The 251335-nt window shown below is 39.5% G+C and overlaps 3 protein-coding genes across 7 annotated transcripts; all 3 read left to right on the top strand.

Moving 5' to 3' along the window:
- Positions 1-7487: 7487 nt before the first annotated feature.
- On the top strand, positions 7488-33032 carry LOC108433106. The gene is made up of 4 exons (XM_017707452.2): positions 7488-7665; positions 15300-15826; positions 18844-24404; positions 26576-33032. Exons 2-4 carry the CDS (start codon positions 15459-15461, stop codon positions 26608-26610), a joined length of 5964 nt encoding a protein of 1987 aa, XP_017562941.1. The 5' UTR covers positions 7488-7665; positions 15300-15458; the 3' UTR covers positions 26611-33032.
- A 34703-nt stretch (positions 33033-67735) lies between these two features.
- On the top strand, positions 67736-126339 carry svilb (supervillin b). 4 transcript variants are annotated; one of them, XM_017707453.2, is made up of 40 exons: positions 67738-67926; positions 70655-70718; positions 74217-74302; positions 74391-74448; positions 74572-74735; positions 75480-76239; positions 82712-84955; positions 86312-86482; positions 86691-86728; positions 86852-86916; positions 87038-87174; positions 87922-88014; positions 89783-90044; positions 90860-90946; positions 92998-93610; positions 95296-95965; positions 97491-97626; positions 99245-99289; positions 101326-101406; positions 102750-102897; positions 103749-103844; positions 103983-104063; positions 104187-104367; positions 106591-106763; positions 108951-109106; positions 109228-109364; positions 109554-109701; positions 109834-109979; positions 110581-110756; positions 110860-111007; positions 111737-112034; positions 112585-112739; positions 113285-113390; positions 115742-115949; positions 116110-116243; positions 118125-118280; positions 118462-118605; positions 120355-120509; positions 121994-122149; positions 125435-126339. In XM_017707453.2, exons 1-40 carry the CDS (start codon positions 67869-67871, stop codon positions 125519-125521), a joined length of 9021 nt encoding a protein of 3006 aa, XP_017562942.2. In that variant the 5' UTR covers positions 67738-67868; the 3' UTR covers positions 125522-126339. The 4 variants fall into 4 exon arrangements, with proteins under 4 accessions (XP_037386849.1, XP_017562942.2, XP_017562943.2 ...); XM_017707454.2 differs by having other exon boundaries at positions 67739-67926; positions 120355-120476; XM_037530952.1 differs by lacking the exons at positions 118125-118280; positions 118462-118605; positions 120355-120509; positions 121994-122149; positions 125435-126339 and having other exon boundaries at positions 67736-67926; positions 115742-116002.
- Positions 126340-128719: 2380 nt separating this feature from the next.
- LOC108433072 (NACHT, LRR and PYD domains-containing protein 4E) lies at positions 128720-169259 on the top strand. Of its 2 annotated transcripts, XM_037530839.1 has the most exons (16): positions 128720-128779; positions 134580-136259; positions 140780-140863; positions 143819-143986; positions 144234-144314; positions 147880-148047; positions 148367-148534; positions 149566-149640; positions 150855-150902; positions 151141-151284; positions 154469-154603; positions 154687-154743; positions 155047-155115; positions 157753-157896; positions 158119-158153; positions 160222-160274. In XM_037530839.1, the coding sequence occupies exons 2-15, from the start codon at positions 135196-135198 to the stop codon at positions 158123-158125; spliced, it is 2412 nt and encodes an 803-aa protein (XP_037386736.1). In that variant the 5' UTR covers positions 128720-128779; positions 134580-135195; the 3' UTR covers positions 158126-158153; positions 160222-160274. The 2 variants fall into 2 exon arrangements, with proteins under 2 accessions (XP_037386736.1, XP_017562863.1); XM_017707374.2 differs by lacking the exons at positions 128720-128779; positions 134580-136259; positions 140780-140863; ... (8 more) ...; positions 154687-154743; positions 155047-155115 and adding exons at positions 164044-164112; positions 164223-164303; positions 164666-164746; ... (5 more) ...; positions 168134-168229; positions 168403-169259 and having other exon boundaries at positions 157764-157896; positions 160239-160283.
- The last annotated feature ends 82076 nt before the right edge of the window (positions 169260-251335 follow it).

Raw genomic sequence — 251335 nt, 5'->3', positions numbered from 1 at the left:
CATCACAAGTGAGTCCACCTCACACTGAACAGTCCAAATTGTGCCCAAAGTGTGAAAATTTTGTGTGATCACCATTATTATCTAGCACTGCCTTAACCCTCTTGGGCATGGAATTCACCAGAGCTGCACAGGTTGATACTGGAATCCTCTTCCACTCCTCCATGATGACATCACAGGGCTGGTGGATGTTGGACACCTTGCGCTCCTCCTCCTTCCGCTTGAAGATGCCCCACAAGTGCTCAGTTGGATTTAGATCTTGAGACATGCTTGGCCAGTCCATCACCTTTACCTTCATCAGGGCAGTTGTCATCTTGGAGGTGTGTTTGGGGTTGTTATTGAGCTGGAAAACTGCCATGCGGCGCAGTTTCTGAAGGGAGGGGATCATGCTCTGCTTCAGAATGTCACAGTACATGGTGGAATTAATGTTTCCCTCAATGAACCGCAGCTCCCCAGTGCCGGCAGCACTCATGCAGTTCCAGACCATGATGCTTGACTGTAGGCAAGAGACAGTTGCGTTGGTCATGTTTAAAATAAACTACACAAAGAACTATATGGATGGATGGATGGATGGATGGATGGATGGATGGATGGATGGATAGATAGATAGATAGATAGATAGATAGATAGATAGATAGATAGATAGATAGATAGATAGATAGATAGATAGATAGATAGATAAAAAAATGGGCCCTTTAAAGGGGAATTCCATGGATTTTTGATTTTGCTCAATTTTTGCCTAATTAAATTATTAAGATGTAAAAAAAGTCAGAGTGGTTTGGTGTGAAATGGTGTGTTCTGCAGAAATTAGTCAGAATCTTTCGAGAATGCCTCTAAAAGCTTCCAAACAGTCAGCTATAACATGAATTGATGACATAGCTTTGAGAGAAAGTTTTGGCTTAAACTTATACTTTTTAAGTAAATTTCAGACTTATCACTATTTCAGAATCAGAATCAAGCTTTATTGGCCAGGTACATTTACACATACAAGGAATTTGGTTTTGGTTAAAGGTGCTCACAACATCAGACAAACATTTACATGTAGTAAATAAAATAAAATAGAACAAGCAATCCTGCCATTACTCATTCATACACATACACACACAGCCATACCTGTAAACCTTACAATGTCCAAAGTATGAGTCTTAAGTAAAAAGTGCTGAGAGCTGCAGTTAAGTGAGGTGCTAAAAGAAACACTGGTCTGTGATGGTGGTTTCAGAGGATGGACTGTTGAGTGTGATAATATATACCAATATATACAGATTTATTTATATTTTACTATCCACTTTGCATTTAAAAACCTGGAAGACACGTATAGGTTCACTGGTGGCTTAAGATAATTAAAGTGTCTGTATTTGTGTTGTAGACATGGGGACTCCTGGTTCCAATCATCACCACTGTGAAGAAATCTCAGTCTATTTCTGTACAATGAACCATTTCACATCGAGCCACTCTGAATGTCCTCTGTTTACATCCCAACCATTGAATTATGCAGATGTTATGGAATTCCCCGTTGAAATTAACAGCTGCGTAAATTAACAGCTGCGTAATACGCCTGCAGTGTAAGAGGTTAAACTGGTAGTTTGTCAGCATTTCTACAATGAAGGTCATTTGTTTCACACAGAATATTACAATTAGTCTTTTGATACAAGAAGCCACATTTGTCCAGTGAGCTGATGGTTTCACTATTTCCTTCCAGCATCCGAGCAGAAGATCTCACGTCATCAACAAAACTCAATTTAAATGTTCAATGTAAGTATTAAAATGAAATTCTGCCACTTTTTGCATCGTGGCTGTAGACAAAATGTTCACAGGTTTCTGCATTGGCACATGTATCAGTCAGAAGACTTTGAGTCTGATTTTAGTCTCAAAATATCATCAATTACAAAAAGTTAATAAAGAAATAAATGTAAATAAAGTGTGAAAGACAACAAACAGCAAAGTATTTCATTCAGAATGTGGCAAAAACATCAGTACCTTCAACTGTACACTAGATGGCACCATTGTCAAAATTAAGACATAAAAATGGATAAAATTGAGGTCCTTATTCAGCCCTTTATAACTTCTAGTTTTTGTTTTATTAACCTAGACAGTCTGTTTTTTATTTGGTATTTCTTCTCCATTAATGTTCCAAATGAACTTGATATTTGCTCACTCTTTGTATTCTATGTGATCAGTTTATTATTATACTTTTCTGTCAGAAAATCACCATTTCCTTGCCTAATAACACATTTGCATTCTGTTATATTCTGTTCAGCCGTCTCCTCCAATCAAATACAATCGAGTTACTACAAATCACTGTGTGGCACACATTTCCACTCAGTCAAATAGAGTCAGCATGTACGGACTTTGTTACCTCAGCATAACACGCAAATGCAATTAATGTCATTTTCAGTTTCCATGGGTTAAACAGGCCTCTTAGAAGTGCAGTTCTGCTTACACAGAAACATTGTCTTGTTGACATTCCAACCATGAATCAGAAATAACATGAGCTGCTTTACGGATAATAAAATGGTTGATGATGTAAATCTTAAGCAACATTATGGCTCTTTCTTATAATATTTAAATATTTACTATTGTTTTCATGGTAAATCTTTTACAAAAGAACAGCATATTTATCCAACACAAGAAACAAATATGCACATCTAGGTATAGCAGCATGTTTCAAAGGGAATTCAGAAGGGTTTTGGTGTGAAATGCTCTGTTCTAGAAACTTGCCGAGTCAGAATGTTTTCACAGTGGTGGTGATAGGAACCAGAAGCTTGAAGAGTTTAATGCTTCTAAAAAAATGTCACAAAGAGTTTTTTTTATGTAAAATGGTATCAAAAACATCCTCTAAGAGCAGCTTCTCCCAATGATCCAGGAGCACCTTGTCACAAGGCAAAAGTGATAACCAAGTGGCCTGGTGAAAACATTGAAATTTTGGGTCCATGGCCAGGGAACTCCCCAGATTTCAGTCCCATTGCCAACCTGTGGTCAATCCTCAAAAAGAAGATGGACAAACAAAAACCCAGAAACTGTGGTTAACGCTAAGCACTGATTAGGCAAGAATGGGTTGCCATTATTCAACATTTTGCCCAGAAGCTGATTTCCAGCATGCTGAGGCAAATTGCAGAAGTCTTAAAGAAGAAGGGTCAACACTGTAAATATTACGTCTTTGCTTAAACTGGACGTATTTGTCAATAAAAAAGTTAAAACGTACAGAATGCTTATAATTTTACTTAATTATACCATATAAACATCTGACAAAAGGTTCTAAAAAAGCTGAGGCAGCAAACTTTGTGAAAACCAAAATTTGTGCCATCCTCAAAACTTTTGGCCACAACTGTACATTGTGTGATGCTTGAGACATTGTTTTGTTTAGTTTTGTAAAGCCTGTTCATGGCGAATGCAGGGAGTTTTAAGGTGAAATGGTACCCAGAGAAAGCGTTTTTCCCAGATACCAATATTTTACCATTGTTCACATCACAAATACATATATTTGGATAGTAAATTTAATGGCTGTATCTGAAATCTGAGTCGTTACCATTTCACATGACTTTAAATTTCAACGACTGAATTATGCAGAAATATTGAAAAATTGGTGGAATTCCCCTTTCAGTTAAGAACTTTAAAATGATAGTTTCGGACATTGCTATTGTGAAGGTATTTTATTTTATATAGGATATTACAGTTAGTCTTTTGACACAAGAAGCCACATTTGTCCAGCAAGCTGATGCTTTCACCACTGCTTCCCAGTGTCCGAACAGAAGATCTCACAATAACACTCAGTAAGGAGGTCATTGAAATGCTTGCAGTTCATCGATTAAATTCCCCTTTGAAACAGAATAATCCAGCCATAAAAAGAATCAACGTATTTCACACATTACAGGTCAGTCAAGTTAAAAGGGCCCATATTGTATTTTTATTGTATGTTATTTTCCCCCTGACGCCCGTTAAGCACTCTTGTGTTGGTTTAGGTACAACAACAGTTCATTTTTATATGATCACTTTCTTTTCAACCTCTGTTTATCAATCAGAATTAAATAGGCTGTTAATGTTACTGTGCCTTTAAGATTGGTACATGTAAATGACCTCTGTTCTGATTGGTTGTGCTGTATCTGTGTCTCATTCAAAAGCAGTCAGGCCTGGAACACTCCTTAGATCATCAGCACAAATGGCTGGACCTAAGCTGCGATAGGCCAAATAGGCCGATATGTTGGCCTTGCGACATCACAAAAACAACAAATTCAAAACAGGCTGCTTTTGCATCTCAACATATAGACTGTATGTATGAAATATAAAGAAATTTTAACAGAGTTTACACACTACATCAAATGCTTTATTTAAAAAAGCAGATTTATTTTTCCATGATACAGGCCCTTTAAACAGTCTACAGCATTGGATTAAGGACATTCATTCCAACAGCATGTTTTCTAGTAATCCTGGGACGTTTTCTCTTGAAGTGTAACACAGTGATTACACCCACTGCATTTAAAGAAGCCCAGTCGTTTTCATCTACACCTGGGAAATGGGAAACTCAGCATTATCACAAAGGCAGAGCTTTATGAGCAGTGTGAGCAGTTCTTGAGAGCATGCTGTAGGTGATGTGTAATACTGCGGAGAGCCACTAGAGGGCAGTTTTCTGTTTTCTGGCTCTGCCTCCACTCTGTTTTACCTAGTAACAGATACAGGTCATAGGTCTCTACAGGTCCACTAACCAACAGAGCATCTCTCAACTTAAAGGAACAATAACACACGCTTTTCATCAAAACCTGATGACATGCAAAGAGAAATGACATCATTTAGAAGGCCTGGAATGAGAGATGGTCAACAGAAGTGATGTGAATGATGCTCTATAGGCTGAGAAAGGCTGTTTTTTTTTCTGAGCTGTTTTTCGTTCTCTGTATTCACTCACTTAGAGCTGCCGTGGTCGGTCAAATGCAATCTGTGTGCAATAATAATCTAAAAACTGAGCATGTTGTGTGATATTGCACCATTACGATTAGAAATTATTGAGCAGGTGCTGTTTGTAGCAGTGATGATGGGAGTGACCTACAACACAGTGACCAATTCCAATGAACATATTGGCTGTATACTGACAGCATATAAGAATGTATTACATATTATATCTTACATGAACATATTTTAGGCAACATATTGTTTAGTTTTAGACTTCAGCTAATCTGCACTTCATGAGAACCTACATAGTTGTATGGGAAAGGACTTTCGGCAAAAACTTCACTTACACTGCAGCTGCCTCTCTCTCCCTCTCTGCCACCTCTAGCGTATCTCTAAGGAATGTCACAGCAGATAACGCTCATGCCATTCTGATCCGACTGGGAGCACCAGGAATTCTGGGTCAGTGTTCCATGCTGGTGAGGTATGTGTGTGTGTATGCATGAAAGACAGTTTGCAGGGGAGAGGCACAGTACTGCAAAAGGCAGAGACCACCCTTCGTTTATTTGATTTCCGGTCAAAACGGCCATTAAGTACAAGTTATTCATCTTTCAGCTCAACAACGCAGAAGCCTCAACAACTAAACGAACAGATTTCAGTACTGAGCGTGTCCACTCATTATATTACAGCTACAGTTCTTCTCAGGAGACTTCTCACAAACATCTGCAGGGATACTTTTCACTCTTAGTCTTAGAAGCTGCTTGCATTTTCTGTTTTTCACAATCAAACTACACATTCAGTGATGCTGAGGTCTGGACTCTGGGATGGTCAGTCCATTGTTCTGAGAACACCAGCAGCTTCTTTGCCTGATTTGTGAATGTTTCTATTTTCTCAGTGCGGCTTCTTGAACAGCTACACATCCCCTCAGACTAATTTTTTAAGATCTAAAGCAAACGTGGAGCTTGATGTCCTCCTCCTCTTTAAGTGCTGTTTATCTGATGGGAACAGTTTTGGTTGGCAGCCAGGTCTTCCAGGTGGTTGTTAGGAATCCCATTTCTGCCAGAAACACTCAGGAGGCAAGAGTGATGGAGGACACAATTTTTTATACCCTCGTTGGGATTTTTCAAGTCGAAAGATGACAATTCAAATTAGTCTTTGGTGTAGACCCCGTCTTTGGTCCAGGTCTTGAAGTATCGAGACCCTCGCTGATCCTCCTGGATCGAGACAGTGGAGTCTACCCCCAGACAACCAGACAGAGACCAAACTGGCGGTGGTGTGGATGAAGGAGGGTAACACTGAAAAGTAGGCACCTGAAAACAGTAATTTTGAAGACAGGTGTAGGCCCATGATTGGTCAGGAGTAATGAATGGATGAATGACGTAGTATTAGTCTTCCTGGCAAAGCTTTTGCTAAAGCTTCCCTTTTCTGTATATTTTAATCACTTTTGAACGACACTCCTATTCTCACAAACCACCTTTTTGCTTTGACTTTCCCTTTTCTTATGCAAGTGGATCTAATATCCTCAGAAATATCTACAGAAAAATGAATAACCTGTACTTAATGAAATTAGATTGGCTAGAAAATCAGTGTTGACATTAGCTATGAACTTAATCATTTTCTAGCTTTGCAGTTATGCTGGATGTTTGTTATGACTGGATATTGCATATTACACATCGTTTCACACTATACAATACATTATTATGGGCCTGTATGCAGCATATACTAAATATTAGTTGCATTTTATTCGAGAAATGTGCTTTTACATACCACAACCATATGGTATGTATAATTTCATATGACTGTATTTCATAATTTCATATGACTGTATATGACCTGATGATCTGCGATGGACTGGCGACCTGTCCAGGGTGTATCCTGCCTTTCACCCGAAGACTGCTGGGATAGGCTCCAGCACCCCGCCGCGACCCTGACGGAGAAGCGGCTTAGAAAATGGATGGATGGATGGATGGATGGATGTATATGACCCTTTATATGAAATAGACTGTTACTGTGCCTTTAAGATGCACCGCATTCAAAAAGCAGCCGAAACACTTCTTATAACTTCAGTGTGAATGGGCGGGGCTAAACTGCTTTAAGCTGGAAAGGCCAATGCATGTAAAAGAAAGGATTCAAAACAGGCACGCACTACATAAAAAGGGGAGTGAGTTACGTTCATCAGTGTTTACATGCAGTGTCAAACTGAGGAAAACCCGAGTTGTCCGTGATGTGGACCCTTCAACTTCGCAAAAAAAATAAACAATAACCAACAAACTGTCCTGTTAGGGTACAGCAGGGCTGGAATAAACCATTTGGAAGGGTCCAGGACAGGTTATGAGAGCAAGAAGGTGAAGTGGGACACTGGAAATATAATGTTAAAGCCAATTCGAATGAAACACAGAAATAGAAAAATACACTAATGGAACTAATGAAACTACGAGAACTTCACTGGTGACGGACTGCAAAACAGCGTCCCACTTTACCTGAACTCGCCCTATTCACTCACTTTTTTTCCTTCTCCTCCTCCTCCTCTTCCTCCTCTCAGCTCCCTCCCTCCCCTCCATAACCTCCCCCCCCTCCCTTCCCACCCCACCGGAATGACGAGCGCAGCGCGTGCTTAGCAGCAGAGCCCTCGCTCGCTCGTTCGCTCGCTCGCGCGCCGTTGCCGGCCCGTTGTAGGCATGCTCAGCTCCAGTCCCTTGCAGTGGCAGCCGCCCGCTCGCTCGCAGCAGCAGCAGCAGCGACGCCGCGGCGCACGCGAAGCGCCACTGGCCGCGCACAACGAGGCAGCAGGTAAGGCGGAGCGCGAGCGCGGGCTGGAGCCGTGGCCGGAAAGCCGCAGCTCCGGCCTGCTGCACGCGCACGGCTTCTATTTACTTCATGTTTTTTTCTTACTAGGGAGCGGTGGCAGTGTGTGTGTGTGTGTGTGTTTGCAGCTCAACACACACACACACATACACATACACGCATAGGGTGCACGCGCGCGCGCAAACGCAGACCCCGGCAGCGAGGCATCTGCATCTGCAGATTTTTTCGTGGATGGGGAGGGGGGCTTTAACTTGCAAGCTGAGGAGGGGTTGGTGGGGAAAGGTGGTGTTGGTGGAGGAGAGGGGGGGGGGGGGGGGGGGGGGGGGGGGGGGGGGGGGTGGAAAAATAAGCGTTAACAGTTCGCCCGCGTGCAGTTCGTTCGTTTAGGCGTCTAGGCCAAGTACGTGTTTATATTCGCGGTCGACGTGGGCTATAATGCAAAAAAACAGAAAAACTGATTTAGCAGTATGATTGGCTGGCGCGCGAGCCGTCCGTTTGCTGACATTTTTTTTCTAACACCCCCTAACAACACACGCGCGCGCACACACACACACACACACACCCGAAGCTGAGCTGAAGTTGAGTTATTTTTTTTAAATTTCCCCGTTCCACCTTAAATGCCAGGCGCCAGAATGTAACCGCTGCAGTATTTAAGGTGCAACGGGAAAATCGAAAAAAAAAAAACAAGCTGGCGAATAGGAAGCACCACTTCAGCCTCGTACCACCTCCTCCTTCCAGACCCCACCAGCCAATCCCACCACCACCTTGCTTGCTTGCTTGATTTTTTGGCCCCTGCTGCACCTGCGGCGTGGCGTTACGGTACGTGCTAGGCGCATCGCTCACTTTGCCCGAGCCCCGCCGAGCGTGCGCGTGTGTGCGCGCGCGTGTGCGGCCTATTTTAATGTAGGTGCACCGTAGCCCACTGCAGCAGAGCGGAGCAGCGGCAGCGTAGGTCATAGCGCGCTCCGTACGCACCTTTTTTCCTCTGCAAGCCGAGTGTGCGCGCGCGCGCGCGCGTGTGTGCTCGTGCATGTGTGTGTGTGTGTGTGTGTGTGTGTGTGTGTGTGGCGCAGTGGAGGGGCTTCTCTGTGCGAAGACGAGCGGTGGAAATTTCACGGGAGTGCACATTTGGAGGGGTGTGTGGGGAGGGCGCGGAGACGGTGGGGGGGCAGTAAAAAAGGTAACGGAAGGCGCGTGCGTCCGTTTTTTTCTGGGGTGTTCCTTCCTCGCTGCAAAGTTGCTGTTATGGCGACGCGCTGTTTTCATGCGTTTGAAACGCTGAAGTGACGCCTTGGGTGGGGGGGCAATTGTGTTTGTGTGTGTTTTCTGAAGCCCCCCCCCCCGTTTGCTTTGGCTCACCTGCTTGTGCTGACAAGAATAAGCTACCTGGCCTCGCTCTGCACCGGGGCCTTCTCCCTCTCTGTAGAGGCTGCATGTCTTAAAATGAATGCCTGGGCAGCTGTTGCCATGCTGCCAACTGGCCATATGCAGTTGTGCATACTGAAGCTAAAACAGCTGCTTGTACAAGTGCCAAAGGTGATGCTTCAGTTAAACGCATGCAGTTGCAGTTCTTTGTCATCGGTGTTCTCCTTTCGTCATCGCCACACCTTCAAAGTTGCTGCGATTAGAGTAGTTTGGAGGAGAGACGAGCCTACAAACTAGGAAAGCGCCTAAGCTGCTCGTTATGTACCAGCACATAAGTAAGCCATTAACAGTCTGTGCAGTCTGTGTGGCCTAAGCTGTTTCGGGCGTGGGGGTTACTGGTCGGTGGTGGTGGGGGCGCTCTGGACTCTGTCCCATGTCCCGCTCAGTTGATATCCATACATTTGTTTCAGCAGAGAAGCTACTGCACTCTCATATGCCATCAAGATGAGGCAGCAACACCCCTTTTTCTACCTAGCAACACCGATGTGATATCATTGACAGCAGCTGTCATGGTCATATCACACTTGGACTGTGCCTGTCTCTCCCCTCTGACTGTTATCGTTAAACAGGGAACACCACAGACGGACGGGCCGGGGGTCCATCAGCCTGTTATAGCGCCTCACCTTGTAGCCAATTACAATGTTCAAATGTCGCTGCACAAGCATCTGAATTAGAGTGGGCCTAGTGTCGTCGCAGTTCATGGTGTTTTTGTTTTTTTAAACTGACATGCCTAGCATGCTTCCTGTATTTATCACCAACACAGCCACATCATGATTTATTAGGCGAGTTCAGGTAAAGTGGGACACTATTTTGCCCATAAAAACAACAGTCAAGTGATAACAGTTTCATATTGCTGCTCAGTACCAATTTTGTTTATGTCAGTGCTTATCTATGGTTAAATGTGCTGTGATTAGAGGTGGGTGATATGTCGAAAATTTAACATTGCGATACTTTAGGACATTTTCATGGTACATGATATGTCATGAAACGTTTTCAGACATCTAATCAGTTGGAACAGACAAAAAGAACCAGTATTGCTACGTTTTAAAAATACTGTGAAAAACTGAATAGTTATTTTTATACAATGTGTTATACTCTGTTGCACTAAATCCTGTTAAACTGTGCTAATTTTGCTCACTCACTATAATGAAACATGCAGTTGCTGAGTGTTCTACTGTACTGATATATGTTCAGAAAAGCATAGTGTGTTGTGACATAATTTATCATGATAACAGTATATACTGTCAGATTGCCCAGCCCTAGCTATATTTCTTTTAAATTGCTGCTGAATAGTTAGATATTAGATTTATTGCTTACCTATAGTTTAATTTAAATTGCAGCTGAAATAGGCTGACATCTGTATCTGCTTATGTTAATGCTTATCTGTGCTTAAATGTGCTTTTATATTAGTATCTTTTATTATTGCTGCTGAAATAGAAATAGGCTGATTTCAGTTTTGCGTAATGCTGAACTATGACTAAATGTGCTGTCTAAGCAGATAATAGATCCATTTGTTTATAAAAGGGCCTATATTTTACTTGTATTTATTTTTTTCCTGAGGCTTCATTTAAGAATTTTGTGTAGGTTTATGTACCAAAAGCCAAAACTTGTCATAATTCATGACCGCATCAACAGTTTATAACCTCTGTTTATACCTTTGAGTTAAACAGGCTGTGCTTGTTACTGTGCCTTTCAGTCCGATTATGTCAGTGATGTTTGTTCTGACTGGCTGCCTCATTAAAAAAACAGTCTGGTCTGAAACACCCTTTGTAACTTCAGCATGAATGGGCGGAGCTAAACTGATACAGGCTTAATAGGCAAATATGCACATGTCTTGCTTTTTGTGATGGTCCGTTTGTGCTTAATCACCATATATGGACACTATAGCCTTGAGAGCGAATATATTTTGGAACTTTAACAATGTTTACATTTACATACCTAATCTTTTATTTTTTTTATTAAGAAACTGAAAGCAGTATTATTTATCCTATGTATCAGATATGTGCATACATGGGATGTTCTGAATGATATTTCTTAGTAGCAATAATGTGTTGGTGGTTATATATTTTGGGTAATTTCTTCCTTTGAAAAAAATGCTGTTTTTCGACAGTCATAAGGGCATCACATTTCTGGTTTGCCTTAGGTTATTTTTTCAGTTGGGTGGAAGCCCCTCTAGCTAGCACAGTAAATAAAGCATGAGATCACTATTTGAGAGCAAAGGGGGGACCATGTGAAATCAGAGATAGGCATCATATCTAAAAGTTTCAGGTGAAACCAACTTGTCTGATTAAAATGCAGTGGTGTTTCACGATAATTGTGATGAATATTACTGAATATTGACATGATACACCTAGTTTTTGCCAGTGCTTAGCTAACTACTTTGTGCATTTTGACTAATTTTGATTGAGTGCAGTGCAATTTGTAAAACACGAATAAGAATCACTGCAGTTGTAGACTTATTATTATTATTATTATTATTATTATTATTTCATTTATGTGGCACTACACGTTCTACTTTATCTGTTCCAACTTATTAAGTCTCAGGATAATTAAGATAAACCAACATCTTCATGTGTATCATGTAGTGTGAGAATGTCCTAAAGTGTCATAATATAATATTTCTGACTTCACCTACTCCTACAGTAACACAATGCTGATGGTGACATCTATAGGTTTTTTAGGTCATCTTTAGTAGGTGTAAATTTATCAAAATATATATTTTATTTTATTTATTTATTTATTTTTATTTTTTTGGGACCTAGGTTAGCTAACATCAGCCTAGCCTATTTAGCGATATCCCTATTTTTCAGTCCTTGACATTGCAAAAGTTAACGTAAATATGAGCATGTTTTACCATAAATGCAGGGTTTTACTGAATTGTCTGTATTTATTCTCTGTTTTTCCATGATGAAATACTATGATTACCCTGTGATTTCAGAATTTGAAGACTGGCACCATAAATAGTTAACCTGACTACTTACCCATGAACATCCCTATTTACATGACCTGTGTATGCCTGTAGTTGTAGCTGCCATTTGAATTACTATTAATGTAATTGTGGTTGTACTTACTACTAGTGTTTTTTAAAGCCTTAGTTACAGTCTCATTAATGTTTATTAAATGTAATGCTTAAAGATAGCCATTCCAAAGAGACACTGTCTAACTGACAGTGTATGTTCATTTAAATTTGCTTCATGTGTTAGCCTGGTTGCAGTGTTCTGGACTATGAGCCACACACTATTTTGAGATATGAACATCTGGCTTTGAGAAGAAATCACAAACAGAATGAGAGTCTGTGCAGAGGTCATACAGAGGTCGTGTGCGCATGCTTGTGTGTGTGTGCGCATGTTGGAGGACTGCAATGTGCAAAGATATTATGCTGGTTCCTGCTTAGTTAATATAAGTCCCAGCTGAAGCCCCCAGCATAGCTTCCGGTATTTCACCCTACGCTGCAATTTCAGCCTCACTGCATAGCAGTCATCAAATCATCTCGGAGAATGGCTGTGGAAAAATAAAGGAATATATTCAGTGAGGAAAGAAAAGGACACAAGTAAACATGCAAATGCAAAGTATTTGCAGGGTGCCAGGCAAGGTCATTGTCATTAGCACCGTCTCGGCCAAGTTCAAGGTTATGTTGAGGTCGTTGCCAGGCTCGAAGGTTACAACTTGAACAAACACAGGATTAGGGTGTCGTTGTGTTATGGTAGGTAACCATGGAAACTCAGCTAGAGCAAACTCCTGCAGTTTAACCCAGCAGCGGCAGGCAATGCAGCTCTGGAACTGACGCCCAGTGTTCAGCAGTTACTAAAGCCTACTGAAATTGTTGGCTACATGGGCATTTTCTTTTCTACTTGTCTATGTGCTTTTTCAGCATTTAACAGTTCAGCACTGGCCATATGAAATTAATGATGTCACTCACCAGTTCTTAATAATGTTCAGTACATCACTAAGTTGTTTATTGGTTTATCATTTCAATGCCAGGAGTAACAGGGGCAAACTTGACTTAGACATTTTAAGAGAAAGTTTATCAAACCCAACCGTAGCCCACAATATTATGCTTATCAAAGTAAGAACACTGATCTAAGATCAGATTTTATTAGTCCATCAGTCCACAGCTTATTCAGTGTTTGTAAAAGGCATAAACCGACCCCAGATTAGCATTTGTACTCAAAAAGTGTGGATTTACATGTTCTTTCTGTGTCTGTGTGGGTTTCCTCCCACTGTCCAAAGAAATGCAGTCAGGCCAATTGGAGTTTATTTGCCCCTAAATGTGAATGTATATGTCTGTGTGTCTGTCCTGTGATGGACTGGTGGCCTACCCAGAGTATTTCCTACCTTTTAATATTTCTGTGTAATGTTACTGTCTGTAAAACGTGAACTCTTCTTATTTCTAGCTATGCAACAATTTCAAAGGTTTGGAATAACTTGCCATACTACCTATTTTTGTTATTTTTTATTCTTTTGTATTACTGTCAATAATAGTGCATACAGTGTGGATTTAAATATTACAAGCTTAGCAACAAATACTAAATTTAGTGGTTTTATGCAATATTTCAAGTATGTGAGCAAGACCTTATTAAATGCTAAATAATATACTGCAATTATTCAGTTTCTATTTTTTATATACTGTATAAAATATAATAATATACTGTAATTATTCTGTTTTTATTTTTTAAGCTATATTTTATCTGCCTTGAGAAATAAGCTAAATTCTGGATATTCATTTTACTATAATTCTTCATTCCGAACACATTTTTTTACTTACAGCTTGTGTCCTATTTATTATTGAAACCTGTGAAGTTGCACATAATTAACATTTTAAAATAATCCTATACACTTTTCTAGTTTTATATTATTGAAAACATTGATTCCAGAAGGTGCAACACTGACATAAATCCCAGCATGTAGGTTAGTGTTATTTACTTGTTATCTGTTTCTGTTCTTGGTCAGTTTCCACCTGAGAAATCCCAAAAACTTGCTCTGCCAGCACCAACAGCACATGTAATGTAATGTAGTTAACAGCACATGTATAGATATTGTTAAATTGTTATATTACATATTTGCAAAAACATCCTTTTAAATAGTTTTATTAATATCAAGAACGTAAGAGATTTCTGAAAATGTGTGAATTAAATGATTAAGATGTAAACATTTAGAGTGGTTTGATGTGAGATGCTCCTTTCAAGGGAAACTTACCGAGTCAGAATTGTCACAGTGGTGGAGATGCCTGAAGATGCCTTAAGTGTTTTAAGCTCCTGAAAGGTCCCCCACAGAAAGTCATTACATGAAATGGTTAGAAATATGTTGTCTGATGTCTATGAAACTGTTTTCTGGAAGTTTTGAGATAAGCTTGTGGACTAAAAATATTTTATTAAATACATTCTTGGCAGAGAGGTACATGCAGGGCATTGCAGGGCAAAACAGTACCAGATCATTTCAGATTTAACAATATTTTACCATCATCAACATTACATATGAATACTCAGAAGATGTTTTGGTTTACAGGTGGTTGTGGATAGTAAATAAAAAGGTTCTATTTGTGTACACATTGTGACCCCTGGTTCCCATCACCACTATTGTGAAGAAATCTGAGTCTGTAAATTTCTCTATAATGGAGCATCTCACATCAAACCACTCTGATTGACTTTGTTTAAATGCTAACAGCTGAATTATTTAAAATTTGAGAAATTGGTGGAATTTTATCCATTAAAAGTTATAAAATTATGTAAATATAATACCTTTGTTTTCCTAATGGCATCACTTTGCATAGTCGCTTCGATATAATGATAAAAACACCTCTTATTTTAATATGTAAAGCCATAAATCTCAGCAGGATCGACAAGTAAAAATGCTTAGTGCCAAAAGATACTGAGTTACTATACAAACAGCATTTTTAATCAGTTTCTCATTCTAATTATCATTCAGATTATTTTTGAAGTGTTGGATTTCAACACTTCATTTTAGACCTATTTAATCTTTTGTTTTTTTTTGTGCAAACAATTTAGATTTTTTTTACTTTTTTTTAGATTTTTCACTTTCAGCAAAACCATTTTAAGCTGAAAATTTCCTGCAGCTGAAATTTCAGTGCATCCCTAGTTTGAACTGCATCTTCCACTGGCATTTAGAATGCTCAGAACCAGTCAATTCTATTAAAGTGTAAAATTCTTCTTCTGTTTCTCTCTCTCTGTCTTTAGTGATGGCCTCTGCTGAGCAGCTGAGTTCCTGCCTTCACCAGCACCGCTCCTAGGCCACACACACACTCTCACATACACACTCACACATACAGACACACACTCCTGTAACACACCCCCTTCAGGTACACCTTCACACACACGCAAACACAAGCACGCACGATGTACAGTGTGGAGGACCTGCTGATCTCTCATGGATATAAACTGCCCAGGAGTGGCCCTGCATCCTCCTCATCTGCGCCTTACGACAATCGCAACAACGAGTGTCGGCGTGACAACGTGGAGAATCGTCCTGCTGGTGGTGGAGGGGGTGGGGCCTTGAACGGTTTTGGGACAGCAGAGGGCGGAGCAGACGGGCGGACAGAAACAGGGACGGGGGCATACAGGCCAGCTCAGACTGTAAAAGCGTACCCCGAAAACAACAATAACATTAATGAGGGACATGAACGAATCCAGAGGAGGCTGGAAGTTCCTGTCGGTTTCCTTGGTGACCTGCAGCCTCTGGGAGACTCACTGGCTACTGACAGTGGGTGAGTGGGTCATGCTTTGTATGCAGTAATGACGAACAGCAGTGGGGTCATTCCATTTCAAAACAGTAGAGCAGAATTCCACTCATCATGGATCCTGGAGCCAAAGCATTTGAATATATATCGCTAAAAATTTGTATTTCGCATTCAGGCGTTTTCACTTAATTCTCCTGCTGTGAACCTTGTATTAATACAATTGAACATCACGTACAGTAATATGCAAAAGTCAGTAATCTGGGCAGTAAGCATTTATTTGTTAGCTGTCTTCAAGGAAATAAAGTATGTACAGTTACCATCCAGTACCTATTTTATCTGATGGGTCCTTCATTAAATTAAATTCTGTGTGTTGATTGCTCTGTCACTTCATAATTCTGTTGGTTAATCTCACTTGTACCAACCAATGAGAGAGCTCACTTGACTCTATCTACCTAGATACCGTACCAATAAAAATCCTGACTGGACAATTTTGCAGCTGGCTTTTAAAGATTTTAACCATTTTGTTTCCAACCATAATTTGAAACAATGAAAGTATTACTCCAATACTTGCAAAATTTAAATACAACAAGTAAAATGATTCTATAAGGTACGGATGAAATTGTATCTTTTAGTTACCAGAAATCATCAGACATTTTCTGAAGGCTCAGAAGGCGTGGAATGACTGGCCAAATTGCTTCAGGCCAGCATTTGTGTTTGTGTCTAACAATAATGAATATTTTCCTATAGCAACTTGCCAGGGTTAAAAAAGTCAAAGGCATACAATCTACAGTGCTGGCATGTGTGGGTGTTGCAGATAACATTCACAGTTTTAAAAGGGCGGCCAGTATCTTCCCTAAAATCTGACTGGCCACCCCAGGTGCAACTTCTGAAATTTCTGTCACATCATTGGCTTCCACCTCGCTTTGGGGTGGGTATTTATGCCGTTAAGAGGAGATCTGGGGGAAAAATTCCCTCTCAACAATTCCCTCTCCAACAACTCTGTCCTCCAAACCCCCTAATGTCTTGCTAATTGTAGCCTGTAGTCCTGCAGAGAGTGAAAATACGTGATTATCTTATACATTTCATATTAATATTTTTGTAGTCTAAATAACCAGCTGACTGACATAAATCATCAATTTCACTGTCTGTTTTCACTGTATGCTTGTGATTCATTTTCTTAGTGAATGTTCACTCGGTATTGAGTGTTAATATTGGCTAATGCCTGGTCTTTGTGGTGCCAATAAGTTTGTGGAGTCTGGTATTTTAAATCTGTAAACCATGAGTGATTTGTTTAAGGGGTATTGTTAGCCACTTAACTATGGTAAAATGAGTCTAATCCACAGCTCCTTGTGGCATATTCCTTTTATAAAACGGTGGCAAAATACAAGATACACAATTTTTGCCAATAATTATGCATTTATTCTTAATAATGATTACAATTTTAGGTCTGTATGATTACTCTTGTGTAATGTTACATGTTACAAGTGTCTGATTTAGTAGCCACAACAAAATTTTTTGTCTTTTGTTAAAATATTGTAGTCATAAGCTAATATTTGGATACATTTGTCTATTTATATTGAAGATAGAGTTTATATAGTGTACATCCATAACTTGTAAGAATTGAAACAGGACTTTGTATCTGAAATTAGGTAAGATGTTTTTGCCTTGCGCCAAGAGTGGGTCCTGGGAGACTCTAATGCAAGCATAAATTTGGACTTACGGGGGTGTGAAAATAGCACTGTACTGGTGGCTTTACGATGGCACATCCTGTGTTGCACCCATGTCATCAATTCTGGATGCCAAAAAAAAAACTATGATAAGAAGGAAAAGATTTATTTTCGCCCAACCAAATTAGCAATATTCCACTATTACACTAGTATATGAAACATGTAAATGCACAAAAATGGAGCCCTATGTTTTTCTATTTGAATGCAAACTACCAATTTCCATTATTTCACTGGCAACTCATTAAATCAATTTAACAAAACAATTTACAATTAACTGCTGCTTTTTCTGTGGTATTTCAGAGAAATATTGTGCACTAGAGATGGCATATTGGTATCAATGGATATCTCCATTGAGCCGATATCAGCAGAAAATGCTCAATGGCATATGGGATGGTAAAAAGAATGACTCTGATCTGATCCTGTAACAAATATATCCTGAAATTAGCTTGCTCATTCTGTGTGATATGATGTTAGCTGTGTATTTCTTCCTGTGGAGTGTTGGAGGAGTTTGATTGCGACAGCTTACTTTAAATGCTTATATTATGTGCTTCAATAAAAGGAAATAGTTTTAAAGTTCAGTATTTTTTAAAGAAAAATTTTGGAACAGTATCAGCTGCCATTCAAGCATTCAGTATCAAAAAAGAAAAAAGTGGTATTGTCATTTTCTATACATTGTAGAAGGTATTTATTATTGTATGTTCTGATGTTTAACAGTGCCAGTCAGATTGCATTTTCTATCTCTGTATACACAGCACAACCTTGGCTCCATCAACAAAACTACACTTTTTTTCATTGTAAAAAAGCAGTGTATTCTTTCTTTCTGCTACACTGTGTCCTTACATTATTATATGCTCAACAGAAAAATTGTGTATTCATAAACTTGTATTTGTGTACCAGGGCACCGTACTTGTACTACTTTTATTACTCATTTGGCAACCAGCTTAAATGAACTAAACTTGCCAGTGTATTAAGTTGTGGTCAGCTAAGATAAAGAACATATATGTAATGTGAAAACCATATCTGCTCCTGAATATAGAGTGATGGTTCCCAGTCCTATTCCTGGAGCACTCCTACATTATTTTTTACATATTTGTTTCTCTAACATACAACTAGTCAGCTGTTGAACAAGCCCCCCAGGAGTATGTTAGGGCAGTGAAAAACCTAATTTTGCAAGACAGTAGTATGCTAGAACCAGGTTTAGGAACCACTGATGTTGAGTAATTGAAGCTGAAAATTTTGTATGGCTGTTATATGCAATAACATGAGTTGTGGTTATTGCTGTACTTCAAAAATCACTTAAACTATTTTTGTATGCAGGTTTTATGACGCCCCCAGCCTGACATTTTCTGAACATACAGAAGAACGAGATATCTCCTACTGGAGAAGGAGAGGGCAGGACTTCAGTGCCCTGTTGGATTACGGTGATCCTAGGGAGCTGCGTGTGTCTGGAGGGCTATGGAGAGGCCCAGTGCTGGCTCCAGAGGAACTGAGGGCTGAAAGGCCATTAGCACGATGGGAGGAAGGGTCATGGATGCGAGAGGCCATAGACTCAGGCCCAGAGACTCTGCGGGTAACTGGGGAGAGGAAATGCCAGAGCCTAGGTACAGAGGAGTGGCGCCCTGCGGTGGGTCTGGGTCGGCAGTTGTCTGATGGGGAGGCTGAACGCTGGTCTCAGGAACAGCAGCACCGTCTGCGACCTGCAGAAAGTAGTGTACCTGCTACGGTCAGGATGAAGTCTCAGTCACTGCCCCGTGTTCTCTCTCCAGAAGATCCACAATACAGAGAACTTCCCCAAGCAGGTGCCGCAAGCCAGGCCCCTACTCAGAGAAACAACAGCTCTGTGCCATATGGTCGTTATCATAGTGAATGGCCAATGGGAGAGCGGTGGAGTGGTCAGTCTCATGGTCAAGGTCCTGTTGCACTTGTGCCAAAGCCACGGTTCAGTCGCCCTGTAAAGCCCCCATCTTATGAGACTCACCAGCAGAACAGGGGGAGCTGGGAAACACTCTCCTCTGAACCAGTTTCCAAACCTAGAGACCGGTCGGTTTGTTATTCTCAGAGCTTTGAACCATTAAGAGACAGGTCAGGGTGTTATTCTCAGAGTGCAGAACCCTTAAGAGATCGGTCCATTTGTTTTTCACAGAGTGCAGAGCCTCTAAGAGACCGCATGGTGAGCCACTCTCAAAGTGCTGAACCACTACGAGATCGATTTATCAGTCACTCACAAAGTGCAGACTTGTTAAGAGACCGCTTTATAACCCACTCTCACAGTGCCGATCTGTTAAGGGACAGATCACTTTGTTATTCTCAGAGCTCAGAACTACTCAGAGACAGGTCTATCTGTTACTCACAAAGTGCAGAGCTACTGAGACCAGAGGCATATAGGGCAGATTTGCTTTATCAGGAATTGACTGGTATGGAGCCCCCTGGATACATCCCACCCCCCTCTTACAGAAGATTTCCGCCTCCCAGGGGTGGGCAGATTTTCCGTGCTGACTCTGCCCTTGTCCGATGGAAACGAGAACCAGTAAGTGCCGAGATGGGGGAGTGGTTTTCCAGAACAGCAGGATTGTCATGGTCAGAACGCCGGGAAGACAGGAGCATGGCAGTAGTCCCCAGAAGGCCAGTGCATCCAGCACCTGTTGTACCAAATCGACCAGGGCACGTGCAGTATGTCCCGTTTGATGACCCACGCATCAGGCACATCTCAGGGGGGCCAAGTGGAAACTCACTCACAGACGCAGACAAGATCCGTCACGTCAACAAAGAGCTTCCCTGTGCTGCAGCTTTAGGACAATCCACACATGATAGTGCCTTCCTCCCTACCCAGGGGCCGAGCACGGACACTCACAAACCAGCTCTCAGTGAACATGAGAATGCTAGTCGATGGCACAGGGGGTTGAACAAAGGCAATGAAAGTGTAGCACCAGACCAGAGCTTTTCCAAGTTCCCCACAACCTTTCAGACCAGGCCCTCACAACCAGTCATCAAAGTTGACAGAAGTGCAGACCAGCCAGTTAGGGTAGAGAGAATTCCAGACCAGGGTCAAGTCAAGGTAGAGAGGGTTACAGAACTAGTTAAAGTAGATAGAGCTGCAGAACAGGGCAAAGTAGACAAAATAACAGACCAGGTAAAGCCAGACAGAGTTGCAGACCAAGTCAAAGTTGAAAGACTTACAGAAGTTAAGCCAGACAGATTTACAGACAAGCAGATTAAAACAGAGAGGATGCCAGAACAAACGAAAATAGATAGGATTCCAGACCAGGTTAAAACAGATAGATACTCTGAAAAACAAACTAAAATGGATGTAAAAGCTGAAAGAATTCCAGACAAGACACTCAAAGCTGACAGGATTTTAGATAAGCCAAGTAAAGTAGATAGAGTGCCAGACAAGCAAGTGAAAGTAGACAGAATTCCAGAAAAATTAAAAGCAGACAAAATGGCAGAAAAACAGAGTAAATCAGAGAAATTAACTGAAAAGCTGAATAAGTCAGATAAACAGACAAAAGCAGATCTAAGTGTGGAGCAGATAAAAACTGAAAAAGTCTCTGAGAAACAGACAAAGGCAGACAAATCCATGGACAAAGGTTCCTCAGAGAGTGTTTCCACAGCAAAAACAGAACCGGCCCAGGAGCCTGAGAAAAAGAGTGTGAAAAAGAAATTAAGTGAGACTATTTTCTGCTTGGTGTCTGTCCCCCTTTCACAGTCTAGTGGCAAGTCCAGAGATCAAAACAACAATGAAGAGAAAGAACCGGATTCCCCTCCAATTCCTCCACCTCCTCCACCAAGCTCCTCCAGTGAGAACAGCAACACCCTTGGCTCCCTGCCAAACCAAAGCCTCAAAAGCACATCCACCACCTCCACTGACTTGGAACTACAAGCACTTACACTTGGCAGCGCGTCCAGTAGCATAGTCACGAGAAGAGCTCATCGCAGGAGGAACTCTCGCACTAGGATCATTAAACCAAATCCCCATGATGAGCTTAGACGGTATTCTGGTGCTTGGCCAGGGGACCAGTATCGTGACCAGGAAACCCAAACTAGCCCTGAGCTCGCAAAGAGTGCTCAACATCCGGGTCCTGATAAAATGGAAGCACAAACCTTGCCTGCAGTCCCAGAAGCAGAGGTCCCTGCAGAAAGTGGATCAGGAGCTCCAGCTGCTGCAGGAGCTACAGGATCTACAGGGGGCACAGGAGCCCCAGGAGCTCCAGCAGTTCCAGGAGTTACTGGCGTTCCAGGAACTACAGGGGCCCCAGGGCCAACAGGACCCACAGGGCCTACAGGGGCTAAAGGGACCACAGGGGCATCCGGTGCGGCTGGGGCAACAGACCCGAGTACTCCCTATGGGTATCCCATGAAAGGTCAGAAAAGCCTGAAACCATCCAGCAACAGCGCCTTTTCAAGGACAGGTACCTTCAAGAGCACAGGTTCACATAGACCTCCGCTACACCCTCCTCCACACCCGCCACCCCCACCTCCAAACCAACCACCATCCCAGCCTCCACCACCACCTCCAACACAGCCCCCAGCCAAGTCACCACCTTTGGACCAGGCTGAAAATGCCAAATCATCTGCAGGCCCTAACCCAGAGGCTTTTGGTCAATTCCTGCTGAAGCCAGTGACCCGACGGTCCTGGGATGCCATTGAGGAACTGGAGTCTATTAATAAAGAATTGCAAGAACAAGCAAGTAAACGTCCTACTGTGGACCAGTGCATTGAAGATCTTAATGAGGCCTACAAAGACATCCTGGAGCTCAGCACTGCCAGCAATAACCTTACCAACCGCTCCTCCATGCAAATCCCTGATCGCATCAAAGCCAGATTGTCCAGTGAACCCCTGGGAATTTCTGCAACTACACTTCGGCCCAGCCTGGTCCCAGGGAGTGACCCAGAATACAGGGAGGTTAAGAGTGCCTTTTCCCGACCATCAACTGGGAAGAGTGTTAGCTTCAGCAAACAGCTAAGGGAGGAAATTTGTCCTGCACCTCCTCCACCAGAAACAGGTTTCAGAGATTACAAAACAGTAATGTCCCAGATAACTCACCGCAAAGCCTGTAGATCAGTGAAGTTGGACCTCCTGACTTCTAAGGAAACTCCAGTCAAAGATGACAGTTTGGCTGCACTAACTTCCTCCACTTCGTCCATGGGGGCTGAGGTCCCATGGGCGGACAGGCAGCCCATGCAAGATGCATCTACTCTAACCAGCCCCCCAGACTATGAGCACATATGTCAAACGCTCCAAATGGCCCGTGATTCTGGGGCCATCAGCCGAGGGGCTTCTGTAAAATCCAAACCAGGTAGTGCTATGAGCATTGACACCCCGCAGCATGTGGCCATGCCTGGTGTGTCTGCAGTAGATTCAGAGCAGCCATGCTCTTCCTTAGCATTAGATAATGAAAAACAGGTAAGACAGGAGCCAGTCTCTCTATTCAGGGAAGAGAGAAGCTCAGGCTTTAGGCGGGTAACAAGCCAGAGTACCAAATTCCTTGGAAACAGGGGAATGCTGAGTAGCATTGCAACTGGCAAGTCAGTTGGAGACAAAGCAGGTTTAGAGGCAAACCCTGAAGTACCAGCTGACTGGCAGATACAGCTGTCATTAGCTGAGAAACATATTGCTACCCTTATCACAGGGGAAGAGTCCAAACATGGGACAGCTGATGACATAGATGAAATGAGCAAGGTTGATAGAGAAGAGGGCATTCCTGCCAGTGAGTTAGTAGAAGATCAAGCAAACAAGACAGTGCAAGAAGACAGCCTTGTCACTTGTGAAGAAAGGGATGCACAGATAGAGACACAAGAGAATGAACCAACACAAGGGGCTGAATGTCAGTTGCCGATAGAAATAATGAATGATGGTGATAATACAAAGGAAAAGATGCAGATAGATTCAGAAAAGACTGATCAGGAAGACCCAATGATTAAAGGCAAAAAGGTGCAAGAGCAAACCCAGGAGGGTGACCCAGGAGAGCCCAAGAAAGACTCTAGTGTTACTTTAAGACCTAACAAGGCTGCAATGTGGACTCATTCAGGTGTGGATCCAGGGCTACTACCAGAATTTCCTCCTGATCACTTACCCCTGTCTGTGTTATCTTATCCAAATCGTAGGTTATCTTTAGGATTGGACTGGGAGAGAAGTAGCTGGGAAGGAGAAATGTGGAACAGTGGGGGTGGTTGGGCAAGAGAAAGGCGGTCCCTTGATGCTGAAAGGCAGGACTTAGATGGGGATAGGTGGGCTTTGGATGGTGATAGACAACAAACCAGTGGTGAAAAGCGGGGTTTGGGTGGTTGGCGTGGGTGTGGAATTGACAGGCAGGGTGCCGATGACTCAGACTGGGATTTAGACATTGGTAAGCGACATACGGACACAGGGGATAAAGAGCAGAGTGTGGATGCAACAAAATGGAACGTTGAGCAAACACAGGATCAAAGTGAAGATCAAAGTAGTACTCCTTCTAACAAAGACTTGGATGCGAACAAACATAACACTCCAGATAAGGGAGGAGTTCAAGGTGCTGAAGTAGGTCCAGGTGTCAAAGACGTGCAGGCCTCAAGTTTAGGAAGACGGGGCCGTGGACTTTCTCAGCGAATTGAAGCCCTGCATGACCGTTTTATGGCCCCACCTGGACATGGGTCAGAGGAGAGACTCGCCCGAATGAGGGAGGTGGACACTGTCTCTCGCATGAGACGCCTTAGCCTCCGTAGCACAGACTCATGGGATGGACTATATGGGGTGAGCTTTGTGACTAGAGCTGAAGAGGTGGGGAGGGATGATGAACAGTCCCTTCCTTCCTCCCAGGAGCTTCCAAATGCAGCAGAGAAGGTGGAGAGTGAGAGCAGTGAACCTGGTGAAACACAAGATAACCAGCCAATCGCAACAGGTACAGTTTTTACAAGATCTAGTAACTGTTTGAGATACCTACCAACGTGGCTTTGAAAACACAGCTGGTGCTGTATTTTTCACACCTCTACATCATTTTCAAACTGTATAATATTGGTCATACATGGTTACTGTTTTGTTTAACAATGTTTTTTGTTTGCGACTTTCAGTCAGTATTTTTAGATGTTCTGACTAGTGCGCTAAAGAAGTGCATATAAACTGATTAGCCAAAGGTAAATAGTGGTCCTAGGTAAATAGTGTAAGGTCTGTTCAAAATCTTGACACATTTGGATGACTGAAGGATACAAATGGTATGAAAGTGTTAAGTTAATTAGGAAATTCATATACCATCCTTGTGGTAATGATACCCTTATACATACATACCCTTACTCTTATACACTTGATTAAATTAATCCAGTAATTATCAAGCCAATAAAGAGCTGATTAAAATTGAAAATGCAAAAATGTGTAGCACATGGGACCCTCAGGACTGTGATTTAGGACCACTTCTCTGGAACTCAATTCTTCTAGAAGACATGCCATAATTGACTGTTTTGTTCATGTAGGGCTTACAACTGGTAACATCTTCCTTGCTATTTTCAGCTGGATTGAGATTTGGTATCTGAGAAGCATCAACAGGAGAATGACATATGCAACAAATCATTCTTCTATCAAGGCAGAAACGTTTTATAAAAGTTTTTTCTAGGTGCCACTATATAGTGGGTGTATATGGTGTCTATGGTCTATTCATTGCTTAGTCAGCCCTGTATTGAAGTAGAATTGGCCAATATGGCAAATTGGAAAAGTCAAAGTAGTGCCACCTTTTAAAAAATCCTATTAAAAACTATGAATGATTTATGTTCAACAGTTCACACACTGCACTGTCCAATTTACCAAGTCTAGTTATGCTCTTTTTGTAATCAAACATGCACTTGTGCACGTGTAGATGTGTTTTTGAGTACTGATGATATTCATAATCTACTCAGAAAAATATATTGTGACATAATTCATTACAATATTGATAAATATCATCATATTGCCCACCTATATACTGAAGCACCTGGCTTGGTATCTCAAATGTTTAAAGAGGATAATGTTTGAACAAGGAAACAAAGAAAACATTTACTTGCTATTAGAGAAGAATCACAATAAAATAAGTGGTTGATATATACAATGTCTTTCTAATTTCAATGTATTGTTTAGAGTAAAAGGAGAATTACATTGAATTTTTTTTATTTCTATATAATTCAGTTCTTGTGATGTAAATATTTACATGTAAACAAGTCATTCAGAGACATTTAACACTTAAAATGTCTGGTTTTGTAAATAATTCTAGCTCAGTTAGTTTCTCTAGAATGGTGCACTTTACATCAAAACACTCTGAATGATTCTGTTTACATATTAATAACTGTATTGTGAAGAAGTGTTAAAAAAGCAGTGGAATTCCCCTTTAAAATGTCTGGGTGATGATGCAGGGTAACCACTAGAGGGAGCAGTACTCTTGCAGTTGTGTTTTCAACTTGAATTCTGAGATGGGATTTGCCGGGGTTTTCTGACTATTTTTCATATGTTTTCAGACAGTTCAGTGGTATAACACATCAACAAAAATCAACAATCATTTTTTTTCGGTTTTTGGATAAGTTTTCCCTTTAGGGTGTACATTTGTATGCAAAGGTATGGTCAAGTTGCATTTTGTTGATTTTTGAAGCGAAATAAGTTAACACACCCTCTACAGAGAACACACTTCTGCACATTTAAATGCACAGTTACACAATTTAACAACTTGGAGGTAAAATAAACCATAAGATGTGGCCTGGGAAAAAGTTATGGTTTTATGTTTTATTATTTTCAGTATGTAACTCAAATAAATAGAATAAATAGAAATTACCCACTAAAATGTGCAGATAAATGGCATATTTATGCTTTTTCTATGAGGGTTGACTTAGAAAATCAGCAAAACATAAAATGATCAGGGGTGCCCAAACCTTTACATACAACTGTACTTCAAAGGCATGTATTAATTAGGACTGTGAATTGGCAAAAACCTGGCAATACATAACCTATCACAGTACAGGGGCTGCAATTCAATATATTGCGATGTGCGGTACTGTAAGCAAGCCAATACATTATCTACACCCCAAGGATTAATATCTTTTTTTATTTGCGTTTCAGAGTCACAGGAGCCCACCGAGGTGGAGAAGTCATAGCTGATTGCCAGAAGTCAAAGGTCACTGGGTCAGGAGTCATCCATTGCCACTAAGGGCCAGCTTCCAACACTGTGACCTGGCTATCTGTTAAATGCCTTCATTTTCATATGCCGCTCACACAAAAATACAAAGACACACATACGCACATACACTGACAGTCGCAGTTCATGCACTAAATAATTGCATAATGCATATGCAGACACGTTAACATGTAAACAAACTCGCGCAAACATGAATTCATCGTCATGTATGCACATACTTTCATGCACATTCAAATACAAACAAACACATATAAAATGGCCTTCTCCGACAAGAGCATTGTGTATCAACTCCACCCCACCTCCGCTCTGATCCAGCTCTGCTGGATTTCTTAATGTTGCTGCTCCACTGCCAGAAGGAGGCAAGTCTCAACCATTCCTACCTTCCACATCCTCCCTCACACAGTGTGTTTTCTTTCTATCCCTTAACGTCTGATGGGGTCTGTAAAACTCAAGCATTTATTGTGGCCCAGTTTTCTCTACATGAAATGTAATATATCGCAAGTTTATTACAATATAATCTATATTATAATATAGCCCTGCTATATATTCCATTTTATGTGGGCCAGACCCTTTGAAGGGATAGTTTAGCAAAATAATGTTAAACGGGAATTCCACCAATTTTTCATAATTTCTGCATAATTTCAAATGTTGAGATGTAAATAAGTCGTTCAGAGTGGGGTTGATGTGAAATGGTACACTGCAGAGTGGCATACCAACTCAGATTTCTTTGCAGTGGTGATATGAACCAGGGGTTACAATGTCTACAACAAAAATATAGCCATTTTATTTATAATCCAATGTAACCAGTGAAACTTCATGTCTGATAGGTTTGTATATGTGATGTTCATGATGCTAAAATAGGGGAAACAAAGAACTATTTTGCCTTACAACACTCATCTTCAGCATTATTGTATTTTATAAATACATTTTAGGCCAAAACGTTATCTTAGAACAATGTCTCAGTCATCAGGCAGTGTGTTCTTTACCATTTTGTGTAATAACTTTCTAGGAGGGAGCTTTTAGAAGCATTAAACTCTTCAGACATCTGGTTCTTATCACCACCACAGTGAACTATTCTCTCAGTAAATTTATCTTCGATGGACTTTCTCACATCAAACCACTCTGAATGACTTTAATTACATCTTAAATATCAAATTATGCAAATATTAACAAAAATGATGACAAAATGACAAATACCTTTCATGATAACTTGCAACCTTAGCTTGTATTCATTGTTACCCACATTAGCATTGTTTGGTTGAATTATCCCTTTAATACTAAACCTGCATGTGTAAAATTCATTCTTATGTCTTATTGTGTCTAAAACGTTTCAGACACTCGTCTCCGTTAACGACCCCAACAACAAAATAATGCCAGACCTCGTCAGCCTGATCATGTTGGGAAGCCTCCTCCCCTGTCCTCCCCCTCCAAAGTTAAGTTGGGAGTGAGTCGTAGCGGCACCTGTCCTCTTTCCCCCAGTGCTTCTCTTCTGCTGACATGGAACTTTTGTCAATTGTCAGAACTTGTGGTCTCTTCGTAGTCCAGTGTAAGTCAGTTCGTCTGTTTGGACATGAATGTTCCGTCGGCGCTTTTACATGTTCATATTTTGTTCTCATTTTTTTTAAACCAGTGTTCGCAGACTTTACAGGACTGTTTGCATTCCTTTCTTATTTTAAGCATTGCCTGAGCTGTTTAATTCCAAAAAACAAGAGCTCCATCTGAGATGGGCAGCTGGAACTATAGTAGCAAGTGAAGATCAGTGGCTCAAGAACTGTTTTTCTTTACCACTCAAATTGATCAAAGAAGCTCATTGCTTTTTGTTTTTGTTTTTTTTGTTTTTATCCACAGTGCCCTAATACCAGAACTTTTTCAGCACACTGTAACATATGTCCCTGAGAGCTACAGTACTTGCTGTGGTGATTAAAATGGTATATGTATTATAGATTAAATAGAAGCCTGGATAGGATGAGCATTTTAGAATTTGATGAGAAGCACCTTGTGAATGGAAGGTTATCAGATATTTTATTTTGCTAAAATCAAAGATAATTCGAGCTACGGAGTGGCCTTTTTTTGAGAACACACCAGTAATGATAAGCCTATGTGGAGCCACCAACACAATGTTTGATATGTTCCATATCAAAATGTTTATGAATGTTTGTACGATATGTCAAGTATCTTAAATGCCATTGATTGACCCAGGTTTGGGGAATTTTTTTTCAGGCAAAGACTTTAAAAACAGGGTCCAGAAATGAACACATATATTAATTCCTGAATTTAATGCGGTGTCTCTGTCCCCCGACCCCTTCGGTAACTCCCAAGAGCAATAAATGCTTACAAGTGTTTGCGATGAAACAGATAAACATGTACAGATTTTTAGGACTTTAAGTAGGGAAAACGTCAATAGGACATGAATTGAAAAGATACAAAACATTAAAAAACATAATGTGATATCATTACAATGCATACCATTTTGCTAATAGTGGTCCCAGAGACAGCAAACGTTTGATAGCATACGGCACGATATTGTATGGTACGGTAAGGTGATAGTGTATGATAGCTAGAGCAATATTGTCCAACATGACGCTCGGTGGCTGTAGAATATGTGAGAACCAGGATAGACTCATGTGTAAAAGTGTCATCTGTCTAAATGTCGCTCAACAAGAACGTGTTTCAGATTTTGTGTGTGTGTGTGCATGAGTGTTGGCTTGCTTCCCCCCGCCCCGCCACCTGCCCCGCCGCCCGCCCCGTCATTGCTCTCCATGCCATCCATGTGTATTTACAAAAAGAAAAACTGCATTTCACCGAATATTTATTTTTGTTATCATTGAAATTGTTAACCAGTCCACATAATGTACAAAATAAAGGTATATTTTAAATATTTTAAGAGATATTTTGTATTTACCATGATATTTTATTTCTTTGCTCTTGGATCCAGTTGGCAGTATCATATTGCTGTATAGCGCAGGAAGAAGAGTATATAATTTTCTAGTGCTTTTAAAAAAAATTAAGACTAGGTCAATTTAGCTGAGCTAATATCTCTGAGACACCTGCAGTATGCCTTGTTCTTGCTCTGAAATTTGTGAATGATAAGGGTTGTCACTGCATACCTTGATTTGACGTGGATTTCAGCTTGTGCTTGGAATATGTATCACACTCAGTTGATATTTGGTACTCTGAATAAAGGAGTCCATATGGCATTAACATTTAGTGAATTGGCCTTCCAGTCACCTACATCAGTCTACACACTTAACAATGGCCAGCTTTTTCCAGGCAGAGATTAAAACTAATAGTAGAATAAAAACAAAGAATCCCAATTGACATTTTATTCTATTTCAAGGCTAAACTTAAAGGAAAAGTTTGGCAAAAAATCAAATGTACACAATTTTCTACTTTCTACCCCAGTTTCTCCATGTTTGGTGTCTAAATTTTGCTTCTTTAGTTCAGCACTGGAGGTGCAAGGCTAATGTTGCTATTAATAGAAGTCAAAAGCCACCTACATCCTTTGCATAAATACAGAACTTCTCTCAACCCATTCAAACTGCATCCAAATCTTCATCAAATTTCAAATTTTGCTTCTTTACATTTGAGCTGGAGCTGCGAGGCTAACATTGTTAACAAACACTAGAAGTCAATAGTCACCCAAATATTTTCTGGAACACACATCCTCAAAACTTCTCTAAATCTGCTGAAACCGTACACATATGATGGATAATACTGGAGTCCAAATTTTCCTTCTTTAGTTTAAAGCTGGAGCTGTGAGGCTAATATTGCTCACAAAGATGTCAACAGAATTCAATAGTCACCCAAATCTTTTCTTTAAAATACATCCTCAAATACGAGACAGACAAGATCTGATATAAGATCAGTTCTGCCGTGTGAGTTTTGGTTTCTGGTTTGTTTGAAATGGCTTCCTGGAGCAGTTAAGTTTATTTCATTTTAATTGCTCACAGTAAGTCATACTGTGCTCTTAAGCAGGGTTTTACAACCTGATGTCTGTGGACCACTGGTGGGTTGCAAAGCACCCTGTAGTCGTCCACGGCCCTGAACTTTGGGGGCACAGTAGGTCTCAGTGGCTTTAACTCATAAAAATGTGACTTTAAGTCATTAACACACAAGTGGACAAAATATTAACTTAATGAATTAGTAATCAACAAGCAAATGTTTTTAAATTATAGCCAATGTACATACAAATAAAAACATTGCGCATCATCAGTTTGAGATGTAGACAGTGAGGCAGAGACGGAGGAGCTTCTCAGGGCGCTTTCACACCTGCCTTGTTTGGTAAAGACCTACCAGACTTTTCTTTAGTTGGCTCCGTTTTGACGCCAGTGAAAAACTCCACCTGCATTCGGGTCTGCAACAGAGAGCTGAACCAGTCCGACAAAAACCTTGGGTCTCGGTTCTGTTGGCAGGAAGCGGTCTGTGAAGAAATTAGGGGATTCATCAACAGAGCTCACTTTCCTCTTCTAGTCTCACACTTTAAAGACTCTCATTTGCTCTCGTTTCTGCATCGCAAGCTGCTTTAAAATAAAATAATAGTCAAGATATGCATTTGATGGAACACATTTTTCACGGAACATAAGCAATGTTTGGTGATAAACCTCAAACTGAAAATCTGATGACACAGAAGCAGTTATAAAGTAAGGTTTATTATTATTGTTGATTGTGATGACACTAATCCAAAAGCCCTGTGGTTTGGCTGTTTCAAATTAATCACAAATATCTTAAAAACTATGAACATATGCATTTTTTAACATAACTGTACATTTTGGGACTTGTGACTGAGCCAAAATGGATGATCTGATCCTGTTCAGGCCCTGATTCTCAGGTTTTCAGGCTCAGCATTTAAGAAAAGAAAAAGAAAATTTAAAAAGTTGATTTTAGTTGATAGAAGTTTTCCTGTGGGCCACTGTGCTTTGTAATTCTAAACAGGTGGGCCTTGGAATAGAAAAGTTTGAGAAGCACATCGACATGTCTGCATGACCTTAACAAAGACCGGGATGCGGTTTGAGTGGGTTGAGAGAAGTATTTACAAAAAAGTTTTGACAAAGTATTTGACAGCTGCATTAGTCTCAAAGCTCCAGTTCTAAACTAAAGATGTAAAATTTAAAAATGAAATATGCGTTGACTTGGATTTTTTGCCAAACTATTTCCTTATATGAGCATTCCACATATTTCTTTAGAATCATTTCGGAGTAATTTAATTGTTGAGATATAAACAAAGTCAAAATTGTCTTCTGAGTTTTTACATGTGCTGTTGATAGAAAGTAAAATCTGAAAAACATATATTCTTTGAGTACACTTTTCCCTTAAAACGCCTTACATGTACTATTCTGCCATGAATAGGTTTTGTAAAAGGCAAAACCTTATTTCAGAACTATTATTAAAAAATGCGTCGGTTATCTGGTATTCGTAACTATTTCATGTAATAACTTTCTGTGAGGGAGCTTTTAGAGACATTAAAGACTTTAGACGTCTGGTTCTCATCACCACCATTGTGTTTCTCTACAACAGAGCATTTCATAACAAACCACTCTGAATGACTTTGTTTACATTTTAACAATTCAATTTTACAGAATTTTTGAAAAGTCAGTGGAATTCCTGTTTAACCTGGGGTTTAGTCCAAGGCTAGGCTTAACCTTTTTTTATGAGGCTAGATTAAATCTGAAATCCAGCTCAAAGTTCATACGGTAGCCTAAAGTGTATATGACAAAACAAACAGCTGCGGCGTTAATAATTTCTTTCTTTAACTTTAGTCGTTTTATAAAAGCTAAATGTGGCCTTATTTTTATTTGAGCATTTGTATGTCTTTGATTGTCAATCATGCAGTGTTTTTCATTCATTCATACCAACATTTTTATTTTCTAGAAATAAAAAAGGAATCTTTTAGTCATGCAGCCAAATATGTATTATTTATTTGCAAGTATGATAAGCTAAAGTCTAGCTGGAAGGAACATTTGTAGCACATGGACTGGAACTGTTCTCCCCCTCTCATTCAACAGGCCCATAACTGTTATTATTTTGAGCTGTTTTCATGACTGATGTAGCATTTTTCACCAGTGTAGCACTCGGAGAACGCTCATTGTGGAAAAAGTAGATGAAATTCATCATTCTTTTTGGAAGTTGTGACTTTATGGAATTCATAACAGTAATGCAGTGTATACCTTTAAAGCATAAACTGCTCTTTACATTTTGCTACATGCTATGGGGTGCCAAGAGTGACATGATTTACATTTTGATGCTAATTTTCCATATCTTTGAGGTACCTGGACCATTATTCATTTAGCAAAACATAACTGACTTTTGGTTCCATGTTTGTAAATGGTTAGGCATTGAAATGTAAATATGTGAAATAAGTTAAAAAAGTCAAATTTAATAAACATTTTCTACAATTTATCTCTGTTCCTTAAATGTTTGAATTATGAATGCTGAAACTGTTTGGTTTGTTTTGATGATACCTGTTGGTTTGAATTTAATCAAAACGTAAAAAAAAACAATGCACTGATGACCTATTTATATACATTCATATAAATATACTTTATTATTATTGTATTTATTCATTCCTTCATTACTGTATTGTCTAGAATTTTAACATTACTTACAAATATTTGGAATATTTCAGAATTGGCAAAAATACATAAACATATGGTATGTATATAAGTACATTTAAGTTTCTGACATATATCTACATACATACACACATATATACACACATTACATATACATACAAGCAAATGCAAAAGTTTTTTTTTTTTCTATGGAAAATTTCTGTTTATTTACTGAGTTTAACCAGGAAACATACAACATACAAATGTGTTATAACTTTTGCACAGGTCACATGTTTTGCACAGGTTTTTTTACATTATATGTTAAATTGTGCAAATCATGTTATTTGACCAGGGTGCCCAGACATTTGCATTTCACTATAGATGCACAACTACTGTTCCAAAGTTTGAAGTCACTCGTCATGTTAATTACTGTTATTATGCTTAATAATAGTAACATAAACAGTGCAGATTCAAATACTATAAGCTAGCCACCAGAAGATATAATAAGATGTTTTCTTCTACAGTGTCATTCAGGACACTTCAAAAATGTCTTCATTTTCCAGTTTCCTAGAAATTACTTGAAACCAGTGAAGAGAGCTATCATCAAAGGTTTTATATTAATGGCAGTGATTTCAGACATTTGAAGGGTGATTCAATTTATATATAGAACTGTGCAAAACGTCAACAGCCACCCCTCATTCATTTAATTTCCAGTCAAAACAACAGGTACAAGGTATTTATTTTTCAATCATAAAAAAAACAAAACATTTATTTAATAGAAAATAACAGATGCCTGAACAACAAACTTTTGTCTTTATTACAGCTTCCATTGTTTTTGAGAGACATTCAATCTCTCTGCAGGGACATTTCCCATGTTTCCTGTAATGACCTTTAAAATTCAGTCTTAGAAGGTTGCAGTTTCTGCTTCTCATGATCCAAGTAATCCCAAACACGTTCAGTGATGTTGAGGTCTGGATTCTGTCCAGTTTTAGTGTTCTAGCGCAGTTTCTTCCTTTTTGTCGATCACCAGCTACTCATACTTTCAGACTCATAGTGTTGAATTGTCTTCTCACAGTGGAAGGATAGACAGTAACATCTGTGGATTTTTCAGATCTAAAACAAGAGTCTAACTTAATTTTCTCCTATGTCTTAAAGATGAAAGCTTTAAGTGATGTTTATCTGATGCTGGCTCTTTTGGTGGTCTACTGGGTCTTGCAAGGTTGTTAGAAGTTCCATTTCCATCTGTATCCAGTTTTGGAAACTCCTGTTCCCTTTGACTTCAACCTCCCTTGTGCAAGTGAACTGTCTTGTATCTTATAGTCTCAGAAATATTTAATAGCTTTTACTTAATGGCCTTTTTGAGTGTAAGTGAAATAAATGAAGGGTGGTCTCTGACTGCAGAGTACTGTATTGAAAATAAGTGTTGGTGTATGATTAAATTATGTATTACTTTTGAGGACAGGGAGTATTCTAGACCCGCTAAAGTCAGATGTCATTTTTGTAAATGTTCTCCAAGCATGTACGTTCCAGACTATTAAATAACAGAACAGTTGTTTCTTTTTCATTCACTTTAAAATATTTTAAAGTTTCTCAATGTCGAGAATAGCTACAGGGTTTTTATGACTTTAAAAGATCTTTTGCATCAAAATGTGTGTGTGTGTGTGTGTGCATGTGCGAGTGCTTCCACGAGTGGGGAGAGTGAGAGTTTGGCATACACAGTTTTTAGCAGGTTGGATGGATGGATGCCCTCCAAATTTCCCAGAGCATGCTGGGAAGATGTTAGCCTCCATTCAGAAAGTGCTGCACTGCTCTGATTCATTCATGAAACGCCGTGCCAGTGCTATGATCCATTGATAAAAAGTTCTGCCAACATTCAAGTCCAAATGGCTGAACTCAGTATGGCAGTCTGGCAAGAGAAAAGTGTCAAAATCACTAGCAGATCGCTGTCCCTCTCCCGCCCTCTCTCTGTTTTTCACAACACAAACAGACTCAGACTGCGAGATAAATTGGGTTCTGTTGTATATATTAGAAAGATTAAGGTGAGGTGCAGATGACTAAGGCTTTGAACTTGCACCACAAGTTTCAACTGCAAACAACTGACGTTGGCCATTACCATGAACCTGGATGGGGGCAGTCGTGGGCTGGAGGTTAGGGAACCAGCCCTGTGACCGGAAGGTCGCTGGTTCGATACCCTCGACTGACAGTCTGCGACTGAAGTGCCCTTGAGCAAGGCACCTAACCCCCAATTGTTCCCCGGGCGCCGTGGATAGGGCTGCCCACTGCTCCAGGCAAGTGTACTCACTGCCCCCTATTGTGTGTTCACTAGTGTGCATGTATGTGGGTGTGTCACTGCATGGATGGGTTAAATGCAGAGGTCTAATTTCACAGTGTGCAAACACATTGACAAATGGTTCAATTCAATTCAAGAGCACATCGCAATTCCTCCCCACTTTCACATGACCCCATTTACACCTGGTGAACATCAGGAGTATATCTGGATAAAGCCAAGCTAAATAAAAATGCAAGTGTGAATGCACCTAAGATGCTTTTAGAACAGATACAAATATGATTGCTCAAACCACTTCAGGAGGTGGTCTGAGACACATTTGAGTCATGTCATAACATTGTAAACCACCCCAACCCCCAGGACCACCAAAACCCCTCTGGAAGACTGAAGGAAACCAAATACTTAATAGCAATATGGACAGACACTGTTGTTCAAAACAGACTGCAGATGACTTAAAGGAACGTGCAATATTCCTGGTTGAACTGATAAAGAACTGGTAGCTGGTTGACACATAAAGAAAGGATTTGCATATTCCATCCACACAGCAAATGGATTTCAGTCCCACTGACCGAAGACACATTTGACTACCATGCGTAAATGCATGTGGCTGAGGGGTGTCACTAAAGGTTTATAGATAGAGGGGCTAAGACTGTAATAGGGGGATCTGGGGGCACTGTCCCCCCAGAAGATTTTTTTTTATGGCCCCGACATATCTGTTCATCATGACTTTTAAAGTAGCAACAGCCAGAAAAAAAACAGCTATTTGGTTAAAGTTGGCACACAGTTAATCTGTCAGTTAGTATAACTTTAATACTACACTATATTGCCAAAAGTATTCACTCACCCATCCAATTCATTGAACTGAGGTGTTCCAGTCACTTCCATGGACACAGGTGCATAAAACCAAGCACCTAGGCATGCACACTTCTACAAGCATTAGTGAAAGAATGGGTCGCTCTCAGGACCTCAGTGAATTCCAGCATGGTACTGTGATAGGATGACATCTGTGCAACAAGTCCAGTTGTGAAATTTCCTCACTACTAAATATTCCACAGTCAACTGTGAGTGGTATTATAACAAAGTGGAAGCGGGAGGCTACGTAAAATGACAGAGTGGGGTCAGCAGATGCACAGAGGTCACCAACTTTCTGCAGAATCAATCGCTACAGACCTCCAAACTTCATGTGGCCTTCAGATTAGCTCAAGAACAGCATAGAGAGCTTCATGGAATGGGTTTCCATGTCCAAACAGATGCATCCAAGCCCTACATCACCAAGCGCAATGCAAAGCATCGAATGCAGTGGTGTAAAGCGGCGCCACTGGACTCTAGAGCACTGGACATGTGTTCTATGGAGTAACGAATCACGCTTCTCCATCTCGCCAATGGATGAGTCTGGGTTTGCTGGTTTCCAGGAGAACGGTACTTGTTTGACTGCATTGTGCCAAGTGTAAATTTTGGTGGAGGGGGGATTATGGTGTGGAGTTTTTCAGGAGTTGGGCTCGGCCTCTTAGTTCCACTGGAAGGAACTCTTAATGCTTCAGCAGACCAAGAAATTTTGGACAATTTCATGCTCCCAACTTTGTGGGAACAGCTTGGGGACAGCACCTTCCTGTTCCAACATGACTGCACACCAGTGCACAAAGCAAGTCCATAAAGACATGGACGAGTGAGTTTGGTGTGGAAGAACTTGACTGGCCTGCACAGAGTCCTGACCTCAACCCGATAGAACACCTTTGGGATGATTAAGAGTTGAGACTGCGAGCCAGGCCTTCTCGTCCAACATCACTGTCTGACCTCACAAATGCTCTTCTGGAAGAACGGTCAAAAATTCCCATAAACACACTCCTAAACATTGTGGAAAGCCCTCCCAGAAGAGTTGACACTGTTATAGTTGCAATGGGTGGGCCAACATCATATTAAACCCTATGGATTTAGAATGGGATGTCACCCAAGTTCATATGCACGTGAAGGCAGATGAGTAAATAGTTTTGACAATATAGTGTATATCCATCCACTTATAACAGACACAGATGATGCAAAGGTACTGAAGTCAATCAATGCAATCTCCTTTCTCTAAGCTGAAATATATATATATATATACTCCTCAAATACTCAATAAGCTATATGTATGTTTAGTAAGCTAGGTGACAGACTTTCATGCTCATAGTAACAAATATTTTCTCAGATAAGTTCAATTAAATATAGTGTTAATTTGAACTGAAAGCTTAAACAACTGTCCCTCGCTTTCTTCTTGATCACTAACCTCCATCACATCTGCTCCTTCAGTCCTGTCAGTCTTCTTCAGCTTCTCTCTCTTTTCCTGTGTTTAGTAATACAGTTTTTCAGTTAGACTGATTTACAAGAACTCTAGGAAATAATGAGAGAGCAATCTTAAGTCTGGTAAAAATCCCCTCGTCTGACTGGCCTTCGACGGAGCTGCCGCCTCTGAATGTACATCTACAGCTTGAGGAATTGAGGGATATAAAATTGTTTTATGAGCAAACAATATATGACATTTTCACTGAGACAAACTAACTGTACACAACAATAAAGGACAAATACTGGTGTCACTGTTTCCGAATACCGCAGAGAAATATACAAGTAAAAAAATATAAAGAGCTGTCAATAACTTTTATTTCTATCTCTGTCGCTCTTCACACTCTTATTTCACTACGAACTGTTCGTCTAATTCGTAAGGCCAGCTACTGTGAACGTTAGCCTAACCGCTACTCGTTACCTCACGAAAACCTAAAGTTAGCTACCAAGCAAAAACCTGGCAGCTATACTCACCATCATTTACTACAACTCCATACTGTAGTTTGGTATCTTCATACTGTCTAATGTTTACTTCAACGAGCTTTTTTTGCCAAAATCCTGTCACAGCTTCAGCGGTTGCTGGAGACCCGCCCCCATGTCTGATATGATTGGCTTACAACCTACGAGGTCTGATATGATTGGACGAGCCGGGTTTCACCTTAGCAGGGGCTGCGCTGCATTAGAGCAGCAGCGCCTCCCCCAGGTCGCGCCCTGCTATGACATTATTGGGACGCCATGGTACGGTTGAATAATGAATTGGAATAAACTGTAAATAATTTTGGACTAATGTACTTTCACTTGGGAAAGGTGCTACACATACACACACACACCCCACACACACACACATATTTACACATAGACCCACTGCATGCTGAAATGTTTCTTATGTTTCTTCAGGTTAATGGAGAATGGGCTGTATATGTGACATTGTGACAGCAGAAGAACCCTTTTTGGACCCATACATCCTTTAACGATGGAAACTAAACACTGAGAAACACGTTTTATAAGACTTAAACATTCAGCTCACAGCATCGATCACATGAATCACGTGCACAGTGCTCGGCGCGCGGCTACGTGCTGCACGCTGTGTCCTCATTGGCCACGGGGCCTGACGTAAGTTTTAAATAAGGTGCCGTACCTGCTTTAACTCTTCTGACTGCGCAGCGCCGTCTCTGAGGAAGGAGGCTGTGTCGCGATGCTCATGCCGCCCGGTTAAGGAAAGTTAGCGGAAGGCTTCGCCGAGAGTAGTGTAAGGAAGCAGGAGAGCTGAGGTGGGAAGGTAAGCGAAGCAGTGTTTCTTTCACCAAACATTTTAACCACATGTTGAGCGAAGTGTTCTGTGTTGGCGCGTTTACTCTGCGTCTGCCTGTGTGCCATTTGACGCTGTCTAGCCTTGATGATTCTCTGTTAGAGACACACTGATGCGGTTAACTGTTGCTGGGTGGCTCCTTTTGTTGATCGGTTGCCTCATTATAGCGCCCTGTCAGTTTACCAGCCTGTAGTGTCAGTATCCCTGCCCTTTAAGATGAGCTTTAAGAGGCCAGTTTGTTTCCTTTTCATGTGTGTAGGTCTAGGATGGCATTTTAATTGACAGGTGAGCCTGTCTGGACTCCAAGCTGGGTGAAGGGTGTTGCTTTCTCACTGTGCTCAGGCCTGCACTGTGTTTTAGGATGGTTGCTTTGGCCCTTTCCAGTTAGCACAGTGGTCCTTCAGGCCTGGGACTTCATGCTCTTTTGCCTTTGTGCTTTCCCTAAATCTATGTACCCTGGTTCGACTCCTGAAACTCAAAAGCCGTTTCAATCTTCAACAAGCTTGTCAGGACTAAATAAAAATGTGTGATGAACTCAAAGATGGACTGAGGGTATTGGGAGTCTGCAAGTGATGCATGATTTGCGGTCTTTTATATCTTTAAAATCTGTAAATGCTGAACATTTTTACTGGACATGTACAACTAGTCCTGCTTTCTCGCTTGTGCCATGTATTTTTCATGCAAAAGCTGAAGGGCCTACATCGTACGTGTATGTTTTTAGATCCGCTTACAGCATTAGTGTGGTTTTATGTACCACTTTCCAACCTCAGTGTTGTCCATCTTTCTCTTTCAGAAACTACAGATCTTCTGATTGGTTACTTTTGACTGTTACGGTCTTCGTTGAAGCTTTAGGGTGACCCTGCTTTTGCATTTGCTGTTCCAAAGCTGTGAAACCGCTTCCCTCTCAATATTACAGATGCCTCGATTGCTACCCTTTTCAATTCAAGACGTAAAACTGACCTTTTTACCCCTGCCTTTTGAAATTGTACTAATATTGCGGTGTTTTATTTGATCTTTTACATTATATCAGTGTTTTTATTTGTGGTTAGCCATTTGTTTTCCCTATTGCTTTTCTATATGGTTTGTTCAACTATTATTGTTTTAAATGTGCTCTATGAGTGACAATGCACAAGATTACATGAGTGTTTAATTTGGTGGAAGAGTTCCTCAGGTAAAACGTAAGTTTCATGGAAAGTAGTTTTTCACCAGGAGGCACCTCGAAATTGGATGAATAGATTAGCTACATACATTTTTTTCAATGCAGCACGAATTGGCTGACTTCAACACACTTCATCATGGTGGAGGATTGAGATTAAAATGGGCAAAAAATTATAAACGATAATGATAAAGTAAGTTTTAACCATGTACAGTTAACCCATTTCATATTTGCTCAAAACCTTGGTAAAATGGGCCAAAACCGAGATGCCAGCTAGGGAATAAGTTGCAACACCCGTTACAGTTTGTGTTGTGACTGTGACTTTCCATAATCAAGGCGCAAGCTGAAACACAGGCTTTTATTTAAAAAAAAAAAAAGCTTGCGTTTAGTGAAAAGTGCCATGATTTTACACTTCTTTTTCCCCGGACCTCAGAGCACCTTCAATACTATTTCCCTACCAGCAGCTCTCGGTTTAATTTTATTGACCTATTATTGGTATGAAATACAGGGGGTCCTGAGGGGCTCCTGTCTCAATCAACGTACTGGGAGGTCCTGGAAAATACTTATTATATCCTTATGCTCTCCATTAGGGAATAGATGCTAAGATACAGATTTGGGATAAGCTCATTGTGTAATTGCTTCATGCGCAACATCTGGCTTTAGTTCTTTAAATAAAATCGACATGGAGCTCTCGTCTGTCTCAGAGTATTGCTGTAGTAAGTTCACCCTTAATCTGGCAGCTGCAACTATGCCAGTGATAAAGTAAAAACTTGACCCTATGATGTCATATTAATGTTATAAATTGTTAATCTGAGACTTTGTCAGATTTCCAGGAGTTTGGTGGAAGCAGTGAATTGTCATTTCTCAAACCAAAGACAAAACACGAGTGTAGGGTTGCAGTGCATGTGTGGAAGAGCATATTACCAAGCTAGAAGAAGAATTGTTAAACCAAACATTTTGCAGCCATTGACGATAGCATTAGTGCTGCTAAACCGAGTGAGTTAGCAGTCAGCCAACACAGGGATATGCAGCAAATATGGGACCCTCAGAAAACCAGGTGGTATTTTGCATGCTGACTGTTTCACGACCACCATGTTCTGTTCATCTCTCATATAAACCACATGAGCGTTTACACCTCACGCCTACTAGCATTGTTAACTTTGAAAGAGTGAGCAGAATGTTGTGAACCTTCAGGAGTGCTTATATACATCAGATTCTTATTTCACAAAGATGAAGAACTAATCTTTCCATGTTTTTTTTTTTTTTGAGTCTTAAGTCTCAATAAGCATGTTTAACAGCATATTTTGCAATTTACCATTCATGTCCCATAAACCGATCCACTAAAGCTGAGCACATTAGCAAAGCACGCTTAAAACTATGTACTGTATGTGATCCCACAAAGCTCTTTTGTGCAGTTGTTCTCCTATATACGAACATGTTGTTTAGCTCTGCTGGGATTCAAGGAGGCCTGTGACTGAGGCCTATATGTTGGAGCCTGGGTCCTGTTAGTACAGGCCATAAGCAGAGTGCAATGTCCATCTTCCTAATGCTTAGTAGCTTATCCTGGATGTCTGAACCATGGCTTTGACCTGGTGGTTTCTATGGCAGTATAAGAAAATGACTGGTAGCTCCAAACAGCAGCATTTCAGAGATCTTTCATGTTTGCTGCGTTTGGATTTAATCAAAGGTTTTAAGAACAGACAGCATGCCATGTCTCTTGCTCTGTTTTTTCCCTCTCTTGACATACAGAAGTCTTTAGTCTTTCTTCAGTGTACTCTTCTCTTAATCTTTCCCATTTGAATCCATGCTGCAGAAGTATTTGGCACTTCGGACGTTTGTGATTCTTGGAGTTTCCGTGCTTATTAGTGTTCCAGTTGTTGGTCAGATGAGATGATGTGATCTTGAATAGGTATGCTGATCACTGTTGAAATATGATGCATTGTTATGGGAATATTGGGATAGTGCCGATAGCCGATATTTTTTATCTACAATAAGTTTAGCCCAAAACTAATACCCATGCCAAAATTAGATTTTTAGGGAGTAGGTTTCATCTGGCTGGAAATGACAAGTGGCAGGGCGATAAGACATTGAGCTATAGGTAGAAAATGAAAAAAACTAACTTTCTGTTGTTCTGCCTGGGCCTGGGTTTGATTCCTTGGCTAGGCAGCCAGGGTCCTTTCACGGTCCTTTGTGGAGTTTACATGTTCTCCCTGTGTCTGCATGGGTTTCCTCCATGTGCTGCAGTCCAAAGACATGCAGTCAGACCAATTGAAGATGCTAAATTACTCCTAGGTGAGTGTGTCTGAATGTGTGGGATAGGCTCCAGCACTCTCTATGACCCAGAAGGATAAGTGGCTTAGGAGACAGATGTTTGTTTTTTGCATTTCTACGAAAAATGCCCTGGCCAAAATTATTCATACCCTTAGTGCTCAGTAATCAATGGCAAAGCCTTTATTTGGCATCACAGCGAAATGGTACTTAGAAATGCTAACAAGCTTTTTGCATGTCTCCACTGGCATGTTCTATCCCTATTCTTCTATTTTTCCCAATGATCTCCAGGTCTTTGATATTGGAAAGCTTCCTTGCCATCACTCTGTTCTTTAGTTCCCTCTGCAGATTCTTGTTAGGATTTAGGTCTGAACTTTGCTAAATGGTTGTTTTCTGTTAACTATTTCTTGACCACATTGGCTGTATGTTTCTGAACATTGTGGTGTTGGAAGGTCCAGTGCTGCCCATGGCCAAGTTTTTCTGCAGACTACCTGATGTTTTCCTCCAGAAACATCGTTTCTCATGACCGTGTTTACTTTGACAAAGTTGCCTGACCCATTGGCTGAAAAACACCCCCAAAGCATTCAATTTGGACCACCATGCTTGACCTTGATTGTGTTCTTATGGTTGAATGAGTCTTTCTTTCACCAAACGAAAGCCACATCCCTGTGTCTAAATGACTCAATTTTTTTCTCATCTGACTGCGGAATTGAAGACCAAAAGCTTTCTTCTGTCCAGGTGAGCTTTTCTCTGCCTGTCTTGGAGAAGTGGCGTCGTCAGTGTCCATCGAGAATAGCCTTGCCCAGTGTATTGGATAGTCTGCTGTGAGATGTTGGTACCAGATTTGCTCAGATTAATCACAATGGCCTTGGTGGTGATCCATGGATTTTTCTTGGCCTTGGCCTTGCACTACCATTCTTGCCAGCTCAGGGGGTCAGTGTAGCTTCCTGCTGTGTCAACGCGTCAGGATATATTTTGTGTTTTTGTGACAAGTGGATGCTGACCAAGGAGGACTTCATTACTCAGACAAGCACAGAAAAGCTGCCCATCTGTGCAGAATGTAGATATTGTAAACTACTTATAATAATATAATAAAAAAAAAAAGGTCGCTCAGTTATTTATTGTAACTGAAATATACACATACACACATCGTCTTAGCCGCTTCTCCTTCTGGGTCATGGGGGTTGCTGGAGCCTATCTCAGTGGTCATTGGGCGGAAGGCAGGATACCCCCTGGACAGGTCCGCCAGTCCATCGCAGGGCAACTGAAATATAATTACCTGAATATTGTTACCTATAAACAAAGTAAATTTTAGTAAATATAAAGTAAATTTAAATCAAGACAGCTTATTTGGATAATTATGCAGGTAGTTTTTGTCTAAGTATACATGATCATCCTAGCTTAATACAGATACATAAACATTAATAAACTGTTGCAGTTGTTCAGAATGCACTGAAGAGCCAATTCCATGTTCTGATCACTTTTTATGGAGGTATCTGCTGAAGCTGATACATAAATGTTTATAAAATGTAGAAACTGGGATGAAATCTGCTTAGATTAGCGTTAGAGAGATAGAACAGAACTTTTATGTGTAGAGGGCTATAAATGCAGTAAAGTGTTTAAAATGCAGACAAGTCCAAAACACTTGGAGTACAGTTAGCAAGTCATCAATTGTCAACAGTCAAATATAAACATCTGTCTGATGTCAGGGTGTGTGTATGTTCATGTAAGCACTTATCAGTATCAAAATATACTTATCGGTATATCTTTTATCCTTTGGGTTAGCAATTTAAAGCGCTGGGAAATATTAAAGTTTTTGTTGGATTGTTTTCCTCTCCTCTATGTCGTGTGAATGATCAGTGGTTCTCTCACTTCTACAGGTGTTATGTTAGCTTAGATAAGAGATAAGATAGGGCTTTATTGTCATTCACATCACATGTGGTACATGAGGTGGAATGAAACCTACTCACGGTCCAGTTAACTCCCAAAGTGACAAACAATAAATAGAAGGTGCATAAAGGGGAGGACAGATAACAGCAGCATGGACCACAGCAGTATGAGTATGAAGTAGAAGGTGTACATCTTAATACGGGTAATGTTTAAAGTCACATGTGTAGGCATGATATAGTGGAGGCATTGATTCAGTACAGCAGCAATAAATACATTTACATTTACAGAAGTAAACTAGACATGAAGTGCCATTGCAGTGATAGTTCAGTTGGAATTTGAGTCTTACAGCTTCAGGGAAGAAGTCTGGTAGTCTTGCTCTTAATGCTCCGCAACCTCCTACCTGAGGAGCGGAACAAAAAGTATGTGTGCTGGATGGGTGGGGTCCTTCATGATGCCAGTTGCCCTTTTCCTGCATCTAGAGGTGTAAATGTCCATGGTGGTGGGAAGGCTGACTCCAACAGTCCTCTGTGCAGCCCTCACCACCCTCTGCAAAGCTTTCCTCTCTGCCACAGAGCAGCTTCCGTGCCCATGGTGATGCTGGAGCACAGAACGCTCTCCACCACACATCTGTAGATTGAGGTGAGGACTGAGCTCCTGAGTCCAGCACACCTCAGCCTTCTGAGGAAGTAAAGGCGCTGATGTGCCTTCCTGATCAGGCTGGAAGTGTTATTACTCCAGCAAAGATTGTTGCTTAGGTGTACGCCCAAATACGTATAACTGGAGACCACTTCCACTGCAGATCCTCCGATGTGTAGGGGGAGAGGAGGCATGGTGTTGATCCTTCTGAAATTCACAATCATCTCCTTTGTCTTCTTCACATTGATGCAGAGATTCTCACTACACCAACTCTCCAGGTGTTCCACCTCCTGCCTATAACCAGACTCATCACTATTTGTGATGCATCCAACCACTGCCGTGTCATCCGCAAACTTTACAATATGACAGCCTGGATGGACGGCTGAACAGTCATATGTGAGCAGTGTAAACAGGAGGGGGCTCAGCACACAGCCCTGAGGGGAACCAGTGCTGACGATGATGGTGGAGGAGGAGATGTTGTGGATCCTCACAGACTGCGGCCTGTTAGTCAGGAAGTCCAGGACCCAATTACAGAGAGAGGTGCTCAGTCCAAGTGTGTGGAGTTTGTAAGCCAGGGTCTGGGGAATCATTGTGTTAAAGGTAGATGTGAAATCCACAAAGAGCATACGGACGTAGGAATCCTTATTCTCCAGGTGGGTGAGGGCAGTGTGGACCAGAGGAGATGGCATCCCTAAAGGACCCTAAAGCAGAGGAAAGTGTTTTGAAGATTATAAAATTGCATGTTATAGGGACATCAGGATCATCCCAAACAATGCTAAAACAGCCTGGGACCCCATAGGACACTGATGTGTACAAAATATGTACAGGACATTGTAAACATATTATTGTGTTAATTTTGTGTACTGACTTGTCACCATTAAATTAGGAAAAGTTATTAAATATGAAACAAGAAATTCTCATTTATTTAGAGACGTTGAATATTTAATGGTGTCACATTTATTTTCCTATTATCTTTGGAGTCAAATTAGCCCATAGCAAAGGTCCGATTTAATCCAGACTGTAGCATTCTTTTGGTTCTATAAATGGTGTTTATGCAGTGTTCGAGTAGAGCAGGGGTGACCAGTCCTTGTCCTAGAGATCTACCACCCTGGAGAGTTTGTCCACCATACCTGGCTCTAATTCAGATGCCTCTGAAGGCCTTTGTTACCTGAATCAGGTGTTTTGATTAGGTTTGGACACTTTGCAGGGGGGTAGATCTTCAGGACCAGGATTGGATGTGCCTGGTGTAGAGTCTGACTTTGGAGAGTTGGCACCCATCTTTTTTTTTTTTTTTTTTTTTTTTTGGGTAAGTATTTAAAAATAAACAAACAAAACTGGTGTCAGTGTTGGTGCTGAGTTTTTAAATGATATCCAGCTGTACTGTCAGTCTTCCATTCAAAGCCTTACAGAAAATCTTTTCTGCATCACAAATGTAAAGAGCAGTACCTGCATCAACAGTACTGAAGACGTTTCAAGTTCTACTCTCGTCCAGCCAAATGCTTTCTTTATCAGAGCAAACTTGAGCCAAGAACTTTAATCACAGAATAAAGATGATTGAGTCGTGTTTTCAATTGCGTTGTCTTTGTATGGCTGTTGTATGGCTGTTGTATGGCTGTTGTATGGCTGTTGTATGGCTGTTGTATGGCTGTTGTATGGCTGTTGTATGGCTGTTTTGTCCTAGTTCATGTCTTTGTTTCAGTGGTATTTCCAGTCTGGCCCACCAGAGGGCACCATGGAATTATTTCCTTTCTCTACAGGGTGGCAAAGTAGAGGGGCATTTCTTGTTATAAGAACTGCAAGTGGTCACTTGGGGGCCCCCCAAGCCATAGAGCACAGAGCATGTAAATATTTTATTAATTTCAAGCATCATATCTGAAGAGATACGTAAGTAAAAGTAAAAATGGCAAAGTATCAGCATTTCATTATTGTTTGTTGAAATGCTGATGCTTGTTCTGCTGTTAACAAGATATACCCAGCACTCTTGCTCTTTATCCATTTCATTTTACACTATGGTTGATTGGTGAAATGTGGAACTCATTTGACTAGTAAATAATTCAAATATTTTGTTGAGGTTTAACTTTTAAAGTACTTTAAAATGTAAGGATTAAGTTGGTCATTTGTAAATGGGCCTGTTACAATCCATTTCCTAATCCTAATAAAATGAACTGGTCAGTCTAAGGTGACCACAGTTGTATTTTCATAATCTCGTTTATATCTCATCTGAGTATTTATAACACATTTATTGCTTGTTTTGGGCAAATGCGTCTAAATACCATGAAGGCAGAAAATGCATTTATTCAGATGCATCACTGATTTTACGAAAAAGGTTTAAACTTCTGACTTGATGCTATAACACCTTTTAGATGGCAGTGGTCAGAGGTTTATTTGAGCTGGAGAGGAATCAGATGTCAGGTGGGAGCTATTAAGTATCAATAACTATGAAACAAAATGGCTGTTAAGCCAATTTGGCCACTTAAGGCATGTTCATACAGTGAAGAGACATTCATTTCAATTATTCAAATTGCCAATAATCAGCTCAAATTATGACTCTGATCTCTGACTTCAACAAATATTAGATAAAGTTTGATGATTAGATATTCAAAACAGAAAAGCAGTTAAAAATTCATTTAAAAAATGGTTTCAGCCTAAATTGACAGACCTAGATGGAAATGGAAATGAGTAAGCGGACTGAACTGTTATTGAAACTGAATATACAGATTTTACAAATCTAATGTTGTTTTAAGAGATTTGTTCACACTTGGGCCTCCCCAAAGCTAACATACTCTGCCCAGTGTGGACGGTCTGTTCCTGTTTCAGTGGACTGCTGTTCTTTTGGGGTTAGGTTTCATCTGTCATGTGACAGTGTCTGAATCTAGCACTGCTTTACTTTATGATCTGATTAATCTTTATTTTATGGTCTTCATGAGTTGGGGTGTGTGGGGGGGGGCGTGGGCGTGTTGGTTTGCATGACAGGTACACACACTTGGCTATAAACTAGTAGATATGTAAATATGTGGTATAGTGACAGTGCAGCATTAAGAATACCGTAACTTATCATAGGCTTTGGCATTTACACTTGTGATGTCAGCACATGTTTGTGAGCCTTACGAAACTGCCTCTGATGTGACGCGCTGCTCTTATGAAGCATCAGAAGCTATTTGACTGCTAATGGCGCCCCTTGTGGAGAGTTTGTGAAGTCACGAGTAGCTTGAGGTGCTTCTGTCTGAAAATGCTCAGGATTCCCTGAATGGCTTTTTCTGTTAGTGCCTGCAGTCAGGCTGCAAAAATTAATAAATATATTTAGTTTACAAATGAATACATGTATATGCTGCTTATGATACAGATTTGCTGTAACAGTAGTCATTACTGCTTCATACATTTTACCACACAGGCCCAATCCCTTTTTACCTCTTGCCCCTACCACTTAGCCCTTAGCCCTTTGTTTTGCATATTCATATCTAGGGATATGATAACCTAAGGGAGTCACGCTGCAAACGGAGTGTTATGACAAAAAAAGAAAGTCAAGATGGCTGCATGAGCGACCAAAGAAACCCACAAATGTTTTCTCCGTTACAAAAATTACAATAACTAGTAGCGTGTTAATGAAGCAAAGTTTGTTCTTTTTTTTTTTTTTTTTTTTTTTTTTTGGTCATTTTATTTGAGGTTTTAACCACTACGCCTTGTAACTCCGTTCCAAGGGGTTAGGGTAATGCTTGAAAGCAAGTGATAGGGGTAAAAAAAAAAGGATTGGGCCAAAGTATGGTCTTGCCCATCATAAATGTTTATCCTGAAGCAAAGCATACATGTGAGTAAGGATGTCTATGTTAGAGGGGTTAAAAAAAAAAGATTGCGGTGGTCTGGTCATGTGCCCACGCGTGTCACAAAATCTGTCACGTTCAACATGGCTGCTGCTCAGTTTGGCCAGAGTGGCTGACCGTTTCTCCAGGCTGCTGCTGGAACGCCTGAGGCCAAAGCCAGTTAACTAGCCAGTCAGCTGATATTTTGAGATATATTTATATATATAATGTGATATATATATATATATATATATATATATATATATATATATATATATATATATATATATATATATATGTGTGTGTGTGTGTGTGTGTGTGTGTGTGTGTGTGTGTGTGTGTGTGTGTGTGTGTGTGTATATATATATATATATATATATATATATATATATATATATATATATATATATATATATAATGTGTATATATATATATATGATTTCCTTTTGAGAAGAGGTCCTACAGAAAAACGTGTTAGTGAGATTACAGACAGGGAGAGGGAGAGACTGTCTCTCTCGCTCTGTCTGTCTGTCTGTCTGTCTGTCTGTCTGTCTGTCTGTCTGTCTGTCTGTCTGTCTGTCTGTCTCTCTCTGTCTCTGTCTCTGTCTCTGTCTCTGTCTCTGTCTCTGTCTCTCTCTCTCTCTCTCTCTCTCTCTCTCTGTGTCTCTCTCTCTCTCTCTGTGTCTCTCTCTCTCTCTCTGTGTCTCTCTCTCTCTCTCTGTGTCTCTCTCTCTCTCTCTGTGTCTCTCTCTCTCTCTCTCTCTCTCTCTCTCTCTCTCTCTCTCTCTCTGTGTCTCTCTCTCTCTCTGTGTCTCTCTCTCTCTCTCTGTGTCTCTCTCTCTCTCTCTCTGTGTCTCTCTCTCTCTCTCTCTCTGTGTCTCTCTCTCTCTCTCTCTCTCTCTCTCTCTCTCTCTCTCTCTCTCTCTGTCTCTGTCTCTGTCTCTCTCTCTCTCTCTCTCTCTCTCTCTCTCTCTCTCTCTCTCTCTCTCTCTCTCTCTCTCTCTCTCTCTGGCTATTTATGGCAGGTTCTCCTGTTGCTGTTCTCCTCTCTCAGGCCCATACATGGAGCATGCTGGATGAAGTTACCTCTCCCACGTGTGTGTTCATGTCTATGCCTCACAGTTGCCGGCGTGTCCCCCTCCCCTGCCCTCTCTCACTCTCTCTCCCTCTTGGTAGTAGTTTGCGGTGTCACCCCAGAGCTCCACGGTTAGCTGAGAGGGAAATTCAGAAAATTCCCACCTGTGGCTTTTCCGATACCGACAGGAACTCTTCTCCTCCACAGCAAGAATCCAAAGAGCTTCCTTGTGGAATAGTTCTGAAGACCCCTTCTGGAATATTTTCTTCCTTTCCAGACTTTTCTTCTGTCTATATAGTCTGTATCCCTTATTTTCTAATTTTTGTTTAGTTTACACTTTTTTCTCTTTCTGCCCATTTTCTCATCCCTCCCATCCTTTCCTTCTCTCCATCCCCTTCCTCAATCCTTCTCCCTCCCTTCCCCTTCCTTCCTTCCCCTCATCCAATAACTGGGATTTTTGACTCTGAGTTTTGCGTTTAGTTTCATGAATTCGGATATACCTCAATCGCACTTCTGTCACTTTGTGGGGGGTGTTTTTCAACCCTTCCCCTCCCTGGTGTAACAAGGAGTACTGAACTATAAAGGCTTCCACAGAAGCTTTCAGGCTAATAGAGCTTTTTGCTCATCATCTTGACATTCACCTGCCACACCTGCGTGTGGTGTGACTACCTTTTCTGGACAGAGCTTGTGACGCGGTAAGTTTTTCCACGCCCCATCTCTGATCTTGGCTGAAAAAAGGGGAATTCCACCAATTTTTCAAAATTTCTGCAGTTTGATTTACAGACATAGCCAGACATGATGCGTTGTAAAGACTGACAATGTGATGCTGATTTCTTTACATTGTTATTAATGGGAACCGGGGGTCATGATTGTACCCAATTCAAATTTAGCCTGAAACTGTCGCTGGACTTTCTGGACATCTGAGTTTTTATACATAATATTAATAAGGCTAAATTTATAGTGGTAAATCCAAGATGTTTTCTTTGGATATTATAGTGTAATAATGCTGTGCATGCAGGCCATGAATGCTTTCAAGAAATACATTCAAGGCCAAATCTTTCTCAAAACTATTTTAAAACAATGTATCAGGCATAGGACTAGATCTTTGTAACCACCTAGTATAACTTTTAGAGGCATTAAACTCTTCAGATGTCTGGTTATGGTCACTGCCACTGTGAAGAAACCTCGGTTTCTCTAGAACCGAGCATTTCACACCACTCTGACTGCATTTTTAATGATTCACTTATGCAGAAATTTTGAGATCTTGAAAGCCTTACATTGATCTAACGTTTGTTGAACTGACAAGAAAAGTAACCTGTTGGAGTACATAGCCACCCTGCATCTCAGAACGTCTACCACAACTTGGATGGATGTCATTTCTTATACTGGACTTTGGTCCTGCTTTCACACCGCTTTGCTGTCATCCAAATCTGTTTGCTTCATGTGATGGATTACTGCTGGGCAGTGGGACTGCATTTAGAAAGTGAGCTGTAATGCTCATCAGATTTGCCTTTTCTTTGCTTGGTTGGAAACATGTGTATAGACAGGCCTTCAGTATGTGAGCATTAGTTGGAATGTCTAGGGATGTGGGTGTGTGTATACAACCCCAATTCCAGTGAAGTTGTGACGTTGTGTAAAACATAAATAAAAACAGAATACGATGATTTGCAAATCCTTTTCAACCTATATTCAATTGAATACACTACAAAGACAAGATATTTAATGTTCAAACGGATACACTTAATAGTTTATTAGAGAGTTGAGGAACGCTCAAAAAACACCTGTTTGGAACATTCCACAGGTGAACAGGTTAATTGGAAACAGGTGAGTGTCATGATTGGGTATAAAGGGAGCATCCCTGAAAGGCTCAGTCGTTCACAAGCAAGAATGGGGTGAGGTTCACCACTTTGTGAACAACATTGTTGAGAACGTTTCTCAACATGCAACTGCAAGGAATTTAGGGATTTCATCGTCTACAGTCCGTAATATCATGAAAAGATTCAGAGAATCTGGAGAAATCTCTGAAAGTAAGCGGCAAGGCAGAAAACCAACTTTGAATGCCCGTGACCTTCGATCCCTCAGGCGGCACTGCATTAAAAACCGACATATATACCAACGGATATTACCACATGGGCTCAAGAACACTTCAGAAAACCACTGTCAGTGAACACAGTTCGTCGCTCCATCTACAAGTGCAAGTTAAAACTCTGCCATGCAAAGCTAAGCCATATATCAACAACACCCAGAAACGCCGTCAGTTTCTCTGGGCCCGAGCTCATCTGAGATGGACTGACGCAAATTGGAAAAGTGTCCTGTGGTCTGACGAGACCACATTTCAAATTGTTTTTGGAAATTATGGACGTCGTGTCCTCCAGGCCAAAGAAAAGGACTGTCTGGATTGTTATCAGCGCAAAGCTCAAAAGCCAGCATCTCTGATGGTATGGGGGTGTGTTAGTGCCCATGGAATGGGTAACTTGCACATCTGTGAAGGCACCATTAATACTGAAAGGTACATACAGGTTTTGGAGCAACATATGCTGCCATCCAAGCAACGTCTTTTTCAGGGACGTCTCTGCTTATTTCAGCAAGACAATGCCAAGCCACATTCTGCACATGTTACAACAGCGTGGCTTCGTAGTAAAAGAGTACGGGTACTAGACTGGTCTACCTGCAGTCCAGACCTGTCTCCCATTGAAAATGTGTGGCGCATTATGAAGCACAAAATACGACAATGGAGACGCCGGTCTGTTGAGCAACTGAAGTTGTACATCAAGCAAGAATGGGAAAGAATTCCACCTACAAAGCTTCAACAATTAGTGTCCTCAGTTCTCAAACGCTTATTGAGTGTTGTTAAAAGGAAAGATGATGTAACACAGTGGTAAACACGCCCCTGTCCCAACTTCTTTGGAATGTGTTGCAGGCATCAAATTCAAAATGAGTGAATATTTGCAAAAAACAGTATCCGTTTGAACAATAAATATCTTGTCTTTGTAGGGTATTCAATTGAATATAGGTTGAAAAGGATTTGCAAATCGTTGTATTCTGTTTTTATTTGTTTTACACAACGTCCCAACTTCATTGGAATTGGGGTTATGTATCTATGTATCTATGTATCTATGTATCTATGTATGTATGTATGTATGTATGTGTATATATATATATATATAAATGTGTGCGTACATACATACATACGTGTGTGTGTGTGTGTGTGTGTGTGTGTGTGTGTGTGTGTGTGTGTGTGTATATGTGTGTGTGTGTGTGTGTATATAATATGAATTGAATAAGTATGAATGATTGCTGTTTTGATATGTAGGGAAAACGTGCAGCTGACACTCAGACATTGAATGTTGTGTAGGTGTAAACAGGTAAGATTTAAACTGCAGTGGATATCAAGCCTGCACAGTATGTTTATTATTACAATGTTGACCTTTTGATATGTATATAGCAGTAGCCTACAGAGTACAAAAGCAGCTCTAATTATTCACAATGTTTTTTTTTTTTGTTTTTTTTGTAGTGGTGTCTTGATTCAGTGCTTTTTTCGATACAGAAAGAGTGTTTGAAAATATGCCATATATTAAGGTTTCTTTTTTCAGGTTATTAGAGAATTCAACATTATAAAAGTATCTTGAAGCAGAAGCTGTGTTTGTGTCCCAATCTAAAAGGATGATGCGTTGGTACAATATGTGAAAATATGATGCAATATATTATTCTTAATCTACGGGCAGGCTGAATTTGCTGATGTCAATGTGCACATTTGACACTCTATCTGCTACACTCTTGTTTATGTGCCTGTTTCTGTTTTAGTTTTGCTCATAAACATAAAGGTTAGAACTTGCTGTTCCTCCTGAGCGTCTGATCTTTTCTAGAATCAGCTGCCACAGGCAGCAGTGTAACTGGAGTGAGCTGGCGAATGTCTCCGCTCTGCATGTATGTGTTCTTGGCAACCTATGCCTGTTTACATTTGAGATGCAGAAGATTGGCAGACCAATAAATTGTCATAAGATAGACTTGCTGCTCAGACTTTCACCTACAAAACCTAATATTCTGAAACTAAATGTTAGATGGGGTGAGCGATATGGCAAAAAATGTATCGTTGTGAAGTCAAGAAGTTTCATGATACCCAATATGCATGAAGAGATTTAGTTTTTCTGGAGGGGGTACATTTGTTCAGACAAGAGGACCAGTTGTGCCACAATTAAAAATAAATAAATAAAATAAATAATAATAAAAAAGGCAATGCAATGTATTCAGCGTTCCACATACAACGGATTAGTTATGCTGTCTTGCAGTGAAACATGTAGTTCAGTGTTCTTTAAGTATTAACAAAATCAACAATATGCTCAGTCACTTTCCAACCTCTCTTCATCTGGGCTTTTTTTTGTTACTGTGCCTTTAAAATGTATTTATAAGCTACTTCTGTTTTGATTGGCTGTCCTGTGTTGTCTTATTTAAATAAAGGCAATCCAGGTTGAAACACTCCTTAGTTCAGCATGAATAGGTGAAGCTAAGCTGTTGTAGGATGAGTAGGTAGATATATGTACGTGATTCTTGTAACATCACAAAAATAATGAATTCATAATCTATTTCACAACTTGCCTTCCAGAAATGTCCATACTGGATGGGGAGTGAACCGTACATCTTGTTTAAGTTGGAAAAGTTGGCATTTCATGAAATGGGCCCTTAAATAATTAAGATGAGATGCGTTTGTTGTCATTGCATCCTGTTTGCATCCTGTTCATTTATTATCTTGCATCCTGAATTCTCAGTGCACTCTAGCCATTGCATGGATTTGTCAGCGGCCCTCCTGATTTAATCTACTGAAGGACTGATTAGATAAACTAGGCATTGGTTGATAACTAAACATTGAACTTCATTGAGGAGGGCTTTGAGAATGGTTAAGCTTACAAGCACACAATCACAATGTTGTTGTTTATTTGTATTTATTACAGTGTTGGTGTTTTTTGAGCACATAAATGTTTACTGTAAAGAAAAATGGCTTTACGTATAATTTTCTCACATGGCCTAAGATTGTTGCACAGTGCTGCATGTTAACTAACTTAATCTGCTAATGATATGGTGCTAATACTCTGCATCGTGACTCGAATCTCCATGCCAAATCACATAGCAAATACTGTAAGGTCCTGAAGATCAGTCCAGCAGACGTCTCTTGAATTTGAGACAAGACTGAACTCACTAACCTCTCTAGACCTGCAGCTGACCTCTGACTTGTGGCTTTAACCGATAACTGGTAGGCTATAAATGTTCAGCAGAGGTTTGAGTATCTGTCTTTTTATAAGTAGAAATAAACTCGCTTCAGTTCAGGTATTGTTTAAATCTAATAATCTCTTCAAAGGGTGTGAATTTAAAGTATTTGTGCTTTCAAAAGAACATAGCAGTCTGATGTGTCCTGTGTCCAGCAGGCCTAGTAAGTGAAGTTGAGATGAGCTTCAAATCATATTGGCATATTGACCTTTTAGAACCAAGTCTTGCCAAGCAGTCTGGTCTAGTAGCTAGTTGTGAACTGTGTGACTTCAGAGTGGAGGGAAATGATTCTTTATAAAATTAAATCTGCTTGTTGTTTTGTTGTTATCTGATGGCACTGAAGACCCCTCTCAAAGGGTTTGGATGGCTCGTGGCCAGGCTAAGCTATTGCAGCTGTTACCTGCCTGCTGGCAAAATAAACAGTCCTATAATACTGTCTGTGGTCAGTCTCACTGAGTTCAGTCTCGTCCTTGTATTGCCCATTCCAACGCAAACTTCAGTACTTAAAAAGGGCCTATGTCCTTTATTTTTCTTTACCCTGATGACCACTTAATCACATTTGTTTGTTTTTGCATAGAAAACAGCCATAGCTGACTTTTACATGAGCATGTTCTGAACTCTCTTTATCCTTTAGAATTATACAGGGTGATTTTGTTACTGTTGCTTTTACTGATATGTTAATGACCCTGTAAATGACCCCTGTTCTGTGCCATATTTAAGTCAGTCCAAACTGAATCTCTGAGTGGGGCTAAACTGATGTAGGCTGTGTTGGTGGATATATGGTGCATCACAAAAATGTTTCTATATATGGACAGAATGGACTGGGAGTGAATACTGTTTTGAAACTTGAACAATATTTACATACTGCATACAAGCTATTTTATTTTTAAAAAGTATAAAATTTCACTTTATATTTACCCTTTAAAGAAACAGTCAGAATATTTTTTGTATTTTGTTTTAGGCCAAGGTTTACTGTGTGTTCAAAAGTTTGTAGACACCTACTCACCCAACATGTCTTCAGAAATCAAAGTACCAAAGTAGTAACCTCCTCTACTCCTCTGGGAAGGCTTTACACTAGATGTTAGAACATTGCCGTGAGGATTTGATCATGTTCGGCCAGAAGAGCATTAGGTTAGAACAAGAGGTCAGGTCCTGATGTTGGATGACTAGTTCTGGACACTCTAACTCATTCCAAAGGTATTTCATGGAGCTCAATCACTCCAGGGAACATGGTTCCACTGCTCCACAGACCAATGCTGGGGGCTGGGTGGTGCTTGGCATTGGGCATGGTGACCTTAGGGTCATGTGTGGCTGCATACTGTTCCTCCTAAAAACAGCCATATTAAACAAGCTCCTGCATCCATTGTTCAGTGCTGTTATTGCACAAATACAAAACATTAAAACTGTTGTATGCTGATTGTTCTGTATAGCTGCTTTGTGACAACACCTGTTGTAAAAAGTGTTGTATAAATAAACTTTACTTGCTTGCTTGTATAATAACTGAAAGATATGTGAGCTTATTGACTCCTTAAGAAGAGGATAATTGGAGTCAGGTGCTCCAATCTGCTCATGCTCACTTGCCCTACACGTTAAAAGGTTGGTTACCTTTCCATTAAAAAAGATTGGATTTAGTATCTGTACCATCTAGGGTCATAGCATCACTTTAAGAACCACTGATTTAAGGTGTATATTTTGAATTTGCCAGTGTGGAATTTCAGGGCTGTTAACCCTAACTGATAACGCGTTGTTGTGACCAATACCATTTATGTTCCTTTTTGATATTTTGAAAGTTCACCCTGTGTTGCATATACAAGTACATTGAGTAAGGCAGTTTAGGATGCTGGAAAATGCTAGGTGCTAATGCTAGCTGTCTCATTCCTGAAGTGAAAATGGAAAAAGCTGAAGCTGTTAACCTGTAATGTAGTAGTAGTATTATTATTATTATTATTATTATTATTATTATTATTATTATTATTATTATTATTATTATTATTACTTTAACTATAACTATCATTATTACTAGTGTTATTGTTATTTGGCTGGACTTTTCTGCCTTATTTGTGGGGCTCGACTAGTAGCACGCTACTGGTTACTAATGGAGATGGTATATTTAAAAAAGCTTGTGCGATTCTGAATTTTCCCTGCTGATAATTCCAGTTCAGATTTAAAAACCCAGCATGTGATCCACCTTTTCTGCCATTGGTCTGTTTTTATTCATGACTAGAGTAAATTCAGTCTACTGAACAAACCTACAGCTTTTTTGACCTGTAAAGGTTTTATTTCCTTCCATTAATAGCAATGCCTATTTTCTGTCATCGCTGGACTGAGTTTTTAACTGACCAATTAGATTACAGACATTGTTTTGAGCATATACCATGGCTGAGAGTTGTTGGAAACAATTCTGTTGACCTCTGCTGTAAGCATGGAAAAACTGCTGACATTTTCCCTCTGCAGTGTCACAGCATGACCGTGTCAGTGGGTTAGCAAGCAAAAGTCCAAGTTATAGATTGTAATTACCTGCCGTATTGCAGTATCAGATGGATGATTATTAAATGCCATTTCTCTGAAAACTAAATTGATCACGTCTCTTATATCCCTAGTATATCTTTTAAAGCTACTCAGTCCTTTTTTTAAAGCATCTCAGTACATGTAGGGATCATGAATGAAGTGCCCACTTGAGTATAATTGCTGGACTCTAAAGCTGTGAACCCTGATACACAAGAGAGCCACAGGACTGGGCACTGAGCTATCAGGCCTGTTCTCTAGCCTAACAGGGTCTTAACATTTGCAGTCCTGAGTGTGCGCTTGTGAGAACAGCGCTACTACACTGGTTTATCTCGCACTGTCGTCTAAAGTCTGGTGGCAAGTTAAACAAACTGAGCTGGGCCTGTGTGCATGTGCTTTCTGTGCCCTAATAAAGGCAGAGTACTGGGAGCAGAGAGAGAAGGGGAACTTTCCCAGTCAGAACTCTTCTTCTCTGCTCTAGCTCTAGGAATTTAAACAGCATTCAGTAGTTGCTGAAGTGCGTTTAGGAATTCCGTCAGTGAGCTGATGGGAAAGTGGTTTCTAAACCCTGATGTGGGGAATTACTGGGATACTCACTTTGGCATTTCCACTATTCTAGCACCCTTTTTCATGTCATCATTTGCAAAGGCTTTCAGAAGTTACATCTCAAGCTACTGGTGTTCTTGGGCAGTTGAATTCTTTAAAGAGAACTTCCACAATTTATTGAGAATTCCTTCTTAATTAAATGGCTGAGATGTAAACAAAGCTATTCAGTGGTCTGGTGTGAAATGCTCCGTTCTAGAGAAACTTGCCAAGTCAGAATTATCCAGTGGTGGTGATAGGAACCAGACATCTGAAGAGTTTAATGCCTCTTAAAAGCTCCCCCTTGTTTTATATTTGGCCTTAATATTTGGCCTAAAACATATTTTGTTTAAAAAAAAAAAAAAAAACAATTCATGGTGATGTACATGCAGGGTGTTCTAAGGCAAAATAGTCTCCAAATAAACCATTTTTCATGTCACACTGTTTACCATCGTCATACAATAATGAAAAAAAAGATGTAAATAAAAAGTGTCTTGGTTCATTGGTGGTTTTCTATAGTACATTTTATTGATACTTTTGCATTGTAGCCATCATTGTTCCTGGTTCCCATCACCACAACTGAGAAGAAATTGGAGTTTGCAATGAACCACAATGAAACACTGTTCCTTAACTGACAGAACAAATATCTTTAATTTTGACTTATTTTTTAATATCAAGTCACAATGCACATCTGTAAGCAGGTGTTGATCCACAGGTCTGAAATTTTGGCCTTCAATCATTTTTCATTAGGTAAAAAGCATTGTGACCAATCTCTGTGATCTTCAGTGTTTGAGTTGTCAGCGCACCTTTCAGCAGCACGATCTGATCTTAGCATGGTCTGACTTTGCTGACATCATCCTGGGTTAACTGGGTCTGTTGTGGGTTGTCATCGTGGGTGGGTGTGTAATCCCTGAGTGATGACATCCTGAACACACAGTAGGAACTAAAGCAGATAAGTTTAAAGTCTTTAAGGACACTGGCATTCTTACCTAAAACTAGCATTTAAAATATTTATCATGTCGTATTTTGAAGTTCAGCATTGGTGTATTTATTTATTTTTTACCCCATGTTTTCCTTCATCATTGTTCTCTCACCACAGTGCCCAGCATACATAACACAAATGCATCACACAGCCATTGGCAATCCAATCTGCAGTGGCTAGTCCTGGTGTAGCCACCTAGGCTAATAGACACATTCAAGTAGCCTGCCTTCAGTTATCAACCCCGAAGTCCTTGTTGCTTTTCCAAGTTCCTCCCACCTTGAAAATGCTTCATCTGAAGGTGGTTTTCTTAGTCTTAAAACAGATCTCAGTATATTACTGTGGCATAGTTGCAGGATCCATGTAGCCATTTTCCCAACAGATATATAACAGTTCATTATAAAGTCTAGTAATATATGTAAATATAGTAACAGTATGTCCTCCTAAATTTGGCAAAGTTTTCCTTTATAGCTAAACCTCTTTGACATGGTTTTATTGTTTTAGATTCTGTTTGTGACTGCTAATAACTTTTATCCAGTATTTACATTTTTCATTACACTTCTTAATCTTTTAGACATCTCTAGATCTAAAATAGGATATAGGATGTTGTAAGTATGCTGCATTAAAAAAAATGACCTAGTGTAGTCTTACTAGGTTCCATAGAATCCGCCTGCACCTTTTTTTCTTTCCAGTGTGCCTTATCTTTTTCTTCCCATTCCCTTCAGAAAATCTGCAGTTTGTCCCACTCCCGCCCACAGTCCTGTATAACTGGTTTCTATCTGCATTAGTCATGAATTAAAAATGAGTCAGTCTTGCCTTTTTATTTGGTTGTATTGCAGCTGTGGACATTTGACTCTCTGAAGGGGTTTCTGTAACCTATTTTAGCTTGACTACATGTTGCAGGGAACCGTTTATGTTCCTGTTAAGTGTCTTTGGGAATCCCATGTACAAGATATCAAGCAACAAACTTAAGAACCTTAGCACGCTAGCTAAGATCCAATGTTAATAATGAAGTCTGTAGCTGAGCTGCATGTGTAATGCATGTCATGTTCAATTGGTTTAATTTCTATGTTTTGGCTTTGGACATGAGCTGCATAGCGCAGTGGGTGTATAGAGCGACAGTATGTACTGGACGGATTTAGTTACATTTGGGAGACATTAAAAGACAATAACAGTATCAGGTCACATGCTGAGGTCTCAGTGTGTCTGTATTCACAGTGGCTAGTGCAGAATACCTGAACTACATGTAGCCCTGCAGTAATCCTAAAGGCTTATGTGGAGGAATGTGAAATCAGCAGTGGGGTGGGTGTGGGTGTGTGTGTGTGTGTGTGTGTGTGTGTGTGTGTGTGTGTATATATGTTGGCAAGCTCTGGTTTATATTCCAGAATGCAGGGTGAACGCTTTGTGTTCTGATCGGAGAAACTTCCCACTATGCTTTGATGTGGCCTGCTGGGGTGTGTTTTTTTTTTTTTTTTTTGGGAATCTTACAAATAGGTTTGTTGCTTGGAAACCACAATGCAATGACAAAGGCATGTATGTGTTAGGAATGAGGAGATTAACATTAGATTCATGTTCTACATAGATGGTGGAAGCTGTTCTATGAAATATTTGGTCTATCAAATATAAATATTTGGCCCCCTAGCCATTGCCGATCAATGTTGATTTCATAGGATGCAGGGGGAAGTGCGATGGTAGGCAGGTTGCTTTCTCAAAAAAAGGAAACAAATAAAATGAAAGCCTCATTTGTGTCACCAGCACACGGAGTCCATTAAAAAAAAACAGCCTTAAATACAGAGTGAAGATGCTCAATTAATATCAAAGACCCCTTTTTCTAGTAACTTGTTTCAGCATTTACATAGTAACCATGTTACCTGCTTAAACTGGAGAAAATAAACTTTGTTCTTGTAGTTTTTGCTGTAGGTTTAATACATAGTGGTTTACTGCCAGTGTATCTCTCTGAGGATCGAACTGGCGACCTTCCGGTCACAGGGCCGGTTCCCTAACCTTCAGCCCATGACTGCCATCATGACTTGATCGACAGTCATGATGGTTGGATAGTATTGGTGATTGGCTCAAGCTTATCTTGTACACCCTAAATGATGGTCCCTGGGGATCTAGTGGAAAATCATGGTTTGTATGATGGTAAACTTGAGTGTTATATTGCAGTTGGGTTTAAACAAAAAGAAATATGGTAACACTGCAGAAAAAACTGCAAAGCAGAGCAATCTGTAAACTGTCTGGTTAAGGCCTAATATTCTAATGAACACACTTGATCGACATGCTTCTGTCCAAGACTCCTAGCCTGTGATGTGTCATGTAAATACAACTATATATACAGTGGCGTGTAACCAATAGGAGATTCAGTGTTGTTTAAACTGACATGTACAAACCTACCAATGCTGACTTTGAAAAACATAGTTCTGCCATCAGAACCTGCATTCAAGAGTGGTGATGGAAGGATCAGTGTGTTTGCTCAGTTAGATTTATTTGTCTTGTTAAGTTTAGATTTGCGGAGGCTACTCGGATGAAAACAGCTATGATGGAGCGATGAGTAATCAGTTTTGTGACTGATGCAGAAAGTCTTATATAAACTTTGCCCAAGGAAAGGACTGCACAATTTGTATCAGAGGAGAAATTCAAGGTTAAGGTGAAGTTCATATTGACATTGGAAAATTACTCATGGGTCCTGCTTTGTACATGCTAATAGGTGCCCCCGAAGACCAACGTTAACCTAATTAGAAGGCAATCATGGGTTTTGGTTATTATTTTTTCATTTTTATTTAAAAAAAAAACACATATGGTGGCCTCAATATTTAGACATTTACACCATGTTTAAACAGTAAATTCATTGTGTTGAGTCACAATGTCGAACCTTTTTTTTTTTATACAGACTATTTCAAGGCTTTTCTTTCAAAAGGCAGCTGTTCTGTTTCAAATGATTATTTTAAGCTGTTTCTATGCAGATGTCTGCATATTTATGCTAATGGGATCACGGACTCAGAAGAGTGATGCCTCCGTCAAATATACACATCAGAATTTGAGGATTCTACCCATGTGATTCATATAGCTCTTAATGCAACCTGATTAGTTCTCTTGTCTTTTTCCATACAGAGAGTCTACCATCAGTCTGTTTTTCTCTGAAACAAGCTTACTTATAAAATGTTCAATTAAATTAAGTTTACCAATGGTAAGAGTAAATACTTTTTGGGAGCACTAAGTAGTGTGATGAATCTAGTTGGTGGATTGTAGTCTACTAAGTGTTAATAAATGGGTAATCTGTAAACCAAAAGAAAGGAAAAAAACAATGCCAGAGAAAATGGAATTGGGCTGTATTGCATGTATGTGTTGCAGTGGTGTTGCAGTCAGTCAGCAGCATGCAGAGGAATACATTTGAAAACCTGTCATAATATATTTTTAGGGGCACGTTTCAAGAAACCCAAGGTTATCTTACAGTTTAAAAAAAAACAAAAACAAAAAAAAACTGGATGCCGATGAGGGCTCATCGTCTTACACATGACGTAGCCTCCCCCAAGCCTCCCCCCGCCGTGGACGATGTGCCAAAATCTTAGTCAGAGAAATGTTTTCAGCGTTTCTGGATCTAGCTAACATCGGATAAAATAACACAATTATTATTATTTTCACTGATGAAGTGATTTCAGTAATAATTTTAATGTTACTGGAACTTCAAAGGGTTCATTAAGTACTCAAGTGCCTGTGCACATCCGTAATTCAGGTCTTTAAAGCATTCCTGTTGATTTTCCATGTGTAGCCCTTGGCTAGGCCTGAAAGTATTTGCTGGTTAATGATGGGAAAGACTTCACTATCACCCTTTGGTGCTTGTATTGGTCAAATCATGGAAAGTTTAATTTTTAATTTTGACAAAGTGCAATTTAACAAGTAAACATTACTGAAGTTTAAAAACCCACCATTCACTCTGCCGTATGTACATGTCCCCATGTATGTAGGTTGAAGAAACAGCTTGTTTTGAATTGAATGTTTTTGTGATGTCAAAGAAAGTAATACCTTTCTGTATCTGTCTGTTCACCCTACAGCTTTTAGCCCCACCCATTTACGCTAAAGTTAGGTGTTTCAGCCTGGACTGCTCTTTGGCTGCCCTGTATTTCACTTCATGCAGTCAGAACAGAGTTAATTTACATACACCAGATTCAAAGGCACAGTAACAAACAACTTGCTTAATTATGGATGGAAAATATTAATGAGAAGTTGAAGTAAGAAGTATTAAACACCTAGACGTTAAGTTGACCTCAAGGGGGTGAAATAAAATACAAGGAAATGTTGGATATGGGCCTTTTAAGAAGACCTGGAATGCTGCACCAACAAAAGCAATAATAGTATCTCAGTCAGAGTTATTCTAATAGACGTAGTGTGGTCATATATGTGTTTGTCCGAGCTCATGGACAAATTAATCTCTGCTCACCTTTATAAAAAGGGTGCACATGTGAGTAGGACGTGTGCCCACATTACGCAGAGGTTTGTTTATTCATGTCTAAGAATGTGAATGGACAGGGAACGATCAGCATGTTGGAGATCAAGTTGTGCTCTTTGGTGACAAAGAAAGGGAAGGAAAAAGTGCTAAAGATGGATACAAGAAAGGAAAAGGCAGAAAGAGGAGTAATGGTATGTTAAAGGAGGTGAAGATGAGGGACTGTAGCGAAGGAAGATGGGGAAGTGGGGAGGAAAAGGCACAGAGCACAGTGGGGTAAACACAAGTTCAACACGCCCTCTTTCAGGCCTCTCAGCCAATCAGAACACACATGACCTTATTAAGGGCAACTGTGGAGCATACTCGGGGTGGGGGAGCTGGGGGGGTGCTGACCGAATGAGTGTGTGTGTTCAGCAAGACTTTTTATCTAAACAGTGCTGATTTTTTTTACTCTAGATTCCAATGTTGTCTACCCAGAGTTCATTTATGACACAAAGCTATATTAACTGTCCTGTACTTGAACACTCGCCTATAGAAAAGTTTAGTTTACACTCATTTCTCATTCTTAGAAATGGTGGTGTCAATGTAAAGTCTATCTAGTTTTTAAAAAAGCTACTTAAAAAAACTTTGAATATAACTTGGTGCTGTTTCATGAGGTCAGCTTGAACTCTCATTTTGTGTATGTTTGTGTGTTATATAGGTCCAAAGATAATGGAGGATTTCTTCAAGATGTAATATCTCCCTTCATAGCTCATTGAGAGCTTTCGGTCAGACAATTGTTGCCACTATTGGGCGATACATTCTCTATACCATTTTATTGATATTGACTCATTTTTAATGATATTTGATCATAGCCATGATAAAAAGCTCCAAATGGATGTGGGCCCAGGTCCCAAGCAGCTTGTTTTAAGTCTTTTTTTACATTGTGTTTATGTATTCAGCACAGTTAGAGTTAAAGGATAATTTCACTGCTTTTTCAAATTTCTGCATAAACCATTAAGCCATTCAAGGTGGTTTAATGTAGAATGCTTCATTCTAGAGACACTTAATGTTGCTCACAGTGGTGGTGATGGGAACCAGTCACCCTGCAACATTGAATGCATCTAAAAGCTTCATCATAGAAAGCTATTACACATAGTGCACACATACACTGCATGATGCACTGATTTACTATAGTTTTGCAATAACTTATTGGCCTGAAGTTGTTTTTTTTTTTTTTTTTTTTTTAAATATGTGGAGGGCTACATGCAGGATGTTGTAATGCAAAACTGTCCCCAAAGAAAAGTTTTGTACCATTTAATCATTGTATCTAGTATGAGATCTTTGTAATGAATGTTGGTTTTAGACAGTGTGTAAAAAATATTTGTAGACACTGCGACTCCTGGTTCCCATCACCACCACTGTAATCAGAGTTGGTGGATTTCTCCATAGTTAACCATTTCACATCACACCATGCTGAATGACTGAATGGCTCAATGGTTGAGAGATGGAAAGGTTTTGAAAAATCTATGGTACTCTCCTTTAACCTCTAAATCCATGGAACCACCGGTGGTTCCAAAACGCAGTCATATTCTTTACGTCATAACTTTCATATTTCATAAGCTACATTTGAAAAAGTGGGTGTTGTATGAGAGCTGTAACTGTTTTCTTTACAGTCAAATAGATGGGTAATGTAATTTTAAAACTGAACTCATTTCGATTAATGCAGTTACTGATTAATTTGCCTTAGTATTTGGGCATTTAATTCAGCTGGAAAGAACAAATTATATAAAGGATTGGATGCATTAAATTGTTTTGACAGGACTGTTTAAAATCTGTAAAATGAAATGGTGATTGCTGTGCAGATTGCTGGAAATCTGTCTGGTTGATGTTTATATCATGTAAGGTTCCCTTTTGCATCGTTTTAAAGTAAGAAAACAGAAAATAAAACAGTCCTGGACAAGTTATGAGGTTTGTAAGACAGCCTTTTAGCATTGACCAGCAGTTCTCAGAAAGCATGTGTTCAATAACTTTATTCATTTCAGCTGAAGTACTGTCTGATAGGGTTACCATGATAGATTCATCAAATACTGTGATATCAAATGTTGATAATACTAAATGCCGTTTTTCTTTGCGTACAGTTTGAGTAGTTCTTTTTAGTTTACTCATTCCTTATTAATCTGCTCGTCATCTTATTTTCAAACTGGTCTTATGTGCTTGGTCATTGGTGGACAGTCTCACTCTAGAACAGTCACCAGCTAGAACAGGACAGTAGAACGTAAAGTCGAATGCACATGCAGCCACACATGCACACCAAGATTAGCTCTCACTATTACATTGTGATTAAACCTCAACGTCCTCCCTGTTTCCTTCTACAGTGCTTACAGCAGTGCTTTGTTCTTGGCACGCTGGTACGCCCTCTGGTGAGCTACTTGGAAATGGCTCTTCTACAGATATGCTCTACATGTCCAAAATTAGGGGTGTTTAAAGGGGCATTTGTCCCCTTTGCTAAAGTTTCAGCCACTAGTTTACTGAGAGCTTTACACCACATGTTGGAACATTTACTATGAGGATTTGATTGCATTTAGTCACAAGAGCATTAGTGAGGTCAGGTGCTGATGTTGGATAATTGGTTCTGGGTCACAAATGACACTCCAACTCATCCCAAAGGTGTTGGATACATCACACCAGACGATGTCATTCCACTGCTACACTGCTCTGTACTGCAAGGCTTATGCCTGGGTGATTTAGTATTGAGGCCCTTGGGCTTGTACGGCTGCTCCAGAGCATCCCATTCTATTGGCAGTGCTTTTTCGTGGAGATTACACAAGCTGTGTTTGCACAATTGAACATCAGTGTCTGCTGTTGAAGGGACACGTCAGCCAAAATGAAAAATTTAACCATCACTTTATCTGCTGTAAACATTTCTGCTCACATACAGCAGTGCCACCCTAGCCTCTGGAGCCCCCTTCTGTTGAAGGTGGGAGGATTATTTGAGCAACTACAAAACACTTTGGGTATTTTTTTTTTTTTTTTTAGGTGAGGTGACATACTGAAGAAAGCCAGATGGCTTATGTTACTGCTAGGAAGCCTCAACATTAATGGATATTCCAGCGGTCAAGATTTAATTATCATTGTATGGGGGATTAGTAGTGGTTGTGTGATGTAGTTATTATGCATGTTGGGTAGTGAGAGAACATTTAATAGACAAAAGCCCTAAACGACGAAACGGCTACAGACTCATGAATTCCATCAAACTGATCAGGAATGTAGTTTTGGGAGCGCCAGAGTGGCACAGCTGTCTAAGCATTGGCCTCATCATTGCAAGTTTGATCATTGGCTATGCCATCAGATGGACATCCCTCTCCCCCAACACCCTGCACGATTGCTAGTCAACATGGGTATCTGTTATCTGACGTAACAGAACTGGAAGTTGGCGTTCTCCTTCAAACATGTTCAAGTCCACAACCATGTTATGTTGGCTCAGAAAGATGGCTGAGTTTCCTGTGGAAGCTTGTCCAAGCCTTCACCCTTACAGCATTGGAAGTGATTGGGGGAGACGAAGATAGTAGGTTTGACTAACAAAGAGGCTGTTTGTGTCTGAATGCCTCTTTAACATTGAGTGTCATGATTTGTGTTTGTGACTAAGCACATGAGATTATCAGTAGGTTTGTTTAGACAGCGACGATATACAAGTGAAAGTCTTCCATTTTCTGCATAAAGAATAATTTGATGACCATCAGGGCAATATGCATGCACACACCCACACACACACACACACACACCATCGCCTGCACTGTGTAATTGACACCTTTGAACTTTGTGCGTGTTGCTGCCGTAAGTCTGGGAATCCACCGTGCTCCTACAATCCACTTTTATCATCCAGGCTAATTTCTGCCTGTAATCAGATTACTGCCTGCGAGCTGCCTTAGCACCTCTCTCACTCGCTCTCGCTCTCACCCCCCTCCTCTGTATGCGTGATTGGTCTAACCCTGGACGGCTCTGCGTGGGACTGCATTTCCATTGCGTTGAGTTCAGTGTTCATAGCAGTGTGTGTGTGTGTGTGTGTGTCTCTCTCTCTCTCTCTCTCTCGCGCTTGGTTTCTGTCTCCTTTTGTCTGAACCCCTTTTTAAGAGCTGGACACTTCATCTTTCATTTTTATATACTTTTCTTTTCACTGAAACATGTTGAAGAACCAGTGGATTACTAACTATCTCAGCCATGTCACACAGTGTGGCCAAGGTAAGAGCTAGTCCCCTTCATCCAGCAGCTGTTACCAGGCAGCCAGATTGATTGACAGCTTGGTTGTGGGATTGCTGTGGTGCCAGAGTTGGGATGTTTACCCAGGGGTGATGGAGTGATTGATTGGCCCGTTGCTGGACTGTGACGGCACACTAGTATTAAGGCTAGCTAACATTTGTTTTCAGCAGTTCAGTGTGCATGTTTGGTCACTTTTTAGGCTACTGCTGATACAACGTATAACTCAGTTGGGTTTACTTCCACCTGCAGTTTCTAGACATTGCTGAACTTGAGTGAGAGACAGCACCAGAAATGAGGACTAGACAAAATATGTATGCATCTGCTTAAAATGGACAATGTGCATCATCTTGAGTAAAAAGAATTGGAGCATGTAGTCAGACAGGAAATGATCAATAATGACATCGATCAGGATGTGTTCAGACATTTGAATGCATGTTTGCTTGTGTTCTGTAGTTATTCTCAATTTTTCTTGCCACATTTGAACTTGGAGCACTCCCAGTGTTTCCAGCCTTCCCAACAACTGCTGTAGTTATTTTCACACCTTAACCAGTGTATGTTGTCACCATGTAAATGACATCAGAGATCATGAGAAGCGATGGCTGTTGTAAGTTATCCTCTCGCCAACACAGTCCAATGTGCTCCTACGTTGCTCATGAAGTGTCTCGCTCTGACTCTCCACTTTCTCCTCAGAGAAGCTTCAGAAGGAGGGTGGCACTTTAGAGAGATCTATTTTTCACCTTGTCTGTCCCTCCCTGTATTTTTAGAAAATCCCTCGTTCCTCCCCTTGTCGGGCCGTGGGTTTGTGGCAGTCAGCATCCTTAAGCTTCTCGCTGGCACTTGCACAGAACACCTCTCATCTGCACTGCATCAGCTTGTTCAGCTGGGGTCTTATCCATTTGCGCTCTTCACCTCTGTAGTTGTTCACTGGAGTATAAATGTTATCTGTGTAGGGTGAATGTGTGGTAGCACACAATGTGAATTGTTTTATCTGTTTTGTTGAGAGAGAGTATTGAGAGCGAAGAAGCAAGATGGCTAATCGGTTATTTTGGTCAGTCAGGGCTTGTATAGAAGTAGTTGCATATAAAGAACAAAGATAATTAGATCATATATCACAGATATTTATGCCTATCTGTCATTAAAATTTTGAGACTTGTGACAGGCATAGTGTTTTATGAATTTGGTCACGCTTTATTTTTATGGTCTCTTATTAGCTACAGATATTGTTTGTTTTGATACTTTATATCGATGGTTTGGGTTTTGAGGTTAATTTTGAGAGTACAATTTAAGACACTGGGCATGTTTAGTTGAAGTAAACAAGTAAAATGTGATGTTTCATAAAGCTGTTGGATGTCACGATGACCGAGAAGCAATAAATTAAAATAGGTTGCCTCGGTGGCACAAGTGCAGAAGTGTGCTTTTTTTTTTTTTTTTTCTTCTTCTTTTTTTTATGAATTTTTTTGGTCATTTAAGTAGGGATCTAACTAACGTCTTTCATTAAGAAAATAGCAAAATACAAAATTGCATAAGCATTCATTATTCTGCAAAATAAGAAAAGTACTAATGGCTATTTACAGTAGATCTGCAAGCAGAGAAACTGAAAGGCTGAGAAACTTGGCATAACCTCCGTATTTTATAAAGAACACAAAAACGAATATGTATTTTATAAAGGCACACAAGAATTAGTTTGTTTATTTGTTTGTTTTATTTATTTGTTTGTTTAGTGACTGTCTCACACACCTTAAAATACTAATTGTGAGAACAGTTATGTTTGATGCATTTTTACAGGCTTGTAGTTCTGGATAGTGTTTGAGCTGTGCGTGTGTGTTTTTTGTAATTGGCCTTTTAGCCTCATGGTTAAGTTACTTGTCTCCCATGTCGGAGAGCAGAATTCATTTCCAGCAGAGTAGCAATCATTGGGGTTATAATGGTTTGTGCCAGCAATGATATAGCATTTGTGGAGCTACGTGAATGAGTAATTTGATCTCATCTGACATCACTGCTCCAGTGATATGTTTACTGCAGAAACTCCTGTCGTAATAATGATAAAAGTACGATCATGCACCTGTAATCAGTGATCAACAATACATCCAGAGATTAGATCAGGTCAGTAGTGGAATATCAGGGGCTGTGATCACTTATAAATACTGCATTTCAGTTGTCATTAACAACATGGCAAGTTGTGTAGTGACCAGTGCTACCCAGGCTGCTGTTTGGAGGTTTAAGTTGTAAGGAGGCTCACTGTCCAATAAAAAGTTTAAGACAGTAACTCGAGATGTTTTCTATTCTGGGAAAGCTCTTTATTACTGTTAGAAATTGTTGGAATGCAGCTCTCAGCTGGAATGTTGTTAGAATTCTCTTTTGTTTTTGCACATTTAGTTTGACCACTCTTTCCTGTCCACGCTATGTTTTTTATGAAGTTTAGTTTATTTCAGGAGGAGAAATCACTTCATTTTTATAACCCCCAGAGAAATTATTCTACAATGCGGTTATGAAAACATATCATATTTTAATCATTTGATTAAAGTATGGCAGCCTATATTTTCTACATTGTCTTACATCGTCTTTATAAGGCATCTTCTGAGGGGAAATATTTCTAAGACTTTGCAGGCAACCTTATAAAGGCATTGAATGCTCCTCTGGAGTGTGAAGAATGAGGATTGCCCATCCAAATATCATCTTTGAATATTGTTTGGTCTGTCTCTCTTCGCAGGGCGGGGAGGTGAGCCGCCTGTTAAATTCTGCAACCCTGTGCTGCTACAGACAGGAGCTCTGAGGTGTGTTTCTTTTATTCCGCTTAAGTTTTACTCAATTTTCAGTCCCATCATGTCTCTCTGTCTCTCTGTCTCTCTGTCTCTCTGTCTCTCTGTCTCTCTGTCTCTCTCCCTGAGATCCGTTTATGCTGATATAAAGGAGAAGTTGGATATGTAAAGTAGACATGACACCTGTAGTCAGTGTCAGCACTAGGCTGTGGCCTTCATGGCTGTGGCCTTCATGTTGACAGTCTTTAAACGTTTCACCTCGGTGTGAACGTCAGCATGTAACACTGTCAGTGGCCAAATTTTTCTGAAGTGCCTGAAATTTAGCAGCGGCCTCTAAAGGCCAGTGGTCAATGACTGGATTATCACTTGCTTAGTAATGTCTTACTGTTGATACCTTGTACATTTCACATTTGAGAATCAGTAGCATGGCTGTATCTGCCCTCAACATCTCATTGGGCTTTAAACTCCACAGAATGGCTTTAAACATGAGTGTTGTGGTCTATACTCCATTCTTTTGGGATGTTTTGGATTCTTTTTCCCAAACCCAGCAAGCCACATGACCGTTAATTTAGTGCCGTTTGAGTTCCATTTGTGCCGCATACACTGCAAGTAGTCCTTAGCTACACAATTGGTAGTGTTGGGAATGGTAGATTACTTCTCTCCCCCATTGCTGGCCCATTTTTCAAAATGGCCATTATTTATAAGATATTAATTTTTCAGTAAATGTTTTTAAGGAGATTAGAAACAAGATAAGCTAGTTGCATTATGAAGGTGGAAAATACGTGGAAAAACAGGAGCTTCCGAACCTGGGGTTCAAAAAGAAGATGCAGAGAAAATGGGAATAACAACCACCTACAAGATCTGGTAGACCACCAAACATGTCCCCATCAGATAAACAACACTTGAAGCTTTCATCTTCGAGAGAGAGAGAAGAAAATTAAGCTGCTTCAGATCTGTCTGTCCATCCATCTACTATGAGAAGACATCGCAACACTATGGGTCTGAAAGGATGTGTGCACTTTTATTTTAAAAAAAGGTTCAAGGGTGGTTTAGCAAAGGAAATTGTTCATTTGTCCTTATGTCAAGCTTGTACCAATAGAAGAAGCCCTTTTCAAAAATGTTTTTTATATAAAACCATAAACACACTCTCCATTAATCTGAAGAACCCTTTCATTATGCAGAGAACCATTTAAGCATGAAAAGGTTCCATATAAAACTCAGGGTTTTAAATGGAGCTATTCCTTTTACTAAGGAACCCTTGACTGTCCACCCCAGACTCCAGACCTCAGTATCTGAATGTGTCTGGGGTTTCTTGGATCATGAAAAGCAGAAAATGCAGCCAACTTCTAAGTCTGAACTTTTAGAGGTGTGGAAAAATACCCTTGAAGACTTCTTTGAAAAACTGAAAGTCTCCTGAGAAGACCGGAATCTGTAATACAGGCTGAAAAGGCATTTTGATATTTTAAGTTGTTGAAATTTACTAAAGTTACACACGTTTTCTGCCTTTTTCCTGATTCTGAAAAATGAATGACTTGTACTTAATGACCATTTAAATAAATGAAGGGTGAAGGGTGGTCTCTCACCTAAGTGACAGTTAGTCTACTTTCACAAGAAGTTTATGTAGGGTGCATGGATTTGTAAAGATGTATGTTATAAGATGAACTCAATAAAAGTGTGATTCCTTTGGTAAATGCTCTGGGGTCCAAAGCAATGTCATGTCTTTTGTCTGTTGGTTGTCACAAGCTTCCTAAATGTAAATGTATTAAAAATGTGAGTATCATTTTCATTTAGATCTCTTAGACATAGCAAGGGTGGCAAGAACTGCAGTGGAGGCTTCTATATATTCCATGTATCCATCCATGTTTTTAACATTAGTTAAAAATAGTTCGTTTTTTTTTTTTTTTTAAACCAATGTTAACATGTAAAATTTATCTCATTTTTCATTTACCTACATTGCAGAAAATAGTATCTTGTCACATACATTACATATACATTTATGTCTATAAATAAGCTAGATAATCTTAACATAAATGCACAAGCATCTCAAAATGGGAAATATTGACAAGATTTAAGTTAATTTCACTTGCCAAATATGATTTTTGCAGTGTATAACATTCTTTGTAGTGACATTTTAACCTGGAAACTTGATGTTATGTCATAAGCTTGGATGATGAACCATATCATTATTCAAATTCAGTTATGAAGAGCCACATGAGAGCAATACAGAGCTTTACCCTATACATTTTTTTTCTAATTGTAATATAATTACAACTACCAACTGACCTAGCTTCTACTATATTAACATTGCTTAATTTACAATAAGTATATTCTGCACAAACAGCATGTAACATGGTGAAAATCCAGAACAACCAAAATATCGTCATAGTGGAACATGGCACCCTTCCTCTGGACAATCTCAGTTTAACACTCTGTGAGGGAGAAGATCTCATGTAACAGTTTCTTTAATTTATATGTTCTCCAGCTTTTTTTTGTCAGATTTAAGAGCTACATTAGTCTTTCCAAATGTTGTGTTCACATTTTGTGTGTAGTTAATTAGTTGATGTTCTGTCTGTATTGCCTATAGTTAGGTGGGATATTTTCGGTTGCATTGTATTGCAACGTACAATCATTCTAATCTATGTATAAAGGCAATAACGACAAAGCAATGAACATATTGTACGGTTTTCATAAATTCGTGGGTAAAGACTACAGCTCTGCACGGAACAAACTGGAAACATGACCTGGCTAATGTCAGTGTGATTTATGAATTTGTCTCAAATGTGTACCCACTGATTAGAGCCTGCTCCTTAAAAGATGATTTGCGAGAAGTTGCCTTAGGTTTCATTAGCAACCAAGTTGAGGAGCAATTGGAGTGCCCTGTTTAGACTGAACAAGCATGGTGCCGTGGTAAGGGGGAACTCGAGTGATGTTGTATAAATAGCTTGGCTAATAATCTATTCCTGTGTTAGACCAAGAGTACATTGAGAGTCCTCCACACCCTCCGCTAATTCATCTTAAAATGTCACACTGGAGCACGGGGCCAACACAGGACTCTAAATTTAAACATCCTCCTTCTATTACTCTTAAACTAGCCTTAGGCAATACTTATGACCTGGAAATCGAGGGTGCTCTTGATCACTGTCTACTTAAGATTGCAGTATCAATGTATTGTAATGTAGCAAATGGTTGTTCCACAAATTTCATATTCAGCTTTTAGAATTCAACAAATAATGCAAAAGCCAGAGATCATAGTGTTTAATCCTTTTAACAGAAACTACACAAGCTTGAACAACTTCATATAATATGCAGTTGAACAGTGTTTAGTGTGCCCACTCTTTACCTTTATTACAGCTTCCGTTCCTTTCAGGAAACTTGCTTTCAGTTTTTCAAAGAAATCTACAGGGGTTTATTTCCACACCTCAGTTCAGTATTAGAAGTTGGCTGTATTTTCTGCATCTCATGATCCAGGTGATCCCAAACATGTTTAAAGATTATTCATTCTCCACTTTGCAGCTTTCCTAAAGACTTTGAAGACAAGAACACACTGGTTAGGAGTGTCACAGATATCGATGCCAACCTTCTTGCTGTGCTGCCCAAAGGTGAGCAGTGCTAAGCATTCTGCTCATCTTTAATCAAAGACCTTTAGAGGGAAGTTGAAGTTCCTCACTAAGCTCTTTTTTTTCATAGTTTCAGAGCTAAGGAAACATTTTGAAACGGCAATCAAAACTGAGCCAAAAATGAATAGGTGAGTAATCCTTAAGGTCTCTCTTGCTGTATGTGTAAAGAATAAACTACTGCAACTTTTGAAATGTGCTGACTGACACTTCCAGCTTTGAAAGACCTAAAATAAGACCCTGTTCTCTTACAGGAAAGAGAGGATTGCACGAAGGCTGGAGGGTATAGAGACTGATGTTCCATCAGCACTGGTTTCAGGCATGCAACATGCACCTGGACTGGTGACCAATCGATTGCTCGAGGAGGACACCCCACGCTATACACGTGCTTCAGACTCTAGTGAACCAGGCATTGTGGGTAAGATGTGGTTTCATGTTAAGAGAAAATATCTGCACTGATGCCCATTTACGAGTGCAGTGCCATAGTACAATTGTAGGAAAAAGAGTAGTCAGTGTCACAGGTGCAGTTTGTAAGCTGCTATTTGCAAGAGAGCTCATAACTCATTGGGATATTACTTAAATAATGTTTGTGTTGGTCAGGCTTTACTGAATGCTACCAAAAATGAACATGGCTCAATTTGTTTAAAAAAAAAAAAAGTTCCTGCATGTCTTAAAATAGGTTTATAAATTTGAAAACCTTATCATGAAATGGCTTTAAAAACCCTTTATTATTAGCGGTATTAAATGTAGGCATATGTAATTACTATTGACTAAAATGCCAATCCAGTTTTATTTTGGTTGTTCTTGCACTGTTTACTCTAGTCATAGAGGTGCCATTAACTGACATTATCCACAACCTGACACACCAGAAAGCTGCCCTGACCTAGCTATCTCACCCAATGAGAACAAACATATTTTTAAATAATATAATTTTATAATTTATTGAATTGTATTTTTAAGATATTTTAGTTGCATTCTTAAATTTATTTTAATGTTATACAATATTTCGTTTTTTACCTATATTATTAAGTATTTGTATTCCCATGTCTTTTGGCCTTTATCTTGCGTCAAACATTGTCTTGGGAGGCCGAAATGCAAAAGTTTTGGGGTCACTTAATTGTCCTGCCCAAATGTTTATTTTGCTGTCCATGTTTTGCCACAGTGAGGCGCTACAGTCGTGATGAGCTGGAGGCTGCAGGGAGGCAGTCTAGACCGCGTCCGCGGCCCGATCACCAGCCTCCTGTCCATCCTGACCCAGAGCCCAATCCTGGAGGACCCGACCAGTCAAGCCTCAGCTCCAAAGCCGAACGGATCGCGCGCTACAAAGCCGAACGGCGGAGGCAGTTATCGGAACGTTATGGGATCCTTCTTGACCAGGAGGCAGATTCGGATTACACACCACGATACACACGAGCACGGAGGGAGTCTGACCTGTCAGAAAAACAGGCGCTGTCTGACAGGGGGCGGGGTGAGAAACAGGAGGTGTGGCGAGAGGAGGAGGGCCACGAACGAAGTACCAACAGGTCAAAATACAGCAGTTCTGGGATGGGACGGGTTTCTATGCCAACTGATTCCACCCCTGCCCCTGATACTACACCTTCTAGGTCCAAGGAGCAACTGACCACTCTCCAAGCCCAAGAGAAAGACCGCCGGAGCTTGGATTCAGAGCGAGAGAGAGAGAGGGCAATGAACCTGGAGAACTACAGACGAACGCCAGGCAGGGGCCCTAAACCAAGCCCACAGGAAGCTTCGGTCACTGTAGAGATGACGCCTGCCCAGCCGGCCAGGGGTGTTGCTGTGGTGGCAGTGGCCAGCTCCCCACAGACAGCACGACGTGCCTCACTGCCTTCCACGCGGTACGGAATCTCGCCCGGAGACCTGTTTATCGAGCAACAGGCACAGAATATTCTTAGCCGCCAGGGGTGAGTCTGCTCTGTTTTTCTCCTAACCGTTCTGAATTCTGTACATCCAGCTTTATAGCGCTCTTTGTGTTATGATAAAGTTGTAGAAGGTAAATGCTCAAAGTGGGCAAGCAAGCACTAAAACCAGAAGGTAACAAGAATAACATGTTTGTGAATGATTTGGCCTTTATTAACTCAAGTGCAAAACACAGGTTTTACCAAATAAAACAGCGCTCTAATCATCTTGACCACATTTACTCTCACCAACATGTCAACAAATGTTTCAAGAGCCTATATATGCTCAGTGAATAAATGCTCCGCAAATGGAGACTACTGTATATTTACCACTGTTGACAACCATGTTAAAACAGCCACTGTCTGTATTACCTTAAATTCCCCACATAGAGCACGGCTAAGCATAGAAAGTAGTTACTAGTAAAATTTAAGGTTGACTTTGTGAGTTTGTAAGTGTCGCGTTCCACGGTGCTCAGAGCAGAGTAGCAGATCTCGCAGCAGAACCTGCTAACGTTTCAGAGTCTTATGTCTTCTCTCGCAGATCTCGCAGCAGAACCTGCTAACGTTTCAGAGTCTTATGTCTAACCTCTTCGCCTCTGTCTCTTCACACCTTTTAGCTTGAACCCAAAACAATAGCTTGCCAATAGCTGGATTTCTCCCACACATTGAGCTAACAGAGCTATTATTATGGCTGTTACAATTATGGTAGACGAATTCTATTTAAAGTGGTTCAGTTTTGCTGCCTGCGATGAGGCCTGTTATCCATTAGAGGTAATTCTACAGATTTTATTCCATAAAATTTCTGCATAATTAACCTCACTGTACCAGCAAAATGTTCTTCTCTCTACTGACCATTCTGCATGCAGAATGGAAATCAACTTGGATGTTTTAATTCAACATAATGACGAAGTATTTTTCCACAGTCACTGTCGGATTAACAAAGACACTGTTGAATCTGTGTTAAATGTTCTGTTCTATGTTGAGTTCACATTTCCATTGAGAATACTGTATCTTCCATCAATGTTATTGTAGAACAAGAGTATCTCAGTTTTACTAAAGGACCTCCAAAACAGGTGGCGATTTGCATTTTATGGCTGTTGTGGGGAAAAAAAAATCTGTCAAATCCAGCTATTCAGAGTGGTTCAAAATGAAGTGTTCAGTCCTAGAGAACCTTGCTGAGTCTGAGTTGTTCACAGCTGTGATGAGATCCAGGCATCCAAAGTGTTCAATACCTCTGAAAGCTACCTCACAGGTACTATGACATGAAATGGTTGAGTATGCTGACTGATGCCTGAGGCATTGTTTTATGATGGTTTTGAAAAGGTGTTGGTCTTAAACAGATTTTTAAAACATTCATGGGGGAGAGGTCCATGGAAGGGATTTTAGGCAAAGTATTTCTCAATATTTTTTTTTTCAGGTTTAATTCTGAAAAAGACCAGACAAATGTGCGAAACTAGTGAGTAGAGTAATGCAGCGGAAGGAGTAGAGCTGCAATCAGTGCATCAGCAAGACTTCCACTTTACCTCACTGTGACAAGCTTTTATTTATTTATTTACTTTCCCCCCAGATGTTGCTATGCAACATACCGTAGCAACAAAATCCATGCACATGATACTTCCCCATGCTGTGCATGTAGTACATATGGTATTACAACTTGAAACATGCTGTGTTGCGTTGAATATGCTATATTACTGTATTTATTTCCTGAAAAAATGAAGGTTGAGGTGAATTGTAAATACCCTCTTTAATGTGTTTAATCTGCTTTTTTAATCTTTTCAAAATTAAAATAGTGGTTACACAGTACTGCGTACCTCAAAGGGCCTCAGTGTTGACCTAGAATGTCAGTAGTTCAGGGTCTCTACTGTCCTTCCCTACCAAATAGAAGTCAGCCAATTCTGATCCCTTAACTGATGCAGCAAATGGCACAACTGGGACTTGAGCTCGAGTGTCAGACCAGTGCTAGCGGAAAAGAATTAGCAGTTAGCATATTCCTCCAAGCGTGTTAAGCTGTCCAGTGACTTTGCATTAGCAACAGTTCAAAAAGATAAGTTGGCGCTTCATGTGTCAAGAGGTAGCTTGTGATGGCCTTCATCTATTTGATGGCATCGTGTGATTTGGGGAGATCAAGCTAGTGGGCAGAATTAGACATGGCTAAATTGAGGAGAAAACTGGGCAAATATTACCCCGTAAAAGTTGTGCCTAGTGGGGCTGCAGTGGGAGATGGTGAGCAGGACGTAACAGAGGAGGATGTGGAAACTTGAGGAATTTTGGAGCCAGTTCTCTAAATGATATGCTTATTAATTGAAATTTGCCAAATGGGAGAAAAAAAGTCATATACTGGGGAAGAATGGAAGATTATATTGAGAAAGTACACCCAGAGATCAGTATTAGCTGTTTAGTTGCTAGTAAGACTATTAGTTCATTACTAATTGGAGCAAGTCAAAGATATTTTGAAATGCAAAAGACCAAGCAATAAATTATCAAAAAAGCAAGTCTTGTGAGCTCTTAACTTTTGTAATAGTAATGAATGATTGTCTTGTGTGATGCTGTGTTCTTTTAATGGAGAGCTGCTTGCTGTTTTGGTTTTGTATTGTGGTATTGTTCAGCCAGTTTAAAACATTGTGAGATTAGTTGAAAAAAGTAGTTATAACATTATTTGCCAGACATAAGAGGCGGTCTATAAGGACTTTGGAATGCCTTCTTCAGTCCCCTTAGTACTGGCCATTTTCTTTGAACTAAGTTGCTTACCATGTTAGCAGAAAGTCACAGGATTTGGAAAGTGTATTTATTATACTTTATTTGAGAGGGTTGTAGGCATTGTTAATATTTTAAATAGTCTTTATGGTGTTCAAAGTTGGTGTGCATGCAATACAGATGCAGAGGGAGAGGTCTGTGTGTTGAAAATAGCCAGCTCATTGGTTTGCACGTTGTGTATAATAATTTGACGAGTATAAGTCATTAACCAAGAGCTCTATGGTTCATCTTGGTGTATTAAAATTGAAATTGGTCTGTTAAAATTGGTCGTGTATAAAATATAACATCCAGCAACACATGTAAGCAATGTGAGGAAGAGCTAACTTAAATATGCTATGACAGCAGTGACGCATCCTACCATCATGCATCAAATTACTTTCTTTGCGTTCTAGTCTTAAACATTGGTATGATAATGGTACAGTGCTCCAGTTACGTTTACATTTCTAAGCTACACTGTTTTGGCTGATGTTCTTTAGCTTGGGGTCTCGCTCTCAAAGTGAGTGGTCTCTCCTGAAAGACTTGGATGGTGACACAAACTCTGTTATCAGCTGGCCTTCCAGGTACCTGAGTGCTGGGTGTGCGCCCCCATGGACCTGCTAACTTTGACTTGCTAACTTCATCTGTCCCCATTGTACTCCTACACACACACACACACACACACACACACACACACACACATATATATATATATATATATATATATATATATATATATATATATATATATATAAAATAGTGTACATTCAAAGAGATGTACAAACATGCACATCATATAGTCCTCCTTCCTAACATAGCCTCCTTACTTACTGCAATTTTGTTTGAGTCTTACATCCTGACTGACAAACATGCTATACCAGGAAGTAGAACTGTTGTTCTGCATCAACCCACCCCCTGCCAATTGATTTTCTAGTTGTCCATTCAAAACTATTGCAATGGGTCCAGTTTCACTGAAGACATAGCTGAAAATATGAAGATATGTTGTACTGAGGATATTAAAGGCATCACTGTCTAGTTCTTCTTCACACTAATATTTCAGAAAAGACTTGTTTAACATTATGTGGTCAGTCCAGCATACAGATGTCAAAAATCTAACTTTTGGAATGAAGGGTCTCGGGTGTTCACTGTTCATGCTCTTTTGCAAAAGAATATAGGCTTTTATTCAGTTGCTTACCACAATGCAGCTGTATATTGGACCCAATTTTATTCCTACACTCCAGCACTTTAGATTTTAAATGAAACGGCGATACTGAGGTGGAAGTGCAGAATGCCTTCCTCCATTACAGGGGACCCTAAGTATTTGGGGGGGGGAAACTGAACATTTTCAAAACATTTTTGTTATTTAGCAATTGCAAATCCTTTTAATGTCATCACATGCCACTAACAGACATTACTTGGTGTGTCTTGATCCAAGGTAAAGTGGCATCCACTGAGTTTTTAAGCATTCAGCTCAATCTAAACAGTTAAATAGTTAAGATTTCTATATGCTTCTGGATTTGTCCTGCAGTTACTTCAGTAAACACAAGTTATTTTCGCTTGCAGGCATGTGTCCATGCTCAAGTGTTTTATAGATAATGTAGTTTGCTTCGGTTTATGAGTAGTTAATTTTGTCTTTCATGCTTATGTTGAGGGATCACTTTGGTACAGGACTCATCAGCCGATTTAAAAACGTTTTTTTTTTTAATGTAGTTAATCAAATGTTATTTACTTATTTATTTTTTAAGTAAAGTGAAACCTGGATTTTCTTTTGCTTGTTCTTACCATTATCTTTTGTTAGCTTTTATGTTTGATAAAGCATCTGAGGTCACACTAGTGTGCTCTTCTTTTTATGGTAGTCTTTGACACAGTCTACTAAGTAGCTCCAAAAGTAGATATTCCTAAATACCTTACTCAATACAGATCAGGCAGGCTTTGACACACCCGCACAAGTCTTTGATACTATAAATGGCCAACCCAGTACAGGTGTAAATACTCTGCTCAAAAAAAAGGGAACACTTAAACAACACCATATAACTCCAAGTAAATCAAACTTCTGTGAAATCAAACTGTCCACTTAGGAAGCAACACTGACAATCAACTTCACATGCTGTTGTGCAAATGGAACAGACAACAGGTGGAAATAATTGGCAATTAGCAAGACACACTCAATAAAGGAGTGGTTCTGCAGGTGGGGACCACAGACCACTTCTCAGTACCTATGCTTTCTGGCTGATGTTTTGGTCACTTTTGAATGTTGGTGGTGCTTTCACACTCGTGGTAGCATGAGACGGACTCTACAACCCACACAAGTGGCTCAGGTAGTGCAGCTCATCCAGGATGGCACATCAGTGTGAGCTGTGGCGAGAAGGTTTGCTGTGTCTGTCAGCGTGGTGTCCAGAGGCTGAAGGCGCTACCAGGAGACAGGCCAGTACACCAGGAGACGTGGAGGAGGCCATAGGAGGGCAACAACCCAGCAGCAGGACTGCTACCTCCGCCTTTGTGCAAGGAGGAACAGGAGGAGCACTGCCAGAGCCCTGCAAAATGACCTCCAGCAGGCCACAAATGTGCATGTCTGCACAAACGGTTAGAAACCATGAGGATGTTATGAGGGCCCGACATCCACAGATGGGGGTTGTGCTCACAGCCCAACACCATGCAGGACGCTTGGCATTTGCCAGAGAACACCAGGATTGCCAAATTCGCCACTGACGCCCTGTGCTCTTCACAGATGAAAGCAGGTTCACACTGAGCACATTTGACAGAGTCTGGAGACGCTGTGGAGAGCGATCTGCTGCCTGCAACATCCTTCAGCATGACTGGTTTGGCAGTGGGTCAGCAATAGTGTGGGGTGGCATTTCTTTGGAAGGACGCACAGCCCTCCATGTGCTCACCAGAGGTAGCCTGACTGCCATTAGTTACTGAGATGAGATCCTCAGACCCCTTGTGAGACCATATGCTGGTGTGGTTGGCCCTGGGTTCTTCCTAATGCAGGACAATGACCTCATGTGGCTGGAGTGTGTCAGTAGTTCCTGCAAGATGAAGGTATTGAAGCTATGGACTGGCCCGCCCGTTCCCCAGACCTGAATCTGATTGAGCACATCTGGGACATCATGTCTTGCTCCATCCACCAACGCCACGTTGCACCACAGACTGTCCAGGAGTTGGCAGATGCTTTAGTCCAGGTCTGGGAGGAGATCCCTCAGGAGACCGTCCGCCACCTCATCAGGAGCATGCCCAGGAGTTGTAGGGTGGTCATACAGGCACGTGGAGGCCACACAATACTGAGCCTCATTTTGACATGTTTTAAGGACATTACATCAAAGTTGGATCAGCCTGTCGTGTGTTTTTCCACTTTAATTTTGTGTGTGACTCCAAATCCAGGCCTCCATTGGTTAATAAATTTGATTTCCATTGGTTTTTGTGTGATTTTGTTGTCAGCACATTCAACTTTGTACAGAACAAAGTATTCAATGAGAATATTTCATTCATTCAGATCTAGGGTGTTATTTGAGTGTTCCCTTTATTTTTTTGAGCAGTGTATATCAAAATAAAGGGCTGAAATTTTTGCTCTAACATCATGATTTGTTTCAAATCTTATACGTTGGTGCACAGTTATCGAAAAAGTTGCCCAGTTCTTAGCAGACTGCACTGTATACTGTACATGGTTAACTGTCCATATGGATTTATGGCTTTACATACTTTGATGTATAGATGTATGCTAATATTTCTCTTTTATCCCCTCACAAAGAATACGAGTAAGAGAAAGACGTGCAAGGGAGGACAGCTTAGGACGAGCATCTGATTCAGGATCAGATGCGTCCTCGGGCAGACGTCACCCAACAGTTACTACTCCGTATTTGGCCCCTCACTCTGAGCCAACAAACCAGTTGCGTACACGGAGTGCAGAACCCCCAGTCCAACAGCAGAATCTTAATGCTGAACCATTACGTCAGCTTCGAGCACAAAGTACTGAACGCCCACAATACCATCACACTCAGACTACAGAATCAGCTGGCTATAAACTCACACCTGAAGCAGAACCTCATGGGGTACATCCTAATACAGTGGGTCACCAGACTGATTACAGGCAAGCTCAGCAACTTTCATCTAGGTGCATAGACATCAAACAATCTTCTCAAATATATGCACCTCTTCAGCAGTCTTATTCTGGATACTTTCAGCAACCATTGCCAGGCGCTGGCCCACAATCTGAACCAAGATATGGAGACTCCCATCAATCAATTCATGTTGGCAGTGTCACTGACCAACATGCACATCTACCACCAAAATGTGAGCATATCTTGCATGCGTATGGACAGACAAAACAGCTTGTATCTGGGTACACTCATGGTCAGCCATCACCTTATGGTCCCATAGGAGGACTGCCTCCTACCTATGATCAAGCTCCCCACTCTGGTCCGGCCCACCTGCCAAGTCATCCTTCTGCTCCTTTGAATGAGGATACTGTTCACTCTTCACCTGGACCTCCTAAAATGCTTGAATCTCATGGCACTTCAGACCTCCAAGGTCATCCATATATGACTCGGTTGGTACCCGGTAGGGAAGGTGTAGAAAGCAGTCGAAGAGCTAGTGCAGATCATATTCAGGCTGTCCACAGAGAGGGTCGAACAGCTTCTAGAGCTGATCCACACTCTGAAGACCTGCTGAAGAGCAGAAAAGCTGTGCTGCCTTCTGAAATCCGCCGCAGGGAAAAGAGTGTAGATGATACCATGCAGAGATGCGCCGAAGAAGCTTTAGAGAGTCGGAGAAGTAGGAGGATCAGCCAGTTAGAAGAGGCTAAAGGAAGAGGTGGAGGGCGGATTAGGCAGGGTGCAGATGACGGTGCCGGGAGGGACCGAAGAAGGGTCAGCAATTTGGAGGCAAGGGAAGGGCTTGATGAAAGGAGAGTAAGACATTTAGGAGATGAAGGTAGAGGAGAAAAGAGGCTCAGTCAGTTGCAGGACAGAGTAGGTAAAGATGAGGGAAGAATAAGCCAGTCACAAGAAACAGAAGGACCAGAAAGCAGGAAAAGCATGATTGGGCAAAATTTTGAGCGTGGTCACAGGTGGATGGACCAGTTAGATAAGAGACAGGAGAGGGAAGTTGGTAACATAAACATGTTGGATGAAGTTCAGCAATGTACCAAAGGACGATTTGATGGGAAGGCAGGCCGATTAGAAGGGAAACGTCTTTGGGGTGATAATATTGGGCAAAGAGAAGATGCAAAGATGGAAGTTGAAAACACGAATGTACTGCAGGGCCAAGATGACAAAAGCATGAATCGGTTAGTGGTACAACATGGACCGTTTGGGCAGAGAATGACACAAGTCAGTGATGAGGATCAGAAAGAAGAAAGGAATGTGAAAGAGTTGGATAAAATGGAAAGTGATGGTCAAAAGGTTATACAAAAAGAAATGTCTGAGGGATATGGTAGACGAAGGAGGATAAGCCAGTCAGAGAATGACGAGGGGCAAGTCAGACGCAGAAGAATAAGTCAGTTGGAAGAAGATTGGAAAGGACGTAGGGTACATAGAATCAGCCAGTCGGATAAGTGGGATGGCAGAGATCAAACTTGTCAGTCAAGTGGACAAGGGGAGGAAGGTGATGGAGACAGCCATCTGGAAGAAGCCATGGACCCCACACCCCCACAGCAGCAAGCCAATGAGCCTTCAAATCAAAGGGTGACAGAAATGGGTGGGTACTTACAAAGAGGCTCTTCCCTCCCTCAAGCGCGACATAGGGGGATCAGGGATGGTGGCGACCTCAAGCCAAAAATCCGGACTCGTTCCATGTCGGACATTGGAGTGACTCAGAGGTCTGCAGTATTCCGCACCCTTGAGCGTGCTGCAAGTCGAGAATCTTTGCCGATAGGAATCCATGCCAGAGAGACAGGAACCACTAATGGTGAAGTGGGCACCTTGGATACAAGAGTTTCTGTGGCAAAGCTTAGACATTCCTATCTGGAGAATGCCTCTGGACGCCGGCCTGAACTGTACGCCGACATGTTTGTAAAAAGACTGAGTAGAAGTATTCTGCTAGCATGGAGAATGCACATCATGATGATGATGATTTGAATGCTTTGGTATTAACATTGCCTGAGGCAGTAACTTAAGGTGCCCTAGTTTTCTTGGGATTTAAAAGATGTGCATAAATATTTTGACACTTTGAAATGGATTCAGTTGACCTTTGACTCTAGCTTCTGTTTGTTTCATGTACCATGATGCAGTAGATTTAAAAAAAAAAAAAAAAAATTGAGGCATCTCCATTAGTGCACCTTTTTTATATTTTTTATATTCAGGATTAACTTAAATCTTGCTTTGCTTCTCCTAGGGTCAATATTACAGAAACATTCTTAATTACTAGTGGCAGTGACACTTCCCCAGAGTGGTGGGAAGCCCTATCCATGGTGGCTGGGAGCAGTTTTGGAATTAGGTGCCTTGCTCAAGGGCACTTCAGTCACATACTGTTGGCTCAGGGGATCGAACTGGCAACCTTGCGGTCACAAAGCTGGTTCCCTAACCTTCAGCCAATGACTGACCAATGTGTTATCTGCTTAACTTTAGTTTATCTCTTTTTGTACATATTAATCTTTAAAAGCATTTAGCCCTGATCCTGCTATCCTATTCTTATCTTCAGAGAGGAAGAGTATTACAAAAGCATCCTAGTCTGCTAGTTTCCTAAAGTGTAATTTCAGTGTAATTTCAATAGTGTAACTCCAATGGTGTCTTAATGTAGAGAATTCTTAAATTAAGATGTTTTACTTGTGAAATGTGAATTTTTCTAAAATTCTAAGCTTGAGTTGATCTTAACTTGGGACTAAAGAGGATGTTTCTGTATATGGCCCATGGTCTCTTACTTGCTTTCCGCCTTGATTCTTTGTGTTGTATGAGATATTAATGTTATGGGATTTGATATATATAATATAAATGTATACACTTGCTTGCCTAAAAATCCCTAATATGTGATCACTAACAATCAGTGAGCAGAATTACTAAGAAATCTTTTTTTTTTTTTTTTTTTTTTTTTTTTTTTTTGTGCCAGAATATGGTCTCTTTTGTTGAATGTTTGTATGATTGTGTAGTAGTCAGTTTGACATTTGGTCTTGAAAAACTGCATGTTTTTGAAATGAAAAAATAAAATCTAACTGTGGGTTTGTTGAATACATTGCATGGATTTGTGCTTCTTCTGTTGCTTGCTGTGTAATTTTAATGAATTTTTGAGGAAACATTTGTCCCTCTTAAGTACTGAATAGTTGTTTATAATGGAATCATTCATTTTTCTTGTCCTTAATAATTTTTTGTCTCTTGTTTCCACTTTTTATCTATCAATTTTACCATCTTTGGCAAAGGGAGTCTAAGGTAGACCCAACTCTTATGGAGGCTGATCTAGCAGGGAGTGTTGACCGAGAGAGAGGACCACGCCGGCCTAGACGGTACATCACCCCTAGTGATGACCGGAAGGCTTCTGAAAGGTTTAGGACTCAGCCAATCACATCAGCTGAAAGACTAGAGTCAGATAGGTATGCTGATAAATGGAAGACTTTCTTAAGACCTTCTTGGGTTCATTTTCTTTCAGTATTTTCCTACAGGTGTTTTCTGCAATGTAGTAAAGTAGTCGTGACAGTGCAACTGAAATTGCTGCAAGACACGACATTAGTCTTTCTCTTTTTCTGTCAGTGATGGTACAGTTATTACATGTTTCATTTCACTTTGGTTGCTCCCTTTTAGATCTCGACTTAGTCCTGCAGAACTACAGAAGGCAGAAGGTAAGTCTCTGTAGCTTTTTGTTGGTCTACTTGCCACTGCTCAAGCCTGCTCTATAAGTGCCGCAGACTAAATAAATAACAGGATCAATGAATATATCTGAACATTACTGTGTTTCTTGATAGCGGATGAAGAGAAGTTGGATGAGCGAGCAAAGATGAGTGTAGCAGCCAAGAGGTCACTCTTCAGGGTATTGGAACTCTGATTCTTTAGTCTGTACACATGCTTAGGAAAGTGTATAAATCTGCATATGTTTGTGAGACTAAAGTAATGCTATCCTTGTGCCATATTCCTTTTTTTATGTCCTTCAGGAGCTTGAGAAAACTGCAGAAGGTAGTGTTCCCAAACCTCGGTCACGTAATGCAGCAGTGGAGCGGAGACTTAGACGGACACAGGACCGCTCACGGACCCAACCAGTCACCACAGAAGAAGTGGTCATCGCTGCAACGTAGGTCACTTTGTCAGTTCAGAATCAGGGCCTCTATTTTGCCAACTACGTTACATATACAAGGAATTAGTCATGCACACATGTATAGCACATAACATATTAAACAGACCAGACAGCACACAGACTTATTAGCAAGTAACTTCTGAAAAGGCTCAAAGTAGGGATGCAAGTGTTGGTCTTTCAGATTCCTGTCTGAAGGTCTTTTGGCAGATCAGCTCTCTTTGAAAGAGTCTGGGCCTTTAAGTTAGTTTTAACATGTAGCATTAGGGTCTTGGGTTCTAGGCCTCTGTGTAAAGCAAACAGACAGTAGTTTTAGAATTATTTCTTTGTAGACAAACCGAGAGACAAATCTAGAAGTAGACAACTCTAGGAGGCTTACAGTTAATTCTGAGTCATTCATTTAAATTATTAATTTAAAATTGTCTTTTGCCCTGTGTATTTGTGAAGATATAAATGTGAGGTTTACAGCAGCTAAATGGCTAGAACAGTAAAGCAAAAAATAGGCAGCATTACTATTTTTTTTGTGAAATTATGTTTGTACTACATGCATCACCCCTTGGATTCTGGCAGAAATAGATGACGGTGGATAGTAATAGAGGATACTTGTTAGTATGCTGGTAAAGCAATTTTTGTTGCGTTTCTGTGCTTGTTGCGTCTAGTACGTCTGTATTGTTTTGACTCCTCTGCTGTGACCTCAGTTTTATTACTGTAGCTTCTCATATGTAACTGCCTTGTGCTTTTCTAAAGTTCTCCTGGTTCCTCACCCCAAATCACCACTCAAACTACAACCCCCAGAATTCCCAGTCCCACAGTAGTCAGCACAACAATGACTAGCTTCAGGTATCTGTATGTGCGTGTGCATGAGATTTAAAGCTTCAAGTGAGCTTTCTGGACAGCAGGTCTTGTGGTGTTCTTGAATTTGTCCTGTGTGTAATGCCTGAATGTACATCAGGCAGTGCTTGATACGTTCTTTGCAGCATGGCTTTATCCAACTGGTGTAAACCGCTGGTCATTGACTTGCTCAGCTGGCTAGCTTTCCCTGAGATCCCTGAGATCTCCATGACATGGAAATGGTAATTTTTGTTGTTTCAGAAGTCAGGTTTGTGTGCCACAGCACACTCTGCTGGTTGAATGCTGCATTGTCTCAGGTTGCCTATTTTTACTCTGCCACAGTCACAGAAAGACTGTAGATTTTACTGCATTGTTTAAGTATATCCCTTACAGTCTCTGAGTGAACATGTGGGGTCAAATGTGTTTGTAGATGGGGCTTGTCCACTTGGTTGCTTGGAGAAAACACATTTTGCATGAAAAGGAGCAGCCACTTAGAGAGGAATACGAGTCTGTATTTGTACTGGTTACATAGAATGATAAATTATTAAATGTATTGATAATATATAAAATAAGTGAAAATGGAAGTGCTGGGTGCTCTGAAAGTTTGTGTAATTGAACTTATTCATCAAGGTTGCATAGAATCGAGTGCAGATTAGATTATGTGGAATGACTACACTCTACTGCTAGTCTGTCTCATGGAACTTGTTCCGCATTGAAATGAGTGGATATATATGAGCACAATCAATAAAGCAGCTTCAGTGTGTGAAAACAAGCACCTGTGCACCATTTACCCATTAATACATTATTTGGAAATGGTGCATCCCAATGACTCCTCTGTGCTTGCTTCATAAGGAGCACACCCTAACGCATATAGATTTTACCATCTTGGGCTAAAAAAAGGAAATGGTTTCTCAAGAACCAGTGGTTGTCCTCATAGGTAGAGTTTGGGGTTAAACGGGGAGTGCACTGATCACCCTACTGGCCAGAGCTTTGACAGCTGTCTAGTGTTAATTTTACAGCAATTGAAAATAATAAAATATAAAGCTAATATTTTTAGGTCTTTAATTTGGAACGTTTATATCTTATGTTTTATTTGAAGCCATCTCTTGCAGTATATCACAGTGCATGTAAAAAGTATTCCTTTTTATTTTGGTTAGTATTCATATTGATGACAATTTGATGATTTAACTGCAAATCAAGCATTTTTCAGGGTGTTAAAATTACAAGCACTCTGACATGAGCTTAATCTCACATACACCAGCTATGAAACTGATGTAAGAAAAAAGCTGTGGGCAAGTTTTATTCATTTGCCCTGTAATTGAGAAATAAGTAGGGTTCTAATCTTGCATGTCATGTACTTCTGTGTTGCATCATCATTATTAAATATGCAGCACTTCTGATTGGGTTTAATCATGGTTTCTTGAGGGTTTTTTAATGTACGCCATTCTTGCATAATATTCTGTTTTACATAATTTCCATGCTTATGTTGGTAAAGGGCATTTCTGTGTTTTCTGAGATTTGGCTGCCAAATTGAGCATGTATTATTAATTTCTTACTTAATATCCTAGTAACTACTTTTGTTTACTTTTTTAAATTGTTTTTCTAATTTGTGTGGCTACTTTAGAGCATGTGTGGCTTCGGTTGTATGAAGAGTGCTAACTCTCCAAGCAGATGTGCTATTCTCATTCTTCTGTGTTGGGGTGTTTTCTTTATTTAGTCATTTATTTTATTTTTAGCATGTATTTGTTTTAACTTGTCTTGTTTATTTCCCTTTAAGCCTGCAGGCATCCTCAGCCCCAGGCTCTACACCCCGAGAGCAGGAGGAGGTGGTTCCACCTAAAAAAGTGGAATCAGGACAAGGAGCCGAGACAGAGGAGCCAGACCTATCAACGCTGAGTCTGGCAGAGAAAATGGCTCTGTTTAATCGTCTGTCGCAGCCTGGTGCCCAACCAGCAGATGGTGCTCGTGCCGAATTGCGTCAGCGGAGGGTCAATGCTCGCTTCCAGACCCAGCCCATCACTCAAGGGGAGGTGGATCAAGTGAGCATAGCAACCTTTTTGGATATTTTAGAGCAGGGGTCACCAGTTCTGAAACTAGAGGGCCTTAGACCAGCACAGTTTGCTGATTTTTACACACCTGATTTAACTCTTTTAGGGTGTTACCAGGTTTAGTAGATGTGTTAGAACTATGGAGATTGGCAAACTGTCCTGGTCTTGATCTCTCCAGTATCAAAACAAATGATGATTGTTAGATGTTTTAGCCAAAAGATGTTTTATGGGATATTTCTAAGGCACTTTGTCATAGCTATTGTACTGCTTTGTCTACAGGTGGCACATCATTAATCCAGTGAACATTGTCTACACTCTTAAAGGTGGTGCTTTTAAGGGTTCTTTATTAAAGAAAATGGTTCTATATAGAACCATGAACACTCAAAGAACCATTTGCATGATTTAAAGGGTGCTTTGCATCATGAAAGGGTTCTTTGTGTACATAAATGTGCTGTAAGCGGTCTATGTAGAACCTTTCTGAAAAGGGTCCTATATAGCAACCAGAAGGGTTATTTTACTGTTACAAGCTTGACACTAACAAGATACTGCTACATAGAGCCATTTTCAAAATGGTTCTATTTAGAAACATATACTACAAATTCCACATCAATCTGAAGAACCATTTCACCATGTAAGGAACCTTTTGATCATGCACAGGGTTCTTTGAGTGTTCTGTATAGAATAATTTACTTTGCAAAAGAACCCTTGAAAAGGCATCTTTTTGATAGTGTAGTTTTGTGGAACATTTCCATGACTTTTTCTTTCAGTCCTGGTTTAAGTGTGAAGGAACATTGTCACTTTTACAGGAACTAATACAGGACATAGCTGCTTCAGGTCACAAAGATTCTCATGCCATCACTAATGGTTCTGTAGAACCACCACAGGGCAAGCAAGTAAGAAAATATAGATCGCTTGATTGACCTGCCTTGATCATTCAACAGCTAGAACAAGTAGTTTTGCATCTTCTTAATCTAGACTGCTGCTTGACTGCTGTGCTCTGGTTGGGATACCTTGTAAGGATGTTCTTAAGGCTGCCACATGTGAACGAAATGCAGTATCTAGTGGATGAAGGGTGCTGGTTCTTGGTTTGAGACCTGGGTGTGTCCTCATTTTCTTTATGCAGTTTGTAATACTAGTTGCAGTGAGAACGCTGCAATATGGCCCTTCCCCCCCTTTCACTCCCTTATGATGTACAAATTCACTTCAGATGAAGTTTTTCCCACCTTTGAGAAACACCATCAGAAGGGGGTTTCCTAGTCTGGCTGAAATGTCCCATAACAAACATAAAGGAATTTGTTAAAATTAAGAGGTAGCATAACTGAATCTGGAGGACAAAAGAACATGCTGCTTAGTTGCCCTCTGAAGGCTTAAAAGATTTAAAAGTCAGAGGTGTCTGGTTGGATTTCTGACTATATCATACATCTTTACATTAACATTACATGCACAGACTCTGGCTCAAACGCCTGCCTCAAAATTTAGGCATGCTCAGAATGCTTCACCACGTTTTCATGGAGATCTTTGAGTACTTGTAATAATCAGATTCATCTGCTTGATGAAGGGGACTGAAGCACCACCAATGTTACAAAATGTTCTTTGGCACATTGAGAACATTTCCATCAGAGCGGTCTCCAAATTCCCCAAACTTGCGTAGTGTTTAAACTTAGGTTTGGGTGGTATCTGTTTTTCATGTCACCAAACAATCCTAAAGTATTCAAAGTAACAATTCCATGCAGGGAGTGGCAAAAAGATCCATCTGTATCCACAAGGCATGTGCAAAATAAATCCCACAGCAGAGATTCCCAGGCATATAGTCTTAAGAAAAAAATCTAAAAAGCTTAAAAAGCCCTTATTGAAACATGATAAGCTTACTACTAGTACCTAGAATTAATAAAGCTACATTAGGGGGGAGAGCCTTCTCATATGAAGCCCCCCAGCTTTGGAATAATCTTACTGTTAATGTTTGGGACAGCCTCAGTCTAGGCTACAAACTTACTTGTGTAGTCAAGCCTTTGGTGATTAGTCTTCCCTGTCAGATCTAGACCTGCTGGAGTCTCTGCTGCTCTGTTAACACTGTAATCTGTGATCAGTAACTCATTACAGAACTAACTGCTTTTCCCTTTATTTGCCATGTAGAACAGCTGCCCATCCTGTGCGTCTGATGCTGTCGCCTCTTCTGCCTTGATCGGGTGCCACTGTTTGCCAGCCTTCTGGACCGGCTTGACCACCTTAGAGCGTCTTGCTGTATCACCCTCAGACGCCACTGCATAATCTTAATTAATCAAATTGCCCCACCTGTTTTTCCCGCTTTATGCTATAATACTTTAATTCTTTATACTAACAATGTTTGCTATCCGGTGTCGACTAGAAGAGGTTCCCCTTCTGAGTCTTGGTTCCTCTCAAGGTTTCTTCCTCTTGACCTTAGGGAGTTTTTCCTTACCACTGTCGCCACTGGATTGCTCATAGGGGCCTTGGACCTGGATTTTCTTTCTGTAATACTGATGTTTTTTTTTCTGTAAAGCTGCTTTTGTGACATCACCTGTTGTGAAAAAGCACTATATAAATAAACTTCGCTTGCTTGCATGTTACAGTATTGCTGACTGAAAAGGAGGAACCCAGATTTGCTGTAGGGGCTACTCTGTATGCCATGCTTGTAGTCATCGTCCAAGCTCTCTGTGCATCCTGCTGCCTGGATATGACCCCTTTGTGCTGAATGGTTTTGATCTTTTTAGCTGAGAGTTGATGGTAGTGACGTGAATGCTGATGTGTAGTGTTTTTAATGAAGATGGAAATTCATGTGCTCTTTCACAAATGAATCTGTCTATTTGTTGTTGTTTAAATGTCACTGTATTTGAATCTAATTTTATCCTTTTTTTTTTTTCCTCTCTCGTTGCACCTCCTACCTCTTTTATTCGTCTTTCTCTAATTGTTCTCTTTCTCTCTGTAGCTGCAGAATGGCGTGAAGTTGGAGCCTCTCTCTGCATCGTTGGTCCGGTCCGTTGCTGCGGTCACCGCCCAGGCCTCTGTTGCCACGGTGACAAGCCCTTCTATGGCAATGACTGGAGACGTCCACTTGGGGATGTCCACTGGCCTCCCTTACACACCGCCCACTCAACCCCCACCCAATCAGCCTCCAGACAATAAGCCACCAGCTTATGAGAGAGGAGTGCGATATTTCAGCCTCACAGAGAGTGGAGAGAACCGTACCCCTGAACTCCACTCTCCACCACCAGCAGAAGCCCTCAGCCAATCAGCGCAAGGCAAGGGCGTGGTGGTGGCAGTTCCAGCCAATGAGCAGAAGCAGGAGGAGGAGAGTGGGTGGGGGAAAAAAATTGGCTTTGCAGAGCCCCCTCACGCCTTCCCTCGTACACACACCCTCTCACACGCTCACGGCAGGGGTGAGACTGAGCCGAGCCATCAGCCAGAGCGAGAGAGGCAACGTGAGTGGGAGAAGGAGCAAGAAAGAGAGCAAAAAGGAGAGAAAGAGAGTGCGCTTATCCCGAAAAGAGGCTACCTCTCACCAGATGCTTTTCAGACGGGGCAAGGGTGCAGCAGCTCAGGTAAGGAAAGGTGGAAAGGAAAGAAAAGAGGGAAAATCATGCAGGACTGGGATTAAGAGCTGGTTAGGGGGTGCAGTTTTGCTCAGCTGTGTCCTTATTGTGTCTGACACACATGCACACGCTCTGTGTCACACTTGGCTGCCTGTCCGCCAGAGCCGCGTTCTGATTGGGTTAAGTAGGCTCCGTCTGCCATGCTGCTCGGGGCTGAATGTGATTAGCATAATTTTGCCATCCATCCAGCCCACGGCTTTCTTTGTCTGCGCTGGAGAAACCGCAAAACAAACTGACAATGCTGGTGTGAAGGTGGTGGGAGGTTTTTTTCGCTGGAGTGTTACTATTTCTCCTTCATGCTTTTGTCTCAGGAGAGAAGGATGTGTTCTCGGTGTTAAGTAAGTGTGAGTGGAATTGCATTAATAATTTGCTGGTATGTGCTAAGATGGGGAGGAAAAAATGAATGAGCCTAATCTTGCATGAGATGTCAATACATTGTACAGTTTTTTTAATGTAAATAAATACATGCAAATATACATTTATAAAGACACAATGGAACCCTTCTGTGTTGAGCTTCATTTATTCACCTCAGTATATATACCTCATGTGTACATTTGCAAGGGAAAAATCCACATCAGCGCCAATTTCCTCCGGTTTGCCATGAAGGTCTGAGCAGTTAAAGTTTATATGTAGCACTGTGTGATTTTGGCATAAATAGGCAAAAAATTAAAGGACTACTTTGATGGGAAAAAAATTTAAGTTTTCCCCACTTATTCCAGTTGTTGATGATAAAACAAGATGTTTGCTATCCAAATTTTCCTTGCTGAATTTAGTGCTAGAGCTATGAGGAAAATGTAGCTAGAAAACAATGGTCAGTAGTCACCCAAATTGGTTCCCCAAATACAGCCCCGAAACTTTTCTCAGCCTGGTCAGTCCACTTCCAGATCTTAATTTAGTCATGCAGACTACTTGTCAGTGTAGCTTAGAACACAGTATAACTTGGAGTAGACTAGAAAAGTAACTGAACACAACGCTATGGCTGGATAACATGGCTGACTGCAGGATTCAGGTACACCGTGACATTTTGTTCATTTTTATAGATCAGTCTTGCTGGGTTCTAAACCACATCAAGTCTGCATGACCTTAATGAAGAGCTGGATAAGGTGTTGATGTGCTTAGGGAAGTTTTAGGCATGTACTAAAGGAAAAAGATTTGGGTGACAATTGACTTGTAGTATGTCATTTTTCCACTTGGTGATTAATTTTACTGATGCTTGTTTACTGTTTACATTCAATTCTCGTAAAATAGTGATAAAGTGGAGGCTGTAAAATGGACACAGGCACTTGAGCAGGGTGAGGATAGTTGTGCAGTTGAATTTGTAACTGAACTATGTGGAAACTGGATGCTGCTGCTGGAAAACAGTATGTTAGCATCATTGGCCTCAAAGCAGCCCCGACTACAGAAGCAAAATTTGGACACTGAACATGTCTTGGCTGGTTGACTACATTTGAGGCAATTGGGAAAAATTGTATGAGTATTTTTTATTTACCAAACCATTCTTTTAAAGTAGTGGACACATCTAATTGAAAATACATAATCTTGCAAGAATATACAAGATTGGTCAGAATTGGGTCATTTTTCAGTTTCGTTTTCTAACCTGAATGTATTGTTCATTTGTGTACATTTTTCCACAGACACTCCTGAACCCAGACTTCAAGTGCGTACCGTGAGCACTGCGGCCGTTGCCTCCAGAAGTTCTTCACACGCTTCACATATCACCTCTCATACACTTCCTTACCTACAACAGACGCTGCCTCACATATCACCTCAGTCCCAGCCACAGCTGCAGTCGCAAACCAAACTGCTTCAGCCGCACTCTCAGACCTCCCCTCAGACCCACATACGCTCTCAGCCCCAACCTTACGCTCAGACCTCACCTCAAACTCCTCCTAGAGCACAGCTGGCCCCCTACCCTGACCACAAGTCTCAGCCTCAACCCCACCTATATACAGACGTCCAGTCTCCACCTCCACAACAGACAGCACAAGCATACTCGGAACCCCAGCGACAGACACCAACTAAAGCGCCCCCACAAACCCAACCGAAGCCTCAGACGTTCATCCCCACTCAGTCGTATTCCTACACCCCTCCGCAGACCAAGGTCCCACCACAGACACAGCCCAAACCCCAGTACTTCATACCAAATCAGCCCGAGGTTCAAACAGGCCCCTACAGCCAAGCACAACCACCAGAAATCTCAGGCTCTGGCCAGCTTGGTCCCCCTGAGCCCCTTGCATCCAGGGAAAATCAGCCTGTGGCCAACGAAGAACCAGAGACAATGACGTCCATGTCGATTAAAGAGAGGTAAGTGGATGTGGGGCAACACTACGCAAAGACAAGCAACTGCTAAGGGCTAGGACTGGGCAATATTCAGTTCAAAAAATGACGATCCAGTCGTGTGTAAAAGTTTGAGTGCCCATGGTCAAATTCCATATTTTGTTAATTTTCTAAAATAAGGTCCAATAGCATTTCACTCCTTGCCACTACCAAAAGCCCTTGCCCCTCTGTTTTGCATGCCTAGGGGTAGGGTGTCCTGATTTTTGTTGAGATAGAAGTGTAGGGTGAAGTGTTAGGGCTACATGGCCCTCCAGACTGAGTTTTTTTTTTTTAATTTTTTTATTTTTTTATTTTTATACCGTTTACTTTGTTCCAAAGCCATTGTTGGTGATTACAGCTTTTGAGAAGTCTGCAGTAACAGGTAATTGGCTTTCTGCAGGATTTTGGTTGTTTTTGGCCCATCCCTCTTGGCAAACCATCTTCAATTCCCTGAAGTTTCAAGAGTCTCCCGGATGGACATGCAATTTAAAAATCCATATATTTTCAATAGGAAGACAGGAGATTGGCTAGGCTATGCAAGCACCTTTTTCTTGTTGAAATTTCCATCTCCCTTTTCTTGGCTGGTGAGATTAAATTTTGCACCAGTGTCCTGGTATATCGCTCCTTTCACGTTTCCTTTAATGATATGTAACACCTGACTTTGTTTGTAGACATGCAGCTTCACATCACAAAGCACCACATCATGACACTTAGTGTCGTAGTAATACATGGTCAAAATTCAAAGTGAACATATGCACTGTAAGTGAATATTAAAAACCAAAAACTGAATACTTGTTTTCCCCTCTGTATCAATGTTTTGCGACCATTTTCACAATATAGAGAAGACCAGAGCAATGATGCACTAAATTGTAGGGTGATACATAGGACATCACTTTAGGCTTTAGCTTCTCACTGAGGATAATTTTTGCCTTGTGTTGTGTCCCAGAGTAGCATTTTTCTCTGACTTGGATCAAGCCCGGTCCATTGACCATCTGTTTAAGCACTAGATTTCGCATTTCTGGCAAAGAGTCCAGAGGTTTGTTCTTGATGCTAAGCTGTGTAAGTACCTGGTCACTGAGTGCATTGTGCTGATGTGGGGGGTGTGGCACCAGCACTGTTCTCCTTGTGTCCTTTTTGATGAATGAATGTGGGTCAGTGCAGCTCTCTCAGCCTTCACTGAGCCACAGAGAGATCGCTATTTTAGAGCACAGCTCTGCTGTCTGCTCTTCTTGCCGGTGATGAAACGGGGAAAATGGAAAGAAGAGGGGTGGGGAGAGGCAAAGGAAAGGAAAATGTAAAGTACTGACTTAAGAGAGAGCAAAATTGTATTGACTGAAATGATTGAAGTCCTTTCCTGAAGTTCTTTTTCCTGTTGTGTGTTTTTTTTTTTTTTTTTTTTTTTTTTTCCCCCTTCTTTGAACCTTCAGGTCTGTCATCTAATAAAAGTGGCACCGGTATTTTTGGTTATATTTGGAATATTGTTCACATGATGTTACTTTTCTTTCTGTCCCAGATTAGCCATGTTGAAAAAGAGCGGGGAGGAGGATTGGAAGAACAGGATCAACAAGAAGCAGGAAGTCGTACAGGAAGTGGTGTCAATGAGTGAGAAGAGCAGCCAAATATGGCAGGAGCAAGGATTCAAGAAGAAGGTAAATTATCAGACACTGCTCTCATCTGAAGCAATGCCAGGCTGAACCAGTGGAGCAGAACACACTGAACATGTTTGCAAACCCACTGACTTTTTGAGATATTCCCCCGCTTTGGATGATGAATGTCATTCACATTAGTTGTGTAGATTTGATGAGTAAGTGAAGGAAGTAGGCGGTCTACTTGAAGCAGAGAGTTATGAGAGAGGATACAGTTCAGTCATTATTTAGTCAGCCTAAATAAATAGCATTCATTTTTATTGGTCAGTCAAAACTGAGATTGTTACCGAAAACTGGCAAGAGACGCGGTGACACTATTGGAGCCAGTAGAACACAAATGATGGTCTAAGTGGCCTTTATTTATGTGGGGCTAAATTTTGTACACCTTGGCCTTTTGATCTTGGTATGGTAAGCAACAGAGTGTGTGTGTGGGTGTGTGTGTGTGTGTGTGCGCGTTTATTTTACAGCATATTTTCCTGTATTTTGAGAGCTTACCAGAAACTTCATGAAATCATTTTCTGCTCATGGTTCTCCCATATTTCTTCTCATGAGTTTATCTGAGTGAAAGAATGGAACATTCAGGATTGATTTTACTACAAAAAAATGCAGCTCTGTAAATTCTCATTGCATGACATTGTGCTAGAGCACCTACTGTGTAAACCTATTGCTTGAGTTGTATTTAATGCTACATTTGTTTGCTCTTTTTGTTTTGGCTATGAAGATTTTAGAAATTCCTCGCCTTTTTAAACAAGGATTAAAAATGTTAATCGTTAATCGTGAACTGACCACCAATAAACAGTGTTTTTTCATAATAGAGGCAGTTCCTAAAAAGACATTTGTCTTACTCTGCAATAGAAATTAATGGAGTCACTCAGTAATCTTTCTCTTGTCCACTAATCCCATCATCAATTATTATTTTTCAGCAAGACACCAATTATTCTCCATGGTGTTACTGTACATTCTTGCATTGCTCTTGTTCATCCAGTGTTCAAGTTGACTGGCTTAACCATCGTAGCCTAAAGACGCTCAAGTCCTTAACCTGATTCCCATAGGAGGGTAACACAATAGTACATTACACTTTGTTATTATGTTTGTCATGTTGAGTAAACAGCACAGCTATGGTCATGCATACACAAAGTGCAATTTTGAGCTTCGAGTCTATTTTGTACCTTTTGCTACATGCAAAAGTGGTTTCCAGCTGAACATAACACAAAATACATAATTCAGAAAGCATTCCAGGTGCATTAACACAAAAAAAGCACATGGGCTGTATTTCAACTTTTACTTTTCTGCATCCTCCTCCTTTTCAACACCCGATACTGCTCCTTTGGACTTGGAAGGGAAACATTCTGGTAAATTTAGTATAATGTTTTTTTGTCACTTTTAAATTTTCATTTATTTATTTAAAGGTCTTTGAAACAAACGAAAAACAGTGCTGTTCAATGCTGCAGCTGATGATGCTACAGCCATCTGTTGCCAGGAGTCATGATGATTTAAATGAAATTTTCTATCCTGAGTATTACATTGTAAATGTCACATTACTGCAGCTGTAGCATAAGCATAATTTTTCACCGATATCTGGTGGTGCCTTACATGCACTTGCATTCCCTGTGTGTTGTAGGAAGAAAGGGCTGTTGAGGAGTTTACGTCATCTGAGCAGGTTTGGGTAAGATTCAAGAGTGCTTAATACATTAACCTCTGCAGAAGCTGCAGCTATCGGAGCCTTTTTCTGGTGCACTACTTCTCGCTTTCCGTTTCATGCTTCAAGGTGAATGATGGATGCTCTTAAAGGCCAGGGAATTGCTCATGCAAAGTTCTGCCACTTTGACTTTTTGCTTGTTCTGCTTGTCTCTGATTTCACAAACTACTTATAGGGTTCCAAGCACAGGTCAGTTCCTTTATTCAAGCTGGGTATAAATGGGTATGCGCTAACAGGTGGCTGTCTTCATTCTCAGTGTTTCTTTACTCATGCTTTGCCTTTAAAGTGGCTGTAGGGAAATTGGATAACTTCTAATCATTTAAATACACTAAAAATTAAGGGTGCCTAAATGGTTCTTGGCTTTGACGTACGCTTCTGGGAAAACCGTTAAAGGGTCCATATTATGGAAGATAAAAATTCTCACCTTTCTTGAAATGGAAGAGTTTGATGTTTTTTGTAAGCACTGTTAGTTTCTAAATGCAATTTTCCATATATAATCTATATCTGCAGACTAAGTTGCAAAAATGGCCTGTTTGGAATTCATTGTTTGATGCCACAAAAATCAGTGTGTTTAACATGTATCCGCCTAATTTGGTTTACCACAGATTACTGCGTTAAGTTATTAAGTAGTGATTCAGCCTTTTTGAATGAGGCACTATAAGATCAGAGCAGAGACCAACTGTGTACGTCAGTCTTAAAGGCACAGTAGCAAAAATAACCTTTGTAATTCTAAGGCCCGTGTGTCAAACACAAGGCCCACAGCCCAGATGAGGGCTGTCACACAATCCTGTCTCGCCCACAAAAGTATTTTAATTTTCTATTAATATTAGCCTGTTTCATAATGTGCCCCAGCATGCATTGCAACAAAATGTGGTCTGACTTTCCTACCCCAACAACCTATGGGACAGAGGTTATACCTCACCTCTACAATTCTGCACAATTCTACACCAATCATATCACCAAAATGCATTTCAGCAGCAGTTCAGCCAGTATAAACACTTAACGTCAGCTCAGCAGCTTAGAAACTGAGCCTAAGTCTTAATGAACTTGCAGCAAAGAAAGGATGTAAGTGGTCTAGTTCAAGCAAATATTCAGGTTTAAAAGACTGAGCTCCTGTGAACATTTTAAATAATTTGTGTGTCTCATACTTCAAGGTCTACTTGAAGTGTCTGTATTGTACTGGTGAAGTTTTTGCGTATTTTGAATAAACAATGGCCAGTTGGATTGTAACACAACATGAATTGTTTTTCATTTTTAATTATTTCTCTGGCCCACAGATTTGATGAGATTTTTGAATATGGCTCTTTTACTGGTTGAGTTTGACACCCCTGTTCTAAGGGACAAAAGTTAGAAGTTAGAAAATGGTCGTGCCACAAGATTTAGGACTGTTTTTTTGTGCATGAAACCACACAGATATCAAAAGTGGTTCATATTATTGGGGAAAAAAACTGAAATTCGGATATGGGCTATTGAATTTGTGTATAGACCCACCCACTGAAACGTTCCTTACAGGACCAACAGTGGTTTTACTATGACATTGTCAATGAACCCTTTTTGCACGGTTATATTTAAGAATGCTGGGTTAACATTTTCCAAGCTTTTACGCTTCTGATTGGCGTTGGACCTCATGGTTCTTATCTCTGTCTTGTCCTGTCACAGATGTAAAATGTTGCAGTACTGACTCTCCATGCATGTGTGTAATATATGAACTGCAGCTTTTGAAGTCCTGTTTTGTTCTTGTCCTCTCATATTAAAAGCTGTGCATTTTATTCTGCAAAGTTTTTGTGGAGTCATAACTTTCAGAGGTCTAAGTATATTAGGATTCGGCCTACTTTTTAGCTGCATTCATTTCTCATCAGCTCTTACTCATATTCTGTGTTACTTTCTCACATTGCTCTGGGCCTTTCTTGTTGCTCATCCTGTCCTTTCATTTGGGCCTTTTTCAGTTTTTCTTTTTCTGTCCTTCTGTTCTCTCTCCTTCTCACTCAATCTCCTGTCTGTAGGAGCCTGTTTTTGCCTCCACCTATTCTCCCCCTCCTTTCCCTTCCACCCAAAAAAGTCAGGATGTAGAGCATCCAGGCCAGGTGAGTAAGTCTAAAATGAGCTTGATGGGGCCTTTTCAGGGATGGATATTTACTTATTTATTTTAAGCCTGTTTCTCTAATTAGAGCCTAACTGACAGTAACATGCAAAAGTTTGGATATTCATCAAGTGAAGTTTCATTTTCTGCGTAAAAATAAGTTACACATCCTCTACAGAGAACATGGGTCTACACATTAATGCACAGTTACTGTTTATTAGCTGAATTGCACATATTGAGGAAAAGTTATGCATGAAATGTGGCTTGTGTGAAAGGTCCGACACGTTTTATATCTGATTTTTTCCAGTATGTTAAACTTGCCAGATAAATAAAAATTGTGCTCAAAAATGTCAAGAACATGCAATATTTGTCTGTACCCTGTAGTTTGATTTAGAAAATCAACAAAATCTTGACCAGGGGATTTCAAAAGGTTTACATACTGGTAATAATATAAAATAAAAATGTTATTATTAAAAAATGTTTTCATTAATTGTTCATTTTAAACACCCAAAGGTTTGATTTTGACCTGGATTGTGTCTCAGGTTTGTCATCCAAGTGCCATTTACCATTAGAACAAATAATGCAACTTTTTCTGTGGCGAGTAATTAATAAAATCCAAACCACAAAGAATTCTGGGTAACTCAACCACCAGTGTTGCAATGTTTGTATTATTTGAGAATGAGCTTCTGTTTATTTGAGATTAAGAAACATGGCCATTTGAGAACTGAGGGTCACAACTGACAGTAATATCTGTTAATAAATCACTGTTTAAACTACTGGGGAACATATTTCCATTTTAATATAAATATCAAAATATATTTTTAGCCTTTACATTTGTATTTACCTCAATGTTCATACCACAGCCTTGTGGGAGTGGTGTAGTTGGGTGATTGTAGGCTAGCTGTGAGTCGTAGCAAATAAGTTGTTTATTCAGAAAAAGATTTTAAAAAGGCTTCACAGTGCGGCTAAAGAAAACTTCTGAAAGTCTTCAATTAATGTCTTTTATGTATCGTAGTGGAGAATGAAACAAATACACCTACATTATTATCCAGTGCTAATATGCTGCTTACACTTAAGCAAATGAGTCTTTTGAGTCAAGATCAAGGTTACTCACTCCAGCTGACAATTCTTTTCTCTTTCCGTTGTTAATTCATCATTTAGAGCATACATATTTGCTTCTAATATGCTTATTAAAATTGTACTATGCCTCCTGCCCTGCTTCCAAACAATCACTTTGGCCTTGCCTGCGTTTTCTCCTTGCTTCCTGTGAATGTGTTGTGAAGCTTGCAGCATATGTAACAAGTGAAATGGTGTTTCTGATTCCCAGTTTGTTCTCTATCCACTCAGAGGCTGGGAGAGGAGGGCGAGAGGCAGATGTCTATTGAGGAACGGAAGCAGATGATCTCCACTCGAGAGGAGGCATGGCAAAGCACTGGCAAGGGTGTGGCAAACGACTCCGCCCAGTACACTGTGGCAGCTCGGATGGTGAAGAAAGGTTGGGATACACATGTGTAGATGTACTGCTAGTTAGCCCAAATTCAGGATGTAATGTGATGGAAAAGTGAATTAGAAACATCATATTGTTCTGTGTGAAAGATGAGGGTCTCTGAGCCAGCTGACCATTTTACACCCAGTGATGGGATTAGAAGGTGAAAAACAGATTATTGGGTTGTTATTATGGTGGTGGTGGTGGTGGTGGAGGAGGAAGTAGTAGTATAATTGCTAGTGCACAGTGAAATAATTGAAAAGAATGATGGATTGTGCTTAATATGACCAAGAACAAGAAATGAAATGTCCATTTTGATTTTAGATACACTTTAAGTACATATCAAATACATTTGATAAGATTTTAGTCATTTTGTGTCTTTTCTATTGGTCCATTCATTCTAAAATATTTGCACAATTTAAATGACATTTTCTTATGATGTAAAAACAAATAATAATTGTACAGTGATTTTAGTACACCTGAAATATTTACTGTTTGCTTGATTTTGCTTAGTATTTTTTATTATTAATCATATTAAAAATTCATGTATATCTTTATTATTAATATTATAAAAAATAAATTATCACTATTATGTATTTTGTCTTAGGTATGACTGATATTAAACGGTTTGAGTTTCTATAGGCCATTTGAGTACTCAGTCAATTCACACTCACAACTGACAATCATATTTTAGTAAAACACTATTTAACTAACACTTATAGTATATAATTAACATGTTGTATAAAATTAAATTTTAGCATAACTAATTGCTTATACTTGCTTATGCATTTTCACTTCTTTTAAATATATAAATATGTATCTAACACAAAGCTTTGATTGTGGCTTTGATTGTGTCTTAGGTTTGGCTGCTTCCTCAGCGGTGATCAGTCCCATTCTGTCTCCTGTTTCTGCTAAACTGAAGAGCAGCATACCAGCTGTCACCAAACCACAGGAGGGTAATGTCACCAACAACTCCTGCATAATATCTTTCATAGTAACGTCTTCAATTTAGCATGCATGATGGATCATGCATTTAATCTGCAAATATGATTTTCATTTTTTATTGGCTATAAAAAGCATGTTTCCTATTGCAGAGATTGAAGCCAGAGCAGATATGGAATCTGATAAAAAGCTGGATAAGTTGGAGACATTTTTAGGACGTTTGAATAGTAAAGGTGAGCACAGTAGATGCTGTGATATGCTTGTTCTCTAGGCCTCTCTGAGTGTGGAATGGCTGTTCTTTCTTGCTTACTCTATTGTCACTCGCTTGCTCTCCCTTCATCCCCTTTATCTCTCAGTGACGGGCTTGCAGGAGACAACTCTGACAGTCACTGAAAAGGCAGTGAAGGAAGTGATGCGATTGGATGATGAGATCTTCTCCAAGTTCTACCGTCACGTGGCGGACATTCCACGTACTATTGCAAGCAGAGTCCCAATTGAGGAAGATTTTGATGTCATCTTTGGTAAACAAACACAAAAGTGAGTACATAATCTTGAATATGAAACCCTAAAATATCAGCTCCAAAATGGGCATGCAATCTTTTGTAGAAATGAGTTTGCAGCAAGTTTTCTTGCTATGAACAACAACATTATGAAGAAAAAAGCATAAAGCATGCATTGTAAGAATATCCTGACCAAATAAAAGGATTTAGGCTTATTTTGATGGATTAGGTATTTGCCAGTGTTGTAAAGATGACAAAATTGGTCATTATCCACAACATGCAGGAGTGAGCTGCATCTTCATAACTTAACCAAGTTGTCTAAATGCCTGCAGTGTTTGAGTTAGTCCTGTTTCATCTAAACACTGTTATGGAAAAAGTTAAGAGCTTCGAGTCTATTTTTTGCCACTAACTGGGAGCATTAACAAAATACACTCTTGCCTCATTTTCACTCAAGTTGATAAAGAAATACAAATCTTCTGCTCTATTAGCTGCATTAGCAGAAACTACATTAACAGCTAAACATGCATATTAAAATGAAATGTGAAATAATACCATTTTTTACATCACTATAAAATGATTACTTCACATAAGTAGTCCACAAAAGCAAAATGTATGTTTGGGTTATATGACTATGGACATCAAAAATGAAATTTTTGCTTTAAATAGCAGCCAAAATACCTGGTAAGTCAAATTTGATCATAAGCCAGTATTCAATGCCCTATGAAGTGCTGACTTATCAATTCAAAAATCATTTAGAAGGTTAGTTTATGCACTGCAAAAAATGGTGTCTTGTCATGTAAAATTGTCCTAAATCTATTCAATAAATCTGTTTCTTCTATTGACTGTTGTAAGCTTAATTTAATTTATTTAACTTATTTCTAATTAACACTATCTCACTATCAGCAAATTAATTTTCTTGTTTTAAGAAAAGTGCTTGAAACAAGCAAAATTATCTGCCACTAAAGTGAAAACATTTTAAAGTTAAATACTTGGAAATACATTAAATAATAAATGAAGCTCCAACAGTCTCAAAATAAGAAATTAGATATATTGACTACATTTGATATTGACTATTTGAGATCATTTCACTTGACAAATTTTTGGTAGTGTGTACATAATGAATACTTGAAGACTGTAATTGTAATATAGTATTAATTGGCAGTCTAGCATATTTTACCTGAATTGTAACACTATCTATGAGAAACAAAGATCTGATCGACCTATACAAAACAAAGTACTCGTTGATCAGATTTCTAACATCATTCTTCAAATTCTGCAACTCTTTGGACATGCTAATCTTATATCTTGCTTTGTAGTTCTTTGGCATATTGCTTATTGTGTAGAAAAGAAAGGATTGTGACTGAAAAATGATCTGAGTATCTGCCTTGGTTGCTGTGTTCTTTGCTGTGATTGTCTTTGACCCTGATGGCTCCTGCTGTCTACAGCCGGAACTAATCAGAGGAGTTGAGAGAGTGAAACGAGAGCCATTAATAAACCTTGCAGGAGTATTTAATCAAGCAAGTATGCAACCAAATGTGATGCTAAAAATGTGTGATTGAAGAGCTGTGGTTTCTGTCCTTGAAAGACATTGGCAAACAACCGTGTGAACTAAACAGGTGTGGAGTGCACAAAGCTTGGGTGCCCTGGGTCAAACATCCTCTACAGAATTAATGATTTTGCATGTTTTACTTCTTATTGTCTGGCTATGTCACTGAGAATAAAGATCCAGAAAATTCCAGAATGCTTAGTATTTTGAAAACGATCAAATCTTAAGGCCCATAACTTGACACACAAATATTACAAATTCTAATTCTAGTGTATTTTTTCAGTTAATGGACATTTTGCTGATTCAAAAATGTAGGAAATTTGAGAAACACCTCAGTGTCTTCTGTGTAGTTTTTGGTTTAATGTCGATTCAATCTGTGACATAAGTTATTAATGAATAACAGCATTAAAAGAGGAATCCACCTATGTGTTTTTAATGGTTCATGTCAAGTCATTCAGAGTGAGTGTTGTGCAGCCAACATTTTCTTTATAGTGGTGGTGATAGGAAGTGGGGGTTGTGATGTCTTCAGCTTGGATATAGCCAAGTCTCTTGCTACAGAAGCACATGAAGGAACTTGTCTTTTGAGTTTTATGTGTGAGAAAATGATGTTGAATCAAAGTATTTTCCAGCAAAGTAATTGCTGGAAATTTGACCCACTTTTGTGCATACATACATATCTATTTTCTGACCCCTTCTTGACTTGTTTGAGCCCAGGCTGACTTCTGCAATGGTGCAGCACAAGAGGGCAGTTCGTCCGTCACGTAATGTTCAGGCTTCTCGTAATCCACTGAAGATTCTAGCAGCGCGAGAGGACATCAGACATGAGTACACTGAACAACGGCTAAACATTGGTGTTCTGGAAAGCAAGAGGATCAAACAGGAGAAAAGTGAGTGATGGAGGGAGAAGGTAAAGTGCACATGTAATAGCAATCCCAGTTTTCTTTGTCTACTTTTTTGTAATGTGTATACATTTGTTGTAGTGCAAAAATTTACCATTTACATTCCAGTCCATACAGTCCACATACGGTCTCATGCAAAAATTTGACTACCGCTGGTCAAATTTGCATGTCAACACATCCTCACAGCAGTAGTTCTTAATCTTTTTCATAGCATGGTCCTTTTGGGCTTAAATATCCACATATCCCAGTATACACATTAAATAAATTACTGGAGAATAATCAGATATTAAGTCTGCTCAGTTACTCCGCCTAGGTTCTGTAGCTAGCACTTCACCACCGACCACAAATCTTTAGTCTGCTGCTGAAACATTGCTTCAAATTCAGTGGCCAATCAAGATCCTTCCTCAGCAACAAGCTCATCCAATACAAACGTATCTACATGAGCCTATCTTCCGTGGCCAGTACGTAGAGCTTCAGCAGACATACTAGTTATACATAATACATTATAAGGAGTTTTTCAGCCTGGATGGGTTTTTGAAGGAGCTACAATGAAGGGCAGCTATCAGAGCAGAGGTCATTTACATATCAGTCTTGAAGGCACCCAAGTGTATTTACACATCATGTCAAATACTTTACATAGCACATAAAGCCACACAACTGTAATATGTGGACCTCTGCCGTGTCCTGCTAGAGAAAGGAAGGGGCTGAGGGAGAGAGTGACTAACTAAAGGTGAACATGTACTCTCAGAATAGAAATTCAGTACAGACCTGCTGAAGTGCAGGAGGATCAAAGAGGAGAAGAGGGAAGAGAAGGATATGCAGAGAGAAACAGGGAGGGGTGAGTGGGAGAAGAGAATAAGGGCAAAGACTGCTTGTGTTGAAGTGAATACGCATTGTTCTCTTAAGCATGTTGTGTTTTAAACTGTTTGTTTGTCTTTGTCTAATGTGCAGTTTATAGTGAGCAGGAACTCCAGTCTATTGGAAAATGGCCCTTTCAGTACTAATCTCAAAATTCTGCTGTGTTCAGCCAAGTCTCTAACCATTCATCACTGTGTGCTGTGAGCATTTGGTCACATGCTTTTTTTTTTTTTTTGGGACAGATCAAGGAATTCATAAGACACATAAATAATTTTGGTCAAAAGTAGTGTAGGTAAGCTCTTAATGTGGCCTAGAGCCTAGAGTCAAAAAAATGTTTGCCCCTCTAATTGTACAGACTTTCCAGCTGCATTTAATATTACAATGCTAGCATGAATGGAGCAAGATAACTGGTCCAGAAGTACTTCCAAGAAAGGAGTCTTGTTCCATTAACTTCCATTTAAAGTTAAATGTTAAAAGTAAATTGATCATTTTCAAGTTTTTGGTCACTACAATACAGGGCATGCATTACACAAATACATCATATTCAAGGAATCCCTGTGGTGTCAACCGATCCTGGCTATCACAGCCCCTGATTTAGACTAATTAAACAAAATCAAAAAGATTCAAACTTTGTTTAGCACAAGACATGAAGCAAAGAGAAAAGTACCCAAACTGAGGTAAGTCATCTAGATAGCCAGATAGCAGCATTGCTAATTATAGATGTTAAATCCCCCCCCCCCTCCTCAATTAATAAGGCATTTCTATCCTGTGAGTAGTCTATACTCTCCACAGTAATGAAACACACTGCCTGCCCCCAAAGATTCATCGCAAACCAGTTTTTCAAAAGTTCTTCCCTTCAAGCTACTTCCTCAGAAGAGGCTTCTTTTAGCTTTTAAACCTGAATTTCTCACTTTAGAGGCTCTCTCTATTGCAGCCCTGTTATAGGATGCGAGTAGTATGCTTACAGTACATAGATACGAAGATATGGTGATGGATACTTACTCATTTTGGCTAGAGTGGCTCTTTAACCAGGTGATGTAAAAGCTTCACTAATGTATTTTAAGCATATTGGAAAGTGTATTGCAATGGCGTTATGTGGCAGTATAAACGGATACTTTTCATTCCTTGAGTGATAATTAGGTCCTCTTGGGAATCAGCTAATCTGGGTAAATTTGCCATCTTTTTGGGTTTCAAGAATTTATATTTTTAATGACAAACATCACTATCATTTAGCCCTATTTGGCAGCTAGTAAGACCTGCAGTCTGTCATTTGCTGCTCTGTCTGTGTTTTTAATGTATGCTTTGTGTGTTTTGCAGTGAGTAAGAGCTCCAGTCTGTCAGATGCTGCTGTGGCTGGTTTGGCCAGTAAGGAGAACTACAGCAGCGTTAGTCTTCGCAGTGTCAGCATCTCTGAACAGGTCACTAATAACAGTGCGGCTCCCTACAAGAAGCTCATGCTCATGCAGGTCAAAGGTCAGTCTCAGTCATGCAACCGTGTTGTCAAACACAGCAAAGAAAAAGAAATTGGATTATTTGAGTTTAGTTTATGTGCCTGTGGTTTCAGGGGTTAAACTAATACCTTTTCCTTGCTTAGGTCGCAGACACGTCCAGACCAGACTAGTGGAGCCCAGAGTGTCATCTCTGAACAGCGGTGACTGCTTTCTTTTGGTTACGCCTGAGCACTGTTTTGTTTGGATGGGAGAGTTTGCGAATGTCATCGAGAGGGCAAAGGTCAGTCTAACTGATCTATTTTTCATTATTAGGCATATTAGTCCTTTTTCACCAATAATGCGTGAATATTTACGTCAATTGTGAATATATAATGTAAATGTATGAATGTAAAAACACATGCTGACTCATATCAGAAAGTGGAGCATCACTGTCCGATACAGGGTGACCTCTTGCCTTTTTCTTTATTAGGCATCCGAGCTGGCCTCTTTCATCCAGTTGAACCATGACCTTGGTTGCCGGGCAACACAGGTGGAGACCATTGAGGAGGGGGTGAACTCTCAAAGCCCTACGGCAGCTGAGTTCTGGAAAATTCTCGGAGGATCGTCCGGCTACCAGTGTATGTGCACCGACCTGTACACAGTGAAACACCTGAATTTAATAAACTGTATTCGTCTCCATGGGGCCGTTAATCACTGAGCATCATTTATATTTACTTTTTACTTTAATGAAACTGTTTGTACAACTGCAGCGGCTGGATCTCCAGAAGAGGACGAGTTGTTTGAGAGTGCGATTGTGGAGACAAATTGCGTCTTCCGTCTGGTGGATGATAAGCTGCTTCCTGATGATGATTTCTGGGGCAAAGTACCTCGCAGCTCCCTGCTGGGGTCCAAAGAGGTCTGAAATGAGCTATTCTGATTACTTCACTTTTTCCTATGTTGACACGTTCTGTTTTTTTTGTTTGTTTTTTCCCCCGGCATTCATGATTGTTGGGGTTAAAGTAATGCTGCTCTAGGGCATGTTTTACTGTAACTTATCCACGGTTAAGGGGTGGTGTTTGGTAAGGGTGGGAAGAGTAAGCAGTTCTTACATGCAGAATCCTCTCTTGAAAGTCACATCTTGGCATCTGGAGTTTAAATTAATTTGAATTCTCACCCTTAGTGTTTAGCATGGTGTGAAATAACAATGTTATTGGATTTAGAACATGGGAGCAAATGGAAGCATGTGTTCAATAAATAATTTATTAATAATAATAATTGCACCAAATGTAGCAATGTAGTTTAGCTGACTTAACTGTCAAACATTGTTCCGTGAACTGCACAGTAGTTTTTATTGACTTAATTGTTGTGGGTGTGTGTACAGAGTCTTCTGCAATGGATTTTTGTAGCTCAGCAAATCAGTTTAAAACCTGAACCTTTCGTCAACAAGTGACATTTTCTTACTTACGTACTTACATGATGAATGATTTAATTTCTGGTGAATTTGTGTGTCCGTGTAGGTCCTAGTGTTTGATTTCGGCAGCGAGGTGTATGTGTGGCATGGTAAGGAGGTAACGCTGGCTCAGAGGAAGGTGGCCTTTCAGCTGGCTAAGCACTTGTGGAATGGCACTTTTGACTACACTAACTGTGACATCAACCCACTCGACCCAGGAGGATGCAATTCACTCATTCCCAGGTTTGGAAACATTATGGTTCACACATGTACACAGAATAAACTTTGATGAAGATTGTACCTTGCAGTTCCTTTTCCAAGGTGTATGCTTTGTGTGTTTGTTCAGGAAAGGTCAGGGCCGCCCGGACTGGGCCATATTCGGCAGGTTGACGGAACACAATGAGACATCTTTGTTCAGAGAGAAGTTTCTAGACTGGAGAGAGATCGCCAGTTCACCACCAAAAAATGGCAATGAACAGTCCTTTGAGCAGAAGGTAGGTTTCTTCTTATGGTGCGGGTGTTTCAAACTACAGAGGCCACTTCAAATGGCCCATCACATTTACTTTATCTATGTATTCTTAAATCTGGCCCATCCTCGTGTGTGTGTGTGTGTGTGTGTGTGTAATGGGATTATTAAACAAATCCACAGTGAATGCAGATTTAACTGTTGTACTTTGTCAGAACTTCACTCGCAGTGACTTCACAAGAATAACATCATAATAGTAGTCAAATAATTCTACTGTTAAATGCAAGCTTGCTTGATTTTGCCAAGTAAGTTTGCTAGAACAGTATGAATGGTGTGAACATGCTAGAACAATGTGAATAGGAGGAGTGTTCTAGAACAACATGAATGAGGGAGAATATGCTAGAACAGTGTGAATGTAGGAGAACGTACTACAGTAGTGTGAAATGGGAGGGGGGGCACTGTTCTAGAACAGTGTGATTAAAATAACTTGCTAGAACAGTGTGAAATAAGACAATGGGAGGACAGTATTCTATAACAGTGTGCATGGAGGAGAACTTGCTAGAACAGAGTGGTAAAGTCTTTAGGATGTTGTCCCTCATTCAGACTTTCACACAGGTATGGCACACCAACCCAAAGTTTTGTTTTTGTTGCTGTTTGTTGAGCATCAGTGTACTCTGGACTTCAGTTTTGACTAACTGACCATGAATAAAAGTAGTAGCAGCTCCCCATTAACAACTATTACATATACACACCTCAGGTATCCCAGGGTCTGGAGTCTCGAGCAGAATGTTGCGCGTACGATGTGGCTCTGATGTTGCCGGTCCTCCAGTCACCGATCAGCATGATCCTAGATGGGCAGGATGTGGGTCGGGGTCATGGGCCTGTGGACAGTGGCTCCGAGGACCGCCTGCGCTCTCTGGAGATCAGCACGGTCAGTGTGGATGTTTGGCACATCTTGGAGTTTGACTACAGCCGGCTGCCAAAGCAAAGCATTGGCCAGTTCCACGAGGGAGATGCGTATGTGGTGAAGTGGAAGTACATGGTGAGCGCTGCAGGTCAGTGCTGTCAGCTATTTGAGTATTGTCTTACATTTGAATGTGCGTAAACAGTTTTCAACAATAAGATTAACCCCTTAAAATTCCAGGCTAGAAGGCCTAGATCTAATAGTCACTACACCGCCGATTCTCACATGGCATATGGTAAATTGGGGAAAATCTAAAGGATCTATATAAATTATATAAATGTATATATAGTAAATATATATTATGTATTATATCAACTATAAAAATGTAAATGCATGCAAATATCAAAGTATCGCATAAAAAATGTGGCAAAAATCAATACCCTCAATTGTTCAGTTGTACACAAGATGGCGCCAAGATACTTGTAGCATGTACTACTCCTAGTCAGCACAATTTAGTGTTGTTGGTGTTTTCATGTTGTGTGGGTTTATTTTTTTATTTTTTATTTTTTATTTATTTTATACTGATTTATTTTGTAACTTTTTTTTGTTTACAAGTTTAGTATAGTTTTCCTTAACCGTGTAGCTTATCTAATGAGTATTCTGGTAAAAATGGGTTTGACCTTGTGTGTCTCTGTGTGCAGTGGGGAACAGGCAGAAGCCTGAGCAGGTTCGCAGCGCTGGTCCAGGTCGGGAAAAGTGCTGCTATTTCTTTTGGCAAGGCAGGAACTCCACAGTCAGTGAGAAGGGAACCTCTGCGCTGATGACCATCGAGCTGGATGAAGAGAGAGGGGCACAGGTTGTGTGTGTGTGTGTGTGTGTGTGTGTGTGTGTGTGTGTGTGTGTGTGTGTGTGTGTGTGATTGTTTACTGATGGGAGCCTCATACCAGACCTTGCTCCCTGCCCCCTATTTAAAGCACTCCTCAAAGTTGCCCAAAGGAAGGGAGACTTTATTTAGTGACAGTAGGGCTGGATAATTGATGGATCAGTCTGAAGGTGACAATTCAACTTTTAAAATAATTCTAAATTAAAGCTGGTCCCTGGTTCAAATACTTGAGTATTAGTTTGTTACATTGGTATGTTTCTGTAAATAAATGTAATCAGCAGCGGCATTTTATATAGAACAGTTATTGTTATGAAAAATGTTCAATATAATATCTGGTTTAGTTTGCAGTGAATATCATTTTGAACTATATTTATTTTGGATATTAGATGTAGAGCTATTTTGAGTAGGTCATAGTAACATGCTCTGGATTACTGCATCTGGCCTGTACAGAATAGTAGCATGCAAGTAGTGTTAGTGCTGTGCCAAACAGCCTAATTTGAATGCCTTTTGACTGACAGGTGCAGGTGCAGCAGGGCAAAGAGCCACCGTGCTTCCTGCAGTGCTTTAACGGAGGGATGATAGTGCATTCTGGAAAGCGGGAGGAAGAAGAGGAGAATATTCAAAGTAAGGACATGACTAAGCTTCAGCACTCACTGTCCACTTCATTAAGTACACCTCGTTTCTATGCTCAATGTCCATTTTATCAGCTCCACTTATCCTATAGAAACACTTTGTAGTTCTGCAATTACACTTTGTAGACCATCTGTTACTCTATGTGACTTGTTAGCTCTCTTTACCCTGTTATCAGTGTTCAGGATCCTGATAGGACCACCACAGAACAGGCATTGTGTGATGGATCGTTCTCAGCAGCTGCTGCTGGAGTTTTTTTAAACACTGTCCACTTACTCTTAGACATAGCTACCTTATTGATCTACCATATGGAAGTGAAGCTAGAGATTATGGCTCATCTGCTGCTGGAGTATCTAAACAGCCGTCGCTGGTAGACTGTAAATATTCCACTAAAAATAACAAACCCCTCCAGATTGATCCACCACCCAAATTCTACCAGCTCAGTGGTGATCCTGTTGGGGTCCTGCAGAGTTCCAAAGTTTTAATCAAATGCTTAAAAAGTCTTAAATCTTAGATTTTAAAAAATTGATTAAATCTTATTGTTTTACTATTAGAGGTATTAAATTTAAGGATGTCAGATCCTTGCATATTTTAATGTATCAGTACTGGCTATTTTAGGCTCTTTCCAATTTCCATTTTACTCCACTGTCATAAGTGCCATAAACTGACATCTTGTAGCCGTGAGAAGCATCTTCAGAAGATAGCAAACCAGTTTAAATTTCTGCAGCATCGAACAATCTTGGTGAGATTTAAAAGCTTATAATATCTGCAGTGGTGGAGCCTTTAGTGAAAATGTAAAGAGAGGACCTATTCAAATGGACCACAAGTGTGGATGTTTGGAAGCATGAAAGCAATACTTTGTAAAAAATTTACATTATTAAACAGTACAAATTTCATTTCATTGCAAAAGATAATCCACAGTAACATGTTTTTTGACATGCAGTCAGACTATTTTGTTCCATGTCTGTCAATAATTTACACTTTTACAGGTTTATTCAAATAAAACTGATCTTAATTTCTTACCATTTAAATCTCAAGTTCTATTTTTATCTACTTTTATCTTTTATTCACTGTTATTTTAAACTTTCTTTTAATTTAAAATGATTAAATGTAGCTATTTTCTTTGTCATGTCAATCCCTGTTTTTGTAAATGCCCGGCTACATTGAAAATGAGGGTTGCCCTCAATGTACTTCCGAGTCAAAATAAAGGTTGATTGATTGATTGAAAACTCGCAAAGCTCCAGTTAAATCAGATTTTTAGCTTTACAGAGGTATGGATAAATAGGCTAATGTGGGTGAATGGCAACAGTGGTCACATTTGAACACTTCACAATTTCATATTTGTCTGTGCAAGTAATAATATTGACGCATCAAATCTATTTTGATGTTTAGTTTTGAATATACTTCTAATGAGCATTTTAAAAGTGTATGGCCATTGGCTATTTTTGTTTAAAAACAGAAAAAAAGGCATACAATCTTTTAAAATGAAAAACTTGCATTTTTGTCCTCAGAAGCAATTAAATTAACATAAAAAATAACGGCTATTCTTAGTGAGCATTGCCTGCTCTTGCACACTCAGGGACAGGATGAGCTCTCTGATGGACCTTTGCTGTTGAGCTTTGGTTTTTTTTTATTTGTCCCCTGATACTAAACATTTCCATTTTTGACAAACACCACAGAATGGGACTAAATGACTGTGTTTTCTGTTCTTGTTTTTAAGCACTGTTTCTGTTGTAGATTTTTTTTTTTTTTTTTTTTTTTTTTTTAATTAACTTTGTTGCTACTCAGACCAGAAATAGCAAATAAAATGAAAAATCCTTGGATATACGTCTATTTGCTTTCTGACCTGATGCCTTTCCTGCCCGTTGAGCGGCCAAGTCACTTACATAAATGCGTCAGATTGGATAAGCCACAAAACCAGAACTGCTACGGAAGCCACAGTGGTTCATGTTTGTGTGCCTCAGAAATATGACCTTTTTTTACATACATTAAATGGCTTTGCTAGAGATTTTATTTGCTGGGTCTGCCAGTTGGCGACTTTTATACCCTGATTACTTTCCTGGTGATTCTCCTGCAGTTTTATTACACTGGATTCTCATAAAGTCAGTTTTTTATGAACTGTGAAGTCTTTTGTCATGTTATATGCTGGAGGTAAGAGCACATCACTGCAAATCAGTGGGATATTTTAGAAAAACATTTGGTTAAACTATGTCAGTGAGCATGTGTTGGTAGTTTGCAAATTGACAAACTGTAAAATATCTTCAGAACTCACTGATTTCGTCCCATACTTTCTGTAGTAGGTCACTGCACATCTTACCTCTCTGTTCTCTCTTTCCCTCTGCCAGGTGAGTGGCGTCTGTACTGTGTGCGAGGTGAGATGGCAGTAGAGGGCCACCTGCTGGAGGTAGCGTGTCACTGCAGCAGTCTGCGCTCTCGCACCTCCATGATTCTCCTCAGCATTAACAGGGCTCTCATCTACCTGTGGCACGGCTGCAAGACTCAGACACACACCCGAGAGGTGTCCCGCACTGCCGCAGACAAGATCAAAGAACAGTGAGTTCAGGAGATGTTGGCGTTTGCTGTAATACACATCAGCAGTGCTTGCAGTGCGTTGCTTTTATAACCTTTTTTTAGGCTTACTTGTTCTTACAAAGCTCGAGTAAACATGTTTTGTTGAACTGAATACCATTAGCTTTATCCTGTGTCTTCAAAGACGACCTCTGGAGGCAGGCCTTCACAGTAGTTGCAACGTGACCATCCATGAGTGTGAAGAGGGGGCGGAGCCAGTGGGATTCTGGGAAGCGTTAGGCAGGAAGGACCGCAAAGCTTATGACTGCATGCTTCAGGGTACAGTATTTCACATTTACCATTATTACAGCTCTCTTTTGGAAAGGAACATAATTCCTTCATAATAAAGTTCATAAATAGTAACGTTGTCATTTAAGGGAAGTTCCATCAATTTTTTTCACATATTTTGTACCTCTAAATCCGAGACCATGGTTCTCGGGTGGAAAAGGGTGGAGAGCCCTCTCTGGGTCGGGGATAGGCTCTTACCTCAAGTGGAGGAGTTCAAGTATCTCGGGGTCTTGTTCACGAGTGATGGTACAAGGGAGCGGGAGATTGACAGGCAGATTGGTTCTGGGTCAGCAGTGATGCGGGCTCTTTACCGGTCTGTTGAGGTAAAGAAAGAGCTGAGCCATAAGGCAAGGCTCTCGATTTACCGGTCGATCTACGTTCCCACCCTCACCTATGGTCATGAGCTTTGGGTAATGACCGAAAGAATAAGATCGCGAATACAAGCGGCCGAAATGAGTTTCCTCCGCAGGGTGTCTGGACTCTCCCTTAGAGATAGGGTGAGAAGTTGTCATCCGGGAGGGACTCGGAGTAGAGCCGCTGTTTCTCCACGTCGAGAGGAGCCAGCTGAGGTGGTTCGGGCATCTGGTTAGGATGCCTCCTGGACGCCTCCCTCAGGAGGTGTCACAGGCAAGTCCACCTGGGAGGAGACCCTGGGGAAGACCCAGGACACGCTGGCGTGACTATATCGCCCAGCTGGCCTGGGAGTGCCTCGGAATCCCCCCTTGGAGAGCTGGTGGAAGTGGCTGGGGAAAGGGAGGTCTGGGCTTCATTGCTTAGGATGCTGCCCCTGCGACCTGAACCCCGGAGAAGTGGAAGATGATGGATGGATGGATTTTTTTGTATAATTCAGTGGTTGATGTAAAATTCATTAACAGAGTGGTTTGATGGTTCATTGTGGAGAAACCTACTGGCTCAGATTTCTTTACAGTGGTGGTGATAGAAACCAGGGGTCAGGGCATCTACAGTACAAATATAGCCATTTTTAGTATCCAAAACCACCAGTGAACCTTAGGTTTTCTTTTGTGATTGTTTTGCCTTTCAAGTACCCATCTGCCATGAATGGATTTCAAAATTACTTTAACCCAAAACTTTTTCAAAACTATCATAAAGCAGTATTTCCAGCATCAGGCATTAATGTAACCATTTGATATGATCTATCTGTGAGGGAGCTTTTAGAGCAGGGGTCCTGAAGGGCCAGAGATGTATCTGCTTATACACACTGGTTTCAGCTTCTGTTTTTTCCAGGTCTACTAATGTTTGAGTAGGGCAACTATCAAATTCTGCTGGACTCCAGCCCAAGCCTAGAGTTGTGCACCCCTGTTTTGGAGGTTTAAGCACTGTGGACAACTAGTTACACATCAACCACTCTGACTGACTTTATTTGCATGTCATTGATTTAACTAAGGGGTTAATAATGTGGTTGAAGTTTATTTTTGGTACATGTAAGGCAAAGTACTCCCCAAAGAAAACATATCCGCCTATCCTGCCAATAGCAGTTAAGCCCTAACGTATTTCAACCTGGATAGCATTTTAAACGAAGCGCTATACAGGGCAGGCAATCAGAACAGAGTTAATTTACATAAATCAGTCTAAAAACTGCCTTTTTAATTCTAAAGGACAAAGAATGTAAAAGTAATGTAAAATGATAACATAAAAATATTATGAATATTTTGTCCTGATTCTAGACAAATGTCGTAAGTGGGCCTTTGAATAGGAGAGATAGAAATTAGAATAATAGAAATTCTGGACATAGGGGTTCAACAATTGGTAGAATTTCTCTTGATTCTTTTCTTTTTTTTTTTTCTTCTTTTAATTAACTAATTTTTGCTGTCAAATCTCTCACTGTCTTGTTCTTTGGCTTTTTCTCTATAGACCCAGGCAAATTTAACTTCACCCCGCGACTGTTCCAGCTGAACAGTTCTTCGGGTGAGTTTGTGGCTCAGGAGTTTTCCTACCCATCCAGAGTGACGGGCCTCGTCAGCTCTCTCCCTTTCCTCCAGGAGGACCTGTATTCTGCACAACAGCCAGGTAACCCTAAAGAAATAGCCCTTGACCAGCAATCCCATTAAAACATTAATTTAAGCCTTGTTTTGGTTTGAGCTAATTATACAATGATTTACAGTGTAGAGAATGCTCTAAAGGATGGACTCAATTTTCTTTTTTTATTGCCTTCTGCTCTCACTCTCTTGCTCTTTTTACTTCTCTCTAGCCCTGTTCCTGGTAGATAACTATCATGAGGTGTACCTGTGGCAGGGCTGGTGGCCGCAGGACACGGAAACCCCCGGCTCAGCCTGCATCCGGTGGGATGCTGACAGAAAATGCGCCATGGAGACGGTGCTCCGGTATTGCCGAGGTGAGGCTCATCTATGGAATTAGAATGTCTAAAATACACTTAGGCCCAATTTAAGATGGGTTAGTTTTACCAGAGGGGAGGTAATGTAATTTAAGTGATAATCCATGAGATCTGTGGTTTCAATCCAGTAGTAGAATCTGTTTCTAGATCTCTAAGTAATAATTCTGGGGGAAGTAATCTTTTGTACTTTGCCTGTTGATATTTGTGTCACTTAGTAAGTAAGTAAAACTTTATATAGCACTTTTCCAGAGTGACTCACAAAGTGCTTTACAAAGTACTTACAAATAAAATACAAGACAATTAAAATCATTATATACTCAAATAAGTAATACACAGTTTAAATAAGAATAAAAGAATAAAAATAAGTCTTTAAACATTTTTTAAAAATCTCAATTGATTCAGAGAGTTTGACATCAATAGGAAGATTATTCCACAATTTTGGAGCATAAACTGCAAAAGCCCAGTCCCCCTTTGATTTTAAGTTTGTGGAACAGTTAATGAAGAGGACGCAGGAGCTCAGTAATGTATGCTGGAGCCTGATAAGTATTTTAAAATCAATTCTGTAGCTTACAGGCAACCAGTGTAGAGAAGCCAATACTGGTGTAATGTTCCCTACGCTTCGTCCTAGTAAGAAGACGAGCAGCTGTGTTTTGTACAAGCTGTAGACGAGCCACCTCTCCCTGACTCAGACAAGTAAATAAGGCATTGCAGTAGTCCAAACGGGAAAAGCATGAATAATTTTTTCAATGTCAGAAAAGGGCAGGAAATTTCTAATTTTAATAATATTTCTAAGTTGAAAAAAGCAGGATTGAAGAAGCTTCTTGATGTGTAAGGAGAAACTGAGGTGGGAGTCAAGTCAAGAACCAAGATTTCTCACAAAGGGCTTTGCCTTTAAACCCACACAATCAATAGCTAACTGCACCTTTTTGGAATGTAATAACAAAAGATTGTGATATCTAACTGATGAATTAGATCAAAATGTATTTTAAAACCACAGATATTTAATCCTTTAAAAGGTGCAATTTATAAGATTTTTAGTTTAAAACATTCCAATACTAGCAAATGGTCAACAGAATATGAAGAAATAAATTTTGACTTTGTCAAAGATGTCTGTGTACCACATTGCAGAGATATTTACTGAGGTTAGCATGCTAACCAGCTAGCCCAAGCCCATCCTGTCTCATAATATCTCTTATGTTCTTCGAGGCCATAGTGAGCCACACTTTCATTTCCTGTAGAGGGTACAACAAAACCTTAAGGCCATTTACAAAATTTACAAGTTTTGAATGTACACATTACAGCTAACATCTGTTAACATCTGTCAAACGTCTCTTCTTCCGCTTGAATGTTTACTGTAAAAGTGCATTGGACACGATGTGAAGGTTTTGGTGTATTAAAAATGGCTTCTGAATTTTATTTTTTTATTCGTGTGTAGAATGACCTCATGATAACTGAACATTAACCCAAAATTGAGGAAGAATGCTTCGTGTCCTCTTTCTGAGGACAAATCACTGTGTGTCTTCTGTGTATGTAGTGAATTCAGCACTGATGCTCCAGATCAGGGACCAGTATACTCATGCATGCAAAAAATTCATCAGCCCATACAAATCCTTTACAAATGACTGTACAGAACAACTTCTCCTAAAGCTATTCCAGCTTGAATTGTGCTTTAGTCCATTGTGCCTTTTTGGCAAAAGATGAAGGCCAAGCTGCGGCTTACTTGTTCAGGAATTTGTCTTCCTCTTTCAGAGAAGAATGAGACAAATCCACCCAAGTCATACCTGATCCACGCAGGGCTGGAGCCTCTTACTTTCACCAACATGTTCCCCAGCTGGGAGCATCGAGAAGACATCGCTGAGATCACAGAACGGGTGAGACTGGTGGCAAGTACAAACATAAATACAGTGAGTATATAGACTGCGTAGTTGCACACATGTAAATATAATGTACAAAGGAGAGGGTAGAGAATTCATACAAAAGCTGGTTTAAGTGCGATCATACTAGAAAGGAATATGTTTATTTGAATATATGGATAACGGACTTGCTATTAGTTCACTCCTTCAAATGTGTGTATTGTATCATCTTATCTTATCATTTCTAGTTTATTATTTTGGATAAACATATGATGAAACTTAAATGACTGGAAGCTCTACATCATACACTGACATTGCGTTTCCCAACAAGCAAAATGATAGAAATGATAATGAGAGAAAGTCTATATATGCAAACACTTAAAAAAAAAAAAAAAAAAAAAAAAAAATGGAAATGTAATTTTCCAACAAGATGTGTGATTTTATTCCACTACAAATCTGCAGTGTTTTCAATCTAACGATCATTCTGAAGTTGGTACTTCTGTATCTTACCAAATTTACATTTTGAAAATCACTAAATCCACTGAATAGTCATGTAGGCATCACCTCTAGCTGCACAGATCTTCTGTTTTTTAATAAATAATATTTCAGACATTATTTTGTAATGTAATGCCATCTGTTTAAAAATGTGGACATTCAATTAGTAACTATTTAGTGAGTCAGTCAGATGTTTTTAAATGCCCTGTTATTAAAAACACTATTTTGCTGTTACAATGAAACATAAAATTGCTAAGAACAAATGTCAAAATTCCATCAATACTGTATATAAATCTAAAAATTGTAAAATAAGTAAACACTAGAAATTTCATCTATTCTACTAGTTGGATTTCATTCTCATTCAGCAGCTGCAGATGTGTGATCTCTGGTATCTTTCAGTCTGGCATGTTGGATTGACAAATTTTGTCTTGAGCTCTGGTGAGCGAACTATACGAGACAGGAAATGTATGTCCCAAACAGGCCACACACAGCTTATATAAAAGGATACCATATTCAGGAACAGTAATTTCTTAAGGTGGCACATGGCAAACAGTTTCCTTTTAGGTGAAAACACCATGTGATACACTTGACTGTTCCAGCAAACATCATCCTGAATTGGTGATCCTTAAGACTTTCAAAGCATAGATGGACCTCCAGGGGGTTTTGATTGATAGAGTATTGTCGAACCTGTTGCTTCTTTGGGTTTGATTCAAAGGAAGTGTACCCTGACTGACCCACATTTTTAGGTTCTCTAGTGTCAACTGAGGAACACAAGGTGTCCAAGATGTCTGGCCCACATTCATATCAACATATTGTCAGTGACTTGCTTAATTCACAAAGGTACCATTAACTGGTACTAGAAGAATAGTTGGGCAGCTCCACACGTTGGTCTATTGCCAGGTAGGAAAATAATTCTGGTAACGCGCAGTGGTCGGTCATTAAGTTGCAGATCTGTGGACCCAGATCCGGTCAGTAAAAATTGTTCATCCCCATCTCTGTTTTTGTGTTCCATGTGTGTGACTTCTGATTTGTTGTGTTAGGAGGCAGAGGTGTGTAACCAGATCATTCTGGTGGAGGACGTTCTGTCTCGTCTCTGCCAAAGCACCTATCCGCTTGAAGCTCTGCAGAGCCGGCCGCTTCCCCATGGTGTTGACCCTCTGCGCCTTGAAATCTACCTATCAGATCAAGACTTTGAGGTGAGATTAGAGCCCCTTAGTAGTGCTAATTTCTCTGTATTTGAAATAGAGACCCATATGGGGGTGGAAATAAACATATGGTTGTATATGTTTAAAGTACATTTCAAATGCATTTCAGTCCTTGCCCAAATACATTACAAGCACAAAAATGTATTTCAGAATATATTACCATATTAAGTAAATATAATTGTAAAATGCATTTATTTTAACTGTAAATGTTATGTGGATATATTATACATAGAAATTTACCATACACTCTCAGAAATAAGTCAATCTGTCACAGGGACTGTTCCCCTTTTGTCACTGGGGTGGTTCCCTCAAGGTTCCAACTCAGTACCTTCAGTCAGGGAACATAACTATCATAATCTACTGAATTGGTATTTTCTAAGCTGTACTGACTCCACACATGCTGTCTCATCTCTAGTCTTTTTATTCTATTGTTCTGTTTTAAAACATTTCGGTTATGAAAAGGTACAAATAAGAAATTTTCACCAGGGAAAACCTGTTTAGGGTACTCTGTTGGACCTTAAAACCACTGCTGTAGCTTTTGAGGGAACATTTTACATTGATTGTACCTTGATGAATGAAAAATGCACCTGTATAGAACCTTTATTTCTGACAGTGTAGAAGAAATGAATCTATGTAAATGTATTTATCAAATATGAATGAATGAAATGAATGAAAATAGCCAAAATGCTTGTTTAATGCACTTCACGGTTTGGATAACTTTTGAATTTTGTATTCCAATATTTCCATGTTCAGTATTAGCAAATAACCACGTACAAATAAATTTGACAAATAAATTTTAATATATTTAACATATATTTTTGGCCACTTTCATAAATTGCAAAAATGTATCTGATTAAATACATTTGGAATTTTTTTTTTCTATATGGAGATAATGGAATTTTTTTTTTTCTATATGGAGATAATCATTCTAAAATGATTAACTATTTATAGGGATGTGCTTGCTAAAATGTTTAATTTAATCATTGGTTGCATTCGCTGTAATCATGCCTACTCGCCTCCTAAAGTGGTGATACAATAGTCTTGAGAGAGTGGGGTTTTTTTTTTTTGTTTAAAGACTAGAAAAGCCCCTTCTGATGATATATCTTGAAGGTTTTTGGAAACTTAACTACAGGAATGCCAGCGTGGGAAGCCAAATGGTAGTGTTACTGCTAACAAGCTGAAAATGACATCTGCATTAATTAGGTATTGTAGTGAGCGGACGTTGATGGACAAACACAAAACGGTACAAAATCATAACATCTGTCAAACTGATGTGTCTGAAAGATACAACGCTGTGCACACAGTACAACAAGTAACATTTTAAAGCTAGTTTTAGGCTGGAATGCCCCTTTCATATTAAAGTATTTCCATGTACTAAGCTTCTAAATGTCTAGAATGTCTGATGTTTTGCTTTTTATGCTCCAGGCTGATTTGTAGGGGTTTCTGGGTAGGTGAGTTTCTTTTTAAATGAGTGAAATCACTGCTCCTGTCCTTTCTTCACCGATGGACCTGCTCACCTTATTCTTCCTCTTGCACTCTATACCTCTTCCTCACTCATATCACAGTCTCCTCTATTGCCTTAACTAAGGCTTAGAATATACCTACAAACACAAGCTTCAGTACAGATATAAGATTTTACTTTATTGTGAATGGATAGACTCTTTCTTTCATGTTTTTCCTTGTAAGGTTGCTTAGCATGACCACCACCTTGACTTATCTTCTGGTAAAGCAGGGTTGGGGAACTGAGGGCTGGAGTCCAGCACAGTTTGCTGATTTTCCTGCTTTGGCACACCAGCTACACCTGGTAATTACCTGTTTAGTTTGATCAGGCCTGCTTGAGCAGGAAAATCAGCTGTGCAAAAAGCCGGTCCTCAATGACTGAATTTCTCCACCCTTGTGTTAAACCACAGCCTTAAATTCATATGGTGCTATTAGCCCTCCTTCTTGAAGAATGTCTTTTTTTCCCTTCTTTGCTCCCCCAGCAAATTCATCACAGCCACAGAAGTTACATTCAGAAAACGAGGGAAGAATTCAAATGGGCTTTGTGATGCTTGCTGAGTGGTTCCTCAGTGCAAAAGTAGACCTCTGAAAGGACAATGCTAGATTCATAAACGTTAATATCCATTTTCAATCCAAGTCTTAAGCCTTACTTTAGCTGTATTCAGTTCTAGAGCCTTTCAAAACAGTAAAACAGTTTGAACTGATATACTGATTGTCAGTACCCTGACATCTACTGGTCAATAAAGTTATTACATGTTAAACACACTCACAGGCTTTGACTACATAATGTATGTGGATGTATGAATTAGTATTGTCAAGGATTTTTCATTAAATATTAGATTTCAGTGTCAGTTTTTTTTAAATAAGATGTAGTTTGTAATTATTTTCATTGTTTACTGTCTAATCCATACAGTTCATACCAATACTAAGCTGCAGCATGACCTGTTGTGAAATTATTTTTGTCATGAAAACCAATATAGTCTCACACATCCACGTATTCAGCCTAAAACAATTTAGCCCGACCCGTTCATGATTAAGTTATGAGTGTTTAGTTGCAACCTGCTTTACAGGGCAGACGATCAGAGCAGCTGCTATTTACATATATACGTCTACTATATTTAACATACAAGTAACATTTATATCACAACGGTAGCAGCCTGTTTAATTCTGAGGGATAGAGAGGTTGGAAAATGGTCATATAAAATTGTTTTTTGTGCATAAAACCCCAGATCTCCACCAAAAATTGACCTCGGGAGAAATCCAGGATAAATAAACAATAAATAAAAAAAATTCACCTAAACATGTTTTAGCTAAACTTAAGTGAGACAGTTGCATATTTTGTTTTTAGCAAAAATCTAAGTTTTTTTAACTGTCATTTTGAAAGAGAGAATGCCATCAGCAAAAAATAAGAAAAGAAAACCGGTCCTTTGACAGGTCCTTTTGTCTTTCTTTACAGGCTTCACTCAGAAAAATTACGTTCTGTTGATTTTTCTAAGTGAAAATAAGTTACCACATCCTCTACAGAGAACACGGTTTTGTTACTATACTGTTTATTGTACTGAATTTAAAATATTGGTGGGGGGGTATTAAAATGTGGCCTGTGTAAGTTATGGCACATCCTATTTCCAATACATTAAACAACTTGTTCATGGTAGAGGATGTGTTATCTTTTTTAACTTAAAAACACATTGTGGTGACTACATCCTTATGGGTGGGGCTGTGCGCGTCCTCACCTGTGGTCCTCCTATAACTGCTGTGTATCTTCTGCTTTCTCAGAAAGCCCTGGAGATGAAGAGAGAGGAGTATGAGGCCTTGCCAGGGTGGAAACAAGTCAACGTTAAAAAAGCCAAAGGACTCTTCTAAAATCACCTGTTGTCATGTTGATGGTACCCTCACTTGGGTAGTGTGGCCTCCGGTTGTCATGGAAACCACCCTTCTGGGGCAAAGCCATGCAACACGCTGAAAACAGGGTGATGGGTGGTTGGGGGGCTGATCAAAGGTCACTTTAGAATTCGCACTTGTGTGTTAACCTGCTGTGGTGTCGGTCTCTGTAATCGCTGTGTTTGGAGGAAGTGATGTCGTCGTGTAAGTGTCAGCACAAACTACGCACTTTCAGCAGCCACCACTGTCCATGTGAAGTCATGTTTCTATGAACTGTGCTGTGCAGTACCAAATTTACAACCATCATTTTTGTCGTTTTTGTCTTTTGTTTCTCTTTTTAATGTGGAGAAAAAAAAAGTTTGGTCTCCCCGTTTTGTCCTGCGTCTGTTCCGGGGATGGTGCTGTCCTGGTGCGTGCATGTTTGAGAAGAATGCAGCGATATTTTTGAAAATGTGTGTTTAAAAAAAAAAAACAAACAAAAACCCAAAAGAAAAGTCTGTTGTAGTATTACAGTTGCTCTGGTCTGATTCCATCGTGAGAGGAGTTTACATGCTAAGTATGTCAGTTCCTTTTGCTGCATGGATGAGGTTTGGCTGTTGTGATCTCTTGCCTTAAAGGTACAGGAGCATCAATTATGTGTGGAGAAAGGAGATTAAATGAATTAATATCTGTAAATGTACAGCATAGTGCCTTGCTTTTGTGTACAGTTTATATACAGAAGGGACTCTAGTCTGCATTTCAAAGACTTTCCTTGTGATAAAAGAAATGGTGAATAAATGAAGCATATTAAAAATTCAACACTCCAGGCCAATCATGTCTTACTGTTGCTGATCATAATAGTTGGCAGCTATAGCATAATAACAGTTGGAGATGTGCAAAGGTACTCGTGTAGTCTGTGAACTGTTTGAAGTGCCAGTATTAGAATACTGAAATCACTGTTTTGGTATTCATTTTGTTTCATCAGAGGAAGACAGAGGAAAAAAAGGAGGATACCAATTCAGATTTTATAAGATTTTGTTGGTAAAGTCCAGTTATGCTGCAGGGTTTGATACTGTAGAGTTGTGGTGGGGGTGACAGTAAACAGAAGAAGCTTAGACAAATTTGAAGTCCATGCCCATAAGACTGCTTTATTTATGGTAGGCCCTGCAGCCAAAATACGAGAGGAAATTTTGTTTTTGTATCCCACAGTGAAAAACTGTTCTCTAGCCCAAGAGCACCACCCTGTTCATCTGCGGAATCCTGCTTGGGGTTAATGATCAGGAACCAAACCTGGGTGATGGTTACTCCCACAACCCACAACAACATTAACAATATTACTCCCACAACAATATTAACATGCATACGTGCAACAAACTTTTCCTTTTTTTTTTTTTTAAAACCAAATACAGTTCAGCTGCGCTTGCATAAAGCATCATGGGGAAAAACAGTGGACTTCAACACCATAAGATGTATCGCCCAGTTAAGTAGCACAAGTAAAGCAGTCAGATCAGCAGCTTCAATTGTTTAGACTTGTTTCAGAAACATACTTGATGTAGACGTTTCTCACAGTCACTGCGACATCACCAGCCTAAAAAAGCAGCACGATCGGCTTCTGCCTGCACCAGGGTGGCAAAGAATAATTGTTAAAAAAAAAAAAAAAAAGTATCAGTAAATTTGAAGTCATGGAGAAGTTTGCTTTAGGAGTTGTAAATTTGTTTGTGGGAGGAAAATTCTACAACGCAAGTTACAGTGTCTCATTCATCACAGGTCTGTCACAAATTCTTACATTCCTAAAATCATACACTTACAATTTTCCTAAAGCTGCTGCAGTAAGTATAGCATCATGGGACTAATCATGGACAAAATTTGCATATCTGAAAATCAGTAGGTTATGCGAAGGGTTGCACATTTGCAGAGAAACAAATCAATTTTTTTTCTGCCATACAGAGGTGTATTATACAACAATTATATTGTTTACAGTATAAATATAGCAGTTTGCTATCCAGAACCAGTGGAACTACACTTCTGAGTCTGTTTTTCTATGTAATATTGAAAATGGTAAAACAGTGGTGCTAAGTAAATAAATACAGTTTTGTAGACTATTGTAACGCCCTCCATGCCCTGAATGGATTTTAAGAAATGTTACATAAAAACATGGAAAAACAAAGTATCCTGTGCCACTCGGCGTATTCATGACCATTTCATGTAATTGTTTTCTGTAAGGGAGGTTTTAGACACCACTCTGACCTTATTATTACTTTTAACATCTGAACCATTTAGTTATGCAGGATTTCTTGAACAGCGATGGAAAAAATCCACTTTAAGTTTTTTAAGTAAAATTTTACAAAGTGGTCAATTAAGTTGAATAATGTAAGACAGTTTGTGTGTACAATCTTTTTTTTTGCTTTAATGCATTTTGCAAACATAAAACTAAGAACATAAAATGACAGACTTTCCACTCAGGCTGCTCATCTTTGAAGATCAATTTCCTTGCAATTTTCTCCACACAGGTAGGCAAACCGGGGTCGAACATCTGTTCATTAAATGTTAATTATTTATCAGCTCCACTTACTACATAGGTGCTCTTTGTTGTTCTACAATTACAGATTGTAGTCCATCTGTTTCGTCTAAGTGTATTCAGGTCAGGTGCTAAACCCGCACCCCCTGTGAACTGTGTCTGTTAAAGGTTAACTGCAAAATGGTGATAAAGGAAACAGGTTTTTTATCTTTCTTCAAAAGAAAAGAATCCAAAGTTTTGCTGATGAGTCAAACCCATTTCACATGTAAGGAGAATTATATAATATATTATCTTCTTAACACAAGTACTTTAACTCTGTGTAACATTTTCATTGATTTTCAGTGATAATTTTAATTGAGACCATGTACAACTTTTAGGACCAAACTTAGTGTTGTGTTCACTTTGCTTGAGTTGTAAACATAAATTCTTTCCTTTACTGAGTTAAACCAGTGTGACCAGAAACTGAACCTGAACTCATGATGCTAAACGTGAATTTATGCTCGGAAAAAGAAAACAAAAAAACGAGTGAAACACTTTTAAACTTTCACTTAAAAAAAAAAAAGCTAATAAAAATTGAGGTTGTAAAGTTCAGGGGAAACATTCAGGTTGCTCAGAAAAAACAGTCGAGCCTGGATTTGATGGAATCAATCCTGGCCAATCACAAGGCAGCTCACTGGTCGGTGGGTGGGGCTTCAAGGCAGCGGTGTTGAAGCAGAGGAGGTTCACGACGGAGTTGCGCGGTGGTAAGTGGACTGTTTTTCTGACTTCTGATACAAAACGAAATAAGGTGGCAGTTTTGTTTGTTTAGCTAGTGGTCTGTGCAGGAGAACAGCCATTAATTATTTCTTCGTAGCGGTCAGCCATGCTTTAGCACCTTCACTAGTTAGCTAGCTCTCTGTAGAAGGCAGGCAGCGGTCTAATGGCTTATAACGTTATAACATGGTTATAATGTGCAACCGAAGCACAACGCTGCTCAGTCAGACAGTGTTCAGGTCAGTCCAAGCGTAGTTCATCAGGTTAAACACTTAAGGCTTTCATGTGTCCACTAAAGACCAGTTCCTCTGCGTCTTGTGGCTTTTGCTAGTAACCTTAGTGTGCAGTAAACCAATGTTCCTATTCAGAACACAGTCTACAGAAGTTTTGTCGTGAAAATCGTCAATAACACCAAAGTTCACACCTTTTCAGGTTTAGTTTCTGGTGACACTGATTTAACTCCATACTTCTCATTCCCTGGTGTGGATACATGGTATGAACTGGTGTTTTTGTGCTGTTTAAGGATGTTCTTTATGAATATGGCACTAGATTTTCCTGTTTAGCCAAGTGCGTCAACAGTGTAGCAAGAGGCGCACAGTGAACGGCTGTGTTCCTTCTAATGTTTGTGTACAGGTTATAAAAGTCCCACCTAACTCTGAATATGGAATGTCATTTAATATAATCAAGCAACATTTTTATGATTTTTTTTTTTTTTTAAATGTAGGTATCCTTAAACTTTTTAGTAAATGGTCGGACCCCCTTTTGCCTTCAGAACTGCTTTAATTCTTCGTGGCATACTTTCAACAAGGTGTTGGAAACGTTCCTCAGAGATTTTGGTTGGTTATTTGAGTTACTGTTGCCTTTCTATCATCTGGAACCAGTCTGCCCATTCTCCTCTGACCTCTCACACCAACAAGGCATTTTTGTCCACACAGTTTTCTCTTTTTCGGACCATACTCAGACCAGCCTGTCTGGCACCAGCAACCACGCCTCGTTTAAAGTCACTTATATCACCTTTCTTCCCCATTCTGATGCTCGGTCTGCATTTCAGCACGTTGTCTTGACCACCTCTACATGCCTAAAGGCATTGAGTTGCGGCCATTTGATTGGCTGATTAGCTACCTAATAAAGTACCTAATAAAGTGGCCGGTGAGTGTATGGACAAAAGTATTGGGACACACCTCTTAATCACTGAATTCAAGTTGCATTGCCACAGGTGTGCAAAATCAAGCACATAGCTATGCAGTCTGTCTTTACAAACATTTGTGAAAGAATGGATCGATTTAGAAAGCTCACTGAATTTGAGCGTGATATTTTTTTTTTGGAATAGGATACTTCATTTTAGTTCTTATTTCCGTATGCCATAATTACATTGACCAATGCCATGTCCCTGAACATGAAGAGGTCAAAAAGCTCTATACCCCATAAAAAGATGGTGCAGACCTCACTAAAATTATGAATGAATAAATTGCTGTTCAGCGAACACTGGTGTTCAGTTGATGGTAAACCCACAGGCAGGCATAGCTGACTGAACAAGCAGTGATCTGAGGGCTGTTGCACACTGGATACAAAGCACAGTGCCATGCAGAAGCATTTCAGAAAAGTGTCGAGCACGGTCTCATTTTACACTCTACTCATAGATATAAAGGAGTACAGCTTTCAGCTTCATTTAGCCAATTTATCATATTTGGCATCAGCCAACTAACTCTTCACAAACTCACTCTTTTTAAGGTTAATAAATGAGGTGAGAAAAGTGACATGACTGGGCTAATAACATTAGCTGAAATGTATTTTGGTTGGTGTTTGTCTGTTGATCTTGAAGACAATAGACTGACTGATTTTCTCTGTGTAAACTGCAAGCCATGTCTCTTATTATGGATTTTTATCATAGGTTTAACTTAACACAGTAGCAGCAAAATGCTGAGTAGCATTAGTAATCCTGTAAGAGACATCTACTAGGCCTGTTTAGCATGTGGTAGTCTGATGGACAACAGGGAATGCAGTAGAGAAGGCGAGTTGATAAGTCAAGACACGAGCTCAAGTTTTTGATTTTACATCTGGATAGAATTCCTAATTTTGTTTTGTAGTCTGTCTCTCATCACCATTTTCTTATGTGCAGCATCTTTAGTAACAGTTCTTCAGACAACTTTAGGATCCCACTGGCCCAGACAACTGAGGTATTTTCCTGTTTAGCAAATTATTCCAGTTGTGTGAATGAAGAACGAACAATGGAGGAGGACTGTGGTTATTGTGTTTGGAAATACTTTCACAGTTAACTCTGACTATGCCAAACTACAGTATCTCACAAAAGTGGGTACTCCTTACATTTCTGCAAATATTTTATATCTTTTCATGGGGCAACACTATATAAATGAAACTTGGATATAACGTAAAGTAGTCAGTGTACAACTTGTATAGATTTACTGTCCTCTAAAAATCTCAACACAGCCATTAATGTCTAAATAGCTGACATCACAAGTGAGTACAACCCCTGGCAAAAAGTATGGAATCACCAGTCTGGGATGAGCACTCATTCAGACATTTTATTCTGTAGAACAAACTCAGATCAAAAACATGATGCAATAATAATGTCATTCCAAAGTGCAACTTGTTGGCTTTCAGAAACACTAAAAGAAAAAAAAAACATTGTGGAAACAAAGTAAACGTTACTTTTATTGAGCAAGCACGGGGAAAAAAATATGGAATCACTCAATTCTGGAATCACTCAAAATCTTTTATAACGGCTTGCAATCTCTGCGGCATGGACTTGATGAGTGACAAACAGTATTCATCAATTTGGTGCCAACTCTCTTTGATAGCAGTTGCCAGATCAGCTTTGCAGGTCGGAGCCTTCTTGTGGACCTTTTTTTTCAATTTCCACCACAGGTTTTCAATTGGGTTGAGATCTGGACTATTTGCAGGCCATGACATTGAATGTGTTGTTCTCCAAGGAATGCCGTCACTGTTTTTGCCCTATGGCACGATGCATTGTCATCTTGGAAAATTATTTAATCATCTCCAAACATCTGTTCAATTGAAGGAATGAGAAAACTGTCCAAAATGTCAATGTAAACTTGTGCATTGATAGAAGAATTAACCACAGTCATCTCCCCAGTGCCTTTGCCTGACATGCAGCCCCATATCATCAAGGACTGTGGAAATTTGGTTTTCTTCAGGCAGTCCTTTTCATAAATCTCACTGGAACGGCACCAAACAAAAGTTCCAGCATCATCACCTTGTCCAATGCAGATTCTTGACTCATCACTGAAGATAACTTTCATCCAGTCATCCACAGTCCATGATTGCCTGTCCTTAGCCCATTGCAGTCTTGTTCTTTTCTGTTCAGGTGTCAATGATGGTTTTCTTTTAGCTTTCCTGTATTGAAATCCCATTTCCTTTAGGCTATTTCTTACGGTTCGGTCACATCCACCTTCCTCCCATTTGTGCTTCATCTGTTTAGTTGTACTTTTTCGGTTTTCAAGACAAATGGCCTTAAGTTCTTTGTCTTGACGCTTTGAGGTCTTTCTTGGTCTACCAGTACGCTTGGCTTTAACAACCATTCCATGCTGTTTGTATTTGGTCCATATCTTGGATACAGCTGACTGTGAACAGCCCACATCTTTAGCAACCATGCATGAAGTTACCTTCTTCAAGAAGTTTCACAATCCTCTCTTTTGTTTCAAGAGACATTTCTCTTGTTGGAGCCATGGTTCTTGCCACTCCACTTCGTCCAGCAGCCCTCCAAGGTGTCATGACTGCAGGTGTTTTTAACTGCAGACTAACGAGCAGATCTAATCTGAGGCAGGTGTCCATTTAGGGAAAGGAAATTGACTGGGTGTGTCCTTATTTTCTATCTCCAATTTGAGTGATTCCATATTTTTTTCCTCAGAATTGAGTGATTCCATATTTTTTTCCCCGTGGTTGCTCAATAAAAGTAACGTTTACTTTGTTTCCACAATGTTTTTTTAAAATTTCTTTTAGTGTTTCTGAAAGCCAACAAGTTGCACTTTGGAATGACCTTATTATTGCATCATGTTTTTGATCTGAGTTTGTTCTACAGAATAAAATGTCTGAATGAGTGCTCATCCCAGACTGGTGATTCCATACTTTTTGCCAGGGGTTGTATACCTCACAGTGAACGTGTCCAAATTGTGCTCAAAGTGTCAATATTTTGTTTGACCACCATTATTATCAAGCACTGCCTGAACCCTCTTGGACATGGAATTCACCAGAGCTGCACAGGTTGCTCCTGGAATCCTCTTCCACCAGCTCCGTGATGTCATCATAGAGGAGTGGATGTTGGACACCCTGCGCTCCTCCTCCTGCTTGAGGAGAACGTTAAGAGCAAAGCTGTTGTGGCTCAGGTTTGGTTGTCCTCCCACCCACAAGAGGTGGGGCGGGGGGGGGGGTTGATTATAAAATGTATTACTGCCCAACCGGTGTTCGAGTTTCTCTGGCAGACTTTGTGAATGTCAGACTGAACTCCCAGAGCTCTGATAATAAACCTGCTGGAACTTCAACTTTACTGCATATAGTCTGTTTTTCTTGATCCTTGTAACCAGATTCACCGAACACGCGAGTGCTGTCAAGTGAGGAATAGTAGAGCGCACTCAACAGGGGTACTCACCTGTGTTGCCAGCTATCCATCCATCCATCCATTTTCTAAGCCGCTTCTCCGTCAGGGTCGCGGGGGGATGCTGGAGCCTATCCCAGCAGTCTTCAGGCGAAAGGCAGGATACACCCTGGACAGGTCGCCAGTCCATCGCAGGGCTTGTTGCCAGCTATTTAGATATTAATAGCTGTGTGTTGTTCTTTTCAGAGGACAGTAAATCTGTACTGCTCTACAAGCTGTACACTGGCTACTTTGTTCCAAGTTTCATTTCTACAGTGTTGTCCCGTGAAAAGATATAATAAAATGTTTGCAGAACTGTGTGGGTGTACTCACTTTTGTGAGAGACTGTAGATTGTAGAGAATATAATTGTATTAGTATGATTAAGATATTGGTTATTGAAAAGTGCAAAGTGCAAGTAGACTGTTCAGTTGGAGAAATGTTATGTAATGTAAACGAAGATATTGATATCTGAATAATTTAGCCTTGAATTAAGCCAGAATGACACAAGTGATGAAGAGCCTTAACACGAAGTAAAATATTAAAAACGTTATACTATGGTCTGTTTTATGTTGACTGTTATGTTGACTTTATGTTAATGTTTTTATTTTCTTACTTTTTACAGTTGACAATCTTTTTATAAGAGCAGGAGATTCACAGTCATCTGGATTAAACGTCAGTATGTATATAGAATCAGGTGCTATGGTGTTTGCACCAGTTTTGTCAAATATACAGGCAAGGGACATGACATTCTCACAAAATGATGGTGGTAAGAATTACGATTTAAGTTAAATCTTAAGGCTTTAAGAGAATATTGTTGGATGATATAAAATATTTTAATTATTAAACTAGTGCATTATTGTTGTAGTAATTTTGGAATTTATAGGAAAAGTGCATATTACTCAAAAAAATAATTTCTTTGTAGGTGCAAGCCTTTCTGGAGGCAAGATAGGTGTGTTAATTTGGCATTTTAGTGACCATTTCTTATGACTTATATTCCAAATAAAATATTACAAACTGACAAATATCTATTAAGTAAGGGAATTTATAATTTAAAATAAATGTAAAATTAATTTAAGGTGTAAAAGTCATTCAGAGCAATTTTCTAGAGAAAATTTCTAGAGAAATTCCTTTCTAGAGAAACTTACCAAATCACCTTGTTTTGGTTTGTCTTTGCCAGATATAACCTCTGTGATCGCAGAATACAAGAAGTCCCTGGTGGCTGAACATGCATGCATTAGGGAATATACCTCCCGTCCTGGTGAACATGTGCTGCTTACAGATCGTTATGTGGATCCACTCATCATCCAGAGACAGAGAGAGAAGAAAGAGAAAGAAAAAGAGATTCGCTATAGAGGAGAAGATTTCCACCATGCTAGAACCTACCATACAGGCCACCATATTACTGTTGACAAGCTGTTCAGTAAAGATGATGGCCCAAACAGTGTGCCTCCAAAAGCTGTTATTCTGCAAGGCAACTCTGGAAGTGGAAAGTCTTTCACAGCACAAAAGATCCTTTACGAATGGGCTAATGGAAATCTCTTTGCAGGAATCTTTGATGTAGTCTTTCACCTGAAGTGCTCAGATCTCAATGATATTGCGGGAGACATAAGTCTGGTGGAGCTTCTGAACTGCAGTGAGGAAATGGCTCCGATCTTAAGGAAAATACCAGAGAGAGTACTTTTCTTGGTTGATGGGTTCGATGAACTCAGACTTTCGCTGCCTAAAAAGCCATTGCCTGTCAAAGCAGACATCAAAGCCAAGCCTGGTGCTGTTCTAAGCTCCCTTCTGAGGGGATGCATGTTGCGGCAAGGTCAGTAGCGGCAAAAAAACTAACAAAGCTATTCAAGCATCCACAGCGCTTTACTGAGATCATGGGCTTCTCTGAGAACGGGATACAAGAGTACTTTCAAAATTTCTTTGAGAACGATGAGCGTTCCAGACAAGTGTATGAAGAAGTTAAGGCAAATGGAACACTTTACGCAGCCTGTTCCATTCCAGTCATGTGCTGGCTTGTCTGCAGTGTCTTTAAGGAAAAGAGCAAAATGAGCAAAAGGATGAATAAAAGTGGATTCAGAAGTACCACCTCCGTATTTGTTGATTTTGTGTTTATTCTGCTGGAGCATCATTGTCAAAGCTTAACTGAGTCTCAACAGCGTGACCTGCTGAAGGATCTTGGCCAACTAGCACACAAAGGAATTCTTAAAGGCCGAGTTCTGTTCCAGAGAAACAAAGTGCCAGAGACGATTTTAAACGCCTTGCATTCGACCAGCATTCCCTTCCTCTGCACCTTTTACTACAGAGATAGAATAAGTGTGAAGGAAATGTTTTCCTTTATGCATCTCAGCTTTCAGGAGTTCTTTGCTGCTCTCTTGTACACTTTCCTTGATGAAACAGAGGCAGAGCTTAAATTAGAAAAGCTGCTTTCTGATTCATTGCAGGGCGGTTATCATCTGTTGCCTATTGTCCAGTTTCTTTTTGGTCTCTCTAACAAGGCAGTCAGCGACTTACTCATGAAGAAGCATCAACAGGCAGTGTCTCATGCCACATGTGCCCAGCTGGACAAATGGCTCTATGAATTTGTCTCACAAAATACAATCCGCTTGAATGCACATTTGAGCAATTTCGCTCTTCAGTGCTTGTATGAAGTCAATGACAAGTACATGGTGCAAAATGCTATGAAGATTTGGGAAACAAATGGAGTTGAAATAGAGTTGAGTTCCTCAAATATGACCGATTACCATGCAGCAGCACATTGTCTGCAATTTTGTCGACGCATCAGAAGCTTGGACCTGCAAACAAGTACAGTGGAGAATCTAAAAATGCTAGAAAAGGCAGTGAGGAAATCCGATAAACTATGGTTAGTATGATCATCAGTATATATATTTATACCTAAACGCAATCAGTGCTCAGCAACATTGCCTGCAGCTGCAGTAATTTAGTTATTAGGAGTTATATACTCTGTAGGTATAGTGTGTGAATTTATCCTCTTGTTCTGCACAGGCGTGTCCACTGGCCATCAGAACTGAACAAGAACAATGAGACCGAAGTTGGATTCTTATTCAGATTTTCCAGCCCACCTCAAAATGTGGCAGTAGCGAGATTTTGCCAGTATTTTATTGATTTGTAAAAACAGGATGTGGAAAAAATGAGAGCATGATTGTGTGTTGAGCATGTGTGCAAGAAAAGTGGTCTGGACAACCACTGTCTGTTGACCTCTTACGAAATTAAGATTCTCAAAATAAGACTACTAAAAGCATGGCTTATAATAAAAAAGAACCATTGTGTATCCACACCCAATAAATATGGAACAAGTGTGAATACTAAACTTTACAATATTAGATTACAGTGGCATTCTTATACTGTGACCAGGTATGACATCAGTCTTTATGCACAATCAAAGGGTGACTGTACGTTTTGAGCACATCCTCAAGATCAAACCCAGGCTGGCAGACTGGGTAAAAATTATTTTTATTCTCTCTTAATTTAAGACAATTTCAAAATGTGCTGCACTACAATCCCCAGCATGCACTGTAACAGGACGTGTGCTCCAACCACACTATGGTGTGGCCATTAGGAAAGTATACCATATTAAGTAACATTAGGAAACAAAACACCAGAGAGTTGGATAGACAGCAGAGGCAACAGAAAAAATGACAGAGATGATTGTGACCAGTGGTGTGTGGCTAGAGTAGTCAGTGTGAACAGACAAGTGACCCACATGCATGTCCAACAGGTCAGTGCAGCGTTCTTTAGCTTCCATAGGATATGGGAGCAGACAACCCACCAGAGTGCCTCTTTTAATGCCACAACACTGGACACGCTCCTCACCTGAGCTCATGCGGTTGCTAACTGGACCTTAGAGGACTGGCAACATGTGGCATGGTTGGACAAGTCACAGTACCAATTGTTTCAGGCAGATGGTGGGGTTTGTGTGTGGCACAGACCCCATGAAACCATGGACCCCATTTGTCAACAAGGCACTGTGCAGGATGGTGGTGGTTCCATACTAGTGTGGGGTGTGTTCTAATGGCATGGGTTGGGTCCACTGGCCCACCTAAACAAGTCATTAACCAGTGACTGCTACGTTTCTTTGTTTGGTGATCATTTGCAGCCCTTCATGTACCCCCACAGTAGGGAGATAATGCACTATGCCATCGTGCCCAAGTTGTCCACAACCGGTTTAATGAGCATTCTGGAGAATTTTTTATGAATGGTGTGGCCTGCACTTTTGCCCAACATGTGCCCAATTAGGTATTTATGGGATGCGGTGGAGAGGTCATTTCCCAACTGAGATCCTGCACCTACCTGTTGAGTTGCTGCACTTCACTGCGTTAGAAGGGGTCCCATGTCATACTAGTTATTATGCATTTCCTTTATAACTAAATCAAAATGATAATAGTCTGTTGAATCTGACATTTTCTTAAATGTCATTTAAAAAAAAAAAAAAAACAGGCCATCAGTTGCATGAATTCTTTATTCATTTTCATTTTTTCATTTTTCACCCTTTGAACTTTGCATTTGAGAACACAGTGTCCTTTCTCCAGCAATCAGGCTCAACATGCAGTCACCCTCACTACTGCACATCTTGATTTTATTAATCAGTTAAAGATAACCTTCTACTGACAAAATATTTCTATTATGACGTTTCATGATCGACCAGAAAATTTTAATAAAAAGCCTCCTGAACAACAAGAACCAACACTGCTGTGACCAATGGTCTGTTCATTTTATATGGTCAGATACTGTACCCTTTGAAAAAGCGTTACAACAAAATATGTTGATTGTGTTTAAATTCTTAGTAGGATTAGAAATACAGCCCATTTAACTACACTTGTATTTCGGCTCTTCCTCTTCAAAGCCCATCTGTTTGAGCAGGCTAGCTCTTCCTCATTTCAGCTTATGAGAGCCAAATAGAGAAAAATACTGTCATATGCATGATCCAGGCAAGAACAAACACCGCCAGGCACTCGCTCCTCAGCAGTGAGCAGCAGCTGCCACGGCTCCTCCAGGGTAGTGACTGACCTGAACCGGATGAAGGTTACCTTCCAGCTGTGTGATGTGTACTCCACTTCACATCGTCCGTAAGAACACCGCTGGGGTGGTGGGAAAATCGATTCTTAGATGCATCGCAGATGCAGATGTGGATGATTCTGAATCGATTCAAAAATCGTTCTTCTAAATATTTATTTTATAACCTAATGTCAGTGGAACGCAAAAGGCGGAAGTGCTAAAGTGTATATATACCGCCTGGATACTTTGTGACGTGCACATAAAAACACACATTGATGGGCGTGAAATCCGACCGGCTCTGCATTAAAGCTATGGTTAGGTCAGGAGTCACAACCCAAATATTAAGAAGAGATATTGTCCTTTCAACAAAAATCAAACCAGCTCGGGAGCCACAACATTTTATGTCCAGTATGTCTCAGTAAATGATGATGTCGTAGTATAGGCTGAAAATATAAATGAAAACGCAGACTTACTTTGCTCTGCTTTAAGATTTATCTATAGCCGCTTTCCTCCTCATGTCTGACAGAAAACTTTTATTCAAAAGTAGAACAGTTTCTTGTTAAGTGTCTCAAAATTTGACTGTTGTTCAAGGTTGAAGTCGCTTCTCATGCGGCAGCTTTGTGTTAGAATTTTCCCGATGGGAAATGGTCATTTCCCGATGGGAAATAGGATGGTCAGTTAGCAGTGACCATTTATTGTTAAAACATCTTTAGAACAAATCAGGCTGGGTTTGATGCTACTTCTAACTGAAACAAGGGCATCTGAAGCATGCAAGCCATTCAAGTGTCATTCTTTAGACTTTTATATTGCCTTTTACAGTGAATCATATCATAAGTACCTTAATTCAAGGCTGCGATATTAATGTTGGCTTTGTTTAGCATATTTGCTGTTTTTTAGCCTGTTATCTAGCTGACCAGCCTATTTCTGGTTAAACAGAAAGGGGTTCTTACTTCATTAGTACATTCGGTGGTCACTACGAGTAGTCAAAGATTAGTCAATTAACATCAGAAGAGATTTTTCGTGACATGGTGCAGCAAAGCGGAGTTCAGTTTTTAAGAAAGGGTCATAGATTTACTTCTATCAGATCTGGATTATGAAGAACTCTACAAGTTCTCTGCTTATATTGAGTATTTTACAAAGGCTTTGAATGCAACTCAGCCAGTCTTATTTTAGGACCAGAACTATCCATTTTACAAATCATTATTTGCACAATATCTTACACAATTTACAAAATTATCTTGGAAGCATGATCTGTGCCATTTTCTTAAATTTCATGTTTAGTAATCTCGGATAATCAGGCTAATATCAAGTGGTCTTTTGAAGACTCCAAATGTGTCATTTTTTCCAAGAAAAACAATATGTTTAATGAACTGTATCATTTCAACATTTGTCATTTTCTGTTTAGCATGTTTTTTTTGTTTTTTTTTTATTTTATTAATCAAGAGGATAATAATAATACTATATTAGTAAATGTCAGGGCTCGGCAACACAAATGATAAGAAGAGCCATTTTGTCCTTTCAACAATAAACCCACCTTAAAGCCACAAAATTTCATGTTCATTTTATTGAAGCACCATTTTACAGTTTTACAGCTTTGCTGTAAATATGTTTCATTATGTGATAATTTCCTGGTATAAGCTAAAAAATATATAAATGAAAACAGATTTTACTGTTTTAAGATTTAGCCCAGATATATAGCCCCTTTTCTCATATCTCTGACAGGATACTTTTCTGCAAGACTACTATAGTTGCTTGTAAAATTTGTTTGACTTTTTACGAGACTAACGTCAGTGTTCCTTGTCATTTTCCCATCCAACCCTAAATGATGGCTGAGGTGCCTGGATGTGAGAACTGCTGCACCAGTTAAGGTGGAACAGGAAAATTTGAATAAGAGGCTGGTGAATAACAAGCTGACTTCAGCTTTGTGACTGTTTGACAGTTTCTTGTTGCAGATTTAAATGAATCAGGAAATCACCTATAGTGCTTATAAATGCAATCAAGTCTGCAAATTCTTTTTTTTTTCTGCAAGTTCTTGATGTTCATCCTAAATCTTTTCCTTGCCATTTTCTTTGCTATTAGCTAGGCGAGATTATTGTCCTGTAGCAACACAGACAACAATGTGCATAGCAGACTTCAGTGTTAAAGGCAGTTATACATTAATTCCAGCATTCAGTACCATTTATTGTAAAAACTGTGTTAGACCTGCATTAGAAAGATCAGCAAAGCTTTATTTTACCGCAAGCTGCAACAGTGCAGTAAAATAGCCGCATGTTGCTGGCCCCAGTAGAGGGGTTATGTGTACTTGAATTTTAAGATTTTATCTTTGACTTGCTGTTTTAGTTTGAATTATCATTTTGTCTTTTTCAGCTTATGTGTCAGTCATGCGTCAGATAATGATGTTGCAGATCTGATCTTAGCTGTGGGAGACAGAAAAGACCTTCGACGTCTGAGGTAATAATTATTTAAAATTTTCCTCTACATTTAAACTTAGAACAAGTTAGGAAGTACATGACAAAAGATGTTTTCTGTAGTGATGCACCAAAATGAAAATTCCTGACTGAAACCAAAATTTAGGACATGCTGGGCTGAAAACTGAAAAGAGAAAATGAAAAACCTGAACACACACACACACACAAATACTACATACCCAATTACAGAAAGTTGGGAGAGTATGTTAAGTACAGATAAAAACAAAACAGTGACTGCTTTGACCTGTTTTTGAATGAAAACGGTATAAGATGTTTTATCTTCATTGTTTTTTTTTGTAAACACATGCTTATTACAAAATGGATACCTGCAATGTTCTTGCAGTTTGGGACGATTGGGACAATTTAAGGTTGGGACGATTTAACACTAGGAATACTCTTAATTGTTCAGAAAATATTTCATAGGAGGTGCTTAGGTATAAAAGGAGTATGCAGGAAAGGCCTGGTCATTTATGAGCAAGGTTGGGATCTTGTCACAAATTTGTCAGTAATACACAAAATCCAAAAGTTGAAAATTTGCATTCCTCAGCGAGTGACTTCAAGGATTTTAGGAATTTCACACTCTATGGTACATAGTGTCATCAAAAGATTAAGGGAATCCAGAGAAATATCTGTATGGCCAACAGCCAAAACTGAATAATCATGAACTCCGACCTCTTAGTTGGCAGTGCATTATAAAGCAGCATTCTTCTGTGATGGATATCACCACATGGGCTCAGGAGTACTTTGAGAAACCTTTGTCAATAAACACTGTCCAACGCTACACCTGTAAATGCAGGTTAAGAGTGTACTATACAAAATGGAAGTCATATATCAGCCGCATCCATAAATGTGACAGACTCAAGCTCTTCTAAAATGGACTGATGAACAGTGGTAATGTGTATCATGCTCTGATGCATCGACCGTTCAAATTATTTATGAAAATAATGAATGTTGTGCTCTCTGGGCCAAAAATGAAAAGGACCATACATATTGTTACCAGCGTAAAGTTTTAAAATCCAGCATCTATGATGATATATGTGGATGGTTTTAGTGGGTGACTTGCACATCTGTGAAGGCACTATTAATACTTTACACATTTTATGCAATATATTCTGCCCCTCTAGTAGGGGTGCAAAGATTATTCAACTAATTTAACAGTTGATTAGTTGGTGACCTTGTCATGCAGGTTTTTCTCGCTTAACTTAGGAAAAAGGTTGTCAGTTGTTATTTGGAAAGCCGAGCTTAGCTGACACAGGAGCACATTGTCCATGTTGAACATCTGAAGAAGAATCACGTCAACTCACTGGATGAAGAAGGTTCATCTCAATAAGATAGTTCTACTAGTGAGTTAGGTAGCTAATGTTAATGTCTTACTTCATGTTATGGACTTTTTTCTATTTTGAAAAGCATGTTCTCTGGAATCATAAATGGAGTTGGAACGGAGAAGCAAGTAACTTTTATTCACAATAAAACTGTAACTGTTATCTGGAATATGAACATGTTCAAACATTGCATCGATGCCTTAGCGTTCAGGGCACATGTGTGTTCAAATTCAGAGAACAGTTCTCTTTGCCTTGTTCTCTGTAAATGTTTGCGAACACTCAGGAGGTAGTTCTCAGGAGGTAGCAAACACAACACAGGGTTCCATTAAAATGAAATCTTTACATCAAATCTTTCAAATTTAACAGTTCATAGAGAACAGGTTTGCCACAAATTTTCACCACTTTCTCGTCCATTCCATCAGAGCTCGTCTTCTCTGCAGAGGGAGTATCTGTTCTCATAGGAGAGCAAGCCTCTCATGAGCACGTAGAGATGCTAAATTATTTGCCACAGAGTGTAGACAGACAGCAGAGTACACAAAGCACATAATGTACTCTTTAAAAATGAAATAGATTGACTTTTCTTTTTTTTTACTTGATTAAGGGCAAATGGATTGTTTTGTCATTTTATTGCTGCTACTTTGCACGTCTTTGTTTTTAAATTTTGACAGGAAAAATGTTGCTTTGCTTATCTTTTGCATTAGCAAGAAAGTTCATTACAGCAGTGCATTTTTGAATGTCATTCATCTTTATTGCCTTAATTTTCAGTTAGCAAATGCATGAAAAAACCTCAAACTAAATTTCAATGCTGATAGCTGCTTAAGTTCTTTGGTAACTGAGCGATTCATACTCTGAATAATCGATTATTCATTTCAATAATCGATAGATTATTCGACTATTGAAATAGTCATCTGTTGCAGCCCTACCTTCTAGTCCAGGCTTTCTTAAACTGTGTGACATAAAGCCCCTTTTAGTGGTCTGTGGGCCTGTACTCGGGGGAGACAGTCATTCATAGCAGCAAGTCAGCGCTGTATACTGCCAGTATCATTTGTCTCTTAACATCTGACCACAGACTCTCAATTCTCAAAACCGACATGAGCCTTAATATAATAATGAATATCTGCGTATAATTTTTGAACGAGCATGAACAACCAGAGTTAAACTCAAACTGATAAACTACTGAAAAAGAAGAAGATGATCATGCAAGGATCATTATTATTATTATTGTACATTTTTTTTAAAAATTGTAAATATTTTTTTTTTATTTTGCTTTGGCTGTGGTTTGTGATTGTTTTGTTGTCCTTTGGCTGTTTGTAATGGGTTTTTACCCTTTGGCTGTGGTTTGTGATGTTATTTTGTACTTTGGTTTTGGTTTGTGTTGGTTTTTTTGCCTTCTGGCTGTGGAACAAACAGCATTTCTAATTACTGTTTCTCATTCTTATCATTAAATGATTTTTAATGTATTAAATGTTGATATTTTGTTTTAAGTTTAATGTTTCTTTCGATTAATTTTATCCTCGTTATCCTCCAAAAACTGAAAGTGTTTTTATATAATGAATGCCTGGAGACAGAAATTTCAGTGCATCCCTTATTTTGTGTCTTGTTTTGACATTTCACAGTGTAGAAGATGGTGCTCTTACTGACCAAAGTGTGAGAAAGATCATGAGCGCACTGCACAACCACAGATCAGTGGGAAGTGTTCATCTATCAGTGAAGACCATAAATTACACCAATACAGAAATCTTCATGAACCTTCTTAAGACTAATGTGGTTTCAGAGAAACTCAGGTAAATGGACACAGTCGAAAGTTCTACATTTAGGATATGTAAATATAAAAAATTAGAGGCTGCAGAAGCACTCATCGACTCGTAGAAGTAATCTTATTTATTAGAGAAAGCATATGATATGATGATTATGATTGTTCATAGTTCCTTTTTTGTAGTTTTACAACTTCAGTTATGTCAACTTCAATTATGTGTCAATTATGCAGGCTCTGACAATATAATGTTACATATGTCTTTTCTGTTTACTCAGTTTATGTGTGGCTACAAAGTGCAGGAACAGTGAAGAGAACCTCTGCTCTCATCTTGAACTACAACATAACTATCTTGACAGGTGAAACTCTAGTTATGGACATTGCACATATAATATAATGTAATAACGTAATATAATGAAGAAAGAAGAGGTGCACTGTGTGTGTGTGTGTATGTATGTATGTATGTATGTATGTATGTATATATATGCGTGTGTGTGTGTGTGTGTGTGTGTACAGTGAGTCCAAGAAGTATTTGATCCCTTGCTGATTTTCTTTGTTTGCCCACTAATAGACACTATCCTTCTGCACTTTTAATGGTAGATATATTCTAACATGGAGAGACAGAATATCAAGACAAAAATCCAGAATATAATTTTAAAGAATATATTTTAATTAATTTGTATTTCAATGAGGAAAATAAGTATTTGATCCCTCTTGCCAAACACACTCAATACTTAGTGGCAAAGCCTTTGTTTGCAAGCACAGCGGTGAGACGTTTGTTGTAGTTAACCACAAGTTTAGCACACACACCAGGGGGAATTTTGGCCCACTCTTCTTTGCAGATCCTCTCTAAATCACGAAGGTTGGTGGGCTGTCGCTTGGCAACTCTGACCTTCAGCTCCCTCCATAGATTTTTGATCGGATTGAGGTCTGGCGACTGGCTGGGCCACTCCATGACCTTAATGTGATTTTTCTTGAGCCAATCCTTTGTTGCCTTTGCTGTATGTTTAGGGTCGTTATCATGTTGGAAGACCCAACCACGGCCCATTTTCAGATCCCTGGCAGAGGGGAGGAGGTTGTTCCTCAGGATTGTGCGGTACATGGCTCCATCCATCTTCCCAGTGATGCGGTGAAGTAGCCCTGTACCCTTGGCAGAGAAACACCCACAAAACATTATGCTTCCACCTCCATGCTTGACGGTGGGCACAGTGTTCTTGGGGTCATAGGCAGCATTTTTCTTCCTCCACACATGGCGGGTGGAGTTGAGGCCAAAAAGTTCAATTTTGGTCTCGTCTGACCACAAAACCTTCTCCCAATAACTTGGTTCATCTTTCAAATGATCATTGGCATACTTGAGGCGCGCCTCCACATGTGCTCCCTTCAGCAGGGGTACCTTTCGGGCACTGCAGGATGTGAATCCATTGTTGCGCAAAGTGTTGCCAATTGTTTCCTTGCAAACTGTGGTCCAAGCTGCCTTCAGGTCATTTGCTAACTCCTGCCGAGTGGTTGCAGGACGATTTCTGACCGTTCTCAGCATCATTGCCACCCCACGAGGCGAAATCTTCTTTGGAGCACCGGGCCGAGGTCTGTTGATTGTCATGTTATACTCTTTAAACTTTCTGATAATTGCACCAATAGTTGTTACTTTCACATCCAACACCTTACTAATCTTTTTGTAGCCAATTCCAGCTTTGTGAAGGTCAACAATTCTGACTCTGAGGTCCTGTGACAGCTCTTTGGTTTTACCCATGTTGGAGACTTGAAATCTGTGTGATCTGTCTGATTCTGTGGACAGGTGTTTTTCACACAAGTGATTAGTGAGAACAGGTGGCTTCAGGTCAGGTAACAAGTTGATTGGGAGTGTCTAACTGGTCTGTAAAAGCCAGAACTGCTAATGAATACTAAGGGATCAAATACTTATTTCACTCCATGAAATACAAATCAATTAATATATATTCCTTAGATTTATTTTCTGGATTTTCTTTTTAATATTCTGTCTCTCCATGTAAGAATACATCTACCATTAAAAGTATAGAATGATCATGTCTTTATTAGTGGGCCAACGAAGAAAATCAGCAAGGGATCAAATACTTCTTGGACTCACTGTGTATATATATATATATATATATATATATATATATATATATATATATATATATATATATATATATATATATATATATATATACACACACACACACACTGCTCAAAAAATAAAGGGAACACTCAAATAACACATCCTAGATCTGAATGAATGAAATATTCTCATTGAATACTTTGTTCTGTACAAAGTTGAATGTGCTGACAACAAAATCACACAAAAATCATCAATGGAAATCAAATTTATTAACCAATGGAGGCCTGGATTTGGAGTCACACACAAAATTAAAGTGGAAAAACACATGACAGGCTGATCCAACTTTGATGTGATGTCCTTAAAACAAGTCAAAATGAGGCTCAGTATTGTGTGTGGCCTCCACGTGCCTATATGACCTCCCTACAATGCCTGGGCCTGCTCCTGATGAGGTGGCAGATGGTCTCCTGAGGGATCTCCTCCCAGACCTGGACTAAAGCATCCGCCAAGTCCTGGACAGTCTGTGGTACAACGTGACGTTGGTGGATGGAGCAAGACATGATGTCCCAGATGTGCTCAATCGGATTCAGGTCTGGGGAACGGGCGGGCCAGTCCATAGCTTCAATACCTTCATCTTACAGGAACTGCTGACACACTCCAGCCACATGAGGTCTAGCATTGCCCTGCAATAGGAAGAACCCAGGGCCAACCGCACCAGCATATGGTCTTGCAAGGGGTCTCAACTCTGTACCTAATGGCAGTCAGGCTACCTCTGGTGAGCACATGGAGGGCTGTGTGGCCCTTCAAAGAAATGCCACCCCACACCATTACTGACCCACTGCCAAACCGGTCATGCTGAAGGATGTTGCAGGCAGCAGATTGGTCTCCACGGCGTCTCCAGACTCTGTCACGTCGGTCACATGTGCTCAGTGTGAACCTGCTTTCATCTGTGAAGAGCACAGGGCGCCAGTGGCGTATTTGCCAATCCTGGTGTTCTCTGGCAAATGCCAAGCGTACTGCACGGTGTTGGGCTGTGAGCACAACCCCCATCTGTGGGCGTCGGGCCCTCATACCATCCTCATGGAGCTGGTTTCTAACCGTTTGTGCAGACACATGCACATTTGTGGCCTGCTGGAGGTCATTTTGCAGGGCTCTGGCAGTGCTCCTCCTGTTCCTCCTTGCACAAAGGCGGAGGTAGCGGTCCTGCTGCTGGGTTGTTGCCCTCCTACGGCCTCCTCCACGTCTCCTGGTGTACTGGCCTTTCTCCTGGTAGCACCTCCAGCCTCTGGACACTACGCTGACAGACCCAGCAAACCTTCTCGCCACAGCTCGCATTGATGTGTCATCCTGGATAAGCTGCACTACCTGAGCCACTTATGTGGGTTGTAGAGTCCGTCTCATGCTACCACGAGTGTGAAAGCACCACCAACATTCAAAAGTGACCAAAACATCAGCCAGAAAGCAGAAAGGTACTGAGAAGTGGTCTGTGGTCCCCACCTGCAGAACCACTCCTTTGAGTGTGTCTTGCTAATCGCCAGTGATTTCCACCTGTTGTCTATTCCATTTGCATTGTCACTCAGTGTTGCTTCCTAAGTGGACAGTTTGATTTCACTGAAGTTTGATTTACTTGGAGTTATATTGTGTTGTTTAAGTGTTCCCTTTATATATATATATATATACATATATATATATATATATATATATATATATATATATATATATATATAAGAGGTCTGTTACTATGTAAATTCTTTGTACTTAAAAAAAAGTTTATATTGCCTAGCACAGGAAGATGTTTGAAAAGAAGCTTTATCTGAAAGCCTTTCTGTATTTTTTACATTTTATTCTAGGTGTAGGGCATTCAGCATATCTGTTGAACCCAAAAAGCTGGATTCAGATGATGCACTCATTTACTCTGGACAGACTTTCAAGTCTATCTACTTTTGTGGTAGTGACCTGACTCTATCTGCCTTTGCCTGGAGAAAGTTTCTTCAGATAACAAGTAATCTAAAAAAAGGGTGAGATTATTTCATCTACCTCATCTCATTCAAGTTACATCAAGTTAAATTCCCTTCACTTAATTACAACCATGAATTAAATCTAAATAAAAGCATAAAATACCCTAAAAAAACAAACATTAGCCAAATTAAACCATATATAAAGAATAGTCATGAATACTAGCCATAATTTTACTTTAATTTTACTCTTAATTGGAGCAAGCCTAAGTTTCCCAGATGCTCTAAATGCTTGATAAAATGCATGAAATGTAAATGTATTGTTATATTCATGAATTATGTTTTAAAAATATTCAATATTGTTTGTTTTCATGTTTTCTAGCGAAAACCCTGAGTTCCATAAGAACATTGATGCACTTCTGTCGTTCCTTCCCTCCATGCCTGACTTACAAAATGTGAATCTTGCTGCTAAGAACTTGAGCCAGAAGTGCGCGGCAAAGATCCTTTCTTTCTTCTACACCAGGCCAACGCTAGAGCATTGTTTATTTTGGTAAATAGATTGTTCACAAAAAGTTACATATGTCTCTTTATAAGTTACTCCTACTTAAACTGTTGCCAGCTTGTCTTATCTAGACCCAAGGGTAGGGGTGGGAATTTTGATAAGTTCATTTGTCCGATAACCAACCATTATTAGTTTGTAATTAATCGGAAACTGAGAAACCTAAACTCATGGACACAATGCATGAAAACATCAAACACAGCACTGTGTTTTATATAAACAAGGATTTAGGCTTTACTGAATGAAGAATCTCATTCTAATGCTACAGATTTGGCAATAACATAGTGTAGTCTACTTACTTACATTTACGTTCTTAGCTCTTTGTAGTAGAAGTCTGTGCAGGACAGAAAGTACGATTACATCCAGTCACATCCAATATTTGACAGTCTATTCACAAATGCACAATTTTCTTCTGAAATAACTGTGAAGTAACTTCACCAAACGGCATTAATTCCAAATAAACAAAAAGCATGAATTAAATCACAGAACACAGCTGTGTCCGTCGGACTAAAAGGCTCCGCCTTCTCTAAACTATGAGAATTTGCATAAGTGACTTTGAACGTGGCGTGGTTGTTGGTGCCAGATGGGCTGGTCTGAGTGTTTCAGAAACTGCTGATCTACTGGGATTTTCACACACAACCATCTCTAGGGTTTACAGAGAATGGCCCAAAAAAGAGAAAATATTCAGTGAGTGGCAGTTGTGTGGAAGAAAAAGCCTTGTTGATGTGAGAGGTCAGAGGAGAATGGGCAGACTGGTTCAAGATGATAGAAAGGCAACAGTAACTCAAATAACCAACCAAAATCTCTGAGGAACGTTCCCAACACCTTGTTGAAAGTATGCCACGAAGAATTAAGGCAGTACTGAAGGCAAAAGTGGGTCCAACCTTTTACTGTACCTAATAAAGTGGCCGGTGAGTGTAGAATCATATGCAAAGGTTTTGGCCCCTGGTAAAATTACACATTTTGTTGCTTTCCTAAGTGATTTTCTGAGTGGACATTTTACTGTTTTCTCTCATTGACAGGTTTGCTGTGGACAGTCTCAAGGGCATGGGTGAAGAGGACATCTGCTCTTTGTTGTTGAGCATACGCAATGGACAGTGAGAAGACCTTTTTTTATGATCTTCTTGTTATGTCATTGTGGCTATGTGAGAGGAGAAGTGATGAAAAATGTCTGGCTGTGTGGAGCTGCTATATGAGTAAACAAGTGAATGGATTAGTCATGTGACAGAACATGCTATCTTAGCAGAGCTTTGGAAAGGCTAACAGCTATCTTATATATATATATATATATATATATATATATATATATATATATATATATATATATATATATATATATAGGAATATAAATAGGCAACATAGGAAACATTGATGTCTCTTTACAACGCTTATATAAAATGTATTCTGTACATGATTTTGTGTAGAATTTGAGTATTTAAATGTTGCTCTGATGACTTGAGCATTGTAGTATTATATTCAGTGCTGGTTCCTCCTATATGCAAACAGCATCGCATGATGCTTCTTCTAGATTCAAGTGTCTTTTCAAAAACTTGCTTATATATTCCACCATTTCAAACTGCCATTTCAAAATGGATTGGGCATCAAAGTGTCTGAAATGGTGGCACAGGATCAGAAAACTATATACTATTAATTAGCAGTCCAGTATTTTAAGATAGGAGCTTTTAGGGCACTAGCTTTGTGATGGATTTACTGTGACCTGCTATTCAAATGAGGCAATAATTTTAGCTTTTAATAATATTTTTTCTTTCCTTAGTGTGCTTTATTAAACATTACCTTATTGCATATAGTTGTATGTAGAATTTTTTAAATTCCTGGTTAAATTGCATATTTTGTTGATGTGCTAAATTTAATGCACTGTTATATTTGCTTTGAATTTAACATAACTGGGGAAAATTATAAATTTTCACACATTTTATTTTTTACAATGTGTTGAAGGGGAATTCCACAGAAATTTTTTTTTTAATTTCTGCATCATTAAATGGTTATTACAATTGTTCACAGTGGTGGTGATGGGAATCAGATGTCCTAAGCATTTAATTTCCTTAAAAAAGGTGCATTATAGAAAGTGGCTATATGAAATGATTATAAATAAGCTACCTGATGTCTGAGACATTGTTTTTGCAATCATTTGGAGATGAAGCATTAGTCGAAAATGTATTTTTAAAGCACATTCAAGGTGCAGTAGTACAATGCAGGATGTTCTAAGGCAAAATTGTACCCAAAAAAACTTTTTTTCCAGAAATACCACTATTTTTCTATTATTGTCAACTTTGACTATTTTGCCTTTCAGTTACGTGGAGAATCTTCTCCGTCTGGATTTAAAACCACATGTTTGCAGGTATGGAAAGAATATGATCATTTATTATCAAACATAGGGTTAAGTAGAACATTTGAAATAACAGGGCACAGCTAGGAAAGAAAAACCCACGCTGTAATTTTGTCATTACTCAGATTTAACTGGACATATTAGTAACCAACATAGAAAATAATATGTATACTAATACAAGCCTCTTGAGAAATTGTGATAAATTTACTTCAATTGAAGATTTTAAAATATTTTATTTTGAATGGATCAGTTTCAGTCCTCGCACAACCCAAAGCATGGAGTCTACACCAGTACTTCAGGAAATCTCACTTAGGTTTCCATTTATGAAAGGGGACCATGTGGACTGGGAGGATTTTCTCAGAAGGCTCAGCCAGTTGTGGAAATCACTAGAAAGGCAAGTGTGATGTGCTCAATGATATTTACAGCAGATTCTGATTCTCATTCACTTTCTAACCTAAGCTCAACCATATTTAACCAGTACAAGAAGCAAAACAAGTTATGGGTTTAAGGTACGTCTACGTAACTTCTCACTGCCCAGTTGTTTAAGTCCAAAAGTTAAAACTTAAATTTGAAGTACTTGTGAGACTTGCATACAAGTCATACATAAACCTTATGTATTTCAAAAGAGTTAATACTACCTGCTGTATTCAGAGCAAAAGTACTTAGATTGTTTAAATGCATTAAAGGACAGTATGCATTACAATTCATACAAACTCCAAACTGCAATAAACAGTATTTGCTGAGGCACATCAGAAAAAGTAGATAAATACAGCTCAGTATACTTTATGCTGACCAGCCACACTAAACCATAGTCAAAATACATGAAACTGGAACTGTCCTCCCTTATTATTTTATAGATAAAAACATTCAATTTTTTAGTAATATATTGACCGAATTATCGAACTTCAAATATCTGATCACCTTACTGGCAACTGAATTTAGTAATTTAAGCAAAGCATATGTATGCACAACATTCCTATAGGGGTGCAACTCTCCTACTAACCATCATTCATGTTGGCTAGCTAATGCTACCAGTTTAACATTACTCTGATGTCATGCTAATTTCACAAATCATGTACTCTTAACTGAAAAATCTTAGACTACTTCTTAAATATAGTGGAGATGGTGTGCTGCTGACTTCGACTGAAGATGTCATTGGGCGGTGGAAGGAATACTTTGAGGACCTTCTCAATCCCACCGACACGTTCTCCAGTGAGGAGGCTGAGTCTGGGGACATGGGAATAGGCTTGTCCATTACGGAGGCCGAAGTCGCTAAGGTAGTTAAGAAGCTCCTTGGTGGCAAGGCTCCAGGGGTGGATGAGATCCGCCCTGAGTTCCTCAAGGCTCTGGATGTTGTGGGGCTGTCTTGGCTGACACGCCTTTTCAACATTGCGTGGACATCTGGGGCGGTGCCACTGGATTGGCAGACTGGGGTGGTGGTGCCTCTTTTTAAAAAAGGGGACCGGAGGGTGTGTTCCAACTACAGGGGAATCACACTCCTCAGCCTCCCTGGCAAGGTCTATGCAGGGGTACTGGAGAAGAGAGTCCGGCTTATAGTCGAACCTCGGATCCAGGAGGAACAGTGCGGGTTCCGCCCTGGTCGTGGAACACTGGACCAACTCTTCACCCTCTCCAGGATTCTGGAGGGTTCATGGGAGTTTGCCCAACCAGTCCACATGTGCTTTGTGGATCTGGAGAAGGCATTCGACTGTGTTCCCCGGGGTATTCTGTGGGAGGTGCTTCGGGAGTACGGGGTACATGGCTCTTTGCTACGAGCCATTCAGGCCCTGTACAAACAAAGCTGGAGTTTGGTTCGCATAGCCGGCAGTAAGTCAGACTCGTTCCCAGTGAGAGTTGGACTCCGTCAGGGCTGCCCTTTGTCACCAATTCTATTCATAATTTTTATGGATAGAATTTCTAGGCGCAGTCAAGGGATGGAGGGTGTCCGGTTTGGTGACCTCAGGGTCACATCACTGCTGTTTGCAGATGATGTGGTCCTATTGGGGACATCAGGCCGCGAACTTCAGCTTTCGCTGGATCGGTTTGCAGCCGAGTGTGAAGCGGCTGGGATGAGAATCAGTACCTCTAAATCCGAGACCATGGTTCTCAGGCGGAAAAGGGTGGAGAGCCCTCTCTGGGTCGGGGATAGGCTCTTGCCTCAAGTGGATGAGTTCAAGTATCTCGGGGTCTTGTTCACGAGTGATGGTACAAGGGAGTGGGAGATTGACAGGCGGATTGGTGCTGGGTCAGCAGTGATGTGGGCTCTTTACCGGTCTGTTGTGGTAAAGAAAGAGCTGAGCCATAAGGCAAGGCTCTCGATTTACCGGTCGATCTACGTTCCCACCCTCACCTATGGTCATGAGCTTTGGGTAATGACCGAAAGAATAAGATCGCGAATACAAGCGGCCGAAATGAGTTTCCTCCGCAGGGTGTCTGGACTCTCCCTTAGAGATAGGGTGAGAAGTTCAGTCATCCGGGAGGGACTCGGAGTAGAGCCGCTGCTTCTTCACGTCGAGAGGAGCCAGCTGAGGTGGTTCGGGCATCTGGTTAGGATTCCTCCTGGACGCATCCCTCGGGAGGTGTCACAGGCGAGTCCACCTGGGAGGAGACCCCGGGGAAGACCCAGGACACGCTGGCGCGACTATATCGCCCAGCTGGCCTGGGAGCGCCTCGGAATCCCCCTTGGAGAGCTGGTGGAAGTGGCTGGGGAAAGGGAGGTCTGGGCTTCATTGCTTAGGATGCTGCCCCCGCGACCCGAACCCTGGACAAGCGGAAGATAATGGATGGATGGATGGATGGATGGATGGATACTTCTTAAATATGTACTGTGTTTTACAATATCTCATTCCTATTTTTTTATTTAATCTACCTATTGTAAGGATTTTATCATGGCTGCAGACCTAGCAAGGATGCTATCTAGCTAGTGTGCTGAGGACAGTAACTGAAGAACATGTGTGTTCACCTCAGAGTCCCCAAACGTCTCCAATAACACCAGAAAAAGTCGTTAGATTTGTCACTGGTCGTTATTTTTAAAAAAAGTCGTTAGATGGGTCTTAAAAATCATTAAATATACAGACAAAGTCGCTAAGTTGGCAACACTGCTATAAATGGATGTTAACGAATAAGTTTTTATACCAAAACCTTGTTTTGAATCTGTTTTAAAACAACAGTATTTGTAGCAATTTTATCTGACATCTTTGTAGCTTTAATAGCATAAACACTTTGTATATGAGGTTCCTATCAGTGCTACTGTGAACAGTTGAGACTCAACAAGTTTCTCTAGAATCGGCCATTTGACGACAAACCACTCTGTGGCTGTTAAAATATGTAACTATTTAATTATGCAGCAATTTAGTATATAAGTCTTATGTGTAATGTATAAATGGTAGGGGTACCAGCTGTCTCTAGATTGTAGTGATATTTCTGTGGTCAAACAATGCAGCCACTTTTGTGATGAGAAGTGTTCAGAAACATTGGTGTAGCTTTGAGTTTGTTTTCTTGGCCTTTCTATTTCTAACACTTAACATTTTTAATTTAAGATCTGAACTCTCCATAATTCACAGAATTTCATCTTGTAGATATCCACTGTTGTCTTTTCTCCGCTCTGTGCCTGATTTGACGGAGGTTATGCTGTGCTTGAGCAGTCTACATGAGATCTGGGCTGTCAGGATACTTTCCTTCCTCCAGGCCTGTCCAAGTCTACAATATTTGCAGTATGATTACCCTTTGTTTGTTGATATGTCATCTTGGTTTGTGTTCCTCTTAAAATGTAAAATTAGTGTTCACTGTTTGGCAGGGTGGAAGTGGACAATGGAAGTGAAAATCTGGGAATAGCCAGAGGAAACGTTTTAAGGTCAGATAGTAAAAAGTGGCTTACTTCTAGTGTGATAGCCATTATAAAAGGTACTTTTTTTATTGTTATGCCAACCTTAAAACTTGTACCTTTAAATTACTTATTGTATCCCCTTTCCCCCTCCCACTATCTTCACATATTTTTTTATTTATTTAGCTCTGCTTTTTATGACTGAATCTTGTAATGTTTTAACAGTACATTTGAAAACCTCATAATAAAACTTATTTTCTTTTTTTGTTATGTTCCATATTAATCCATTTAATGCATTAATAGTGAATTTGAAAACTGTTTTCTTTCTTTCAGGGAAGTATATGCAGTGAGGGAAGTTCTGTTCTTTCTAGGGTGCCATCATTTGGACTGGCGTAAATCAGGGTATGTATTAAAAACTGCTGAGCTGCCTTTCTCTGATGTGCCACCTAGTATTAAACCACTATTTCTAAAGGTTTGGTTGCTCATAATATATTAAAGACAGTAGTACTGCTGTTTCAATTATACATTGAACTAACATTCAGCATGTGCTGTTCTTTGTGAGTAAAAAAGTCTTAGAGACAACATCTTAAGACTTCCTGCAAATCCACTCCTCACTCCGGGTGAGGTTCCAATCCCTGTTCTACAGCACTATCCACTACCCACTCTACACCACTCATATACTTTACTGCCAAATCATCACATGTAGGCTTTGTTTTATTATTATTATTTTTATACTTAATGAAGAACTTTAATTTTCCTGAGCTTATTGATAGCTCAGATATTTCGGTGCATCGTGTTCCATGTGTCAGACATGAGTCAGGCCTGTGACACAGTCCTGTTCGAACTGCAAAATTATTTACATTTTCTGTTCTTATTAGCCCATTTCACCCTGAGAAGCACTACAGTCCCCAGCATGCACTGTAATATAGTGTGCCTTCTGACCCCCTTCCCCAGCGACAATCTATGGGTCAGAGGTGACACAAAAAGAAAAGATGATTGGTGTCTAGTTCAAGCAAATAGACAGTTTAAAAAAAAAACCTAAAACAATGTGTTTTTTATTTAGAATTATTTGTGAATACACTGTGTGCACAATTATTAGGCAAGTGAGTATTTTGACCATATCATTTTTAGGCATATTTTCTAACTCCAAGCTGGATAAACTTGAATGCTTAATGGATTTAAGCATAGCAGGTGATGTGTATCTGTGTAATGAGGGAGGGTGTGGCCTAAGGAGATCAAAACCCTATATCAAGGTGTGCATAATTATTAGGCAGCTTTTTTCTTTAGGCAAAATGGGCCAAAAAAGAGATTGAACTGACTCTGAACAGTTAAAAATTACCAAAAGGGATGTAGAACTCTTGAAATTGCTAAGATATTGGGGCGTGATCACAGAACAAATCAACAGGGTCGCAAGAAACGTGCTGGGAAAAAAAGACGCAAATTAACTGCCAAGGATTTGAGAAGAATCAAGCGTGAAGCTACCAGGAACCCATTATCTTCCAGTTCTGTCATATTGCAGAACTGCAACCTAGCTGGAGTATCAAGAAGTACAAGATGTTCAGCGCTCAGAGACATGGCCAAGGTAAGGAAGGCTGAAACCCGACCACCACTGAACAAGACACATAAGCTGAAGTGTCTAGACTGGTCCAAGAAGAATCTGAAGATAGATTTTTCAAAGGTTTTATGGACTGATTAAATGAGAGTGACTCTTGACGGACCAGATGGATGGACCCGTGGCTGGATCAGTAACGGGCACAGAGCTCCACTTCGAGTCAGACGTCAGCAAGGTGGAGGTGGGGTACTGGTATGGGCTGGTATTATTAAAGATGAGCTGGTTGGACCTTTTCGGGTTGAAGATGGGCTCAAAATCAACGTCCCAAGCCTACTGCCAGTTTTTAGAAGACACTTTCTTTAAGCAGTTGTACAGGAAGAATCTGCGTCTTTCAAAAAGACGATGATTTTTATGCAGGACAATGCTCCATCACATGCATCCAAGTACTCCTCTGCATGGCTCGCCAGTAAAGGCGTTAAAGATGAAAAACCTATGACATGGCCCCCTTCCTCACCTGACCTGAACCCAATTGAGAACTTGTGGGTAATTCTTAAACGGGAGATTTACAGTGAAGGAAAACAGTACACCTCTCTGAACAGGGTCTGGGAGGCTGTGGTTGCTGCTGCACAAAAAGTTGATCGACTCCATGAATGGAAGGCTTATCACTGTTATTGAAGAGAAGGGTGGCTATACTGGTCACCAATTTTTTTTTATTTCTCAGGAATGTTCATTGGAAAGCTTTGAGTTGTTTGTTTATAATTCTCACTTGAACAGATAAAAATTAAAAAGAGATGGGAAAATGTGTGTTTTTCATTTAGCTGCATAATAATTCTGCACCATTAAAGTTGCCCAATAAATGTGCACATATAGATATTCTCCTAAGAAAAACAAAACTTCACTTTTACTTTCTTAAACATTCATGTTTGAGGTTTATTAACATTTTGGATTAACCGAGAGCACTGTAGTTGGTCATTAATAAAAATAATCCTCAAAAATAAGACTTGCCTAATAATTGTGCACACAGTGTAGTTTAAGTTTTCAGTGTTTGTTGTTGCAGTTTCAGGCACGTTTTGAATGAACAATGGCCATTCGGTTCATGGCAAAATATTAGTAACAATTAAATAAAAACACAACTGGCCCACAGATTTGCGGAGAGATTTTTTAATATGGCCCTTTTAGTGGTTGAGTTTGACACCACTGTTTTAAACTCTGCAGGTGCATGATGAGTGTAAGTATTGTAGTCATAAAAGGGCACATTGCCTGTATTAACCAGCAGTACAAAACATCTGAAATATGCTGCTTATAAAGTAGATGGCATGATAAAAAATTTTTAGTATATTCTGACAGATTGTATCTTTCCTTCTAGGCTTGGGAAGGTTTAGTTCAAGGGAGAGGAGAACCAATCCTAAAGTGTGATATTACAGAATAGCTTCAAGATAAAAAGAAGTGTAAATAAATAAATTAATTAATATTTTCTTATTTTATAGGACATTTAATATACAGTACACACTGCCTGATCATGAAGTGGTCCCCTGTATTATCTTCTACATGGGAAACAGCCCAGAGATCTACAACGTAGACTGGAGACAATTCTTTGGATTTTACCATAAACTGAAATCCCTGACTGAGCAGTGAGTAGCATGTGTGGGTGTGGGTGTGGGTGTGGGTGTGGGTGTGGGTGTGGGTGTGTGTGGGTGTGGGTGTGTGAGACTAATTTTTCACATGTCAGTTGTCTAGAGTATGATCGGTCCGTGGATGCCCTGCTGTCAGTTGTGAACACTCTTCCTGGTCTTAGTGACCTGTATTTGGCATTAAGATTTTTGACGGTTGATGGTGCTTTCACTGTTGTTCAGCTTATGAAGACCTGTCCCAGGCTGCGTATTATTGAGTAAGTATCCATAATCTTTTTTGTTTGTTTGTTTAAATTTCCAGTTTGATTAAATTTGCAGGGCTACATGTACAGTTTTAAAGGCAAGTTCATTTTTGCATCCCATTTTGGACTGTATTGAACATATAAGAACCTATATTGAGTTTGGGCTGGTTTAAGTTTGCTTATTTGATGCCAATTTATGAAGACTGTGGCAGGGCATGTCATAGATTACCATGAAGAATTTTGGTTAATTCTTGCAACTACAAAAAAATTGTAAAGCTGTGGTACTTTTTTTACAATTTGCACTGATAGGTTTGGTCTATTTAAATAAATATAACACAGGGAGTAATACTTAATTTTACATAGATTAGTTTAGTGTTAATAAATTCCGTGTTGATTGCAGGGTGCACTCCTGTGTCAGAGTATGAAATGTTACATATTTAAAAACATCTTTATTAACACTGTGAGAAAAAAACTCATGCTGTTTTTAGGAAGCGTTTTTGCTTTTGCTTAAACCCTGTAAATACAACCCCATTTCCATAGAAGTTTGGACGCTGTGTGAAATGAAATAAAAACTAATTGCAATGATTTGCAAATCATTTAAACTGTATATTTAATTTAAAATATTGGAAAGGCAACATATCACATATTGAAAATGAGATTGTATTGTTTTTTGAAAAATATTTGCACATTTACAATTTGATGCCAACAACACATTCCAAAAAACTGACTGACAGGGCAACAAAAGGCTGGTGAAGTTGTGTTATGTTTAAAAAAAAAAACACCGCTTGGTTAATTGGCAGCAGTCTTGTGAGCTGATTGGGTATTAAAAAAAAGCATCCCAGAGAGGCTGATTTTTTTTCAGAAGTAAATATGGGTAGGGGTTCACTACTCTGTGAAAGACTTTACCATAAAATAGATCAACAATTCAAGAATAACATTTTTTTTCAAGAACTTTTGCTTTTCATCATCTTAAAATATTCAGAGAATCTGGAGAAATGTCTGTATGCAAGGGATCCAGTATTTGCTGGCCTTGATCTTTGGGCCCTCAGGGAGCACTGCATTAAAAACGGACAAGAATCTGTAGAGGAAGTCACTGCATGGGCTCAAACCCTTCTGAAAACATCTCTCTGTGAACACAGTTCATCGCTGGATCCACCAATGCAAGTTAAAACTTAAACACAAAGAAGAAAGCATATATAAACATATTCTAGAAATGCTGTCACCTTCTCTAGGCCTGAGCTCATTTAAAATGGACTGAGGGGAAGTGGAAAAGTGTCTTGTGGTCTGATGAATCAACACTAAATATTTTTTGGAAATCATGGACATTGTCATCTGCGCTAAAGACCACTCAGCTTGTTATCGGTGCGCAGTTCAAAAACCAGCATTGATAGTATAGGGGTGCATTAGTGCATATAACATGATTTGGCAACATATGCTGCTATCCAGATGACGTCTTTTTCAGGGAAGGCCTTGATTATTTCAGCACACAATGCTAAACCACATTCTGCATGTATTACATCATCGCTCCATATTACAGGAGTCCAGGTGCTAAACTGCACCTGCAGTCCAGACCTGTCACCACTGAAAACATTTGCTGCGTTATTAAAAAAAATGACAAAGGAGCCCAAACTGTTGAGCAGCTGAAATCTTATATCAACCAAGAATGGGGAAACCTTTCACTTTCAAAACTACAACAACTGGTCTCCTCAGTTCCCAAATGCTTACAGAGTGTTGTTAATAGAAGAGGTGATGAGCCACAGTGGTAAACATGCCTCCAACTTTTTTGGAATGTGTTGTTGGCAATAATTTAACATGGGCATAAATTGTTAAAAAAAAAAAACTAAAAAATTCTTAGTTTCAAAATTTGATATGTTGTCTATAGTTTTTGCCTTTAAAAGTGTCCCAGCGTTTTGGGAAATGGGTGTGTGTGTGTGTGTGTGTGTGTGTGTGTGTGTGTGTGTGTGTGTGTGTGTGTGTGTGTGTGTGTGTGTGTGTGTACGTAATCCCCCAAACCCTTGATTGACATTAAATAAACATTATTTATTGATTGTAATATGAGCTTTAATTGTTTTGACTTGCTGAGATTGTGTTCTGATCTAGTGTTTCAGTACCGAGTCAGCCAACAATGAATTTCACCGACAGCAGGTGGGACTTCACAAAACCATCTATTGCACTATGCATGAAACTGTGGATGTACATGTGTAGAAATATGTGGATTCATTGCTATAAATGCCACAAGTTTAAGACTGGAGAAGCCAAACAACACTGTCAGGGGAAAAAAAAAAAGAACTACATTCTAATATTACTGGACACAGTAAGTGTTGGTAATGTATAGGCCAGCAAGGTAATGTTCACAGAGGTGTTTTAAAAGTTGTCACCTTTCCAAAAGTGAAGTAGCAAAACTTCTAGTTTTAGACAAACAAAAAAAAATTAAACAAAAAAAGAAAAAAAACACAGCCGGCTAGGTGACAATGCAACTAGGCCACTGACCGAGTAAAACTACCTTTCAATCCATGCTAAAAACATGCCTCTGTAATCCTATTCAGAAGTTTTTGTGATTTTTCGTTTGGTTCAGTGTCATACTGAATACATGAAATACGTACATATTTAATATTTGTGTATCCCAAAACAAAACAATGATCATAAACTTTACTTGATTTAAAATTATTGAGCCAATCAGGGTGCTGATGCTTGGTCAAAAATACCTTTTGTGATCCATGTTCCAAAACGAAAAGCGCATCTTCGCTATTATTTTATAGCTTTACCGTTATTGGCAGCAGCTTGTGGTGCAAGAACTAAAGAACAGTCTGTAAGGAGTGAAATGTTAAAACAGGCAGATTATGTGGACTTTACAGTGCTGACGTGCACTGAGAAAAGCAGCATCTGATGTTGAATGCATTGCCATCAGCAACGAACTGAAGCAGGGGTTCACACTTCGAAACAGACTGAATTAAAGAAACAGTTATGTAGGTCTGCAATAAAACAAGGTAAGTGTGACAGTGACCTTTGTATAGCAAAGTAGCAGTAAGAAATATTAAAACTGGCATTTAGTAAATTCAATGTGTGACCCATTGGTTTGTGTATCACAGGAAAAAAAATCATATTAGCTGCGAGTGCTAAACAACAACAAAATTAAACTGAAATCTAACAAGCAAGACAACATGACTACAAAATAACCTTCAACTAAGTTTGGCAAAGAAATTATACTTACAGCAAACATTGAGACACGTTGTTGTTGTTGACTATACTTGCTTGCAGTGCATATATCCACTTCAAATCTTCACACATTTTTTGGTGTTTTTCTTTTTTACTTTATGCTTAACAACAATGAACAATTAGGTATACAAACATAGGCTTAAAAAATGATCGTAGGAAAAAAAAATATTCAGACACCACAGATTAATAACATGACTTTGCTGCGAAGCTGTTGTTGGCAGTTACAGCTTTGTGTATGTAGGTCTGTGGTAAAAGGTATTTATTTTTTGCAGCATTGTGGTAAAATGTTTGCCTTTTTCTCATGGCTCACCATCTTAAATTCCCAAGGTCACAAGGACCCCCCGATGGAATTTCAAAATCATCCATACATTTTCAGGAGAATTCAAGTCGAGAGGATGGCTAGGCCATGCGACATCTTTACCTTTTTTATTTTTTAGAAACCAGTCTTGAATTACTTTGGTTGTACGTTTGGGGCTGTTGTCTTGTTGAAACCTCTGTCATCATCTTGGATTTCTTGGCCGATGAGATTAGAGGAGAATTTAATATGACCTGGTTCATAGCACCATTCATGTTTTTTTTTTTTTTTGTTTTTTTTTCTTCTTCTTCTTTCAGTGACATATAATGTCCCAGTACCAAGTTAGTCTGAGAGAAATCTTGCAAGGTGCACCTGTGTGGAGATGATTAGTTGTGGGCCTATGAACTTTTCAGTTGTGTATTATAAAACCAGTTTTACTGACAGGCAGATTTACGTTCTATGATATGGCTCTATACCTTTTTTTTATTTGAATGTTATCTCTGACAGTGGTAACCTTTTATAATGACACCACATGCAAGGTGCTCAAGAATATGCTAATTATATATTAATACAGTGTCTGAATACCCCCCCCCCATTAGTTTCAGTTTTTAAACATAATGTAGCATTCACCACTATTTTTTACAGCTTTTGCACAAATCTTGGCATTTTATTTTCTATAGCTACACCATACATAAGCCAGATTTTAAGCTGATCAGCTTGCTCACTACCCTTCTCGCATCTCCTCTCTCAGCTCTCTGCTTACACACATGTACCACATGGCTCCCACCCACAATAAGAGTCCTTAGCATAAAAACCCAGTGAATAAGTACTTGTGGACAAATAACCTAAAATTATTACGTAAAGGAGTTTAAGTCAAAATGTGTTACATGTGTATATTTGAAATTAATATATGCACTGCAGGTATATTAAATAGCAATGAGGTAGCCTAATAATGAAATTTATGATATGAAGTTGTAATTAAGGATCTGTTGCAACTCAAAAAGAGCAGCATAAAACCTATTCTTACTAGATTTTGTAAATACTGGGACATGTGCTAAAGGGGAGGATCTCGAAGACCAGGAATAACGTGGAGGAAAGACATCAAATTTATTTCCCCTTTCCTAATCAGAGCAGTTAAAGTAAATATTCATTATCATATAGTTTCAATGACGGTGTAGTAGTTTTACCATTGCTGGTTCATGAGGAATCTGGCCACTCCCTATTTCTCCCCTTTTATCAAAATCAGCAGAAGGGTGCCTGTGAGTGAGTCCTCAATGAATGGGAGTAGCTAAAAATAAAGTTAAAATAGTTTTTAATTAAATGTTCTAAAACGTTCACCCAGAACGTTTCTTTCATTTTAGAAAGTAGACGGATGTATTTCACTAAAAAAACAAATAAATCTTACCTATATATTTCCTTTTTTTCTACAGCAAATGTTTCGGCAGCAGGAGGAAGGCATTACTGATAGAGAGTGATGATTGATTGGCGAGTGGAGCAGCTCATTGGCTGTCCGTGCTTATAGATGTCAAGGACATACATGAGGCGCTGTTTTAAACTCCTATATCTCAACTTTAAAAGCTCTTAAAATATAATTGTGGTTTTAAAGTGTTTTATGCTGTTCTGTGTCCAGGAAATTATTGCATTCTTTTACATTAAAAATGTTTAAGCATTTAAAAAGTACAATTTTGCTCAAATGCTCCATATCAACTCATTCATTTTGGACTCACTTGGGAGAGCGCCCTCTAGTGTTTGAGAAAACCAGAAGACACTGCAGAGTGTGAATTCTCCTCTCTACAAGTGCTCTAGTTTTATTTGATATAGTTGTATTTAAAAAAAAAAACGGAACACCCTTAGTCAAACAACGCCCTCCGTAGGGAACAAATTTCCATATTCAAGTTTTCTGATGATTTTACGACACAATTTCTTATAATTTTTGGTAAGTTTAACACATTGGGGGGAAAAAACATAAAGTATAAAATGTGCCATAACTTTTTATATTCTGGGTTTTTTGCTAATGAAAATGAAGAAAGAAAGGAAAAGGCTATCTGTTGAAAGACAAATCGCTAGGTCTTATTCCACGTTTGATTATTTGTTACATTGTTACCCCAGAATGTTTTAGAAAAATAGCCTCACTTTCATCCTTTCCATACATGTTATTGTTCTTTTCCAAGTAGACTAAGACAGAACATGTTGTTGCAAGACAATTTCTAAGGATCTAATTGTTTTAGATGTTGTAATAGGCATTCTTATATTATAACATTAATCAGACACAGTGTTAGGATTCTTTATTCGTCTATCACAGGGCATTAGACATGGCATTAAGCTAGATGATAAAAAAATAAATTGGCTTTTTCTCTGTCACAAAGTCCTGTTTTGCATTTTCCCTCTGGACAGGAAGAGTTACAATGAAACAAACAGCGTCTCCTCAGATCACAGTGACTCAAGTGGATTGACAGACGTCAGGTACAAAAGTACCCTTTACCTCAGAATCCAACCGTAACATGTTGCTATTTTAGATCCGTTATAAATGTTTACATCTGTTATACGTTGAGTATAAGTCTGTGTAATTGCAGTGATGATGACACTGATTGGGATGGTGCATCCTATCCAACAGACAGCAGGATGCCATTCAAAGGGACAACTCACACATTACAGTAATTATACTTGAACTTCAAAATGTTCATGTTTTTTCCTACATCATTGGGCTTATATGTAAAATTTATATGTAAAATTAACCTTGAAAAGTAAGAACATGCAGGTTAAAAACAGTATTGAAACAAGTTATTTTCAAAGTACAATTTAGGATTTGAGAAGCTGCTTCCTTAATTCCTATTCCTTAATAGATACTATTATATTTGCATAGCACCAAGATTACTATGTTATGTGACATATTTACAAAGCTCTGTGAATTTTAATTTTAGCAGTTCCTCACTTTTTAGTGAGATTTTTAAAAATAATTAAATCATTCACAAACTATAGAAGTGATTGAATCTAACTAGTTTGTTTTGAATTATAGAGTTGCTGAAGAGAGAGAACATTATGAACTGGATCTCTGCTCTGAGCTAAAAGTGAGAAGGAATGCCAGGAATGAATTCAAGTGAGGATGTTTCTTTCTGTTGTTGTGCATTAATTTTTATCATGCAATTCAAAAGCTTTTTTTAACATATCTTTTGCTTGATTTCAGGTTGTCTTTGAGATGTAATTCCTCCAATCCTGATACGAAGGCTGTTCTTGCATACATTTCACTCATCCTGACTAAATACACAGAGAAAATTAACTGGAAAAGCTTCTTTCAGTCATACTATGACACAAAGGGCTTAACTGAGAGGTGAGGACACACAGTTAAGTTTATTATGTTTCCTATTTGTAAAGTGGTAAAAACTTGCCTTAAGTACTGTGAATAAGTTCTGACATTCCCTACAGAAATGTTTCTCATCCAAAGCGTCCGAATCACCACTGACATTATAAAATGTTCTTCCGTAATACAGTCTGGATAACTATGCCACTCCCAAAACAGCTGAATTCCATGGTGGAATTTTTGTATCCATCACTAATATACAAATGGGGACCTTTTGTTAAGATGTTACAATGAGATCTGTTAACTGACTGGCAAATAAATTGACCAGACCCAGAAGTTTCAACTTCTATTAAAACTTTTGATAGATTCATGCTTCTTTTGCCAAATTCTGAGCTTTCTATCAATAGGCTGCGGAATAAACCTGGACTCATCCATCCAGGCAGATCTGCAGATATGCTTTTTTTGTTTAACCCATGTTAGGTACATGCTAGAACAAGCATGCCCTATGCCAAGTGCCATGCCATGTTCACAGTCAAAAAGGTCACTTGTTTTGCGTATTAGAGCATTCAGATAAACACTTAACTGTCGAAATAACTCCCTCATGGTGTACATTAACCAATAAATATTGGGCACTTTAACATGAATGGCATCTGCACACCATTTTCTGAACCTCCGTGTTTTTATTTCACTGCATTTCATGCCAAATTGTCTGTTACACAATAAAAGACTCATTTCATGGTCCATGATGCGATTTTCACAGCTGGTAGCACATTAGTTGTTTGATCATTACTGTGAAAGTAACTATTGCTCCAGAATGTTTATATTTTCACTTCTAAACTAACTAACTAACTTCTAAAAAAAAAAAAATGTACTAGCTCCACAGATTTTCCTAAAAAGGTGAACACCCTGCTGTGTTTCCTGTACTGTGTGCCTGGTCTGAAGGAGGTGGAATTGGGCATACATCATTTAACTGAAACCTGGGCTTTCTACATCCTTTATCTCTGTCAAGATATCAATAGTCTTTGTAATATCTGGTAAGAAAAAGTCCTGTTTTCCTTACACATTCAAGCACAAGTTTGTATGTTCATACATGAGTTAGTCAGCTCTCTCATGCTATTGCAGTCATAAAGTAGTTCAGTGATGGTGTTGTGGGCTCAGAGGCCATATTAGTAAATAATATTTTTTTTTCTATAAATTTGTTACTAAATGTCTTCAGAGAAAAAAGTTTCAATGAATCAAGTGTTTTTGTTACAGAATGTATTCCATTATGTATTCTTTGTAATAGTCTACTGCTCGAAAACGAGAATGATGAGGACAGTGCCTGCTCGTCTTTCACTGTTAAAAGAAACCACACAGACTCCACGTAAGCCTTTTAAATCAGTCTTTGTTTGTTGTGTTTGACCTAGCTAGTTAACTATCAAATTTACTGTGAAATTCCAAGCCAACTGTATTAACCCCAGAACAATTTTCAACTCTGGGGGGGGAAAAAATAATTTTTTGTCTTATTTTTTAGTTTTATAAAATTTTGGGTAACACTTCTGTTATAATGTTCATAAGGCTACATAATACCTACATAAGCTTGGCATTACAACTGACATAACCATACATAACTGTTATTAACTGCTTATTACAACAAGCGTCATCTGTCATAAAGGCTACTTTAGCTGACTTTGATCAAAATTGGCAAATGTAACCTTTATAAATAATGATTCTTATTGGAACAAGCATTTATAAACAGTTATGTAGGGTGGGTGGTTTATTCACGGGGAGGAATCAAAACTTGGAAAAGAACATTGTCACCTTGTGTGAGGGAATTAACTTTAACCAACTTTATTCAAGGAAATAACCCCTCCCCACCCGCCCAACCAGCACTGAACACCAAATGATTTATACACACATTATCTAAGCTGCTTATCCTCCTGGGTTGCATGGGGGCACTGAAGCCTTTCTCCTCGGTCATTGGCGGAGGGTATAGAAAACACTTTGGGCAGGCTGCTAATCCATCACAATGATTGGTTTACATTTTTTTCTAATTATCATATTTATGTCAGTCACTGGTCGTTTCCTGTGTTTTTTTAAGGGTCACTGTTAAAATCAGGAGTGTAAACTACACAGAAACCTCGCCATCATTCATTTCCCTCACGGTTCCACATTCTGTGATCCTGAACATCAGTGGACCTGACCTCCTTTACAGAATGCGATGTCTCAAATTTTTAAAGGAGAAGTAAGAGTAGTCTTTGTGTTTCTACTTACAGTTGTATGCAAAAGTCTGGCTGCCACTGGTCAAGTTAACATATTTTCTACAGAGAACACACTTGTGCACATGTTAATGCATGATTACTGTTTATTTGCTGAATTTGACATAATAAAAAATAAATAACAAAATGTGATCTATGTAAACATGATGGCACAATTTATATATTTTTGTTCACTTTGTTAAAAATGTTAAACTATGAAAAATGGCACCCCTAGCATTTGCAGAAAAAAGCTACTGTTCTTTGTAGAGGATTTGTTTTCATTCAGAAAATCAGCAAAACATTATTTGAACAGGCATGTTCAAATGTTTGTATATGAATGTATACAATGACTACCACACAGACGTCTTATATAAAGTTTAAATTGTTTCCTAAAATATTCCTTATAACACATTTTTTTTCCTTTTTTTTTTTTTAGTTCCTATGACTATGAGGAGAAAATAAATAAGCTGATGTCTATCCTCCATGGTATTCCTGGTCTTCAGAAACTGAAACTGGAAATAGGGAACCTGAATGAACGCTGCGCTACCAGGATCCTCTCCTTTAGCACCTGTCCCAGTCTCAAAAAAATCTGGTAAGAATAGGTTTTATGCTGCTATCTTCATGCATGTGTCATGCGTGTGTAGAATGAATGCAACGGATCCTTTAATTACAACTTCATATCATAAATAGATGGTTATTAGGCCATCTCTTTCTGACTCACTACATTTGTGAGGTCTGAATTTTGTTACTTGTAATGAAGTGATTCTCAGTCCTGGTTCTGGTGGCCCTGCTTTGTTCCACATTTTTCTTTGTCAAACATCCAGATATTCCAGAAGTCAGGAAAGCTTTGTTAATGAGTTGATTAGGGAGTAGTACTCCAGAACCAGGAATAAGAAATACTAACATAATGTGTTGTAAAGACTAAAACTATAGCTGTCTTGTATTTCAGTGTGACTACCTTGCATGGACACATGTTAATGGAGGATGCAATCCTAAAAATAAAGAAGAAGTGGAAGCGTCGTGACTGCGTTGTGGTTCTGAAAGGGTTTGTTCTTTCTCCTTTTGATCTTATTGATATATTTCTAAACAAGTTCAATGTGCCAAAAAAAACCATACAGCACTGTTTAATGCTGATGATGACACTGAGTGGTGGTCAACTGTCTGAGGGCATGAATAGACATTAATACTAATATTAACGTTTCCTGTTTATCAATAAAGACTGAGATGCAGCAACTCAACCGCCCGATGCACAGAAGAAAACTGGACACCGCACACGCATCTCCAGTGCAACGCCATGGTGAAGCTATCGCTCTGTGGAGGCCGTTGTTCACAGCTGGATGGGTGTTACAAGACAGACAGCGAGAGTGAAGTAGATACTTATGATTACGGCTTTGACTATTATCATATGGAAACAGATGAACAGGAACCTGAATGAGTGGAAAAAAAGAGTAAGAAATGGAAGATTATTAAATATCAGACTTCTAATGAAATACGTTAGTGAAATAAATTAATTTCAGGATGACTACTAGTCTTTCTAATGGTACAAGTATGTGCTGATCTAATCTATGATGAGAAATGTGGGATCTAAATCTAATCTAATCTAAATGTGGGATCTGGGTCTAAAGAAAGATGAAGGTCCCAAAAAACAATCTCTTACCTACAAAATAAAAATAAGATTGAAACAATTTATTTTCTTTCGTTTTTTTTTTTTTTTTGCTCTATTTAAGCTTTTAATCTGGCTTTGTAAGATTACTTACTAAAATGTGGTAGAACTTTCAGTGGGGGTGTTTTATTGGCTTTGAGGAGAAAGGCTGTTAAAAATAAGGTATTAAAAATGAGAAATGCATATATAAATTGCTTAGTAAGTAAATAATTGTGTTGTCTTTTAAAATCATCTCTGTTGACTGAGCCTGCTTTAAACGGACCTCTGAAACAAGGTACAACATATATTAAAGCAGTGATAATGTGCTTAATATAACACTGTCTACACCCTCATAATCCTTAACATACATATAAAATGACCACATTGACTGAATTTATTGTATTTTTTTCTTGTAATGTATTAATAAAGTGGAAATGCCTAGCTGTGACCTTTTTTCTCTAACAGTGTATTCCTCTGGATTAAAGGCCCAAATCATATACATTCTAAAGTATGACATGTGACAAGGATGCCTTGATACAGTTGTATGCAATAGTTTAGGCTCCCAGCCAAATTACATATTTGTAGGTTGATTTTGAAGTAAACTTTTTTTTATGGAAACACTAATTCAGAGTTACTTCAGATGTGATTAAATGAAAAAATACATAATTTATGCATGTGTAAAGGCTACATTTGTACAAGTACAATATCACAGTTTTTTTATAACCAGCTGTCTCTGTTCTTGTTTTAGGAATTTTCACCCACTTTTCCCTAAGAATGCTCCTAATTCTTTGATATTCTTGAGCCATCTTGCATATACAACATGTTAAAATGCTGAAGTCAGGTGACTGTGAGGGCCATTTCAAATGCTTCCATTTGCATGTCTGCAAGTAAGTTTATGGTAGATTTTGTCTCTGTCGTCAGTGTCTACAATCTTTTTCCTTTTTAGGTAGTGACAGGTGTTTAGTATGTCAGAACAAATAAGAATGTTAAACTGGAGAGATCAGTCTCAAAACTCTTGATCAAACACAATAGAGGCTGCATTGTCCATTGCATTGTTCTTCCCCTGTAAAGATATCAAGATTATCGTTACATGGGGGAAATAAGATTTGAGAAATAAATACGTGTTTACTACATTTTTTTTTTTGTTCTTAACCATCTTTTTTATATATATTTTTTTAAAACCTCTTTTCAATTTGTTATTCACCTTGGACCACTAAAAGGTATTTCATTTTATAGTAAATTTGTTTTTGCTAGTTTGATTATGAAGAGACCTACAGATGCAATAGAGTAAAGGAGTTTAAAACAAGTTTGTATTAACCTTAAACTTGTAACCAAGTTGCAAATAAATCTTGAACTGAAACTAATTTTAATAGACTCAGAGTCTATCAGAGACTAATTAATGAAATTCAATTAAAAGATTTGTTTGTCAAGAGAGACACTGGAGTATTTTCACTTAAAATGAGTCAATGAAGCGAGTCTCGTTACCAAAATGATGATAGGACATTAGTCATAATTAATCCTTTAGTACTTTTACTTTCGATACTTAAGTACATTTGAAGGCAAATACTTTTGTACTTTTACTCACGTATCTACTTCAACTCAAGTACATGATTTATGTACTTTGTCCACTAGTGCACCAGACTAGTTGAGTTTTCACACATTCACAAACATCAACCATTAAAAACAAAATAAAATAAAATATATATATTTTTTTTAATCTTTCTACATGAGGTCCAGAGCCTGTTTGGCTGGACACATGGTTGAATCAAATCATATTTCGCTGGAATTCTCTAACTGTAAAGGTTATGCTACTGCAGCTATGACTGACAAGGCAGAGTGACAACTTCTTTGTAGAACTCTGAACCTTTGTAGCTTGCATTGATGGTTGGGTCATTAAAAATGGCTTTACTGCCTGTGGCCGTGCCAACAATAAAGAAAGAATTGAATAACATTGTTCAGAATTGAGTAGAAGGAAGAATTTTTGTGTCTAGAGTACGGTGTTGAGAAGACTATGACGTTCTGTCAAGCATGTTGTTTCTATGACAAGCAGACACCACAAATTTATTCTTTACTGAGATGAACTCATTTAGAAAATGGAGTGGATCAGTGGGATTGAATGATTTTTTTTTTAAAATTCCCCAGTCTGGCTGACTATTAGTGTTGTCCAATTCAGGGACTGGATCCTTTGAAGGCGTGGCCTACAAAGGCTGTCCTTCGAAGTTTGCTTAGCCCAATGAAGGCTGAAACGAAATGAGATGGTCTGCCCTACTGCGGATTTTCTGTTTGCGTCACAGCACCGCCGTTCCCGCCAAGTAAAAAAACAAGGATCAATTCATGACTGCATGTATGTGGAAAAGTATGTAATCTTGTTGCATTAACTGCCATTTAGTATTGTTTTTTTGTTTTTACCTGCTGTAACATTACCATTTTGGGGATACAACGTGTTTTATCCAGACAGTGGCAGTGGGGATAAATGGTATGAAGTTGTGCGGTTTAGAAATGAGTCCTTTGTGAATGTGGATCCAGACCACCAAGATTTTCCTGCTTGGCAGGTTGGGATAACAGTGTGAAAAAGGAACGCAGAGAATGGCTGACCTTTGTGGTACAGAATGTGGCTGGTATGTATGTTCTTTTTGTTGCATCAGTGACACCTGGTTAGCACAGAATAACTGTGTTTTAAAGGTACAGAAGTAATTACTAATGCATTTTCACAGCACTGATTTTGTGAAGAGAAAAGGCATTTAAAAAAAATGAACGTGTAAATACATTATATTGCCAAAAGTATTTGCTCGTCTGCCTTCACATGCATATGAAGCTGAGTGACTTCCCATTCTTAATCCATAGGGTTTAATATGATGTCTGCCCACCCTCTGTATCTATAACAGCTTCCACCCTTATGGGAAGGCTTTCCACAAGGTTTAGGAGTTTGTTTAGAACTGCAGTTTCCCTCTGGGATCAATAAAGTATTCTGCTTCTGATTCTGATTTTATAGGAATTTTTGACTGTTCTTCCAGAAGTGCATTTGTGAGGTCAGACAGTGATGTTGGATGAGAAGGCCTGGTTTTCAACTGTTTCTCTGCTCCGATTCATCCCAAAGGTGTTCTATCAGGTTGAGGTCAGGACTCTGTGTGGGCCATTCAAGTTTGTCCACACCAAAGTCACTCATCCATGTCTTTATGGACCTTGCTTTGTGCACTGGTGCGCAGTCATGTTGTAACAGGAAGGGGCCGTCCCCAAACTGTTCCTACAAAGTTGGAGCATGAAATTGTCCAAAATCTCTTGCTCTGCTGAAGCGTTAATAGTTCCTTTCACTGGAACTAAGGGGCCGAGCCCAACTCCTGAAATACAACCCCACAACATAATCCCCCCTCCACCAAACTTTACACTTGGCACAGTCAGACAAGTACCATTCTCCTGGCAACCGCCAGACCCAGACTCTTCCATTGGATTGCCAGATGGAGAAGCGTGATTCATCACTCCAGAGAGCATATCTCCACTACTCTAGAGTCCAGTGGTGGCGCTTTACACCACTGCATTCGACACTTTGCATTGTGCTTGGTGATGTAAGGCTTGGATTCAGCTGCTTGGCCATGGAAACCCATTCCATGAAGCTCTCTGTGCTGTTCTTGAGCTAATCTGAAGGCCACATGAAGTTTGACAGTCTGAAGCGATAGATTCTGCAGAAAGTTGGCAGCCTCTGTGCACTATGCACCTCAGGATCTGCTGACCCCCACTCTGTCATTTTACATGGCCTACCACTTTGTGCCTGAGTTGCTGTCGTTCCCAATTGCTTCCACATTGCTATCACGGTACCATGCTGGAATATTCACTGAGCTCTTGAGAGCGACTCATTCTTTCACAAATGTTTGTAGAAGCAGTCTGCAGGCCTAGATGCTTGGTTTTATACACCTGTGGCCATGAAAATGATTAGAACACCTGAATTCAATGATTTGGATGGGGTGAGTGAGTATTTTTGGCAATATAATGTATATAGCACTGTGTCTTGTGTACAGAATGGATTCAAGTCTGAATTTCTTTGAAGACATTTTTGAATTACTTGTTAGACAATGTTATTTTGAACCTTTGGAAAGAAGCTTTACTTTTTCTTTTTTGGAAAGCTGGTTTGAGGTGAAGTCAAGGATGCAGTCAGTAGGGCAGCAGCAAATGACTTATTTGATAGTCGAATAATCTATCGATTTTCTAAAACTAATAATCTATTGTCTGGATTATGAATCATTTGATTACCAAATTAACTATTATGTAGCTATTAAAATTGAGGTTGTATTTGCTAACAAACAATGATCACAAAGATTAATAACATTCATGAATTTTCAAGACCTTTCCCACTAATACAAAAGATAATTAAAACACCAATATATTTTTCCTGTCAAAATTTAAAACCAAGGCTGTGCAAAGTAGCAATTAATTTGTGGCAAACCTGTTCTCTAAACAGTTACATTTGATCATTGTTGTGGAAACGCTTAATTTCAGCGGTAACCTTTTGTCCAGCTACCCTGTATGTTCAGAGAACTACCTCCTGAAACTGTTTGTGAGTGGAGCCAAATGTTTGTGGAGAACAGAAAACTGCTGGGAAATGTTCTCTTGTGTTCGCCATATTTAAATGCACCTCTGACTCGACGTTAAGACAACGTTGCAATGTTTGAAACTGTAAACATTATTTGGAAATTGAACAGGGTTGATATGAATAACAGTTACTTGCTTCTCTGTTCCAACTGCATTAACAATTCCAGTGAATATGCATTGCAAAATAGTTCATAACATGAAGTAAGATGGAATTTAACATTATATAACTAGCTCGCTAGCTGAACTATCGCCGCATCCCAAACCACACACTTCACAAACTACACTAATGAGTCCACTCCTTATGGTATATGCGCTATTTTTACACACTATTTAGTGTGCTAGTATGTGGTTTGGGACATGGTGTATCTTACTAAGATTGGAGGTTGTGTTCCTATACCAGCTAAAGTCGGCTTTACAAATGGCACAACTGACAACCTTTTTTCGAGGTTAGCTCCCAAAATTTTGAAGATTTTATTATTGAGGCAGCCATTGTGCTGCTGTTAACTCTTAACTCAATAGGTATTGTCAATACATGATTAGTAAATGAGAGAAAGACGTGTAATGACATCAACTAATCAACTACTAAATTGGTTGCCAACTAATTTGGTTGTCAATTTAAGTCAACTAAGTTGAGTAATGCAATTGTGGTCAGCATGTTAGCGTGTCTTTGCCATCACCAGTATGTGAAGTGTTCATTGAAACAATGGGCAAAAAACTAGACAAGCGACTGACGAATTGAGAGAGGCTAAGTATTTTACAGACATCGTAGACTTTGTAAACAAAGGAGATCCCAGCTGAGCCAATTAAGTCACATCAAAGATAGTTTAGCAAACTATAACCATGGTATAAGATGTTGGCTTAAATCTTCCTAATTGTAGAGGGTAGTCATATTATAATGCATATAACATGTCCAGGAAATGTAATGGACTATAGGCCCACCTAACGCAAAAAAAATCCACTTACTATATACCTTATGTTGCTCATTTCCTGAATTTAGTTGGTGTAAACATTTAAGTTGGCAGTCCAGTTGGGCATTACTTTGACTTGTTACAAAGGTTGCACACATTCTCTTCTTCTGTAGAATGAATAACAAATAGGGATAGCATTGAAATCACGATCAACTACCTGTTGGAGCAGACTGGCTGACCACCAAAGGGATTCACCAGAATTGCACAAATATAAGAGATACATTGGCTGAAATTGAAGGGGATACCAACTGGGTACACGAAAGGAGGCAGCAACACTCCAGACTAAATGAGTCAGAGAATGTCTTTATGGTATAAAAAAAAATTCCAACTGACAAGTGCAAGTGTGCACGTAAATGATGCATTGATGACATGATGATGATGTGATTTGAAAAATCACTGGAATTTCCTTTTAAGGCCTTTGAAGAGTGTAGCTGTCCAAAGTGTCTCTGCCCACCTCTCCACCCAGTTAGACGGTACACCTACTCCTATCCATGTACTTTAGTAGAACAGCAGAAACTGACTGGCAAGAGGTTAGCACCGTCTTGCTGTTTAGCAGTACTGATTCAAGAAAAACCTGAAGAGCCTGTCACTGTGAGTAGGAAACAAATTTTCCTTCCTGGCAGTAAGTTTAATAAGTAAAACAAAAGCCAATTAACTGCTTAATTTATGAGTGTTTTCCACTGATTAAACAACAAGATTGGCTGTGAGTGCAGTATTTTACAGGAGGTGCAGGAGCGTAGAGGAGTCAAATGTTTTTACATATGGATAGAAATATACAGTAGACCATCTGAATAAAAATGCTCTAACTTCTGGTAGTGATTTTCATATTTATTTATTATATTTTGCTTTTCATTAATTGTGACCATGCAAAACATTTTAGCAGAATTTTCTAAGACCAAACTTTGGTGTTCTGTTCATTTTGCTTGAATTATAGTCATACATTTGTTCAGAATTCTTTCCATGGAGTGTTTTAATGGCATGTACTTGTATTTCTGTACAGTTTTAAAACATTACCTAAATATCTGTAAGTGTCCTTTATGAATGTGGAAATTTTCCAGTTTAGCAAGTTGGGCCAACAGTGTCATATTTACATTGTTCACAATATAAATATGACAAAATATGAAATCTGATATGTTTTTATCTAGGTTGAAACAAACAAAAAAAGCCACATCATGGTTGAGTAGGAGCATGACAGAAAATGACTATTTTGTGCACAGATTATAAGAGAAAATCACCCAGCCTCTCTAAATATCTAAATATGGACATTGTCAGCTTTGGGGTCATATGAGTTTTTAATCTCACTTAACATGATCAAGCAAAATGTATATGGCAGGTTAAATAAAATATGAAATTGACAAAGGTAAATAAATGTGAGGGTACCATTAAAGCCCACTTACGTCCCCAGTAAGCTTAGTCACGGTTTATTTCAGAAAAATGGCTAATTATAATAATTGATAAGCGTATGAACAACAAATGCATTTTCACAATCACTATTTACAAACTTCCAAGAAGGTGGAATGTAAACTTCCCAGACTATGTACTTACAGTACAACTTTGAGCATGATGCAAGCCTGACACTTAAAATGCGTAAAGCATCATATTAAATTGTAGTCAACCATGATGGGGCCATTTTCTTGGTTCAACCTAGGTAAAAAAAAAACTCAACCTAAGATTTCATATTTTGTCATATTTACATTGTGAACAATAAATCCATCTGTAGATATTCTCTGTAAACCATTTTTGTCTGACCCATACCTCATCCCAGTACAGAAAGGTTTCTTAATACCCCTTAAAAGATGGGACATACTTCACTTAAACAAACTGCAAATTAATTATCCACCTTCCAGCAAACACAGTTCAGTTGATGGTGAGGTTCTCAAGCAGTTGAATTGTTACGGGACAGCAGGGACGTGGACCCAAGTGCAAAGATGAAAACCTGTGAGAAAGCGTGTTAAACAAATTTATTGTGGTAATTTACTGGGATGCTAATTTGTCATGTTGGGGATGAGGTGACCCAGAACCAAGCTTGTGGAGTTACCACTACAACACAGGTGACAATGGGTAAAACACAAGGAACAGGAAATAAAAAGGTGGGAAAATGGCAAACAAACAGCGTGCTGAACAAAGGCTGAACTAGAAACATGAAAAAAAACGATGACGAGAAAACAAAAGACTCTTCCAATGTAATTATAAACGGAAGGCAGACTTCATGCTTCACTTGTCTGCTCTTAGAGTAAACACCTTTTGTATGGCTTGGAGCAGATTGTAGCTCAAGCCTTCTTGTGTTTTTTTTTTTTTTTTTTTTTTTTTTTGAGGTAATTACTCTCATTTGTTTCTTTTCTGTTTTCCCTGAAGTTATAGCACTTTGCTGCCATTGCCCTCTGCTGGCAGCCGGCTGCACAGGCTGGACCCTTACATGAATACTGTTGACTAAATAATCTGACTTTCTTTTAATTTGTTTTTGGCTCTGAAAACGGGCAGAAAACAATACATTATACTCTGTCAAGATATTGAGTGTATTTTAGGGTCTTCTTTTATGACCAGATCTGGCACACTATAAACCAAAATCTTGACCAAAGTAATGGCGGACAGCAATGGATTTGTAGTGATTTGAGGGCTGCTGTACACACAACAGGAAGCTCTGTGCCATGAAGAAAAGCACCAAGCACAAATTCTTTTTACATTCTAGATTTGGGCGATATGGAAAAAATTTAACATTATTATATATCCAGACATTTATCATACACAATATATCACAATATTTATTTTTCTAACGTCTGATACATTGGAAGAGTCAAAGTAGTGCCACATAAAAATACTGTCAACATGAATGAATACAGTTATTTGTATTCAGCATTTAATATATACAGGAATAAATAAACTCTCTTTGTAATCAAACATTGGAGAGTCTTTTTAAGTCCTGACACTATCCAGGAAATGCTCAGGGAGGCATATTGTGACATATAGTGATAATTTATCATGGTAACTGTGATTACTGGCATATTGCTCAGCCCTGCCTTACTCATGTGAACATAAAGGAATACAACTTTCAATATTATCTAGCAAATGTATCATGTTTGATATCTGCAACCCATTGTCTTTAAGTTTAAGGTATGACCTGATTGGGCTGGTAACATTAGCTGACTGTTTGAATGTTTGTTTTTCTTAAAGACTATAGATTGACTCCTTTGCTCTGTTAAAATACAGTGGTGTGAATATGTATTAAACAAAAAACTTTTTTTTTAAATAAACGCATGTCCTGTGTAACTATTTTCATGACATTTAGATCAGACATTGGTATTAACACAATACAACTACACAGCTAAAGAATTTGAGCTATCCCCATCCATAAAAATTTATGTCCAGTAACATGCAATAACACAAGCAAAAAGTATTGAACACAGTAATAAAAAGCACAAAATCAGCTGATTCCACCAATTAGTTCTCCTACCTGTGTTAATTAGAATCAGTTAGGTTAGTGCATGCTGATAGTTTAGAACTTCCATTCTTTGAAAAAGACGTACCCACTTCCGAGTGTGAGTAAAAAATCAATTCTCACCTAGCTGACACAAGAAACATCTCATGATGGGTAACACGGAGAGCTCTCCCAAGACCTTCCCAATAAGAGCAGCACAGGTTACTGATGGATTTCTTAAATGGTCCTATAAGCATCATTAGGTCCATTATCCTCAAGTGGAAGGAACATCACTTGACAATTAACTGGCCATGCACAGGAGCCATGTTAAAGCTTGTTTGAAGTTTTCAACAGAAGATTTGGAGAAGCCTGTAGGTTACTTAGATAATGCTGTGTGGTCTGAAAGGATAGAAATGGATCTTTCTGGCAACAATATGACATAATGTTTGAAGGAGAAATGGCTCTGCCTATGACCCTAAAAATACCATCCCTACAATGAAGTTCAGAGGTGTAAGCATCATGGTATGGGGTTGGTTCTCTTCTCACGGTACTGGTGGAAACAAACTTATGGAAAGGATGCTGAAAAAAGCCATGTACCAGAAAATTCTTAAGAAGAAACTTGCCATCCACCACGACAGTGAGGATAAGACCTGAGAGTAGCTTCTAGCAGGACAACAATTCAAAACATGCTGCAAAGGAGACTGGGGGCTCTGTAGAAAGAAAAAAAGTTGGAACAGTCCACACAAACACTAGGCTTAAAAATAATGAGAACAATTGTGTATGTAATGTTCATTGAGCTAATACAAATGTCCGGTCTAAATTTCATGTGAGTAGCTGCGTTGGAAATAGATTAAAAAAAAAAAAAAAAGCTGATGGGTTGAATACTTACACTCACCGGCCACTTTATTAGGTACACCTGTTTAGTTGCTTGTTAACACAAATAGCTAATCAGCCAATCACATGGCCGCAACTCAAGTATTTCAGAAACTGCTGATCTACTGGGGTTTTCACACACAACCATCTCTAGGGTTTACAGAGAACGGTCCAAAAAAGAGAAAATATCCAGTGAGCAGCAGTTGTGTGGACGAAAATGCCTTGTTGATATGACAGGTCAGAGGAGAATGGGCAGACTGGTCTGAGATGATAGAAAGGCAACAGTAACTCAAATAACAAACCAAAATCTCTGAGGAACGTTTCCAACACCTTGTTGAAAGTATTCCACAAAGAATTAAGGCAGTTCTGAAGGCAGAAGGGGTCCAACTTTTTACTAGCAAGGTGAGTGTATTTCCCTCAGTGTATCACATGCTATGGCTTTTTTTGGTTTCATTCTGCATCTAATTTAATACAGCAGTGGAAAAATGCTAAGTACTGTGCTGTCACTCTTAGGAAAGCAGGGCAGTGCTGAAGGTCAGTGAACTATGAATGTTATCAACTCGACCAGGGTGTGCATAACCTTAAGAAAATGAGACGGGGTTTTACCTGTTAAGAAGCAGACGTGTTACGCATTGATGAGATAAAATGCAGAAGCTATTCACCTCCCCCCCCCACAAAAAAAGAGGTGTGGTAGTCTGATAGAAAACAAGATATGCAGTACGGTACATAACATGACGACACAAGACAGAGGCTTTGATTTTACATATGGATAGGATTATGCAGGAATCCAACAAATCCTTGAATTCCTAAGTTTCATATGTTGTCATATATTGTAATCATTTTCTTGTGTCTGCAATTACTTGAGTAAAAATCCACAGAAAGATTCTTCAGATGGTTTTAAGATCTACATGGCCCAGACAACTGATGCGTTTTTCTGTTTAGCAGGTTATTCTAGTTGTGTAGCAAGAAGAGCACTGAGAATGAACAATGGAGAAGGACAGTGATGAGAGTAAGTCTGAACTGTGGAAATCAGTGATTAGATTTAACTTCTGTTATAGCCCATTATGGCTATGGAAAACTAGATTGGTGTGAATCTTCATATTTGCAAAACCATTTCCAAAAAAAATAGTTGGGACAGTACATAAAATGAAAAATATAGAATTTATTCATTGTTTTCTCATTGCATTTCATTGTTTTTACACACTGTCCCAACTGTTTTGAAAATTGTACATGATTTAGATTTTGATCTTTGGTCATAGACAGCTTGCTCAGTAGTTTATAGTATTTGGAGAGATTATGTGGTATGTGGAGGAGATATTCGTAATTATGACTATTACAGTAGAGTGGAGCTGTCTGAATCATTTAGCCCTGACCTACTAGAATTATAATAGTGATAAAGAGCCTAGACACTGAAACATTACACCATGCTAGGCCTGTTTTTTTGGTCTCTCACACACTTTTTTTGCAGAGTATAAACCTGCCACAGGAACATGTGGTTCACAATCATCTAGAGTAAACATCCAAATGAATGTGGGATCAGGTGCTACAGTGTTTGCGCCTTATTTGTCAAATGTGCAGGCAAAGGACATAACATTCTCACAAAATAATGCTAGTAAGTATAACTATTTTAAGTTTAAACTAAAGGCTTTAAGTGGACATTGTGGGTGATATAACAGTAGTGTGTCAATATTACAATTGTGATGATTATTATTTTGGAAAAGTGTAAATTACTTGAGGGGAAAAAACTGTATGAATGACTTATGAATCATTCCTTTTATAAACCTCTTTGTAGGTGCAAGCCATTCTGGAAGTGAGATTGGTATGTGAATTTGGAAATTTCAATGACTAAGAATATTTAGATTTTATCTTATTACTTTTTTTGTTAATTTTCACTAATTTTCAACAATTCTGCATAATTAATCGAAGATCAAATTAATTCTGAGTGGTCTGATGTTTTTAATGTCTCTAAAAGCTCCCTCACAGAAAGCTGTTACATAATATCATTGTGTTGTCTGATAACTGAGACATTGCTTTACAATAGTTGTAAGATAGCTTTGGCCAAAAGTTTACTTTTTTTTACTAATTATGGCCTATTTACTACTATTTTACAATTCAGTATTTAAACTTGCTTTATGTACATTATTGATATCACATTTCATATCAGAACAATAAGACTCAATTTACAACTCGATAGAATAGGCAGTAAATTAAAACATTTTGGTGTGATTCCTCATTAGAATAAACCATACTAAAAATGAATATAATCTGATGTAATAATAATACAATAAAATACATTGATCACTGCCCTGCATGTTTTGAATCTGACCTTGTTTTGGTTTGTCTTTGCCAGATTTAACCTCTGTGATCGCAGAATACAAGAAGTCCCTGGTGGCTGAACATGCATTCATTAGGGAATATACCTCCCGTCCTGGTGAACATGTGCTGCTTGCAGATCGTTATGTGGAACCACTCATCATCCAGAGACATAGAGAGAAGAAAGAGAAAGAAAAAGAGATTCGCTATAGAGGAGAAGATTTCCACCATGCTAGAACCTACCATACAGACCACCATATTACTGTTGACAAGCTGTTCAGTCAAGATGATAGCCCAAACAGCGTGCCTCCAAAAGCTGTTATTCTGCAAGGCAACTCTGGAAGTGGAAAGTCTTTCACAGCACAAAAGATCCTTTACGAATGGGCTAATGGAAATCTCTTTTCAGAAATCTTTGATGTAGTCTTTCACCTGAGATGCTCAGAGCTCAATGATATTGCGGAAGACATAAGTCTGGTGGAGCTTCTGAACTGCAGTGAGGAAATGGCTCAGATCTTAAGGAAAATACCAGAGAGAGTACTTTTCTTGGTTGATGGGTTCGATGAACTCAGACTTTCACTGCCTAAAAAGCCATTGCCCCTCAAAGCTGAGCCTGGTGCTATGCTAAGCTCCCTTTTGAATGGATTCATATTGAAAGAGTCCTTCCTGCTGGTCACCACAAGATCAATAGCAGCTGAAAAACTGGGAAAACTACTCAAGTTTCCACAGCGCTTCACTGAGATCATGGGCTTCTCTAAGACAGGGATACAGGAGTACTTTCAGAAGTTCTTTGAGAGCGATGAGCGTTGGAGACAAGTGTATGAAGAAGTTAAGGCAAATGGAACACTTTACGCAGCCTGTTCCAGTCCAGTCATGTGCTGGCTTGTCTGCAGTGTCTTTAAGGAAAAGAGCAAAATGAGTAAGATGACGACACATAGATTCAGAAGTACCACCTCCATATTTGTTGATTTTGTGTTTATTCTGCTGGAGCATCATTGCCCAGGCTTAACTGAATCTCAACAGCGTGACCTGCTGAAGGACCTTGGCCAACTAGCACACAAAGGAATTCATGAAGGCCAAGTTCTGTTCCAGAGAAACAAAGTGCCAGAGACGATTTTAAACGTCTTGCATTCGACCAGCATTCCCTTTCTCAGCAGCTTTCACTACAGAGGTAGAATAAATGTGAAGGAAATGTTTTCTTTTATGCATCTCAGCTTTCAGGAGTTCTTTGCTGCGCTCTTTTACACTTTCCTTGATGAAACAGAGTCCAAGATAGAAATAGAAAAGCTGCTTTCTATTTCAGATGTGAAAAGTTATCATGTCTTACCTATTATCCAGTGCCTTTTTGGTCTCTCCAACCAAGCAGTGAACAACTTACTTATGAAGAAACATCAACAAGCAATGTCTCATGCCACATGTGACCAGCTCCAAGAATGGCTCTACGAATTTGTCTCACACTACTTGAATGCACATTTACACAATTTTGTTCTTCAATGCTTGTATGAGGGCAATAACAACCATGTTGTGCAAAATGCTATGAACATTTGGGAAACAGCAGAGTCTGGCATTAAAATTGAGCTAAGTTCTTCAAATACATCCGACTACCATGCAGCAGCATACTGTCTGCAATTCTGCAGACACATCAGAACCATGAACCTGCAAGGAAGTACAATGGAGAATCTAATAATGCTAGAAGAGGCGCTAAGCAAATGTGATGAACTGCAGTTAGTATTATCATCTATATATTTCATAGTCAACACATTCATTCTTCACCAACATTACCCAGCAGCTGTGTTTAAAGGGGTTATATACTGTATTAGTATAGTTTGTTAGTTTATCCTCTTGATCTGCACAGGCCTACCCACTGACTGTCAGAACCAAAAGAGAACAAGAACCAAAACTCTCCTTTGACTCTACAATGATTCATTCACATTACATGGTTCCACAGCATACCACTTGGAAGTATTACAACTCAGCTTTCATCCTCTGGACACCATGTTATGCCAAGTATTTGTTTTTCTTAGGTAAAATAATCCATGTAGGTTTCTACCTCTAAAAGCTCAACGCAGGGAAACACAGCTGACCATCCACTCAGACCACGGTGGACGTCTTGACAAAGACTTAGTAAACATGATCCAAAACAGTTTTTGGTCCCAAAATGTGCTTGTGTTGTTGAATCTGTTAGAGTGTGACATGACTGGACCCTACAGACTCATGCATTGTCTTTAAAACTGTATTGCCAGATGTATTCGCTCGACTCCCTTCACATGTATATGAAGTTGAGTGACATCCCATTCTTAATCCATAGGGTTTAATATAATCTCGGCCCACCCTTTGTAGCTATAACAGTTTCACCTCTTCTGGGAAGACTTTCCACAAGGTTTAGGAATGTGTTTATGGGAATTTTTGACCATTCTTCCAGAAGCACATTTATGAGGTCAGACCTTGATGTTGGACAAGAAGGCCTGGCTTGCAGTCTCCACTCTAATTCATCCCAAAGGTGTTCTATTGGGTTGAGGTCAGGACTCTGTGCAGGCCAGTCAAGTTCTTCCACACCAAACTCGCTCATCCACGTCTTTATGGACCCAGCTTTGTGTACTGCTGCACAGTCATGTTGGAACAGGAAGGGGCCATCCCCAAACTGTTCCCCACAAAGTTGGGAGCATGAAATTCTCCAAAATCTCTTAGTCTGAAGAAGAGTTGATAGTTCCTTGCAAACTAAGGGACTGAGTCCCACTCTTGAAAAACAATCGCACAACATAATCCCCCTCCAGCAAGCTTTACACTTGCAGTACCATTCTCCTGGCAACTGCCAAACCCAGACTTGCCAGATGGAGAAGCATGATTCGTCACTCCAGAGAACACGTTTCCACTGCTCGAGACCAGTGTCAATGCTTTACACCACTGCATTCAATGCTTTGCATTGCGCTTGGTGATGTAAGGCTTGGATACAGCTGCTTCGCCATGGAAATTCATTCCATGAAGCTCTCTATGCTGTTCTTGAGCTAACTTGAAGGCCACATGAAGTTTGGTGGTCTGTAGCGATTGTCTCTGCAGAAAGTTGGTGACTTCTTTTCACTATGCACCTCAGCATCTGCTGACCCCACTCTGTCATTTTACATGGCCAACAACTTAGTGGTTGAGTTGCTGTCGTTCCCAATCGCTTCCACTTTGTTATAATACCAATGACAATTCACTGTGGAATATTTAGTAGTGAGGAAATTTCATGACTGGACTTGTTGCACAGGTGGCATCGTATCACAGTACCATGCTGGAATTCACTTTGCTCCTGAGAGCGACCCATTCTGTCTGCATGCCTAGGTGCTTGGTTTTATACAACCGTGGCCATGGAAGTATTTGGAACACCTGAATTCTATGATTTGGAGGGGTGAGTAAATACTTTTGACAATATAGTGTACCTCCTGTTGTCCCTTGGACATGATAACCTGCCATCTCCTTTCCCTCATTGCCTGCTCCATGCAGATCTTCTTTGGGAACATTATCCAGTAGCTGCAAAGTATCAAAATTGTTCCAAAGCCCTTTTTGGAAGGGCAGGAGGACTGCTACCTACTCTCAGTGAGGCTGCTGTTGTGCACTCACCCACTGTATTACTTACTACAGGTCTGAGCTCTGCCTCTGTTTTTCAGCCCAACCATCGCTGACTACCAGTGCTACACAGCTCTGTATGGTCACCCTGCAAGCCAACTCACTCCTGTTGTGGAACATCCTCCAGCACCCTCTCTATGAAGCACTCAATGTTATTGGAACATCACAATAACAATAATTTGAGTCCAAAAGCAAGGATCTTAAAATGCCATAGGCCCCTACCTGTGTAGAATGCTGTCTTGGGTCTAGCTGCTGGTGTCAGTGGGACCAACTTCTGAAGTCTAAAGATTAAAATCAGGAGTATCCAGCCACTAGGTCCACACATTCATCATTTACATTTATGGCATTTGGCTGACGCTCTTATCCAGAGCGACTTACAATTTGATTGTTTTTACACAGGTAGGCAAAGGAGGTGTTAGGAGTCTTGCCCAAGGACCCTTATTGGTATAGTGTAGGGTGTTTACCCAGGTGGGGGATTGAACCCCAGTCTACAGTGTAGAAGGCAGAGGTGTTAACCACTACACTACACCAACCACCATTCATCCACACGTGGAATGGAGTATGAATCTTTCCTATGATCTATACAGTGGTGGTACTTACCTCCCTTCTTTGGGACCATGACTACAAGTGATGCCCAGCTGCTATGTGATGGATCTATGATTCCTGTGCGTTGCATATTTTCCAAACTCTGGTCTGCAGCCCGCTGTAGATCCAGAAGAGGACTAGGTGTGTCTGTCCTAGTTCCTTCACAAGTTCTTTATCAACCAAGATCTGCTACAACAGCTGCTGCTTTTCACCCATCTCACTTGCACTCTTTTGCCAGATTTTTGCCCTCATGGCTGCCATTCTACTCACCTATTTGTTAGATAGGGCCTCTGGTCAGGCCTGGTTTGGTGCTGCATTGAATGTCAGGCTCACAGTGTGCTTTAGAGAGGAGGAAGCTTTTATGGGCAAAGGGGTGAGGACCGCATTCGCCATGGCATGCCAGGGGATGGTTGCAACATCAGACATGGATGCCAAGGAGGACATAAGTGTAATGCCTAATTGCCCTATAAACTACTGCAGATCATTATTTCTTTGGCTAACCTACGTGTGACAGAGGGATGCTGCGCCTCTCCACCCAGCATGCTGCAAATCTTTGGGAGAATGTACTCTTCTGCAGGGCTGGGGGGAATGGGCCATCTCCCAGCCACCTGCGCTGCTGTTTTTCTCTGTCATCAGGAGGGTGAATTCTTCCCTTAAGCCCAATTCTTTCCAGCATCTTTTCATCATTTGCTGGCCTTTCCTCCCTCTGCTTCTTCTGAGCCCTCCTGGCATTACCTGCCAGGTGGCCCTACCAGATCCTTGCACTTGGCATCTGGTAGCTTCCTCACCACCACACGGCCATCTCTGAAACTCAGTGTAGTACCCTCTAGGTCTAATTGGCACCCATGGTTTCACAAAAGTCCAGGCCTAGAATGCATAGGGCTGCATACATCTAGGACATATGGATAAGGGGGTCTGCAGTGTTCCACTTACTGTGACCTCGACATATTTCCAGCCAGCTTCACCTCCAACAGACAAGCCCTAGCCAGATGTCCCAGCCAGCTGAACATCCAGCACTGGCAGGTCCGTGCTACTATCTTTGTGGCTGAGGGTATGGCCAAACTTTGGATCAGTTCTGTCAGCTCCTCCACTCATGCTGGCTTTGGTGATACACTTAACTCCTCCACAGCTCTGACTGCAGGACTAGTAAGATCTGTGCACCATGAAGCTGCTGATAAAACCATTTCTCTTTCCAGCGCAAATCCAGGGCCTCATGCAAGTCAGGTTGGTTGGAAAAGCTGTGTGTGGGCATGCAGCTTTGATACAGACAGTGCCCTAATTGGTCTCGGGCTATCTCTGTCTGTACAGAAGATAGCATATGAGCATAAGCCTGTTTAGCTAAGGTTCAATATCACTAGCTAGGGCTTTTAATGGTTCCTCTGCCTGTTTTTGGCAATGGTTCAAACTGGCAGACAAAACCATCAGACATAGCATCTCCAGAGTGCTTGACTGACACAATGTAATCAGATCTCTCTAGGGTAAATAGCAGACAAGCTAATAGGTCAAACAAAGCATCAGCTGCAGGGCTTTCTGTTCATCAGTCAGAGCCATGTAGCTTTGCTTAGCTGCTACTGGCCAAACCATCTGAATATCTCTTGTCGAGGTTGAAACTTTTTTCTTTCTTTCTTCTCAGACCAGTTGCAGTGTTCACGACTATTGTGGACCCACATTGTGGTGCTTTATTTTCAGCTGTAGTTGGCCACAGCTGTGCCATACATAACCAGAGTATTTCTCAGTACACTATATGACTCAACTCACGTCTCATTACCCCCTACTCTCTCGCAGTTCACTCACACAAAGCCCAAGGTGGCTCCAACAAAAGTTCCTTAGAAAATTAAACCCAGTGAACAGCTGCCTCCAAAAATCTAAATACAAAAATATTTCTCAAAGATGCTATGATATAACTGACAGCTCCTCTAGCCACTGAGAATTTGACTTGTAGGATATTTTTATTATAAAAGTAGGCCTTTATTATAAGAAATAGCCATAAATCATCTATGATGTTATATGGTGTATAATAATGTATATCATTATCTTTTGCAGTATTTTGTGCCATTGCCTTAAATTGTATTTTCAGTCATTTCTAAAGTGTTGTCAGCCTAAAAACAGTCTCTAAATGTGTTTTTTTCTTCAAGAAAAACAACTTTAATGAACTGTATCATTTCAGCATTTGTCACTGTGTTTAATAAGAAAAGAGCTGTGCTGGTCAAGAGGATGATAAACTATAGCAGTATAGGACTTATATGTAATTATACTTTAAGTGACATTTTAAAACTTTAAAAATGCCGTTTTAAGACTTTTTAAGAATTGTCATTCCATTTTTTTCAGCTTAAGTGTCAGCCATGTGTCAGATAATGATGTTGATGCTCTGATCTCAGTTGTGGGAAAAGGAAAAGACCTTCGGAATCTGCGGTAATCATTTTTCCTATCAAGTTCAAGCTTCCTTGTACTGTTCATCAGAATAAGTACATAACAAAACATATATTTTCTGTAGTGAAGCACCAAAATGACATGCTTTGACCTGCACCCTACACTATACCAATAAGAGTCCTTGGGCAAGACTCCTAACACCATCTTTGCCTTCCTGTGTAAAATGATTGAACTGTAAGTCGCTCTGGATAAGAGCGTCAGCCAAATGCCGTAAATGAAATGAAATGAAAATATTTGAACAAAAGTGTACAAATGTGTACTACTTTTAAACTTCACTGATTTTTCTAAACAGTTATGATGAAAGTGATGCCTACAATATTCCAAAAAAAGTTGGGACAATTTAACATAAGGAACATTTAAGGTATAAGCTTAGGTATAAAAGGAGCATGCAGGAAAGGCTTAGTCCTTTGTGGATGGGACGAGACTTGCTGCTTTGCCAAAAATGCATCAGTATAAATCCTACAGTTTAAAATGTATGCTCTTCAGTGAGTGTTTAGGAATTTAGGTACTCCACTCTCCACAGTACCTAACGTCAAAAGATTCAGGGAATATTCTAAAATCTCTGTATATAAGGGCACAAATGCATGGCTGTGACCTTCAACCCATCTGATGGTACTGTACTAAAAAAACAGCATTCTTCTGTGGTGAATATCACCACATGGGTTCAGTGGTGCGTTGACAAACTGTTATCAATAAACACTGTACTGCGCACAGCAGTAGTCATATGTCAACCAGGTACAGAAATGTTGCACACTGGCCTCCATCTCATCTGAAATGGATTGATGCACAGTGGATATGCTTATTGTTGTCTGATGAATCAACATTTCAGATTATTCATGGAAATAATAGACAATGTGTACTCCATGGCAAAGAGGTGAAAGACAATTCAGATAAAAGTTCAAAAGTCAGTGTCTGTCATATATGTGAATAACCTGCACATCGGTGAAGACACTATTAGAGCTGACCATGTTTTGAGCAACATGCTCTGGCTCCTAGACTATTTCTTTCTCAGGGACATCAGTGCTTATTTCAACAAGATAATGCTAAGCCACATTCTGCATGTTACAACAGAATGGCTGTGTAATCACAGAGCACGGGTGCTAGACTGGCTTTCCTGCAGTTTCTCACTGAAAACTTGTACAAAACACAACAAATGAAGGGTCCATACAGTTGCACTGCTGAAGAATTGTATAACAGAAGAATGGTAAAAAAACTGTGCTTTCAGAGTTGGATCAGTTTTTTTGTCATAAGTCTCCAAATGTTTATTAAGGGATTTTAAAAGAAAAGATAATGTAACACAGTAGTAAACATGATCCTATACCAGTTGTTTTTTTATGAGCATATACATTCACTGGCCACTTTATTAGGTGCACCTTGCTAGTAAAAGGTTGGACCCCCTTTTGCCTTCAGAACTGCCTTAATTCTTCATGGCATACTTTCAACAAGGTGTTGGAAACGTTCCTCAGAGATTTTGGTTGGTTTTTGAGTTCCTGTTGCCTATCATCTGGAACCAGTCTGCCCATTCTCCTCTGACCTCTCACATCAACAAGGCATTTTCATCCACACAACTGCCGCTCACCAGATATTTTCTCTTTTTTGGACCGTTCTCTGTAAACCCTAGAGATGGTTGTGAGTGAAAATCCCAGTAGATCAGCAGTTTCTGAAATACTCAGACCAGCCCGTCTGGCACCAACAACCACGCCACGTTCAAAGTCACTTAAATCCCCATCCATCCATCCATCCATTTTCTAAGCCGCTTCTCCGTCAGGGTTGCGGGGGGGTGCTGGAGCCTATCCCAGCAGTCTTCGGGCAGAAGGCAGTTCTTCCCCATTCTGATGCTCGGTCTGCACTTCAGCAAGTTGTCTTGACCACCTCTACATGTCTAAATGCACTGAGTTGCGACCATGTGATTGGCTGATTAACTATTTGTGTTAACAAGCAACTGAACATGTACCTAATAACGTTGCCAGTGAGTGTATTTACAAGAAGTTCATAAGGTTAAATGTTAAATGTTGTGTTTTTGTAGGATGTACTTTAATACATGTCAAACAGCATTTACTAATCACTGCTTTCTTTTTTGTTTGCATTTCACCTACTGTCTTAACTTTTTTTGGAAATTGGTGTGTATGCCTTTGTGAGCAGAGAATGTTTGGCAGTTAATTCCAGCATTTTTTATTTGATTTTGCCCTTTGGCTGTGGTGTTTGATTTTTAAATATTAAATCTTTTTTTTTTCGTTACATTTTTCTGCCTTTTTTGCTTTCAACAGAAAACAAAATTTTAATAAAAAAAAAACAAAACATTGTTAGCCAAAATTACTTGGTGGGTAAAGTTTTGGTACATCCCTAATTTTCTGTCCTGTTTTGACATTATCACAGTGTAGAAGATGGTGATCTCTCTGACCAAAGTGTGAGGAGGATCATGAGTTTACTGCACAAACGCAGATCAGTGAATACTGTTCATCTGTCAGCGAAGAACATCAATTACATCAACGCTGAAATCATAATGAACACCTTCAGAAGTAATGTGGTCTCAGAAAAACTCAGGTATATGATAAAAATACACACAGTCAAAAAGGTTACATTTAGGTTCTCCCCAAAGGCTGCAGAAGCACACATGGACATACAAAAGCTTGTATCTCCAAAATGATGACTTTACAGGAGATGGAAAAACATACTGTACTTTTAATGTAAGTCAATGGAACCAGAATTTTTTCCAAGTAATTTTGGGCCATTTATTTTTGTCCGTTCATCATGAAATTTACATACAATGTAAAGGGCAATAAATGACAAAATGACAAATGAAAAATGACAAAAATGGAGATACAAGGTTTTGTTCCGAGAGCATGATAGTCACAAGGATACATAGGATATAATCGTATTTAATCAGAAAAGGCATAATGATATGACTTATGATTATTGATATTCTTTTTTTTTTTGTAATTGCACAACTTCTGGTTGCAATCTCTGAGAATGCAATGCTACATGCATGTTTCTTGTTTACTCAGTTTAAGTGTAGGTACAAAGTGCAGGAACAGTGAGGAGAACCTCTGCTCATATCTTCAACTGTCACATGCACGTGCATTTGCCAGGTGAAACTCATGTAATTTAATAATGCACAGTTAGAACAAGGTGTGCTGTATATTTTCTGTTTGGTACATTTTACAAATACTATGTCAATTATTTGATCTTAACTTTTTATATATTGCATAGCAAAGGGAAAGGTTGAAAAGAAGCTTGCACCGAAAAGCTTTTTTGGTATTTTACATTTGGTTCTGCTTTGGGGATTTCAGAATATCTGTTGAGCACAAAAAGCTGGATTCATATGATGTACACATTGACTCTGAGAAACCTGGACAGGCATTCAAGCTCATTTGCTTCAGTGGTGACTGCTCTGACATTTCAATAATGCCTGCCTGTGACTGGAGGAAGTTCCTTCAGATATCAACTAATCTAAAAAAAAAGTAAGATTATTTAATCTACCTCCTAATTTTATTATTATTATTATTATTGTTATTTTTATTATTATTATTGTTATTACTATGATAAATGCTCATCACTAAATGACACTGAAACTCTACTTATTACAAAGATCAAAGACATAGAACCCACCTTCTGAATGGGTTGATGGCTGAAATTAAACCGTATGTAAGGAATAGACATTAATACTAGCTATAATGCTGTAACTGGCAAATTATCCCAAAACATGCTCCAAATCTTTGGTAAAAGGGCATAATCATATGTAGATTGTAATTATGAATTGTTTTCAAAATGTTCAATGTTGTTTCATGTTTTCTAGAGAAAATCCAGAGTTCCACAAGAATGTGGACGCACTTATATCTTTCTTTCACTCCATACATGATTTACGAGAAGTGGAACTTCATGCTGAAAATTTGAGTCAGAAGTGCACCGCAAAGATCCTTTCACTCTGCCATGCCAGGCCTTTGCAAGACGATTATGATTTCAGTTGGTAATAAACAGTTCAAAACTACACAAACTACATACAATACATTGAAAAAGTTAATTTGTTTCATAGGTTATTGTTGCTTAAACTGTTTCTAGCTAGACTTGTTATCTAGATCCACTTGTGAATAGTTTGAATAGTTTAATAATTGACACAATGCAGGAAAAACATCAAACAGCAATGTGTTTTATATAAACAAAGATTTTGGCTTTGTTGAATGAAGCTCAATCTAACATAACGTAACATGAAGTACTCTACTTACTTACATCCTCTCAGCCCAAGTTAATAGTCATATGAAATATGACCGAGGCCAGTGAGTTACTCTCAAACCTAGGAAAGAATTTTGGTGCAACTAGGTTATGTGCATGGGGGTATGCCCACCTGCCTAGTCCCTGTGAGCAAGGGGTTATAGAATGTCCACTGTTAAAGTAAACACTTACATTATGGGCACACGCTCTTAGCCACGTATGCTGCCAGTCCTCCCTCTGGGCCACATCCTCTCCCCCAGGACACAGGTGCATAGAGACTGAGCAGTGGATCTCCCCACGACCTGTGTTCTCGCTGTTTACAGACAGGCGTAGCAGTGCTCTTCTGAATGTTCTCCGTCCTGTCCACCTCCCACTGCTTCATAGATGCCAGCAAGGCTGTTGCTTGTGTATGCTGGAGCTTTGGTGTTTGGCCTTGACCAATGAGCATCCTTGCACTGGCCTTCCTACACCGGTTCCAGCCTCCAACCTTGTAACACCACCCAGGCCTCCTTGTTAGGTTTCCTTTTGCCATCCTCCATCCTGGCGTCCTTGCCAGCAGGTTCTTGTGGCCAGCCATCATCTAGGCATCTTCATCTTGTCCTCCAGCCTGGCTCTGCTGTAAAGCTTCTTTCAGCATCTTCTCACTGCCTGTTTTTGCTGTGCTGCTCCTCCTTGATCTGGGCTCAGTTCACCATTCCTCTCCACAGTGGAAGGTTAAGAAGACTCAGGAAACATAGCGCTTCAATTGGATGCCTTTTTATTGAACATTGCAGGGGAGACCTGCTGGTCAGTTCAATTGAACGTCCAGGATAAGACAGCCACAAACCTCTATATGACTGTAGGCACTAACCCTGCCTCACTACCCCCACAAACCAGCACAAAATACTATATGACACATTGCTGCACGAGTATTGTTCACAAGAACAACTCATTTACATTATTTAAGTTTCTCTTACTGCACATCCAACGCATCCATGGCCAGTAGTGGGTCACTACAAAAACAGTCTTTTCAGGTACATGCAACAAAATACAGAATTACTTGTGTCTGTTTCTCTGGCATGATGTTAGTGTTGATGCACCTCCTGAAATTTGTTCAGCAGCACCCCCTAGAAAATATTCATAGGTCTATTGAATATTTGCATGAATGTAGTCAGGCAACCACAAGGCTAAAGCACACTTTTAGCCAAATATGCAAAAGTTAGGCACCCCTGGTCAAATGACATTTTTTGTTTATTTATTAAATATGGAATATTTTTAAACAAGACATTTTAAAAGAAAATATGATATAAATGCATCCTCTACAGAGAGCACAGAGGCCTTTAGATTTAGCAGCTCTCTAGTACCCCTCCAAAACTTTCAACACAACTATAGCACCACTGTAAAAACACAACAAAATACAAAACCAACAAACAAAGAACAACAACAAAAAAAATCTAGGAAAGATAACTGAAGTAGTGTTTTTTTGCTTTGCCCATATTTTTACATCATGTTCCGCCTGGATAATGTATTTAAAGAAACATTCCTGTAGTAATTGTATTAATTTCTATTTATGCTCTCATGGAAACTGTGCAACTTTGAATGTATTTGCTTTTTTTCCTCATTGACAGGTTTAAAGTGGGCAGTCTCAAGGGCATGGATGAACAGGACATCTGCTCTCTGTCATTTGACAATCAAATTATAGAGTGAGAAGACTTTTTTAGCTTATTTTTTATTGTGTATGAACAAGAGGAGAAGTTAGGCAAAAAGGCAGACTGTATAGACTACCACAAGAGTAAACATATGAATAGTTTAACATACATTCACCGGCCACTTTATTAGGTACACTTGCTAGTAAAAGGCAGAGGTGGACAAAGTACACAAATCATGTACTTGAGTTAAAGTAGAGATACCCAAAGTAAAATATTACTCCAGTAAAAGTAGAAGTCCTTACTCTAGACCTCAACTTGAGTAAAAGTACAAAAGTATTTGCTTTCAAATGTACTTAAGTATCGAAAGTAAATTTACTAAAAGATTAATTATGACTTTAATGTCCTGTTATCATTTTTATAACAAGACTTGCTTTTTCTGAACTCATTTTAGGTGAAAATACTTCAGTGTCTCTCCTGGTAAACCAGTCTTTTAATAGAATGTCATGAATCAGTGATGCTGACTTCTATTAAAATGTTTCAGTTTAAGATTACTTTGTAACTTAGTTACAAGTTTAATAAAAACTTGCTTTAAACACAGGTTCACAAATAGGTTTTCCTTTACTATATTGATCTGTAGGTCTCTGTTCATAAACATAAACTAACCGTAACTAAATTACTATAAAATGAAAGTGTTCATATAAATTCAGAAAAAAAGAAACATGCCAGTCACGACTGCATGTGTGGACATATTTCTATATTGTGGTCTATTTACACAAAGTTAGGTTAGTTCCAACGTTTAGGTCGACGCATGTGCTCCCAGATTTTTACGTTGCTGCACTGACATTGAACCGTGTGCTTGCACTGGGTTGGTATAACCAACAGGTCAAAACAAGCTTGAAAATCCCAGCAGATCAGCAGTTTCTGAAATACTCAGACCAGCCCGTCTGGCACCAACAACCACGCCACGTTCAAGGTCACTTAAATCCCCTTTCCTCCCCATTCAGATGCTCGGTCTGCACTTCAGCAAGTTGTCTTGACCACTTCTACATGCATTGAGTTGCAGCCATGTAATTGGCTGATTAGCTCTTTGTGTTAACAAGCAACTGAACTGGTGTTACCTAATAAAGTGGCCGGTGAGTGTAGGTTCTGTGTTGCACAACAATCTAAGCATATATTTAAAGAAGGCTACAGTGGTCTCTTGCCATCTACCTCACTCTGCAGTTTTCCACTATTGCATACTGTTCAGCAACATTACAAATAGCCAGGCAAAGACAGATTCTATAGTTCCTAATGAAAAGCAGCATCATTATGAAAGATGGGATCTCTTTACAGTGCACATATAAAATCAGGGGCACATTAGCAACAAAAAGCAGTCTGGAAATTCACTGTCAATTGGCTCCAATGTGACACACCAAATTTGGACTGACACAACATATTTGTCGATCAATGAGTCATTAGTTGAGGAAAAAAAAACACACACAATCTGTTCATTTGTATTTTTTGCATTGGGTTAATATGTAAAACGATTAAACTAATCTTCCAAGGTTTTCGTCCTCATGTATGTGTGTACAAAAAGCAAAAACTCAAACTTTAATTAATGTAATGATCACATGGCACCTAATTTCTCATAACAGCCTACTTTTATTATCAGACCCATTTAAAATAACTCCTCACCTTTACCTGTAGAATACATTGTGGAATCAGTCTACAAAGTCTCTTTTTACCTTCTCTGCACCACAAGTGTTACATTAGATTTAGTTCCCCCTCAAATTCACGTTCCCCTTCAGAAATGAAGTCTCTAGGAGTGTAGAAATCAGCAGCAAACAGTGCAACTATGGAAAGTATTCAAGAAAGGTGTCAATATTAGCTTTGTCATGGATTGGACTATCAAATTGAGACAATACGACTTTTTCACATTTTGGTTTACATTGTTTTAGCGCTGCACCACCCAAGACCATAATTTTTGAGGTGGAAGTAATTCAGGTCCATGCTTACTATACTGGCAAGGTATGCAAGTTGAAGAGCAAGGTGAAAACCACAAGTGAAGCTCTGCTAGTTGTAGCCAAACCATTATCTTAGCTCTCCTTTGTTTGCAACTCTCTCACCTGCAGTTCTGCTAGAAAAGAAACCCAGAAAATAACACTGGTGGAATTAATCCAAATGACCATTTACCCCATTTTCTGAACTCACTACAGTACTTGTGATGGTTACTTGCTATTACAGATGACCTGCTGCTAATATGACCTATTGGGGGTAAAGAAAACTGCAGATCTATAATAACTGTTTGTGTACAGAAAGGTGCTGTTGCTTTTACAAATGCATTACTCATTAGTGCTGCTGCAAACAATTTGTAGGTGTGGTAATTAATGATCTTGATAAAAGTAACTGAAATGTTTGTTGATCTTTTTTTGCCTTTCAGTAACATGGGGAAACTTTTCAGTCTGAATTTAAAAGAACAAGCTTGCAGGTAAAGAAAGAAGGAAAAGCATATGATCCTTTTATAAGATGTGTGGTTAATTACAACATTAGATGGAATAGAGTATCGCTGGGAGAGGCAAATTCACGCTGTAACTTTGTCATTTCTCAAATGGTGTGCAAGACTGGACATTCATATTGAAATACTATGTACATAAATCCTCCTCGGCTCTCGAGGAATGATGATAAACCCTTGGAGATTTGGAGATTTTAATATACTTTTGTGTTGAATTTAATAGCTCCAGTCCTCATATAACATGGGATGCGGAGTCCACACCAGCACTTAAAGAAATCTCTCTTAGATTTCCAGCTTTGAAAAGGGGTTGTGTGGACTGGGAGGTTCTTCTCAGAAGGCTCTGCCAGATGTTGAAATCACAGGAAAGGCAAGTGTGATGTACTAAATGATCTTTATTGCACATTCTGATTTTCACTCATGTTCTAATAAAAGCTTCAACTGGAAATGTCTTGTTTATTTAGAGTGTAAGAGCAAATAATAATAGATTTTTTAGAAGTAATTTTAGTAACACTTTATAGGAATGTTACATTTGTAAGCGTCTATAAACATATTTATAACATGTTATAATGCATTCACATGGCATTATAAACATGGTAATATTTAAAAAAGTTTTTACACTGAATGTTTATTATGCATTATGAATTGTTAATGCATTATAAATAGTCTTAATAACATGTTATACTGTCAGTGCCAAAGAACCACCTCAGTCATCACACTGAGTGTGAAGTCACTGTGGAGTGAAGGCCTGGAGAGGGAGAGGCGAGATAGTAGAGCACTGTCATTATTATTTGTTCCCTCACTGGTTTTAACATCAAGCGCTAAAACCTTTCACTCTGTAGCATCACTTCACTGCAGTACAGTAATGCAGTACAGTGGGTTCCTCCTGCAACCGACGCTATTTATTACTTATTTTAACTTCTTTATTACTTATTTTAACATCTACGCTACAGTTAGTTACAGTAGAGAGGCAATCCTGGAGATCGGTAAAGTTCATCATGAACTTACCTTTAGGCTTTCGGACTTTTCGCCCTCCACCAGCGCCAGTCAGCAAGGTCCAGCAGCATCGACCTTGGGTGTGTGGCGCAGCCGACGAACAGAGCAGCCAAAGCAAAAGCTGGGCAAGAGAGGTGGGCTACATGCTAGGCTAAAGGCTAGGGCTACAAGGCCACCGCTACCTAGCCTGGTGCTAGCTAATGTTCGCAACCTTGAAAACAAGCTGGATGAGCTGAGGATCCGAATAACAACTCAGCGTGAGATCAGAGAGCGCTATGCTCTTATCCTCACAGAAACCTGGCTCTCGGACAGCACGCCAGACTCGGCGATCCAGTTGGAAATGCATTCCGTCCCCCACGGGGACCAGACATGTACAGACATAATGACTGTTGAAAAACACTGTTCACCGAACTGCTAATTGTGCAGAGCATTTTATCAGCCTAGAGAGTTTAGCTCTGTGTTTATTCTGGCTATTTACATCCTGGCACGCGCAAACTCGGCCACGGCACTAGGGCTGCTGCATGATGCCTTCAGTAAACAAGAGATTGCGCACCTGGATGCTGCATTCATTGTTGCCGGCAACTTCAACCACTGCAACCTGATGACTGTCCTCCCCAACATACTCGACCAAGTTAACAGTAACGTGAGGGAGGCCTACAGGGTCGTTCGTTGGCTGCACTTTGGACAGTCCGACCACACCGTGTTCCTCTACCCAGCAACCACGCAACTCATCAAGCAAGCACTTCCAGTGAGTAAAACTAAGTTTGGAATGAATGACTTAGTGCTTCAGGACTGCTTTGACAGAACAGACTGGGATGTGGTCAGAACTGCTGCTATGAGAGAGGACTGTACTGTTAATCTAGAAGACTATGCTTCTGGGGTAACAGGCTATCAGATAGACCCCAGTCTGTCAGAGTCGGCAGCTGCACATCCAGCGCAAGAACAGTGAGCACAGGGGTCCCCCGGGGGGGGTACACCCTTCTGTACACACTCTTCACTTATGACTGTGTAGCCTCCCAGAACAACATGAGCATCATCAAGTTTGCTGATGATACTACAGTCATTGGACTGATCACTGGTGGGTACGAGACGGCGTACAGGAAGGAGGTGGCTGAGCTGATGGCCTGGTATCATAACGACGCTGGGAATAAAACTCTTGAATGCTAATTTCTAATTGCACTCCATAGGAAAAGCACTGAGTGCCAAGCTAACGGTGGTGGACATCGACTTTCCCACATTGAGTAAAACAGTACTAGTTTAAAATCTGACATTTGTGGCCTGTAATGTGCTTTATACTTTTTGTTTTAGTGTTTCAGTAAATCCTTCAATAAATACTTCCAACTTTATGCCTCACACTTAACACTGGAGGAGGCTTCAATACAGTAGGCCTCACTTTACTTAGATATATATTATAATTTGTTATAAACAGTATTATAATGTATTATGCTAACAATTCATAATGCATAATAAACACAGCTATAATGTGTAATGTATTTTTATAAATATTTATAACCATGTTTATAATGCCTTATGAATTCATTATAACATGAATGTGTTTACAGATGCTTACAAAGGTGACATTCATAGAAAGTTAATTTTTTTAGAGTAATTTTTTTTAGAAGTAAAAAACTATTATTGTGAAGTACTATACTGAACCAGCAATTGTTTTTTTAGGATACTACAAGCCAAAGAATGTTTATTTCTGAAAACTGAAACTGTTACGCCAAAATCTATGACAGAACAAAGCTAGTGATAAGAGTCAAACTGTTGCAAGTAATATATGTTGCACATTATTATACATTGATTTACATTTTTGTAAAACTGCAAATGGAAAGTCACTAATAACCCATAGATGAACACTTTACTCATAGGAAAGGCAGAAAATAATGGGTGGTATAAAGCAAAGAATGACACCACTGAAGACTGTCAATAGAAACTAATATTGCAGTATGTGTAATATACTCTTGACATTTAACTTACTTAACTTATAAATCAGCATGAAAACGCTAGGCTAACATAGCCGGATTCTACCATGCACTGGCCTTAATGTCTAAATGTTCATATTTTTAGCATTTAAGTATTAGAAGACTATAAACTGGGCTTAAACCAGCATAACTGGATTTTTCAATGTCAACTCACCAACACTCGCAAAACAAGTAAATGCTGAATTTACTTAAAAACCTTTTGTCAAGTTGCACCACTTAACTGTGTTAAGCAGCTTCTAAGTGACTTGACTGAAAATGTGTACTCAATAAATCACACAAACACTATTTGAATAAATTGAATTAACTGCACTGCTCAATTGTGTACATTATTCTTACATTCAACTTAATATGGTTATGTTTAACTAATGAAGGTAGAAGAAGCAACACAAGTTAAGGGTTGAAGGAAGTTCTATGTAAGTCTATGTATATAGTAACTCCCTGTTACAATCAACAACAATGAGGTTAGCTGGTAAATTAAAGAGTAGGGAAGAAAAAGAAGAAAAAGGGAAGATGAGGTAGGCCAGGTGGAAAGACAACAAGTAAAACTATATGCAAATAGCTGGTGCCAGGAACCAATGAAAAAGATGTTCAGTTTTACTCAACAAGGTTGGGTTGGCCAAACAAACACTTATCAAATAAATCTGACAAGTTACTCTATTTCATTGAAACAACTGATGCAGTTACACTAATGATGTGGAGTTTTACAGTTTGGCTTTTCAGTGCCTTGCAACACCATAATGAATGTTATGAAATGGTTAAATGGATACGTTTTATGCCAAAGCCTTATCTCAAATCTATTGTAAAACAATTTGATGTTATGTGATGTAGTTTCTAGAAGCAAAAACACTTTGGACATCAGTTTCCTGACACCACTGCTATGAACAATTCAGACTCACGCTTCTCTAAAATTGGCCATTTGATGTCAAACCACTCCCTGATGTTGTGTACATATTTAATAATTCATTATGCAGAATATATCTTGTATTAAGTATAATGTATTAAGATGGTTTAGGGTAACAGTCTCTAGATCAGAATATTTATATAGTCAACTGATCCCGCATTTTGTGTTGTCCTGACATTCCTGATTATAACACAGTACTGGCTCTTTTTATTTGAACTCACAAAATGTCCTCTTACAGAGATCCACCATTGTCTTTTCTCCTCTCTTTGCCTGATTTGATGGCGGTTATGTTTGATTCGAGAACTCTTCATGAGAACTGGGCAGCCAGAATATTTGCCTTCATCCAGGCCTGCACAAGTCTACAATATTTGGAGTATGATTATCTTTTGTTTGAGATATGTCAACTTAATCTGTGTTCCAATTCAAATGTAAAATTGGTATTTGTTTATTGTTTGGCAGGGTGGAAGTGGAAAATCCATGTGAAAATCTGGGACTAGTCAGAGGAAATGCTGTGGGGTCAGGCATTAAATACCAGCTTGCTTGTTGTATTATATCCATAACATCACACTAAAATGTTTTTCACCCTTATGCCAATCTTAAAAATGAAAACCTTTAACCTACTGTCTGCCCTTCATGCCTGTCCCTGCCTTGACATTTTTTTCCTTTAATTAACTCTGCTTTTTATGGCTGAATTTAGTAATGTTTTTAGTAATTTAACAATACATATGAAAACCTAGTTATTTCATTTTGTTATATTCTTTGTTTTAATTCATTTAAAGTGGATTTTGAATCACTTGAAAACACCATCTTTCTTTCTTTATTTCTTTCAGTGATGGTGCTTTCCGCGGACATACAGTACTTTTTCTAGGGTGCCGTCATTTAAACTACCCATATGATGATCGTATTAGAGAGTACGTACCAAAGTATTAAACATAAGGGTAATTTGTATAATTGCAACTTTGTCAAATGACAGTGGGGATAAGTGTGCATTTGTAAGAAGTATGGAACTGCATGGGTACTTTGGTACTATACTTTGAGATGCCTGGAGTCGAGCACTGAAATCACTACATAATCTGCAGTTTGAATTTATGCATGGACGGCTGCGCAGTACCTTGGTGTCATTCTGGAAAATGTAGTCACTTTTGACTCACATTATTATATAATTCTAAACATATTATTATATAATATCTAGTCACGTCAGGTGGTCTTTGTCATTCCTTAATTTAGCTTGAATACATTGGATTGAAATGTTGTTCTTCTGGCTCAGTACAGCACATCAACAGAAACAGAGGGTTACGTAGAGCGCAGAGACAATTAATATACAGAAGAATAAATACACATACCAACAAATACTAGACAGGATGAAAAAACAATATATACAGCTTAGCATCATATGCATATTGGCATCAACATATTGGTATCAAATCCATGTGTCAATGACGGAGGAACTAGTACAAACATTGCCAACTATGAACTGTAGAGAAAGATGGGGGTCTCATAGCATCTTTCAAATAGTTTAAGAATGTAAACACACATGTGAAGTGATTTATTGCCAACTTCCCCACCCCCGCCATGCCCCCTCTGCACCCGCCCCTGTCCCCGTAGAATGTAGAGAGGATGGAAGGGGTGGAGGTTTGCCCTTTTTATCCTTTGCAGGAAATTAAGTTGTTGCTTTCTTGGCTAGCCAGGTAGTGTTGAGGGACCAGGTGAGGTAATATATCTTTGATTGCATTTTTTTTTTTCGTGACATCACCAGACTACATCCAATCCTCCCCCAGGACAGCATAGAAATTCTCATCCATCTCATCCTGGATTCATTGCTGTTATACTATCCTCAATGGGGTCCCAAAAAAATGTCCATATACATCATTATGTCTCATTCATGTATAAATGAATAAATAATAATCAATATGGTCTTATTTTATAGCACTCTTGAAATTGATATTGCGAGTGCACTAGGTCTTCATAATAAAGTCCCCTGTATCACGCTCATCATGACGAACGACACTGAGAACTACAACATAGACTGGAGACTATTCTTACATTTTTATCATCAGCTGAAAGGCCTGACTGAGCAGTAAGTAACAAAAATATACATACACACACACACACACACACCGTTGTCAGAACCAAACTTCTGACAATCTGGATTTTCAATTTTTGACAAAATTTGAAAAAGCATGTTGGCAGTTATATTGTGTGAAGATGGATGAACCAAAACAAATGGCCAAAAGTGATTTAGTTATGTGTATATATATATATATATATATATATATATATATATATATATATATATATGTATATATATGTATATGTGTATATATGTGTGTGTGTATATATATATGTGTATATATATATATATATATATATATATATATATATATATATATATATATATATATATATATATATATGAGACTTGTTTTTCATATTGTTACAGTTGTCTGGAATATGATCAGTCCTTGGATGCCCTGATGTCAGTCGTGAACTCTATTCCTGGTCTTAAAGAAATGCATCTGGCATTAAGATTCTTGACAGTTGATGGTGCTCTCAGGATTGTTCAGCTTATGCAGACCTGTCCTAGCCTGTGTGCGATTGAGTAAGTTTCCAGACACTCTATTACAGTCTTTTAAACATTTCATTTACAAACCTAATTTCAAAAAGTTTGGACTGTAAAAAAAGTTTTTGGACAAATAAAAATGGAACGCACTGATTTTTGAATTTACTTTGACCTGTGTTTAAGCAAAAAATCATTTTACCTTATCAACTTCATTGTTTTAATCAATGTATGCTCATACTGAAATTTATGCCTGTAAGGTGTTCCATAGTTGGGGTGGGGTAATTTAAGACCAGGAACAATACAAATAATAATACAAAACTAGTTGACTCAAAGTATTTCTTCGTGCTTGTTCTTAGTGCTGTATTTACAGTCAGTTAAAATTTCAGCCTTATTCAGTCTTTCTGTATTTAAGATGTAATTTAGAAGCTGCTGGGGCTAATCTTACAATTTAAATGTTAGCATGTTTTTATGGAGCACCGCTGGTGATATCCTGTATAAATAAAAATAACGAGTGACCACAACTTAGTAAGGAATGGAAATGAGATGATTCTGTCATGGCCACGACGTATTAAAGTATGGAAAGAGGTAGTAAGCTGTGATCTCATTACCATGCCTTATTAAGTCATGGTCACAACTTAATCATTTCATTCCCACGCCTTACTAAGTTGTGGCCACATATTACGATCTCTTCCAATGCTATACTAAGTCGTGGCCATGCATTATTATTTTTTTTTTTTAATACAGTATGTCACCAGCAGGGCTCTGCATGTTTTCTTTTAATTGTGCGTATGTTTTTTATTTATGCACAAACAAAATAAATGTAGTAGACACAGGTTGTTTTATTTGTCCTGTACACAAGTTGGCCAACAGTTTCTGCCTGATGACTCTTTAACTGCCTGATGGGTTTTGATATGCTTATTATGCAATAATGGACAGAGATGCGCTCATTAGGTCTGATTTTGATTTGGGTGCATTTTGAAGACATCGCAATCAGTAAAGGCAAACTGCAAACTGCTGTAACTGTCAGAGTTCTTGGGAGAAACATAGACGATTCAAAGTTATGGTCCATAGCGCAGCTTTATTGTTAATGTGATGAAAACAGCACCAAACACAACTAGAGGAAACAGCCTCTTCAGCACTATCAGACAAAAACACAGCCCCCTGCTCTACTCTAGAAAACCCATGAGTCCACCCTCATTCAGGGTTTTTTAACATAAAACCTCTTGTACGAACAAACCTATAAACAGCCCCACAAAAACATTTCTTCATTTTAGAATACTGAACTACCTACAATGAGGCATTCTCAGCCCGTAGGCCCCACGATAACATTATTCACACATTAACTTTGACAGCACTGACAGCACTTCATAATTACAAAACCACTTGGACCACATTTGTAAAATATTACATGACTGTGGAAATGAAATAGAACTTGTTTCCACATAGTTTTTTCATGGAAATCCATAATTTGATTCATGTAATCCTCCAAACCCTAGGTGAGATGGCATGAAATAACCTTGAGGTTACTTGTTTATTTATTGTAAAATAGGTTTACATTGTTTTAACTTGTTGAAATTGTGTTCTGGTCTAGTGTTCTAGTGCCAACTGAACCAATGAGCTATTTCCTCAACAGCTGGTAAGATTTCACATAACTATATATTAAGCTGTATTAAATGTGGATGTTGATGTGACAATAATAATTGAATAGTAACTGCTGCAGTTACCGTGACATGTGAACTACCATCTAAAATACCAGGCACAGGTAATGTTATTGTTGCAGGGTAACAGCAGTGATAACAGAAACAGAAAAAGAATATTTGATTACTACAATTACACCGACTCCTCTACTGTTTTTTTTTTTTAAAAGGTCAACATTACATGATTATAGGCAACCAGCAATTACCCTGTGACATGCAGTTTGTTGCTTTAGAATTTGTAGTAGGCATTCTTATATTATAGCTACTACTAAAATATCATTAATAAGACAGAATTTGTGTTAGGTTATGCTGTTCATCTACAGGGGGCTAGATGATAAATAATTTTGCTTTTGCTGTGTCACGCAATGCTGTTTTGTAGTTTCCCTCAGGTCATGGAAAGGAACAGCATTTACTCAGATGACAGTGACTCAAGTGGATTGACAGACAGGTATAAAAATACTATTTACCCAGAATATGATTCAATGAAGTAGTTGCCCTTTTAGAGCTATCATAAATGTTTGTCTTTTATGTTGCTATTTTAACAAAGTGAATTTGTGTAATTGCAGTGATGATGATGATGATGGTGATGGTAATTTGGGCAAACCATCCTGGCCATCATTCAGGTTGGTACTCAAAGGGACCAAGTCACATGTTACAGTAATTATACTTGAATGTCAATTTTTTTTTCCCACACCATCATTGGGTTTATTTAAAAAGATAAACATTGACAAAGTTTAGGTCTCAAAACCTTAAAGTTTGAGTTTCAAACCCTTAGGGAAAGTAGGAACAGATACTGCTTCATTCATATTAACTTAACACTTAGACCACTAAGCTATGCAACACATTTACAAGGCTTTGTGACTTTTAATTTGAGATTATGAATGAGAATGAATTATTTTAAATAGTGGAGTCATTTATGAACTATAGAACTGAGTGAATTGGTCTACCTTTCTTTCTTGTTTTGAATGACAGAGTTGAGATAGGACATTACGAACTGGATCTCTGCTCTGAGCTAATAATGAGGAAAAACGCCAGAAATGAATTCAAGTGAGGATGTTTCTTTCTGTTGTTGCAAATTCGCTTACATTACCATGCAAATTTAACCTTATTCTCCAGGATATGTTTTGGTTTGTCCGTCTGAATTTACATGAACAAATTGTAAGGCAAATTATTCAGTAACTGCATGAAATAAATGTAAATGTTTTTTTTTTTTTTTTAAAGTTCCCCTCAACTTAACAGAACGTGTTTTATGATCACACATCGCTATATGCTTACAATTTACTGCTGAAAGCCAAAAATTTTAGACGCTCTTTGTATTATTTTATTAAAGTAATGTTTACAGAGCAGATCACTGAAGAGACGGCATCTGTATATAGTTTATAGCCCAGATTTATGGAAAAATTGAGTTCAGCTTCTTTTATTATAAGGGCTTAAAATTATATCATCCATCTATTTGACTGGAAAGAAGACTAGAAGAAGAAGTTATGAAGAATATGACAAAGTGCATTTTGGTTCCAAGGAGTATAAGAGGCTACAGACCATTAGGAATAAAATAAATGTAAATATTAGGTGTTTGTTTTTTTTACCTTAATATCTTGTGCTTGATTTCAGGTTGTCTTTGAGATGTAATTCCTCAGATCCTCTCACGAAGGCTGCTCTCTCATACATTTCACTCATCGTGACTGAATACACAGAGGAAACTAAGATTGACTGGAGAAGCTTCTTTCAGTCATACTACGACACAAAAGGGTTAAACGAGAGGTAAGAATACACAGTTCAGTTCATTATATGAATATGTTTTATTTGTCCTGGGGTAACACCTTGCCCTAAGTACTGTGAATAAGTTCTGATATCCCCTATAGTAGACTTTCCCAACCCTGGTTCTGGAGGCCCACTGCCAGCTAATTTTAGAGCTTTCTCTCTTTAACACAACCACTTCAACTGAGCTGATTAGTTATGTGACCAAACGAGTGCAAGGTGATACTCTGAGAAGTTTCCACCAGTCTTTATTTATATATTTTCTTTTTTTTTAAATAAAAACTAAATCATATTTCATCATAAATCAAGACAAAATCAATTATTTAAACCAAAGGATGCAAGATATAATCTTTCTTCAAGCTTCACATTTCCACAACACAATATGTCCTGCTTTAAACATTAAAAGTGGAAAAAAATCAATCAACTTTATTCCTTTATTAAAAACAGAAAAAATACACTAACCAACATTAGCTAAGGGTGGGGCTCAAGTGTAGGTAGCTGTGGGGGGAAGATTAAGAGCTCTACCACCCCATAAGTTAATCTCACTCCAAATACACACACACACACACACACACACACACACACACACACACATAAAATCAAATCACAATGTGAAGCAAAAAAATCTGAATTACACAACTAAAAAAAAAATCCAACCACATAAAGTTATACAGTTCATATATACAACCTCAAGATGAAACACTTAGAACCTAAAAACGTACCTTGAACAAAAAAGTTCACAAAACAAGAAGAAAGGACAACAGAAAAAACAGGCAAAACAGCAGGATGACTTGAGACCCTGTCTTTGGACAAAAATAAAAAATGAATCATACCACAAGTCATATTTTATATAAAATAAAAATAACCTCCATTTCACAATTAACGTTATGATAAGAGTACCCATATTTAATTGGAAACAGCAGCTTTGAACCCTCAATCAATGGTATACAGCATAACCATGCAGTCCTTCACCACAAAGCAGCCAGCCAATCTAGGGTCAAGTATAGGCCCAAACAAAAGGCACCAGTAAAATGAAATAAGATTCAAAAACATGAACTTACGTCTTGTAGGATAAAACTAAATGCCTGGCCAACAAAGAGGAATTTTTATTTGAATATTTGTAAAACCACATGTATGATCATACAGTGTGTTGCTACTTTTTATTTTTCAAATCAACAAAAATGATATTAAATGATAATTAAGTTGCTTTCTAACTGTAGTTTCACAGATTATGATGGAAAGGTGAACAGCATACTGTGTTTCCTGTACTATGTGCCTGGTCTGAAGAAGGTAGAATTGGGCACAGACAGTCCTATTGAAAGCTGGGCTTCCTGTGTCCTTTGTCTCTGTTACGTAAATGATGGTATTAATAATATCTGGTAAGAAAAAGTCCTGTTTTCCATCCTTACTCAAGCACAAGATTGTGTGTTCGTACATAAGTTCATAAGCTCTTTCATGCTATTTGATTCCAATAGTCCAATAATTCCAATAATATTCTAGTGCTTCAGGTTGAGAAGCCATATTACTAAATGATATGATCATTTGTATTATGCATTCTTTCCAAAAGCCTGCTGCTGGAGAAGGGAAACAGGGACAGTGGCTGCTCATCTTTCACTGTTAAAAGAAACCACACAGACTCCACGTAAGCCTTTTGAATCGGTCTTTGTTTCTTGTGTTTGACCTTACTAGTTAACTAACAAGTATACTGTCAGATTCCTAGGCAGGTATGTTCACTCTAAAATAATCATCTCCTCTAAAGAATCAGTTTTCTGTTCTTTTATATGAAATTTGTTTCTGCTGCCACCACATATTTCCATATTTCAACACTACAGTGATGAGTTACAACAGAGCTAGCTTTATTACTTCTATTGTTTTTTGCAATCAGCAGCAGTCTTTTCACAATTCATCAGTCAGAGTGATCACATCATTTGTTTTGACAATGCTATCCATTGAGACATTGCCGATGACATGGGTATTTAAAAATCACCTTTTGTGGAAATTAAAGCAGATCAGCTACTTTCAAAATAACATGTACTTGCATGTTTGGGCTTCTTGTCTTACTTCTTCTGAATGAAATGAAATTAAATATACAAATACTTGGCATGTGGTGTTCAGCAACAGGGTTTGAATTCTGGCAGAGTTCTTGGTGGTCCCCTGGCGGAAAATCTGACTAAGAAGGGACGTACAGGTCTTGTTTTCACAGTTTTTTCCACAAGCATTACTAGACAGGAGTCATTTAACAACATAAATGATTTTTATACACTCATAGTTAATCAAATCTAATCTATTATTATTAGGTAGTAAAAAACTAGTCACCAGCAGGCAAGTTTGTTGGCACCCCTATGGAGTAAAAACATATTACAATTCAGTTTGCTGTTTAAAGCGTAAAATTCTTGCCATATACTGCTTGTTTCACAACGTCTTACGTAGCCTTGTGTGAACGTTGCTCATCAGATGTTCTTGACCAGTCTGCTGCTAAGAACATGTATTTTTTGTGTTACTGGCCACTGCTGGCTTGAAAATCAAAGTTCTCTGCAGTTTGAGATGTGCTTCAGCTTTATTGCTCTCCAGTTTAAAGGGAGACCTATTCTGCTCATTTTCAGTGTTTTATTTTTTGGGGTCTACTAGAATAGATTTACATGGTTCAGCTTTCCCAAAACACAATATTTTTCTCATACAGTACATATCCATTGACCTTCTGTCTGAAACACTCTGTTAGAGCTCCTGTGTCTTTAAGCCCCGCCTCCCGATGAGCCCAGTGTGCTCTGATTGGTAAGGTAGAACAAGTTGATAGAACTGATCCAAGCGTTTTTGAGTGATAAGTTTTCACCCTTTTAGCTTTCTGAGTGTTGTTGTTACCAAGTTTGCCGGAAGGCAGAAATAAGGAGATGTGTTACGAGGTGCCATCGTCTTGTAGCAGAGAAAAGGCCTAGAATTCCAGTGAGCTGAGAAAAGTGGTTTCTGTGGGAAAGAGTTTCTCCCTCTGCTGTGTATTTTGGTCTTTGTGACTTTGCAGACCATTTACATGCACAAAAAGCTACATAACATGCTAGAGGAAAAGCAAAAAACAGAAAAGCACAAGAGGTCCCCTTTAAACCGGAATGATGCAGCTCAGTGCACTCGATTGTGTACAAGATTGGACAATTTTTTTTTTAAAAGTAGTGATGGCTGAATACTGGATACATTCAGGACAGAGTATTCTGTTACAGTACATTAAAAAGTAACATTCATTGACAATACATCTCAGTAAGGCACTTGGGAAAATTTTTCCTTTTTTTTTCATACTGTTCATCGTTACTGGTTGGTAACTTCCTTCATTATTAAATTACACCGCACTTCAACACAACCTGCTTCACTCCACTGCTGCTCCCACAGTCCCCCAAGCAGAAGTCCAGTATAATACCAGTGCTAAACATATCACCCATGCTAGACCTGTCCACTGCTGAGGAGATCGTCTCTCAAAAGAGCTCATTAACACTAAGATTAGTAATTGGCTCATCACCTTGGTTTATCAGTGGTTTATATTGGGTAGTATTCTCTGTGTCTGTGTGGGTTTCTGCCAGGTGCTCGAGTTTCCACCCACAGTCCAAAGACATGCGGTCAGGCCCACTGGACTCGCTAAATTGCCTCTCAGTGTGAATGTGTGTGTTATTGTATATGTCTGTCTGTTTGCCCTATGATTGACTGGCGACCTGTCCATGATGTTTCCTGCCTTCTGCCCATTGACCGCTGGGAGAGCTGGAGCCTACACAAACACACAACATGCTTAAACAATGCTTAAAACATTATTTGCACATAGTGTTATTGAGCGCCTAGTAAATGGTTTAACTTTTTCATCACATTTTAGTGAGTCACTGGTTACTTTCTTTGCTTTTTAAGGGTCAGTGTTAAAATCCAGAGGGCAAACTGCACAAATACCATGCCCTCACTCATTTCCTTCACGGTACCACATTCTGAGATCCTCAACATCAATGGACCTGACCTTCTTCACAGAATGCAAAGTCTCACATTCTTAAATGACAAGTAAGAGTAGTCTTTGTACTTGTAGTTACAGTTGTGTGAAAAAGCTTGGCTGCCACTGCTCAAATTACAAATGAACACATTCTGTACAGAGAACACACTTCTGCACATTTTAATGTACAATTACTGTTTCTTTGCTTATCTCACCATATTGAAAAAGAAATAAAACATAAAATGGCCTGTGCAAAAGTTTGATATTTTATTCATTCATATTTTTGTTTTGTCCAATATGTTAAACTCGGCAAATAATGTGTGTTAAGTGTGTTCTCTGTAGTGGATATATAAACCTTTTTTCACTTAGAAAAGTAACAAAATATGTTCTTTGACCAAGAGTGCTCAGGTTTTTGCATATGAATATTTGCAGACACTACTACACAAACACCTTGTATAAAGTTGTCAGTTTTTCTTTACTACATTTCAAGATTTCATTGCTAATAATAAATGCTTCCTTTCCTCTTTTACTGTAGATCACATGAGTATGACGTGGGAATAAATGAGCTGATGTCTTCCCTCTATGCTATTCCTGGTCTTCAGAAACTGAAGCTGGAAATTGGGAACCTGACTCAGAGCTGGGCTACCCGGATCCTCCCCTTTAGTACCTGTCCCAGTCTCCAAAAAATCTGGTAAGAATAGGTTTAATGTTGATGTCTTTGAGTCATGCATGTGTGAAGTAAGTGTAACAGATCCTTAAATTTTAAGATGTTATATCATAAAGTTCAGTGTTATTAGGGCATCTTTTCTTCACTCACTACATTTCTGAGGTCTGATTTTGTGGCTTGTAATGATTGCATAATGAAGTGATTCTCGGTCCTGGTCTTGGAGAACCCCTACCCTGTTCAGTATTCTTCTTCCTGCTAATGAGTTGATTAGGGAGTAGTACTTCAGAACCCGGAGTAAGAAACATTAACATAATGTGTTGTAAAGACTAAAACAATAGCTGTCTTGTATTTCAGTGTGACTACCTTGCACGGACATATGTTAATGGAGGATGCAATCCTAAAAATAAAGAAGAAGTGGAAGAATTGTGACTGCGTTGTGGTTCTGAAAGGGTTTGTTCTTTCTTCTTTTAACTACCCATCAATCTTACTGAAACATGTTAAATGTGCCAAAAAAAATACAGCACTGTTTAATGCTGATGATGACACTGAGTAGTGGTCAACTGTTTGAGGGCATGAATAGACATTAATACTAATATTAATGTTTCCTGTTTATTAATGAAGACTGAGATGCAGCAACTCAACCGCCCGATGCACAGAAGAAAACTGGACACCGCACACGTATCTCCAGTGCAACGACATGGTGAAGCTATCGCTCTGTGGAGGCCATTGTTCACAGCTGGATGGGTGTTACAAGACAGACAGTGAGAGTGAAGTAGACACTTCTGATTACAGGTTTGACTTAAATGAAGCAGACCAGCAACCAGATGCTCGGGAACCTGAATTCTGGGAAGAAGAGGAATTAATTGAAGACTATGATGCATATGAGTTCTAATTAAATATATTAGCGACTACAATCATCTCCAGGATGTCTAATAGTCTTTCTAATGGTACAAATGTGCTTTGCTCCTTCTACGTACGTGCTGATCTAATCTATGATGAGAATGTGGGATACCAAAACTCTACAGAAGGATGAAGATCCCAAAAAAGAATATCTCAACACAGTGTTTTATTATTATTATATATTTTTTTGCTCTATTTAAGCTTTTATTTTAAATCAGCTTTTGTAGGATTACAATTACCAAAATGTGGCAGGGCTGTTTTATTATCTGTAGGGGAAAATGGCTGTTGTTTAAAATAATGTATGTAAAAAGAGCAATGCATATTGAAAGGACCGGCCGTTTTTGGTCCGTTCATGAAGAGGAACCAGAGAGTGGATCACCTGTCCTGTGAAAAGTCTCAGTTGCAGCGGGAGCGCTCGGTGCAGGAAGACAGAACGACTCTCTTAATCAATCAAAGAGTTTATTAAGTCTTCTGCACAAAGAAAGCACTATATCAGCACTATATGAGTTTAATGTCTCTGTTAAAAGCATGAAATCAAGCCTGTGAGTTGTAATTAAATCATTAATTATATAAAACTTATTTGTAAGAGATCTGATATTCAGTAGAACTAACTTAATAACCTGTGCATTTTGTTTCAAAGACTGTGAGTTACCTCCAACATACTGCAGGTTGGATGTATTCACAGTATCTAACCTAAACTCCTTGTTCTTTCTGCTTCTGATACGAACTGGAATGGGAAAGATAATTTGGACACAGGGTCCATGCTTGTTTTGAAAACATGTACCGCTGATATCATCACTGTAGCAGCACGGACCCAAAAGAGAGAATGCAGAAAGGCTGAGCGCAGATGGCGTAAAACCAAACTTCACACACATAAAGAGAGTTTCTTCAGTTCACCCCACACCTTTTTCACGTCATACCACGATTTATAGCTTTCATTCATGTAAGATAGGTCTCATCCAGGATCCCCTATGCCCTCATTAATCATGCGATGTGCGGAACCCAAATAGCCCACATCGAAAGTGCCCTCCCTGGGGTATGCGGGTATTTGCGGATTACCTTCGGTCCAACCAGCTAGGTTGGACAAACCCAAATTACATCTACGCATCCATGCAGCCGGTGTCTCTTCCGGCTCTGGTTGGAACGACGTGCCCAGTATGGAAAAATACAGTGAGAGCTGTACTGAGAGTTTCCACTATAGGACGTTCCCTGTCTCCCACTAAGCGCTTAGGTTTAAATGTACCATACCCTCTCTACTCTCACTCTCGTACTCCCGCCCACCCGACAGGGCTGGGTCGGTTCGCTCTGAACACCCAGGTGATCTCGACAACCAGGTAGAGGTCCAAAAACGATTAATTGGACTTACCTGGGTGAAGAGAACACGTCGGAGGTCACCATTTGAAAGGACCGGCCGTTTTTGGTCCGTTCATGAAGAGGAACCAGAGAGTGGATCACCTGTCCTGTGAAAAGTCTCAGTTGCAGCGGGAGCGCTCGGTGCAGGAAGACAGAACGACTCTCTTAATCAATCAAAGAGTTTATTAAGTCTTCTGCACAAAGAAAGAAGGGCACTCCTTCTTTTATACAAACACGTCCTGCCCTGTTGCGTACAAGCAAACAGGGTGGACCCAAATAAGTTGTCTAACAGTCATGAAATGCTAGGCTGACACTCACGGACCACCGGAACTGCCCAAAGGAGGGGGGCTTCTGCTCTGTGTACGATAATCTTACCTACGAAAGAGAACAAATGGTTCTGGACAGAATGTTGTCCCGATAAGAGGAGCAAGTTGTTTGTGCAAACTGCCAAGGACAGTAGCTATGCTTGCTGCAAAGTCTGCTTAGAGCAGAGTTGGAGCAGAGTTAACCCTTTCACATATATAGTTGGCTTAGTAAATAAATAAAAGTTATCTTTTAAAATCATCTCTGTTGACTGAGCCTGCTTTAAACTGACCTCTGAAACAAGGTAGAACATATGTTGAACCAGTGATATGCTTTTTTTAACATTGCCTATGTGTAAGAAAATGACCACATTGCCACATCACAGTACAGAAACAGCAATAGTAAAAAATGAAAATGATCTTTTATTATTGTCTGACAAAATAAATGTGTTTCTTCTAGTTCTTCTTGATCTTAGTGCAGCATTTGACACAACCGACCATGCTATCTTACTAGATAGACTGGAAAACCTTGCAGGGATAATTGGAATAGCTCTTTCCTCGTTCAGGTCCTACCTCACTGATCGCTATCAGTTTGTTAATGTAAACGGTGAATCATCTGTCCTTGCAAAAGTAATGTATGGTGTTCAACAAGGCTCTGTTTTAGGGCTTATATTATTCATAATTTATATGTTACCACTGGGCACCATTATCAGTAAAGACAGTATAAATTTCCACTGCTATGCCGATGACACTCAGTTATAAATATCAAGTGAACGGATGATAAAATGAAACTTGGCAAGATTGAGGACTGTGAAAAAGACATAAAAGACTGGATGTTGAGTAACCTTCTCTTAATTAACTTGGATAAACAGAGGTCCTGCTTCTTGGTCCAAAAGCAGCTAGAAACAAACTGTCTAACTTAACACTTAAACTTCTGTTTAATTATGGTGTCGTGATAGACCCTGTCCTTCGATGCACATATAACTAATATCACTAGAACAGCCTTCCTGCATCTCTGCAATATTGCTAAATTTAGAAATTCATTATCTTTATAGGACGCAGAAAAACTAGTTCATGCATTTATTACTTCAAGGCTAGATCACTGTAATGCCCTGCTGTCTGGACATCCCAGCAAAAGCCTCAACAAGCTTCAGCTAGTCCAGAATGCTGCAGCCAGAGTCTCACAAGAATCAGAAAATTTGACCATATTAGTCCAGTTTTATCAACCCTGCACTTGATTACCAGTTAAATTTCACATTGATTATAAAATTCTATTATTGACTTATAAAGCTCTAAACAGACTCGCCCCTCAGTACCTGAGTGAACTCTCCTACTATGAACCTTGAATCATGCCTACTTAGATCACAAGGTACTTGCTCACTACTCATACCTAGAATTAATAAAGTTAATAAAGCTTTCTTTTTTTCCCCACTTTGTTCTATAATACTTCATAGTAACAATGTTTGCTATCCGGTGTCGAACAGAGGAGGATGGGTTCCCCTTCTGAGTCTTGGTTCCTCTCAAGGTTTCTTCCTCTTTTAGGGAGTTTTTTCTTGCCACTGTTGCCACTGGCTTGCTCAAGGAGGCTTGGACCTGGATTTTTCTTTTCTTTCTTTCTGTAATACTGATTTTTCTTTGTGACAAACTTTGCTTGCTTGCTTTCTCACATTGTCTTCCTGTGATTTGCTGTATGAGTGTCATCCAAGTACAAACACACATCCTCTAGAAGACAGCTGGTGCGTTTATCAATCCAAACGGCATAACTTGGTATTCATAGTGGCCTGAGAATATAATGAAGGCTCATTGACAGACTGTTGATCTTTCTATGGTGTATTCTGTGTTATGCCCTATGACTGCAATTAAGTCTCCAGCTGCCTTTGTCTTGCTACAAACCTCCCAAGATAATCAGGGGGAACTTGCGAAACACCAGGAATCTCAAGAGTCTTCTCGTAATGGAGGTGTGATTTTAGGCTCGCTGATGCAAAAATTTAACACTGTGGTCCCCATGCCACAACTGATTGTGCCACCCAGTAAATGTGAGGATTGTGGTGGAGCAGCCAGGGGAACTCCAGGATGAGTTGTGATCCTTATGTGGGAATAAGGAGTAGGAAAATGTAATCGGTGTGAGGGCCTATCTCCCACTGTACATAAAAAGTGATTATTGCATGGACTCTTTGTTAGGTTAAGAGGGCTTTCTAACTTGGGAGTTAAGGAGATCATGTTGAATACAAAGCCCAAGAGGACATCTGACCTTGGAAGCTATGCGTTCTCTACGTCTTTCTTAAAGGTGATTATCAAGCGTGAGGGTAATCTCATTCAAGTCCTCCAGGTATAGGAGGCCAAAGCATTACTGGCTGAACCACCAGTAGGCAGAAAAGCGTCCTCAATGGCAGATCACAAGGGCAGGTTGCAGTAAAAAAAAAAACGAAATAAATAGGACAACAAAATCAGAGCAGCCAACTCAGCTACACAACCACTCAAAAACTAAACTGAAAGTAGGGCTAGCCAAAAGCTCAAAAAAAGGGATGGAAATAGGAGGAATAGCTTAAATCTTTTCTTTTACTTTATTCCATTTGAATTCTTTTATTAATAAATTTCTTTTTTTAATACTTACTCTTGTCCAAAGTGAAATGAAAGCAAGGCTTAGAGGGATCAGAAGCAAGCTCTGAGAAATTTGTGAGCAATTACCCAAATACCGGCTTGATTAAGAGGTGCATGCACTTTGCAGGTGCATGCTTCAACACATCTATCATCATATCAGTCCCCAAAAATGAACATTACTAGACTAAATGACAACAGGCCACTGGCCCTGACTTCTGTAGTCATAATTTCAGAACTCCAATCCCAGAGTACTTGTGCACCACAAGGTTGTGTGCTCTCACCCCTTCAAGTCTCTTCACCAATGATGGTGCCTCTAAGAAACCGACTGTTCAGATCGTGAAGATTACAGATGACACCAATATGGTATGCCTCATAGCAAATAGGGATGAGTCTGCCTATAGAAATTAAGTTGAGCAGCTGGTCTCCTGGTGCAGCAGCAACAATGCACTACTCTGTACACAAAAGACTCTAGAGATGGTGGTGTATTCCAGGCACAATCTTCACCCAACCCCCTACCTCTCACCCAAACACCAGTGGATCTATGATTTCTGCTGTTGAATCACACAAGTTCCTGGGCACCACCATATCCAGGGACCTGAAGTGGGAGGGGAAACACAATCTCCATAGCCAAGAGAACACAAAAGAACATTCTTAAGTCAGCTGAAGAAATTCAACATGTCCTTCCTCATCCATAACCATCTTATTTGGTTCTTCCACCTCACAACAATAAGCCAAACTCCAGTGCAAAATCAGGATAGCAGAGAGGATCATCAGATGTAGTCTGCCAATGCTTTAGGACATCTACAACAGTCATGAAGCGCTGGCAAAATTACAACTGAGCCCTGTCAACCTGGACATCACCTCTTCCAGCCACTTCCATCTGGTAGAGGATTCAGGGCCACCAAAACAAGCACAGCCAGACATGCTAACAGCTTTTCCCCAAAGCTTTAGTGCTTATCAACCACAGTGGACACCTTACACTTTAAACCTAAACAAAACCAAACAAACCTGTTTACTGTACTACAACAACTCATCTGTAACATAATGCTTATTTGCAAAATGTTTTTCTTCTTCACAGCTTTTTATTGTTCATTATTCTATTTAGTATATTTTTATTTATTTTTTCCTTTCGCCAAATACTTTTTAAAAGTCTGTTTGCTTGTCTTGTATGTTTAGTGTGTTATGTGTCATATATATGCACTCAGCAAGACAAATTTCTTGTATGTCAAATCAAATCAAATCAAATTTATTTGTATAGCGCTTTTTACAACGGATGTTGTCACAAAGCAGCTTTACAGGATTTCAGAAAAGACAAAGTTTCCACAGGACTGTAAGAATGTACAGAATGTACAGAAACCCCCCAGTGGGCAAGCCGGGGGCAACAGTGGCAAGGAAAAACTCCCTCAGAACTGAGGAAGAAACCTTGGGAGGAACCAGGCTCATCAGGGGGGACCCATCCTCCTCTGGTCAAACTACCTACAAGTGATTATACTACTAATATTATCAGCAGTAATATTGATATTAGGAATATCTAGGAGTCTATGAGAACATCAGCGTAGGGTGGGCAGCTCATCCAAGGTAATTGGTGGTAGCTTAGGCGTGGGCAGCTGGTCTGAAGTGGGTAGCAGGGGGGCTCGGGAGTCAGTCGTCCTTCAGTGTCCAGCTGGACATGTGGGCGGTTGTATACTCGGAAAAAAAGCAGGTAAATGGAATTAGTTTTGTTCTATCCGTATGTACATAAACAGGGAATGTAAACATTTACAGAGTGTGGCTAATGACTCCGACAGATCTGACTATGAAAGCTTAACTAAAAGGAGAGAACCAGAAGGACACACAGACACGGCAGCACTCTGAAACAGTTCGGCATCCCTCCACTCCACCGTCCACAAACTTGAGTGACCGCGTGCGAGCAGCGGGACGACAGCACCAGCGTCTCAGTTTACTATAATTCCCTGTGTCCATGGACCCCTGGATCTGCTGCCTTTATCTAGGGGGGAACATTACCTACCAAAAGCTAAACTGAACAAGTGTGTTTTCAGCCTAGTCTTAAAGATTGAGACTGTGTCTGAGTCCCGAACAGTTTCTGGAAGATCATTCCAGAGTTTGGGGGCTTTATAAGAAAAAGCTCTTCCCCCAGCTGAAACCTTCTGAATTCTGGGAACTATTAATAAGCCAGCGCTCTGGGATCTGAGTGGTCGTGATGGCTCATAATGAGAAATAAGGTCTTGCAGGTATTCAGGAGCAAGACCATGTAGGGCTTTATAAGTCAGTAAAAGGATTTTATAATCAATACGGAATTTAATAGGTAGCCAATGAAGTGATGATAGCACTGGACTAATATGCTCAAATTTTCTAGTTTTAGTGAGGACCCTAGCTGCGGCGTTTTGGACTAGTTGGAGTTTGTTTAAATTCCTGCTCGTACATCCTGACAGTAGCGCATTACAATAGTCTAGCCTAGAAGTAATAAAGGCATGTACTAGTGTTTCTGCATCACGCAGGGATAGGGCATTTCTGATCTTGGCAATGTTGCGAAGATGTAGAAAAGCTGTCCTAGTGATGCTGCCTATGTGTTGATCGAATGATAAATCTGAATCTATTATAACGCCGAGATTTTTTGCTGCTAGTCCAGGTGCGGCTGGAAAGTCGGCGAGACTTAATATTAAATCTGGTGATTTACTTCTTGCTAATTTTGGACCCAGAAGGAGAACCTCTGTTTTGTTACTGTTTAATAGGAGGAAGTTGCGTGACATCCAGCCTTTCACGTCTTTTACACAGTCCTCCATTTTCTTTAACCTGTGTTGGTCATCAGGCTTGGCTGATATGTACAGTTGAGTATCGTCTGCATAACAATGAAAGTTTACGCCATGATTACTTATAACTGTGCCTAACGGTAACATGTATAGTGTAAATAGTAATGGTCCTAATATAGACCCCTGCGGAATTCCAAATCTCACTTTTGAATAAGTGGAAGATAAATTGTTTACCCTAACGAACTGATAACGTTCTGATAGGTAAGATCTGAACCATGATAGGGCCGTCCCTGTGACTCCAACCTTGTTTTCTAACCTTTCTAGGAGAATATTGTGGTCTATTGTATCAAAAGCCGCAAGAAATCAGAGGCAAGAAGAAGATCATTAGTTATCTTAACTAGAGCCGTCTCAGTGCTATGGTGTGGCCTGAATCCAGACTGAAATTTTTCATATATATGGTTCTTGTGTAGATATGAACTAAGTTGTTGGGCCACAGCTTTTTCTAAGATCTTAGAAATAAACGGTAAGTTAGAAACAGGCCTGTAATTGGACAAAACGGTGACATCAAGATTTGGTTTCTTGATCAGAGGTTTGATAACAGCAAGTTTAAAAGTTTTGGGTACATGGCCCAGACTAAGGGATGAGTTTACAATAGTTGAGATAGGGTTTATAATAACTGGCAGTACTTCTTTGAGTAATTTTGATGGAATTGCATCGAGTGTGCAGGTTGTGCAATTTGCAGAAGAGATCATCTTCTCTAGCTCCAGCTGTGGGAGTGGGTAAAAAGTTTCCAGACTCTTTTCTACAGCTGTGTTTTGTTCTATATCAGCCAAGTTAGATGGCAGCAAAGCTGGATTTGAATTTGATACTGTGGGTTGAATTTGTTGTCTAATATTATCAATTTTATTATTAAAGAAGTCCATAAAAACTTCACTGGTGAGAGTTGCTGGGATTTCTGGTTCATTACCTGCCTGATTTTGTGTGATTTGGGAAATCACATTAAACAGAACTCTAGGATTATACTTATTATTCTCGATCAGCGAGGCCAGATATGCTGAGCGAGCTTCAGTGAGAGCATTTCTATACTCTATAAGGCTGTCCTTCCAAACTTCCTAGTTTGGTATGACGCCATTTCCGCTCTAATTTCCGAGCTGTTTGTTTTAAGGTCCGGGTTTTATCGTTGTACCACGGGGCGAACTTTTTCTGCCTTATTCTTTTTATTTTAAGTGGGGCCACATTTTCTAAGGTGGATCGTAAGGTATTTTCTAAATAATCGGTTAGTAAATCTAGTTCAATTGGATCTGATTGAGTGGAGACTGGGGTTGATAACTCTGGGAGATTTTCTATAAATTGTAGGGCGGTAGATGGTTTTATTGTGCGCTTTGTTGAATAACGTGGGGACGTATATATGTTATGGCTAAATCGTAGCTCATATGAAATTAAGTAATGGTCAGAGATCGCTGTGGTTTGCGGTAAGATATTAAGCTTGTCTATGTTAAGACCTAGTGTCAAAACTAAATCTAACGTATGACGACAGTCGTGTGTCGGCCCCGTTACATTTTGGGTTAAACCAACAGAGTCTAGGATTGAGGTAAATGCCCTTTTTAATGGGTCGTCTACCATCTCAAAGTGAATATTAAAATCTCCTACAATTATTACTTTATCATTACACACAGCCAGGTTTGCAGCGAAGTCACTAAATTATTTTATAAATTCAGAGTATGGCCCTGGTGGTCTGTAAATGTTAAATAATGAGAACGCCTTCTTTTTTGTGACCGGATTTGTGACGTGAATAGAGAGGACCTCAAAGGAAGTAAAAGTGTCGCATTGTTTCTGACTAATATCGAGAGTATTTTGGTATATTACACAGACTCCACCTCCCTTGCCTGTTAGTCTTGGCCTATGTGCATAATTATAGCCTACAGGCGTGGCTTCATTTAAAGATAAATATTCATCTGGTCTAACCCACGTTTCAGTAAGACAAAAAAAGTCAAATTTATGATCGCTTATAATTTCATTTACGACGACTGCTTTAGAGTTTAATGATCTTATATTAAGTAGTCCAAGTTTTAGATTGAAGGTGTTAGTGCCATCATCAGAACATGGATATATGTTGATAAGGTTATTTAAGCGGACTGATTGAGTTTTTCTGTGATTAAATTTAGATTTAATTCGGGGCAAAGACACAGTCTCAATAAGGTTAATCTTAGGTGACGCCTCAAGGCGGATCGCAGACGGTCGGTTTAGCCTGTCTGTCTGCGGCCTGGTCGCGGCTCTGGATTGTCAGCAGCGGTTTACACTACTCTGCCGACTAACTAAAAGACTATGTGCTATGCTGCACGAAAGTAAGGCAGCACCCTCCCGCGTGGGGTGGACACCATCCCTACCTATAAGACCAGGCTTGCCCTCAAATCATAACCAATTATCTATAAAGCCCACTTGATTTTCGGAACACCACTTGGACATCCAGCGGTTTAACGCCGTAAGCCTGCTGTAGGTCTCAGCGCCGCGCCGCATTGGGATGGGGCCAGAGCATGTATGTGTAACATAGTCAGTGAAATGAAGTTATTCTGATTCTGATATCCCATAGTCTTATAGTATTTGATCAAGAGAAAGCATATATAAATACGTGTAGCCTAACAATTAAACCCTGCAGAACACCACAGGGAATATTATTTTCTAGTTCAGCAAAGTAGTCCCCTCCATGCAGGCATGAACTTACCCATTTTAGGACAGTTCCTGAGGGTCCAACTCAGTTCTCAAGTATATTGATGAGAATTGTATGGTCAGTATTACCAAAATCAGTGCCAAGATCAAACAGTAGAAGAAAAGATATTTTTTACATGATGGAATCTCACTTTTAAACATCTACAGTGACATTGTTTAGATGCAGCTGGAGCTTTGAATTAAAACACTGGTGTGATGAGAACAAACACAAGTCTTAAAGGATAACAACAGTTGCTGTGCTATGATTAGTTTGGAAGGTTGTTTAAAAAAAAGGCACACTGTGGTATCTGTGACTGCTGCATCATTAAAGTGGAACAGAAAATTTGAAACAGATAAAAGGTAAAAAGCCAACTTCAACTTTGTTTAAGTTTGTGCAGTAATCTAAAGATGATGAATGGCTATACTGAAAGTTGGAGGTGTGCCTTCATTAAAAATAAGTTTTGAACTTTTAGTCATGAAGGCCCAATCCCATTTCACCCCTTGCCCCTACCACTTAGCTGATAACCCTATGTTTTGCGCGTTCACATCTAGTGTTAGGGTGTCCCAATTTTTGTTGAGATAGAGGAGTAGAGTGAAGTGTTAGGCCTACATGGCCCTCGAAATGGAGTTTTTTCAGAGGCTCACTCCAAACGTAGTGTTATGAGAAAGAAAAACGGGCAAGATGCCGGCACAAGCAAATAATCATTATTTTTAAAATAGGCTGATATTGACTTACTGCTCTTTCTTAGTGATCAGTGTTTTTGTGCATTTTTTTCCTGTTTTTGCTCCATCCTCTAGCTCATATGAAAAATAAGACAATTTTTATTCCATATTTCAGTTTGAAAAGTTATGTAAGCATTAATTTAAAAACTTTATCAACCTTTGCTTATACTAAATTCAGACAAGAAGAATTCATGAAGAACACATTTTATTTTAGAAAACTTTTCAAAGGTGACGGAAGTTGTCTTAAAGTTGTCAGTGAGCAAAAATCCTAATTTATATCATGTGATAAATACTCAGGTGAGCTGAGTAATTAAACAGCACTTTACTATAATTTAGCACATTGGGGCCACTTGGCAGTAACTGGTCAGCAGTGAGAGTAATAGATGTAGAATGTTGTTTGAATGTTGTTTGAATGAGGAAGAGACAGGAAGACGCTATGCTGTAGTAACGCAGACCTCAACGTGAACCTCGGCAATATTGAGCAAGGCAGCAAGTCAGTAATCTATAAACCACATGGATTCGTTTTCTTAGCCAACACAGTTATAAAACAACTTTAAAAGCTATAAAATTTATATTAATAAGCTACTCACTACCGGAAGTACACTGGAGGACGGTGAAGAAGATCTGGACAGTCTGCAAGCTTACATCGACGAGTGTTTCGACCGAGTAGTAATGGGAAAACCAACCAACACTCCGTCCAGCAGCAAAGGAGCTCCATCCACCAAGAGGAGTCGCCCAGAAGATTCACCTGGGGCTTCTTCTCAGTCCAGCGAAGTGGCGGACATTTTGGAGTCCATTGTTAAGAAGCTGTCCAGTTTCGACGCTCGCCTCTCCATTTTGGAAATTCTTCACAAGGAGTTTCAGGCTCTCCGGGAGTCGGTAGAGTTCAGCCAACAGCAGGTGGAAGCACTCGCTGTGGAGAACGCCGCTCTCAGAGAGTCGGTGAATTCCCTCACCAAGGGAGTGACCCGGCTCTCGGAGGAGAATAAAAAAACAGGGAAACCGTCACCGAGCTCCAGGCCCGCAGCATGAGGGACAACCTCGTGTTTTCGGGTCTACCGGAGAAATCGGAGGAAAACCCGGAAACGACAGTGAAGGAGTTTTTGCAATCCTACCTGAAGCTCCCAGAGGACACCGTTAAAACCATCAATTTCGATCGTGTTCACCGTATAGGAGCTAAGCGACCTGGGGCACACAGACCCAGACCAATCGTAGCCAAATTCGAACGTTTCAAGCAGAAAGAGCTGGTGAAGAGCCACAGACGGGAGCTGAGAGGAACGGACTTCAGCGTCAACGATCAGTTTCCTAAAGAGATCCTGGAGCGACGCAAAATCCTGTTCCCTCTCCGGAAAAAACATATTCAAGAAGGTTCACGAGCTATCATCGCGGTGGACAAACTCTACATAAACGGACAGCTCTATCGCGACCAGGAAACCACGCCATGGCTATACTGATCAGGTGACCTGTGTATACAAACGCCTTTTTTCTCTATCTTCTTTGTTTTGTTTTTTTTCTTTTTTACATGTCTGTATATAACAATTAATGCCGGTTCAGACAGCATAGTGGACTTTATGTTAAGTAATTATTATTATTTTTATTTTATTTTTATTATTATTATTTTTTTTCTCTCTCTTTTTTTTTTTTTTTTTTCCCCTCATTCTTTTGCTATATTTGTCACTTTGGAGCACCCTTTCCTTTTCTTTTCTTTCTGCATCCAACATGTTTGCTACACAACACACACAATGCTATACAGGACACACAACATGCAATGTACACTCACATACACATCCACACACACACACATCTTCAGTGAGCACGCAACACTTTCTCGATTAATTTCAATATGAGCACACTGAGGTTTGTTTCATGGAATGTGCGTGGAGTTGGTTCAAGGGAGAAGAAGGTGAAAATTATTAACCGGTTAAACGACTTACAGGCCGACATTGTGTTCCTACAGGAGACACATGTGTCCAGAACATCTGCACACACACTCTCCTCTTCACAGTTTCCTCATATGTACTCAGCCTGTTACAACTCTAAACAAAGAGGTGTAGCTATATTAATTAACAAAAGGATAAACTTCTCTATTAGAAACACGATGTCAGACCCCGAAGGCAGATTTATAATACTTAATCTAGCTATTCAGAATATAGATTTATGTATTGCCAGTATATATGGACCAAATGTTGATGATCCCTCCTTCTTTCATACCTTCTTCACCTCACTTGCTGATCACTCTGATACCACAATTGTAATAGGAGGGGACTTCAACCTGGTACTTAATGCAGAGATTGACAGGCTCAGTACAGCAGTGAGTCAAAGAAACTGGCAGTCTGCAGACATTCTTAAACAATACATGAAGGATTTTGGTCTTTGCGATGCTTGGCGCTCACATCACCCCACCCTGAGAGATTATAGTTTTTTCTCACAAGTACATCACTCCCACTCCCGCTTGGATTACTTTTTAGTCAGTAGCTCCATGATGACGGAAATCACAGACACTCAGATACATCCTATCACTATTAGTGATCACGCACCTGTATCTATGTCTCTGACACAGAAACGAGTTACACCACCAACTAGGAACTGGAGATTTAATACATCATTACTTAAAGAACAAGATTTCATTAATTATTTTAAACGAGAGTGGGCTATATACTTAGAACAAAATAATCTGCCGGAAATATCGCCATGTGTTCTATGGGAAGCAGGAAAGGCAGTAATGCGGGGTAAAATAATTTCTTACTGCGCACATAAGAAAAATAAAGAAAAAACACTTATATTAGAATTGGAACAGAAAATTAAATCTTTAGAAAATGCCTATGCTGCATCACCACAAGAAAATATAATTAACAGCCTGAGGAAACTTACATTGGAATTAAATGAAATACTTGATAAGAAGACACAATTTATGTTGCAGAGGTTGCGTCTGGAAAACTTTGAACATGGAAATAAATCTGGAAAATTCCTGGCCAATCAGTTAAAACTGAATAAAGAAAAAACAGCTATTCCCTCTATTAAAGACTCGGTCGGTAATATTACTCATGACCCACAACAAATAAATAACTCCTTTAAAGACTTTTATGAAGCCTTATACTCATCACAGATTAATCCATCTGATGCTGAAATTGAAGAATTTCTTAATGACATAAATCTTCCTAAATTAAATGAGGATCAGATTACAACTCTTGATTCACCGTTTTCATCATCTGAATTCTATAAGGCAATACAGCACCTTCCAAATAATAAAGCCCCAGGCCCAGACGGTTTCCCAGCAGAATTCTATAAAGAATTTTGGCCTGTGTTAGAACCTACTTTTTTCAGGATGGTGACTCAAATCAAGAATAACCACACAATCTCTCCAAACATGAACTCGGCCAACATTAGCCTGCTTCTTAAACCAGGCAAAGACCCAACACTTCCATCTAGCTATCGCCCAATCTATCTTATTAATGTAGACCTTAAAATTATTTGCAAAGTTCTCGCAAGAAGATTAGAAAAAATCACTCCATATATTATACATTCGGACCAAACAGGTTTTATCAAGGGCCGGCACTCGGCCGATAACACACGCCGACTAATAAATATAATAGACTACTGTTCCATTAACAAATTAGAAAAAATAGTAGTCTCTTTAGATGCAGAGAAAGCATTCGACGGGGTAAATTGGAAATTTTTGTTAGCAGTTCTACATAAATTTGGATTTGGCCCATCCTTTATAAACTGGATCGAAACATTATACAGCTCTCCAAATGCACGGGTTAGGACAAATGATCTTATTTCACAAAGCTTCAGTCTGCAGAGGGGAACTAGACAAGGTTGCCCACTCTCTCCCTCAATGTTTATCATCTTCATTGAGCCACTAGCAGCAAAAATCCGACAGAATGTAAACATCAAAGGAATCCAAACAGAAAATACAGACCATAAAATAAGCCTTTATGCTGATGATGTATTACTTTTCCTCGGGAACTCACAAACCGCTCTTCTAAAGACAATCACACTTATAGATAAGTTCTCATCTGTATCAGATTACTCCATTAATTGGAGTAAATCAACAGTTTTGCCTCTGAATTGTAAATTTCAGAACATCATAACTACATCACTACAGTCGGGCAACATTAGATATCTAGGTATAAATTTTTCTCCCAGGCTATTAGATCTGGTACGACTGAACCATATTCCTTTACTAAAAACAATAGAGGACGATCTCACACGTTGGAACTCTCTACCTATATCTCTCATGGGGAGAGTTGCCACAATAAAAATGATGATTCTGCCTAAAGTAAATTATCTGTTCTTAATGATCCCTAATAAACCTTCTATTGCTTGGTTTAAGTCGCTAGACTCAAATATATCTACATTTTTATGGAAAAGTAAAACATCTAGAATAAGCTTGAAGACTTTACAAAAGCTAAAATGCAGCGGTGGTCTAGAACTACCAAATTTTTATCACTATTTTTTAGCCAATAGACTACAGTATGTTTCAAGGTGGATGAAATCAAACCGCTCAGACAGTCCATGGCTGGATCTGGAACAAACACTCTGTGGGAAATTGAAAATATCTGACTTACCTCTCATTAGCTCCAGCATTAAACATTACAATTGCTTTAAAAGCCTTACAATAAGCACCACCCTGATAGCCTGGTGGGAATTCTTAAAGATGGCTAAGTCTTCAATAATCCCTTGTAAATTAACACCCATTTGGAACAATCGCGATATATGTCGGAAAAAGACATATTTCAGAATGGCAAGAAAAAGGAATAAATAATTTAGAACATGTTATTCATGATGGGACCTTTATTTCATTTGAAGATCTTATTTTAAAATATGAAATTAGCAGTAGCAAATTTCTGGAATATCACCAATTGAGGTCCATCATACAGGCAAGATTTAATCTAAGTAATCTAAATCTAGAAATCCCTGTGTGGATAACAGACTTTCTAAACCTCTATACCCCTAAACTGTTATCAAAAATATACAAATTATTATTAAAAATTAATGATTCAATATCCCTTCCAATTACAAAATGGGAGAGAGATCTTTCCATCATCCCAGATGAAAACTTCTGGACACAGATATGTCTAAATACTTTTAAAATGACTAAAAATCCAAATTTACAACTTATACAATACAAAACTCTCCATAGAATACATTATACAGGGCACAGAATGTTCCAAATGGGCCTCAGAGAAACAAATATATGCACTAACTGCACAGGTAATTATATTGAAAATTATATGCATGCTATATGGTCTTGCATGCCTGTTCAGAGATTTTGGCAGACAATATGTGAAGACTTATCCACATGGTTCCATTGTGATATCCAAGTCTCACCAAAACTGTGCATTTTAGGTGATATAAGTGAATTAAACATAGAAACGAATATATCACATATAGTTCTTACTGCCTTATGCATCGCCAAGAAAACTATCCTCATGAAGTGGAAATCAAAAAATGATTTATGTATAACTCACTACAGAAACCTACTTCTAGACCACATTAGTCTGGAAAGAATGTCTGCTACCACTAAAAATCAATTGACTACATTTGAATCCCTCTGGTCCCCACTGATCAGCTCCATCACGTGATGGGGGTAACCGGCTGTAGTCTTGTCTTGTGGTGTACCCAGCAGGTGGCTGGGGGTGGGCTGGGGGATTTGGGTGTCTGATGGCTCTTGGACTGGAGATGGGGGCTGATGCTCTGCGGTTTCTGTGTGCGGGCCCTGTTGTTGATGGTGGGGGGCCTGGATGTGTGCGCTCACGATCTTGGGGTGGGGACCTGGGGACCCGTGGGGGTGGGTGCTGGCCCTGTCCGGGGGGCTGGCCTCCTCTGTGTGGGCCGGGGTGCGGGGTCTGGGGCCTTGGCGCCTGGGGTCGCCCGTCCCCCGTTTGGGCTCCTCCCTGCGCTGGAGGGGTCTGTGCCCCCCTGGGCGCACCGCCGGGTGGTGGGGGGTCTGGGGCGCGCCGGGGTGTCTGTCTGGCATTCCAGGATTCTGGATGCCTCCCGGGAGGAGGGGTGGGGCACTCAAGTAGGGGGACAACCACATAGGGCCGGTTCGTTCTGGACCCAGGACCACTGTGTTTGCGTGTATATGGGTGTGTGTGAAGTTTGTGCGGGTGAGTGTGTTTGTGTTGGTATGTATGTGTGTGTGTTTGTATGTGTTTGTATTGTAATTGTGAGTATGTGTATGGTAATTGTGAGTATGTGTATGTGTGATAATTGTTGTCTCTTGTGTGCGTGTGGGTGTGTGTTGTTTGTGTTTGTATTGTCATTGTGAGTATGTGTATTGTAATTGTGAGTATGTGTATTGTAACCGTGAATATGTGTATGTGTGATAATTGTTGTCTCTTGTGTGCGTGTGGGTGTGTATGTTTTGTGCTGTGTCAGCTGTGTGGGCGGGCGCCGGCCTGGAGCACGGTGGTGTCCTGGGGTCGTGGCCGCTTCGGGCCCAGGGCCGGCCTTCCCTGCGCCGCGGCCGGGTGTAGGAAACCGGGGTGCCTAGTGAGCTAGCGCCAGCTGGCTCTCTTCCTCCGAGGGGTAGTTCTCTGCCTCTCGGTCTTTCTTATCCTGACCCTTCCCCTCCTCCCACTCAGTCAAACATCACACTACACATGGGGGTTCTGGGGGTTCTACAGTGAGCAGGGCCACCTACCTGGCTCTGCTCGCTGTGATGCGTGATGTCCCACTCCTCCCCTTTTTTCCCCCCTTACAATGACACATTTCATGACACAGTACAGTACACACAGGGCTTTGGGGGGCAGGTGTCACTCAGTGGATGGTGGGTGGCGCTGCTGATGTGACCTCACTTATCTGCTCACTGCTACCTGCCCCTCAATTTTATTTACACATTAGACATTGAGGGCCTTGGGGGGCAGCGTGGCAGTGTGCTGTTATTCAGTACTACATTGCCTCTGTCCCTCCAATTTTAATTGCACTGTAGCTCACACACATTCTTTTCATTTCACACACATATTGAGTGTGGGTGGGCGGGTCCTCTCACACCCCGGTTTGGTGCACCCTGCCTGGTGGGGGGACCGGCCGGTCATTCGGGGCCGGGATGGCTGCCTCCCTGGGTTACCGCTGACCCGTGCTGGTGTCCGCCCGCCGATACTGTGAGTCCATGTATGTTCCGTGTGTATGCATGAGTGGGTGACTGGTGTGTGCGAGTGTGGGTGTGGGTGTGTGTGGGTGCATGTGAACATGTGTGTGTGGACAGCTGGGCCTGGGTCTATGACTTGCTGAGCCTGGACATCTGTGGTACATGGTGGTGGGCAGGAGTTACCCCTCCCCACCGCTCCCCGCTGCTTGCCGACTCCGCCCCCCCCGGGGTATGGGTGCCCTGTGGGTCCTTGGGTGCATGGCTGGACATCTTGGCGTGGTCCCTGCCCTGCTCCCTTGGCGGTTGTGTCCTGAGGGTGGTTTGGGCCTCTCTGGCATGGGGGGGGGGTCCTGCCGGGGGTCAGCCGGTCTTGGGCGTCTGGGCCCTCGGGGGCTGCATGCTCGGCTCATGCTGGGGATGTTGGCCTGCCGGGGGGGGTGGGCTGCTCATTGCCTCTGGCTCTCCGGTCACTTGCCCTTTGTCTGTGGGCGCTCTGTCTGGGGCCTCCATTCTTCGTCCTCTGGGGCGTGCACGCGGTGGCCGTCGGAGCATGTGGCCTCAGGTCTCCTGAGTTCCTAATGGGCTGTGGATGGTCCGGGTCCCCCGGGTCCTTCCCTATCTGTCTCTGGACCACGGGGGCATGGTTGCGGCTTCTTGCCCTCATTGCTGAGCACATTCCATGACACATGACACGTGAACGCATATACACACACATACACATTGCTGCAAACAGTAGAATTGTGTGTGGTGGGTGGGTGTATATGTATAGAGGCATATGTATAGATATGTAAACATGTGTATGTATGTAGCAGCAAATAGTAGAATTATGTCTGGGTGTATATATGTATATGTGAATATGTATATGTATGTATATCTGTATAATTGTTTTTTTCCCCTCCCCTTTTTTTTTTTTTTTTAAAATTTATTTACTTACTTATTTATCTATTTATTTTTATTTAGTTGTCTGTTTATTTACTTATTTTATTTGTTTTTTTTATTTATTATTTTTTTTATTATTTTTTTTTCTATTTATTTATTTACTTACTTAATTATCATTATTATGATTTATTATTATTATTATTTTATTTTTTTTCTCTCTCCTCCCTTCTTCTCTATCTTTCCTGTCCTCTTTTTTATTGCCTGTTAGGCCTGGCCAAACAAATAAAATAAAAACTTTAACAAGAATAGGCTTTAGTAACCTATAGAGCTTTTTCTTGTGAAAACAAATATGTTTGGTACATCAGTACATTCGGATTACCATTCCGATTGCAAAAATGGCCAGACATGACAGGTTTAAAAAAAAAAAAAAAAAAAAAAAAAAGAATGTTGTTTGAAGTTGTGCTCTGACATTATAATGGACTAAAGGCTACAGGGTGTGATGTCATAAAGATGATGCAGATAAGTTCCGTCACACTGCTGTTTTACAACATTCTATGTGGAGCCGTGAAGAGAACAGCTGCTACAATTAGCTGCCTCTGGTTCTGGTGCTGCCGAGTCCATGAGGACTCGGACACAGAGCACGAAAGAAAGGATGAGCAGCAGAGTGAGAAGAGAAAGGGAGGAAAGAATAAGAGGAGCAGGAGGAAATGGAAGATTCAGTGGAAGAAAGAAAGGAAGAACAACATCAACAAAGAGGAAGAAGTAGAAAAAGAAAAGAGCCAAACAAACCAGCAGCCAGTAAAAGTGGAACCAGTAGGCCTCGTGTCCGGCAGGCTTAAAAGCGTTTCGGCTGAGACGCTGAAGAACACGGCACCTCCACTACAGGAGAACCTCACTGAAGAGGAAGGTGAGGCCATAAAACATGTGATGAAAACGCTGCTGGATGAGGTTGAGACACACATGGAGCAGCTTCTGAGTGAATTAATGAGATAATATTCATAATAAGCACTGAATAAAAGTAGTGATACTGATTTCATACTGAATAATTTAGAAAAATTACTGAATTGTACAGAGTAATAACAGGAAAATACAACTTACAAGGGTGTTTTTGAAATCATTTTCCAAACTGAATAATATTCAGTGTCCATAAAACTGACTTTATTTGTATGAAAACAGGAGCTGAGACACTGACATTGGCTGATGAAGCGGCGGCTGAAGCCATTAATGAAATCATGAGCATCTGTCTGGAGGGAGGAAACTGTGGGTAAACATCTTGGTAAGCAAAGAAAATGGCCAAATAGTGAGATAACACATTTATTCTATATTAAAGCTTAATATGGGATCTAATCTTTCTGCATTCCCTCAAGATCATCTAGTGAGCACCAACGATGAAGCAGCTAAAGCCATCAGAGAGCTCCTGGAGATCCAGTTTGATGATGCTCTGTTGGCGAGTGTCCAGCCTCTGGGTGAGTAACAGAAATATGCATTTTTTTACAGCATTTAGCACACTCTTATCCAGAGTGACTTACAGGAAGTGCTTTGTCTAACTAGAGAAAGTATCTTTGCTAGTTACCAATAGCTTAGAGAAAAAGACAGTCCTGAGCTCAGATACTGCTAGAAACAAAAAGTCACTGTAGATACAGAGAGAAAAAGGAATAGAGTTGAACACAGAACTCTGTGCCATTCAATGCAATGCAATATAATGCAATACATATTACAATGTAAATGAAAGAGCTGGAAAACTGACCATATTTATTTGTATTGAAGCAGAAAATGAGATGATGATGATGGCTGATGAAGCGGAGGGTTCTGGATAGCACCAAAAGGTGTGCTACAGTTTTTGGTGCTACATAGAACAATTTACAAAAATGGTTCTAAAAATAAGTTCATATAACATGTTCTCCATTAATCTTAATAATCATTTCATCCTAAAATGCTTCATTATATGGTAAAATGGTTCTTCAGATTAATGGAGAATGTGTTGTTCTTTATAGAATATTTTTGTAAATGGTACTGGGTAGCACCAAAAAGGTTCTGCTATTGGTATGCAAGCTTGTCATCGTAATAATAGGATAACCGTTGGTGCTGTACAGATACACTATATTGCCAAAAGTATTCGCTCCTCTGCCTTTAAACGCATATGAACTTAAGTAAGCAAAGTTTATTTAAAGTTTTTATGTTTATAAAAGCACTATACTCTGGTTTATCTAAATTGCAAGAATAATTTAATAGTCAAGCTTAATATCATTAACTTTTTAGTATCATGCTGGTTGTGCTTATCCATTTCGTTTACACTTAATCTGTACAAAATGTAATGTTAGTTTAGCTAATAACTACCGTTAAGTGGAATTAGCAACAAAATATCAGCAACTTACATTGTGTAAAAGGACCTTTTTTCCGAAATAAGAAATGAACGTGGCATTGACAACACAGTTTTGCATCTTTAATACTCTTGTTATTGGCTTCAGTGTATAGTTCAGGGGTGTCCAGTCTTGTACCTTTGGGCACCTCTTGTTTATTACTTCATTATTCACTCCCTTGATTCATACCATAGCTGCATTTAATCTGCCTTAAAAGGTAACTCTACAAATTCTACATAAATAAATGTTCGAGATGTGAACAAAGTAATTCATACTGGTTTGATGTGAAATGCACCATTCGAGAGAAACTTACCAAGTCATATTTCTCTTCAGTGGTGGTGATGGGATCCAGGAGTCATGATGGCTACAATACAAACACAACCTTTTTATTTACTTATTTACCCTTCAAAAGCACAAATGAACTTACCCATGTCTTTGGATTTCTACGTGCAATGTTGATGGTAAAGTCTGAATGAAAGGTCTTATAAACCTGAAAAAAAAAAAACTAGTTTTCTTTGGGGACTGTTTTGCCCCATAACACCCTGCATGTATCCCTTCACGATGAATGGATTAAAACAAAAGTATTTAAATATATTTTAGGCCAAAACTTTAATGCATAACTATCAGAAAACATCTCAGGCATTAGGCAGTGTATTTATCACCCCGTCATGTAAAAACTTTGTGAGGGAGCTTTAAGAGGCATTAAACATCATTCAGACTCTTCAGTTTTTCTCTGTCTTTAAGTCAAGTGATACTTTTTAAATCCCACAAACAGGGAAATTCCACCTCCGCATTTAACCCATCCATGAAGTGAAACACCACATACACACACACTTGGGGCAGTGAGCAGCCCTATCCATGGTGCCCTGAGAGCAATTGGGGGTTAGGTGCTTTGCTCAAGGACACCTCAGTCATGGACTGTCAGCACTGGGGATCGAACTGGCAACCTTCCGGTCACAGGGCCAGTTCCCTAACCTCCAGCCCACGACTGACCCTAAACAGGACACTCTGAGAAGACAGATGCTCTCGAGGCCACTCTCTAAATTGGAACTGGGGCTTACAAGAGTACCCTTGGATTTGGATTACATGGAATTTACATGTAGGCAGGAACTGTATCACTGTAATGCACTTTCCTGTCATGTTGATCTGCCACAAAAGTATTCAACTACCTTGACAGTCATCACCATTTCCAGCATTACTATAAAACCAGTACAAGTGAAAAAATGTTTTACTCTTAAATTTTTTTTTTGTTCTTGGAAATGTTGTAATCTGGAGAAAATACTAATTAGGACAATACATACAAGTATCTTAACACAGAGAAAACAATGACTTTCAAGCGGGTTGTATATATTTGTGAGTGGCTGCAAATACGTAAGCATTCCATAAACAGTAGTATAAAAGGTATTAGCTAAACTAACATTACAGATTAACTTCGTACAGATTAAGTTTAAACTAAATGGATAAACACTACCACCATGATACTAAAAAGTTAACAATATTAAGCTTGACTATTAAATTATTCTTATAATTTAGAAAAACCAGAGTTTAGGGCTTTTAACCTTACCTGCATATGTTCATCTTCGTCCGCCTCCTGTTTATGTTCAGGAGAAGGGCTTTTTGTACTGTGCGGTCAGCCACAACACCAGGAACCATTGGCCAATAGCATTCGCTGACAGAAACTGACATGTGCCCGGCCCCAAACTGCCAAAACCACCCCATGCCTGCCCCCAAACTGCCAAAACCACCCCATGCCCGCCCCCAAACTGCCAAAACCACCCCCATGCCCGCCCCCAAACTGCCAAAGCCACCCCCAATCTAATACACAAGCACAAAAAATTTCAAACGAGCACAGAACGCAGTCGAAGGAAATTCACACGTTGCGCAAGCACAACTATCAAATTGAGAAGGAAAAAACATTCGAAAAATGAAAAAAGGCAGTTTGAGTGTGATATGATGATAAATACACACGCAGGACTTCTTTTTGTGCTCTCGAGTTTCACATTTACGCTTGTGGGAAGGATATTTACATGTGCAAATTGTTAAAACTTGCAAGTTTAGATTTTTCATCTTGTGTTTTTGTGCCCCCTAGTTTTGACATTGATGTGGAGCCATACAATTCCTTTGTGTGTGTCTATGAGAGAGAATTCTTATTTTACCATAATCTTGAGATATAAAATAAAATAGTAAATAAATAAAATAAAAAAAATAACCAATAGTATTCTTTTGATGCACTACGATTTCTGATTAAAATTTACTTTAAAAGCATGAACCTATGTAAGTAAAGACAAATAGAATATTTTTATTTTTACACTTATTTTATATTTAATAAAGACAATTTCTACTTTTACTCAAGGTCACAAATGTATTTTGTTCATCCCTGGTGAAAAGGCTCCTGAAGCTGCCAATGTGAGGAGGGGGTAGGGGGCCTATAAGCAGCAGGAAAAAGACACCGTGAAACAGAACTTTAAGTTTGTTTGTATACAATGGAAGCAGATATATCCTCCAAGAGAAAACATTAAAAACGTCACAAAACTGTTTCACAAAGACTATTACACAAAAACTATTACAGTCAATCAACAGTCAGTCAGGAGAAACACAGACATACTAGTAATTAGTAAGTTTTCAACACTTAAAAGACACACAATTTCATCTTAGACGATTACAATTGTAAATAATACGTTAGTGCTGAGAAACCAGCAACATGGCAGAGAAAGATAAATAAATTCCATACCTGAGAAATGTTGGTGGTAGATGTCTGAAATGTGTAAGTCACTATAGGAAGAAAATAAACGGTTAAACCTTAAAATAGTGACACAAGTAGAAGAACAGATTTTACAAATTTTAGCCTGATATAACCTTGATTAGCTCGCATGTAAAATCACTTGCGAACTAGTTAGTGAATCGCAGATCAGTTCACCTGATTTAACTATACCAGTCACTCGACGCGTCTCCCTCTGATTGCCGTTATTATTCTCTGAACGTGTGTGAGAGAAGCATCAAATCTGCTCTGTGGTGTGCGAGCCCTTCAGCCTGCTGACCACCAAACTTACAGCCCCACACATCACAGAGCGTAGTTAGCAAGCGCATGTCTGCGTTTCTGTCAGTCCAACACCAGTCACTCGACTTCTCACATTCATATTTGAACTCGTATTCCTCATGGGTCAGCACAGGTTAGCCGGATAGTCGTCCAGCAGAGATATTAATTTAGCCTAAGCTTGCATGTACGTAGCTATGTTAGGCCACTTAGCTAGGCAGCTAGCAACTCTAAGAAGTGTACACACCAGTTTATTACACCGGAAATTTGACACCGTCCCACGTAAACATGTCTTTCTCAGATTTTTGAGAGAGCAAATAGTCATCTAAAAGAGGAGACTCGCTAGCCTACCAAAATTTTACATGGTGGCTAGCTAGCTAACGTTAGCTCACTAACTAGGTTAACTTAACTGTTAGCAATATGTGCTTATTTTCATTTTGACATTTAGAAAAATTCAGCATTTACAAATTATAGGATTAGGTTTGAATTAATATCCAATTGAAAACCTACTGCTAGGTCAAACCAACAATTGTTACTCACTAAACATGTTTTGAAACCTTCCAAGTTTCTTGAAGCGGCTCTAAGCACACACCGCGGTGAAACGTTGGTGACGGCTTGGAGCTCAATACGGGTGTGATCTGCTTTCCTCAATACGGCTGTGATCTGCTCTCCTCAATACGGGTGTGATCTGCTCTCCTCAATACGGGTGTGATCTGCTCTCCTCAATACGGGTGTGATCTGCTCTCCTCAATACGGCTGTGATCTGCTCTCCTCAATACGGCTGTAATCTGCTCTCCTCAATACGGGCGTGATCTGCTCTCCTCAATACCGGTGTAATCTGCTCTCCTCAATACGGGTGTAATCTGCTCTCCTGATTACAGGTGAAAAATCACGTATTTTTTTGCCCACACATTAATTACGGAGCCTCGCCTGTATCCGTGCCCGGGCCAATTCCGATGTGCTAGTGCCGACTCTTTGTTGTGTCCCCCGCATAGCAGCCGAGCTCGAGCCAACTCTTTAACCGATGTGTATTTTTTATTTTCTCCGTTTAATAGAGAATCACATACCCAGCTGTCACTGTCTGGAGACATTTTCTTATGTCAAGTATGAGTGAAGTATGAGTGACACTGTCTTTGTCTTGAGACGTGAAAGTTAACGTCATAAGACACAGAAGTAATTATTTTCTGTGTCTTGAAGACGAGGCATGACTTAAGGCATACTTTGTCTTAAGATATAGAAATATTGTGTTCAGTTGAGACCAAAGAGTGGTCCATTACAAAAAGTCCTGTGGTATGAGTTTGGTATTTCTGTGGTACTGCCACACTGAAAATTACAACAGAGGATTTCCAGGATTACCACAGCACTCCCTAATGTAGAATATAACCAGACTATAACAAGTATGTCCTCAAGAAACAGCCTGCTGGGATGTTTTTTGTGATATTACCAAAAGAACATTCACTAAAGGTTTTACTTGCTGTACCTTTGTGATTTTTTTTTAATGTTTTGTTTTTTGATTATTGCAGAAATGTGTTTACAGTAGCAAAAAAGCAAAAGAAAGAAATTCTTAAACCATTAACCTTACCTCAAAAGGTTTGAACTCATTTCCTTATATCTCTGAAGTTCATGGCAGAATAACTTTTCATTTATCTCCACCGGTAAATGTCACAATCACAGTCAGTCACAGCCTTTTGCTCATTTGCAGAAAACATGCCATATTTAACACAACGCTGATCTATTTTCAATTGTAACCAGAGGCAACAAGCTAGGAACCAAGATAAAACAGCTTTGAACTAATAAGAAGTAAATGTACTAAACAGCTAACCTACTTTAGAGATCACATACAATCAAAACTTGATCCAAAATAAGCACTTGGTTCACTCTCGTCAACATCTACACTTCTGTTTATTTTCAGGGCTGCCCAGAGTTCGACCATTAGGACTTTCCATTTGGCCCAACAGGACAAACTTTTTTATATACTATGTATAACTTTCAAAATGATTATCAGGTATTTGGAAAAAACAAACTGGGGCAGTCGTGGGCTCGAGGTTAGAGAACTGGCCCTGTGACCGGAAGGTTGCCGGTTTGATCCCCAGCACTGACAGTACCTGGACTGAGGTGTCCTTGAGCAAGACACCTAACCCCCAATTGCTCCCCGGGCGCCGTGGATAGGGCTGCCCACCGCTCCGGGTAAGTGTGCTTACTGCCCCCTAGTGTGTGTTCACATATATGTTATCTTTTCATCTCTGACTGCAGTTTCAAAAGATCCTTACTCCCGGATTATAAGGATAAAAACGCTTCTCAAAGAACAAAAAATATGTACATGTAAAGTAATCGGAACAAACCGTTTGGGGTAGACTATGGGCATTTTTACCCGAACTGTGTAACAAGTTCTGCAACAAGTTCTGCTCTCCAAACTTAAAGGGAGGGAAACTGGACCAATTTTGTTTTCGGCAGAGATGGTCATCCTGCAGCACGTCTTTGCGAGCACCTCGCAGCCCTAACAATTAAAGCAAAAACCAAGTGTTTTTATAATACACACCATTCCACATAGTGCAGACCAACCACTTTTTTTTTTTTCCGCTCACACTGGAGCCGATGTGATCCCCGGTGAGCCGGATGAAGCAATTTGAATACTTCTGAGGAAGGTAACAACATTTTGCGGTTGTCTGAAGAATTTCTCCTGGCCGTCGTGGCTGACACGGAGCACCGCTGGGTATAACATACCAAAAAGGATTCCTTGATCCCTTAGCTGCTGCTTGACCACCGCTCCTGCAGGAACTCCTGCAGGAACTCCTGCCGCTTCCTGAACACCGCGGCCAAAAATCATACACCGAAATGTGGGAACCTTTATAAGACAGGCCTCATGCTCTTCGTGCTGCCTGCCTGCTGACTTTATCTTGGAAATTGTGGAGCTTCACAATAACTGCACGGGGACGCTGCTCTTGTAGCGGGCAGCGAGTGGGAGCGCGGTGGCATCTATCCAGCTTCACTGATCCATCCTTGAATGGGATGTTCACTAGCTGAGGAATCCAGGTCATAAAAAATGAGGTTGGATTACTCCCCTCGGCTCCCTCTGGTAAGCCCATGATGCGAATGTTACACCGTCTACCTCTGTTCTCCAGGTCATCAATTTTGTCGAGGGCTGCCGTCAACTTTCTCTCCAAATCGCCCACATTGGCCACATGGTTCGTCACCATGTCATCTGAATCTGATATATGCGCCTCTGCTTCAGTAATTCTGGATTCTACCCTGGCAATGTCGGCAGCACAAACTTCCAGCCTCTGTAGCACTGGGTCTATCTTCTTGTCGAAGAAAGTCTCCATTCCCTTGAGGACCTCAGCTGTAATCCTACTAACTAGCTCGTCCGTGCTGCTACCACGCGCCAAGCCACCATCAACGCCCTTAGCCGACTCAGCTCTAGCATCAGGAGACGAGGGTTCTACCGCGCTCTCCTTTGACACCTTAGGCACCAGAGTAAGCTTTCTTTGTCCCACAGGCATGGTGGTGTACTAACTCAGAACTTTTGTCTATAAGTAGTCGAATTACACTTGTATTTATCTGTAATATTCCATCGGGCTGCGGGAGCACGGTCGCCAAGCTGTTAGTCCGCCATTTGCGTCACGTGACCCCCGTGTGTTCACTAGTGTGTATGTGGTGTTTCACTTCATGGATGGGTTAAATGCGCAGGTGGAATTTCCCTGGTTATGCGATTAAAAAAAGTATCACTTAACTTAATAATGAACAAATGTATTTGAGTAGTAATATAAAGACCTATATTGTTTCACCACGTAAAATCACAAACATAATAAACAGATTTTTGTTTAAATGCCCAACTTCATACTTTTACTTTAATATCTGTATTTCATTGGTGTGCGCTCTTCTGCTCTGTGTCTAGATTAACAAACAAACAAACAAACAAACAAAACAAAACAAAACAAAACAAAACAAAACAAAACAAAACAAAACAAAAACAAAATAGCACAGTTCATTCAGAGCAGCAGAGGCGCAAACCGGGGAAAAAATACAAAAGACTGGCGGGAGTTCAGACCAATCAGAGCGCGGGACCTCTCGGACGCACGCTTTTGAAGCGCGAGCCCCGTGTTAAAAGCCAAACGCGACCGTTATGAGGCGTTTACAGTAAGTGACCCAGTCGCGTCGCTAACGCGGGCAGTTTTACCGTGTTTGTTACCTCGTCCAGACGGACTCTTATATTCCTTAGACTCCTAAGACAGCGCCGCCTGCCTGGGGACGTTTTTCAGCTCCCAGAAACGCGGACTTTTCAGCTGACTGGATCGAGTGGAATGGCGACTGGAGTTCCGACTGTAAGAGTCAGAACCTGCTATTGAAAGGTGAGTAGAAATGAAATGAGCAACATCACTAACCGTTGGCTGTACAGTAGTAGAACAGTAGAGGCTGACTAGCAAGAGGGAGACACTGATTCTAGAAAACAAATCTGAAGAGTTTGACAGTGACTGTGTTTACATGCAAAGATGTTTGCCAATCCTATTGAATACAATCGAATTACAGATTCAGATTTCCACATAAACAATTGTGATTAACAGTTTTGGCTTTTTTTGTTTGCAGCTATTAAAGTACAAGCCTAAAGTGGCCACATTGGCTGATTAGCTATCTGGCTTCCTAGCTGTTGATACTGTGTAGCTTAGAGGTGATGATGGACACAGCTCAAATATACAAATGTTACTTATTACTGCCCTGTAAATGTTATATCTCCAGACTGTAGGCCAACTGTGGAAAACACTTAGCTGAGCTTGAATAATTGTGATCAGGTGATTATGCAGTACTTGTGACAGACCTACAATAAACAGACAAGCTCAATGGGCACATCAATTACAAACAGCAAGAGACGGTTTCTTGGCATTTTGAAATTAGGTTGAGTCTAAGTAATGATGTGATGCTTTAGTGAAAAAGGGAATTATTAATATGGGATTTTAAATGATTTTGGTATTTCTCGTTTTAACCATGAGGGGGCAGCAGGTGTATACAGGCTAGGAGGATTAAGCACTTCCTCTATTTCAGAGTGAAAAAAACATTTACACAGTACAGATGGAGCCTTCTACGGGGCCTCACTAGTGACATCCTGTATAAATAAAAATGATGCATGGCCACAACTTAGTAAAGTGTGGGAATGAGATCCTAATGTGTGGCCACAACTTACAGCTTACAAATATGGACAAAACAGATCAGTACTGTCGGAAATTGAGGGGTGTGGGAGGAGTGCGTTTGTGTTGGGGGGGGTTGTCGGGGGTATGGAGGGGTGTGGGGGTTTGTGGTGGTGGAAAATAGTTCTAAGGAGACATTTCTCTCATTGGTAATTGAAAAGAATTCTCTGCCAACATGTCACAAAGTATTTAATGGCCTCAAAGATCTCTTCTGTCTTAATCTCTGCCTCTTTCTTCTCTTTTGTAGTTGGTATATTATAGACTCCTTTTACAGTTCTGGCTCAGTTTCTATTAGCAGGTAATTTTGTTTCCAGTCAAACCAAAACTTCAGGGTGTTTTACTGTGTTCCTTGGTGCCAAGCAAAAGCAGCCGTATGGGATGTCATGAATTTCCAAACAAGCACATGTTACGATTAAGAAATGGATCCAGTCACTCCAAAGGGTAGAGGGTCCTAACTTTAGATAAAAACACCGGCATTCATGTCTGCAGCCGTTACTTTGTCAAGAGTGATATTTATAAGACTCCTTCAGGTCGATTCGTGATCAGAGGTGGTGCCCTGCTTTTTTGGAATAGCTTTAAGTTTTCTGAAATTTGATGAACTATTTATGAGGCTGAAGTCGGCTTCTCATATAAATTTCCTTTCCACCTTGAATGATGCAGCAGTCACCCTAAATGGCATGTAGGCTCCAGAATGTGACTGCAGCACCATTTAAATGGGACATAATATTTGAGTAAAAGCCGACTTCACCTTTATTAGAAGCTCAAAGTCTAGCAGTTTACTGTTATTGCAAAAGCAGCCTGACCTAACAAAGCACTGCACCCACAGATTTGCTGGTTGGTGCTAGTAGCTGATGTCTTTGATCAGCCAACTCAGTGCAGTAACCCTCCGGCTGCAGCTCTGTTTTTGTTTGTAGCTGTAACTGTCAAACATGTACTTTCTGAAGAATGTCTGTCTTTTGTGTACATTGTACACATGTGTACATTCTGGCCCTCACTATTCACAACATCCTCATTCACAACAACTGAAAACAAATGTACACAAAACTTTAATATATTAAATATACTTAAGTATTATATAGTGTATTCTAAAGAGAACCCAAAACAATCTTGTTAGGGTAGCTGTGTTAGCTCAGTAGGTTAGCTAATTGACTTGGCATACAATTTTCAAAGAATTTACTCTTTATTTTTATCCTTTACTTTTTTTGGTGTGTTGTGTTTGTATATTCTTTCATAAATCGGTCTACATCAAAGCCTGAGAAGCTCCTCAAGACACTGTGTGAAGCACCTTGCTTCCTGTTACGACCCCATGGTTAAGCCTAGGGGAAAAGGGGCCAGTAACATGGTTTCAATGTGATGTTTGTAGCACGAACCGGGGAGGAACAAGACACAACAAGTTCAGCATCTTTTGTGCTGTTTATTTCACACCGCAACAGATACGAGTGAGTGAGACCCTCCCCTCATAACAACAGTCACCAATATTTACAATATTTACAATATTTATATCTGTCAAAAGAAAAACTAAATGGACTTCTGGACCCGGACGGCGCCAAAGGAAAGAAATAATCAAAACCAACGAAAAATAAAACTACCCTAGTTCGTTGAGTCAGTCACCAACTGTGGAAAACACTCAGCTGAGCTTGAATAATTGTGATCAGGTGATTATGCAGTACTTGTGACAGACCTACAATAAACAGACAAGCTCAATGGGCACATCAGTTACAAACAGCAAGAGACAGTTTCTTGGCATTTTGAAATTAGGTTGAGTCTAAGTAATGATGTGATGCTTTAGTGAAAAAGGGAATTATTAATATGGGATTTTAAATGATTTTGGTATTTCTCGTTTTAACCATGAGGGGGCAGCAGGTGTATACAGGCTAGGAGGATTAAGCACTTCCTCTATTTCAGAGTGAAAAAAACATTTACACAGTACAGATGGAGCCTTCTACGGGGCCTCACTAGTGACATCCTGTATAAATAAAAATGATGCATGGCCACAACTTAGTAAAGTGTGGGAATGAGATCCTAATGTGTGGCCACAACTTACAGCTTACAAATATGGACAAAACAGATCAGTACTGTCGGAAATTGAGGGGTGTGGGAGGAGTGCGTTTGTGTTGGGGGGGGTTGTCGGGGGTATGGAGGGGTGTGGGGGTTTGTGGTGGTGGAAAATAGTTCTAAGGAGACATTTCTCTCATTGGTAATTGAAAAGAATTCTCTGCCAACATGTCACAGTATTTAATGGCCTCAAAGATCTCTTCTGTCTTAATCTCTGCCTCTTTCTTCTCTTTTATAGTTGGTATATTATAGACTCCTTTTACAGTTCTGGCTCAGTTTCTATTAGCAGGTAATTTTGTTTCCAGTCAAACCAAAACTTCAGGGTGTTTTACTGTGTTCCTTGGTGCCAAGCAAAAGCAGCCGTATCTGGGATGTCATGAATTTCCAAACAAGCACATGTTACGATTAAGAAATGGATCCAGTCACTCCAAAGGGTAGAGGGTCCTAACTTTAGATAAAAACACCGGCATTCATGTCTGCAGCCGTTACTTTGTCAAGAGTGATATTTATAAGACTCCTTCAGGTCGATTCGTGATCAGAGGTGGTGCCCTGCTTTTTTGGAATAGCTTTAAGTTTTCTGAAATTTGATGAACTATTTATGAGGCTGAAGTCGGCTTCTCATATAAATTTCCTTTCCACCTTGAATGATGCAGCAGTCACCCTAAATGGCATGTAGGCTCCAGAATGTGACTGCAGCACCATTTAAATGGGACATAATATTTGAGTAAAAGCCGACTTCACCTTTATTAGAAGCTCAAAGTCTAGCAGTTTACTGTTATTGCAAAAGCAGCCTGACCTAACAAAGCACTGCACCCACAGATTTGCTGGTTGGTGCTAGTAGCTGATGTCTTTGATCAGCCAACTCAGTGCAGTAACCCTCCGGCTGCAGCTCTGTTTTTGTTTGTAGCTGTAACTGTCAAACATGTACTTTCTGAAGAATGTCTGTCTTTTGTGTACATTGTACACATGTGTACACTCTGGCCCTCACTATTCACAACATCCTCATTCACAACAACTGAAAACAAATGTACACAAAACTTTAATATATTAAATATACTTAAGTATTATATAGTGTATTCTAAAGAGAACCCAAAACAATCTTGTTAGGGTAGCTGTGTTAGCTCAGTAGGTTAGCTAATTGACTTGGCATACAATTTTCAAAGAATTTACTCTTTATTTTTATCCTTTACTTTTCTTGGTGTGTTGTGTTTGTATATTCTTTCATAAATCGGTCTACATCAAAGCCTGAGAAGCTCCTCAAGACACTGTGTGAAGCACCTTGCTTCCTGTTACGACCCCATGGTTAAGCCTAGGGGAAAAGGGGCCAGTAACATGGTTTCAATGTGATGTTTGTAGCACGAACCGGGGAGGAACAAGACACAACAAGTTCAGCGTCTTTTGTGCTGTTTATTTCACACCGCACCAGATACGAGTGAGTGAGACCCTCCCCTCATAACAACAGTCACCAATATTTACAATATTTATATCTGTCAAAAGAAAAACTAAATGGACTTCTGGACCCGGACGGCGCCAAAGGAAAGAAATAATCAAAACCAACGAAAAATAAAACTACCCTAGTTCGTTGAGTCAGTCACCTAGTGAAAAACAAAACACTGACTACACTAGTCTCCCCAACACAAAACTGAAATACACGGGTTGGCGCCCGCCCCTTACCTAGGGTGTCTATACATTGGGCCGCTACGTGATGTAATATGTATGAGCGCGCCCCTCTACCCTGTCCAGAACCCCAGGAAAACACAGCAGCAGCGAGAGAGAGAGAGTGAGAGTTGTAACAAAGGAAAGCAGAGCAGACTATCAGTGCCAGGCACTTGAACTGGGCCACATAAATAACCCGACACACACACAACACAGTCCCGTGAAAACAGCGGAGCAGCAAGGAAAGAACGAAATCAGCTTAGAGCCCAGGGGTAACGCCAGCTTCCTCACGAGCTTCCGGTCTTCTTTTAAAATCCAAGTCCCTCCTCCAGGGCCTGAACTCTGGATGATGATTGGCCGCAGTGGGGTACAGGTGACACTGCAGCCAAGCTGTAATGGAGATAGAGAACAAACGAGGGAGGGGACATACCAGCGAGCAAGCATAAAAGGGAGAGAGAATAGAAAAGAGAAAAAGGCCCCCCCCTTTTCAGGCCCGACATGTATGTTTTGAAATGATGGTAGGCTAACCAGATGTGTAATCACCTTTGTTGCAATTTCTTCTTTACAGCATCAGAGTATGAAGAGGACTTATTACCAAAGCGGCAGAGAAACTTGGCCACTTCCTATTTCCCCTGTTATACCAAGAACATGACTGGAAAACACCCGCAAGCAAGTCCTAATTGCATGGCTAAACGGCTAAAACCAAAAAACTTAAAATAGTTTCTAATTGCTTTCCCAGAACTTTAATGTTAGGAAGTAGAGGGATGTATTTCACTAAAAAACTAAGAAAACATACCCATGTGTTTCCCTTTTACTACAGCAAACAGGATTTGGGCAGCAGGATGGTAACATTACTGCTACTGAGAGCTGATTGGTTGGCGTGCGGGGCAGCTCATTGGCTGTTTGCACTTACTAGTGTCATGAATGTACATGAGGCATCGTTTCAAACTTCTATAACTCGAGTTCAAAAGCACTTCAAAGTTCAAAATGTTTCCAAAATGTTATACTTGTTAACAAGCCTACAACCTTATTATTTACACTTCTATAGACTTAATAACAATCTGCACCAAAGGCTTATAAGAAAAATAAATTGATTCCTTTCAGTCGTGTAACACCCCACACTGCTCTGTTATCTGTTATTCATGCCATCTAATGCAACTGCAAGCTCCTCTTGCCTCTCAGCTCTAGCATTGGAAATAAATTGTGCAATAACACAAATATAGTAATTTTTTATTCATTTCAGTTTAGTTGAGAATTATGGAGCCCAAGTAAAATGTTTTGATGGAACATTTTGCAGTTTGTGTGCACATTTTCTTTCATTCATGGCCACGAATTCTTAACTTGTTCCCATGATTAACAATTCCTTCTTTCGTTTTCTTTTAGCTGTAGTAGCTGGAGTCTTTACAGCCTGCTTTTGCTGTCCTGTGCTCAAGTAGGCTAACAGTTTCCTGAAACTGTCTGACAGGTTTTGATTGATGCTTTAATGGACAGAGACGCTCATTAGATTTGATTCTGATTTTGAGTCATTTTGAGGGCACTGTATCTTCCCTTCAAGCAGGGCATCAGAATCAGCAAACAGCATGTAGATTCATCGGTTCAGCTGCAGTTTATTTTATTTATTCATTTATTATACTGCATTAGAAAGTGCAGTTTAGTGAGTGTTGTGGTTGTAGATTAAAGACAATCTACAACCAGAACACTCACTAAACTGCACTTTCTAATAATCATATTTAACAAATATAAAACACTGCACAGCTGCTCATCACCGTTTTCACTTGTGCATTTAAAACATGACAAAAAGAAGGATAAAGATATATAAATGTGCATTTAAAAGTTGTTTATTTAACTGTATTTTCTGTAAAGAATAGAGTATTATGTAACTATATACACCGATCAGCCATAACATTATCCTTGTTTCTACGCTCATTGTCCATTTTATCAGCTCCACTGTAGTCCATCTGTTTCTCTGATACTTTGTTACCCCCTTTTACCCTGTCCTTCAGTGGTCATGACCCCCATGGACCCTCACACAGCAGGTACTATTTGGGTGGTGGATCATTCTCAGCACTGCTATAACACTGACGTGGTGGTGGTGTGTTAGTATGTGTTGTGCTGGTACGAGTGGATCAGACAAAGCAGTGCTGCTGGAGTTTTTAAACACTGTGACAACTCACTGTCCACTCTATTAGACACTCCTACCTTGTCAGTCCACCTTGTAGATGTAAAGTGAGAGACGATAGCTCATCTGCTGCTTCACAGTTTGTGTTGGTCGTCCTCTAGTCCTTCATCGGTGGTCACAGGAGGCTGCCCACAGGACGCTCCTGGCTGGGTATTTTTGGTTGGTGGACTATTCTCAGTCCAGCAGTGACACTGAGCCGGTTGTGACATTTTAAACATCTGGTATTTTACATAAATTGTTATGACTGCATTGATTTAACTTAACATTAGTGTGGTCCAGGCGGCACGGTGGCGTGCTGAGTAGTGCTGTTGCTGCAAGAAGGGCTTGGGTTCGATTCCCCGGCTGGGTGACCAGGGTCCTTTCTGTGTGGAGTTTCTGTGAGCAGTCCAAAGACATGCTAAAATACCCCTAGGTGTGTGTGTGTGCATGTCTGTCTGCCCTGCGATGGATTGACAACCTGCCCAGGGTGTGTCCTGCCTTCAGCAGCTGGGATAGGCTCCAGCGACCCTGAGGGAGAAGCGGTTTAGAATATGTGTGTGGTGGGTCCACCAGACCACTGAGTAACAAAAACATCACCACCGTCATCAAGGGTTAAAAAGTGTGCCTAATATACAACACTTAATATCCTGAGAATGCCATTTTCCATTGATGGCCTGTGTAGAGGGTGACGGATAGATTGTGCAGCAACATATGATCTCCAGTGTGGTTACATAACCAATAACTTCGCCTATGATATATGACATTCATATATCCAGTCATACCACTTGTATCTTCATGATATATGCTTGCTATATATCACTTTTGTTGGAAGAATGTAAGTCGGCAGAACCAGACTTTTTCCCAAGTCACTTGGGGCAGTTTCTTTTGGCCCATTCATCATGAAATTTACACACAATGTAAAGGGCAGTGATATGTTAAAAATGTTTATCATAAATTTAGGGTGGACCTCTCCTGCTCTTTTTGTGTGTAGGAGGAACTTTCAGAGTTGTAGCAAATCAGCTACTCCTTATACCTCAGGCGTAGATTTTATCTGTTTTCCTCAACCAAAGCTGATAAGAGCTACAGTGCATCTTAGTTTAATGGCATTGAGGTTACAGGCCTGAAGAGATCAGATGTGAGATGGCTCTGTTGGTCATATTTGAGTTAGTTTCTTTTATTTGGTTTCCTTCTTATTTCTTATGCATATTGAATAGCACTCTCTTGTTTATTCAAATCACAATTACATGTAACCAGTGAAGTGTGATTTCTTTGTTCTCTGTTCCTTGCCTGCTGGGGAACTACACAACCTCTTGTAACTTTGGCCTTAGTGGAGATCTCTGGGTATTATTATCAGGAGTTTCTCCCTGGCCAAGATTTTTCACAAAAGCACTACTTTGGAAATTACATTGTGACTGTAACTTTGTTATTTTTCTGTTATTTGGAAATTTCTTTGAGAAAAATTTGTTTAAACCTACAATTATAAACCTATAAGTTGCATTTACATGGTATCTGTACTTGATACAATGTCCTGAGTGTATATCCAAGACACCTAATAATACCACAATTGTACCTAATTAACTAGCAGTTCAGTTGTAAAAATAGTGACGATGACTTCTTTTTCTCCTTCTTTTGTGTGTCTCCTCCACCTACTGTGCTGAGCAGCCACTGTCCACTCTGTTAAGCCCAGTTTTTCAGACTGAGTGATGGAACCAGTGCACCTTCTGCACCTTATAATAGAGATTTCAGAACTCACAACTTAGTGATGTGCAATATTAAACCTTTTTTTTTTTTTACTGATCTTCTAACAATGTTAACCAAAGAGCAATCTGCCTTACATTCTGTTTTATTTTTGACATCTAAGACATTTTAAGTCAGCCTGCTTATTTTAAATTTAAAACATTGCATCTTTTGTGCTTTTTGCCAAAAAACTTAGAGACAGTATTTTACAGAAAGAACAGTCAGTATTGTTCCACTCAGCATTGACAGCTACAAACAGTTGGAAAACATTTCCAAGCTAGTTTCTGTTTAATGTGAGACCAAATCATCTGTAAATGGTTGAAATCTGGACTCAAAACAGTAAAAACTAAAAAATTAGCATTTTGGGCTTCAAATTTAAATACTGCTTACTTCCAGGCAAAGTTCACCCAAAAGTAATTTTTTTAACACCTTGCATTGTTCCAAGCCTGTTTGTTGATGAATTTTACTGCATATAGCCTAGATGTCTCTTCTGAACTTCACTTATATGTATATTTCATAGTGGTTCACATTTATTCAGAATTTGTGCTGTTCACAATAAATGGGAACTATGTATAAAAAAAGAACTTGCTCTTTTTCTATCTGTCGTCTTAAGTTGTTTTATTATAGTGCACATTTTGTCTATGCTTCTGGTTGAGCTGCTGCAAGTTTGTGAATAACCTCTCTTTCCACTTGTTCAAGGGAACTGTGACAGGAAGGATGTGGTTGAGAATGTGTTTAAGAGGTGAAACCCTCAAAAACAGTTTGAAAGAGAGTTCTACTGTGAGTTATAGACGGGGTGCTTCTGGAGACCTTATATATGTGTATATTCATGTATGTAACCCAGATTTTAGTGTTTATTCTAAGTAATGTTAAACAAACTCTTGTGGTCCATTCATTGTATGAAGTTGACACAATGTAAACAGCAGCTAAAAATTGGAAAATAATGTTTGAAAAAAGGACAAAATTGGTGATACAAGCTTTTGTTCTGACAGCGCATTGCCTGCAATAAATGGTTCTCACCTTTAATCACCCAAAAATAAGACTTCGGTCTAAGTTACTTTCAGTTCATTTCTGGCTCTGGAGGCTCTTGGTTTGGGTAGCAAGTTGTTTCAGCACATCATATGACTGCAACTCAAGGTGAGAACCTTGCAAGTCATGCATGTCAACCGTGTGAATCTGTTACTGTGTGTTTGTTGCTTCACAAAGAATAAGAGCTGATGTATAAAAAACATTATTTCTTTTATAAAGGCTATATTAGTTATAGCATAGCATTGATATTTCTTACACTCACTGGCCACTTTATTAGGTACTTTATTGCTAGTAAAAGGTTGGATCCCTTTTATCTTCAGAACTGGCTTTAATTCTTCATGGCATACTTTCAACAAGGCGTTGGAAACATTCCTCAGAGATTTTGGTTGGTTATTTGAGTTACTGTTGCCTTTCTATCATCTCAGACCAGTATGCCTGTTCTCCTCTGACCTCTCACATCAACAAGGCATTTTCGTCCACACAACTGCTGCTCACTGGGTATTTCCTCTTTTTCGGACCGTTCTCTGTAAACCCTAGAGATGGTAGTGCATGAAAATCCCAGTAGATCAGCAGTTTCTGAAATACTCAGACCAGCCCGTCTGGCACCAACAGCCATGCCACGTTCACTTAAATCCCCTTTCTTCCCCGTTCTGATGCTCGGTTTGCACTTCAGCAAATTGTCTTGACCACCTCTACATGCCTAAATGCATTGAGTTGCAGCCATGTGATTGGCTGATTAGCTATTTGTGTTAACAAGCAACATACCTAGTAAAGTGGCCGGTGAGTGTATATAAGATATTGCTTATAGCATAAAAAAAAGAAAATGCTCAAAAGTTCTCAAATTCTCAATACTTGCTCTTCTTTCTGTAAAAGACTGTCTGCAGGTTTACCCATAAGACTTGAACAGTTAAAGTAGTTAAAGGGAAAAGCTCTACCATGCTAACTTACTTAATCTATTTGTTTAATTCTTGCTAATTTACAGACAAATGATTTGTTGTTAAGACAATTAAAAGTGTGTCACACTTCTTTTGCATGGGAAAAAAGTACACACACATTTATATTTAGTTATATAGTTACTTTCAGTTCTGCTTCTGACTCTAAAGATATTTGGTTAGCACAACAAAGTTGTTTCTGCTGATCTTCTGACACCCACAAAAGATGAGAATACTGTGAGTCAAGCATGTGTCAACCATGTGCCAACCATGTGTCTACAACTGTTATCTGTACTTAATTTAAAGTACTTAAAGCCAAATTTGCAAAGCCATATATGTCTGTAATCACCCAGGGATGTGTATCATATGAGTAGATAGTCATATGTGGATTGCTGTCATTGTTTTTATTATTATTATTATTAATTAATTTATTATTATTTTTAATAAAAGCGGAAAGTTCAATGAAACCTATGTCCAGCTAAAGTCTGGGTCAATAAAATGTTTGGTAAGTCATGTTAGGCCATTTTCTGCAGAAACTTGCTAAATGAAAGATTAATATACTCTATCTATAAATAGATTTATAGATTTTTCAGCTTTATTCGATACTGATGATACACCCACACTGTACATACTTCTACAACAATGCCAAAGGGTTCATTTTGTAAGGTGGTGAACTATTTAAGATAATGAATGAGTTAAATTCAATGTGTGTTTTATGTATATTTAGTTACACTAGTTTCTGTCATTTAAAAGGTGTGCAAATGTACAACTTTTTTATTTCACAAATCCAATCCAATATGCTTTGGCACATTAAACAAAAGAATGTTATGATAATAATATAGGACATTGTTATAGTTGTATGGAAAGGTTTGGGCGCCCCATGTCAAATTACAAGTGAAAGTATCCTACACAGAGAGCACACTTCACATCTACTGCATACTATTACTATTTATTGTCAGAATTCAACATATTGAGAAAAGGCTGGCATGTTTTGTATGGATTTCCATTTTTTCCAATGTGTTAAATTCTGCCAATAAACAGTAATTCTGCATTGAAATGTACATTAGTGTGTTCTGTGTAGAGGATTTATTAAAACTCATTTTACTGAACTAACAAAATGGTATTTTACTGGTTGTGTTGAAACTTCTTCATTCTCCAGATAAAATCAGACACACGCCCACGCTGTTTTCTGTCTGGGTGACTGACGCATTATTGAATTTCCCCCAAACCTTTAAAATCCCCCAAAGCTATGATATCTTCAGCTACAGAGGGATGTCTTTGCCTTAAACAGGCCTTGCCTAAAACTGCTCCCTCCTTGCTACTGCACTCCATTTTCTCCTTTATCTACCCTTTGTTCATGATTTGGGATGTCTGGAAAATTCATGTGTGGAAAAGTTATTGTTTGGCAATGTGCTTCAGTTGTTAAGAGGCCAGTGTGAGCTG

This window comes from Pygocentrus nattereri, chromosome 19 (genome assembly GCF_015220715.1).
Source record: "Pygocentrus nattereri isolate fPygNat1 chromosome 19, fPygNat1.pri, whole genome shotgun sequence".
NCBI classification, from domain to species: Eukaryota; Metazoa; Chordata; class Actinopteri; order Characiformes; family Serrasalmidae; genus Pygocentrus; species Pygocentrus nattereri.
Note: the sequence above shows the minus strand (reverse complement) of the source record. Positions and strands in the feature narration are given on the sequence as shown.

Bases quoted from the DNA above. Each gene is read 5' to 3' on its own strand.
- LOC108433106 (XM_017707452.2), top strand. From the start codon at position 15,459: ATGTACAGTGTGGAGGACCTGCTGATCTCTCATGGATATAAACTGCCC. The intron at 15,827-18,843 runs GTGAGTGGGTCA...TTTTGTATGCAG, and splicing joins TCACTGGCTACTGACAGTGG to GTTTTATGACGCCCCCAGCC. The intron at 24,405-26,575 runs GTACAGTTTTTA...TTTGCGTTTCAG, and splicing joins TAACCAGCCAATCGCAACAG to AGTCACAGGAGCCCACCGAG.
- svilb (XM_017707453.2), top strand. From the start codon at position 67,869: ATGTTGAAGAACCAGTGGATTACTAACTATCTCAGCCATGTCACACAG. The intron at 74,449-74,571 runs GTGAGTAATCCT...GTTCTCTTACAG, and splicing joins ACTGAGCCAAAAATGAATAG to GAAAGAGAGGATTGCACGAA. The intron at 90,947-92,997 runs GTAAGAAAATAT...TTCTCTCTGTAG, and splicing joins AACCACCACAGGGCAAGCAA to CTGCAGAATGGCGTGAAGTT.
- LOC108433072 (XM_037530839.1), top strand. From the start codon at position 135,196: ATGCATGTTGCGGCAAGGTCAGTAGCGGCAAAAAAACTAACAAAGCTA. The intron at 151,285-154,468 runs GCAAGTGTGATG...TTCATCTTGTAG, and splicing joins TTGTGGAAATCACTAGAAAG to ATATCCACTGTTGTCTTTTC. The intron at 154,604-154,686 runs GTATGATTACCC...ACTGTTTGGCAG, and splicing joins CCAAGTCTACAATATTTGCA to GGTGGAAGTGGACAATGGAA.